At 36.2% G+C, this 288358-nt stretch overlaps 12 protein-coding genes and 1 long non-coding RNA gene across 25 annotated transcripts; 4 read left to right on the top strand and 9 right to left on the bottom strand.

Annotated features, from left to right (window-relative positions):
• Positions 1-14686: 14686 nt before the first annotated feature.
• Positions 14687-17016, bottom strand: LOC129003628 (RNA-binding protein 12-like). Its single transcript, XM_054431928.1, has 5 exons — positions 16894-17016; positions 16714-16830; positions 16145-16286; positions 14862-15021; positions 14687-14771 (listed from the first exon to the last, which is right to left on the bottom strand). The coding sequence occupies exons 1-5, from the start codon at positions 17014-17016 to the stop codon at positions 14687-14689; spliced, it is 627 nt and encodes a 208-aa protein (XP_054287903.1).
• A 48056-nt stretch (positions 17017-65072) lies between these two features.
• Positions 65073-105724, bottom strand: LOC128993068 (spliceosome RNA helicase Ddx39b-like). 2 transcript variants are annotated; one of them, XM_054416834.1, is made up of 9 exons: positions 105681-105724; positions 99257-99369; positions 97506-97710; positions 78176-78389; positions 71032-71252; positions 69733-69916; positions 69221-69339; positions 66163-66266; positions 65073-65104 (listed from the first exon to the last, which is right to left on the bottom strand). In XM_054416834.1, the coding sequence occupies exons 2-8, from the start codon at positions 99346-99348 to the stop codon at positions 66177-66179; spliced, it is 1125 nt and encodes a 374-aa protein (XP_054272809.1). In that variant the 5' UTR covers positions 99349-99369; positions 105681-105724; the 3' UTR covers positions 65073-65104; positions 66163-66176. The 2 variants fall into 2 exon arrangements, with proteins under 2 accessions (XP_054272809.1, XP_054272802.1); XM_054416827.1 differs by lacking the exon at positions 105681-105724 and adding an exon at positions 104970-105234.
• On the bottom strand, positions 88142-93067 carry LOC128993083 (uncharacterized). Its single transcript, XR_008490737.1, has 3 exons — positions 92736-93067; positions 90620-90778; positions 88142-88285 (listed from the first exon to the last, which is right to left on the bottom strand). It is a non-coding gene; the product is annotated as an uncharacterized LOC128993083 (long non-coding RNA).
• A 3426-nt stretch (positions 105725-109150) lies between the features above and the next one.
• Positions 109151-127722, bottom strand: LOC128993042 (uncharacterized). 4 transcript variants are annotated; one of them, XR_008490736.1, is made up of 8 exons: positions 127564-127722; positions 121467-121553; positions 120132-120252; positions 118635-118830; positions 115390-116874; positions 112323-112420; positions 111106-111437; positions 109151-110248 (listed from the first exon to the last, which is right to left on the bottom strand). XR_008490736.1 is itself a non-coding variant. In XM_054416807.1 (7 exons), the coding sequence occupies exons 2-7, from the start codon at positions 121477-121479 to the stop codon at positions 111314-111316; spliced, it is 2037 nt and encodes a 678-aa protein (XP_054272782.1). In that variant the 5' UTR covers positions 121480-121553; positions 127536-127722; the 3' UTR covers positions 110675-111313. The 4 variants fall into 4 exon arrangements, 3 of the variants coding, with proteins under 3 accessions (XP_054272782.1, XP_054272774.1, XP_054272791.1); XM_054416807.1 differs by lacking the exon at positions 109151-110248 and having other exon boundaries at positions 110675-111437; positions 127536-127722; XM_054416799.1 differs by lacking the exon at positions 109151-110248 and having other exon boundaries at positions 110675-111437.
• Positions 127723-128387: 665 nt separating this feature from the next.
• On the bottom strand, positions 128388-129265 carry LOC128983439 (uncharacterized). Its single transcript, XM_054402731.1, has 2 exons — positions 129162-129265; positions 128388-129047 (listed from the first exon to the last, which is right to left on the bottom strand). Exon 2 carries the CDS (start codon positions 129045-129047, stop codon positions 128463-128465), a length of 585 nt encoding a protein of 194 aa, XP_054258706.1. The 5' UTR covers positions 129162-129265; the 3' UTR covers positions 128388-128462.
• Positions 129266-131821: 2556 nt separating this feature from the next.
• Positions 131822-134008, top strand: LOC128983437 (uncharacterized). Its single transcript, XM_054402729.1, has 2 exons — positions 131822-131889; positions 133371-134008. Exons 1-2 carry the CDS (start codon positions 131885-131887, stop codon positions 133876-133878), a joined length of 513 nt encoding a protein of 170 aa, XP_054258704.1. The 5' UTR covers positions 131822-131884; the 3' UTR covers positions 133879-134008.
• A 1403-nt stretch (positions 134009-135411) lies between these two features.
• Positions 135412-167992, top strand: LOC128993012 (sideroflexin-2). 3 transcript variants are annotated; one of them, XM_054416767.1, is made up of 9 exons: positions 135412-135508; positions 147077-147233; positions 148204-148374; positions 149292-149490; positions 149978-150103; positions 162964-163030; positions 165143-165242; positions 166050-166097; positions 167468-167992. In XM_054416767.1, the coding sequence occupies exons 1-9, from the start codon at positions 135427-135429 to the stop codon at positions 167583-167585; spliced, it is 1068 nt and encodes a 355-aa protein (XP_054272742.1). In that variant the 5' UTR covers positions 135412-135426; the 3' UTR covers positions 167586-167992. The 3 variants fall into 3 exon arrangements, with proteins under 3 accessions (XP_054272742.1, XP_054272748.1, XP_054272754.1); XM_054416773.1 differs by lacking the exon at positions 135412-135508 and adding an exon at positions 144576-144788; XM_054416779.1 differs by lacking the exon at positions 135412-135508 and adding an exon at positions 144811-144885.
• Positions 137908-143158, bottom strand: LOC128993031 (putative riboflavin kinase). Its single transcript, XM_054416788.1, has 4 exons — positions 142932-143158; positions 140397-140548; positions 139232-139334; positions 137908-138133 (listed from the first exon to the last, which is right to left on the bottom strand). Exons 1-4 carry the CDS (start codon positions 143017-143019, stop codon positions 138018-138020), a joined length of 459 nt encoding a protein of 152 aa, XP_054272763.1. The 5' UTR covers positions 143020-143158; the 3' UTR covers positions 137908-138017.
• Positions 167993-171419: 3427 nt separating the features above from the next.
• On the top strand, positions 171420-181060 carry LOC128993003 (26S proteasome regulatory subunit 4). Its single transcript, XM_054416756.1, has 9 exons — positions 171420-171584; positions 175259-175409; positions 176063-176187; positions 176396-176581; positions 177329-177428; positions 178120-178334; positions 179049-179246; positions 180094-180303; positions 180870-181060. The coding sequence occupies exons 1-9, from the start codon at positions 171582-171584 to the stop codon at positions 181002-181004; spliced, it is 1323 nt and encodes a 440-aa protein (XP_054272731.1). The 5' UTR covers positions 171420-171581; the 3' UTR covers positions 181005-181060.
• Positions 181061-181465: 405 nt separating this feature from the next.
• On the bottom strand, positions 181466-205290 carry LOC128992982 (gastrula zinc finger protein XlCGF26.1-like). Of its 4 annotated transcripts, none has more exons than XM_054416741.1 (6): positions 204980-205126; positions 202389-202593; positions 198887-199021; positions 198445-198552; positions 197055-197161; positions 181466-182613 (listed from the first exon to the last, which is right to left on the bottom strand). In XM_054416741.1, the coding sequence occupies exons 2-6, from the start codon at positions 202566-202568 to the stop codon at positions 181512-181514; spliced, it is 1632 nt and encodes a 543-aa protein (XP_054272716.1). In that variant the 5' UTR covers positions 202569-202593; positions 204980-205126; the 3' UTR covers positions 181466-181511. The 4 variants fall into 4 exon arrangements, with proteins under 4 accessions (XP_054272716.1, XP_054272711.1, XP_054272706.1 ...); XM_054416736.1 differs by lacking the exons at positions 181466-182613; positions 204980-205126 and adding exons at positions 185822-187420; positions 205170-205290; XM_054416731.1 differs by lacking the exon at positions 181466-182613 and adding an exon at positions 185822-187420.
• Positions 205291-206909: 1619 nt separating this feature from the next.
• On the top strand, positions 206910-248433 carry LOC128992970 (signal transducer and activator of transcription 5B). 2 transcript variants are annotated; one of them, XM_054416720.1, is made up of 18 exons: positions 206910-207137; positions 215071-215202; positions 215901-216057; positions 226634-226723; positions 227600-227771; positions 228365-228468; positions 229072-229250; positions 229878-230036; positions 230810-230924; positions 231456-231604; positions 232223-232346; positions 232467-232702; positions 233652-233807; positions 234333-234460; positions 234731-234886; positions 235583-235760; positions 245249-245386; positions 247488-248433. In XM_054416720.1, exons 2-17 carry the CDS (start codon positions 215078-215080, stop codon positions 245361-245363), a joined length of 2343 nt encoding a protein of 780 aa, XP_054272695.1. In that variant the 5' UTR covers positions 206910-207137; positions 215071-215077; the 3' UTR covers positions 245364-245386; positions 247488-248433. The 2 variants fall into 2 exon arrangements, with proteins under 2 accessions (XP_054272695.1, XP_054272701.1); XM_054416726.1 differs by lacking the exons at positions 245249-245386; positions 247488-248433 and adding an exon at positions 237809-238214.
• Positions 248434-253049: 4616 nt separating this feature from the next.
• Positions 253050-262486, bottom strand: LOC128983434 (leucine-rich repeat-containing protein 74A-like). Its single transcript, XM_054402727.1, has 8 exons — positions 262365-262486; positions 261181-261299; positions 260357-260532; positions 258384-258652; positions 256765-256924; positions 256265-256457; positions 254744-254892; positions 253050-253995 (listed from the first exon to the last, which is right to left on the bottom strand). The coding sequence occupies exons 2-8, from the start codon at positions 261232-261234 to the stop codon at positions 253185-253187; spliced, it is 1812 nt and encodes a 603-aa protein (XP_054258702.1). The 5' UTR covers positions 261235-261299; positions 262365-262486; the 3' UTR covers positions 253050-253184.
• A 6542-nt stretch (positions 262487-269028) lies between these two features.
• On the bottom strand, positions 269029-282487 carry LOC128992951 (uncharacterized). Of its 3 annotated transcripts, none has more exons than XM_054416699.1 (11): positions 282343-282487; positions 281314-281414; positions 278573-278614; positions 277291-277448; positions 276192-276274; positions 273825-273929; positions 273091-273180; positions 272395-272494; positions 271706-271743; positions 271046-271145; positions 269029-270850 (listed from the first exon to the last, which is right to left on the bottom strand). In XM_054416699.1, exons 1-11 carry the CDS (start codon positions 282368-282370, stop codon positions 270673-270675), a joined length of 1023 nt encoding a protein of 340 aa, XP_054272674.1. In that variant the 5' UTR covers positions 282371-282487; the 3' UTR covers positions 269029-270672. The 3 variants fall into 3 exon arrangements, with proteins under 3 accessions (XP_054272674.1, XP_054272682.1, XP_054272688.1); XM_054416707.1 differs by having other exon boundaries at positions 272395-272491; XM_054416713.1 differs by having other exon boundaries at positions 273825-273923.
• Between the last annotated feature and the right edge of the window lie 5871 nt (positions 282488-288358).

Here is a 288358-nt window from a genome sequence, read left to right as displayed (position 1 = left end):
TAGTATTTTTTGTAGTGACAAAAGCCAAAATTTACATTGTTACCCTTCTTGCATTTGAGTATTTAACTTAATTTAAAATATGTTAGACTGTTCATACCAACATACTGCAACATGTATCAAATCACTGTTTATATGATACAATTGACTTTAAATACTGCAATTAAATAAATATACATCTCATACATTAGTTGCCAGTTTTATTTTTATTGTATGAAAATAGTTGAATAAGTCTTTCAGAGAGTGCACTAGTGGCAAAATTTTATTTTGCTTTTTAGTTGTTGATTCTTTAATAATTTATGTGATTTAAAAGATCCTGCAGTGTTCAGTAAGATGCCTTTTTAGATTATTGGCTTGGTTAAAAGGTTGATGTATACCATGGAAATTAGTTATTGACAAACACACTGACCTTGGTACTATTTAACAACGTTCATTTTTATTTTTATAAACTAACAACAACATTACCTAACATTTGTGTCTAGTACTATCAATAGTGAAAGATGATACTAACCAACTTGTGTTGTGTTTCAGGTGTGGCGGACGGTGTTGTTGGTTGGAGGAGATACAGCATAGACCCTGGAAAGTCTCTAGTCTCCTGATGAGGACATGTAAATGCCTTGCGTCCACGGGGGCGTTTCAGCACCACTGCACCTGCTAGTCTACTAGCGCGCAGCTACTACGAGCTGTTAGAGAATAAGCAGCCCATAACTTATTGGGTGAGTGAATATATTGATTTTGATATGGTCATATGGTCTGACACTAGTAATTAGACAATGGGTATACTTATAGCTCATTAAGAATAGTACACTGAAACTTTTTGTCTTTTCGTTGACTTTTGTGAAAAAAGTTGTGTGTAAAAAACTGTACTTTTCAGGAGACAAGAAAAACTAAAATCGCTTAAAGTGACTTTGTTTTGACGTTCTTACAAAGCAAAACAGGTGTTTACTGGCAGTGCACAAGGACATATTATAATATTAGATCTTCCATATTATAAAGGCATAGGCTTGCCAAACTGGAGCCTTTCTTGGGTTTCCTGGCAGCTAGGAGCCTATCTCGAGGATGGCGATATCACATGCCTGTGCAGTGCACTGACACCAGCTCCCTAGGAGCCTCAGGCTGGATTCTAACCCGCAAACTCAAAGTAACCAGGTGAGTCTACCTAATTATAATATCTTGTTTGTTAATTTTTTATGGTTTTTAAACCCAAATTTAGAAACAGTTAATCTCCTCGATAAATTGTAATTATTATTTATTTGATTTTACTTCAAGATCAATGATAATAAAATAAAAATTACTTTCATAAAGACATGCCGACATGCCCCAGTTCCTACGCGACAATAGGGACAGAAAACCCAAGAGCCTAGGAACACGTCTTATTCTGCGCAGATTATTAGTATCTCTTATTTCATGTAACACTTGTTAGGAAGTTAGTAGTAATAAAGATGTAAACTGAATCTTAGTTCTATAAATGTTTAGCCTATCTTGGGCTAACACAATAAAACATTGTTGAAATATACTTCAAAACACAATGTGTTTTAGGCCAGAGGAAGTAGACACATGAAATTACCCAGTGGAAGATGGAGATGTTATTCTTGTCGCCACAGATGGAGTATTTGACAACCTTCCTGACCAGGTTAGCCATAGAAATTTTAAATTGTATCTTGAAAAAAAGTTGATACTGTACAAAGGCAATTATTATCGATGGGGATTGAAAATAGTGCAGTGGCTGTTTGACTACTAAGCTAAATGGATGTTCGTTCGGACCTGGCTATAACCAAAATCTGTCAAATGCACAACGCTCAACAATAACTGGTATTCGATCTCTTATATTTTTTGTCAAATTTTAAGTGACCATAACTGAATTTATTCAAATTGGACTTGATATAGCATAACGATTACTTGGAATTTTGTAAAAGGCCTACATAAAACACAAGTGATAAATAATTTGTTACGCACAACACTATAACAATAATTAATGTATTTTGAAATAAAAAATTTGTTTGGATTGAAATGAGGTTCACATTTTCACAACACCTTTATAAAGAGTGTTTTTTTTAATATGCGACCTAAATTAAAAGTACTGTGAGACACATTTTTATGACAAAACAAATCTATTTTTTGATATCCCTGTTTTATTTACTACATTGCTGATCAGCTAATATGTGTTGTTGTAATCAATGAGGTTTGGTGTTATTGGGAATTTATTGTAAATAAGACACAACATTTCCCCAATCTAAAGTGAATCATTTGTTTTATGCCAAGAAAAATTTGAAATTAAGTTTCCAGGTGTGATTCCAGAACCTAATAAATCGCCTTTTTGACGTTTACTAATTGCAGGAAACCAAATCCGAAATTAAAGCTAACTTAAATCTCTAGATTTAAGTGGAAATCAAATCAGGCAAATATAAATGTGCTTATTCGACATGTTTGACTGAGGTATTTTTTGTTTACAACGGATTTGAGTTCCTTAAATTTGTACATGTCTGGTTTTGTCCTTGGCCGGCCGCGTGTTTGTATATTTTTGTAAATCTAAATGTTTCTTTGTGTGTTTATGTAACTTTGACAACGGCAAATGCAAGAAGAATATGTTTGACAGTTGATGAGAAAAGGATTTGAAAATAGGATTCTAACCCCGAAACTAGACATCCACGAAAAATCGGGATTGATTGAGGACAGGTTAGTAACATATTATTTTTGTCTCAGTATTTATTAGTAAACACCACAAAATCCATTATCTAAATGGTCGTCTGATTATGGCATTTATGCCTATCTTACCTATGCATAAATAAATACACCTTCATATACCCTGCTTCCCGACTGATATTTTATCAGGTCCTTAATTAGTGTTGTTATAATCTTCATGTGCATATAGTTATTTTTTTTTTGTTATGTTGAAAGTAATTTACCTCAGGGCCGATTTACCGAATAGGCACGTGCCTAGGGCGCTAGGCAATTGGTTTTTTTGAGGGGCGCCAAAAATTGGAAAATAAAAAAAAAATATTTTGTAATTGAATTTACATGCGATCGCGGTAAACCTCTGATAATCCCTCGTGGCCGTGTTGACATCATTATAGTCTCCCGTGGCTGTATAGACATCATTATCGTCTTCCGCGATCGCGGCAAATTCTAAATATTTCCCACGGTCGTGTAGACATAATTATTGTCTTCCATCATTGCGGCAACATATAATGCCGTCGTGAAGAGATTATCGTCGTCTACCGATAATTAGGCAAAATTCTGATCTTTTCCCTCGGTGACATTATTATTGTCTTGCACGATCGCGGTAAAATTCTGATAATCCCTCGCGGCCGATTGTATCTCCTTCGGTAATGTAGAGATCTTAATCGTCTCTTGCGGTCGTGAAGACGTCGTAATTGCCTCCCACTATTGCGGCAAAATGTTGATCATATCCCGTAGTCGTGTGAAGATCATCATCGTCTTCTGCGATCGCGGTAATATTCTGATCATCCCTCTTGGCCGTGTGTTGACATATTATCGTCTCCCGCGGTCATGTAAAGGTCACTGTTGTCATGCGCGATCGTGGTAAATTGACAATTCCAGGTAGAAATACAACATCCATGCATAATTCCCGGATTACCCGGTGGTCACCCTTTTATATGGGTGTCCCGTAAGTAAACAGCAAAACTCTATGGGTCTTCCAAAATGGTTGTATGGGTCAATATAAAAATAAAATCGAGAATAGCATTTTTTTCTAAAATCGCTTCATTACCAGATATTCGCCATTTAATTTTTTTCAAATTAACATTTTTATCTTTAAAGTTTTTCAACCGATTTTTATTAAACTTGGTATAGATGATATAGAGGGAGACCCATGTAAAAAAAATTAACCTTGACTTATCATACAATTTCAAAATTTATTTTAACTCAAATTCCTAAAAATGGCAGATTTTATTAAAAAAAATGACTAAAAAACTTTTATTTGGCATTTTAATTCCCTATCAAACGATATCAAGTTCAAAAAGATTGAATCAGAAATAGCAGAAATATTACGATTTTTAGTTGTAAAATGGAGTAAAAAAGGCTAAGCTAGTCAGGTTTGTCCCAGTTTACAAATAAAAATCGTGATACTTCAGCTATCTCTTATTCAATTTTTTTGAGCTTGGTATCGTTTGATAGGGAATTTAAAATTCAAAATAAAAATGTTCTTGTCGTTTTCTCATAAAATCTGCCATTTTTTTGTAATTAAAGCTTTAAAAAAAATGAAAAATGGCCTCCATTTTGAAGATTTATGATGAATCAAAATGATTTTTTCTAATACGGGTGTCTGTTACCTTAACATACATACCAAGTTTCATAATAATCGCTTGAACAACTTTAAAGATAAAAATTTAATGTGAAAAAAAACCAAATGTTGAATATCTGGTTCACGAAGCCATTTAGAAAAAAATGTTATTCTTGATTTTCGTTTTTTTTACCCATAGAAACATTTCCTGGAGTTTGTTGGTTTAAAGTAAAGGCCGTTATTTTGTATGGCTTTTGTATTAAAATACGTTTTTTATGATGAAAATTTGTTCAAACCTATAGTTCAAGTAGTTTACAACAGCTAAACTAACACTATTCAATCAATCAAAATAACTTCATTCATATTGCACATTTTGTACAGAATGGAGTCAGTTATAAAAACACAATATTAAACTTAAGACTACTTACAAAGAATATTGTTATTATAAAAAAAATCAAATTTCAGGAAGCTGGAAAAAATCTTCTAATTTATACAAGGGTCTGTTGGTAAAAATAATTTTAAACATTTTTTAAATGAATTAAAATTACTTATATTTTTTATATTGTCAGGTAAGCTATTGAAATATTTAACACCACTATGGGATTTTTTCATAAACCGATAAATTATGTCTGTTGAACGCCAATTCATTACCTTTTCTGGTTGAATATGTATGAAAAGAGTTAAATTTTGGCAATCTGTCATGGTTTGATTTAATATAAAGGGCTATTTGATAAATGTATAAGCTAAAAACAGTCATAATTCCTATTTCTTTAAACTGCTCTTTTGCGGATGTTTTTGACTTTAGTTTTAACATAATGCGAATTGCTTTTTTTTGAAGTTCCAGAATGCTATTTAGGTTAAAATTTGATGTGCCTCCATAAAGACACAACCCAAAAGAAATATGTGATTCAATTAAGGAATGATATACTGTACTATTTTTAAGGTTTTTAAACTACTAAATTTTGACATCTGTCTTAATGCATGTATGCCTGAGTTGACTTTATTACAAACGTTTTTAACATGACTGTCCTAGTCGAATTTATCATCTATATGTAATCCAAGAAATTTTATTGTTTTAACTTCATTTAGTAAAATTGTATCCATAAAAATATTAAACTCAGGTGAATTTTTGCTCGTTGAAGAAAAACTTATATAATTAGTTTTTATTGTATTCGGTAATAAATTGATTTTATTTAAATATTGGTTACATTTGGTAAGCTCGACAAAAGAAGAGACTTCCACATCAGAATTTGAATTTCCGGATATTTTTATATTGATGTCATCAGCAAATAAACAAACACGATTGGGAGATTCTATCAATGAGGTGAAGTCAGTTAAGTAAATTAAGAATAATAAGGGCCCCAATATGGATCCTTGAAGGACACCATACTTAACAATTTTTGTTGAGGAAGTGTAAGTAATTAATTGGTTATGGCTACTTATGTGATCAATTGTGACATACTGCTGCCTGCCTGTAAGATAAGATTCAAATCAACGCCAAGCTCTCCCTTTTACACCGTTATATTTAATTTTAGCGAATTTCCCTATAGGGAAGTAGCTATTACCGTAGGTCTCATGGTAAGACCTAGGCCCGGGACCGATTTACTTTTTCATTTTGATGTCCCCAGAGGCCAAAAACACCATTCGTTCAAATTTTTATATATCTATATATAGAGATATATATATATATATATATGTGTCCATCCGCACGATAACTTGAGTAATTTTTGTCCGATTTTGATAAAATTTGGTTTGAAGGTGTAAGGCGGGATAAACTCGAACGAGTTCGCGAACCAGCATGATCGGACTATGGGAACGGGGGTTTACGGGGATTTTTATGGGGTAAAAATAGGTTTTTCCCATTTTTGACCCAAAAAAAATAAAATTTTGCAAAATCTTTTCAAACCATTTTGTAGAGCTTAAAAAAACAAATAATTTAGTATATTGAAGTGTTACTATGCGCCTAATGGTTACGGAGAAAATTCCAAAAAAATGTAAATTTTAAATTCCCATGTTATTCTTATGGAGAATGAGTAAACTGTTGTAGTTTGCTTGTTTATGAACATATTTTGATCAAATTTGGAAAATGTTTTTATTTCTTACTAACTATTAACATTTTACAAAAAAAAGTTTTACCCTCCCTGATGTAGCAAACCTAAGTACCTGTTAAAATAATTCTATTTAAATAGGAAATAAATGTTAAATTTTTAAGTAGACATTTTAGTGTAAATCAAATCAGACATATGGAAATTCGCTTAGTCTGCAGGTTTGCTGCGGCGGGGGTATTTTAAAAAAGTAAATCATGTGAGACACTGTCAAAGGCTTTTGTTAAGTCTAAGAATATTCCCACTACTTTTTCCTTTGAATCAATTGAATTAATTATAGATTCACAGCAATCGACTCCTGCGTCAATCACGGACCTTCCTTCTCTAAAACCATATTGTTCCTTGTCTATTAAATTATTTTCCTCTAAGTATTTTGAAAGTTGTATATGCACAACTTGCTCAAAAAGTTTTGAAAATGAGCGTAGCAATGAGATAGGCCTGTAATTACACACTTCTTCTGGGTTTTTTTTTAGGTTTAATTTTTTATTATTTTAATTTTTTGGGGAAAATTCCAGAGATGAAAGAAGAGTTTATAACATGTAGTAATGGTAATAATATATATAGACGAGCCTGTTTAATTATTGGCATTGGTATTTCATCCCAGCTAGTGGAAATTTTTTTATCAAAAGAAGTTATAATGTTATCCAGCTCTTCATAAGTAATTGGTGAAAGACTGAATTTTGATATCAATTTTTGGGAGGGTAAAATAATATTTTTCGAACCAGTAGAAGATATTAGTTTGGGCAATAAGTCATTTTCAACCATCATTGTATAGTAATCATTAAAGAGATGACAGACTTTTTCAACGTCCCTGCAGTTATTGGCTTTATGGTAAACTTAAACTTTCACCATGGCTTGATTTATGATTTGCTCCAACTTCCCTATTTACAATATCCCATGTAGTTTTACTAACATTTTGTGATTTTTCCAATAAGTTATGATATTAATTACATTTAGTTTCAATGGCTTCTTTTTTAGTTCTTTCTTTTTTTTATCAGAATATTTTGAAATGATTGATATTTAACATTCCTAGCAGTATTACTCAAATCTAAAACATCTATTCTTTTATTTATAACTAGCTGAACCCGGCAGACGTTGTCTTACCTTTGACTATTTATAATCCCGCGGGCTTTTCCCCGTTTAACTTCTTAATTTTCAAGATGATCTTGTTCGCATGGCTCAATCTCGTCCTGGTTGAAGTTCGTTCGCTACGCTCACTCACCTTTAGGTTGGAGCTCGTTCGCTGCGCTCACTTGCCTTCAGGTTAGCTCGTTCGCTACGCTCACTTGCCTTCAGGTTAGCTCGTTCGCTACGCTAACTCGCCTCCAGGTTAAAGTTTGTTCGCTCCGCTCACTCACCTTTTGGTTGCAAATTAGCTGTTGTCATAAATGTAAAAGAAATAATAGTGCTGCACCCTGTTGTTAATCCTAGTAACTTTAATGCTATTGAACATCATAGAACAGAACCAACTTGTTTAATTGAAACAGCTGTTAAGATTCCTTAATTCCATTTCTCATAAGGTTAACATGGGAAACTTCAGAGCCAATGGGGCGGAGCCGATTGGACGGATCACGAAATTGATGGTGTATAAACATATTCCATGACATTCTATACGTATGTACCAATTTTCGTGGCAATCGGTTCAGCGGTGTCTGAGTTTAGCACTGCCAAACAAACAAACAAATATATATACAAACAAATATATATACAAACATCCTCTTTTATACTTATAGACTAGCTGTAACCCGCGGGCTTTGCCCCGTTTAAGTTCTTAATCTTCAAGATGATTTTGTTCGCATGGCTCAATCACGTCCTGGTTGAAGTTCGTTCGCTACGCTCACTCACCTTTAGGTTGGGGCTCGTTCGCTACGCTCACTCACCTTTAGGTTGGAGCTCGTTCGCTGCGCTCACTACCCTTCAGGTTAACTCGTTCGCTATGCTCACTTGCCTTCAGGTTAGCTCGTTCACTACGCTAACTCGCCTCCAGGTTGAAGTTCGTTCGCTATGCTCACTCACCTTTTGGTTGCAAATTAGCTGTTGTTATAAATGTAAAAGAAATAATAGTGCTGCACCCTGTTGGTAATCCTTGTATCTTTAATGCTATTGAACATCATAGAACAGAACCAACTTGTTTAATTGAAACAGCTGTTAAGATTCATTAATTCCATTTCTCATAAGGTTAACATTGGAAACTCCAGAGCCAATGGGGCGGAGCCGATTGGACGGATCACGAAATTGATGGTGTATAAACCTATTCCATGAAATTCTACACGTATGTACCAAGTTTCGTGGCAATCGGTTTAGCGGTGTCTGAGTTTATCACTGCCAAACATATATATATATATATATATACAAACATCCTCTTTTATACAATTACTAGCTGAACCCGGCAGACGTTGTCTTGCCTTTGACTATTTATAATCCCGTGGGCTTTGCCCCGTTTAACTTCTTAATTTTCAAGATGATCTCGTTCGCATGGCTCAATCACGTCCTGGTTGAAGTTCGTTCGCTACGCTCACTCACCTTTAGGTTGGAGCTCGTTCGCTACGCTCACTCACCTTTAGGTTGGAGCTCGTTCGCTGCGCTCACTTGCCTTCAGGTTAGCTCGTTCACTACGCTCACTTGCCTTCAGGTTAGCTCGTTCGCTACGCTAACTCGCCTCCAGGTTGAAGTTCGTTCGCTACGCTCACTCACCTTTTGGTTGCAAATTAGCTGTTGTCATAAATGTAAAAGAAATAATAGTGCTGCACCCTGTTGGTAATCCTTGTAACTTTAATGCTATTGAACATCATAGAACAGAACCAACTTGTTTAATTGAAACAGCTGTTAAGATTCATTAATTCCATTTCTCATAAGGTTAACATGGGAAACTCCAGAGCCACTGGGCGGAGCCGATTGGACGGATCACGAAATTGATGGTGTATAAACCTATTCCATGACATTCTACACGTATGTACCAAGTTTTGTGGCAATCGGTTCAGCGGTGTCTGAGTTTATCACTGCCAAACAAACAAATATATATATATACAAATTGTAAATATATATATAAATATATAAATTGTATATTATATACAAACATCCTCTTTTATACTTATATATATAGATATCATCTGTAATCCAATTACTTTTTCCTCTGGTTAATCTACTTTAACCTTAGGAAAACAAACATCAAAATCATACTTAATTATATCAAAGAAAATGTCAAACTTATTATTAACAGGTGCATTAAACACATTAATCCAGTTTTCACTTTCTAATAGTTTACAAAACTGAGCAATTACGAGGGTCGTCTCAAAAGTAAGTTACACCTATTTCCAAAATAAATAAAAAAAGCCAAATTTGATTTGGAAAGGGTATATTTTAAAAGATACATACATAGACTATTTTTCTACGCAATCGCCATCTTTTTAAAGGCATTTTTGATAACCACCGTTGCCACCGTTTTTTTCGTCCAGCATCATACCACTCTGCCGCCATTTTGGTTAGCCATTGTTCCACCTCCCGTTTCAGTTCGTCTTCGTTTTCAATGCGCTTCCCGTCTAAATGCCGCTTCAACTCCGGGAAGAGATGAAAATCACTCGGCGCCAAGTCAGGAGAGTAAGGTGGATGGCCGAAAACATCCCATCGGAAGGATTCCAGAAGGTCTTGTGTTTGTGTTCAGCATCAACCCTTTGCTCCTTATGCCTTTCTGAAAGAAGGCGTGGCACCCATCTTGCACAGTCTTTTGACAAACTGAGATCGTCCGAAATGATTCTGTGAAGCGACGCACGACTAATTTCAACATTTGGAGGAAGCTGTGTAATGATTTCATCCAATGTCAAGCGCCGGTCGGTGTCAATGACCTTGCGGACATCTTCAACTACAGTCAAAGCGCGGGAAGTGAACGGACGGCCACTTCGTTGTTCATCGTGTAACGATTTTCGTCCATCAATAAACGATTGACGCCAGCGGGAAACCATTGGCCTAGACATCACATTTTCACCATAAACACTGCACAATTCTCGATGAATTTCACTTGCATTTTTATTCTTTGCAGTCAAAAATCTAATTACTGCACGGATTTCACAATCGGCGGTGGGAACAAGTGGTGTCTCAATGATTGCCAAAGCGATACTGGAGGGGCGGGGGCGAGTGCCGCGAGTGCCGTAGGCGGCCGCGACGTTTACAGTTTTGCCACTACATCCAGACGAAAATTCCACGCGACTCCCAGCTTTCTAGCGCTCGACGCTGTGATTTCAAACAAATGTGTAACTTACTTTTGAGATGACCCTCGTACTTGACTTATTACTTGACCGATCGATATAAATTATCTACCAACCCAAGTAAAAGAATTGTCATCAGTCATGCGGGTTGCATTAACTGTCCTCGTGGATTGTGTGAAGACGCAGTCAAAATTTGTTGCATGATAAAAGGGCCTTATTTATTACCAATGTGGCCTCTAGCCTAGGAAGATAAAACATTAATGTTAATCCTCCTAGCCCCCGGCGGGTGACACCAGAGAGGGCCCACTATGCTGATTCGACTAAATAAACTTGACAATTTTGTTACGACCAAATCGGCAAATTAACCTAGGTAAGGGCACTAGCTAATAAATAATTCTATTCTTTCCTTGTTGCTAAAGAAGGATTTTCATTTCATTTCATGTCTTACTATTAGGAGGCTGCCCTTTAGATTTGTTTACTTCGCACATTAGATGTGTTTACATTGAGCCAGGTAAAAAATGTTACTTACCTAAGGGCCTCAGGCCAAAACAGATCGGTTCAAAATCGGGTTGCTTTGGAAACGGTTGATTTTTATAATGGGCATATAATGTCGATTTTCGGGCCGATCAGAGCCTGGACTACAAGCTTGAGAGATCAAGCACAAAGTCAGAAAATCAAGCTTGAGCCGATTTTCTCAGTATTCAATACAATAATGCACAATTAAAAGTAAAAGCTTTTATATCCGTGAGGATCACGCTCACTAAATTGAGAGATTAGGCCTACGCTTTTGCCGCGATCGCGGATATCGACGAGATCATTTCCCCGCTGGTGACGATGACAATGTCTCCGCGGCCGCAGATGTTCAATATTTTGCCGTGATTGTGGAAGACGATAATGACGTTTCTTTTTTAAGGGAGAGATATATCTCTAGGATTTAGCCGCGATTATGGGAAACACCACCGACTAATTTTTACATATGAATTTATTACATAAGTAATATTTAAAGACATTTCTAATTCAACAATTAAATCTAAATATTAAACAAAAATTGCTTTTTTTTGTGTGTGCCCTGTCACTTGTTGACTGTTGAGTTACACGGACTGTTGAGTTACCGGGTGTCGAGTTAGTGAAGTTTTAGGGCCTACTGTACCTACCTTGACGGGCAGACAGGCAATTTCAGATTTAATGTGAATAGCTTATTTCATATATGGAAAATTCGCTAAAACGTCTTGTAAACATATGTCACAGAGCCACCTTTTTCATCTGGTTTATGCATTTAAAATTCAATGATTTTAAAATAAAATTTGTATCAGGAGGAAAAATTTTGTAGAGAAAATAAAAATTGGTGGTTAATTTCCATGCAGGTCAGGTAGCTTATTGCTACCTTCCGTTGTAGGTAATGCTATAATGGTTGTTAACCAACATTATGGTATAACAATAGACTGACATTCAAACATAAAGATTCACTAACTATTAAATTAACATGTTAACAATTTAACGGCCGTTTGCCAAACAAATATTTCCTTAACACAAGTTCAAATGTATAAGCATAAAATTTTTGACTTACACAAATTATTTTGTAATTAGACTTCCTGAACATTTATTTTAAACCACAATGTTGACTTTGTCAATTATAGGTTATGTATACAGATGACCAATAAAATAAATTATTCATTATTATTAGATGTTTGGAAATAACATTCAATTTGCCCAGGGAAAGCGAGACCCAGTCAAGATACAAAAGGTGGCCAACTCCATTGTGTGGATGCCTCGCAACTTAGCGTTTGAAGACAAGTCTCTAATTATATATGAAGTCTGCATTGGCCAATGGAATACACGCCATAGGTATGTTTGCTACTTAATAACTTAGTTACTAACTTGCTGTACCAGCTAATGTGTGACTGTTGTGTGTGTCAAGTCACAGCAATATGATTACTATTGAACTGATATAATGTATACATATCATAGGGCTACATCTAGACATACCACTGGATTGTCAGTACTGTGTTTATCCACTTCTACTATTTACTGTAAATTGTAAATACAGCTTATTATTTATACCTTATTATTGTAACAAGGTATTATTTATTTTTTAATGGTGGGCTCTAAAATGCCCCTTTTTGCTTTTGATTGTACTGAACTGTTCTAAGGGTAAAGAAAACCCCTGCAAAAGCTAAGCAAATTTCCATTTGCCCGATTGGATTTTCACTAAATATTTTCCTATTCAGACTTCCCTCATTGTTGTGACTCAAATGGGTGGCCTGGTATTGTAAATGCTGATAAGTAATCACGCTGGATAAATTGTATCTATTTTTTATTGAATGTAACTAAAAGTAAACTCATTTATATAAATTGTTAAGATCAACTATAATAAAGTAAAATGTAAACATTGAAAAACAATTATCATCTGTCTTGACCTTATTTGAATTATACATAACTAAATCATATGAAGTCAAGATAGACTAAAGGATATGACACTCATTAAGTGAAACGCTTAGATATACATAATTATTTTTTTTCTGGACTCAACAAAAGTTTGTAAAGAAATTGCAAAATTTAATCTTTAAGTTTAATTTAATCTTAAAATTTAATCGTCAAAAGAAAGTTCTAAAACTGCATATATTTTAAATATCTAAATTTCCCTTATGGACACTCAGTAAATTATTGTATTTTTGCTAGGTTGCAGGATGTATATTAATAAAATTAGGCAAATTGATTTCATCCTGAGCAAAAATATTTCACTAAGTAACACACCTTATTACCTTGCCTGTAGAAAATAACCTAAGTACTCATTAAACTATGTATTATAAAATACATAATAAATCAGAGAATTTTAAGAAAATATTTTAGTGGAAATCTTAATTTGCTAAGTCTGGTAATAAGATTGTGATGTGTTGGTAATGTCGGGTCAATTTTATGTTTCATGTTTTCAAATCTATTTAAATGTTTATATTCATATGAAAAGTATATGTGAGTCAAGGAAAGCAAAAGATCAATCTAACTTAAGGTTTTATTTGACAGAAAATTAATTACAACACAAGGATGGGAACAATCATGTTGTGCCAAATAAACAACTTCAATGAAGAGGGAAAAGCATCAGGGGCGCAACCTTGGATTGGGTCTATCTTCCAGCAATGTGTAGACCATTCCTGGCCTGGAGTCCCGTAAAACAAGATCATCGCTGGCGTAACCTGAAAACCAGATCAAGTATAAAGCGGTATGTCAGTAGGAAATAATTACTAAAGAGGGAAGTGGGGGATAAAAGGAGTACTAGGAAGAGCAGTGTTAGGTGCAGATGGAGCCAGTAGGGCAAGATAGGGTACAGCTAGGGAAAAGAAGGGCAGGGTTGGGTATAGCTGGGGGCCAGATGGCAGCATAAAGTACAGGAAGGGCCAGGAGGGAAGGGTAGGGTGAAGCTGGGGGCGAGCAGGGCATGGTAGAGTACAGCTAGGGCCAGCAGGGGGCGTTTGTACAGCTGCCACTAGAGCAGGGTAGGGTACAGCTAGGGCCACTAGAGCAGGGTAGGGTACAGGCATGGCCAGTAGATCAAGGAAGGGTAGGGTACAGGCAGGGCCAGTAGATCGGGGAAGGGACAGCCAGGGCGAGCAGGGAGCGTAGGGTACAGCTAGGGCCAGTAGAGCAAAGTAGGGTACAGCTGGGGCCAGTATAGGAGGCTAGAGTACGGCCAGGGCCAGTATAGTCGGCTAGGGTACAGCTGGGGGCGAGTAGGGCAGGGCAGACAGTGAGGGCCAGCAGGGCAGGGTAGGGTACATCTAGGGCCAGTCAGGGTAGGGTATAGCTATGGCGAGCAGGGCAGGGTAGGGTACAGCTAGGGCCGGCAGGGTAAGGTCCCGTAAAACAGGGCGTGCAGGGCAGGGTAGGTAACAGCCAGGGCCAGCAGGGCAGCGTAGGGTACAGCTAGGGTCAGTAGAACAGGGTAGGGTACAGCCGGGAGCGAGCAGGGCAGGGGTTGTGATACAGCAAGGGCGAGTAAGGCAGGGTAGGGTACAGCCAGGGTCGAGCAGGGGGTAGGTTATAGCAAGGGCCAGCAGGGCAGGGTAGGGTACAGCCAGGGCTGGTAGGGTACAGCCGGGGGCGAGCAGGGTAGGGTATAGCCAGGGCCGGCAGGGCAGGGTAGGTTATAGCCAGGGCGAGCAGGGAGCGTAGGGTACAGCTAGGGCCAGCAGGGCAGGGTGGGGTACAGCCAGGGCTGGTAGGGCACAGCTGGGGGCGAGCAGGGCAGGGTAGGGTACAGCTAGGGCCAGCAGGCAGCGTAGGGTACAGCTAGGGGGCCAGTAGAGCAGGGTAGAGTACAGCCGGGAGCGAGCAGGGTAGGGTATAGCCAGGGCCAGCAGGGAGAGTAGGGTACAGCTGGGGGCGAGTAGGGCAGGGTAGACAGTGAGGGCCAGCAGGGCATGGTAGGGTACAGCTAGGGCCAGTAGAGCAGGGTAGGGTATAGCTATGGCGAGCAGGGCTGGGTAGAGAACAGCCAGGGCCAGCAGGGCAGCGTAGGGGACAGCTAGGGCCAGTCAGTAGAGCAGGGTAGGTTACAGCCGGGAGCGAGCAGGGTAGGGTATAGCCAGGGCCGGCAGGGCAGGGTAGGTTATAGCCAGGGCGAGCAGGGAGCGTAGGGTAGCTAGGGGGCCAGTAGAGCAGGGTATAGCTAGGGCGAGCAGGGCAGGGAAGGAACAGCCAGGGCCAGCAGGGCAGCGTAGGGTACAGCTAGGGCCAGTAGAGCAGGGTAGAGTACAGCCGGGAGCGAGCAGGGTAGGGTACAGCCAGGGCCAGTAGAGCAGGGTAGGGTATAGCTATGACGAGCAGGGCAGGGTAGGGTACGGCCAGGGCAGCAGGGCAGGATAGGGAACAGCCAGGGCCAGCAGGGAAGCGTAGGGTACAGCTAGGGCCAGTAGAACAGGGTAGGGAACAGCCAGGAGGGAGCAGGGCAGGGGTTGTGATACAGCAAGGGCGAGTAAGGCAGGGTAGGGTACAGCCAGGGGAGAGCAGGGCAGGGTAGGGTACAGCTAGGGCCAGCAGGGGGCGTAGGGTACAGCTACTGCCACTAGGGCAGGGTAGGGTACAGCCAGGGCCAGCAGGGCAGCGTAGGGTACAGCCAGGGCAGCGTAGGGTACAGCTGGGGGCGAGTAGGGCAGGGTAGACAGTGAGGGCCAGCAGGGCAGGGTAGGGTACAGCTAGGGCCAGTAGAGCAGGGTAGGGTATAGCTATGGCGAGCAGGGCTGGGTAGAGAACAGCCAGGGCCAGCAGGGCAGCGTAGGGGACAGCTAGGGCCAGTAGAGCAGGGTAGGTTACAGCCGGGAGCTGTAACCTACCCTTACCTACGCCCCCTTGGTTGTGATACAGCAAGGGCGAGTAAGGCAGGGTAGCGTACAGCCAGGGGCGAGCAGGGCAGGGTAGGGTACAGCAAGGGCCAGTAGGGCAGGTTATAGCTAGGGCGAGCTGGGCAGGGTAGGTTACAGCCGGGGGCGAGCAGGGCGTGGTAGGGTACAGCTAGGGCCAGCAGGGGGCGTAGGGTACAGCTACTGCCACTAGAGCAGGGTAGGGTAGGGTACAGCCAGGGCCAGCAGGGCAGCGTAGGGTACAGCCAGGGCCAGCAGGGCAGCGTAGGGTATAGCCAGGGGCGAGCAAGGCAGGGTTGGGAACAGCCAGGGCGAGCAGGGCAGGGTTTGGTACAGCCAGGGCCAGTAGAGCAAAGTAGGGTACAGCTGGGGCCAGTTTAGGAGGCTAGAGTACGGCCAGGGCCAGTATAGTCGGCTAGGGTACAGCTGGGGGCGAGTAGGGCAGGGTAGACAGTGAGGGCCAGCAGGGCAGGGTAGGGTACAGCTAGGGCCAGTAGAGCAGGGTAGGGTATAGCTGTGGCGAGCAGGGCAGGGTAGGGAACAGCCAGGGCCAGCAGGGCAGCGTAGGGTACAGCTAGGGTCAGTAGAAGAGGGTAGGGTACAGCCGGGAGCGAGCAGGGCAGGGGTTGTGATACAGCAAGGGCGAGTAAGGCAGGGTAGGGTACAGCCAGGGGCGAGCAGGGCAGGGTAGGGTATAGCAAGGGCCAGCAGGGCAGGTTATAGCTAGGGCGAGCTGGGCAGGGTAGGTTACAGCCGGGGGCGAGCAGGGCAGCGTAGGGTATAGCTAGGGCGAGCAGGCCAGCTTAGGGTACAGCAAGGTCAAGCAGGGCAGCGTAGGGTACAGCCGGGGGCGAGCAGGGTAGGGTATAGCCAGGGCCGGCAGGGCCGGGTAGGTTATAGCCAGGGCGAGCAGGGAGCGTAGGGTACAGCTAGGGCCAGCAGGGCAGGGTAGGGTACAGCCAGGGCCAGCAGGGCAGGGCAGGGTAGGGTACAGCCAGGGCTGGTAGGGCACAGCTGGGGGCGAGCAGGGCAGGGTAGGTACAACTAGAGCCATTATAGCATGCTAGGATACAGCTGGGGGCGAGTAGGGCAGGGTAGGGTACAGCTAGAGCCATTATAGCAGGCTAGGGTACAGCTAGGGTTAGTAGAGCAGGGTAGGGTACAGGTATGGGGAGCAGGGCAGGGTAGAGAACAGCCAGGGCCAGCAGGGCAGCATAGGGTACAGCTAGGGCCAGTAGAGCAGGGTAGGGTACAGCCGGGAGCGATCAGGATAGGGTACAGCCAGGGCCAGCAGGGCAGCGTAGGCAGGGTAGGTACAACTAGAGCCATTATAGCAGGCTAGGGTACAGCTAGGGTTAGTAGAGCAGGGTAGGGTACAGGTATGGGGACCAGGGCAGGGAAGAGAACAGCCAGGGCCAGCAGGGCAGCATAGGGTACAGCTAGGGCCAGTAGAGCAGGGTAGGGTACAGCCGGGAGCGATCAGGATAGGGTATAGCCAGGGCCGGCAGGGCTGCCTCGCCCCCAGCTGTGCCCTACCAGTCCTGGCTTTTCCCTTCCCTGCCCTGCTGGCCCTAGCTTTACCCTACGCTCCCTGCTCGCCCCCGGCTGTACACTACGCTGCCCTGCTGGACCTAGCTGTACCCTAGGGCCCTGCCTACAGGCCCTGCCTGTACCCTACCATGCTCTAGTCGCCCTAGCTGTACCCTGCTCGCCCCCGGCTGTAACCTACCCTGCCCTGCTCGCCCTAGCTATACCCTGCCCTGCTGGCCCTGGCTATACCCTACCCTGCCCTGCTTGCCTTTGGCTGAACCCAATCCTGCCCTACTCGCCCTAGCTATACCCTACCCTGCTCAACTGGCCCTCACTGTACTCTACGCTGCCCTGGCTGTACCCTGCCCTGCTCGCCATAGCTATACCCTACCCTGCTCTACTGGCCCTAGCTGTACCCTACCCTGCCCTGCTGGCTCTAGCTTTACCCTACGCTCCCTGCTCGCCCTGGCTATAACCTACCCTGCCCTGCCGGCCCTGGCTATACCCTACCCTGCCGGCCCTGGCTATACCCTACCCTGCTCGCCCCCGGTTGTACCCTACCCTGCCCTGCTGGCCCTGGCTGTACCATACCCTGCCCTGCTGGCCCTCACTGTCTACCCTGCCCTACTCGCCACCAGCTGTACCCTACCCTGCCCTGCTGGCCCTGGCTGTACCCTACCCTGCTTGCCCCCAGCAGTACCCTACCCTGCCCTGCTGGCCCTGGCTGTACCCTACCCTGCCCTGCTGGCCCTGGCTGTATCCTACCCTGCCCTTCTGGCCCTGGCTGTACCATACCCTGCCCTGCTCGCCATAGCTATACCCTACCCTGCCATGCTGGCCCTGGCTATACCCTACCCTGCCCTGCTTGCCTTTGGCTGAACCCAATCCTGCCCGACTCGCCCTAGCTATACCCTACCCTGCTCTACTGGCCCTCACTGTACTCTACGCTGCCCTGGCTGTACCCTGCCCTGCTCGCCATAGCTATACCCTACCCTGCTCTACTGGCCCTAGCTGTACCCTACGCTCCCTGCTCGCCCTGGCTATAACCTACCCTGCCATGCTGGCCCTGGCTATACCCTACCCTGCCCTGCTTGCCCCTGGCTGAACCCAATCCTGCCCTACTCGCCCTAGCTATACCTACCCTGCTCAACTGGCCCTCACTGTACTCTACGCTGCCCTGGCTGTACCCAACCCTGCCCTGCTAGCCATAGCTATACCCTACCCTGCTCTACTGGCCCCAGCTGTACTCTACACTCCCTGCCCTGCCGGCCCTGGCTATACCCTACTCTGCCTTGCTCGCCATAGCTATACCCTACCCTGCTCTACTGGCCCTAGCTGTACTCTACACTCCCTGCTCGCGGTACAGCCAGGGCCAGCAGGGCAGGGTAGGGTACAGCCAGGGCCAGCAGGGTAGGGTACAACCGGGAACGAGCAGGGTAGGGTATAGCCAGGGCCAGTAGAGCAGGGTAGGGTACAGCTAGGGGCGAGCAGGGCGTGGTAGGGTACAGCTAGGGCCAGCAGGGGGCGTAGGGTACAGCTACTGCCACTAGAGCAGGGTAGGGTACAGCTAGGGCCACTAGAGCAGGGTAGGGTAGGGTACTGCTGGGGGCAAGCAGGGTAGGGTACAGCCAGGGCCAGCAGGGCAGGGTAGGGTACAGCTGGGGGCGAGTAGGGCTGGCCTGCTCGCCCCTAGCTGTGTCCTACCCTGCCCTACTGGCCCTAGCTGTACCCTGGCCTGTTCGCCCTAGGCTGTACCCTACCCTGCCCTGCTGGCCCTGGCTATACCCTACCCTGCCCTGCTACACTGTATATACCCTACCCTGGGCTGTGCCCTACCCTGCCTTGCTCAACCACAGCTGTACCCTAATCTGACCTACTGGCTCTATCTGTACCCTACCCTGCCCTGCTGGCCCTGGCTGTATCCTCCTGGCTGTATCCTACAGTGCCCTACGGTCCTATAGTGGCTTTAGCTGTACCCTACACTACCCTGCTGACCATGGCCTGCCCTGCTCCCCCTGGCTATCCTCTGCTACACTAGCCTTGGCTACACCCTACCCTGTCTTGCTCGCCCCTAGCTGTACCCTACCCTGTCCTACTAGCCTACTATACTGGCCCTAGTATACCCTACGCTTCCCTGCTTGCCCCCAGCTGTACCCTACTCTTCCCAACTGGCCTTAGTTGTTCCCTACCCTGCCCTGTTCTCCCCCAGCTTGTGACCTAGCAAGCTATACTAGCCCTAGTATGCTACTAGCCCCTACACTGTCCTGCTCGCCCTAGCTATACCCTAGCCTGCTATACTGACCCTAGCTGTACCCTTCACTGTCCTGCTCGCCCCCAGCTGTACCTTACACTGCCCTGCTGTACTTAGGCCTTACTGCCTTAGTGCCTTACTGGCCCCAGCTGTACCCTAGCCTGTCCTGCTCGCCCTGGCTATACCCTACTCTGCTACACAAGCCCTAGCTGCACCCTACCCTGTTCCTCTCGCCCCCAGCTGTACCCTACCCTGCTCTACTGGCCCTGGCTGTACCCAACCCTGCCCTGCCCACCCAACACTAGCCTGCTATACTGGCCCTAGCTGTACCCTACACTACCCTGCTGGCCCTGGCTGTAATCTAGCATGCTATACTGGCCCTGGCTGTACTCTAGCCTCCTATACTGGCCCCAGCTGTACCCTACCCTGCTCTACTGGCCCTAGCATTACCGTACTCTGCCCTTTTGGCTCTACCCTACCCTACCCTGCTGGCCCTGGCTGTACCCTACGCTGCCCTGCTGGCCCTGGCTGTACTTTACCCCTCCCTGATCTACTGGCCCTGCCTGTACCCTACCCTGCTCTAGTGGCCCTAGCTGTACTCTAACCTGCTCTAGTGGCAGTAGCTGTACAAACGCCCCCTGCTGGCCCTAGCTGTACCCTACCCTGCCCTGCCAGCCCTGGCTGTACCCTACCCTGCTCGCCCCCAGCTGTACCCTACCCTGCCCTACTGGCCCTAGCATTACCGTACTCTGCCCTTTTGGCTCTACCCTACCCTACCCTGCTGGCCCAGGCTGTACCCTACCCTGCTCTGCTGGCCCTGGCTATACCCTACTCTGCTCTGCTGCCCTGTATATACCCTCCCCTGAGCTGTGCCCTACCCTGCTCTAGTAGCCCTGGCTGTAACCTTACCTGCCCTGCTCTGCTCGCCCTGCCTATACCCTACCCTGCCCTCCTGGCCCTGGCTATACCCTACCCTGCCCTGCTGCCCTGTATATACCCTACCCTGAACTGTTCCCTACCCTGCCCTACTGGGCCTGGCTAGCTCGCCCCCAGCTTTAACCTACGCTGCCCTGCTCTAGTGGCCCTAGCTGTACCCTACCCTACCCTACCCTGCCCTACCCTGCCCTACCCAGCTGACTGGCCCTGGCTGTGCCCTACCCTGCCCTGCTGGCCCTGGTTATACCCTACCCTGCCCTGCTGCCCTGTATATACGCTACCCTGCTGGCCCTGGCTGTATTCTAGCATGCTATACTGGGCCTGGCTGTACTCTAGCCTCCTATACTGGCCCCAGCTGTACCCTACCCTGCTCTAGTGGCCCTAGCTGTACTCTAACCTGCTCTAGTGGCAGTAGCTGTACAAACGCCCCCTGCTGTACCCTACCATGCCCTGCTCACCCCCCGGTTGTAACCTACCCTACCCTGCTCTACTGGCCCTAGCTGTACCCTACGCTGCCCTGCTGGCCCTGGCTGTTCCCTACCCTGCCCTGCTCGCCCTTGCTGAACCCTACCCTACCCTGCCCTGCTTGCCTCGGCTGTACCCTACACTACCCTGCTGGCCCTTGCTGTACGATACCCTGCCCTGCTCGCCATAGCTATACCCTACCCTTCTCTACTGGCCCTAGCTGTACCCTACGCTCCCTGCTGGCCCTAGCTGTACCCTACCCTGAGCTGTGCCCTACCCTGCCCTTCTGGCCCTGGCTATACCGTACCCGGCCCCACTGGCTCTATCTGTACCCTACCCTGATATACTGGCCCTGGCTGTAAACTAACCTACCCTTCTCTAGTGGCCCTAGCTGTAACCTTACCTGCCCTGCTCTGCTCGCCTCGGCTGTACCCTACACTACCCTGCTGGCCCTTGCTGTACGATACCCTGCCCTGCTATACCCTACCCTTCTCTACTGGCCCTAGCTGTACCCTACGCTCCCTGCTGGCCCTAGCTGTACCCTACCCTGCCCTTCTGGCCCTGGCTATACCGTACCCTGCCCCACTGGCTCTATCTGTACCCTACCCTGATCTACTGGCCCTGGCTGTAAACTAACCTACCCTTCTCTAGTGGCCCTGGCTGTACCCTACCCTGCCCTGCTCGCCCTAACACTAGCCTGCTATACTGGCCCTAGCTGTACCCTATGATCCCTGCTGGCCCTAGCTGTAACCTACGCTCCCTGCTGGCCCTAGCTGTATGCTACCCTGCCCTGCACGCCCTAGCTGTACCTCACTCTGCCCTGCTCGCCCTAGCTATACTCTAGCCTCCTATACTGGCCCTGGCTAACCCTGCCCTGCTGGCCCTGGCTGTACCCTTTTCTGTCCTGCTCGCCCCCAGCTGTACCTTACGCTGCCCTGCTCTCCCCCAGCTGTACTGGCCTTTGAGTGCCTTACTGGCCCTAACTGTACCCTGGCCTGTTCGTCCCAGGCTGTACCCTACCCTGCCCTGCTGGCCCTGGCTGTACCCTACCCTGCTTGCCCCCAGCAATACACTACTCTGCCCTACTGGCTCTACCCTACCCTACCCTGCCCTGCTGGCGCTAGCTGTACCCTACGCCCCCTGCTGGCCCTGGCTGTACCCGTACCCTGCCCTGCTTGCCCCCAGCTGTACCCTACTGGTCCTAGCTGTACCCTGGCCTGCTCGCCACCGGCTGTACCCTACCCTGCCCTGCTGGCCCTGGCTGTACCCTACCCTGCTTGCCCCCAGCAGTACCCTACTCTGCCCTCCCAGCTGTATCCTACTCCGCCCTACTGGCTCTACCCTACCCTACCCTGACCTGCTCGCCTCTAGCTGTGCCCTACCCTGCCCTACTGGCCCTAGCTGTACCCTGGCCTGTTCGCCCCAAGCTGTACCCTACCCTGCCCTGCTGGCCCTGACTATACCCTACCCTGCCCTGCTCGCCCTGTATATACCCTACCCTGCCCTTCTGGCCCTGGCTATAACGTACTCTGCCCTACTGGCTCTACCCTACCCTACCCTGCCCTACTGGCCCTAGCTGTACACTGGCCTGCTCGCCACCGGCTGTACCCTACCCTGCCCTGCTGGCCCTGGCTGTACCCTACCCTGCTTGCCCCCAGCAGTACCCTAATCTGCCCTACTGGCTCTATCTGTACCCTACCCTGATCTACTGGCCCTGGCTGTACCCTACACCCTGCTTTAGAGGCCCTGGCTGTAACCTTACCTACCCTGCCCTGCTCGCCCTATTATATACCCTACCCTGAGCTGTGCCCTAACCTGCCCTACTGGCCCTGGCTATACCGTACTCTGCCCTACTGGCTCTACCCTACCCTACCCTGCTCTAGTGGCCCTGGCTGTACCCTGACCTGCCCTGCTCGCCCCCGGCTGTACCCTACCCTAACATGCTCGCCCCCAGCTGTACCCTACCCTGCCCTACTGGCCCTGGCTATACCGTACTCTGCCCTACTGGCTCTACCCTACCCTACCCTGCTCTAGTGGCCCTGGCTGTACCCTGACCTGCCCTGCTCGCCACCAGCTGTACCCTACCCTGCCCTGCTCTACTGGCCCTAGCTGTACCTTACGCTGCCCTGCTGACCCTGGCTGTTCCCTACCCTGCCCTGTTCGCCCTAGCTATACCCTACCCTGCTCCACTGGCCCTAGCTGTACCCTACGCTCCCTGCTCGCCCTGGCTGTACCCTACCCTACCCTGCCCTGCTTTCCCTGGCTATACCCTACACTACCCTGCTGACCCTGGCTGTACCCTAGCCTGCTTTACTGGCTCTGGCTGTACCCTACCCAGCTCTACTGGCCCTAGCTGTATCCTACGCTCCCTGCTGGCCCTAGCTGTACCCTACCCTGCTGGCCCTGACTGTACCCTACCCTGCCCTGCTCACCCTAACACTAGCCTGCTATACTGGCCCAGCTGTACCCTATGCTCCCTGCTGGCCCTAGCTGTAACCTACGCTCCCTGCTGGCCCTAACTGTAAGCTATCCTGCCCTGCTCGCCCTAGCTGTACCCTACTCTGCCCTGCTCGCCCTAGCTATACCCTAGCCTGCTATACTGACCCTAGCTGTACCCTACACTGTCCTGCTCGCCCCCAGCTGTACCTTACGCTGCCCTGCTCTCCCCCAGCTGTACTGGCCTTTGAGTGCCTTACTGGCCCCAGCTGTACTCTAGCCTGCCCTACTCGCCCTGGCTATACCCTACTCTGCTATACTAGCCCTTGCTGCACCCTACCCTGTCTTGCTTGCCCCTAGCTGTACCCTACCCTGCCCTGCTCGCCCCCACCTGGCGCCCTACGCTGCCCCCATCTTGCTGTATCGTACAGTACCCTACGGTCCTACCCTGCCCTACTGGCTTTAGCTGTACCCTACACTACCCTGCTGACCATGGCTGTACCCTATCCTTCCCTGCTCGCCCTAGCTGTACTCTAGCCTCCTATACTGGACCTAGCTGCACCCTACCCTACCCTGCTTTACTGGCCCTGGCTGTACCCTACCCTGACCCTACCCTGCTCTAGTGGCCGTAGCTGTAGCCTACGCCCCCTTTTGGCCCAGGCTGTAGCCTACCCTGCCCTGCTCGCCCTAGCTGTACCCTACCCTGCCTTGCTCGCCCCTAGCTGTACCCTACCCTGCCTTGCTCGCCCCTAGCTGTACCCTACCCTGCCCTGCTGACCCTGGCTCACCTTACGATCCCTGCTGGCCCTAGCTGTACCTTCACTACCCTACTGGCCCTTGCTGTACCCTAAGTGGCCCTAGCATTACCCTACCCTTCTGTACTGGGTCCAGCTGTACCATATGCTGCCCTGCTTGCCCCCAACTGTACCTTACGCTAGCCAGTAGCCCCAGTACTCTATAGGTTACCATAACCTACGGCACAGGGGCTACTGGGGCTGCAATTGCCCCTACACCCCAGGCTGCTCTACCCAGCATTACTTACTCAAGTATTACCCTTCTACCAACTATCACTGTCTCTTACTGGGCCACCAGTAGCTCTTGTACCCAACACTACCATACCAGTCCTGCTCCCAACACTGCCCTACCATTAGCCCTGCACCCAACACTGCCCTACCAGTAGTCCTGCCCCAACACTGCCCTACCAGTAGCTATGCACCCAACACTGCCCTACCAGTAGCCCTAAACCCACTCCATTACCTCGTAGCCCTCGTACACTATGCTACCCTTTTATTAGCTCCTTTACCCTACATTACCCTACCAGTAGTCCTGCGCCCAACACTGCCCTCCTCAGTAGCCCTGCACCCAACACTACCCCCATCGCCCCTGTACACTACGCTACCCCTTTATTAGCTCCATTACCCTACACTCTGCACACAACACTGCCTATCACTAGTCATGCAAACAACACTTCCTTATCAGTAGTCCTGCACCCTACCATTAGTCATGCACACAACACTGCCCTATCAGTAGCCCTTGCTGTATCACTTCGCTGTCCCTTAATTACCTCTGCTACCCTGCACTCTACACTGCCTCTCCCTTAAGCCCCTAAACCTTCACTGCCCAACCCGTATCCTGTACCTACTATACACTGCCCTACCTGCCTTTTCAGCCTCTGTACCCTATGCTATCCTCCCTACCACCAACTGCCTTTACAAACCTCTGTACCCTAACCTGTACCCTCGGTACTCTATGCTACCCTAGCCTGTAACCTCGTTACTCTATGCTACCCTAACCTGTAACCTCGGTACCCTATGCTAACCTACCTCGTAACCTCTACGCCCTACACCATAGCCCCTGTACCCCCCAAACCATAATGATTGTGATTATTATTTAAATAAATAAATTATAAGGGTCCACTCACATCTTAGGAGTCATAAGAATGGTAAATCCTCCATTCTGGTATAGAAAGCCATCCACAATACAGATGTTGTCCAGCAGAACTGAGAATCCCAGCAGCACCTGGACAAACATCACAGCTAGAGTTGTACAATACATGCTGAATGGCTCTACATATCAGGCCTACTAGTTAAATAACCTAATATCTATTACTGTTATTTTGGAGTTTTCAAGATTATATCCTAAATAACTGTTGAAATAGTAGGAAATTGGAAGTTATTTTATGGTTGCATTAACATATATGCAAAATAGATAGCAAAGTTTAACTTGTATGCAGCTTGCTCTCCAACTTTGTGTTTGTATATGATGAACCAATCTCACAATGCATTGGAACCATGTTGGGTTGATCCATAATGCATTGAGAAACTTGGTTCTTTTTACCACATATATCCAGTTTCAAGCTATGGATGATGACACCTCTTTTTCCCTAGGTAAACCCTGGCGTCTTTAGATGCTGTTCCGGTTACCAGAGAAATGTTACCTATATAACTACACATATGGAGAGGGAGTGAGAGATAGTGTCTGCTCTCTGGTCAGAACTCCGTGAGACACTGAAACTTTGACAAACATCGGAGTGGTTGGACCACTTAACAACATCCAGGATTCAACCAAACCGAGAACTTCATGATTTGTCCACTCCAAATGCCCTTGACTTGCATCGTGTGGTCACACTAAATTATCAATTGTATAAAACTGGTGTCAATAAAATATGATTTTAACATAAACAGTTGTTCTGACTAAACCTAATTGTGGATGAGGTTATTTTAGGTTAAATACAGGAAAGTTAGTTTAAATTTGGCAGTAAGGTAGGGGGGGCACACGGGAGGGACTATGGCTAACATATCTATTAGTGTCAGCGTTCGCCGCTAGAACCGCTAAGTTGAAAAAAATTTAAATTTATTTTATAATTTTTAGTTATAAAATTAACTTTTTAATTATAAAATTTAACTGTCATTACCTAATCTAACCAACCAAACTTGCTGATAATATGAAAAAATATATAAGAAAAAAATCAAAAGTTTACTTATAATCTTTAATTACAAAATTAATATTAAAATTTAGTATTAAAAAATTAAACCGTCATAACCTAACCTAAAAAACCAAACTTGCTGATAATATAAAAAATATATAAGATCAAAATCAAAAAAAGGTTTACTTAAAAAAAAGTTCTGTTCATAAATAAAATTATAAATACATCAAATTCTAACAAAAGATGTACAGTTTAAGTAGTCACATTCAAAGAAAAATCTTTGACAAAAAGTAAATGTCCCCGGCTGGGTTCGAACTGGAGACCTCCTGAACACCAGGCCAAAACGCTATCAACTATGCCATGAATGCCGCTGGAATCACATTGGGTAATCGTGTTGCCAAGAGAAGACATTAGCCACTAGAGATATGACGTCACCACACCTTTAGCCAGAGTCCCTCCCGTATGCCCATTCCGTAAGGTAGTATGTTTGACCAGACTTGGCTTGAAAGTGAGGCTATGTCACAGCTGACTGCTGAATTTTGGCGGAATTTGCTGCCTGCTAACGTTTAGGTTGCAGAGGTTAAAAAATACTGGTCTATGGAAAATTACTGATACATCCCCATAAAGACTGGCAAAAACCAAATTACATAAAAAATTATAAAATTTCAAAATTTCCAAAAACAGTAAAATCTAACCCATTATTCATGTAACTAACCTACTAAGCTGTACCTTTGACTATTAATACAACTAGACATTCCATCCCCATGTTAAAATTTGTAGCCAGTTCTTTTACCAAAATTGTTGTAGTTGATGTGAGCCACCGACAGATTGTGCTGATCTCAACTGCTGATTTCTGTCAAATACACAATCTTTTTTTCTAATTCAAACTAATGGAAGGACTTATTGTGAGCTATAGCAACTGTTATGACCCATCAACTTGGCCAGCAACAAAAATAAGGTAGAAAATATAAATTTAGTCACTAGCGCATTCTGTGTCTGCCCAGCCCTGCTCACCCCCAGCTCTAATCTACGATGCCCTACTGGCCCCAGCTGTAATCTACGATGCCCTGCCCGTCAGTCTCCAGCTGTAAACCCTGCCCTGTTAGCCCAGCTGTACTCTATACTGCCTTGTTCGCCCTAGCTGTACCCTACGATGCCCTGCTACACCCAGCTGTACTCTATACTGCCCTGTTCGCTTCAGCTGCACCCTATGCTGCCCTGCTCTGGTACAACCAGCTGTACCCCAATTCTGCCCTACTGACCCCAGCTAACCTGTAGCTCCAGCACCCTACACTGCCCTCCAGTAGCTCGAATAGTTTAAAGTGCCCTACCAGCCCCAGTACCCTATCGGTACTACCCTAACCTGTAACCGCATTACCCTACAGTGTCCTACCTGTAGCCCCTTTAACTGGAAAACTGTATAAGTGAGTACATTTTAAGTACATTCAGCCCAAAAATCGTGTTAGTCTAATGTCACACGTTTAATTTTAATCAACCCACATCAAGTAGTAAATGTGAAGTGCTACTCACAAGATCTGAGGAGTCTTGAGAATTCTAAATTCTCTGTTCTGGTGGGGCAAGACATCCTCTAAGAAGTAATAGCAATGCCCGACAATCATCCCCATGAGGTCCACAGATAGTGTTGTCCAGCAGAACTGAGAATCCTAGCAGCACCCAGGGTAGGTACGGAGCCTGGACATACATACATCACAGCTGGAGTTGCACAATACATGCTGAATTGGTCGACATATCAGGCCTACTTAGCTCTCAGTTTAATTCTGATCACACAAAAATATCTTATTATGTTATTTTAAACTAAATCCAAATATGACACCAATGTTTGTAGAAATTCCATGTACACATATCATAATGGGTTTCTTAATTTCTTCTTGGTGGCAACACGCCTTAATTTAAACGAGTTATTAAAAACACAGTTTAATTAATTTTAAACATATAACTTACTAGCTGTTCTACCCGTGCTTTGCAACGGGAAGAGGACACAAAATAGAAAGTTAATAGTACTGCACCCTGTTGGTAAACCTTATAACTTTTTAATGCTATTTAATATCATAGAACCAACTTGTGTAGTTGAAACAGCTGACAAAATTCTTTTATTTCTTTTAAATATGATTACTCATAAGGTACAGAGCCACTGGGGCGGAGCCCGAAAGGACTTTTGAGATAAGAATGCGTCTATATGTTAATCAGGAATGTGAACTATCATCACACCACATTTCAGCCCAATCCGACCAGTATTTTTCGCGTTTACTTGTCACAAACATACATCCAAACATTCTCATCTTATCTTACTAATATTATAAATGTGAAAGTTTGTGTGTTTGTTTGTTTGAAGTTCAATCACGCATAAACCACTGGACGGATTGGGCTGAAATTTGGTATGATGATAGCTTACATTCCCGATTAACATATAGGCATATTCTTATCTCAAAAATCCTTTCGGGCTCCGTCCCAGTGGCTCTGAAATTCCCCATGTTAACCTTATGAGTATTCATATTTAAAGGGAATTAAAGAATTTAGTCAGCTGTTTCAACTAAAAAAGTTGGTTCTATGATATGGAAAAGCATTAAAAAGTTATAAGATTTACCAACAGGGTGCAGCACTATATTTTTTTGCATTTATGAATACAGCTAATTTGAACTAAGCAGCAACAAAAAACTGTGATTCGCAATGAGAACTGTCAAAGTAGGATTGTTTACAGTTATGTTAATGTTTTTCATTTCATGAATAATTTGTGATATTTTGTGAATTGTTGATAATTTATTTTTCTCTATTGTTTAGGTGAAGTGGTAGAACATTATGGCTATGGTAGATGTGTAATACTATAGAATACTGTAAATTTAAGAAAGCAAATTTTATCAAACTGTGTCCTCCCTTATTGCAAACGTAAAGCTTGAGTATAACTGCAATAAGAATTTTATACTTATATTCCAACCCCGTACGAAGGACGGGTACTCTGCTAGTTAATATTATAAATGTGAAAGTTTGTGTGTTTGTTTGTTTGAAGTTCAATCACGCATAAACCACTGGACGGATTGGGCTGAAATTTGGTATGATGATAGCTTACATTCCCGATTAACATATAGGCATATTCTTATCTTAAAAATCCTTTCGGGCTCCGTCCCAGTGGCTCTGAAATTCCCCATGTTAACCTTATGAGAATTCATATTTAAAGGGAATTAAAGAATTTAGTCAGCTGTTTTAACAAAAAAAGTTGGTTCTATGATATGGAAAAGCATTAAAAAGTTATAGGATTTACCAACAGGGTGCAGCAGTATATTTTTTTTGCATTTATGAATACAGCTAATTTGAACTAAGCAGCAACAAAAAACTGTGATTTGCAATGAGAACTGTAAAAGTAGGATTGTTTACAGTTATGTTTATGTTTTTAATTTAATGAATAATTTGTGATATTTTGCGAATTGTTGATAATTTATTTTTCTCTATTGTTTAGGTGAAGTGGTAGGTCATTATGGCTATGGTAGATGTGTAATACTATAGAATACTGTAAATTTAAAAAAGCAAATTTTATCAAACTGTGTCCTCCCTCATTGCAAACGCAAAGCTTGAGTATAACTGCAATAAGCATTTTATACTTATATTACAACCCCGTACGAAGGACGGGTACTCTGCTAGTTTATAATATTAGTAGGATTAGTAGGATAAGCGTTAGTTTAAAAATAATGTACCATGGCAACCACTAAATAGCAAGACTCTCAAAAAAACAGTAAGTCAACCTTTTAAAACCTAAGCTTGAGTATAGCTCAGGGTGTTAGTTTGTTGAATCTCACCTGAAAGCGCTATTGTGCTTATAGTCGCACTTCTTGAAATCGGCCAATGGTGGCATGGTAGCTCAGTCGGGGTTACACTGTCGATTGTAGCGTTGAGGTCTTTCTACATGTGTGGGTTCAAATCTCATACTTGGCTATCCATACTAAGCTCAATAATGTGTGGCTTAGCTGGCAGGAGAGGCCCACCTTAAATAAAAGGTGTCCGGCTTGGGTAGAAGTTGACGGCATTATTGAGTTTAATAGGTATTGCACACAACACCTGTTTTGTGACCTTTTAACATTAGTATTAAGGATGTGTATTCCTAAAATAGTTTTGCCTGCACATCTGGAAAAATTCACACTTAACATGCAAACCACTGCTGTTCTGGATATAAGAAGGTATCAACTGACTACAAGATCCCCGTACGTAGAACGGGCACACAGCTAGTATATTACTAGGTATGCGGCCTCATGTCTGCCAATTGAGCAGAGTGAGCATCGATATAAACAAATAACCTTATTTACAAATACAATTTGTTATTACAAATATTATAGACTACAACATAAAAACATGAGTTAATGTTATTCATCAATAAACCTCATTATCAATATAGGGCTAAAAACCATCTTAAGATTTCCTTGATTCACTGGAAAACAAATTTCATCCCGTTCTCATCCCACAATCAGGATGGGAATGAAAAACCCCATTGAAATAAAAGTAAGATACCGTAATGTAGAGTTTGGAATACCTGGAGTATTTTGGCTTGCCTCCACCAAGAAGCTCAAAAGCTGGGCCATTGTTTTCTGTAGGTCTATTCGATTTTCATTTGTCTGTAAATTAAATATAAAAGAACATGAAAAAAATAAAGATGATTGACTAAATTTTGGATTTTGTCATCATCCACTATTAATGGAGTATTGGGGATTAGCATGGCCTTAGATTTATAAATCCTTTTATTAGTAAGCATTTTTCCCAGCCGGAAAATACAATTGGACGATTCGTGTTTTTTTTTTTACAGAATTTATTTGAATTCAAAGTAGGGTTTGAATCTAGTAGAGAGCTTTTTGGGAAGAGAATCTTGGGTTTTTATCCCATTTGCAGATATTGTTTTCAATGTTAATAGAATTGCAAACAATTTTGTATGGGATATAAGTTACCTACCTCAGTTATCAGGATTCTGGATTATAATTTTAATAAAACTTTTTCATGCAAGATCATCAGGTATTTATATACATTTTAGACAACTTGTTTTATAATTAGATTCATTTTAATAAACGTTAAAAAACAATGAAATGGCCAGGCTTAATATAAAAAATTTTAGTGTCAATTCTTATTATTGTAGAGAGACTACCACAAAAGGAGGTGTCGTTATTTTGTCTAGTAAATCTATTAAGTGGAAGCAGGTGGTAGAAATCAAAATTCATAATCTAGGAGAAGATAAAAAATTTGAGTTTTGTGCTGTGAAATTCATAGTTAATAAAAATATGTTTGTACTAGTAGGCATATATCGCTCCCCGAGCACAAATCCTTTTGAATTTATAGAGCTTTTGAACGAGTTAATAATGAATCTACTTTCTATTTGTAGTAATCTCATAATTGCTGGGGATCTAAATATAAATGTTATTAATAACGAAAAAGATTGTAAAGCACTATGCAATATGTTGAGTAGTCATGGTATGTCTCACTTAGTTACATTTCCCACAAGAATAAGTGAAAAAAGTCAAACATGTATTGATAATTTCCTTACATCTATTTCAAAAGCACAAACTAAAGTAGAAGATGTGATCACTTATCTCTCTGACCACGATGGTCAATTTTTAGATTTTTTATTTGATATACATCATTGGGAAGGTGGAAATAAAACAAAATATAAGAGATGCTTTTCAAAAGATAATGTAAACCTATTTCTTGAATCACTTAAAAGTGAAAACTGGAATGAAGTTTATTTTTCATGTGTGGAGGACAAATATGATAAGTTTCTCAATATTTTTATGTATCATTTTAACTTAGCTTTTCCTAAAAAAGTTAAAAGGATAAATTATAAGCAAAAATCCTGGGTCACAGAAGAAATAAAACAGCAAAGAAACAATATTATTGACTTAGAAAAAGAAGCTAGAGTAACAAAAAACAAAGAATTGAAGAAATATGTTAAAGAGAAAAATAAGTTATATAGGAAAATGTTAAAAGAATCAAAAACCAATTTTTATAATAAGCAGATAAATGAATCAGAAAATGTCATTAAAGGAAAATAGTAAATACTGAGGTTGGAGTTCTGCCCAAAAACAAACAAAATCTAGAATTGACTGTAGATAATAAGAATGTATCTCATGTTTTAGTTATAAGTAATCTGTTTAACAATTACTAGAAAACACGTTGCTCGAAATCGAGCAAAACTGAAACTTGTATGTAAAAAATAAACAAAAAACATAAACACCAAAACCGTTATCAAAGAGTCGCTCTAAAATAATTTATATTACTGATAATAAAAAATATTATGATGTAAAAAATATAAAAGTAATCTACAATATTTAAATTTACATTCACTATCATACTGCTTTGGTTTTCTCTTATGTATAGGAGGCGGGTGCACTCTATGAGCACGTAGATGTCAACCACACACTGTAAAGTGAGCTTTTGACCTAATGTAGCTCAATTCCTCTCTTGACGCCAACCATCGCTACTCTTATTCTAGCATTGTTAAATTATTTCTTTGATGTGTTCTGTTTTAGGCGTGTTTAAATTAGGGTTCCCAACCCAAGTTGGGAACATAAGAGGGTAAGCATATGTGGATCTAACGACAGATCTAGAATGGATACACGTTTAACATTATTAGTGTTGGAAAAAACTATACGATTGCTTTGTTTTCAGCTTCACAAATTGTAGCGAGGGAAGACATTTCTTCTGTCTCTTGTTATGTACATAAGAATCTCACTTGACTACTCAGAGCTCTCATCCCTACAAATTGTCTGCCACAGTCATCAAAGATTTGAAAATTGGTTGGCATTGTGACCCTATTTCCCGCATATTTTTTCATTGCATTTTTTGTTTGAATTGTGCTTAGTTCTGTTTTTGGTTCTAGTTCATTGTTGTACTTACTTATATATCTGTATAGTTTCTGGATATAAGTCTCACAGTCCTATTTTCAGATTGGGAGTTTCCAATAAGAACCTGAAGGTATTGTGAATTGCACAAATGAGGTAAACAAACATTTCATTTGTGACAAAAAAGAGTGAAAACTTAACCGTATCGGCCAGTCTTTTCTCGCTTAAAAATGTGTAAGCTACTACAATGTAAACATTTAACGTTCATCTGTCCGAGATTGGACTATCACAACGGTGGTACTACCACTATGTACCCATCAAATGTTTAATTGAGAGGTTGATTCAAGCGGTCATGTTCGCGTTCCCTCCAGCCACTAACAGTTCTTCGTCGTACTGGCGGCATTTGATTTTAAATTGAAATGAAATAAGGAAGTTAACCAAAAAACAGAAAATACTGTAAAGGAATTGGAATTTTGATACACATTAATTACATGATAATATGGTAATGTAATGGATAACTGCCCTGCGAATAATCACTTTTAAACATTCACTTCATCACATCGAACTGTAACATGATAATCAGTAAAATACGATGTAAGGTAAATCAATTTAACCATAGACAAAAAGAATAAAATATTTATTAAATATTTATTCTTAAACTCTTCATTATCAAACAGACTAAACAGATTGAAACAAAATATAAATTCCAGCTTTGCTCTGGAAGTTTTAAGTCCTGTAGTCTGTGGTTAACCTTAAAAACTATTTCAAACTACGTCCATATGTTATTTGTAAACAAAAGGAAATGAGTATGATCAAATGTCAACAGATAGCGCCACCTTCCAAACTTTAGCCCTTTTGTGTACTTAAGTGGTGCCCTTTCTTAATATTCTGAGACGTATTTGCACATTTACGTGGAAATACCTTTAATTTGACACCTCAAACGATAAATTCCGTCAAGCCGTTATCGAGTTATGACTGTGAAAAGAAAACTGCTTGCGTATTAATATATAGATTTTATAAACTGTATAAAAGATCTTCAAACAAAACCAGATATAGAACCTAGTGTACAGAAAAATAGTCTTTCAAGTAGTCTCTCTCATCATAATCAGACTTTTCGCTGTGAGCCCACAGATGAAAACGAAATTATTAAAATATTAGATTCTTTAAAAAATAAGCAATCATATGGGTTTGATGAAATTCCTGTAACTATAATAAAATCTGCAAAAATACACCTATGTAAAATCTTAGTTCATCTGGTTAACTCTTCTTTAATATCTAGCATTTTTCAAAAAAAAAAATAAAAATATCCAAAGTTGTACCTATACATAAAAAAGATTCTACAAAAGACATGTCCAATTATCGTCCAATTTTGATTCTGCCATCCTTTTCAAAAATTTATGAAAAAGTCATGTACAGAAGATTATCCCAATTCTTAGAAAATTCAAACATTCTAGATATGTCCCAGCACGGTTTTCGGCCCGGAAAATCGGTTTTCACTGCAGCTGTTTCTTTTGTTGAATCCATCATAGAGTCCAAAGATAAAGGGGAGAAAGTAGTGGGCATATTTATGGATTTAACAAAAGCTTTTGAAAGCGTAAATCATCATCTATTACTTGATAAATTATTGAACTATGGTGTCAAGGGAGTTGCATACAATTGGTTTAAGTCATACCTTTCCGACCGATATCAGTATGTTGAAATTAACCAAACCATTTCAAATAGGATCATGGGCGCAGCATTGGACTTATGTTTGGTCTCATGTGGCGTCCCACAGGGATCAATTCTGGTTCCTTTGCTGTTCTTATGTTACATAACCGGACTTCTTGAAGTGCTACAGACTGTTCCCCATAGTAATTTATGTTTATATGCAGACGACGCAAATTTAAAAATCTCAGCAAAGAACCAAAATGAAATTGAATATTTAAGTTTTATAGAACTAGCTAATATAAAGCAATACTTCAATAATAATAGTCTTTTGTTAAATCCAAATAAAACTAAATTTATTACATTTTCCACAAAGCAAAATCGTAAAAAAATATCTCCAAATACAATGTTTGAGGATGAAATTATTGAACAAGTGAATGAGGCTAAATTTTTAGGTCTATATATTGATGAAAACCTATGCTGGGACAAACATGTCGAACATATATCGAGAAAAATTAACTCCGGTTTATTCGCCTTAAGGCCTATGGCCAGCCTATGCTCATTGCCTGTACTAAAACAAATATATTTTGCTCTGATATTTCTTATGGAATTGGCTTGTATGGTGCAACAACAATAAATAATCTGAATACAATTCTAAACCTACAGAAAAAAGCAATTAGATGTATGCTCAAACTTGAAGATGATGAGAACACTTCAAAAATCTTAAAATTTTAACTGTGTATGGTCAGTATATTTTTGAATGTATCTTATTTTTTATAACAAAAACTTATGTACAACCAATAGGTCATCAATATAATACAAGAAGACAGACCGAAAAACATTTTGAAAAACATAGATTAATTTAAAAAAAAAAAAGACGACATACATTGGCAATAAATTCTTTAAAGCACTTCCGAATGAACTAAGATCAGAAAAAAACAATAACAAACTAGAATGTAAATTGAAAATATATTTGATCAACAAACCCATTTACTCAATAGAGGAATTTTATGAATACAACAAAATTATGAAGCAGTAGTGGTCAGGGACGTATTTAACTATCTGCCGCCTGTAGGCAGGGAACAAGTTAGCCGCCCCCTCCCCCGACCCTTGTCAGTCCGCTCACCAACCACAATAAAATTACCCCAAAACATGCCTTGTCAGCTGTTTTTGTAGAAAAGTAATCGGCATGCTGCATCAATAAATCTAATCAAATTTTGAACCCTCTTTTACGGACCTTTTTGTTTTCCATTTTTTGTTTAAACATGGAATGCAATGTTGTTGTATCCAATCAGGAAAGTCATAATCGCTACATCTAACGTAAGCCGATTCGTTGTCAAAATTGTGGGCTACTGGGATGTTGTAGAATGACGAGAGAGGGCTCAAATTGAAGGTCTCTATCCCGTGACGGCGGGAAAAATAGTGGAATTCCCAAAATTGTTACCGAAATTTAGATAACGTAAAATGTTCTCCATTAGAATAGCATTGGAAGCCATACAAAGCTGATTCTTGTTTACGGTACTTCAATATAGTTGAACACGTATTCAATACAGAATACACACAGCTGGTTTACTTCTTAGCCAGTTAACTCTATAATGCACTATATACTATATTAAAACCAGGGATAACGTTATCTATAATTGAGACTTTTGAAAAATCAAAAACCAAACCAGAGATTTTCGTGTCAACTGTCAATATTTGGCTTCAACGATAGCCTGTGTATATTGGGTAATGGAACCCTAAAACCATAAAATACTACTAAATGTGGCTAATAAAACTGTTCATTTTGTATAGTACTTATTTACTTCCCCTGAGTTTCATCACGATCGGATGGTCGTTTAGTAATGCATAAATGACATATATTGGATTTCATATACATGTATATTGTATATGAAATCCAATATAATGTCCTTTATAGATAACAACAACCAAAGCAATCAGTGCGACTTTTTTAGACAAATATATGGTGTATAGGCATATCCATCTTGACAAAAAAAATTGATTCTTAGTTTGTTTAAATATTAAAATAAGATGTTTTACATTTTGAGCTTTTTAGGGACTTATATGTCCCTACATGACCCTAGTTTCTTTCAAAAGCCTTAACGGAGGGATTTTATTAGGTTTTTTAATTGGACATTTGGACGTCAAGTTCGAGTTTAATATAATTTTTGTTCTCATCTTAGCTGGGGTTTTCTTTATTTTTCATGTCTTACCTTGACACTTTCAATATAGGATTTATGGTGTAGGCCTACAAGCTCATCAAAGAAGCTATCTTCAACATCTGATAAGTGATGAGATCCATCACCAGCTTCTCTTAGTTTATGTCCTTATTACAGATGTCAATGTCATACGTAGTAACGAACGATATCAGGGGGAGGTAGGCCTACACTATGCGTACGCAGCGGCCGGCAACCCACAGCCGCAACTGCGATGTGTCCGCCAGACCGACAGGGCAACACGGAAAAGACGGCAAAGCCATATAATAAATTATCAACTTTGACTTTAATGTGTTCTGAAAACATTTTATACTCAATCAAAGTATTAAAAATATCATTTTTGCAGTTCTGAAAATTAGTTTCTCAACATTTAGGTACTTTTTTTTAGATTAACACCTCCTTTTTGATAATTATCTGCCAAAATTTTGCCGCCTCTAAAATTTGCCGCCCTAGGCACGCGCCTAGTCTGCCTATTCGGAAATATGTCCCTGGTAGTGGTAGTTTTTTTTTTAAATTTATAATTGTATTGTTTTTTTAGTTTTATATTTGACGCCATTTCTTGTAATGACATGTACAAGGACAAATAAAGTGATTTGATTGATTGATTGATTGATATATGCAATGATGAGGTAACATTTTTTTATTGAACATAAATATTTCGGGGGGGGGATATATCCCCAATATCCCCATCCTGGGTTTGGCCCTGTGTGCTTGTGGGACATTTCTTTAATGGAGATTTAGATCAAATGTCAAAGAAGCAGTGTGCAATGAGCTGTTGCAAAATTTCAAGGATGCTGGAATGCCAGATACAGCTTATGTTAAAAAGAACATTTAAAGTTAAGCGGTTAATTTTGAAACAAATTTCTTTTACACACATCGTCAATAATCGCTTAAGTACTCGTTTACGTCACGTGGATCCATGGACAACATAGCGACTAGAACTTAGCTTTAAAAGGCAAATAGTGTGACCACTGATCACCAGCAGCTGGCAAGCAGCCTAGTGGGAACCATGCTTTAGAGGTGAGAGAATCGTGGGGATTCTTTCTCAATGAGACCAATTAATATATATTTTTTATTAGACAGATTGTCAAATAAAATGAGATATTGATATTTTGAATCCAAATAAATTCAGTTTATAAGTACAAAGTAGACGCTACTCACCGCCATCAACTGTTGCTTCGTCTGAATTAGCTGCTGCTCCATGTCCTGCTGTTGTTGCAGAGCCTTGGTAATCACTACAGGTTCTCCCATGTAACTCTGTTGGCTCTGTTTGATCAGCATCACTTGCTGAGGAGTCTGAACTTTCCTTAGGCCTACTGTAACAAACATAACAGTACTTTATACTAAAACTTCAGTAAGTAATGTAAAACAATAATGTTGGTTTGGTTCTGTAACCTTTGCTGTAGGTTAGGTTAATAAAAATTCTTTGACGTTTGTACTCGAATAAGCTTCTTTTCTACAGTATTTGCATTGTATTGTAAGCTATGATATATAAGGAATTATATTGAAAAGCCACAGCTTTAAATCATTGTAATCTTGGTTTTGAATCTTAATTTTTATTGGTGATGTGTATTAGAAAAAAAAGTGGGTAATTCCAGCAATTGAGAAGACAAGTCAAGAAAAAAGTCCAATATATAGAAAAAGTAACTAAACCTATGAACCTGTGATTGTATTCGAGAGTTTTTAGCGAATTTCCCTATAGGGAAGTAGATATAATTGGCACGGTAAGACCTAGACCCGGGACCGATTTACTTTTTCATTTTGATGTCCCCAGAGGCCAAAAACACTATTCGTTCAAATTTTTATATATGCATATATATATATAGACTTATATATATATATATATATACGTCCGTGAACGCAACTTGAGTAATTTTTGTCCGATTTTGATGAAATTTGGTTTAAAGGTGTAAAGCGGGATAAACTTGAATGAGTTCGCGAACCAGCACGATCGAACCATGGGAACGGGGCTTTACGGGGGGTTTTATGGGGTAAAAATTGGGTTTTCTCACTTTTGACCCTCAAAACACAAAATTTTCCGATTTCTCTTTTGACCTTTTTAAAGAGCTTAAAAAAACAAATAATTTAGTATATAAAAGTATTTTTGTTCGATTATTAGTAACGGAGTAAATAAAAAAAATTGTAAATTTAAAATTCCCATGTTATTCTTATGGAGAATATTGTCAAATGTTGTAGTTTGCTTGTTTATAAATATATTTTGATCAAACTTGGCAAATTTATTTATTTTGTACTAAGCTATCAATATTTTACTCAAAAACACACTTTATTAGTTTCCTTGTAGCAGCAAACCTAGGTACTCGTTAAACCTAATGTTATTAAAATATATTTAACTGAAAATCAATTCAGACAAATATGGAAATTCGCTTAGTCGGCAGGTTTGCTGCGGCGAGGGTATTTATTCATCATATTTTCTAGCAGTCCTACTTACCACCAATTTTTATTGCAAATCTACACAAAATAATAGGATGGATGGATCAAACTCTTGGAAAAAACTTTTCTGATATTCAGCTAGTCAATAAAACTTCAGATAAAAGTCACATTAGGAGAAATTGTCACTTGTAAGTGTTGTAAACATTCTTACCACCAGCTTGAGAGGTGATCTTCCGCAGTGATTTTGCTGGAGTTTTTGTAGGAGCTTCAGAAGTCTGAAATGCAGTTAAAGTTATTTTCTTTTTGACCTAATAAAAGAAAAATACCCTTGCTACAGCAAACCTGCAGACTAAGCAAATTTACATTTACCTGGCTGGATTTCTACTAAAATATTCCGTAAAAATTGTCAAATTTATTTCCTACTAGCAGAGTACCCGTCCTTCCTACGGGGTTGGCATATAAGTTTAAATTGCTTATTGCAGTTATACTCAAGCTTTGCGTTTGCAATGGGGGAGGACAAAGTTTGATAAAATTTGCTTCTTTAAATTGATGGTATACTATGGTATTACACATACCATAGCCATAATGTTCTACCTCTTCACCTAAACAATAAAGAAAAATAAAGTATTACAAATTTAAATAAAGGGTATCAGCATTCTGACACATACTTTCTCCCATAAGTTTGTCAACAACCTTTATCATGAGTGCGGTGAGAGTAAATATACGGAAATGGGATTAGTACAATTTTGATCAGAAATTAAAGGACTTTTGTACCTGCAGCTTTTGTACCCTATACTACCTGAGCAATAACCCCTGTACCCTAAGTTGTCTTATTAAGCCCCTGTAAACCATTATCTGTAAATTGCTGTGCCTTACACTAGTAGCAGTAGCCTGAACAACCCAGGCTTGTACCATGGCTGTACCCCCATGCTGTCTTACAATCCCCTGTTGCCTATACTGTACCAGTATACATACAGAACCTAAAACTACCGGTTTGTAAGTAAACAAGAAATGAAAAAAGAACATGATGATTTAATATTGTCACTCAATTTTGTTATCTAAAAGGGTCGGGGAACTAAAGCTATGGTTCCACAGGATGCGGAATCTCCGCAGTGCGGATTTCTTTCCGCTGCGGAATTACGACACTGGTTTAATGGAGTTCCCATGTGTGCGGTTCCACTGCCGTACGTTTCCGCATCCCAAATTTTCGGTTCCGCATGGCGGACAAATCATACTGGTCTGAGAGCAGCGCCAGTGCGGATTCCGCCAGCGGAGAAGAGCCATCAATTAATTATTGTGACCGGTCAATTTAGTTTCCTAACATTATTTCAATAACCTTATTCTTTTTGGGGCTTGTATTTTTTATTTGTTTATCAATAAAACTACAATTTAAGTTCAAATTGTTTTTTTTATTAATGTTTCCAATTACCATCCTCATAAAAAAATAATAAGGTGATTTTAAAGAACTATGTCTAACATCAGTTCACAATAAAAGTAACCAAAATAAAAAATAATTAAGGCGGGTTACACACTGGTATTGCAGACAAAATGTCACTGATATTTCTGATGTCGCGGGCATGATGTCTGCAACATATAATAAAATACAACCATGGGAAGAGGCACATGCTGGCGACATGAAAGTGAAGGAATCACAACATTCATCAGTTTAAATAATTTCATCGTCAGAAGAAGATGATGTGTTGTTGCTGTTGTTCTTTCTACAAAAATATTAAAGATAACTTAATTGTAATTATTTCAAAATACATTGTAATTAATTGTATTACAGTATTTACGTAATTTCCTTATGGTGTCAATTGAAGTATTATAATATCACAATACTACATCTTACACCATAAGGCAAAAACAAGCAAGTACGTAAAAACAGTAACACTCAGTAAAACAGCAACAATACAGCAAAACAAACACACACAGCAAGTAAAACAGTAAAAGTAAGTAAAAAAGCGCCAAAGCTACTAGAAACATGTTCTACGCATGCGCGGGCCCAAGAGACAAGAGACATGTCTGTCCAGTGTCCAAACAACGACCGGTTGGTTCGCTCGAGACACGTACCTGCGACACGAGTCGCAAGCAACAAGTCTGCGACACTGATGTGTATAGCTCCATAAGTTAACATAGGTTGGTTTTCGAGGGGCATGTCGCAGGCACGAAAAATATCTGCGACATCATGTCAGAGATACCGGTGTGTAACCCGCCTAAGTCTGAATATTATTTCATGGTATTTATGGAATTATATTTGTGTTCCATACTCGTCGCTAGTTTGGACAGAACTGAATTTCCACAACGTTATTTTCGCAGCCAGTGGAACCACCCCTCCAGATTTACGCTGCGTAATTTTCCGCAGCGGAGAATTACGCACCGCACGGCGGAAGTTCCGCAGTCTGTGGAACCATAGCTTAAATAGCCAAAACCAATTTCCTCCCCTTCACACAGTCTCACCGCCCCCTGTATTTTAAGGAAATAAAATACAAAACAGATTAATTATTTTGATAAACATTAGAAAGGTTATAGGATTGATTGAACTAAAATAACCGCAGGGAAACTTATAAGTAGAAAAGTCATCAACCACAATCTGTTTAATCAGTACATTGTTAGAGAGAGAGAGAGAGAGCAGAGAGAGAGAGAGAGAAAGAGAGATAGCAGATAGGGGCATTTGATAAGGAATCTGAAAAAGTAAACTTAAACAAGGAACAACGGCGATACTCGTTTACAGCCTTATTGTGTCGCCCACTACATTTGCACACATGACCACTTTTTGTTTCTTCCTTATCTTTCATCCCTCCTAAAGTAGAATTCCTGAAATAGTTTGTTGGTATAATCTCCCCTCCCACACAATGCAGTGCAGTGCTCAGTGCGCACTGTAGGTTGTCACGGCAACGAGCCAATCACGCACTCGCACTGGGTTGTATATTACGATACGAGCTGTGTTAGAAAGACAACGTGATAGGTGGTAGTTTGTCTCTTTCCTATCTCCTCAAAATTATGATCGATAATCATTGCGTCTTGACTGAGCTGAGATTCGTGCTTATCAAACCTCGAATGCATGAACAACGTAGAATTGTGATAACATTGTTTTCAATTACGACCCAAATTAAGTGTTTTTTTTTTAGTTTTGACTTGGTATTAAAAGCTCGGCTCGAACTTCGAGCTTTTTCAAAATGCCTCGAGCTGAGCCGAATGATGAAAAGCTCGACCAAAAATCTCGAAGATTCAACTACTCGCACACCCCTAATATACTGCCCCACCTGCCGCTCCTGTACCTTATACTGGCGTAACAGTATCTGTTCGCTGGGCAGCTCACCCTAGGTTGCCCCATTAGTAGCTCCTTTACATTACTCTGCCCTACCCTATCCTAGTAGGCCCTGTACGCTAAACTGTCTCACCTGTTGTCCCTGTACCCTACAACACTGTCCTTCATGTATCCTCTGTTAACTGTATGACCGAGTAAATTTAAGTTACCCTCAGCCCAAATATAGTGTTGGTCTAATTAATTGTAATATACATGAATTAAAACATGCATTAATCAGTGACTGTGAAAATAAGTGCTACTCACAAGATTTTAGAAGTCTTGATAATTCTAAGACCTCCGTTCTGGTGGGGAAAGACATCCTCTAATCAGTAGTAGCAATGTCCGACAATCATCCCCATGAGGTCCACCCAGATAGTGTTGTACAGCAGAACTGAGAATCCCAGCTGGAGTTGCACAATACGTCATAAATTGCTACACATATCATGCCTACTTAGTAGGGGTGTGCGAATATTCGAAAGTTCGAATAGTTAAACGAATACTTTAGTATCCGAGCCCGACTCGATCTGAATGAGTATATTCGAACATTCGAATAGTAAACAAACTTAGAAATCTATATATCTAATTCCGTAAGCCCAAAATTTTACAATGAAATTGTGAGCGAACGGGAGGCCGTAGAAAGCTGGGAGGGGTCTCATTTTAAAGGTCTGGGCATGAAATTTTGGGGAAAATTATTTATTTTTCTTAATTATGCACCAAAAGGTTGTTATGCAATAAAATAATTCACATTTAAATAACATGAGAATCTAGGTCGTCTGCTTTGTTTACTTTAAAACATGTGGTTGAACTTTATTTAAAGCATATGGTAATATGTAATATCATTGACTATTGGATACAGAAGTTGTATTAATAGTCAAAGGTAATATGTACTGTAATATGTATACTAACCCTGAAGAGAGGTTGAACATACCAATTGACTATATAAATTCAATTGCACGATCTTGAATGCCACCACACAAATTAGTTTTAAAAGTTGGTTCAATAGTGATGCTCATTAGAAATATAAAGCTAGGGTCTGGATTAGTTAATGGAGTACGTTTGGTTGTGTTAGGTATGTCTGGAAAAAGTGTTAAGTTAGTAGTAATTACTGAAGTAGGCAAAGGGAACATATTTTACATGCCAAAAATAAAACTAATATCCACAGATCCTAATATGCCGTTTAAGTTTATAGGGAAATTTTTCCCAAAATTTGCATTTATTTGAAAAATGTATCTCCATGTGTTTTATCTAAGTGAATTTGTCTATATTCAAAGAAATTTATATACATTTAATTAATAGTCATGAAGATTATTATTGAAAATTTTCCTAAGTTGTATTATGATTAGAAAGTTTATATTATAAACACACCGCATGAAAAGTCCTTTGTAATTTTTATTTTTGACAGAGCAGACATCAAAATGCATTACGCAGGTATGTAATAACTACAATACATATAATAATATACAAAAATGTTAAATGATAATCTAGGTAGGGTAACATATGAGACTAATAATTTGTACAAAATAATTACTAGAATATATATAGGGGCTATTGTCCCTACAAGCCACTAGTAATCTCTAATTTTAACCAGATAAATCATGGTATTGTGTTGTTTTATTTCATCCCAACATTTCATGCTTCGTCGGCAACGTCAGCATATTAAATGATTATGACATCTTCTTTAACTCTACACACGAACACGACAATTTTCAAGAACGATAATTTTGTTGTGTGATTATTAAAATCACTCCGCTCAGCTGGCTAGCTTACATGCTCCAATACGATAGGCTTACTGCAACCTACTGGCATGGAAACACAAGACTGTCAACCATTCTTATTTTATTAATTAACAATAGCCTATATTTAGCAGAAATTAAGTCTGTACTAGTTTACCAGACAGATATCTATTTGTATAATTTTTAAATATATTCTTTTAGCTTAGTTAATATTAGGATCTAACATTTAGGTTTTTGTAACGTGAACTTAAAGTACAGTAGAATGACAAAATAAGTTGTCTGAACTGAAAGTGTTGTCTGAGTAGCAACTAGTAAGCTATGAGGATAGAACTACACTTTACAGTCTTTAGCATAGATTAAACATACTCCTTAACAAGACACAAACTCGTGATTTAATTTCTATGAAAATAATCAGCAAAATTTTTTTCCATTTTTGAACAGAGAAATATCTTTTTTTAACTCTACTTTCTTGTTTTGTTACACAATTTTGTCTCTGCTTCTCTTCTGAAACAACACAACCAGATGCGTAATAAAGGCCAATGACCTAAATATCATGATTGTGCAATGTTGATGTAAAAATTCAAATCATGGCATTAATTTGAATATATTTGTAGTTAGGCCTAATTCAAATTATATTTTTGAAGATTCAAAGTTTCTACACGGAAAAAGAGAATCTGAAGTCAAACCGGGCAAAGGATTCCCGAAAATACAACTATGTATCATTGTCCTGCTATTAGAATCCCAGGCCAAGCCACCCCTCTAGTTTAAATATAGCTTCAAGGTTGCACCCTCCGCCCTTGCCATCTCCATTCACAGTGGCCCGTTGGAGGTCATTGTCCAACCCATCCCACCCTTCTATTGTTTGTTTTGCCTTACTAGCATTTCTATTCTGACTTTTTCTTTAAACAGGAAATTAAATAAATCGTGGAAGTCGTAAAGGAATAAAAGTGATAAAACTTTTTAACTTAATAGAGCAAAACTACTGACTCAACAAGTTCTTGGAAGTACTTGACTTGCCTACAACAATGTCGTCATAAAATATTAATGGTTTTTGGGTTTGGGGACTGTTAATGGTTTTTTATTGCCCCACAACACTAAGTAATAAATTATGAAAATCCTAAACAATCATCTGATAAACCTTTTTACGTGCTCCTAACCAACGACAGTGAATTGAAAGTAATTAATTGTTTTACTAATCTGTACCGGAACCGACTAAGCTAGGTAATTAGGCTAGTACCTCGGTGCACCACAGACCCCTAACTGAATGCATTTATATGATTTTAAAATTTTAAAATAAACAACCCATTATTGTGATGGTTGGAAAAAAGTAACCAGTTGTGTTACATTATTTAGTCAAAATGTTGCTGCAAACATCTTTATTCCTAAAAATGCTTTACCTAATTTGTAACTACTTTATTATGGCTATGACATGCTATGACCTATCATAGTTGTAAAATAGGTTAAGCCTTTATCTTGACTGGCTGGGTAGCTGAGTGGTTATAGCGCTCGCCTAGTAATCAAAAGGTCGCCGGTTCGATCCTGAGAAAGGTTAGTAGCTTTTTGATGGTTTGAAACTGGACCCAGCTGTTCCTGATCATTGGGCTTAAATAAATGATCCTGACTAATGAAACCGCTGATCTTAGTCAGTAACAAAGCTACACAGGTCATCACACACCATTCTACATTCATCCTTCACTCATATTTGGGTTAAAATATGCACCTAGGTGGCGTCCCCATCTCAATAATTGATTGGTTGATTGTTTTTTTACACATAATCATGTTAGGAGCCAAAGGTGTTGATAATGTGTGTTTGATACTGTAATTGTTGTTAGAAAACCATAAATGTAGGAAATTATTCATTTTTATAGTAATATCAATGAAATTAAATTAGAAACATACTGGAAGCCCTGTACAGTACCCATTTTGTACCAAGAACAAATAAAATAGGTAAGGGCAAAAATCGACTATTTTAAAATGTTACGTTGGTTAAAATCTGAATTATTAACCCAAGTAAGGTTCCCAAACTGTGATTGGAAAATTCTCTGGAGTCTATCATAATAAAATAAATATTCGCTCGGTAATATTTGATATTCGAAAATATTATGAAGTATTCGATTCAATTCGAACCCAAAAATCACTATTCGCACACCCCTACTACTTAGTTAGCTCTCAGTTTTTAACCCAACAGAGGTTTTGACCAAATAATTTATTATTATTTTTATTTTAAAACTAAATCCTGGCTTACAAATATGAAACAAATGTTTGTTGAAAGTCAATGTATAAATATCATAATGGTTTGATTAATTTCTTTACATTTTTTCTTGGGATGCACGGCATAAATACTACCCTGTACCAAAGCTACCTAGTACAATCGGTAATAATTTACATAAAAATTGATTTATGGGCTAGACAAGGCATAAGCTAATCTTTATAGCAACTCAATTCACTAGTACACTGTCTGTTAGTAGGTAAGTAATCTCATAAAGTACGAGGAGTTTAAAGAGTCAACTTACCTGTAGCAACTATCCTCCATCAACTGTTCGAGTATCAACAGGAGTTGAGTCTAGGAAACAAGTGATCACATCTTCAACAATAGAAGACCACGTATGGAGACTACCAGTTCCAAAAAGAGCGAGACCACCTCCTAGTGCCGTGGGCTTGGACCACACCCTGTGAATAAAACAGGTTATATCTTTGGTCTTAGAATACTTTAAACACAATATTTCAAACAATATCTATGACTCGTGAGCTTATTTCAAACTAGAATGTAAGTTTTAGAGCTAAATTGTACAGTTTTTAAGATCATGCTCTATTATCATTGCTTCTGTGCGGTATGTAAGAATCTTGTTAGTCTTAATACTCCATGGTGAGGTGCCTCAGGGTTATGTATCGCTCAACTATTTGTGATCATAACTCACTTATCGATCATGTCAATATTTTGTGAGGATAGCAGGCTTTCTTGAATGGGAAAAAATCCAATCTGGCAAACATAAAAAACACACAACCCTTACCACTATGTGGACTAATAAAATAATATAATATTTCACTGTCTGATAGCATTGTTAATAAAGGCAAGAGTTTAGGAGAGAGTCGGCTCTTTCAAAAAATCGAAAATGCTGTCATTGACATTTTTTTGTATTTAATGTGCCAGATTGGACTATAGGTCGGCCATTTAGAAAACGACCTGCGCGAAATTTTTAGCGCATGTAGGGGAGGTAACAGGGAGGGAGGGTACGTTCCGCCAATGGCCGTTTTCACATAATGTGTGCATAGTGACGTCACGTGCTAGCTGATTGTGTTTTATTTTACCAAATCACATGTTTTCTTGTAATTTCCCAAAGACTTTTGAATGACAATCATTACGAATTAGCATTGAATATATAACACTATTTAGCGTTTTATATCCAATATAGTGTTGTATTCAATATTGAATATAGTCATAGTGTTATAAAGTACAGGGTGCGGCAAAAAAACCGATCCATTTTCTGCAGAGCACTGTTCAGCAACAGGTTGTCTGAAAGTGGTGGGAGTAAGCTTGTTGGAAAGTCTACACAATGCCATTTTTTCTAGACACAGAGCAGTGGTCGCCTGAGCTACGTGAGGTTGTTATGGAGTTGTTTTTAAAAAGTATTGAATTCATTCATTGCAACTCAGCAGCATAAGCGGTTTCGTGCGTTCTTTCAATTAACACATAAGCTACCAACTATACTCATCCCTCAGTAACAGAGTAGTGTGACGGTTGGTAGGGAACGTGTTAAGGCGACATGGAGAAGTTCCGTTGCGTATAACAATGATGCGGTGGGTTACTAACTTTAGAACAACGGCTTCTGTGTTGAAAAGGAAGCTGAAAGGCTGACCAAAGTCAGATCGGATGCCAGACAACGAACATTCAACAGAGTTCGTCCTGCTGTGAGAAACAGTCCCTCGCAGGCCTGCCCGAAAACAAGAGGCTTAAAGCCGAAAATGTCTGACTGCTCAGTTACACGAATTTTAAGGTTAATTTTCATCCCTACAGATTAGTTAGAATATCCATACAGATAATCCCTACGGAACCTTTTTTGTAGCTCCTAGGACTTATGTTTTATATAATTGAAAATCTCTAATTTAAGTAGCCTTATTGGAAAATAAATAGTTAAAAATAAATTAACAATATTCTTTTTACATATATTTAACAAAAACAGCACAAAACGACATATAGCGTAAGTTGTCGAGATTTTATTACACTAAAATGACTTACACTAAACCCAAGTACTAAACTACTAAACCAGTAGGATCCCCTTGGACTATGGTTTTTCTTAATAACTTCAAAAATTTACTAGACGCTTACCGAATGGCCTCTCTCGTTTAAAGAAGTGGAAAATCATGACCACAGCAAACAATCAGGAAACCAGGACCAACCGAAACGGCTGTTGCCGCGATAGGGACAATCATCACGAATCTCACCGCGATTAAGATATAGCTGCAATCACAAAGAGTCATGAAAGCTGAGATAATCGCAGGAGATTATCCCGGATGTTGCCACGATTGTGTAAGACGCATATAACGTGATTGCAATTATAATGATGTTGCCACCATCGCAAGTAACGAGCACACATCTTAGTGACGGCCTTTTAGTGAATTTCCTATATAGGGTATAAGCTATTACCGTAGTACTCATGGTAATACCTCTGGACCCGGAATGACAAGGCGTATAAAAGAAGGTGTGTGCACGCACATCCTCCACCCCTCCAATCAGCCAATCAAGTATTTACTGCTTTACTGTTTTTCGGTTAAATGGTACCATATAACTGTACAATATAACTAGCTGTAGTAGTGTTATGTTTAACACTACTACAGTATATTCATTCAATGTTGAATACAACGCTATATTGGATATATAAAACTAAATAGTGTTATATATTCAATGCTGATTCCTAATGATTGTCATTCGAAAGTCTTTGGAAAATTACAAGAAAACATATGATTTGGTAAAATAAAAGGTAAAATAAAATAATGGGTGGGGGTGGGGTGGTAGCGGAGTGGGGGAAGAGTCATATTCTGTCTCACTCCCACAGCTCGGTATCTCTCTCTCGCACCAATGCTACGAGGAGGGCGCTTTCTAATCCTATACGACCTATAGATTCTAATTCAGGTAAGCTTGCTATCATCACAAACACATCTTAAACACGTAGGCCCTTGTTCTCTATGGCAAATCCATGTAGGTATAGAAATTTCTAATTCCCAACCCTACAATTTAAATTTTAGAGACAGTTTTTGCTTTAGCATTCGGCTCAAACTAAAAAACTCATTGCACTAATGTGGCAATTAGTGCAGTCAAAAATTTAATCTTGAAATCAATCAAGAAATGGTTCAATGTTTTTACGTATTCAATAATTAAGAAATTTAATTAAATCCTACCTCCATTAGGTACTTTTATGCAAAGTTTAAATATAGCCTGTTGGCAAGGGCGTCGCCTTGGGGGGGTATTGGGGGGAGCCCCCCCCCTAGAATCTGGGAAAGAGAAAAGTTGGGAATTTTCTTGCCACGAATTGGGACAGTTGGGATGTCAGATACAAGAAAAATATATTTTTAAACTAAACAAAATTTAAATATTTGTGAAAATCCATCAAAGATAAAAATTTCTTTTACTTGGACAAATAAACTTGACGCTTATTTGATTTCATTTAACTTTGATTAAACAAGGCTAAACACGCCTTATTTAAAAAAAAACAATAATCAATTAGCGGTATAGCTTGTTGGAATTTCGTTTATGAGAAATTTTGTTCCTTATTGGACGTATGTTGGCTACCTTGATCCTGTCCTGTGTTGATGATTCTGAATGATTCGTCTGCGAGACTGCGAGTTTGAATTTTGAAAGTGCAAGCAATGTAGCTCTTCTGTTCAATTATGTTATTTGTTAGTGTTTACAAGAAATTCAAGAAATATTTTTCACGTCAGTCACATGAAATATATTTCATACCTTTTTTTGTGGTATTTGGAGCAGGCTAACTGACCAGAGAACTTGCTAATAAGTAGATTGAAATAACATTAAAGATAGGTTTTGTGTATCGGTATTACCTTTAAAACTCTTTATTTTTTAATAACCTAAATGGAATATTTATTCTCTGAATATATTTAAAAAATCTACACAAGTTATTTATCATTCCTAATTATGGATTTACAAAAATTAATCAACTTATCACTCTAAAACAAATCTACGTGGACAAAACATAACCTAAAATTTGATGTTTGACTTTCACTCTTTTTTCTATACTAATTTGTACTCTGAGGCTTGTTTTATATCCCTAAAATTTTACACTGCTACCACAATGGTTTGTAAGTAAAGTTTTTTGGACTTGAAACATTACTTGTTCAAGTTTTTTGAAGTCATAAAATTGCATTATGAATTGGTAGAAGTTTTTGAAATTGAGTAAAACTAACTATGTTTTGTTAATGCAAGTTTATAAATACTGAATTGAATGTTACTGCAGTGTAGTATAATAATTTGTAGATTTTTAAAAATAGTACAGAAATTGATAAAAAAAAGAAAAATACTTGGGAAATCTATGTTAAGCAGTTGGGAAATTTGAGGCTTCTCCCCCCCCCCCCCCATGGAATTTAACCAAGCAACGCCACTGCCTGTTGGGTACCTACAGGAATATATCAAATGCAAATGAGGTTAGGATAGCCTATCCTACATCTAACTTAAGTCCGCTTAAACTTGCCTTACATATCCCACTGCGTGCAAGACAGAAAAGCGAGGAACTTATGGTTGCTTGAGCTCAACCGTGACGACATAATTTTCCAGCCAAAATAAGTCCATAGTTCCTACTGACCCATGGTTCTTACTTTAGCAACAGACAAACTGCTTTGAAACTAGATATACTCATTGGGATTGTTTATGTCTCTTTCAAACTAAATGTTTTTCTTTCATACCCACAAAATTAAATCACAATCTGGTAGAAAGAGCAATAATTAAGGCGGTCTCACACTGGCGTCTGCGGACGGATAAAACGATTCGGACGGATGCTATTCCTTCACATTGTGAGCTACGTTTTAAACGCCCACTCATGCTTGTCAACAAATACATTTATGTTAGTTGAAATTTTTATAGCCTACACATTATTTACTGTCACAATGATGTTAATTTCTTAACTCAAGTCTTGTAAGTAAAAATGTGTTAGTAAAAAAAACAAAATAAAAATGTGGTAAAAAAGTGCAAAAATCGCCGCCATTTTTAAATAGTAAGAGTTCCGTCTCTTGACTTGACACCCCACAAAAAAGTAAGTTACCTGTTAGTCCTTACTTATTAGAACTTATGTACACAAAAGTACCGACAGACGGTAAATGAAGCGAGATAGGACCTTTGTCCACAGGATAGTTTTTTGCTTATTTTGACCCAATAAACCATGTTATGAAGTTTGGCGAAGGACTTTACAGACACCTTGTATAGGCTAATCCATTTTGGTCATGCATGTTGGCTATTCAACAAGAAATAGGTAATTATGAAAATAATATATATAGGTAAATGGTGCATAAATAATCATTTTTATAATACTGTATGATACAGTACGATAAACGTACTCATGTTGATGCCCAACTTAATCATGATTTGCCTTTTCATATTTGACGAAGATATTTTCTAATATTTCAATCAGAGAAGCCTTTTATCGTCACTAACCAAAAGACCAAAGCTACAATAGTAATTAAACCAAAAATTAAACCAATATTTATTCACAAACATGTTTGCTGCCTTTAGCCACATAGCAGAGTTGAACCGCTGGAGTCATAACATTATTTAGTGAAAATAGCATAAACAAAAGCAGACAAAGACAAAAAACAAACTGTTTTTTACACAAAAAATATGTTGTATTGGGATATCTATCCTGACATATAGATAATTTTATTCTGAGTTTGTTTAAATGTTACATTAATTTGTTTTATATTTGAGCTTTTTCGGAATTTATGTCCCTACAAGCCACTTGTATACATGTTTATTGGTTAGGATAGGGCCTACTTACTATCTCTTTGGAGTGTAGTCGCAATTTCGAACCACGCTTTATCTTTCTCTTGTGATCCCTATAAATTTCTAGAGTTGTATCCCAGACTGAGGGGAGTGACAGATGGCGCGCTGCGCTACAAGTGCTTTGGTGCTCAGTGCGCATGTGCGAGGCTTGGACGTCCGCTGACGTTTTAGAAAAATCTCTCCAGGAGCGATTCCACCATTTGTCCACGGACGAATTTCTGCATCCGCGGATGGACGCTACGTTTCAATGCGTGGTGTGAACATAAGATGGGCACACCATATTAACATTAAAACATCCGATAACATGGGCAGCAAATTATTTTTCCATCCGTCCGCGGACAAAGAAATCGTCCGTGGACGCCAGTGTGAAACCGCCTTTAGTAAGATGATCTTATGTCTTAAGACACTGAATAAGATGAGTACCTACCATTAGGCTACCAATCTTGCGACATGCTACTTTGATGGAGTTAAGTTATTCAGAGCTTTGGTGTTAGGTCACTCAAAATTAGCCCATGAGGACACAGCACCTCACATGTAAGATAGCCATTGGTCTGAAAATAAGAGATAAAAGAATTAGCAACTAAAATAAACAAAGCCTTGACCTAGTTCCAGATTTAAGCAACATAATGGTTGCAAAAAATTAAACACAGTAGTCTTCAATTATGCCTGATGGACCAGAAACACAATGTTACACAGCGAAGTTACAAGCTAATATAAGTTATTTTGATAATCGTAGGCTTACTTGCTTTGCTAGTTACTTGCCAAGCTAAATTGTTGTAGGCCCATAGTTTGGTCGTGGTTGGTTTTGGTCTAGGCCTAATGTTGTTCAGGTAGGATTAACTTAGTAACGCAATTGGTGGTTTTCAAGAGTAAGTTAGGCTAATAGTGTTTTAATCCTTTAAGATAATGTGACTATGTTAATGAAAATGAATCTTGGTTAACATTTTAACCCTAGCAGTGGCCAATGTTAGAAGTGGGGAATGGCCAACCCACTTTGGCAATTTTGCAGACATTTTTTTAAAAATCTGTCAAAATTACAAATATGGACTCAACCTATCAATGTTTGTATTCATTTTATTCAGAAAAAGCAGGGGAATCTGAATATATAAATAAAAATTGAATCTGAGTTGGTAACTTTTTTGCAAAATAAAAAAACCATAAAAAATTCAAAAATTCTGATTGAAATTTCAAAAGTAAAGTCTTGTTATTATTACAGTATAATTTTTTGACCAAAACCATTATATACATTTTGTAGTAAATTCAATTCCCTACATAGAAATGTATAACACATGGGGGAAATACTTTTTTTTACAAATGTTATGTAAGAAAATGAAGAAAATTCAAATTTTGTCGTTTATGCAGTTACTCCTTGAAAACATTGACGTAACTTGTCCTCTGAAAAAGTCTAGACGTAATCACAAACCCGAGATGTCTGCAAAATATGACCACGAAGCTAGACTCCTAAAACAAGAGTTTCTAGATGCTCAGAGAAAGTTCTTGCTCACCAACTGTATCCAGGACAAACAAGAAGCTTCTAAACGGAAGAAAGCTTATGATCTTAAACTTAGATCTCTTAGAAGAGAAATAAGTGCATCTAAAATAAACCAAGCCGTCAACAAACGCAAAGCCATATGGCAGACCATCAACTGCGAGCGTAATAACAGATGTGATGTTTCCTCGAACTCAGTCAAACTGCAAATCGAAGGAAGGGAAGTGGAGGACCCGGTCCAAGTTGCCAATTTGTTTAATCACTACTTTGCAACTGTGGCTGAAGAAACAATAAGGAACAACCAAAACCAGGAAACCAAAAAGCAAGATCGATCGTCCAGAGTTTCTAGCACTGACAAACACAATGTAGTCTTTCCAATGCACAACCTCAAGCCGGTATCCCAAATGGAGCTCTTAGAAGTGATTAACTCCCTCAAACCTAAATCATCAACAGGGATAGATGGAATATCAGCTAGGATAGTGAAATCCTGCAGACAGGAGCTTCTGCTGCCCTTGCTTCTTGTAATTCAATTATCACTCACACAAGGTAATTTCCCATCGAACATGAAGACAACGAAGATCTCTCCCCTACACAAAAAAGGAACTCGACTTGACATTGGGAACTATCGACCAATATCTTTGATTCCAACCTTTTCGAAGATCCTGGAGAAGATTGTCTTGCAGAGGCTATTAGAACATCTTTTCTCTAATCAACTCTTGACAGAGAGACAACATGGTTTCGTCAAGGGAAAATCCACAACCACGGCACTTATTGACTTCGTAGAGTCCGTCATTGATGATATAGACAGTGGTAACAACGTTGTCGGCATTTTTGTTGACATGAGTAAGGCGTTTGACTGCCTGAGCCATGACTTGATCATCTCAAAGCTTAGCTCCTTGGGAGTATGTGGAACGGCTCTTGGTTGGTTTACTCAGTATCTTAAGGGTCGAACGCAGCTAGTCGAACTCAGCCACTCCAGGAATAGGACTATCACCACCGTTAGATCTGAAGTACGCCCAGTGTCCAGAGGAGTTCCACAGGGGTCCGTCCTGGGACCGGTACTTTATATCTTATCGACGAACGACCTTCCAGATACCACTGAACCCTTCAGTAAAGCTATAATGTATGCGGATGACACTGTCTTGCTTTCTTCAAACTCACCCATCAACAACGTAGAAGTCAATGCCTACATTGGGTTGAGCCTAGCTGCGGAGTACTGCAACAATCATGACCTTGTTTTCAACGCCTCAAAAACCAAGCTAGTTTCATTTAGCAACAGGAAAAGTTTCGTCTGCTGTATTCCCGACATTGACTCTGTTAGCTCTGTAAGACATCTAGGTGTCATCATTGACGAACATCTCGCTTGGGACGAACACATTGAAGCACTCTGCCATAAGCTAAGCACCGCAATTTTTGCACTGAGAAGAACAATGGCTGTTAGCACAGAAGAGGCGGCACTAACAGCATACTATGCCCTTCTTGAGAGTATTCTCTGTTATGGCATTGTGGTGTGGGGTGGATCGTCGGCACAGAACCTTAACAGAGTTCTAATCATGCAAAAGAGGGCTGTTCGAACCCTGACTGGCATTGAGACAACAGATAGTTGCAGACCAGAGTTTAGGAGGTTAAAAATCCTGACCGTAGTCAACCTCTTCATACTACGGACTCTTACCATTGTCGACTCTTCCAGGACCTGTCGTCATCAGGAGGTGCACTCATACAACACAAGACGAAGAAATGATTACAACCTTCCTGCTCACAACACAAGGCTCTATGAAGAGAAACCCTCATACATGCGTGCCAAGTTTTTTAACGTCCTTCCCGTCCACTTGAAGTCTCTTCAACCCAGAAAACTTAAGAAAGAACTAAAGTGCTGGCTGTTACATAGACCATTTTATAGTCTGAATGAGTATTTGTCTTGGCAAGAACTTGAATAAATCATCACTGCAAGAACTCTGAGCAGCTATTTTTTTATTCTTAAAAAATAACAATTTGTATTGACTTTTATATAGCAACTGCACAATTCTGTATTGACGCCCTTTCAATCTTAAAGATTGTAAATAAAGTATTCTTGTATCTTGTATCTTGTCGCATAAGACGAGTAATTAGTAACTCAGAGATAACTCATGTAAGGTAATTAGTGATAATAATATAGTACACATATTCTTGTAGGTCACAAACTAAGGAATACAAATATGTCACATTGTAGGCAGTAAAAAAATGTTGATTACCCGTTTATAATAGCCTACAAAAAGCCAAAAATTTTCCGTTTACATAGAAAAAAATTCAAAGACATTCTTGTAAAAAGATTTTTTACAGATTTTTGTAGGCCTAACATATTACAAAAATGTTATAGTACATTCAATTCTCTTTATAGAAATGTATAACACATTGGGGAAATATTTTTATTTACATGTGCTATGTAAGAAAATACAAAAAATCGCAAGGTTAGTCATGTGAGACGAATAATTAGTAACTAGGCGATAACTCATGTAAGATAATTAGTGATAATAATATAGTACACATATTCTTGTAAGTTATAAACTAAGGAATACAAATATGTCACATTGTAGGCAGTAACAAATTTTTTATTACCCGTTTATGATACAAAAAAAAAATTAAAATTTACCGTTTATGTAAAAAGAAATTCAGATATTAGACTTTCCAGTTTATATTCATGCATAACGATTACTGTTAGGCCTAAAACACATAAACATTACTAACAAAAAACATTACATAAACAACAATATCCGAAATTAGAATGATTCCCAAGATATTCGCCGATCAATATTTACTTTCAAAACGTAGTCAGCTGATCCGCACAAAACAAACATAGTAACTTGGTCAGATGGCAATTTTCTTTTGTTGCTGACAGAACACAGAAATTACAGTGAGCAGGGCTGCCATTTCTCAACACTAAATTATTCTACGTTTCCTACACTACAATCAAATCCATTAGCAATAAATAAAATATGAAATCAAAATTATGGTGATTAATATTTATATTATTTTACTTAACTTTAACAACTAGTGCTAAGTGCTAAGTGGTATTGTTAGTCATTGTCCACAAGAAACAAAATAACAAATGTCAGCTGTCGCTGTCACTCACTGCTGTCAGCTGGTTTCTCTTTCTCCTATAAGAGAAAAAAAACCAGCTATCTGCTGATACATTTGATGAAGCAATGCCATAACTACTGTTCCACGGCCGCCTTTAACTCCAGGCCGCGGCCTTCGAAGTGGCAACGTCGCAAGTGGTGTTGTAACAGCTGTTTTGTTTGGAAGCAGCTAATGATTCAATGATTGTATTTGTGTATTTACGAAAAATGTTTTACTGGACTATGACAATATTGACTCCACTTTAAATGTACAGGCATAGATTTTTAATTCGTATTGTTTCGGTTTTCAATTCTGTATGTTTTATTTACAATATTTTAATAAATTCACATCAATAAAGTGCGAATTAATGAGCTAATGTCACCTGTCTGCCATGTTATCTTATGGGACGCATATCCCTAAACAACACCACTAACGTTGCCAATTCTACCAGGCCGCGGCCTGTAGTTAAAGGTGGCCGTGACTGAGCCCAGCACTGAGCCACGGCCGCCTTTAACTCCAAGCCGTAGCCTTCGAACTGGCAACGTCGCAAGTGGTGTTGTAACAGCTGTTTTTGTTTGGAAGTAGCTAATGGTATTTGTGTATTTGCGAAATATTGGTTACTGGACTATGACAATATTGACTCACTTAAAAATGTACAGATATGGATTTTAATTCATATTGTTTCGGTTTTCAATTCTGTATGTTTCATTTTCAATATTTTAATTATTTATGTTCATAAATTTAAATAAATAAAGTGTGAATTAATTAGCTGATGTCACCTGTCTGCCATGTTATCTTATGGGACGTATGTCACTGAACAACACCACTTGCAACGTTGCCAATTCTACCAGGCCGCGGCCTATAGTTAAAGGTGGCCGTGGCTGAGAGCTGGAGCCACTGCCCCCTTTAACTATAGGCCGCGGCCTGGTAGAATTGGCAACGTTGCAAGTGGTGTTGTCAAGCGCCAGACGTCCCATAAGATTACATGGCAGACAGGTGACACCAGCTCATAAATTCCTGGATTATTAATTTAAATGTATGAACATAAATGTAACATTAAAAATAAAACATAGAATTGAAAACCAAAACAATATGTAATTTTAAAATAATATTTTTGTATATTTAAAACGGAGTAAATATTTTCATAGCCCAGGAACCAAACTTTCGTATTCTTAAAACACACAAACAATTCGTACACAAACCATTAGCTGCATCCAAAACAAAAAAGCTGTTACAACCTTTACTTGCAATGTTGCCACTTCGAAGGCCGCGGCCAGGTGTTAAAGTTGGCCGTCTCTCAGCTTGATGATACAACAATAGGTGGTACCATAGATTAAACATACTCAAGTACCTAGCACCGAATGAGAGAATTATTACCATAAATAAAACATACTCCCTTTACATATGTTTAAACGCACTTTGTTGGTCAGTCTATGCTGGCTAAGATCATTTGTTTCTTTAGCCCGATGATCAGGAACAGCAGGGTCCAGTTTCAAACTTCCAAGAAAAAGCTTTCTCAGGATTGAACATCCCCCTAGTACTGTATCCTACGCGACCCACTGAATTTTTATTTCAGGATTAGTGTTGCCTACAGTATTTTTTTAGGCTTCTGATTGGCTGAGGGAACATCATTACCGCGGCGAAACGGTTGATGCTAACGGCCCCGGTGGTGAAGTGGTTAGGTTAGTAGTGCTGGGCTGATGATCCGAAGGACTCGGGCCTCGGGGTCGAATCCCTCCCATAGCACTATTTTTTTGTATTGGATTTTTTCACTATCAACAAGTTTGGTTGGTTTGGTTAGGTTATGATGGTTAAATTTTATAATTAAAACATTATGAAATTGAATTTGACCCATTTATAGTTTTATTTTATGAACAGAAATATTTTTTCGGTTAAACCTTCATTTGATTTTTCATTATTAGCAAGTCTGGTTAGGTTATGATAGTTTAATTTTAGAAAAAAAAAAAATTATAAAATATGATTTGAGGCATTTATAATTTTATTTTATGAACAGAAGTATTTTTTTCGATTAATAAACCTTTATTAGATTTTTTCATTGTCAGGACGTTTGGTTAGGTTATGACGGTTTAATTTCAAAATACATAATTGAATTTGAGGCATTTATAATTTTATTCTAAGAACAAAAATAATTTTTCAATTACTAAACCTTCGTTATAGTCAATCAGAAGCCTCTAAATGACACTGTTGGCAAAATTAATCCTGAAAAACAAATTGTGCATCCTACCATAGATAAAAGGAGTATAAGTATGTCTGCTTCTTTTAATCTATGATCCTACTCTACCGCTGCGGGTGGTGCTACGAGTAATCACTAGTTTTGTTCCTAACATACTTACTAGATACTTTAAGATTTTCCCACTGGAAGCGTCCCTGCGCCGTGGTCGTCAAAAAAAATATATATATTGGCCTTTTCATTTATCCTCAAAGTACTCTGTCACTGTGAGTGAGTAGTATGGCCTCTTCAATAAATAATTCTTGAGTAGTCTTGAATTTTTCTATTTCTTTAATAATTTTTTCAGTAGGGATCTTGTTATAAATTTTGGAGCACATAAACTTGGGGCCATTTGCTACTAAAGTGGAGTTTACCTGGGTTACTTGCTTTTTACTCTCTCAATTATCCATCAATCATTGAGATTGAGCTAATTGATAAGTCTCTCTCCCTGTAACCCATAGTAGGCTATATGAATGTATTATTTATGAAATTTTTTTAGTTTGAGTGGATACATCCGTTTTGGGCCCCCTGATGTCTGTATGTGTGGATGTACACATGAGCTACAAACCACACTTGTAGTCCGATTTAGTTGAAATTTGGTATGTAGGTAGTAAATCCATGGTTTGTCAAGATTTTTTTTTATTATTTTTAATCCTTTTAGTGCTATGCGATAATATATTGTCTTTTTCCGCAAAGATGCCATGGAGCGATACTTCCGGATGGTGCTAAGCAACAATATATCGTTTTTTGTTCCGGTGTAACTTTCGACCGTATGAGTTTAAATGGGCAAACCGGTTGACTCGGTTGTTGTTTCGAAACAACGATGGTTTCTTTCGCTTCCTCATACAGAGATCAATGCCTCATACACTATCAGGCCCGATATATCGTTCCTTATCAACACTTTTGAGATGTAAAATGTTTTTCTTTTTTTTCTCGTACACTAGACTTTGCCCACAAAGCAAGCAACTTTTTGGACAAAATAAGCAACTCTAGCATTTTTCGGAAAATTACAAAAAAATTGTAGCATCAAAAGGTTGATGGTAATTTTTACATTGAACAATGGGAAATCAATTTTTTTTAACGGCTTGAACCATTATAATAAAAATGTTGCAAAGTTATTGTCCTTAAAATTCTGAACAAAATGGTATAACCACAACTCATATTTGAAACGGTTATAATTTCAGGCGTTATCTACTGAAAATAGATAGTATATACTGTTATGGGTAAAATTACAAGCTGGCAAGTTGCATAGCGAGTGACACAAACATTTAACTTACAAGCTCAGGCAACAACAAAGCAACAAAGGCAAATCCAACACAATTTAAGTTCTAGAAACTGACTTAGCAAAAATCAGTTTATCTAATTAATTACATTCATCCTAAATTAATTGATACATAAATATTTTATATAGTTCTTAACTGTGCCCAGACATGAAACACACATAAAAACAGGATTCAGATTCTGCAAGCGGTGGGAAAATTTCTTGCAGTATCAATAGTCATCAGGGGAGTACAGTTTGTTCCATTTTGTTTTCTATCGATTATGAGTTTTTGTAATTAACCAATCCATGAAAAATGTTGACACAACAAAAATTATACAATAAAAATTTAGTTGACTCAGGTACACTTTACATTTCTGTTCAGGAGGGTGAGCTTGAACACAAAGCACTCCATTTAAACCTACCAGAAATTGACTTTTTGTCAAGGTTTTGTGGTAGAACAAGCTCATCATCAGCATCGATAGGTATGGATCACCTTTCCACTACTGGTGGAGTCGTGGTGTCCATCAGCATAGCGAGAAAAAATTTGTTGTCCGACATCAGAGTGAGGATCGACAAATATTTGTATTAATATTGTCCTCATTCAGTCCTGAATTTTAGGTGAACAGATGCTCGAGTTGGAAAAACCAGTAGCTCCCTACCGTTAGTCCCCTCTCCCAGAATATTGTCGAAATTAAAAAGCAGAAAACAAGTTTTAACGCTATTTATGATCAAATGTTACTTGGTTTGTTGATTATTCCATGGTGTTCTACAGAGTTATGGTGACATAGACTTCAAGGTATTACGTTTTCTTAAATGACCACAGCACAATTTCATCTTGAATTAAAAAATCGTGTATAGTCCAACAATCTGGTCTCTAGAGATTAAGTTCTCTGTATGTCAGTTTCTTAAACCAAAGTTTAAAATATAGAGTTAAATGCAACTAAGTAGTGGAAATTTAGAACCCGTGCATTAAGTCAAATACAACCATAGGTAGTGGAAAACATAAATTCACAATCATATTGTGTTAAATATATAGGAGCTTGGGGCAAGTGTGTGCACTTATAAGGTTTAACCCCCCAAAAATAGGCCAACTGATTTACACTTGTATCTAAACTAATAGTAAACAATTGTATGTTAGTTAATAGCCAGTTAGTTAGAGATTAAGTTCTCTGTATGTCAGTTTCTTAAACCAAAGTTTAAAATATAGAGTTAAATGCAACTAAGTAGTGGAAATTTAGAACCAGTGCATTAAGTCAAATACAACCATAGGTAGTGGAAAACATAAATTCACAATCATATTGTGTTAAATATATAGGAGCTTAAGGCAAGTGTGTGCACTTATAAAGTTTAACCCCCCCCCCCCCAAAAAAAAAAAAATAGGTCAAATGATTTACACTTGTATCTAAACTAATAGTTAACAATTGTATGTTAGTTAATAGCCAAACTACATTTTATTACTTTCTCCTCCTATACCATAATATATGAAGAAAGGATTGTTTTCGTCAAAACTTTTGAGTTTTGAGTGGATATATCCGTTTGGATCCAAAAAAGTGGTTTTCGAAGTGATGTCTGTGTGTGTGTCTGGATGTGTACAGAGCTAGGGACTACACCTTTAGAACCGATTTCGATGAAATTTGGTATGTAAGTTAAATTTATAGTATCTCCAGGCGTTTTTTTTCTTTTTTTTTTTGAAATTTTGGTTTTTAATGTTGATTTTCCTAAAAAACCCATAAAATAACGGAAAAATTGGATTTTCTCAAAAATGGCCTGAACGATTTTTATAAAAATTTAGTATGTTGTAGCCCTTTAAATTCTGAACAAAACGACACGACTCTCATTTCTGTAAAAATTACGGTAAAAAAAAAGTTATTGTAAATTATGTTATTTTCCCATAAAACCCCATAAAATAACAAAATATAGGATTTTAGAAAAAAAGCTGGATTTAATTTTTAACTTAATATGGTTTGGACCTTAAAATGTTTAACGTGTTTTTAATTGTTTAGAAATTAAGATTTTTAATGGGGATTTCCCCATAAAATAACAGGAAAATCGGATTTTCTCGAAAAAGGCCCGAACGATTTTCTTAAAAAGTTAGTATGTTATAGTCCTTTAACCCTCCGAGTGTCCCTTGTTTTGGCCTTAATGTCTGCCTATTTTTTTGCTCATTTGCAAGGTTTTATTAAAACGGATCTGAGAAGCTTGATAACAATGTTAATTATACTGTTCTATATACCATTTTGTTTGGAAAATCATGGGCTTCAATATTATACATAAAACATAAGGAACATTTGTTTCAAAAACATCTTTTAGGTTAAAAAAAAATATTTTGGAAAATTTTCAACAAAAAAATAAGTTTGCGCTCAATGAAATTGTATAAATTATAGGCCTATAAATGTTTGAAAATAGCCACTTTGTTCTAAATTTTATGAGGATTACAAATATATAATAATATAAGGAAGTAGATTTGCAAATAAATAAGTTATGGGCAAAAAACAGATTTCAGTAGATAGCGTTTAGCTAAGAATGCATAGCCTAACCATAGCTAGGAATCTGGCTGATAATTTACATCAATATCACTACCTACTTCTTCAGGATCATCAACCAGCCCTTCAAAACCTTAAATCTTCTTATAATGCACCACGTATATCACTACTTTTGATTTTTAACACTAAAACAATGATAAACGTAATAAAACACATCAGTCATCGGTCCGAGGGTAACCTAGCTGTTTACAAATACGCACGTCAGCTGTCTGCTACAATTACGATCGGCTCAGAGAACATAAAGCGCTTAGAGACAGACCTCTGGAGAAAGCTTAGAATCTAACGAAAAGAACGGTACCTAACTCGATCCAGTTCAATCCGATTTTGTCAGTCATAGAGCCTTCGCCGTAAACAGTGTTTGTGAGTCGCTGCAGCGACAAATAACACTCGGAGGGTTAAATTCTGAACAAAATGGTACAAACCCTATTTCCGTGAAAATTAGTTACTGTAACTTATGTTATTTCTCATAAAAAAACTATAAAATAACCAAATAAAATTGGATCTTTTGAGAAATATAGGTTTTGATAAAAATTAATATGTTATGGTCCTTATAATTCGAAAAAAATAGTACAACACACCCCTTTGCTGTAACAATTACGGTTCAAAAGTTAATAGTTAATACCTGTTACCTTGATTTTATCATACCACTACAACAAGCAGGAAGATTTTATCCATGAATAGACAATAGAAAAATATTTATTTCTTTTACAATGGAAATCGCCACAAGTTACAATGAAGAAAATAATTACATAAGTGTTTAACTCGACAACAGAGACCAAGGGATGTTTGGATGGTTTAATATATACATAGATTCAGATTGGAATGGAGATCTTAATAGCCTAGTAGTTGTTACTTGACCCTTTGAGCTCTAAAGGTTGAGATACCCAACACAAGAGCAACATAACTTCTACTCACAAATCAACTCAGCAAAGTTAGCCAAAAGCAATAGCTAAAACAAAACAACATGGGAGTCAAATTTATTAACCACTTTTGCCTGTCAAAAACTTTTTTTAAGACTAGGGAATATTATGCTAACATAACTATACAGTAAAACGTCAATAATCCGAATTAATTGGGACCAGACCCCATTTGGCTTATAAAGTTATACGGATTAGCAAAATTAACTTAAGCATTCGCTATTTGAGTAAAATAGTTCAAAATTTTTCTATTAGTAAAGGGTCTAGAAGAGAGATTATTTGGGGAAAAAATATGTTCAAGCACTGTTTCGATATAAATTTTCAGTGACATGTGTACAGTCTGTTGTAAAAATACTAAAGATATTTGAGCTTTTAAAAAAGTCCCTTATTTGTTTAAAGACAGTACTAATGGTACAACATTTTATTTCTTACTTAAGGTAAGTCCGGATTTTTCGATGTTCTACTGTAGTTAAATCAACAATGTGCAATTTAAAGATTTAAGTAACTAATACTAAAAGTTTAAACCTAAATAAAGCAACAAAAACAAACTGTGTTTAGTACAAAGTACATTATACTAACTAAAAATCAACTTGTAAATCATCCAAAAGTCTGGGGTTTGAGAGTGGAAAAATTGCACAATGGAACAAACACCTTTTGTGAAATGACCGTTTAGACAAATTCACTTCTCACATAGTTCTCACAACTTTCATCAAAATAAGCTCATTTAACAATTTATGTTGCATAGAGGCAACTCATAAAGCATCCGTCAACAAAATCAGTCTCAAACAAAAACTCAATGGATATCATTTCCTAAAACAAATTAATAAACTGCACTTTGGTACATTACTTTGGCAAACTTTAACGTCACCATTCTCCGTATAGCACACCAACAGGTTGCAGGCACAAAAAGTGTTCTGCAGAAGCACAATAATTCCTCCTCTTCAGGTCAGGTGGTCAGGTGTACCTCCTCTTAAGTCATTGTCTTTTACCGCATTTCCTGGAATCAACTTGTTTTTGTCATAACATTTATAGGCCTATTGTTAGATTTTCAACTTATCTATTAGTCATGGACAGGCAGTCGACTCGACCCAATGGTTGGACCAGTATATCTGTAGTATTGTCCACTGGCTCAGCAGACGGTCCTTTATTATTGTCACTCTATTGAGCGTAGTTTTCTTTAAGTACAAATAAAACAATGCAATACTGTATGGTTTCTAAATATATTTCTGTTTATTTTAAATCAAATTTCACGCATATCATTCAACATTTATATGTGCAACAAGTGCTGGAATAGAATATTCAAATGTTGGCCGATCTGTGACATTAGACATGTTATACTGTGACTACTATAGACTGTTATACCTGTGTCATAAGTTATACTGTGTGAAATTTCATATCAAATTGACCAAAAGCGTTAGAGAAACCACAATATGGCATTGTTTTATTTGCACCTGTAATATTACTGTGTTGTAATGAACTTGTGTTGGTTAGTCTATGATATTATACAGTGCCGAGATATTCAGCAGTATTTGTAAGGAAAAAAAGTTTTTCGCTTAACAGCACAACTGTCTTGAAGTTTAATGTCATACAACTGAAAATGAAAGATAGCAATTATTTTAGTTTTATTCTTAGTTCTGTAATTCAACTTAGCCCAATAAAGACAATTATAGTTAGTAGATTAGAATGATGTCCATAACGCTATAATATATTTAATGTTATGCTACCAAGTACCAGTAGGCCTAAAACTTTCTGTCAAATCCATATGCTGAAACTACTAAAAAGCAATGGGGGAATGTTTATTTCCAACTTCCTTCTTCAAATTAACTTCACGTGTTGCGTGAAACTTGCTTGTCCAAAGACCGAGTTAACATTTACAATCCATCACAGTGTAATCAGAGACCTAGGTCCATTTCCCATTTAAAACCAATTCACCTTCACTTACTAATTGTAGTTAGCCAAGTTTACCATTTTAAGAGATCTCGATTTTAGGACTAATTGGTTTAGGCTACATTTGATATGTTACTACATATGTTACATAATGAGTGCAATACTTACTGTAGGATGAGGGGTCAATGTTCAGGTAATTCAGGTATGTCTATACCAAAACTTTTTAAGATGTCCATCTCGTTTTTATTACTAACAAATGATACGGCGATTACCTGTAGAAAACAAGACATAATTAGGATTCACCAACTTTAAAAGTATCTAAAAATATTCTTTGTCAAAACTTAGTAACCTGTTGTTTTATTATTTCTCTCGTTAAAGTTTATTGTACATGAAACTCTACACCATAATAAACAAAAGGATTTTAAAAGCCTCTTATAATCATCGCTCAATGCAGAAAACCCCTCTATTGTTAAAAGTTACAATGTTTTTCAGGGCTGTGCGAATAGTTCGAAAAACGAATCGAATCCGAATCTTTTTAGAGATTCGATTCGGATTCGAGAACGAATCTACTGTTTCTAACTGGATTCGGATTCGGAATCGATATTCGAATTTACTGATAAGAGATCCGGGTTCGGATTCGATATTCGAATTTCTTGGAAATAGATCCGAGTTGGGATTTGATATTCAAATTTACTAGATTCTGATTGAATATAATTTTCAATATAATTTTTTAGACACTAAAAAACTACTTGTGCACTCCGATTTGCTGTTGACTGGTTCATGTTAGGAACCTGACCAACTTGGTGTTAGGCTTTAGGCACATTAGTGTAGGTCGCATTTGAACCCTATCTTGGCTATCAGTAAACTTAACCTCACAGTGTTAGTTGTTACTTGTAATAGTAATGCAGACATAGGCTTGTGTGGAGGATTAACACCAAGGTGTATAATAGGCTGGGCCTATGTTTTAGACTACACAAATTGGTAGTCCATCACTTTTAGCGAGAAACTTAGGCCTAGGTGGTATGCCTAACTTATGCCCAATTTTTTAGTTTCAAAACTTCAAATAGGTAGGCCTAAATGTCATAACTTTTTTATTTGGCCCATTTCAAGAATTTTTTTAAGCAATTCCCTAAGTTATTTCAGCCCTAGAAAATGTGGTCTAAAAATGTGAAAATTGGTACTGCTGACTTTCCTCGGATTTGGATTCGACTCTGAACAGGTTTAAATATTCGGATTCGATAACAGCTTTAAATTTCAGATTCGGATTCGATCCAGGTTCGATAATGGCTGTAAATTTGAGATTCGGATTCGACCCAGATTCGACTCGGGATTAATTAAAATATTCGGATTCGATAAAATCTGTACAGCTATGATTCGGATTCGGATTTGAACCAAAATTTCTGGATTCGCACAGCCCTGGTGTTTTTATTTAAAATTTTAATAGCATTAAGAATGTTTTGAACGCACAAGTTAGTTACAGCTCTAGTTCTTTTCGATCATTTGTGATCCTTATTTATTGATCTTGATTGCTATTGTTGATCATGCAATCTTGTTGGCTTCTGATAATGGCCACCAAACTGACAGATGGAGGGGGATATAGTGAAAGCTACGAAGACAAAGTTAAACAACTTAGTTGTTATGGAGGGTCAAGTTTTAAGAAGTTTAAAGAATAATATGAGTCAACTACGGGTGAACCATTCTTTGAAACCTAAAAAATAAGACATATTTGTGTTATTTAATTAGGACAGAGGCTTTGTCCTGTAATCCAGCTAGGAGCGAGCGTAGCTCACTTTCCCTCACTTTGTAACTTCTTTGTAAGAGCATCAGAATGTAATGGCTTGACCAATTGATATGAAATTTGGCCAACAGCTAAAGAATACTGAGCACAATGTTTTGGTAAAAAATATTAGCAAATTTCCTTCTGGATTTTATTTTACGGGTCACGCAATTTCGCTTGTTATTTTAATGTAAGTTGAAAGAAAAATTATATTGGGTTTATAACATATGGGTTTATCTTGTTTTTTTTAATAAGATAAACATATGTTAATTGTTTGTAACTGTTTTGTTTACATTTCAATGTTTACTCTCATCCTAGGTCAAAGTTAGTTAGTTTATCAATGGAAGTAACAGTTTTGCTATATCTGTTTTGAGCATGGCTCAAAGACCACGTCGTAATATTGGTCGTCGCACCAATAATGCAAATATTGTAAGATAGTGGCGTCGTGAACAAGAAGAACCAGATGAAGCAGTGGCGGAAGAAGCTAATAATGATAGGCAGTTAGCTAATCAATTCCAACATGAATTAGATGCACTACAATTTTATACTTGCACTAACTGTCATCGCCAACAACTAACGGCTTCAAACCAATCACCGATTTGTTCGTGTTGTCGTTCAAATGTAACTAAATTCACGGCGTTAAATAATATGGATGTGTCAAGAGTCCCGAACGAATTAACTGACCTGACGATTGTAGAACAATGTTGATTGCATGAGTACATCCTGCTATGCCCATTTTGTACAAGCAAATAGTCAGGATAGCAAGTTTCACTACAAAGGTACAGGAAGTTAGTTCATACAGTATGAACTATCAGATAAATTTGTCATTCTTTAGAACTTAAATAATATCGGGCAAACAAACGGTGAATCTGTTGAATGGGAACATATTGTAGGGTGTTAGCTGCTTTAGCCATTGACAATCTTTAAATAATGCTTCGCTCATTTATGCGTCTAAAGTGTAACGGCAGACCACCCTAGTGGATATTTATAGGCATGCACTGTGGATGTGATACTCCCTGGTGTGGATTAACGTCCGCACTAGTGAGTACTACGACCATCCTCAATACAACAGTTTACTTCCCCATAAGGACATGGGGATTTTAAATTGGCAATATTTTTTCTTTTTCGCTGAGCCCTCCAACCGCCCTGAAATATATCCCCAGATGAACAAAACCCAGGGTAGAATTGAAGGACTTACTACGGATATGGGTCAGGTTTGGAGTCTCATGACTAAGTATCAAGGATGTTTGCCTTGTACAGCTGCGGGATTATTTTTTCGTATTTCTAATGTATGTATATATACATTGTAAAACATTTTTGGAATAAAACAGATTTTGATTTGATTTGAAGTGTAGGATGTGAGTAGACAAGTAAAGGATAGTGTGGTGGGAAAGTAAGTTAGCATGCCCCTCCCAGGAAACAATTAATAAAATGAAGTAGATGAATTACATCTTGCATAAATTCTTTGCAGACAGGCCTGATCTCCTCTTTGAGTTTTGCACTAAACATCATCACTTGCTTGCTTTGAGGAGTTTCTCTGAATATTTCTTGGACGTCTCTCCTCATGTCTGAAAAAAAACAGAAGTATTCAGTCCAAAATTACATAGAATATGCATAGGATTTAAATAACTGTAAATCACCAGAGAAAACAGACGCATAGCTTGTTAAGTATCCTGACAAAAAAATGTATTCCAACCTCAATGAAACTTAGAAAATAGAGAGGGTATATTGTGTGTGCTCTTAAGTTACTAATCTTGCTCCTATACAGAATCAGAAATTGTAACTGCCTGTAGCATACAATTGACTGCATATAAAAAATTAAAATAGCAGTATAGCACATTGTCTAACTTGAAACTAACCACAAGAAATTCAGATAGTCGCTATCCACTACATAAGTTTGAGCTTGCAAGAATATACAAATCTCATGACACAGAGAAATGTGTTTATTTAATAGCACTTGCCTAATACTTCCAATATTTTGTCACACTCATCAAGAACAAAGCATCCCACATGTTTCAGGTTCAAGGTATTGCTGCGCACCAAAGCCAGGATACGTCCAGGAGTTCCCACCACAATATGCGGACAGTTGTTTTTCAAAACTTCCTCGTCCTTTTCAATAGGCTGATCACCAGAAAAACCTCCCACCTAAAACACAAGTAAAATATGGAGATTTCCATATTCTAGATAGAATTTCCACTCCTTTGCCTCGTACTCAACTCTCTTTTGAGGTTTACTAACAGGTAAAACAGGTAAATTGGTCTGATGTTCTAGCAGATCAGACCTTTCATATACCTCAGAAATCAGAATATTTATGTTCTCATAAGAGGTGCTTTGTTTCCAGAACTTGTCACTCACCAATCCTACCTTTAGGCCCAAACCTTCCACTAGTTATTGGAACACGATTTGGATTTGTGTTAATGGACAATGCACCACCTTTGTCTAACTCTTCTGCTTCTCCCACCTCATGCCATTCGTCTCTACTCTCCACTACGGACAAGCTACATAATACTCTACTTTGCTTTTGGCAACAAGAAGAGGTACCGCAGTGCAATCTTATCTCTGAAGACGATCGCCTCACTGAAGATCACTTCAAATCAACTCACTCCCGCTCTCCAGATGGAATATACATGTGGATTTAATTTGTGATGAAAATTGTTTTAAAACCGTATCAACACTTGTATCAATTTAATTTCGATAGATTGCATTAACAATACCTTTTTAAAAACTGATTTTCAAACAAAAATAGTACAAGTTGTTAAACTTACTTTGAAATCTCGTTGAAAATGGGTTTAATTTTCTTCAAACTTGTATTCAAACTTACAAAAATAAAATTTTAATACTTGTATTATACATCTTTTCAGACCAAATCCAAACTGATATTCCAATAGTTTTAATATAAGTTTTTAAACTTAGACTAAACTCCCATTTAAATAATTTTAAAACGGTTCAAACAGATTTTTAAACATCTTTAATATAAGTTTGAATAATTATACTATAAACTTGATTTAAAAATAGTTTTTAAACTGTTCAAACCGATGTTAAAACTTATATCAATATACAATTTTGTATGACTTAAAAACATGTTAAACTCTATCAAAACTTGTTTTAATATTTGTTTCATATCTTGTAATAAAACAATTTTAAACTCCATTGAAACTTATATTTAAGTGTTTTTAATACACAAATTATGTCAACATGTTTTAAAATTGTATTATAACACTTTTATACTAGTTTGAAACAATTTTTTGGCTACTTGGTACCTTAATCTGAGGCATGTATTTTGAGAAGCGCTCGTACTCTTTGCTGATCTGGAATACCAGTTCTTTGCTGTGACACATTACCAGGACGTAGACATGGTTGTCGGATGTGTTCTCGAGCTTTTGAAGTGTTGCCAACACAAAAGCAGTCGTTTTACCTCCAGACTCAGCCTGACATAAAATGTCCATTCCAAGCAATGCTGGAGGTATACATTCGTGTTGCACTGAGAACATGAAATGTATTATTCTTTGAGAAGGGGTACTTTCCTAGTTCATGTGTTTTACAATACATACTTTAATTACAAGTCTTGTTAAGTACAGATTAAAGATTTGAGAAAATAATAAAAACTTTAAATATCAAATAAAGCGTGTTGACTAAATCATCATAAGTAGGATTTATGATTTTATTTAAACATTCCACAAAAAAAATTACCTCCTCCCAAGCATGGGGTTGCAAATCCCTGTAAGTAATTACTAGAATACTACTGAATTCACCAAGAATTCACCGTTCGTACTAACTACAAATAAATGTCACACTATTATCCAAACTGTTAGGGAGTATTAGTAAATTGCATTTTATGGATTATTTAGATTTTAATTTAAAATACCCTTGCCGCATCAAACCTGCAGACTAAGCAAATTTCCATTTGGCCTGATTTGATTTTCAATTAAATATATTTTAATGACATTACGTTTAACGAGTACCTAGGTTTGCTGCTACAGGGAGGGTAATAAAGTGTGTTGATTAATAACTTATTTTCAAATAACTCAACTACCAAATATGATCAAAATATATCCATAAACAAGCGAACTACAACAGTTTACTTATTCTCCATAAGAATAACATGGAAATAAGCTAACAATTTCTTAATTTTCTTTGTAACCAATAACCATACAAAAACACTTTAACCCTTTCAGTGCTATGCCAATAACTCATATTTCGTAAGACTTTTTTGTTTGCCTTTCAATTCCATTACCTGTAGTTGAATTTTAACTGTAATGTTGTCACTATTTGATTAATTAGGCTAATTTTGAATAATAAGACAATAAGAAAATATCCAACAAAGATAAATCCCGGTTAGTCGAGTAAATCCGTACGAGAACCCTAAAAAAATTGCTTTAAATTGTTTTATTGGTTATTTTGACTTAGAATTATGTGTATTTTCCAGGAAAAAAAGTCTAATGAAATCGGAGTCTCGGAAGTCCAAAATTCAAGATGGCGTCCAAGATTTTGGTCAAATGTGTCCGTTAGCACAATAACTCAAGCAAAAATGATCTGAATTCGATGAAATTTGGTACAAACATGTAAACCTACATTTATTTGAACGAGTTTGCGAACCAGCATGATCGGACCATGGGAACAGGGGTTTAGGGGGGTTTTATGGGGTAAAAATTGGTTTTCCCTATTTTTGACCCTAAAAACGTAAAATTTTGCAATTTATTTCAACATACATATTTTATTTACTTAAATAAATATCTATACATTTTTAGCCCGAAAGGATTTTTTAGATAAGAATAGGCTTGTATTAATCGGGAATCTGAGCTATCATAAAGCCACATTTCAACCCAATCCGACCAGTAGTTAATGCGTGATTGAACTGAAAACAAACAAACTGTCACATTTATAACATTAGTAATAGTATAATATAGTCGCAATTTCTTGTGGTTAGTAGTAAAGCATTATACAAATAATAATTCATAATTTTCGTCAAGTTGTACACTGTTATGATCACTTTACGAACTGTCACATTGTTCTCCAAGCTGGTAAAGTCCACAAGCTGTAGTACAAGGTAACCCATACTTTGTTGCAGGAGCATTGCAAATTCTTGCAGCCAGTAGAGTAGTTGCAGTGAACAAATCTTAAAAGAATCTCTGGAGCGGCACTTTGGGTCATCGAGTCGTTCTTATTGTTTATTTTTTCCCAGCAGAGCATCTCAACATTATTTTTTTGTATTAATAAAAAAACTCTTCAAATGAATAATAGTTCTTTTCTTTTTTTGGCAGTTGATTCACTAGATTTATGAAATAATTTTGGTTTATTTTACTTTTAAATTTGGGAGGAAAATGATTCAAAAATTTTGATCCCATGAATGTTTCCTTTTTTTAGTTTTTTCATAGAAGCTGAGATTGATTAATTTATATACATTTTATTTCTAGTTTCATATGAATGGACATTTTTTTCTAATTTCCCAATTGTGTTTTAAAATTCAGGGACAAATTCATAGATATATTTCTGACTTATTACCGCGAAATGGGGAGTTGCCTTCATAATAATTAATAATAATTTTAACCTTTACATACATTAGGCTCTCAAAATGGAAACTATAACAGGATTCGTAAGATTACGAAACAAATCTTCAATTTTAAACTAGAAAAGATGTGCAATGTTTGGCAGTATGATTTCAGCTCTGATTCGTCGTTCTCCGGGCTCAGACCAAACCGTGTGCACGTTTCCATTTGTTATGTTGTGTTATTGATTTAATCATTATTTTACAATTGTATTTCATTGACACATCAAAACCATCTAATATACGACTCCAACGGAAGGAAAACCAAGATATAAAAAAAGAAACACTGTTAATTTTAAGTAACATAAAATTGATAATTTTAAAAACATATTTCGAGTATTTGTCTTTTTATATATGGTTTTTTATTGTAGTCTAGATTAGGGGCCATTGCCCCTACAGGCCACTAGTTATAGTACATATTTATTGATCAGACAGTCAAAATGTGTAGTTTTGAAAATTGATCTTTTACAGTTATCGTTTGTCAAAGTATAGCATGATTCTTATAGCATTTTTAGAGTTTCAGAACTGTATCTAAACTTTTTGGACGTTCCTCCATAGATTGCCAGACCATAAGACAAAATATTTTTATTTTAGAATGTCCAGGTTACATTAGTGACACTGGCCTAAAAACATACTGTATAACCCTGAAGAAAGTTTTTGTATTATGATTTGTGTATATTTAAGATTTGTGTCTAGGTTAAGCCCAAAAATTGAGTATGCTTAAGATCTCTTATTTTTTTTACGGGGTAGAAATGGGATTTTCCCATTTTTCACTGTAAAAAGTTGCAATTTATTCCCAAACCATTTTGAAGAGATCATAAAACCAAATAATTTAGTATACAGAAGCGTTGTTGTATGCCTAACGGTTACGGAGAAAATAAAAAAAGTGTACATTTAAAATGACCATGTTATTCTTGTGGAGAATAAATAATGTCTTAAAGCTTGCTTGTCTATGGAAATATTTTAGGGAAATTTGGAAATTTTGGCCATATTGAAAAAAAACCCGATTTTCGAGACTCCGATTTTATTAGACTTTTAGTTTGGTATTATTTCACATACTTATTGGAAATGTAAACCATCAAAAAATCTTTTAAAGCAATTTTTTTTTAGATTAAGGGGTTTTATTTCATATCTTGACTAGACCAAATTTGATCTAAATAACTGTAAACATGAACAACAATACGATTGGAATCATATGAAGTAAAAAAAACATCTGATTAACAACAGTATTGCCAAAATAAACCTGTAAACATTATACATGTAATTATTTTTGTAATTAACTATTTGTGTTTTATTACTTAACTACAATTGAACGAGCGGAAGCGAATCCTGTGGAGTTTAAAAACAGCTGATTAACAACAGTATTACCAAAATATACCTGTTAACATTATACATATAATTTTTTTTATAAACTACTTGTGAACTATTACAAAATAAAAGAATTGAATGAGCGTAAAAAAAGTATTGAAACAAATTCTATTACTTGACTCAACACAGAATTCGCTTATGACAAATATGCGTGTGTTAGTATCTGTGGAGACGATACAGGCCACGATGAATTGTTATCCAAGCGTACCAACTAACAATTAAGATATGGTAATTTTCAGAATTCCCATAAGAATTAAATAGTTTTTTTTATAACTATCCCACCACCACTTAAGATAATTTAATGATTAAGAATACTAAATTGCATATATTTTTTAAGGATTTACAACATAGGTATAGCACAGACTAGGGATAAAAAGTTTTGTTCCCTATAGTGACCAAAGTTGAAATAAGTTATTTACTACTAACAACTTAAGACAGATTTTTACCTATTTTCAACCCCATACAACACGTTTGCTGTATATTATTTATCTTAAATCATGAATAGTTTATAGATAATACATACAGTTTCAAAGGTTTGTACCAAATTCGGTCTAAATTGGAGGTTCAGAAGAAAATTTACAGGGAAAATAGTAAGGTTTATTATTTTTTTAATTTTTGGACGCCATATTGGAAAAACCCAATTTCCGAGACTCCGATTTTATTAGACTTTTAGTATGTTATTTAACATACTTTTTGGAAATGAAAACCATCAAAAAACCTTTTAGAGCAATTTTTTTAAGGTTAAGGGTGTTTTTTTCATATCTTGACTAGACTAGGTATTTGTATTAAACATTAAATAAAACTAAGTTTTTGTTGTCATTTTCTTGGTTTTCCTATAATTTTTTATGTTCTGATAGCATTGTTTAAACCAAAATCTCATAAAATCAAAAGACATATAGTTTACAATGTAATATTGAATTTGACTTTGATTTAATTGGACGAGGTTATCGTAATATAGCCATTTTAGGAAAACTAATGTTTTGCAGCAAAGTCTCAGGAACCCATTTATGATCACTGTTGTGTTTCAACTGAAAAATATCATCTAAATAGTCCGTGACTAACTGGTGCTGCTACCTAGTAACACATTGAACAACCATCTGTAGCGCTATCTGTTCGCAATCTGTGGCGTCAGCTTAAATACCGGTTTTTTACTCCTCAGTCTTCAAGCACAGATAGCTGAGAAGGCTAGGGCGTGTGTCACTTGGCCAGTGGCATTCGTCTGCTCGGGTTCGAATCCCGTCCTGTTTGGCAAATAATTGGTGACCTGTGTGTTTGTAGCGATATACTACAACCACTGGGGCATAGTGAGGTGTTCATAATCCTTGGTTTAGACATACACCTCAAAATCATTGGATTGGGCGAATCTTTTAGCTAAGTGGTTGTTAGTGTATCCTATGTACATGCAGGTCACCAATGGCCGTTTTGATACTTTTTGTATGACCTTCCTCTCTATATCCCTTAGAGATTTTTTAAAACAACGATATATTGTTTAATAGCACTGAAAGAGTTAATATACAAAAATGTGTATTATTCAAAACTCTTCAAAATAGTTAAGAGAGAAATTAAGAAATTTTATGTTTAGAGGGTAAAAAATGAGAAAAACCAATTTCCACCCCATAAAACCCCGTTCTTATGGTTAGATGACGCTGATTCGCAAACTCGCTAGAATAAATGTAAATTTGCAAATTTTTACCAAATTTCATTGAAATTTGATCATTTTTGCTCGAGTTTCGTGCTAACGGACACGTATATATTTTACACTCAAACTCAGAATTAGAATTAGGACAATATACAAAATTGTTACCCACTTCGCAATGTGGACGGCATGTAAAATTCACTTCGCAGAGTGAGTATTTTATTAGGACATTGGCAAAAGCAGAATGAATGCCCAGACCGCGTTGTGGGAAACTGATTTACTCAAATGCCGAAGTCAAAACGTTCCTCGGTGAGCAAATCCTAAATACCCACAACGCGATGTGAGCAAAAGTGATTGTCCAAGTCGGGTTGTGGGTATTTCTAGTTTGTACAAATGCCGAATTCTTGTTCTCACAGGACATCCAAAATGAAGACCTAAATAGAGAGCAGTTAAACCTACCTTTAAGCAATTTTTTATCAAGAAAATCTGCTGTTGATACAACTTGGGAAAACTGTGTAACTTCCTTAAAAATCCAGGCAGAATAAATGTTAATGAACATGGAAAGAAAATTAACCCCAGTTTCAGTCAAAGACATGATGTCAAAGAGATCATGTATTCTTGGTGTTGACCGGGGACTACTAGCTCCTAGAACTGCAGCAGCAGTTGTAAATAATAAATAACAATGAATACTACATTCTTGGTACGAAACGTGGAGTTCTGGACAAATAGTTCTCAAGATACCATTTCCAAGTGGCACCAAGTAAATTTATTTGCACCGAGGATGTACTTGATGAGCCGCTAAATGTTGGCAAAGAAACAATGATGTCATCCGGATCTAAGCAAGGTTTTATCAGATGTGGTTGCAAGAGGAACTGTTTAGGTATCATGAAAATGTATTAACTTATACATAAAATTGGATTCTATATGCCAAGGCAGCACATCCTGAGCCAACAAGTAAAATACAAATGAAACACAAACTCTGTGTAAGTCACTGTTTAAAGGTTGCTCTTATGGCATTAGCATCTACCTCAGTTGCATACAATTAACATATATAACAAAATATTTTACAATATTTTTGGTATAAACCTTTCAATGTCTGTGTATTTGCTATGGGCCTTTTTATAGTTTTTCATATTCGGTAATTTTCTGTTTACTGCACCTGTATTTTTTTATGTTAATTTCTAAATCGTACATTAAACAAATATAATTTCAAACATAAATTTTATTTTATAAAAGTCTACCAATTGATCGTGGATTTCATGTAGATTTTTGTGTACCTATGTGGTAGTTTGTACAGGCTATTCGGCATTTGTGCAAACTAGAAAAACCCAATAGTCGACGTGGGCATTCACTTTTGCACACATCGCGTTGTGGTTGTGTATTTTGGTTTTGCTCTATCGCCAAAAAACGTTTTGACTTTGGCGCATTTGAGCAAATCAGTTTACCTACAATGCGTAAAGTTGTGTCGTAAAATTATCTCTGGGCATTTCGCTTCTGCCAATGCCTGAATAATATGCTCATTCCGTGACGTGGGTATTTCACACTGTCCACATCGCGAAGCAAGTAAGAATTTCGGACATTGTCCGAATTCGGAGTTTGAGCGTAACATATATAATATATCAATATTTACAATGAATTTGAACATATGGTAAGCCTCTGGGGCATCAAAACAAAAAGTAAATCGGTCCCGGATCCAGGTCTTACCATGAGATCTATGGTAATAGCTTATTCCCTATATGGGAAATTAGCTCAAACTGTATCAATAGGCAAATAGAAATAAACAAAGATTAGGTCAAGGATCTAGCCAATGCATGAATAGGTAGGCCTACTAAACAACATAATATTTCAAACTCACCTTCGGACAGCCACTCAAAACCACAGTCAACAATTGCTCTTAAAATTTCTGGTTTCAATGGGTGATCTTTAAACTTTGAAGTGGAGATTGAGGCGTATCTTCCTATGACCTCGTCGTTGGCAGGCTCCACAGATCCTATTTCTTCTTTTGGTTCTGATACTACGGCCTGGTCTGGCTGCTCCTCATCTTCGTAGTCAAAAATAGCATCAATTTCCTGTAGTATTTTAGGCAAAATATAGTACAGTAAATATATCAAGCAGCCCATTCGTTTACAATGGGTTTACAAGTATACATACAGAGTGAGGCAGACCACCCATACACAATGTATAGCGAATAAACTAATCGAGGCAGATCTTTCGTAAAAACCTAAACCCCCCTATTTTGGGGAAATTATTTTGAAATCTCCCAAATGCAACGAAAAAAAAGTTTTTGGGGGATGAGGGTAGTATTGAAAATTTTCCAATGTAAAGATAGGTTAAGTGATACCTCATTTTAAAGGTATTTCACTGAGCAATTTGATTAAACATTTTAAACTTATTGTCAAGACACAAGTCTAACGTGTAAGGTCATGTGGGGCCACAATGCCTAGATGCGCGCAAAGATCTACCGCGAGTTAGACGAGACGGGAGAGAACAGTGTAGTGTGTGCGGCCGGTAGGACATCTTCTTCAAACCGATGAGTAGATAATATAGTAGGGGTTGGGGAAGGGTGTAGGCTAGGGCAATGAATTAGTATTTAACCCTTCAATGTGTATTGCCGTACGTGATACGCCGCCATTCCTAACCTCGCCGCCGTGTTTTGACGTATTGCGTACGCTCAGTGACGTCCCAGTAGATGCTGGCATCTAGTGAGTAAATACTCAACTACGTGGACTTGTGCAATACTGCAGTACATTGTAGATGAAATGAGCTACACAAACCACTAAAATAAATCCTTTTTACGTTTTTTCTGTTGTCTCTGGATGACGAAATTCATCAGCTGTTTTCAGCAGATGATTGTCCAGACTTCTGCTTTGTTTGTTTTGCTTACATGCGTGTGTTGTTCGTACGTTTTGTGTGTGTAATACATTATTTACTGGTAAAACATTTTCTAAAATCGTATTTGAGTATTAGTATAAGTTTTTTTTATTAGTTTCAACCGCTGACTGTATGTATGTATGAAGTGTTGTCGTAAATTAGGGATGTAAAAGTACCAAAGTGTTGTGTTTTGGAGCTGAGTTTTAGTGTTTGTTTTACAATGGCAAGAAGTAGTGAGATCGATCACTGGCTTTTGGATACGGATAATGCATCCGATGTAAGTGATAACGATTCATTTGATGTAGACTATGCCCAATTTCAAACACTAGGCCTAGAAAATAATGATTTAGAGAGTGACGATGAGATTCCTCTCCTTATTCCTAGACATAACCTCCGCCAAGACAATGGTGAGCCTAGGCCTATTTCTCCTATGGAAATTGAAACCCACACTATTCCTGCTGAAATGCACATTCCTCAACAAAACTCTGTCGATGTGACAATCGATGAAGTTGTATTAGGTGCGGGAGATGTACCCCTTAGATATAACCGTAGGCCTACAACTGATGTGCCTTCTATGGTTTGGGAGACAATTGAGGACTACATTCCTCACAGAGAAAATTTTGTTGGGTTTGGTGGTGTTGGTCCTCAAATCCCTGTTGAAAATCCCCTAGATCTGTTTCATTATTTTTTTGATGACACGCTTTTGGACATAATAGTACAAAATACCAATCTCTATGCGGAGCAACAGCACAGAAAGCTTGATTTTCCCACAGTTTTCAAGGAACTGGAAATGGAGTCCTGTCACCAAAGACGAAATGTATTTGTATTTAGCTCTAATCATGCTGATGGGTGTGGACCAGAGGCCTACTATTAGATCTTACTATTCCAAAAACCCCTGTTTGCGCTCAGACATCTTTCCAAGTACAATGCCATGTGAACGTTTTGAGGCCATTTCTAAGAACTTGCACTTCTGTGATGATACAAAGATCAGTGATTATCAGGGCCAAAAGGGTTTGTTCAAAATTTTTTCTGTAATTGAACATCTGAACGCTAGGTTTCAATCCTCATATAGACTGTCTCAAAATATATCCATCGACGAGTCTCTGACATTGTGGAAGGGCCGTTTGGGCTTCAAGCAATATTTGCCCCTAAAAGCAGCCAAATTTGGGATAAAATCGTTTGAGATATGTGAATCCTCCTCAGGCTTTACGTGGTCCTTCATTGTATATACCGGAAAAGGCATGGTCTTTGATAATCCTATCATCCCACCTAAATCAAACAAGTCCACTGCGATTGTTCTCTCCCTTATGGAGCCACTTCTTGATAAAGGATTTACTTTGTGGATGGATAATTGGTATAATTCCCCTGAGCTTTCAAAATTATTAAAAGAAAAAAAGACAGACACATGTGGCACTCTAAAATTATCAAGGAAAAATGTCCCAGATGAAATCAAAAGTCAAAAATTAGAAAAAGGAGAAATTGTAGTAAAACACAGTGGAGATGTGATGGTGATGAAGTGGCGCGACAAAAGAATCGTCACTCTTATTTCTACCTTCCACTCCCATGAAATGGAGCAAAGACTTAGCAAGAATGGGAGGCAAGAAATGAAGCCAGCTTTGGTGTATACATATAACAAGCAAATGGGAGGGGTTGATATGAGGGACCAAATGCTGCACGCATATCAGCTAGAAAGAAAAAGGGGCCTGAAATGGTACGTAAAAATCTTTAAACGCCTTCTGAATATTTCTGTATTGAATTCCTTTATAATCTGGAAATCTAATACCCAGAAAATTGACCACCTAGCCTTTCGATTAGATCTTATAAAGATGCTTTTTGAGACCCATGGCCCTGAAGTACCAAGACCTGTTTTCGGAAGACCTTCAATTGAGCCGAGACCTGCTAGACTTACAGAAAGGCACTTTATTTACCTGATACCACCTACAGTAAGTAAAGTAAATGCACAAAAGATGTGCTGTGTATGTGCAAAACGGGGAGTAAGAAGACAGCAGATATTGGTGTCCCAAGTGTGAAGCAGGACTGTGTCTTGGAGCATGCTTCGAAGACTACCATACAAAAGTTAACTTCTAAGAGGTATGTAACTATTGTATCACATTCAAACTTTTATTTCAATCATATATTTTTAAAGCCTATAATCTGCTCTTTATTTTGATGAAATAATTGAATGAATTAATGAATGAATGAATGAATGAATGAAAGAAGTGCTTTATTGACCAAAAGATTTTCCTTACAAACCTAGGCTCCTCGCAGGAAGCCACAATGTCTTACACTAAAACCGTAATGGTTCATAGAACCGTCTACGTGGTTGGCATACACTTTTTTTTCACTTTTAATTTAAAACTATAAATTAAATTCTGGACTAAAATCAAAAGTAAAAAGTCTGAAATAAAAATGTTTAATTAAAGCGAATGAAACTAAAAATAAAATAGCTGGCTCACAACCCAATATATGTTATAGATCCATATATACACACACAAATACATACACATACATATATTAAAACCAATACCCCCACCCTAAAAAAATCTTGTCTTAACACGTAGAGTGCGGCCGTTCCCGATCGGGTACGGCGCTTGGCCCCCGTACGGTGCGTCCGTACCCCATCGGGAACGCTCGGTAATGCCTTTTGTATATCTTCGTTTTTGCTCTAGCGTTGGCCGAAAGCGGACCTATACGACGTTAGCGTGTAGTATGTGACTTGCATTTTGTTGTGGTGTAGGTTGGTAGTAAATTTCCCCGTAAAATTCCCGTCTGGCAATCTCAAAAGTCTTCTTTTTGTCCCGTCTTTTTCCCTCCATTTGGCAATACAATTCCAATGGGACCGGCTACATTCCAAGCAGTGCTGCTATCTGTGGGTGTTTAGCGAACTACATCGACTCTCGTTGTAAAGCAGGACATCCCCTCACGTTATTTGCTATTCGTCAGACCAAAATTGAAAAGGCCAATCACACGCGGCAATCGGGTTTACTCGACGCTGAGGGCTGCGCCGCACTGGGGATACGCCCGCTATTTGACGTGCCGCAGCGAACGTGTTAAAGTCAGTGAATTTTACCTTGAATATAATTCTGGAGTATGACAATTTCAAATAATTTTTATACGTTAAATTCGATTATCAATCCCCACCTAAAATGCCAAGCTTCTTTTAAATACCCACCCAACGCGCGCCAATCCCTCCCATTCATAAAACTCAAAAAATCTTCCCACTCCAATACGTGATTAGAAAAATACTTCTTTCTTATATGAGACAAAACCGGGCATCTACCTACAAAATGGAAAATGTTTTCGTCCTCTTGAAAATTACAAAGAGAGCAACGGAAATTTTGTTCTAAAATCCAAGGCTTATAATTCAGATGTATTGCCTCAGCTCTTGCCTTGAAAATCCAACGTTGTAAATTCATACTAATATTATCTGAAAGATAAGACCGATGGCAGAGATTTAAGTCAAGTGATCTATAAATGTGGTGATAACGACATTCCAGCGCGGCTTGATTCCAGGCCTGCTTGGTCGCCGTCCTAACTGACTCTACAACTCTTATCAGCTGATCATGCATTGATCCTAAACATTCAATATTAAAGTCTATGTTAATACCATGCATTTGACCTAAATTCCTCCATTCTCTAGCCCAGGCTACGTTTTTAAAAATAACTTGCTTGGCAAAAAAGTTTGTAAGTCTGTTCGCTGGGAGCGACAAAGATTGTATTAAATAACTGACATTTGACATTAAGGTATAACAATACATATTTTCTATTCCTGTCTCTAAATGCAAAATATAATTTGGCACATTCTTTGGAAGGCAAAATATTTTCTTAATAAATAATTTCAAAATTCCCTCAACCTGTTGACTCTCTTTAAAACCCCAAACTTGGCTTCCGTAACACATTATTGATCTAATCAATGAATTAAAAGCGAAAACCTTGGAGCTCAACGGGACATTTCCATTGTTAAAAAAATCTCTCCACAACGAATTCATGGCAAATTTTGCAGCTACAGATTTTTCTCGCAAATGACTTTCCCACGACAGTTTTGTAGTTAATAATATTCCCAAATACTTATATTGATTTACAACCTCTATTCGTTTCCCTTTATAAAACCACTTATCTCTGCCACGTAACCTCCCTCCTTTTCTGAATACCATAATTTTAGATTTATTCAAATTCACTCTTAGGTTCCAAAGATCACAATAACGCTCTAGATTTGCGATCATTTTTTGTAGGACTGTTGCGGTAGGAGCTAACAATACAAGGTCATCTGCATACAACAATTCATTTACATTCAAACCTCCAAACTTACAACCCCCCTCTAACTCGTCTGGTATGTCGTTAATAAAAAGTGAGAATAACAAAGGAGATCCAACACATCCCTGTTTCAAACCTATATTAGTATCAAAAAATCCTGTAACTCCGTGTTCACATTTAATTCCAGCTGAAGTACCTGTATACAAATCTTTAATTACACTTAAACATTTAGTCGAAATACCAAAACAAGATAACTTGTAGAATAAAGCATTCCTATCAATTGTATCAAATGCTGACTCAAAATCTACAAAAAATGCAAACAATTTTTCTTTTCGCGCTTCAGTTTGTAGAGACACAATGTTTGTTAGATTAAAAATATTGTCCACTGTCGAGTAACCTTTCCGAAACCCTGCTTGACACTCAGTCAGAGTTTGCCGTTCATTGACCCAACTATTTATTCTGTTAAAAACAATACCTGCGTATATTTTTGCTACACAATCAATAAAAGAAAGTCCTCTATAGTTCTGAACATTATTTAAATCGCCCTTTTTATGCAGTGGAAAGATAATAGATTTTTTGAAACTGTTTGGAACACTTTTTGAGCTAAACATTAAGATATAAACTTTACACAATTTTTGTAAAAAATTATCTGAACTGTTTTTATAAAATTCGTACGGAATACCATCGCTTCCGGGTGCTTTGCATTTTTTCGCTGTTTTCAGAACTGCTTTAATTTCACACACACTTATATCGCTATCTAGATAAGGATCTTCAATGTACGGTTCAGCATAAACTACGCTCGATATACATATTTTTGGATTCAACAAATTCCGGAAATGCCTCTCCCATTCATCAGCTCCAATTGAACCTACTACTACGTTCTTCTTTCTCTTAAACCGGTTAATAGCTTCCCATGTCTGTTTTGTATTTTTATGGTTGCCGAGATTGTTTATTAAATCGTTTTGAGATTGTGCCTTTTTCTGTTTGCAAAGTAATTTAAACTCTTTGTTTTTCTCCAAATACAAACTTCTTGCCCCTACGGAGTTCGTTTTTCTAAAAATATTTAAAAATTTAAATACTTTTTTCCTCATTGAAAAACATTCCCAATCAAACCATGATTGTTTGCCTTGAAATCCAGACTTGTCATAGTTTGTTTTACTGCCAAGCTTACTGTGTTTCACATGTGCCGATACCTTAATACAATTGATTAAATTGTTAACATCTTCTTGACAATCGCCTACAATATTTAAATTATTAACCACAGAACTTAACTTATTTTTATAATTTATCTCATCGTTATCAGTCCATTTAAGCCTTGGTAATAATGGAAGCACAGTGCCAGCATTATTTAAATTTACAGTGAAATTCATTTTAAGATGCAATGTTATCGGCATGTGATCAGAACCTATTTGTTTTAGTACACTAAAATCCCTTATCACATCCAGACAATCTAATGAGACCAAAGCGTAATCTATAACAGATGTCCCTTTTGCACTAATAAAAGTATACTCCCCTTGACTGTCATTTTTTGTCCTACCATTAATTATAACAAACCCATAATTTTCGCACATTTCTAAAATCAGTTTACCTTTACTGTTTACTACAAAATCCGTTGACTTTCTGACATTTAGAACAGTATCATTCAATATATCTAACTGATTAGGAATTTGTTGTAAACTAGCTGTTCTTCCATTTAGATCACCCATAATAACAAAACTTTTTTGTGGATTGTCAGTAAGAAATTGGTTAACTCTCTGAAAATCATTTTCCCAACAATTATAATTAAGGTAAAGAGGCAAGATTGACAATTCTTTGCTGTTATGCAGCCTTTTAACATTGACGAGATTGAAATTATCTAGTACTCCAAAACTAAGTTGATCTACGAATTTACTTTTTAAATTAATTCCTACTATTACCCCTCCTATTGCTCTCCCAAAACAATGTACCCTCTGAGCAAATTCAAACTTAATCTTAAAACCTTGGAAAAAGTCAACAAAAAACTCTCTTTCATTTTCTGTAATAAAAGTCTCTATTAAAATAAAAATATCACACCCATTAATTAATTGTTTAAATGAACTACAACTAACCTTTGATTTTAGTCCACATACATTGTATGAAATAACCTTAAGGGAATGTTCATTTTTGAGGTCGGCGTCCTCGGCGTCCTCTTCTCCCTCGGGATTGGCGTAGGTTGCTCACTCTTGAGTGGTGGCGGCGGAGGCTGCCGTTGGTGTTGTCCCAAGCTGTCCTAGTGGCAAACTCTCAACAATCAACAATCAAACAAGTCCACTGCGATTGTTCTCTCCCTTATGGAGCCACTTCTTGATAAAGGATTTACTTTGTGGATGGATAATTGGTATAATTCCCCTGAGCTTTCAAAATTATTAAAAGAAAAAAAGACAGACACATGTGGCACTCTAAAATTATCAAGGAAAAATGTCCCAGATGAAATCAAAAGTCAAAAATTAGAAAAAGGAGAAATTGTAGTAAAACACAGTGGAGATGTGATGGTGATGAAGTGGCGCGACAAAAGAATCGTCACTCTTATTTCTACCTTCCACTCCCATGAAATGGAGCAAAGACTTAGCAAGAATGGGAGGCAAGAAATGAAGCCAGCTTTGGTGTATAAATATAACAAGCAAATGGGAGGGGTTGATATGAGGGACCAAATGCTGCACGCATATCAGCTAGAAAGAAAAAGGGGCCTGAAATGGTACGTAAAAATCTTTAAACGCCTTCTGAATATTTCTGTATTGAATTCCTTTATAATCTGGAAATCTAATACCCAGAAAATTGACCACCTAGCCTTTCGATTAGATCTTATAAAGATGCTTTTTGAGACCCATGGCCCTGAAGTACCAAGACCTGTTTTCGGAAGACCTTCAATTGAGCCGAGACCTGCTAGACTTACAGAAAGGCACTTTATTTACCTGATACCACCTACAGGAAGTAAAGTAAATGCACAAAAGATGTGCTGTGTATGTGCAAAACGGGGAGTAAGAAGACAGCAGATATTGGTGTCCCAAGTGTGAAGCAGGACTGTGTCTTGGAGCATGCTTCGAAGACTACCATACAAAAGTTAACTTCTAAGAGGTATGTAACTATTGTATCACATTCAAACTTTTATTTCAATCATATATTTTTAAAGCCTATAATCTGCTCTTTATTTTGATGAAAGAATTATAAACATACATGTATAAATAAGTTAATTATTGACGGTTTTATGTAAACATATGACGGTCCCACTAACAAAAACTAACTTCTAAGAGGTATATAAATAATGTATCACATTCAAACTTTTATTTCAATTATATGTTTTTAAAGCCTGTAATCTGTTCTTCAATTTGGTGGAAAAATTTTAAAAATCCAATAATAAATAAGTTAATTATTGTAGGTTTTATGTAATCATGTAACAGTCCCAGAAAAAGCTTTGGAAAAGTGCCGCGGGAGGGGGTGGTCTGCCATCTAGAAAGTCACGCTTGAAGGGTTAATAATGTAATTTATTGGGCGGTTTGCCAAATTGGTCATGGTCTCATGATTAATATTCCAAATTTATATTGGTAATTAATATTTGAACTCACGTTGGCTACATCTAGTTACTCTTACGAATCAGAATAAGTCCATTCCCATAATTATTTCTTTGTTGACTATGTATTAATTAGATATATTAAATAACATAAAAGATGGCTGTGATATGCAGGCAAGGTATTATTGTGCACTTTGGCGAGGTAGTTAGATTCTTTTCAATAGAGTTTGAGTTACGACAGGTAATGTGGGTGATTTAGTGGTGGTTAGTGGAACGAAAATATATTGGGCTCAGGTATTATTAACACTCATACCACTACATTTCACCACATAATCTTGATGCTCGCGTACCGGTACAGCGTGTACAAAAATGTCTAAAATTCAGGGTCTTACAGTTGACCCAGTCAGCACACAGAAGTATATAATATGTATTATTTACTTTGAGCCAAAGTAAATCCAAAATAAATTATACGTATTGAATTGATATAGAATACTTCTATTTTACGTCTATACGTCCCACTTTATTTTGTAAATAATACGTATTACTAATACGTCAATTTACGTAAACCATATACAAAAATAATACGTCAATGATATATGTATATGGAATGTAAATTTTGTACAAGCTAAACTGAAGCAATAATATGTAAATTTAAGTATTATTTATGTAAATCATCTTAATTATGTACAGTAATGCAAAAAATATCTGAATCTAATTAAATTGTATTAAGAATCAATTTATCCAATTATGTTTAGCACCTAAATAAACATAATAATAAATGTTCTGTCAGTAATCAACATAAGAAAGATGGATTAGTTCTCAGCTAAAGTCAATTATTATAAAAATATTACTCATCCTAAAAACTTGAGGCACTTTTAAGGGTGACTCTTTAGGCGATAAACTATGGTCAGTACGGTAGTACTATGAAAACTGTGGTAAGTTCTAATTTATTTTTTTAAATTGTCTTCACTCATTCATGGTGTGTTAGTATTTGTTTGAATTGAATGCATAAAAATGTGTTACTTTATAGGAAACAAATTCTCATTAATCAAAAGGAAAACTAATCATTCTAGAATTATTAACATAATATCATATAATTAGTAATTAGAATTGAATTTGTACCCAACAAAACTAAAATCAGAACAGTAGGCAATAAGTACAAAGTACAGCTTTACAATAAAAATGTAATCTTAATAAATCAAGTACAGCTTTACATTTGAAAATTTAATCTTCGAGCCTGCCGGAACCATTCTTTAACCTTGGTTCCAAATGCCTTGTATGTGACATTGTCTCCGTGAGACGCTGCAACAACACCTGAAACATGATTTTACAATGTGATACCACAGAGTTTTCACTATAATTGTTATGTTATAAGCAAGTGTTAATGTGTTTGATTCAGTTTTTTCTCATAAGGTCGTTTCTACTTTGTCCTTTAACTTAGAAGAAGACTTTTTACGGGGGTTCAAAACAATTTACCCTTGATAATCCGACATGGCGGTGATGCCACTGGACACTAATTAGTTAATACTAAATACTTTACAAGTATAAACTCGGGAATATTTTGCAGGGCCGGTTTGAGTAGTAAGCATAGTACGTGGTCGAAGCAAAGCAAAATGGCGCATCCAATGTTCAGGATTAAGGAGACCCACAAATTGACTCGTTCATCAACACTTCTCTGTCATCTACTTGGACTGGTCTGGTAGACCTTTGCATGTTTCAGACATAGCCTACATACTCTAGCTTATTCGTGTATCCAGAAATAATCATTACCAATAACAGTGCCGTAATTAGAGTACTAGCGGACCTAGGTCAAACTAACCTCAGTTATCCTACGATCACGGCGAAATCGTTAACATATCCTGTGATCATAAAACCATTGCCACCTACGATCGCCATGAAATTGGGAAAATCACCACACATTGGTAGTCAAACATTTTTGGCAAACTGACATTCTAATGGGCCTATTTAAGTAAATGTCCGATTATTGAGAGCCAACTGTAGTTACCTAGATTAATAGAGGCCAAGTAATGATTTACAAAAAGTTTTTTTATGTTATGGATATCAAATACCCCCGCCACAGCAACCCTGCAGACTAAGCAAATTTCCATTTACTGGGCTGGATTTCTACTTAAGTACAGTAGAGTCTCGCAAACTCGGCACTCGATAACCCGGCAGTCTGGATAACTCGGCCATCACCTGGCTCAGAAAATTAGTGATTTTTGAGTACGACATGAGTTAAACATGGGCTCAAGTTAAATCATTCCCAACTTGTACCAAGGATTTATTGTACTATATCTGATGACTTAATACTGACTTGTAATATAAATAGGCCTATAAATAAATAAGGCAGCTAAAAGGATTACAAATTGTATGGTTCTTATTTATAACCCTAGTTCCCAATAACCCGACATTTCACAAACTCGACACCCTTCCAGTCCACATTACGCCGAGTTTTGGGGACTCTACTGCATTCCCTTAAAATTGTAAGATTTATTTCCTATTTACATAGGTAACATTGATTATAATGAGTATGCCTACTGTACTTAGGTTTGCTGCTACAAGGAAGGAAGGTATTGTTTATTTCAATTGAAATGTTCATAAACTAGAATGAAACAAACAAAATTGTCAAATTTGACAAAAATATATTTATATAGCCTACAAGGAAACTAGCCTACAACAGTTTTTCTCCATGAGAATAACATAGAAATTATTAATTTACAATATTTTTCGATTATCTCCGTAACCGATAGGCATACAACAACGCTTCAATATACAAAATTATTTCTTTTATAAGCTATACAAAATGGTATGGAAAGAAATCGTGAAGTTTTGTGTTTTTAGAGTCAAAAATCAGAAAACCCAATTTTTACCCCATAAAACCCCCCATAAACCCTCGTTCCCATAGTCTGTTCAAATTATTTTGAATAAACGTAGGTTATACATTAGTACCAAATTTGATCAAAATCGGTTCATTTTTGCTCGAGATATCGCGCTAACGGACATATACATACATATGTATATATTTCATATATATATATGAATTTAAACGGAGGGTGTTTTTGGCCTATGGAGGACCCAAAAATGAAAAGTAAATCGGTCCCGGGTCGAGGTCTTACCATGAGACCTACAGTAATAGCTTATTCCCTATATGGAAAATTCGCTAAAAGAATTTAAACTTGTTGTTAGCTTGTTAAAATTTTCCTTTAACTTTTTTTATAACTATTTCTTCTTTTTCTTTTTGATATTTTCTGTTTTTGTTGGTTTGAATTAGGGGCCCCAAATAAAGTCTCCGGTTGGGAACATAAGAGGGTTTTAATTGAATCTAATGATGAATATAGAACGGATTCACGTTTAACATTAGCCTATTAGTTTTAGAAAAAAAAAACGGCATCTCATCCTTACAAATTTCTCCCACAGTCTCCCCATGATTAGATACAGATTAGATTTAAATAAATCAAATATTTCACACACCTTTAAAAAAAGAGTGTTCATAAATATTAAGTTGGGTAGCTTTTTAAAAATAGATTTAAAATTATAACTCAAACAAAAGAGTTAATCACTGCTCCCCAGGTAAAATAACTTTTCAGGGGCTATTATTTAAATTCCATTAGATTCCAGTAACTATTAGTAGGCAACTATTATACTCACTCTCCAGTGTTTTATGAAGTTGAGGCTGTGGAGGGTCCTCTTTCCCTTCCTTCCCTCCCAACTGAAGCTAACATCTACTTCGTTTGTCCGCGATCTGATGAGGGCTCGACAGCCAGAGTCCACCACTGTTGCGCCCCCAATCCTTTGAAAGAAGTCGATCTACAAAAACAAAAAAACTTTTTAGTCATATTTAATCATTTTATACTTTCGGCTAAGTCCTTCTTAGGTGTGTTTGACTGTTATAACCATTCTATTTCCCAAAACAATAAGTAAATCCAGACCTGATTCCACAACTGGCCCCTAGGAGTGAACATAACATAACCTAGATACAGCAACAGAAGGTATGTTTTTTTAAATTAGGCCTATTTGTTGCATTCACAATTAATTAAGTTTATCTTATTTACTTATGACAGATATACCTATCCATGCATAAGCTAACTTAATTCCTTGTAATAATTGTTGAATGAAATTGTGTAGGTATGCCTAAGGCCCATGTTATATGGACAGAAAAAACGCGACAGATTTTTCGCCGCGTAGACGCCAAGCCTACCGAGCAATGGACGTCACTATGTGCAAGTTATACGAACGTTTTATCTGTCGCATCGTACACTGTAAACCTGGCGTCAGCGTGGACAACGCGACCGGACCGGTAAAACTGGCGGAAAAAACGCGACAGAAATTATGCGAGTACCTACTGTTATACGGGCAGCTTTTACACAGCAGATCTGTGCTTCACCCCACCATACTTCTCCGACAGGATAGTTCCCAGGCGACTTATCGGGAGTGGAAATTCACAGTTCGGCGACCTTCGGGCTCCCTCGGAGCCTGTCGCGGCGTGTTTACTGCTCGTATAACAGCTCCCTGGCGTCGATGACACAGCGTGATTGCTGATTGTATAACAGCACTGAATTTGTGAATCAGCGTCGGCGTTTTATCTGTCGCGTTCTTGCTGTCCGTATAACATGGGCCTAAGTTAATTAGCATATAGTATAGTTACCTATTAGTCATTTGTAAATAAACAAACCGTCTAACAAAAACTGGACAAGTTCAAAAACCCTTAGCCAAAAAATTAACTTATCTCTTGATAATTTAACATAAGGAAGCATATAGGCCTAATTAGTTGCGTTAAAATCTTAGTGTAGGCCTGGGAATTACCATTACCTACTGTAAATTTAAACAACATCAAGCGTAACTTAAAACACAGAGGATAGCCTACTCGTCCAGTAACAGGACGTGGATTAACTTAGGCGTCCGGCACTGACGTCACAGGGTTGTGAGGGCCCGGAACGCCATTACCACAACGATACGATGTACAACCATCGGTGTTTGTGGTGTAGTGGATAGAGTGCTAGGCTGATTAACGCAAGAGGTCCCTGGTTCGAATCACATCGGTAACTTTAACTTTTTGTCAAAGTTTTTGCTTTGAATGCCATTAACTGTAGGCCTACATCTTTTGTTAGAATTTTTGGCATTTATAATTTTATTTTATGAACATAATTTAACCTTCATTCATTATCATTTTTCATTATCAGCAAGTTTGGTTGGTTAGGTTAGGTTATGACAGTAACTGCTGGACGCCTAATCCACGTCCAGTTACCGGATGCGTATCCTCTGCGAATTTAAAAACCCTGTAACTTACTAAGGTGCTAATTAATAGGCCTAACCTAAGTTAGTTAATATCGTAGGCCTACTTGATAAAATCTTGGCTGCACTTTAGTTTCTGTCCTACATTTACTCACATACGGTAACTCAAGTTACCTAGTACCTAACTGCATGTTTGGTTAAGGTTAAGTTAAGTTTAGAACAGTTTCATCAGCTGGTAGCACAAATAGGCCTACCTATTTGTGTAGTACCGTACCTAAATAGGTACTAGAAAACATGTTCTAGTATTCGTGGTTAGTAGTCCTATAATAGTAAATGTAGGACAGAAACTAAAGTGCAACCGAAATCTTGAAAGAATACACACCTACCGAAAATATCATCCAAGACCAGTAAAAATGAAGATGTAACTTAAATCTTCTTTATCCAATTGTCTGTGATGTAACTTAACTTAGCCTAGCCTAATTAAAATCCAGTATTTGTAAGTTTAGACCATAAATAAAAGCAGAACACTTACCTTTGAGGGTTGTAGAAAATTGATGATGAATTGAAAACATAAATAAGTTAGGTTGATCTAGCGAAAATCTTAAAAGTAGGCCTAGGACCAACGGTAACACCGATGGCCAATAAACTTCTTGATTCTTGAACTTAAATAAGTTACAACTGTAAAATAAACTTTTAAAACTAACTAAAAAACTGAATAATTAACAGCTAAGTTTTGGAAACAACGATTGAAATATTGATCTCGAAGAGGGCAGAGACTACACAGAATAAAAAGAAGAAGAGATAAAGTAAAGAACTCGAACTGCAGCAGAAACACAGAACTAAACAACTAAAACAAAAACAACAATGGCGGCCTCGGATGACGGCTAGTCCTAGTCGGCGTTACGGTACTGTCCGACCCATTCGATACTATCGTGCTAATACGATTTTCAATGCATATCGAAAGACCATCAATGCTCCGCGTAGAAAGGATTTATGATTTATTTCAGTTATACCTTAGTAATAATAATATTAGTTATTAATTATTATTATTAACTTATTTAGTTTTTCTAACTTAGACTGTAGTAGTTACATAAATTTAAATTAATCATAACTGCCCAGTAAGCTATCGAATAGAAATATCGAGCCTATCAAGTTCGATGTTGATATTGACTATCGATATAATTCTAGTATCTATCAGTCTGGCTTCGATATTTTTATTCGGATCCAATAAGTCAACGCTGCAACCCCAACCCCAATCCCAAACCGGTTCGGTCTAACTACACTTCTTGGCTTGGTGAAGGAATTCTACAAGTGACCTTCGCACTTGCCACCCCTTTGTATTACAGTTCTTTGTCTAGCTGCCTGTATTGTAAATTCCTACTGTCCCTTCTTCTAAGAAAAACTTTCTCTAAAAGCAACTGTTTGGTCTGAGTGAAAATATCTCTTTCTCAAGGCTTTGAGCAAAATTTACAAATCTATCTGGTATGAATCCAGGAAAATGGTTAATGTATATTTGACGTAAATATATGTATATTTTACGTCAATATTAAAGTATATGGGATGTGAATAAGTTACATTCAGTATACATTAAATGTATCGAGAAATAGGCCAGAAAATAGGTTTAAATCAATCACATATTAATTAAGACAGTATTTCATGCTGACCTAAAACAAAAGGTAACGATATTTTCTATGTAAATATCAGCGAGTAAATTATATGTGAATTTTACATATTTCAATATACTTTACATAGTTTACCAAGATTGACCTAAAATATATGTATATAATACCTCGTGTGCTGACTGGGTGATTTTATTGCAACCGGCTCTAAGGAATTACAATTTTTATCCCATGTCAATAAAAAGGCACCCTTCTCAAAAATATAATTATAATTATAAAAATATAATTTGGACTATTTTTATACAGAGAAAGTCTGGTGTGAACATTGAAATAAGTCTAAGTGGCATATATAGTAGAGTAACTTGCCAATATCTTATCGTCTCCGCGATTGTGACACACCTGTGAGCATGACTTGCAGTCTCGGCAACACCGGCAACCGTATCACGCAATCGGGGTAATATTAATCGCAAACGGGTGTGAGCATATCTTGCGGTCTCAGCGACACTGATAATCATCTTTTCATCTCCCGTAATTTTTGCAACACTAGTGAGTATATTTTGCGGTCTCGGCGACACCGATAATCGTTAATCAATAAATAACCAGTGATTGGTCTTTCGGTTAATCAATGTTTCCAATGACCGGGCTCAGGATTCCTGGAAGTTTGGTTAGTTCCTATAGTTTTCCAGGACTTTTAAAGGTAATGTTTAGGTAATGTACACTCCTGACGACATTCATGTATGTACAGTATAGTGAAATTAATAAAGTTTTATGAATTTTATTGAATTGAATAGTTGAAGGATTCTCGGTTTTCCCGAATTTCCCGGAGAGTGGACACTATGTTGTATAGGTTTCTGTTGTTACAAGGGTAAGGCCTATTGCAGGTCAAACCTGTTACAAACATACCCCTCATCATAATTGCCTCCCTTAGTCACAAACAATTGTTGAACATCCCAGCGATCGCAACAACATCATCGTCGTCGTATTCACGGTGCGATTGATTGCAAAGATATCATCGCCAAATCTCCCAATTGAGGAAAGATCTTGACCATACCCCTCAATCACGAAAACAGAGCACCTCCCATGGTCACAAAGACATCATAGTCACGCACGATCGGGGAAAAACTGAGAGCATTAATCGCAATGGAAAAAAATTTGTATTGTCTCCCATGATCGAGGCAAAATTTTGTGCTTCCCCTGATCACAGCGAAATTATACAACACCTGTTTTTGACTAAAAACCACCATTCAGTCCAAATAATGAAACGGAGGAAGAAAGGCCTCCAAAACTCCAACCAATAACTCCATAACAGTGGCGTACATAAGGGGGGTGATCAGTGTGATCAATCACCCCCCAAAGACAAATTATATTTTTTGTAATAATATTATTTAGGAAAAATACAAATTAAAAATAAATAACATTTAAATATTTTTAAATACTGCTGTTTAAACATATATCGTTAAGCGTGTATAGGTTAAGAATAAGCATTAACTAAAACTTAACAATTTAAAACTTAAATTAGCAAAAGGAAGCAGCAATGTATCTGCAAGCCACAAGTGAGACAAGTACTATCATAGACAAAAAGAATAAAATATAGACCGTCAGCTGTGCTGCGGTTACCATAGGTTCTGGCGCACACCACTGGGAGCGCCACGGTAGTTACAGCGTACGCGCTACGTAAACTACAGCGGTGTGCGCCGGAAACTATGGTAACCATGGTAACCCCAGCACGGCTGACAGTCTATATTTCATTCTTTTTGTCTATGGTACTATGCTGTTGGACACACACCACCAGCAGGGGGGAGACAATGCTGTTGAAGGGTGGGGGAGGGGTGGGTCTAAGCTTTAAACAAAAACTGTACACATCCAATAGCCTAAATACTGCGTATTACTGTTTTGAGAAGTTATTTATTCAATCCAACATAATCTATATTCATATCAGTTATATTGTTCATAAGTGCTACATCATTAAGAAATACCAAACCTGCAGACCAAGCGAATTTCCATTTGACTGATTGGAATTATACTAAAAAGTCTCTTTATCACATTTATTCCTATTTAAATAGAATTGGTTTAGTGAGTACTTAGGTTTGCTGCAACAGGGAGGGTAAATAAGTTGTTTTTTTTGTTGTTGTAAAATGTTAATTGTTAATAACTATGTTCATAAACAAGGAAACTACTACAGTTGCCTTATAAGAATAACATGGTAATTTTAAATTTACAATTTTTTGGAATTTTCTCCGTAACCATTAGGCGCATAATGACGTTTGCTTCAATATACTAAATTATTTGTCTTTTTAAGCTCTACAAAGTGGTTTGGAAAGAAATTGTGAAACTTTGTGTTTTTAGGGTCAAAAATGGGAAAAACCTATTTTTACCCTCAAACCCCCGTTCCTATAGTCCAATCATGATGGATCGTGAACTCGTTTGGATAAATGTAGGTTTACACATTTATACCAAACTAGTGAACCCGTGTGGCTCAACAGGCCGCAAAATAACATATAGTAGATTTCCAAAAGAGACTTAAAACTACTTTTAACCAATAACTATTTGTTATCACATACAAATTATCGTTTTAATAAAAGGTTGTTTTATCTAGCCAGGAGCTCATATCCCACGTAAGCTGGATATGAGGAGTATTACTGTGTACACCGAATTCATTTCTTAAAATATGTAACAATTTTTTTTACTTAATCTATCATGGCATCAGATCCATGTTGTCGTCTACTCCATAACATTCTGTTAAACAAACTACACCAAATTCTCCCACCATAGGGGGACACGGTCAATCTCCTTTCATTGCCTAGCTCAAATTTCAATTGATTTGATTTCCATGGTGTTTTTGGCTAACTCAGGTTTTTGTTTAACGGGATCCGGTTCACCGGTTAACCCTTCCCGGACAGGCGAAATGGTGAAATAGAACGGGAAAGAGTTATAGGAAAAAATATAAATTAATTTCCCTTATTTGTGTTTTGTTATACAAGTATACATAAAACAAACACAATGGAACACTTCATACTATCAAAATAATTTTTTACTTGTTTTTAACTAAGCGGGAACATATCCACTACCTGTCCGCGTATGAGTAGAAAAGCAGCCACCCGTCCTTTATCACCAAAGACTTAGGCGGATATATCCGTCATCCGTCCGGGAAGGGTTAAATGTGTTACTACTATTAGCAATGATCAGTTAAACATATAAATTGACAAATTTTAAAGTTCACTAAAAGGAAGCAAATTTAGCGTTAAGAGGTTTCAAGAAATACAATACTCGTGGAGGATAAACTAAAGCCATAGAATATATTGGATACTGAAGTAGGCGTCCCATCTATACGGACCAGCTGTAGCCAATTTTTTGTTAGAAAGAACGTAGATAGTTGTGTGAGCCAGTCACAGAATGTACTAGTGACTAGAACTCTATTTTCTACCTTATTTTTTGTTGCTGGCCGAGTTAATGGGTCATAAGAGTTGCTATAACTCACACAAAGTAATTCCATTAGTTTGAATTGGTAAAAAAGATTGTGTATTCAACAGAAATCAGTAATTTAGATCAGCACAATCTGTTGGTGGCTCACATCAACTACGAAGATTTTGGTAAAAAAGATGGCTACAAATTTAACTTGGGGATGGAATATCTAGTTGTATTAATAGTCAAAGCTAAAGCTAATAAATTTGATAGGGTTTTACCTCAGCAATAGCTTTATTTTTCTCTTGGATCTGCACCTCATTCTTACTTTCTTTGACGTTTTGGTTTTCTTCTTTTTCAGCCTCTTTACAAGTGTTTAAATGATTTTTTCGTTCCACCACCTCTCTCTTTTCTCTTGATTTAAGAAATTCTTCAATGAGGTCAAGGCAGAGTAAATCTTCCTCTGACTCAAATGTACTATCTTCACTAGAAAATAATGAAAATAACTTAGGACCAAATGGACCGAGTAGAGATATTCTTACCAAGGAACAATAATTACAGTAGATTCCCTGTAATCTGGCATTATTTTATTGACAACTTAAGTTTTATCAATGTCTATTGGATACAGAATAGTGTTGTTCAATCCTACCTACACTTGTTGTTTTATTAATAGTCAAAGGTTTTATATAGTTTTATACATATGTAGAACTAGAAAGAACAGAGTAGGTACAACTTAATCAAATTTGACCAAATAGCAACTTAATATGGATAACACTGAAAACAAATTTTATTCACAAATTGATTAAATGTAAAAAAAACACTCTGCTATCAAACTTTATTTGTTGATATTACACTTATTACTGTATAGAACAATAGTTAAACTAAGCCCCACTTTGGTTGCCACTAAATATATTCTTATAGGTATTCTAAATCGTCGTTTAAATAGAATAATAAAAACAAAAATTACCAATTTATTATAATTTTTTATTATTATTATACACTAGCAGAGTACCCGTCCTTCGTACGGGGTTGGAATATAAGTATAAAATGCTTATTGCAGTTATACTCAAGCTTTGCGATTGCAATAGGTGGAGGACACAGTTTGATAAAATTTGCTTTTTTAAATTTACAGTATTCTATAGTATTACACATCTACCATAGCCATAATGTTCTACCATTTTACCTAAACAATAGAGAAAAATAAATTATCAATTCGCAAAATATCACAAATTATTCATGAAATGAAAAACATATACATAACTGTAAACAATCCTACTTTGACAGTTCTCATTGCGAATCACAGTTTTTTGTTGCTGCTTAGTTCAAATTAGCTGTTTTCATAAATGCAAAAAAAATATAGTGCTGCACCCTGTTGGTAAAACTTATAACTTTTTAATGCTTTTCCATATCATAGAACCAACTTTTTTAGTTGAAACAGCTGACTAAATTCTTTAATTCCCTTTAAATATGAATACTCATAAGGTTAACATGGGGAATTACAGAGCCACTGGGGCGGAGCCCGAAAGGATTTTTGAGATAAGAATATGCCTATATGTTAATCGGGAATGTAAGCTATCATCATGCCAAATTTCAGCCCAATCCGTCCAGTGGTTTATGCGTGATTGAACTTCAAACAAACAAACAAACAAACAAACACACAAACTTTCACATTTATAATATTAGTAAGATAAGATTACTACTCTGTGTTTAATACATAAATCAAAGAACATCCGAAAGGCTTCAGAATACTACTGATCAAATATTTACTATCAAGCAAATTTTATCAAAATATTGTGAGTTCAACCAAGCATATTTATTCACTTACTATTGTATAAATAGAAAAAAATGTGGAAATACCTAATGAAAATGAGAATCCCAAACAAATTATTTAATCTTGCACAAATATGTAGACTCAAGATGCTAAGTACAAATAATAGACAACGGATATTCAACTGAATTCAATGTAGTTAGAGCTCGTCCGTTATCTCTACCCCCAATTACAATCTAAGCTTCTAACTTAACTTGAACTTACTCTGGATATCCCTTCCACTTGCAAAGATAATAAGTTTTTCCATCTTTTACCCTCATGTCAAGAATTTTCTCAATCTCAAACTCTTCCTCCATGGTGTCAATATTTTTCTCTTCCTATAAGACAACAAACTAAATTACACAATTATCACATTTGAAAATAATATAGTTTAAGGTTTCCAGGCTAAAAGAAGTGGATTTAGTTTTTTTTTTTTTTATTCTTGGATGTTTTTTTTTTTCTAAGACTCTAAGTTATAGGCATGAGCCCGGTATTGTTTTTCACATAACACATAACTTCGGGCTAGACCTAGGGGTTGCGGCATTATAACTTAGATAAAATCAGGGCCTGCCTAAGAAAAAAACTGCAAGTGTGCAAGATTCACATATCATGCCCCCACCGATACCCTCAGGTCTTTTAGGGGGGGGGGGCGGGGTCTTTCCCTGGAAAACTTTGAAATTTAAGGTCTAAAAACACAGTTTTTGTGCACTTTTGAGCCTCTTTAAGAACAATAATATTTGTCTCTCAATTTGATTGACTTGATAGGTTCTATACTTTTTTGTACCGGTATGTACCTTAAACCACTTGTATGATGTTAAGCTTCGTAGTCACTTTTCAATGATTTTCACACTTATATTGCAAGTACTCTCAGAATAAATAGCAAATGCTGGAGCTGGAATCACCGTACGCCAGACCGATAAATTGCATTTCTCATGGGTGAAATAAAAATATCAGTGGTTACTGGCTAAAAATATAAAACACCTGTGGAAGGGGAAGTAAAAATATGTCACAACCACAACCCTTCCTGCAATCCACCACACAGACGTAGACGGGCCACTCTACTGACCCTGGACGTTAGTCAAGGGCATCAGGCTAGTGTATTTCAGAACTCTCTAAGGGGGGGGGGGGGGTTCTAGATCTTTGGTTTTAATTTTGAAATTGAACTGTAACAGTTTTGATACAATATTCCTATTTTAAATATTGCTGCCCAAAATTTAAATCAATTTCTATGAATTAGCTAATTAAAAAAAAAAAAAATTATCAAGAATGGTCAATTTTATGCCCCTCCAAAAGGCTCGAGTGTGCGGCTGCATACATCGCACACCCCTCAGGCCGGCCCTGGATAAAATCCATTGGTGATTTGGCGGGATTTGAACCTGGGACCTCAAGGACTGAAGCCCCGCGCTCTAACCACTAGACCAGCTTGTTCCCCCAATGGATGTAGTGATAGTCTATTTAACAATGTATAATCAACTAGCTGTACCCGCGGGCTTTGCCCCGTTTACTTCTTAATCTTCAAGATGAGCTCGTTCGCATGGCTTAATAACGTCCTGGTTGAAGTTCGTTCGCTACTCACCTTTTGGTTGCAAATTAGCTGTTGTCATAAATTAAAAAAAAATAATAGTGCTGCACCCTGTTGGTAATCCGGTTGTAACTTTTATGCTATTGAACATCATAGAACAGAGCCAACTTGTTTAATTGAAACAGCTGTTAAGATTCATTAATTCGTTTTAAATATGTAAAATCATAAGGTTAACATGGGAAATTCCAGAGCCACTGGGGCAGAGCCCAAAAGCCGGATCAGAATAAAAACTACTTAGTTTTAATGCCCAAAGAATCGATGTACCGAATTTCAGCCTCCTAGGTAAATGAGAAGTGGGAGAATTAGTGATGAGTGAGTGAGTGAGTATGTCAGTGAGACGAGGGCTTTGCCTTTTATAAGTATAGATATATTTTCTTGTAATTTCATTTTATATTATAAAACTCTGTTTCAAAACTACCCTACCGTACTTATCTGGTTCCAGTTTTTTGCTAGTTTGTTTAATAAAAAGGGTACAGTTCCACAGAGAACATACGATATATTATTTTTTTTATTTACATTTTAACGGTGTAACACCAAAGCAAACTTAGATGGCTAGCAAGAGAAATTGAAAATACCATAGGGCCTACAATGCTAATAGAAGAGGATGACTGATATTTATGTACATATTATAGATAGAATGTACAGGAATATTGAAATGAAAACATGCAGTAACAACTTTGCCGCAGTGACAGTACACGCATAACACGATGCCAAGATATGTGAGACGGTTTCACAAAATGATTTGAATGAACATGGGTGCAAGCTAATAACAAATGCAAAAATGACAATGTTAACAAAACAATAATGATGACAGGACTGTATAATCTAGTGCGACAGCAATGTACGTAATGAGGCAACAGACTAACTAACAAATATTGATGTGAATACCTGAATTTCAACAATAGCTCTACAGAACTTTACAACAAATATATTACTAGAAAAGGTTACAGCAACGGCTATATTTCTCAACAAGGGTTACTAAGTCATGAGGAAAGTCGTCTTCAGATGTCGGTTTTATATCGTGTAGGATGTAGTTTTCACACGATGTTGATTGTATATTTAACAAGAAGACTATTTTCACACTGCAGTTGTTGGTTTAAGTTAAGTTAGTTCAGTTTGGCCTACCTATTCTAGATTATACAACACTCTTGACATTAGCCTGTAATTTTTAAAGAGATACATTTATAAAGATGTAAATTTGTCCATATTTGTATCTTCTTTTATTACAAGTTCGTTTCATAAACTAAACTGAACCAAACTAAGCTTATCTAAACCCTGCAGCGCACTGTAAAAGAGTGACAGGCAATAAAAAATATTAAAAAGTTTGATCTTGAAAAGCCCCATTACAAAAATATTTAGGCCTACATTCAGTATTTATATTAACTATTATTTCATCTGATAATATATTGTAGGGTCTCTGCAGAACTGTAGGCCTACCCATGAATAAAACAATTTATCACCATTTCAGACATTTTAAACCAGGTTCATGTGGGAGCTGAAATTAGAAGGCTTATACTAAGCCTAGCTGTGATCCTAGCAATGCGCAGATAATACCAACACGCTTTCTTAATGGGCCTGTATCCGTAGAGCTTCGCTGTTAATGGTTCTTTAGGATCCTGACCATCGATGAGAGCAGTCCTTTTTCGCAGCTAGTAACGAGGTTCCCAACATCGATGTAGATAATTTAATTTAATATTGCAACTTTTTATGCGACCAGCATCACTGGACAAGTGTAAAATACCCCCGCCGCAGCAAACCTGCAGACTAAGCGAATTTCCATTTGCCTGATTGGATTTACACTAAAATGTCTACTTAAAAATATAACATTTATTTCCTATTTAAATAGAATTAGTATAACAAGTACTTAGGTTTGCTGCATCAGGGAGGGTAAAACTGTTTTTTTTTTTTTTTTTTGTAAAATGTTAATAGTTAGTAAGAAATAAAAACATTTTCCAAATTTGATCAAAATATGTTCATAAACAAGCAAACTACAACAGTTTACTTATTCTCCATAAGAATAACATGGGAATTTTAAATTAACAGTTTTTTTGGAATTTTCTCCGTAACCATTAGGCGCATAATAACGCTTCAATATACTAAATTATTTGTTTTTTTGAGCTCTACAAAATGGTTTGGAAAGAAATTGCTAAATTTTATGTTTTTTGGGTCAAAAATGGGAAAAACCTATTTTTACCCCATAAAACCCCCCATAAACCCCCGTTCCCATGGTCCGATCATGCTGGATCGCGAACTCGTTCAAATAAACGTAGGTTTACACGTTTGTACCAAATTTTATCAAAATCGGATCATTTTTGCTCGAGTTATCGTGCTAACGGATACATATATATACTCACAAATCAACCTTTCAGTGCGAGTCTCGTGGCTCAGACACTTACAGTCAATAAAAGCAGAGTGCTACTCGGCTGCACTTTACTTTAGGTCCTACACTCATTCGAATGGAAATATTGAAATTATTTGATTGTTTCATTTGATACTGTATATCGTATATTAAATAAAAAAGAATATAAAAAAGGGTACTCATGTTATTTTACATATTATTTATTAATATACTATATATATAAATATATAAATATATATATATATATGAATTTGAACGGATTCTGTTTTTGGCCTCTAGGGACCTCAAAACGAAAAAAAAAATCGTTCCCGCGTCCAGGTCTTACCATGAGTAGGCCTACTACGGTAATAGCTTATTCCCTATATGGGAAATTCGCTAAAAATGACCACAATAAGTTTAGAATTGTTTAAGACAAGTGTTGGAGTGAAAACGCTTAAGAATTGAACACAAATTGATAGATAAAGTAGCCTACTAGGCTATATTCCTTATATTTTACATTGTTAAAATATTACTTAAATAGCATTTAGGCCTACCAGTACTGAATGCTAAAATTAACAAGGCCTAGGCCTACCTATTCTTCTTCAGAATATTTAGGGTAATTCATTACAAAACCATTTTCAACTAAACACAAACTCACAAATCAACCTTTCAGTGCGAGTCTCGTGGCTCAGACACTTACAGTCAATAAAAGCAGAGTGCTACTCGGCTGCACTTTACTTTAGGTCCTACACTCATTCGAATGGAAATATTGAAATTATTTGATTGTTTCATTTGATACTGTATATCGTTTGGTTAGTTAGGTAAGGTTAACCTATCCTAACTAACCAAACAATATATCAAACAAAACAATCGATCGATATTTCCATTTGAATGAGTGTAGGACCTAAAGTAAAGTGCACTCTACTAGCATCGTTGCTGCGATTGTCCATTTACAGCTCTGTCATGAACGCTTTAGTTGTAAGTTGTTCACTTGTTCTATTCCAAGTCAACCAACAATCCAGGAACATGATACATAATATTTTAACACCACAATAAGTAGGCCTAAGCCTACATTAGGATAAAATACATTAGGCCTAATAAAAAAAACAATAGGCCTAAGTTATTCCTTGATTTAAAGTTTATGTCTAAGTTATAACTTAAGTTATGTTAAAATATAATATCTTGCACTTAGCCTATTTAGGTATAAGTTACTAGTTGTTTACCAAGGCTAAGACGTGCCTTAATATCTAAGCTAGGCCTATTAAACATTTAAGCAAGTTAACCATTGAGGGAAATAAATTAATTTACAGTAAGTTTAAATGTAAGTTAGACTCCCTCTTATCTGGACAACTTTTACCTGGACTATACTCGGCAGATACCGTAGGCTATGTCTCTTTAACACGTTGACTGCTAACGCTGACTCTAGTCGGCGTCGCTAGGCCTAGCACTTCAATGTGGCGCGCGCCGACCACCAGACCAACAAAAATATATAGAGTCAGTGTGAGCTTAGCCTCAGGCGGAGACGTTATAATCGTTGCCAGCCTGCCAGCTTAGAGTGCGAGCTTTACTTTGGTGTAGGTTGGTTCTAAAATTTCCCGTAAAATCCTGTCTGGCAATGCTTTTGTCCCGGTTTCGGCGATTTTTTCTCTTCAACCCACATTACAAAGACACTGGATACGGATCCGTGCAGTGCTGCTACCTTTGGGAGTTTCAGTGAAATACATCCACTCTCGGGGTAACGCAGCGCAGTCACCACTGCTCTTTTGTGATTCGTCAGACTGAAATATTTGAATGCCAATTGCGTTCGCTGATTCGGTTGTGTGCCGGGGCTTCGCCCGCCACTGGGGAGCGCCTGTAAGTTGTTTTCAGCAGTCATCGTGTTAACCGGACTATTTTAATCGGTTTAACGAGATCAACAAGAAGTGGGCGGTACTGGGGAAAGATTTGAGACCAGTGATCTTGTGTCATGGAAATGCAATTTGTTTCTTCTATCTACATTACAATCATGTTTAAATTACCTCGTTGTGGTAGTGGTACACTTCAAGTAGGCCTTGTCCAGGCCTGGTCAGAGAAGCTACTAGGCCTATTGTACTCAGGAACACAAACACATGCCGAACTAAACAAATATCAAGTAAGTTAAATACCGTACTACAATTTTACTTATTATTCCTGAGAGATACAGCTATTTAGAAGTAGACATGAACTAAAGTGCAACAAAATCTTTGATAATTGACGAAGCTGTTCAGTTTTTGTTGTGTTAAAGGAAACGAACGAACGAAACAAACAAGGAGTTAGGAGAAGGAAGAGAAGAAGCAACAACTGTCGACTTCGAGTAGGGTGTTTTCGTTATCCGGTTTGCCTTAAATGCTAGCTTTGTTTTTTTGAACATGCAGCGGCGGAGTACACTTCTCCTGCCTATCTATTTATTTTCTTTGGTTGCTTTCTAACAAAAAATATATAAGGATTTTGTTCCATTTCATTGTTGGTTGGATATTGAATTGTTTTGATTGTGTTTGTGTTTTATTTGTCTTGTCTGTAAGTTCATACAATTAATCTTTGATAGGCTAGTAATCTCCAGACTGGGACGGTGGCGTCGTTCTGTAACCCAACTATACTAGGAGGTCACGAATTATGGATATTTATAGGCACGCACTGTGGATGCGATGCTTTCTGGTGTGAATTAACGTCCGCACTAGTAAATACTATGACTATCCACATTACTTACTTACTTACAAGAGTGGCCATGGTACCTTAAGAGGTACTTGGCCTCGCCCACGCACTGCCTCCGGTGTCTCTTTCTAGAGCTTCATTTTCACTTCTTCCCAATCTTCTAATATCTAATGATCCGCAGAACCATCTTGATAATTAGACCAACTCGTTGATTACAAGGAAAAAATGTGTGGTTCGGATTTCACTATAAACTGTAGGTCCCTTATGCACGGCACGGCCACCTAAACTTCCAGGCCACGGCATTCGAAATGGCAACATCGCGAGTAGTGTTGTAATAGCTTTTTTGTTTCGACGCAGATAATGGTATTTGTGTTTTTTTTCAATACGAACGCTTGGTTTCTGGGCTATGAAAATATTGACTCCACTTTAAATTTTCAAAAATAGATTTTCAATTTAAATATTGTTATGGTTTTCAATTCTATATGTTTTATTTTCAATCTTTTAATACATTTATATCAATAAATTTAAATTAATAATGCGTGAATCAATGAGCTGGTGTCACCTGTCAGTCCGTATCTTATGGGACGTCTGGCGCTAGACAACACTACTTGCAACGTTGCCGATTCTACCAGGCTGCGGCCTGGAGTTAAAGTTGGCCGTGCTTAGTTGCCACTATTCGGTGGGGCACACGGAAGATTCCTCAGGTGCCGTTTGACGTCACTAACTGCTGACGTCACTAACTGCTGCGTCTGAAGAAACAGACAATTTTATAATTTTTCTATTATTAAATTAAACTGTCATAACCTAACCAAACTAACCAAACGTGCTGATAGTGGAAAAATCTAATGAAGGTTTACTAATCTAAAAAATAGTTTTGTTCATAAAATAAAATTATAAATGCCTAAAATTCAATTTTATAATTTTTTAAATTATAAAATTAAACTGTCATAACCTAACCAAACTTGCTGATATGAAAAAAAATGTTGACAAAAAGTTAGTGCTACCGGCGGGATTCGAACCCGGTACATTAGGACTATTAGCCCGCCACGCTATCCACAACACCACCGAGGCCGATGGCTCTACATCGTATCGTTGCGGTATTGGTGTTCCCTCAAAGTGACGTCAGCAGTTAGTGACGTCAAACGGCACCTGAGAAATCTTCCGTGTGCCGTTTCGCTGGACGGTTGGGCTAATTAACAGACGTGTCCATGGAACAGAGGGACTTATAGTACATAAACAAGACTACAAGATCGTGCCACTCATCCTACACTCATGTACGGGATACGCACATCGTAGTGTCGTCAACATAATTAATTAATTAATTGATACGAGGGGCAGACCAGAGTATGTTTGATCTATGCTGGCAGTGCACTTCCAGAGTTCCTTGAATCAATTATGCTGCTTGATTTGTAATAAACGAGTCAAGGGGGAACAATTAAGTTGTTACTGTAATAAACTTTTCAGTCCGGAAGACTATAATCAGTTTTTTGTCAACGCAGTTCAAAGAAATAACTGCATATCTATTAAACTGGTTAAAAACCGGAATGGGAGGAGTAACCGCCAGAGTTCAGGTGCAGGCTCTGGCCTCCTTGGAGTAATGGAACCTTACCACTTGAGGACGTAAAGTTAAAAGTATAGTACCACCAGACTCTGTTAACATTTCCAGGACCATTCCTATCTTTAAAAACCTTACCTCAAGTTATCGGCCAATTTTCAATAATCCCGACTGCGGGGATGATAATATATAGAGTAGATTATCCAGAGATAGATTGTTGACCATTTTGAAGTCAATAATTATTTTATATTTTACAGCCTCCCAACACGGGTTTAGGAAGTCGATATCAACAGCAATAGCTCTGCTCTCCCTGCGATCAATGAGATACTGGACCACTTTGACAATAGGCAGTCAATAGCTCTGGCTCTTTGCGACTTATCGAAAGTCTTTGAAATTGCCTCTCATGGCATACTGCTGATGGCGAAGTTGGTCTGTATGAGTGCCCCTTCAGACCCTCAAATCCTACGTGGAAGAAGCCACATATGGTGGCAGTGCAGTGAGTGCAGGGGTCCTCCCTAGTGGATGTTAAGATCGGCGAGTTCCGTATGGCTCAATCGTTGGCTTATACTGTATCTTCTTTGATACCAATGAACAGCCTAGGATGGGAGAGAAATACACTTTTATTCACATAAGATTCAATGGGCAGGGAACAAGTTCTGCTGAGGCGGTCGCCTCTCGCGAACATCTCTTCCAATAAGCCAAGGACTGGTTCGTCATAATTAGCTTATTGTCAACCATTCTTTCAGTCTACCATCAGTATATTTTCAACTGTCTTGTCTTTTCAAAGTTAACCAGAACAATTTAGAAATCCAAGGCCAACTCCACTAAGTATCACGTTAGAGGCGCACTGAAGCTGAATACCCAGCGATATAGATTGACCTTGACAAGGGATAGCTTCCCCACAGTTCCAAATGTTACATAATACATTCACACCACATCACATGAGGGAGCTTGGGACAAAATTAAGATCAAGGATCTCCTCCTTCAAAACCTGTATTACTAGTTGACTAATATTTCGCCATCTAATCGAAACTAAAAGTTTTGTTTTTTCAAGAAGTTTTAAATATTTGAAGCTGTCCATCCGGTCGTAGCTGGTCAAAGACAAAGAGGAGGTAATATATACAAATAAAAGAGTCAAGTTTGGGGTCTTTTGCAGCCCTGGTCCTGAGGGGTTGTACTATTTTCCCTGTGAAGAGGCATTCTCAGTGCCTAGGCCAAGACTTAGTCTATCATAGATTCCTTGAATGTTAGAACTCTATGCATCTGAGGGTGTCTGCTATTTTTTAAAAGTGAAATTCCAGATTTTTCCCTGGGTTTTAAAACTTTTCCAGAGACTCCATGAATGTTTAATCGTAAACTATAATCAATTCAAGACCAGTCATGGAACAGAAACTTCATCAATCTTCCGTGATCGTGACAAAATCCTGGATATCTCTAATGGTTTATAGATATTATCGTTGCCTCCCACAGCCACGGAAACGTCATTATAGTTTTCTGCAAATGTGTGAATGTTTTGATCATACAAACTTCGTACACACGCTTTACAATCACGATTGTAAAAGCTAAACTCAAGCTCGATTTTCAGACTTGGTGCTAGGCCTCTCGAGCTTATAGGTCAAGCTAAAAAATTGAGCCGCTCGCACACATAAACTCTGTAGTTATTAATGGCTGAAATAAAAATCCTGGAAAGGCTCCAATAGTTCTGAATTTTCCCTGTTTTTTCCCCACTCCCTTCAATTTTAAGGGTTTCCCTGGCCCCTTCAAATGTTTTTTTTTCAGGGTTTCCCGATTAGTCCCTGCCAACAGTGTCTTGTGGGATGTCACTATCGAGAGTTTTACAATCTGGGACCCCACGTTTTGAAACTGTGGAAATAAAAAAAAACAAATGATTCAAACATTGTTGTTGTATATATGAACTAAGTCCCTTACATCAGGCAAAGAGTTTCTAACAAAGGAAAAAAATGTTTCCAGTTTTCATTTGTTTTATTTTGTGTTACTTTGCAAGGTAAATTACAGTAAAAACACCCACAATGTATTTTGACACATGTTTTTATACATATTTACATCAAGCATTAAAAAAAACTAAAAAATAAATAATTAAACGACAGTATCCTAAAAACCACAAAATATACACAAAGGTATTGTCAGGTACTTTCTTAGATACAAATGTGTTTCTTTTAGTGAATTTCCCTCAGGGAATACATTAAATTTTTATCAAACAATACTCCAGATGAATTTGAGCTAAATTTTATATTGAGTTCCACAGTGATATTATAACCTAAGCTGGTAGCGTGATTTTAATTTCAATTGGAGTTCCGGGGTCCGGCAAATAGGGCGAATGAAGACTTAATATTGGCTGATCCAACAGTGACATCATGACTTTGGGTACAGTTTCTTAACTGGGCTACCCTAATGCTAATGTAAGTAAACCTACATTCGATTTTTTCATCATCAGCAAGTTTGGTAAGTTAGGTTAGGCTATAACAGTTTAATTTTATAATTGATATAGTTAAACTTATCGAATATCTGCATCTGCCACTGTTGAATCAGCCAATCAAATGACTCCATTTCCTTGTTGCGGGAACTCCAATTGAAATAAAAACTATGCAAACTGGTAAGATATTACACGTGTCCTCAAATGATCACAGCACAGTTTCATACAACATGAAATTCCCTGTTAGTCCAATCATAGACAAAAAGAATTAAATATAGACTGTCAGCCGTGCTGCGGTTACCATAAGTTCGGGCGCACACCGCTGTAGTTTACGTAGCGCGTACGCTGTAACTACCGAGGCAATCCCAGCGGTGTGCGCCAGTACCTATGGTAACCGCAGTCTAGCTGACGGTCTATATTTAATTTTTTTTGTCTATGGTCCAATTAACTGGTCTTGGTAAACCAAGTACTCTGCATGACATTATCTGAGGTCTAAGTTTCAATTATAAAGCCATTTTATACATACAACCATAGGTAGCGAAAATTAACGTGTCCAGTAAACGCCAATTGACAAACATATATTTTTTCAAATATGTTAAATAACTTCTTGATCAGCATAGTATGTGTTATTAAATTACCTGCAAATATTCGGGTAGTATATTTGAAAATACAAAAATAAGCATAATAACAATTGTAAAGTTATCAGACTTTTTTATATTTTCAAATATCAACCGAGGTGTTTGTTCCAAAATCCTCTTATACTAAATTTATATTAGTAAATTTAAAACAAATACTAAAATGCACTGCACAATAATTTAAGTTTACAGTAATTTTGGTTGTAAACCAATTATATATCTTCGAAACCATAACTGCCATGTTTTATTCTTATATACATTTTATGTACATGGCTGCACCCGAGTAAAGAAAAATTAAAAGACTTTCTAAGCTCTGTAGGTTTTACTTAATGCATACAAAAGTCAGTGTAATCGATTTATCACAATTAAATTAGGAAAGGTAATACGGTACATAAACAAAATAAATATCCCCCGGCGAGGACTATAAGCGAATTTCCATTTGCCTGATCGGATTTTTATTTAAATGTTCTTAGGTTTGCTGCTACAAGGAATGTAATGAAGTTTTTTTTGTTTTGATATAAATAGCTGGGTATGAAATAAATAAACTTACCAAATTTGATCAAAATGTAAAAAAAAAAACAAGTTACCAGTACAGCAATAGCTTATTCCCTATATGGGAAATTCCTAAGAGCAGATACAAAGAGGTTTGGTACAATCGTATACTACACTTTTTAAAATGTACCACATTGGTTGTCAAAACATTTAGGGCAATTATTTAAAGTGTAAAAAAGTGAAATAATAAAAATTAATATGAAAATGTTCAACAATAAATTAAACAATACTTTGTGAAATTAACTTTGTAAAATCACCTTTCATGCACGTCTCAACGTTTTCATCCTTAAGCTAATTTTACGATTTACCTGGGAGACATTCCTGAGGTAGGCTATCAATGTTACAAAACGAATCGCAAACGATGGATACTCAACCGCACAGATATTCCTTAAGGAAATATAAGATCAGCTGCACTTTGGTATATCTACACACGTTGACGTCACCGTACTCTTTAAAGCTAGATCATACATCACTAACACTAACGCAGGCACAACAAGTGTTCTGCCGCAGCTACTATCACGATGGCTCCTCTACTTCAGGTTGTAAGGTGTACGTCCCTTGATAGTATTGAATCACCAATTCAGGACATCGTAAATGTGCCTCCCTTGCCGTTACAAAGTCTGTGTCTTTACTGCCTTTCCTGAAACAAACATGATTTGGTGATGAGATTAAAATTTATTTATATATTATTATTTTAAACTTATCCATAGTCATTAGTTGAGGACATTCAAATTGTGCATCCAAGGCTAGGTCCGGTTTTAGACCACGATAAATAAAACTTCTGTAATAACGTAAATTGAAAACAACTGTGCACCTTGAAATTAATATATTTTCTTTAAGTTTTAGGGTGAAAAAAAGTTTTTAAATTATGTCTATAATACAATAGCAGCCCTAATTTCTGTTTTGTGAAAGAACAAAAAATTATGCTAATATATTTTGTTAATATTAATATTGATGATCTTAATTTAACATATGATATCATTTTTGTTATACTTCGTTCACAAAATTTTGTTAAGGGGAAGCGATTCCATCCCCTCCACTCGCCCTGACTATGAAACAACAGCCGACAGCTGATCTATACATTAAGTTTACAAAAGTGGCGGGAGAATGCAAAAAACACTCCCCTTAAACCACCTAAATTTTGTGAACCGACTATAGTAAGGTAATATTGACATGTTTGTGTTTGGACAATCACTTTTACGACAAATAAACATTTAATTTAATTTTAATAAACTATATTCTAGTTCTATCATCACTCTTCTCATTGTATCAAGTATGTCGCTAAGTGTAAGAAAGGACCATGTGGCCCTAACTTTGCCTGAAAAAATTATGTTTCATTTCATTTCAAATCTTCATAAGGCTGGTATTACACTATCATAGATCTACGAAATATATCTATTATCAAATACATATGATTACCAGAAAATTAAAAACTAAAGCCCATGGAAAATATTTCAATACTGCATCTAGTTTACATTTAAATCAAACCACATTTTCAACCGAGCGAGTAGAAAGTAACATGTACCATTTCATATGCAACATCAGTTCTCCCGTAGATTTTGTTGCTCCAATCACTCTTTCTGGTTCTAAATTCCTTTCGAAGCCTTGAGGTCGGTTGTCGTCCTGTAAATAATTTGTTTTCTATCATAACTGACAAGAATTATACTATTTCATAATAATAAGGTGGCAGTGATTTTATTAATTTCAATTTGACTACCCAAACATAGACATGCGGTTACAGCTTACTTTTTAAATGGGAAACTTTCTAAAATGTATGGGAACAGATAAGGGGAAATTTAGTTTTAAACATGTTATGAACTTGTATTAACAACTACAAGCACTTAGGTTAAAGATACTAAATTGCTGGCGTTTGAAATAAATCTAATGAAGAGAACTTTTATTTACTTGATAACATTGGGTGCAGGTTGAATCAAATTTTTTGAGTGGAAAATCTATAAAATAGGCAATTCCTAATGGAAACTCTAAACTTGTTAATCAGAGATACGTCTAGAATGATGTTACTTTGTCAATTTTCAAATTCCAACCGAGCATCAATGTTTGAAATTTGTGACCAAAGAGAAGCAAGGTACAGTGGAAACATTTGGTACACTTACGGTGTCTAGCACCATACTCCGTCACAAAATTTTTGTGGTTCCAGGGGAAGTTCCCCCCACTTTTTGCGTATTATGTAGCAGCTGTTTGGTGTTTTGGAAAACCTCAACTGGGCCCTGTTTCATAAAACTACTAGTCTAGTATTTACTAGTCCATGGACTAGTAATACTAGTGTATTTTACAAGTCTACGTTTCAAAAACCTACTAGTGTAAAATACTAGTTACTAGTGTAGGGACTAGTATTACTAGTGTAGGGACTAGTATTACTAGTGGTTTTTACTAGTGTAGACAGCAATGAGTTTCATAAAGTTTTACTCTTGTAAATTACACTGGTAAATACTTGCCATTTTCTAACAACCTCTCTACACCCGTATTATTTGAAGTAGACTAGTATTTTTGGAAAGAGGGTTATTTCATTACTCATATCTTTTAAAAATATCTTTTAAAAATCTTTTATGAAGTTCTTTTTGCAAGTGCAAATTGGCTCACGTTTGCAATCAAAGATAAAAATAGATCTGTGAGTGCTAAAAATTATTTGATATAAATTACAATCAATAAATGTGGCGTAGTACAAAATGAGAGAAATATAAATTTATAATGTATGTACAATCGCACTATTAGAATTAATTATAATTAATTATAAGTTATTTTTTCGTTGAAAATTTTAGTCCAATTTTACTTGAGTTCATGAGTTTGAGTTTTGAGTTTCATAGTTATGTCAACGCTATCACAGAGAAAAGATTTTTAAGCTTTGAGAGAAACCAAATTAAAACCGCATACCGTATTGCATACAAAGATGTAACAAATGTATCCAACATTGCAACATTAATCAGATTATTTTACACCCAAGGCTCTCGGTTTTATTTAAAGACATTTTAATAGGAAATAATAGTAAGACAATTTTAAAGAGGAGTTGCATTGTATTTTTTGAGGTGCTTATTATTTGCTTCCCTAAATAGCTAAAACCCTGTGATGTACTAACAATTTTGTAGGCCTATATTTGATTTTTGGTCGTTGAACTGAACTGCTTATCATAAAAACATTAGGCCTACTTTTAATCCAATTTGGTATTCTGAATTTGTTATTCAAAGTAATAAAAAAATTAGACGTTGATTATGTTATTTTAATGTAAAAACATGTACAAGTTTAATTAATGGAATAAAAAGTATAGGGAGTGGCACGGATTTGAACCAGGGACCCGCCATGTGCGCGATGACTAGCGAGAACTCTACCTCAGAGCTACGCCCTGCCGTATCGACCAGCGAGCACGGAATATCAATTTCTATTCTGTGCTCTCTGGTATCGACTAACCCATGTTTTACTATACTTGAAAACGTACTTCTCCATTGCTTGTTACGGCGTTGCAATTATTTGTTACATCATTAAACGTTTAGGCTTATTATTCATGGTTTGTAGACTCAAAATTAGAATATCACCAAATGGTTTCTAACCTAAATATCCTTATGCATTCGAATATTTGAAAACATAGGTAAGGTTACTTGAAACCGTTCCAATAAACAAAATGTCCTTAGACGATTTAATTACATTCAAAATTTGAGCCTTCTTTTCTTTACTCATAGCAAGCTTAATTTTATATGTGAGAATAAAACAAAAACCATACAAATCACAGCGAATGCGGCAGCAACAGATCAACTTCCACCCAACTGTTGAGCGCCGCAACTAGGCCTACAACCGGCTACTACAATCACCGTGTTGATTGCAGCGACGCGACGACGCGGCGCGGCTCATTAATGAACATAAATAATAGCGGTTTGATAAATAATGTGTGATTGTTTTACCTATGTGTCTATATAGCTATTAATTAAAAGAAAACACTGCGTTTCTACAACTATTTACTTTTTGTATCAAATGAAAGCAAAATTAAAACCCTTTACAAAGGATTTGAAAACCCGTGATTGAGGTTAGAAATTTGTTTTGAAAGTTTACCTTGTAAAGTTGGTCACGTGACTAGTAGTTTTGGTCATGTGACTAGTAAAATACACTAGTATTTACTAGCGGTATAAAAACGTTTATGAAACACAAATTAGTAGGACAGGTAAATACGGGACTAGTATTTACTAGACTAGTATTTTTATGAAACAGGGCCCTGTTGAGCTATTATTTTAATGGTAGGACGATTAAGTGAAGGGGATGGATTTCTTCCGCTAAAACAGCCTACATTTTGTGAACAGAGTATAGTTGCTGGAGTCCAGGGCAAAGTTCAATACCACCCCACTCGCCCTCATGTACTACAATACTCTCGGTGGAGGATGAACCTGAGTCCTGTGCGACAGGAATTCCCGCACAGGTCTCACCACGCAGGCTCTTCCTTGCTAGTTACAAGTATATTTACGGCACAACATACTACTTAAGTCGTCCCAGAAGCAAGTTTCCTCTGTATCTTACTTCTCTTTGATGTGACTTAGTTAACAATTCTCCACCAACTTAAGTTAGAATGTATTATCCCAACATATACATACCTTAATAACTTCACCACCTAGAATGTTAATTTCGTATTCACTCATGTGGTCTAACAAATTGAATGGGTTTAGGTTCTTATTTTTTGACAACCTAGTCAAAATTTCTTTCTTCCTACTTTCTTGGACTAACTGTCTACTTTTTTCAGGTTCACTCAATATTTTACTGGTTGAGGGTTTGGAAGTTTTTAGCAAAGATAATGCACTATTTGCATTATTGTTTTTAAGAAGGGAGTTGTTCTTCATCGCTGGTCGTTTCAATAAACTAGGGCCGGGGGGAGCAGGTATCAGAAAATTGTTTGTGGCAGTAGGATTTATTTTCTTTGATTGTGGACACAAAGATATTTTATTTGGACTTAAATGATTCAAATTATTACGAGGCTTGTCAGAAATGGTTTTGACACCCATTACACCCTGATCATTCTTTTTAAATGCCATTCTAATTTTCTTATTACTTCCTTCATCAATGATTTCGATTGGCCTTTTTTCAGGCATAATATTTGACTTTTTCAATAATGATTGAGTAAAATTATTCGTTTTCCCGCCAACTTGGATTTGATTGCATACGAGGTCCAGTCTTTCATCAGTGGAGTCTCCTACATCAATGTCGATATCACAATTTTCCTCGTTGGTATTTTTATCTAACAAAAGTTCATCTATATCTATAAGGAGTGGGTCATCATCGTTGATTTCTATTTCTTTGGGAGGAAGAGAAGTTTGAGTTATACTGCGATTTGAAGAAGAGGGTTGGCTATTTTTGGGGGGGCTGTATTTTGGATGTTCAACTTTAACTCCAATATCTTCAAATATAACCGATCCACCTTCTTCCAAAGGCAAGGGAGGAAAGTCAGGTCTTGAAGAGTATAGTTTCTCTCTAAAGGGCATGGTAATTTCCGCATATTTTGATTTTGGAATTCTAAGAGGATTTTTCTTAATTGCTCTTTTCTCTTTATTAGGATTTTCTTTAACAATTCTTCTCTCTTTACCAATGGATGAAACTGAGAGAATTTTGCAAATTGGTGTTGAACTCGAATTATTTTTGGACACATTTGACTTCTTTTCTTTACTGGAATAAGGTTGTTCTTTAGCAATATTTGAATCGGAATTGGTTTTTTCATATTCTTCAAAGTTGTACGGATCAGATGTGTTTTCGGTTGCAGCATTGCTCTGTTTTTCTAACTGTGCGGCACTTTCAATAAGTGATTTTTCGATTGTAAGTATTTCATTTGCTGCAATCCTCGAGTCCAAAACAGTAGATTTGTGAGGTATTGGTGCGGTGCTTTTCCTTGCCGTGGACTTGATGGCACCAGGGAGGTCACTCATAGTAAGTTCACCTGATGAAAGGTCATCTTCAATGGACTCAAGTAGACTCACATAATCCTCATCACTCGGAATATTTCTATCTGAAGACACGGCTTCTGACAAGGCGAGAATCTGAGCCTTGATTGAATCATCCAGCTCTAATCCACCAGGGTCAAATCCTGATCCCTGAAAAAGTATTCAGAATATAAAGAATACATTAAATAAGTATTTATGAAAGTTCATACTTGTATTCTCCATTTCATACGTGCAATACTCTATAAACTGTGTATTTCAAGTGTGAGTTTCTAGTCTGTTAAACGTAAGAACCTGCGAAACTCCTATCTTTTTACTTCTTCCTCAAACTATTTTACTACTACGCCAATTTGAACCATTACAAAGACAAAATATAAATAACCAAGTAAAGATACCAATCTAAAAAGCATTAACTCACAGAAAAAAGTAAAATTTACTTTATCGCTTTTATCAGAGTCGCAGAGAACAGTTGGCGCAACCCGCTAAACAATAAGCATGTTATGTTCCCAGTAACGCAGCTAACCTCTCTCACAAACACCCACACACCATCATCATTGTATCTCTATGAACAAATCTTGGACATATCCCGATCACAGCAAAATTATAGCATAATTGCACAAATTAATTGCAAAAACCTTAGCCATCCTTAGTTAGAAATATAGTAGGGCCTAAAAGAACAGGTTTACAGTAGACTCCCTCTTATGCGGACACCTTTTAACCCTCCGAGCGTCACTCGTCAAAAAATCGACGCGCAACACACTTTGTGTAGTGTCACGCGTCGATTTTTTGACGCACGAACATCGTTTACGGCGAAGGCTCTACGACTGACTGAATCGGATTGAACTGGATCGAGTTAGGTATCGTTCTTTTCGTTAGATTCTACGCTTTCTCCAGAGGTCTGTCTCTAAGCGCTTTATGTTCTCCGAGCCGATCGTAATTGTAGCAGACAGCTGACGTGCGTATTTGTAAACAGCTAGGTTACCCTCGGACCGATGACTGATGTGTTTTATTACGTTTATCATTGTTTTAGTGTTAAAAATCAAAAGTAGTGATATACGTGGTGCATTATAAGAAGATTTAAGTGATTTTGAAGGGCTGGTTGATGATCCTGAAGAAGTAGGTAGTGATATTGATGTAAATTATCAGCCAGATTCCTAGCTATGGTTAGGCTATGCATTCTTAGCTAAACGCTATGTACTGAAATCTGTTTTTTGCCCATAACTTATTTATTTGTAAATCTACTTCCTTATATTATTATATATTTGTAATCCTCATAAAATTTAGAACAAAGTGGCTATTTTCAAATATTTATAGGCCTATAATTTATACAATTTCATTGAGCGCGAACTTATTATTTTTTTTGAAAATTTTCCAAAATATTTTTTTTTTTACCTAAATAATTTTTTTGAAACAAATGTTCCTTATGTTTTATGTATAATATTGAAGCCCATGATTTTCCAAACAAAATGGTATATAGAACAGTAGAATTAACATTGTTTTAAGCTTCTCAGATCCGTTTTAATAAAACCTTGCAAATGCGCCAAAAATAGGCGGACATTAAGGCCTAAACTATGGACACTCGGAGGGTTAACCGGATTGCACTCGACGGAAATGTACTGGTACTGTAACGACTGTTCTCGTGGGAAAGATTTGAGACCAGTGGTCTCATGTCTAAACAATGCTCTCCTAAATTTAAGTCGAATATCACCGTAAATGGTCCTTTTAATGAGTTTTTGGGGACGTCGGCTTAACCGGAAAACCCGTTATCCGGACTGGCCTCGGTCCCGAGGAATCCGGATAAGAGGGAGTCTACTGTAAGTGTAAATAATGTATACTCTTGGTCTGGGGCCCACCTAAAAGAAATTTTCAAAAACCGATCAGTAATTCCTAGGCTTTAACATTGATTAATTTACCTCTACTATTTTCTTTTTAGGTTGGTATTCAAGCGTGTTGTCTCTTTCCTTTAGGTATTTCAATAGCGAACAGTTGGACTTGTTACTATTTGAAGGACCTTTCTTCACTGTTGATTGAAAGGAGATTTTCCTCTTCCAAAATTCCTGTATCAATTGTTTCCCAACTGTCTCCTCGGTCTCCCACGAGTTATTGTCACTGCAAGACAAACGATCCAACTTAGATACCACATTTCTATCAAATAAACATAAATATCAAACACACACAAATATACACATACATATCAAATATTTTTCCGTTGAGCGTTTAAATAACAGTGACAGAAAGGGATACATTTGATGGTAAGATATTTATAGAAAATTTGTAGAATATTTCAACATAACAATAAACCCCCTTCTGAACAAACTTCCGTCAAACAAATTCCAGATTGTTAGAAACCAAAATATAAAAATGCATAAAAATTGGAAAACTATCCAGGCTATGTCTATATTGTCTACCTTGGCGTGGACAGTAGGTAATGGGGCAGATGACGGATCTCATACTGTAGTAGAGCAAAAGTTCAGAAAACTAAGTACAGTAGAGTCCCGCAAACTCGGCGTAATGTGGACTTGAAGGGTGCAGAGTTTGTGAAATGCCGGGTTATCGGGAACTAGGGTTAAAAATAAGAACAATACAATTTTTAAGCCTTTTAGCTGCCTTCTTTATTTATAGTTATATTACAAGTCAGGATTAAGTCATCAGATATAGTACAACAAATCCTTGGTACGAGTTGCGAATGATTTGACTTGAGCTGGCTTAGGTCCATATTTAACTCGGACTCAAAAAATCACTAATTTTCTGAGCCAGGTGATAGCCGAGTTATCCAGACTGCCGGGTTATCGAGTGCCGAGTTTGCGGGACTCTACTGTACTTTTAATTATTTTAAGAAATAAACTATGTGTTTACGGCTTGTAGATTTTTAAAGTATAGTTGTTAAAAATCACAAAAAAACCTACTGTTGTAGATCTCTTTTGAAAAAATAGCCTTTAACTCCAATCGATAATTAACTGAAAAACCAATTATGCAGCTTAATGTTGTTTAAGAAAACTGTAGAATTTTCACTCAGGATTTAAGCTTACGAGGAAAGCTCATTTCATAGCTTCATTTTCATAGCTTATTACAAGATTCACCTTGACGAGTTTGTAGGCTCTGGAGAGTATTTTGTCAATTTGCACACAAAACTCTAGAATTTGTATTGTCCTATTGAGAGTCTTGATGCAGTACAGTACAAAGTATGATAATAGTAGACCTATATAAAGCCAGCTTAATCCATAATATTTATAGGCTCAAGTAAAATTAAAATGAATCAATCAAAACTAAATGAGATATCACTGAAATTAAATAAAATTACTTCATTTCAAGGCATTTTTTGAGAAATGGGGTTGTTTGATGCAATACATAAAATAGTTTTTAAAATACTGATTTCTGCAAACTTGCGAATACATTTTTGTAAAACTTACTCAGAGTAGCCTCTCCACTTGAGTAGGTACTCGGTGGTCCCATTAGCATCACGAGAATCCAGTATCTTTTCTACAGTGAACGCATTTGCTCTAGTTGTCGCCTGTTTTCCTATTAAGCCACCTGTGTTATTAACATTTCAATAAAAAAATAAATAATAAACAACAACTTAGGCACAATTAGGCCTATTGTTGTATAAATTGTATGACAAAGACGTTAATTTTACTTCCACAATAAGTTTTTACGCTTTTCTAAAAAAGTTAAACAGCAAAACAATATGCCATTGCAGTTTTTTTTAGATGATCAATGGACGAATTCACACTTGCCGTCAACATTTTAATCACATGCTATTTTATTTAGGATTCTGGCCATTGATGAAATATTGTAGTAACCAACCACATTAACTAAGATATACATACCATTGAATTCATGATAAGTTATTTAAACAAAATATTGATCTTCGTTGAAGATTATTGGAAACACACTAAACGAATGAATCTGACTTGCTATGTGTGAACAATCTACAATATTAATGAATATTTGTTAGTTTACCTCTTCGACATAAACATTACATATTAAACTATTGTATTAATATTATTGCGCTTTGACGACATTAGGCGTGATAATTTTTAAGATAATTCCAATTTGAACATGCAAACCATTGTTGCGGCACCACAAATTGTTTATGAAGCCCCAAAATAAACAAGTGCAACCCAAGCAACAACTAAATATTGAAGCTTAATTGAACAGACATTACCTTATTTCACGAGATCTCTCGTCAGAAATAGCCAAAAGAAACTTAACTGTTAGCAGCACAAACATGGGTCTCGTAATAAACTCTAGCAATCAAGCTGCATAAGACGAGTCTAAAATAACACAATTAAATATTTTTTAAAGTCTGCGTTCAACTATTCGGCTGGTAAAAAAGTGTGTTTTAACATTACACGTTTGTAATTAAAATCAAAGTTATACTTAATTTGGTCTGGTATAATTCAATAATTTTACTTAAAAATGTGAAAATTAAATAAACTTAGACCTAACACAAACAATTACATAACAAACAACTAGAGCTTAATAAATGATGATTTACTTTCAAACGCATACCACAAAATAAAATACCTAATTGAAACATGTTTATTATGTTATCATAATAACATTACTATTATTTGTTCATCGACACCAACCTTTTTTGCATCGAGCATAATGTGATAAATGAGTATAGTAGCAGTCTGACATTTTAGAAAAGACATTAATTAGCTTGTTGGATTAACCAAGTACGTATTGTGCAAAAGAAATACAAAATCTTCTTAGTAGACAATTATGCTATTCAAACTTACCTTTTGTGGTCATTTTTTAAGGATCAATCCACGATTCTAGAGAAGTCATTGGGTTCTTCGAGTTTGATGACAAGAAGAAGAACATAACTGTAAAAATAATGTTTGACAATGTTAAAATTTGTCTATTAATTATTCAATACATTACTACAATACCAGTATAAACACACTGTAAGCATTCAATGTACTAAGCTTTTAATTGTAATGACGACCATACAAAGGTAGGTATTTTAAGCCTAAAAATGAATGGAAATGAGTGTAGGATGAGTGGATCATGTAGTCACTGACTAAGGCTGACATGTTCGTTTGACAGGACTGTTAATTAATAGCCCATACAGCCAATGTTAACAAAGGGACCTACAGTTTAGGCTATAGTGAAATCTGAACCACATTTTCCCTTGTTGAGCGGAGTGAGCGAAGCGAGCGAAGCTCTTATACGTCGACTCTTATGCATTTCGTAATACGCAAACTCCTCCTAGACGGCTGAATCAATCGTTTTCAAATTTTGCATGGTGATAAAGACCATATCGGTGAGTGCCAACATCTATATGGCGTTAAAAAATTCTCTCAGGAATCCGCCCCACTGGGTCTCAAAGTTTCAATGTAATCCTTATGGAAGCAGTATTTGACACATAAACCAAGACATGTGATCAGCTGTTGACTTTTGAATGCAGTAGATAAATAAATAGCTGATAACATTATTCTACAGATATTAGAACAGAAACGGTATGGATCATAAATATAATAAAATGACGACACTAGTTAGTACTAAAGGTGAGCAGTCTGGAGTGTGGAAACTGTTTATGACGATTAGATTGAGGTATCTGCATTCCAAAAACTATAAGGCAAGGGAGGAAAACGGGCCCGCGACGTAGGAAGTGATGAAGGAAGTAGTCAAGACGAGCTGTCCGGAGTGTGGGATCTGCTTATGACCATTATATTAAGGTATTTGCAATCCTATGATGCTATGGGAAGGGAGGAAACCAGGACCGTGACTTAGGAAGTGATGAAGGAAGTAGTCAAGGCTAGCTGTCCGGAGTGTGGGAACTGTTTATGACGATTAGATTAAGGTATCTGCAATCATAAAATGCTATGGAAAGGGAGGTAAACAGGTCCGTGACGTAGGAAGTGGTGAAGGAAGTAGTAAATGCGAGCAGTCCGGAGTGTGGGAACTGTTTATGACGATTAGGGCAAGGTATCTGCAATCCTAAAATGCTATGGGAAGGGAGGTAAACAGGTCCGTGACGTAGGAAGTGGTGAAGGAAGTAGTAAATGCGAGCAGTCCGAAGTGTGGGAACTGTTTATGACCATTATATTAAGGTATTTGCAATCCTATGATGCTATGGGAAGGGAGGAAAACGGGCCCGCGACGTAGGAAGTGATGAAGGAAGTAGTCAAGGCGAGCAGTCCGGAGTGTGGGAACTGTTTATGACGATTAGATAAAGGTATCTGCATTCATAATATGCTATGGGAAGGGAGGATAACGGGTCCGCGACGTAGGAAGTGATGAAGGAAGTAGTCAAGGCTAGCTGTCCGGAGTGTGGGAACTGTTTATGACGATTAGATTAAGGTATCTGCAATCATAAAATGCTATGGAAAGGGAGGTAAACAGGTCCGTGACGTAGGAAGTGGTGAAGGAAGTAGTAAATGCGAGCAGTCCGGAGTGTGGGAACTGTTTATGATCATTATATTAAGGTATTTGCAATCCTAAGATGCTATGGGAAGGGAGGAAAACGGGTCCGGGACGTAGGAAGTGATGAAGGAAGTAGTCAAGGCGAGCTGTCCGAAGTGTGGGAACTGTTTATGACGATTAGGGCAAGGAATCTGCAATCCTAAAATGCTATGGGAAGGGAGGTAAACAGGTCCGTGACGTAGGAAGTGGTAGAGAAAGTAGTATAGGTGAGCAGTCTGGAGTGTGGGAACTGTTCATGACGATTAGATTAAGATATCAACAAACATAAAATGCTATGGAAAGGGATGTAAACAGGTCCGTGACGTAGAAAGTGGTGAAGGAAGTAGTAAATGCGAGCAGTCCGGAGTGTGGGAACTGTTTATGACCATTATATTAAGGTATTTGCAATCCTATGATGCTATGGGAAGGGAGGAAAACGGGTCCGGGACGTAGGAAGTGATGAAGGAAGTAGTCAAGGCAAGCTGTCCGAAGTGTGGGAACTGTTTATGACGATTAGGTCAAGGTAACTGCAATCCTAAAATGCTATGGGAAGGGAGGTAAACAGGTCCGTGACGTAGGAAGTGGTAGAGAAAGTATAGGTAAAAAAGAAAGTAGTATAGAAAGTAGTATAGGTGAGCAGTCTGGAGTGTGGGAACTGTTCATGACGATTAGATTAAGATATCAACAAACATAAAATGCTATGGGAAGGGAGGAAAAAGGGTCCGTGACGTAGGAATGATGAAGGATGTAGTCAAGGCGAGCTGTCCGGAGTGTGGGAACTGTTTATGACGATTAGATTAAGGTATCTGCAATCATAAAATGCTATGGAAAGGGAGGGAAACAGGTCCGTGGCGTAGGAAGTGGCGAAGGAAGTAGTCAAGGCAAGCTGTCCGGAGTGTGGGAACTGTTTATGACGATTAGATCAAGGTATCTGCAATCCTTAAATGCTATGGGAAGGGAGGTAAACAGGTCCGTGACGTAGGAAGTGGTGAAGGAAGTAGTAAAGGCGAGCAGTCTGGAATGTGGGAACTGTTCATGACGATTAGATTAAGGTATCAACAAACATAAAATGCTATGGGAAGGAAGGAAAACGGGTCCGCGACGTAGGAAGTGATGAAGGAAGTAGTCAAAGCGAGCTGTCCGAAGTGTGGGAACTGTTTATGACGATATTAAGGTATCTGCAATTATAAAATGCTATGGGAAGGGAGGTCACAGGTCCGTGACGTAGGAAGTGGCAAAGAAAGTAGTAAATGCGAGCAGTCTGGAGTGTGGGAACTGTTGATGACGATTAGATTATGGAATCTGCAATTTTAAAATGCTATGGGAAGGGAGGAAAACGGGTCCGCGACGTAGGAAGTAATGAAGGAAGTGGTCAAGGCGAGCTGTCCGGAGTGTGGGAACTGTTTATGACGATTAGATAAAGGTATCTGCAATCCTAATATGCTATGGGAAGGGAGGTCACAGGTCTGTGACGTAGGAAGTGGCAAAGAAAGTAGTAAATGCGAGCAGTCTGGAGTGTGGGAACTGTTGATGACGATTAGATTATGGAATCTGCAATTTTAAAATGCTATGGGAAGGGAGAAAAAAGGTCCGTGACGTAGGAAGTGATGAAGGAAGTAGTCAAGGCGAGCTGTCCGGAGTGTGGGGACTGTTTATGACGATTAGATAAAGGTATCTGCAATCATAAAATGCTATGGAAAGGGAGGTAAACAGGTCCGTGACGTAGGAAGTGGTGAAGGAAGTAGTAAATGCGAGCAGTCCGGAGTGTGGGAACTGTTTATGATTATTATTTTAAGGTATTTGCAATCCTATGATGCTATGGGAAGGGAGGAAAACGGGTCCGGGACGTAGGAAGTGATGAAGGAAGTAGTCAAGGCGAGCTGTCCGGAGTGTGGGAACTGTTTATGACAATTATATTAAGGTATCTGCAATCATAAAATGCTGTGGGAAGGGAGGAAAACAGGTCCACGACGTAGGAAGTGGAAAAGGAAGTAGTCAGGGCAAGCTGTCCGGAGTGTGGAAACTGTTTATGACGATTAGGTCAAGGTATATGCAATCCTAAAATGCTATGGGAAGGGAGGTAAACCGGTCCGTGACGTAAGAAGAGGTGAAGGAAGTAGTAAGGTGAGCAGTGTGGAGTGTGGGAACTGGAAACCGTTTGTAGCGGTTAGATTAATGTATCTGCAATGCTGAAATGCTATGAGAAGGGATGGAAGCATCCCCACGACATAGAAAATGGTGAAAGAAGTAGTAAAGGCTAGCAGTGCGGAGTGTGGGGAATGTTTGTGACAACTAGATTAATATATCTAAAATACTAAATTGCTATGGAAAGTGATGAAAACAGGTCCACGATGTAGGAAATGGCTTAGAAAGTAGTAAAGTATGAGCATAGTGTGAAAACCGTCTATGGCAGTTAGATTGATGCATATTTAATCCAAAAATGCTATGAGAAGGGAAGGAAACAAGTCTATGATGTAGGAAATGCTGAAGGAAATAGTAAGGCTTGCAGTGCAGAGTGTGGGAACTGTCTTTGGCAATTACATTAATGTATCTGCAATCCTAAAATGCTATGGGAAGAGAGGGAAATAGGTCCACGACGTAGGGGGTGGTGAGGAAGTAGTAAAGGTGAGCGTGTTGAGTGTGGGAATGGATTAATTTATCTGCAATGCTAAAAAACTATGGGAAGAGACTGTAGACTGTAGGTTAAAATAGTTACGAAGCACGAATCGATACATATTTTGATACATGCAATCGTTTATAATAGTAATTTACAACTGAGTTGACAACAGCTGATTTTTACTCCACTTCCTAAAGAGTAAAAATGCTACTTTAGACCCGCAACGCATGCATTACAAACGACTGGTATTACTGCAGTATGACCAAAACAATATAATATAAACCCTTGATGACTCCGCTCAATTTTGTGGATGCCTCTGCGAACGCCACCTAGTAATTTACAAATTGGTCTGATTATCGGGATAGTACTGAGGATAGTCTATCAACTGTACACGACATTTTTAATTTGGTATAATCTGCATTAAATCATTTTTCACAGATAGCCAAGGTTTTGAAGAAAAATTTACTAACCACGGTACCTATACCTAAAAATGGAAAAATCTTAATTCACTTCTAATATTGGATAACCTTTAAGAGAAATTACGACTATTTGTATTTCACAATATATTGATTCCTTGTAGGCCTAGGCTATGCTGTTTCATTAACCTAAGCTCTGCAAGATGCACTCAGTCGTCACCTAACTACATGCAGTGGTGGAGTGGGGCGGGAATGCTTGGGGACAGCATTCCCCAATCTGCTTTTCTCAAAGAAATCTTGGTAATCTACTTATATTTTTACGTGACAGTGGTGAGCATTCCCGCACTGGAAAGTTTACGACTAAGTTACACCACTGCGTACATGGGGACCAAACTACACACTTGAAAAGGCACAATTTTTCGAGAAGAGCTCTATGTTAAATAAAATAAAGTGTATTACAAACAGGAAGTCTCATGTCATCGCCGTTAAGCGTAACTTTCGTGGCAGTTTCACAGTCCCATAGATAAAATCCATAAGTCATTGGCAGGATTTTAACCTGGGGGATCTCACAGAGCGATGCCCCACGCTCTACCAGTAACTTAGACCAGTTTGCTTCTAAACTGTCACCTTTTAAAGTCTGCCAAGATACTTACTCACGGGGCTAATTTGAATTCATAGGCTAATAAATATAGGCCTAATGTAAGTTAAGATAATGCCAAAGTTGTTTTAGTTTGTGTCAATTAGAGTGGTCTAGCCTACATTATACTAACTTAGGAAATCAGGACTCAAATTGAGGTCAAATTAGGGATGTGCATTGATAGTCGTTGTTTTCAAAATATCAATGTTTTGCTATCGATGTTGAACGTCTTTTACATCAATGGTATGTTACAGATTTTTTTGTTACACATCGATTTTTTCTTTAAACTGACTCAAACATCGATGTTTATGGCCTTGGAAGTAGACTATTGAGATAGCCTATGGATGTTTTCCATTCATTTACTGAAGATTACAAAAAACATAGATGTTTTGGTCCCAAACACATCGATGTTTTAGCAACAATGTTGTCGGTACATTGATGGTTGACTTCAATGTTACCACCAATGGTCAAACGTTGCTGAAAAAGTTCTACAAATTGGCATTGACTTGATCAATAGGCCTAGCTAATGTCATGTACAGCCTAGGCCTGATTTTATTAAGATTTATATAGGCCTAGGCCTAAGTTAGGCTAGATGACAGTTATCAGCTTAAAAACGTGCTGTACAAAACCTAGGACAGATTTAAAAAGAGTGTTATTTCATAATATTGAGTCATTTCAGTTGTAGCCTAATTATAAGAATAAACAAGACAACAATCATAACTAATCTTACCTAGACTTTGGTCCAATATTTAAATTACCTTCAAGTCCAACTGTAGAAACATTCATTTGACATAAATCAGACTCATGATTAGTTATAACTACAAAATATTACTTGGTCAACATCATAAAATTATGTTCAGTAAACTGAATTTACTCAAATAAATGAGTAAATAGGTTTGACGCCTGACAACAAAACATTCATCTGCTGAAACTGAAAGGTGAGAATTTCTAGGTTAGCCCGGTAATTTTTTTCATTTATATATTTTTTTTCATCAGCGTGAGTTTAGCGGGCTTTTGATTGGCGAATTTCAGCACATACGTTACTTCACAATGGCGTCTATGGAGAAGGATCCGATCCAGATAAAGTTGAAACGGATGGGATGTTGACAACTTACATATGTTTCAGTATGCATATAATAATTGTTAGTTCACTGTGACTGTATAAAACTTCAAAATGTTTAGTTAGAAGGCTTGTGACGAAGCATTGGACCTCATAACAGAAGAGCAGTGGTGTTTCTAAGGGAGTGGCTGTGGAAAAAGGTTTAAACATACATTTCGTCCTAAAAATGTTACGGAGATTTTTGGTCACAGTTCTAGAAGTTAAAAATGGTTTTAAAATAGTCGCCAAATGGGAAACGGCTTCAAAAATAACTAATTTTCTAGAGGAGGGCCATACCCTTTCTTACTGGGGTCCCACATCCCCCGAACAACAAAACTATCAACTCTTTTTAAATTGAATTGAGTTCCTAAATGGAAATCATCCCAACACAAAATTTATCTATGAGATCGGAGCTTTGGACAGGCTCCTAACAAACCGTTTACTTAAATGCCAATTGTGAAAACACAAAATAATAACATTGAAAATCTTTTGACAATCAGTTTTACTTAACCACAGAAACATCAGCATCTAAGCTTGATCAATTGATGAAAACTATGCTCAAACTAATTCTTTAGGTACATCAACTTTTTTTGCCCAGTCAATTGCAGTACTTAACGAATCTTTTAGTAGCTGTTCTTTTACTTCAAGAACCTTCACTCTGTCCTCATAGTTAGATTTTTCTTTGGTAAGTGACTGTAATGTGCTTACAAGTTCCTTATCCGTCATTACGCTCTGACCAGCCAATTCAAGCTGTTGTGCATCTTTGTTGAGTTTATCAGTTTTTTGTATCGTTGTTTCTAAACTTGTGAGTGTATCATCCATTTTTCTCTCGATTTCAGCCATCATTTTTGACAACGGTGACCCAGCCACTGGGTCGAACCGAACGAGTTCTTGGGTGTTCGGAACTTTGCGTTGTACCAGTGGTGTTCCGGGACTTCCGCACAGATCACACTGGTCCAGTACTTCCTTCTGTAGCAACCCAACAGCTGCTGAAGGCGGCTCTGGTGGAAGATTAGGTAGAAGGGGCCACAGGAACGTCATTAACGACAGTTTCTGAATTTTACGACTCGTTCCACCATTCCAGTGCCTAGTTGCCTCTTTTATACTTTTCAACTGGTCATTTACTTGTTTGTCAGATGTCATCTAAAATCATATACTTTTATTTTATTATAACTAAAAATAGAGTTCATAGCTACAAATTTCTTAAAAGCATATCACTACCGAATCAAAATATGAGTTAATTGATTTTGTACTTACCTTTAAAACAGAATCACTGAGAATTTTCTGATTTGTGTTATGTTGTCAGTTGGATGTGATTGTATTTGTATACAATAACTAGCTGTTGATATTTTTAAAGAAAGAGATAACACCTTGGAAAAGTACTGAATATAATTAAATTTGAATAATCAGCTGGTTATCCAAAGTATTAATAGAATTTAGCAGTGGGTTTGTTTCTTGGTCATGAGTTTTTTGACCAATATTTTGTAACAACATACAGGATTGAGTATCATGATAGCGGCTTCCAAGGTGAAAATAGACTATGTACTCTGGTCTTGGGCATGGATGTCCACCAATATGAGCTATAGGGGGCTTGAGCCTCCCCCTCCCCCTATGAGACCTCACGTTATCACATTAACCATGGATGGTGGGAACTAGTACAAAATTAAATACCCCCGCCGCAGAAAACCTCCAGACTAAGCGAATTTCAACTTGTCTCATACATTTTTACTAAAAATAAGTCATATTTATTCCCAATTTTAATAACATTAGATTTAACGAGTGCTTAGGTTTGCTACTACGGGGAAGGTAACAAGTGTTTTTTGACCATACGTCAATAGTATAGGATGAAATAAATAAATTTGCCAAATTTTATCAATATACAGGGTGCGGCAGAAAGAACTCCCCTATTAGGAAAGCTAATAAAAACAAAACCAAGTAAGATATGACATTTTTATTGCTATTAACCAAAAACACACATTATGCCATTTAAAAAAATATAAAATTATAGTGCTTTAAATAAAATGTCGTTTTAATAATCGATAATTTAAAATTATCGTGTTTTAAATAAAATGTCATTTAAATGGCGGCCTCCAGTGTTAACACATTGGTTCAAACGTTCCCGGTAGTTGTCCATTACCTTTCGGGTCATGTCGGGTGAGATGGCTGAAACTTCATGCCTTATTCTTTCTTTCAGGGCTTCCAAACTTTGAGGGCGATGTTCGTATACCTTAGACTTTCCATTTAAATGACATTTTATTTAAAACACGATAATTTTAAATTATCGATTATTAAAACAACATTTTATTTAAAGCACTATAATTTTATATTTTTTTTAAATGGCATAATGTGTGTTTTTGGTTAATAGCAATAAAAATGTCATATCTTACTTGGTTTTGTTTTTATTAGCTTTCCTAATAGGGGAGTTCTTTCTGCCGCACCCTGTATATCCATAAACAAGTAAACTACAACAGTTTTCATTTTCTCCATAAGAATAACATGGGAATTTTAAATTACACTATTTTTGAATTTTCTCCGTGACTGTTAGGCATACAACGGCACTTCAATATACTTAATTATTTATTTTTTTAAGCTCTACAAAACGGTTTAAAAACAAATTGCAAAATTTTGGTTTTTGGGGTGAAAAATGGAAAAAACCCCATTTTTACCCCATTCCCATGGTCCGATTATGCTGGTTCGCGAACTCGTTTGAAAAAAAAAAACGTAGGTTTACACGTTTGTACAAAATTTCATAAAAATCGGATCATCTTTGCTCGAGTTATCTTGCTAACAGACATATATATATATATATAGATATATATATATATATATATATATGAATTTGAATGGATGGTGTTTTTGGCCTCTGGGGATCTCAAAACGAAAAATTAAATCGGTCCCGGGTCCAGGTCTTACCATGAGTACTACCGTAATAGCTTATTCCCTAAATGGGAAATTCACTAAAAATACCTAGGTAGGGGAGAAGTTGAGATAAATTGTGTTGGGGAGCCAAGTACCACTTGAAATATCAGTGGGCTACAGCAATAAACAATTTGAACAATAAATTGACAAAGCAAATTTAGTTACAAAAATGTGTAAAATGAACAATTTTTTACCCAAATTTAAACATTTTTCGAGACTCCTTTTTTACTTAACTTACTTTACTTCTTAACTGGGATTATTTTGTAGATCCCAGACACCCCAGTACCCCTTAAGGCATAGGTAGATGGACGCTAGTGGTCTTAGGAGATATTTGTAGGTTACAGTTCTAAAATATGTATTGCTGCATTCCATTCGAAGCATCAGCCACCATTCACCAATTTAACGAGCTGTTGTCATCTCCTGAAGACCAAAATTAGATATCGTTAGAATCGCTCTATTTCAAACTATTGCCAATATTTTAATTTATCTTTTAGCCAAGACTTAAAACTCAGAAAGCTTTTCTCATTGAGCTAAAGCCAAGGTACAGGATATCTTTTAATCTGTGGTACAGTACTACTACATTCATGTGCAGCTTCATTCATACACTACCGTACGGAAGAGATATCTATCTGGATAAGCCATTTAAGAACATAAATGTTGTATGTGATTCACTACACTATGGATCAGCCATTCTCAACTCCAGACTCAAATTATTACTTTTGTGTTGGACTGTCGATTTCTAGTGCTGTATACCTTTTGGTACTTCCCCCTTTTTTCCCATGTAAAATAATTTATAATTTAAAAATTATAAAATTAGTTTTATAATTCTTCTTAAATCGACGTGAGGGGCTCTCCCACAATCCCCCACTCCTTTGCATATCAGGTTCTCATCGGTTTCTGACCAGCCCCCTGAGACGTTAGTGGCAAAGACCGTTTTGGTTTTTGACAAAATTTGTTTTTAATTCTCTTAAAAACACTAGAAACAAGTTGCTTGGAAACAGTATAGTCTATCTTCAAAATTTTATTGTTCATCACCAAATCTTTACCACACCGAACAAAAAATGTTGTAAGTAACTTTCAAAAGATTTATTCTTTACAAAATTATGAAAAACCATTAATATAGTTAATAGCATCAAGCTGATATAGTATATTTCGTACCTAGGGCCGAAAATGAGGTTTTGCCGGCTCGAGATAGTTTTTAAGTTCGAGACGAAGTCGAGAACTTAAATCGATCGAGAGCTGCAAAACCATTTCGGTCCGTGGTACGAACACTATTTTTCACCACACTTTACCCTATTACCACTATTCACCACTATAATAATGCACACTGATAGTCAACACAAATACAACTTTAAGGTTATGTGAAGAAATAATTTGAGGAATCAGCAAAAATAAAAATAAATAGTTGCTAGGCAACGGTGACAATAACACAATTCTATTGCAATGCTATGGATTTTGATTGTGTATTTAAAATGCATTCATGTTTTAAGTAAGTAAGCGGACAGCTGATTTTGCGGCCCCGGCCTGTAAAAACCTGCTCGGTCCCCAAATTATGGACAGCTGGCATCGCCAGCAAAACGTAACTTTCGGCCACCAATTAACGTATGTAATACAGCCAAAAACATCATAGTGTGGTGAAAAATAATTGATCCGCTTTTTCTGTGCTAAAATTTGGTAGAATATAAAATATAAGAATTTTTAGATTTTTCCAGATTCAATAACCTAATTATATTAGTTACCGTATTACCTTTTTGCCTTTTGTGATATAGTTTACCCTATGTACATTTTTCCAGCATGTCTGGCATCTTCAGGAAGACTTGTTATCTTCTTACACCACTAACATTAATGTCTATAATATACCTAATGATATAGTTTACCCAACGTACATTTTCCAGCATGTGAATGAGTAACTTGATGGCGGAGTCAAGGTGGTAGGAGGCCATTCTCCTGTCTATAAACTTGGATACCCTCTACCCAGCAGTCAAAAGTGGCACACACAACATCCTCAGTAAAAAGAAATAATTGAAAGACCTACCATTGACTCCTCTGTCCCGTTACTTGTTCGGTCCAACAGTGACACTAGTGACTAAACCGAGTGGAAGTGTATTAGTGTTAGCCAAACGTACTGACAAAATGTACATAGGGTAAACTACAACACCAAAACACAGGCAAAAAAATGCTCTGAGCAAATAGAAAATTTAACTATGTTTTTCAGAAGTGTGACCTTAGCTTCAATTTTTTAAAGTTAAACAAACATGTTGAGCAATCCTATAGTGAATTAGCTGGAATTCCAACCACTATTAATCCAGTTGATAAATTAAATCTTAAACTTCACTATGCCGAAGTCTGGTTTACCTACGTCATAAAATAAGACGCAACTTAGGACGATAACTAAGTGTGCAAACATAAGTCAATGACAACTATGTTTTTACTTTACAAGAGCTGTAACATATAACTTAGAAATGATAATTAGAAAGAGTAGTTACTTATCTGATTGATAACTAAACTGAAAAACATTATTACAATAGTTCTGCTTTACTGTTGCAGCAATCAAAATTCAATGTCAACCTTCAACAAAGTGAATGCCCCGGGTAAAAATTCACAAGCTAACAATTCCGAAACAAACCCTCCAAAAGAACATTCCAACGAAAGTAATTACTATCATACTTCACACAATTTACAATCCTTGGAGGGCCAATCAATGGCAAATATGCATGAAATGGATGCGGCAGAATTGGAAGGCATGGTGGCAAGTTTGGACATGTTCGATAAAATTCTGAATCAAGTGGAGTCTGTGAAAAAATCAAGAGAAGCTCTTTTAGTTCACAGCATGAAACTTCAGGAAGATATAAGACTAAGTGAAGAGATTGTATATGACACCAGTGGAGTTGAGAGGTTAGAAAACGCGAACTCAAAAGCAGAAGAGAGAGAAGACATATTAAAAACATTGGAACAGATGGAAACGCTTCTATCACATCCTATGTTGAAGGTGATAAAGAATTGGGCGGACACATTAGAATCTGCATTAGATCGAAACAAGAAAAGAACAGACTGACGGTAAAACAATGATTGGAACTGCCGTAAAACCTACCGTATAGATGAAAATAAAATTACACTTGTTACTGTTACTATTAGGTACTAAAGTATAATGTTTTCCCAGATTAAAAACTTAAATTAAGCCTAAATTAGTTATTACATTTTTGCATTTATTTTTTTATATTGTGTGTTTCTACTTCAGTGACATTTTTTACGTTTTGAAAGGGAACGGTAACAAACCCAGGTCTTATGTTATTGATGTTGTAGTTTATTACTGTAAGTTTTGTTAGCTTGTGTAGAATCTTCTGGGTATTTTTTATTATCTTCTTACATAATATTATAGAAATCAGTGTTAACAATGTCAAAAGTTGATAAGAAAATCCTCTGACGATGCCACAAATTACAAAATGTGCATCGGGCGATATACTATAACTTCAAGAACACAGACAAGTTATATAAAATATGGCTTTAAAACAAAACAAAATAGGAATATGTAACAAATTATACTTAAAACCTTTAAACAATTTGATCAAGTTTAGATTATAACCCTGGATAAGTTCTTAAGGCAAGGTCAAATCCATTAATTTAAACTTATAAATATAAAGTATATATTAGGTTAGGCAAGAAAGGTAAAATATACTGCCACACTACTTAATATTTTAAAATAAGAAGTTAACACCTTTAAATGAAGGAAAATAGTACAATGTACCTTAAATAACAAGTCCCTCAATTGTGAGTCACCCTTGATAACAAGTCTGTCTTTTTGATGATTCCCATAAGAATTCCTAAACGCTATTGAGGTTCTATACTGTAGTAGGATAGCTTGGTTTGTTCTATCCAAGTGTTACAATTTTATTCAAGAGAAAAGAATTAAAATATTTTTGATGGTTTGAATCAAGACACAGTTGGCCTTGTTTTTTTTTTTTTTTTTCGTATCGGGTGGTAAGAATTAGCTAATCAAATTGTACACAAAATAAAGCTTTTGTCATTAATTCAGACCATGGTAGTGATCTAAATCTAATATTTTACATTTTTGGAGAAATTTAAACACATTAAATTTTTCCAACCTGGAATACAGTATGTTGCAATTGCTCTATGAAAAGAAATGAAATAGTTACAAATGCATCTGTTCTATGAGGTTAACATTCATAATTAAATAAAGTTTTGGATTTAACAATTTATTTAAAAACTAATACTAAAAATGTATACCTCTCAAAATAATCTAGCTAAAATAAAAAATGATTTTTACGTTACTTATTTTTATTTCATAAATTTTCTTTCAATAATATTTTTTTAACATCCTTTTACATGATTACACTAAAAAAATTATATTCCACTAAAACTTGCAGACTATACAAATTAGGTTTCAGTATTTAAAAACCGTCAAACCAAACGGTTTACGCTGTATAATATTTTAACGATTGTTCCGAGGCAACTTTCGGTTAAGACTCCATGTGATTGATACAGTGACTTTGTATATTTGATTCCCCTCACACATCTATTATTAAAACTCCAACACTATTTTTAAACAACGGAACTGTTGAATGTCACTGACACCAACTTCAGCATGCTTCGTTTGTCACATGTGGCCTTATTTTTGTTATTCCAGTTAATGGAATCACACTCCATTCCAGTACCTTATCACAATGGTGAGTACACTCCATTCCAGTATTACCACAGTGATGAGTACCATTTTTGGTTTAGTTAATTCTGTTTTGTTACTGAACATTGTAAATAAATACGTAAATATTTTTTGGTAGTTTGTGCATCATTAATATTGTTTGTTTTGTGTTTTAGTTGTTGTTTTGAGCGATCATTATTTTTGAAATAGGGCGGTTTACATTTTAAAATTTTGACTTATATTTGACTAAGAAAAAAAAATTAGAGTATAATCAGTAGTCATACCATTAAAGAGTTTTTAATACTTGTAATATTATATTGATACTATTTAAAATTTGGATTTATCTGTGCAATCAGTACTTTCTTGATATTTTAAAATCACAAACAATAGTACATAATGTACACAAATTAGTTTATTATATATTCAAAATCAATTATCATAAATTAGTGGTTATTAAATTCTATCATTTTTTAAAGCAATAAAACTCCAATTGTATTGAACAGTTCATAACTACAATTGTACGATTTGATTTATATTGTTTGGTAATATTTTTTTTTAAATAGCCTAGGAACTTTTTTAATGTTTTTTTCTGACTTCGCTATATTAGCATAGCTCACTTTATTTTGTATAATGTTATAATGAAATCTCAACACTAACCTATAATATAACCTTACAAAAAGGAGTGAAATGCTCTTGAAAATATGTGTGTGTTTTTTATATTAAAGAAAGCTAATTATTATGCCATGTTTATTATCACTATCTAAAGTAATTGGAAGCAGTATAAAAGGGAAAACAAAATTAAAACCTAGCTCTCAGAAACTTGTGAAAGATTCAGTAGGTGAAGGATATTATGTCGAACATAAATAAAAATAACCATTAACAAGATGAACAAAAATATATATTTGAGGCAAGAGTTAGACATTATAAGCTTTGTATTAAAATTATGTTTTACATATTTTGTCTTTTGACAATTAGATAATATAAGAGTAACCACTATTCACTAACAGCTTTTTGTTTGCTAATTTATAACTTAGATTGTTGAAAGTCTTTGACTTTTATTTCGTTAATCAATGAAAAAATTGCAAACAAATCACTCTAAACTCCAATTTTGGTCCATATCACTTTCACGTGGTTTTAAATTTTACATATCAAAGGAGTAATTTTTACTCTAGATTGTGGTACAGTAAAGACCTGTTTTGCTAGAAACGGCTGGTGCGTCTAACGCTCAATGATGATCGCTTTGCATTGTTTTAGGTAAGTCTATTTTCCAGAAGTGTCTATCGCTAACTGCCACCAGCGTCTGTAACTGAGCCGCTAGCGTCTATTAGAAGGAGAAACACTACCTTCTCCTCTGCTGTTATTGGATGTGGGGTTTTGTTCAAAGACACCACGTGCAAATCCTTTTAGACTAAACTTAGCACAAAGTAGAACTGAAGTAGGACTTTTCTGTGTTCGCACAACATTTAAAAAATCTCATCATCCAATTCCTCAGCTAACAAACACTATTTGCTTGTTACAGCTCATTTCACAAACAGCACTTCTTTCGCCACCAAAGAAAACCACTCACTGATCAAACAATCGCAAGGAACAGACGATTCTGGCAAAATAGCCCTGAGCGATAGACACTGACTGTAGCGATCATCGCTAAGCGTCAGACGCCATCCGCTTCTGGCAAAACAGGTCTTAGGCCGGCCACACACGGAACCAGGCGGGGCGGGGCGCGACAGGGCATTTTGCCCCGGGGCGTCTTGTGCGACAGGAATTGCACGGGTGCTTATGGAGCTCCACACACAGGACCAGGCGAGGCAGGGCACGTCGAAAAGACGCCCCCGGGCGCCCTCGGGGCAAAATGCGAAGGTCTCCAAAATTATGCCCCGAGGCAAGTCGCTGCCGGGCAGAACTTTCTGCGCATGCGCGGTCATGTGATTTATTCCCTTACGGGCTAATTTTGATAAGGATTATTTTACAACTGATACAATTTACATACAAGACTGTAACAATTTATACGACCAAAGATTACATCCTTTGATACAGTGATAATATTACTACAGTGGTTGAATAACTAATAATTTATCTTGGTATTAATAACTGAGGAAACAGAGGGCCAACGTTCATAGCTTAAGGGTTTCAAAAACCACTCCTCTGTGGGAGGTATGATTTTGAATTTTGTTTTCTATTCTGCTCCCAAGTATAAAGTCAAATTTAAAAGTTGGCTAAATCGGCTCAAGGCTCAGAAATAAAAAATTCTATATTAATTTTCAGGTTTATGGGGGCTAAACTTTTTACTTGACGTGCCTTGCCTCATTCTGTGTGTGACAGCAACAAGACAGGGCCCAAGTCAGGTGTCTCGTCTTGCCCTGTCGCGCCCCGACTCGCCTGGTTCTGTGTGTGGCCGGCCTTAAAATTGCTGATTAAATTCAATATTTCTAATAGATCATACTTAAACAGGTTTGCATGGTCTAAACCAAAATTGGCATAGGAACATTTTCCAAAAAAATATATTGATAGTTGCAAGATGTAAAATAGTGATTATTTCTCTAGTTCTCACTTGCTTTCTCAAAGAAAGCATCTGTCTTATATTTTATCATATCTGGTTCATCCAACTTCTTTGTTGCTGTATCAATATCATTTTTAATCTCGGCAACCAACTCATCTGAAAAAAAAACCTTGAATAAGCATCTAGTAACTTTACCTATTAAAATTTACAGCTCTTTGAATTCGGAGGGAATAAAGATTGCTTCAATAGTGAGATCCATAAAAGATTCCCCAACACATTATGTAGGTATTATTTTATGTGCGTTTTGTTATTTGTTACTGACCACATTGACCAAAACAGCACATTTCAAATAGTAATACAGTGACACACGGTAATCTAACATGTTCGGGACTTTTCCGGAGCTGGATTATTGAAAATACCGGATTACTGAATGTCTTCTATACCAAAGCTGCTAAATATATGATAGAACATCAAGAGTAAATCGTTAGCTGGCCATTAATTTACTGGTTTTACTGAGCGTTTTCCTCCCTGGTAATAAGAACAGTAAAATTAAAAACCATCTGCCATTCATGATTGATATCTGTCCATCGCGTCAATGTCCAATGTCTGCCGAACGTGCTAGAATGGCTTAAAACATGATACATAACATTTCTAGACTTTACACTGATGCCGAGCTATTAAAAATCCGGACCATCAGATACTGGATTTACTGTATTTTGCGCAAGGGATTAGTCGAAAGATATGATAGGGATGAACAGTCTGCAGAGAGAAGAAATGTAACTCCAACTCATGCAGAACAGCAGACCCCATTTTAAAACTCATTCACAAGCCTGAATCAACAAACAAATATGAAACAGTTCTTCCATCATGAACATACTGGTTATTCAAAAGTTGCCATGAGTACAACCAAAGTACAGGCAAACAGTACAATGGCGAGAGTCGTGGAGAGCGTCTCTCAATAAACTCATCATGATAATTCAACATATTATTAATTCGACTTTCAAACCCGGGACCTTGAGTCGGGGAACAAGTCACACTAGCTAGGGACTAGCTCTACCACTAGACCAGATGTACTTGCTTCCCGATTTGCAGGTACATGTACACATTGTCACCAAAATATTAACTACCTAAACTGGATGGTAAAATACTGTCAAATAAGACTGAATTGTTAAGTATTCTAAAACAGAAGATCGTTTACTTTTAATTCTGTTGGAAAAGTTCTGATTGCAACCAAATAAAACTTTACAAACTTACCAAGGGAATTAAAACTTCTTTCAGGTCTTATATAACCCAACATTATCGTTTTGAGATTGCAATCGTAGAGATCACCATCAAATTTGTGCATTATGTGTGTTTCCTGTAACAAACATGTTTTGCAGTAACAAAAACTGTTAGGTTAAACTTAAAATGTTTGCGTTTTTCCCACTATACACTTTAGAAAACTATACCTTTTTAATAATAGAAAATAGCTTTAAGGTTGAATTAAATGGTACAAATACTTAAAATTATTGATATTTAAATACAGAATTTTCAACATTTTATCTCTAAACTAAAAAATAGTTTTTGGTGTGTGTGATTTTGTGTTTGATTTCGGTGTACTTGATGGCTTGGATTCAGTAGCAACTGATTCAATGTCTGTCTAAATATTTAAATTTCTTAATTATCGAGACAATATTACTCACTTCAACCATTTTTGCAAGTGACTACATCATTAACATATAAAGGTACTAGCAGAGTACCCGTCCTTCGTACGGGGTTGGCATATAAGTATAAAATGCTTATTGCAGTTATACTCGATTTTTGCGTTTGCAATGTGTGAAGACACGGTTTGAGAAAATTTGCTTCCTAAAATTTACGGTATGCTATAGAATTACAAAGGTATTACACATCTACCATAGCCATTATGTTCTACCACTTCACCTACACAATAGAGAAAGATAGATTATTAAAAATTTGCAAAATATCACAAATTATTCATGAAATAAAAAAAAACTGTAAACAATCCTACTTTGACAGTTCTTGTTGCGTATCACAGTTTTTTGTTGCTGCTTAGTTCAAATTAGCTGTGTTTATAAATAATGAAAAAAATAATAGTGCTGCACCCTGTTGGTAAATTTAATGCTTTTGCATATCATAGAACCAACTCTTTTAGTTGAAACAGCTGGCTAAGTTTCTTTAATTTCCTTTAAATATGAATACTCATAAGGTTAACATGGGAAATTTCAGAGCCACTGGGGCGGAGCCCGAAAGGATTTTTGAAATAAGAATATGCCTATATGTTAATCGGGAATGTGAGCTATCATCATGCCAAATTTCAGCCCAATCCGACCAGTATTTTTCGTGTTTACTTGTCACAAACATACATACATCCATACATCCAAACTTTCTCATTTATAATATTAGTAGGATTTGTCCTCACCATTGATTTCTTGGTGTTATTGTAGAATGGGTTCCATCCGATGCTCATGACCATCTTATGAACTGGACTTTGATCCACCTGTGCCCAACCATAGTAAACGCCCGTCTGTATAGACTCTGGTAGAGATTCCACTACTTCATCGGAATAGTTTGCTGTAATGAAAATAATAGTACCATTACGCGCAGAATAAGCGTACTCCTCGTATATATGTTGCAGCTGATTCCTGTTTTGGCAAATCTCAGCTGTCAAGCTATTGTTTTAAATATGTAGGATCATGCGGAGGGAATAGATTTCTTCCCCTGAAACTCTCAAAATGTTGTGGACGGTAGACAAACACCACATGTAGCCACTGAGCTGCCCATGTAAAGAAGGGTTAAAACCCTGATTTTTTTTTAAATTTTACATTTTATAACAAAAAAATAAAAATATGGACGAAATAATCAAATAACCTATGTTTGATTTTTATTACCAATAATGTAAGATAAAAGTGTAAGCCTGGATAAAATTAAAAAAAAAAATCTGTTTCACTCTATTTCAATGAACAATGAATTTCACGAATTTTTCCTATTTTTGAGAACTTTTATATACAATTTTTTGATTGCAATATTATATTTGCAAACACCCCCATACGCATCTAGTTAAGGGAAACGACAAGAGAAATTCAATCACTAAGTGAAACATCATCATTGACGAACGTATTCATAGTAATCTGCATTGAAAGATGTTTTACTAATGTCCTGTATTAAATGAATACTTCAGCTGAATGGAAACATGTCATAATCTTTTGGTTTAATAGTGCAAGAGTTTTGGTAGGGGTTGGTTTTAAAAACTGGTACGGTATTGTAGAAAACTAATTACTTCTTTTATAGCTATTTTAGATAATTTCTTGATAAAAAGACAGGTTACATTAAACAGCGCATCATGACTTGGAAACATACACTTTTAACTAAAAACTTCTTGTGTTGCCATTAAGTGTCATGGTCGGATCTATAACCGGGACTGATTTACTTTTTCGTTTGATGTCCCAGGGTCCAAAAACACAATCCCTTCAGATTCATATGTACAGAGTCTGGTTGTCAAATCAGTAAGTAAAAAAAATAATATAAATATATATATATATATATCTTTAATGGGTAAAAATCAAACAACAATCTAGAATAACATTTTTTACAAAAATACCTTGTACTGAGATAGAGGCTATTTTGTTTTTTGTTTAATCTATCTCAAAAACTATTTTAGATATGGTATATTTATGAAAATTGGTAGGGCCTAGGCCTATACAATTTTTTCAAGTTAATAAATGGCTGATTTTTTGGCAAAATGTTATACTGTAAAACTTTTATTTAACATTCAAAATTCTATCAAAAGACTCCAAGTTCAAAAAGTTTGAATAATAAATATATAAATAGCAGAGAAATCACAATTTAAAGCCACAATAAAAAGCTGAACTAGGCCTACAGATCTCACTATGTTATTCAACCGTCCTAATAAAAATAATACAAAGACGTAATAAATCAAATCTACCGTAACTGTAAACCCAAGGCCACAAACTAAAAAAACAGGCCGTAATGCTCGTCAAGCAATGGGATTGTGGATGACAATGATGATGTCCCCTTGATTGCGGCCCACGGGAATTATTCACAATTTTGCTGCGCTCACAGGTGACACTGATGATGTCGTCATGATTGCGGCACAAGGGAGATATTCACAATTTTGCTGCGCTCACAGGTGACGCTGATGATGTAGTCATGATTGCGGCACAAGGGAGATATTCACAATTTTGCCTCGATAGTGGGTTTCTCTGATGATGTAGCTGTGATTGCGGCCCACAGGAGATACTCACGATTTTGCCGTGGTGGAGGGTAACGCTGATGATCACCTTGATTTTGGCTCACGGGTGGTGTTCACGGTTTTGCCGCGGTCGTTGGTGAATCGTTGGGGACGATGATGATGTCCCGTGGTTGCGGCTTACGGGAGATATTTACGATTTTGCCATTGTTATGTGTGTCGATGATGATGTCTCTGTGATTGCAGCCCATGGGGGATGTTTAAGTTACTATTTATTTGCTGCAATTGCCAGGAATTTCCCCATAGGGGTGGGGGCCGCTTGAGTAACTTCATTTGGCCTAGGGCCCCAGATACCCTAAATCCGGCACAGATTAAGTTAATTGATATGCTTGTTAAATAGATTTTCCTTCATAGGCATATGATCAGTTATCTAGCAGTGAGTTCATGACATTCATATTGTTATCCCTACTTTTTTATAATATAAAATTAAATAAAAATCTCAATAAAATGTAAATTTCAATATTAAGATTATAAAGTAAAAGAATATTGGCCTAATATAAGCGTTCACTATTGCAATAGTAAGTTTAGGGCTAGGCTTACTAATTTTTTTGTTCATATGGACAAGCAACGGCCGGTTTCTACCCATAAACTGCCGTCGACATCGCATATTTGCGTCAATGTCCTAATGTTATTCTAGGAAAATAGTTTCTGTTAATTAATTTGGATAGGCTAGTGTGTCTTTTTTACCTGTTGGTATTCCTAATTCCTTGGAGCCCCGGCCAAAACCTTTTATTATCAATCCACTGGCATAGAATGGAAGAGATTCACAAACCATGTTCAATCCAGTTTTTAAAGTGCTGATGTTCACAGGCTTACTACGGAATACAACAAATATTTTGAGTACGCCTAAACTAGGTCACCATAACCTTAAATCAATTGTTTAGGCTAAGCCGTGACTAATTGGTTAACTTAAAAAAGTAATAACACAAATTAAAAATATCACTACCAGTAGGCTTTTTTCCGAAACTATTTAATGATAATACTGGTTAAGTTATAAGAGACAGCTTGTTTCCATTAGTGAAAGTTGTAATTGTAAACAATTAGGAGGTTATCTTTCGTAATAACAATAAAAAAATAAATAATGAACGAACATGGAATTTCTTGACAAAAAATGACAACAGCTAAACGACCACCTGATTGTCAACAGCTGACTCTGACTGGTTCTGGTTCAGATCACATGATGAGAGATCTTTACTTTACCTCATTCAGCAAGACATTTTCTTAACCCTTAGAGTGCCAGGCGAGAAATAAAAGTAACGCTCAAAAAATGCCGATGATTATTCCCGAAGGTCGCGCTTAAAATGCCGAGCGCAATCTGGCGATTTTTAGGTTAAAATTTCGTAAAAATCGAATTTTCGATATTTCGACCAACGAAAATCGATGTATTGCATCTAGTAACTTTTGACTCAATGTTAATATATGGGTTAAAAGAATCCGAGTATCCATTCGGTTGTTATGACAACTGTTCGATCATTACGAAACGTCCGGTCAGCCGGACGTTGGCACTTTTGGCTCGTTCTAAAAACGTCCGGTCGGCCGGACGTCGGCACTTTTGGCTCGTTTTAAAAACGTCCGGTTCCCTGGACGTTGGCACTCAAAGGGTTAACCATGAAACTCTTGTGTTATTCTTTGAAATTAATGCAAAATTTATGTATAAACGCTGCTTTCCATGAATACTATTTAGTTAATTATATAAATATTAAAAATTAATCATATAACTAATTGAATAGTATTAATAAATCAAATTTGCTTTTTGGACGAGAAAACTTCAACATACAACTAAGCTATACAACTTTGATTGTTTCTTCTCATAACTTATGGGTTTAGTTTTCGAAATACTTGCATTGCTACCTAGATGGTAATTATGTCAAATACTGCAGAGATTATCACATTAACTTAAAATTGTAAAATTCTCATCCAATAATGAAATCTGAAGTCTTTTTCAACTGTTTTCTATAATTAATTGTGGCCTTTGTATGCTATACTTTATACTTTCTTATATGCTAGTTTCAACTGAGTGGTTTTTCCTAGTTTTAGTGATCAATTTTTAATTTTGTTACAATTTGGTTATAATACCATAGAAAAATCTTTGGTTTGTAAATTTGTAGTTTATTTGGTCTGGTTTAAATTCATTATTCTTGATGGTTCATTATCATCGATGATTTTTTCTATGTTTCAATATTTAAAATTTTTACAAATATTTTCTTATTTTTTAACCAATGTCTATTTTCTTTCTTGTTTAGACCTACTACCGATACTCTCAAGTCTCGCTGCAGATGTAAAAATAAAATTCGTCTGCCGTCTGCTCATGACTCAAATCTTGTATCTTGTGTAGTGAACCTCTCCTTTGGCTGTCTGCCACTTCGTATAATTTTGCAATTGCCTCTTTTGTAATTTTAAAATTAATTATCATTTAATAACCACAATCTCAAAAAGATATCGTGACAGTTCGACAGATGTACTCTGACATTTGATCAACGACTACAAGGAAGCATGTGTGTTTAGTTCCTGTTTTGATTATTTTAACTAAGCGGTAACTAACAAGTAAGTCTTTAATTTTTAATAGGCATAGCACAAGCCGAGAAACTATAAATAGCTTAGCAATTTTTATTTGTAGTAACTTACAGTATTTCTAAAACAAGTAAGTTATACACTCGAATTATATTGAAAATTAAATCTAGGCAAAGTGGCTGTTCCAACTTAATATGTAGGGCATAGGCTTCAAAATGAGTGATTAATAAATTTACTAGTTTTCCTTTAAAATTAATTGATCAACTAATTGGGGAATATACATCAATTTAGACTATTGAACTATGTAATTTATAATTGTAATTTATGTATATAATTGCCTTTTTAAAACCATACCAATAAGTGTTGGTTACTAAATATTTAGGCAGTTATCTATTAAAATTCAACATTTTTCCATTGCATAGGAATTAGGCCTATGCTATCTAAAAATTCATATTTTAAAGCAAGTTAAACCACAGAAGAAAGAAGATTTTAATATCATCTTTGGTAACATCCCAAACCCCGGTATTTTTTACTATCTAATGTCAACCTGGCGTCTGTTTAGGCCTCTAATTGTGATAAATACATTTAAATGGCTATTTTCGGAGGTGTTTGATCGTGAATCGTGTGATTAAACTGTGCATTGCTGATCACCGAGAATATTATTCAAAATTGAAATAAAGATCTGTTTTGGTTTAAAGTGTGTAATTAGATTTACAAGACAGTACTTTCCTGTTAATGTGAACATTCATTATTATCGATGATTTTTTTTATGTAACACTATTTTTGTTTTCCTTTACAATTCATAACTTAGGCCTATTCCTTCTGTTTTAATAGGCTATCTTAAAAATCACAGAAATCACAAATGGACAAATGGAATCTTGTTTAGGCAAAAATAATATATATATATATATAGGCAATGGATTAAAAAATGAAACTGTGGTAAACTAAGCCTAACATAAATACCAAACTTATAGTAAGTACCATTTCAAAATTCTGTTTGATATCGCAAAAAAATCATCAATAATAATGAGTGTCCTTTAACATGAAAGTAACAGCCTACCTATGTAAAAAATGAATAGGCCTACCTATCTAAAATTTATCTTACAAGGCAAAAGTATAGATAAGTTTGTTGTAATTGTATATTTTAGAATTTTCAGTTAAACTCGCCTCAAGCAGTAAAAACACTCAATGCTCCTTTTTTATACGACCAAAATCGGATTTCCTTGAAACTTTTTATAATAGTAACCTCTTTAAGATCTTTTAAGGTGGAGAAAGGAATAAACAGGCTACTTGAAAGCTATTGTTAGATAGATAGATAGATGGATTTATTTGATCATTAAACATTATAGGCCTACATAAAATGCAATAGATCATGTCAATATAGTAAACAAGTACATGCAATCAAGCTACATCAATTAAGGTTTACATGCACACAAAAAATAGGTACTTATAAGATAAATTATGAATAATGCAGACAGGCTTACTAAATAATATATGCAATAGTAATTAAGTATAAAAAAGTTAAATCACAGTGGGCGACATTATATTATTAATATATATTGTGTCATAGTCTAGATAGATAACCCCTCTATTGTCTAAGATAAACAGATGTGGCTTACTCCTGCAATTAAGGCTTGTTAATAATAATAATTACTCTAATAATTGCTCCAATTAAGTTGTTACTGGGGTTAGTGGAGAGTAATAAATCCAAAGTACTGGGACAATGTATTCAAATACTAAACAGACTAAAACAACAGGTAGGCAATGGCATTAAAACACACTATCAAATTAAAATCCTCTAAAATATGTTATAATAAATTAAAATCAAACAATTACTTAAACCTTAAAGATAACAAGATCATTCATATTTAAACTATATTTGTGAAACTGGTTACCCAGCTGAAATAGTGCTCGCAACAAACAAAAGATTGTCGATTATCCTGAGAAAGTCCGTAACTTTTTTATGTTTCAAAATTACTCCCAGCTTTGGGTTTTAGATCAATTTTAAATCATTGGGCTTTAAATAAATGACCCTGGCTTAGAAAACAGCTGATCCTAGTCTGTAACAAAGCTATTTCATTCTTGTGTAAAAAAAGGTACACTCTTATTGGGTTAAACAGGTACATTCAGGTACCTATAAAAAATCAAAGATAGGTTATATATCGCTTTGAAAACCCTCCTAAGCTGTTTAGTGCCAAAAGTGAAAGAACATTTAAATACTGGTTAAATAGGTTTGAACTTGAATAGTTTTACGTTTAAAGTGTATATTTTCTATTAACTGTTTTGTATATTGACTGTACAACCCCTATATTTTCTCTCAGAATCCACCATGAGTCGAATGGAATTTGATGCACCTCCGTGGGACCAGAACACATTCATCGGTCGACTGAAGTACTACGCTTGGGTGACAGACCCAAGGTTAGCACTGTGCACAGACACACAACTAAATGAAGCAAAGACACTTCGGGATCTCTACCTGTAAGTATACAAAACTTATAATGTGATATAGCCTACCACAGAAAAGTGAGGTACAAAGGAAACTTGGGCATGGGACTTTTAGCTCTAGTATGTTGTGCTGGAAATATACTTGTGACGATCAAGGAAGAGTTTGAGCAGCGAGGACTGTGGGGATATTCCTATCACAGGGCGATCCTCCACCCTGATGAGCATTGTAGTACATGAGGGCGAGGGGTGGTGTTGGACTTTGTGCTAGACACCAGCAAATTTACCATTGAATATTTCCTCTGAACCTTACTTACTTCTAGACATTAGAGCCTAGATAGGAACATACTTAAGAAAATAACAATTAAAATATTAAGCCTACCTACTTTTTTATTGCATCTTTACATAGTAAATTGTGGGGGAATATTAGTGTGTTTATGTTATTTTATTTGTTTACATAAAAACTTTGTTTTCAACCTCAGGAAATTTGGGGATTTATATGATTGGAAATTCAATGCAGTATGCAAATCAACCTAATTGGTCTGTTGTTCTGTTATACTACATAGTATTTTGCACATCATCTCCAATAATTTTGCACAGATTGTTTCTGCAAATGGTACTGCATAAAAACGCCCGAAAGTTTTTAAGTCCAGTAGCGTTGGCACAATGAAAATATATGTTTAAAATTGTTTACATAAAATGTTTGTGTTTGCCTGTTGAGTTGTGATTGTCAGTTCTAAGACTTAAAAATAACAAAATCTTTCCAAACAGAATGAAATTGCCAAGATAGCTTCCAAACGGTTACAGAGAGAAAAAGTTTATGTTTAAGTTAACGATGTGGCCAGTGCCACTGGTCAACTTTAGTACTTGCCTTACTTTACTCTAGGCCTAATACATTTTATTGAAATGGCAACCCTGATCCCAAAGGGATGATTGCAAAGATTCAAACAATATTTTTTAGTTAAGGTTTATTTTTATTTTGTTCTTATAAAACGTTTATTTACAGTGCAGGTAAAGAACCTCCGAACGTCTCTCGAAATGAGGTGTTACGGGCCAAGCAGATATACGAGAGTGCGTTCCACCCGGACTCGGGTGAGAAGATGAACGTGTTTGGTAGGATGTCGTTCCAAGTCCCGGGTGGTATGCTTATCACCGGCGCAATGCTCACATTCTACAAGTAAGTGGGTCCTAACTACCATTGACTTTTGAATAGGTGAAGTAGAAATCGCATCCAAATGGACCAGCTGTTGCCAATTTTTTTTTCAAATAGAATACAGCTTAATCGAGGCACTACAGAATGTGTTTGAGTCAAATTTATATTTTCTCTCTTATTTTTTTACACTAAACTTTGGATAGGACTTAACAAATATTTACAGTTTGGTTTTGTTAAAAGTTGGCATACCTATTTCAGAGAAACGAGTAATTAAAAATAAACACACTCAATTTAATAATAATTATGTTTTTTGATTGAAAAAGGATGGGATGTTGACTTCTATCAATAGTTGTAAGTACTTTGTTTAATTTTCGGATAAAACAAATATAGGCGTACTCTGGACCAGCTGACAAAAATAAAAGATAATCTATGAGGTCTTATTTGCACTATTTAAATATTATTTTGGTACGATCTCAACTAGCTATTTTTGGTAGCTGGTTGTTTACTGTTACTACTACTCTATCTTTGTTCAGGATTGGCCTTGAGATGTGTTGATGTTTGTTGTTGGTGATGACTGTCTTGTTTAGAGGAATGCTGCGGACACTTTCAATCTTCATGGAAAATGTGTACAATGATTCTTTGAACAGTGATATCTAAAAATTTAAAGAATGGAATTTGGCTACTCCCACTTTACATATTTTGAAACATTTTGTTCTTTATCATTAAAAACGTAAGAGAGAGTAGGTTAGTAATTTATTTTTCACTAGAAAACTACACCACTCAAATGCAGAGTTTGTTTTTGAAATATTTGAAAATGTGTCTCTAAAAAACGGTTTCTCCAGTATTGTTGTACTGTTTGGATAAGTCCCAAAATCGCTGATATAATTTTGATATTTGTACATATTGTTTTTATATTGGTATTACAAAGTAAATGTTTTCAGGACTACTACGGCAGTTGTGTTTTGGCAGTGGGTGAATCAGTCGTTCAACGCTCTAGTCAACTATACAAACCGCAACGCTAAGTCTCCGCTGACAGAGACACAGATGGGCGTCGCGTACGTCTCGGCCACAGCGGCCGCGTGCTTCACGGCCATGGGACTCAAGTCCTACTTGGCCAAGAAAGCTGGCCCGATGATGCAGGTAATGATCTTGTCCAATCAGAGTTGCGTGTTGGGTAGGATGATGTAAAATTGTTCCAAACAACACTGAAAGTCATAGTGGTATTGTAATAAACCAACGGAAATTAATCGTTTTAATTACTCCACAAGATAACAAAAGTGAAAATTATGGGGAAAGATTCTTGTGAGCATACGCGTTCTACTGAAATTGACAGAATCCATAACCTTGTCTGTTATTTGTATCAATGCCTAATTTAATTTATTAATCTGTTGTCTTGTTATTGTTTCATATTGCTTTCTGCATGCAATGGGTGCCAAGTTTCCTTTTTTTACTGAACGAAAACAATCTACTCATGTCTACAGCACTAAACTTGTTGAGTCAAATTTATGTACATTGCAGAGGTTAACTGTAAGAAAGGACCATGAGGTCCTAAGTTTGCCTCAATAAAGATGCATTTTAATTTAATTTCATATGTACAATTTAAGTCAGTTCGAGTATTGTTCCGCAGAGATACGTCCCCTTTGCGGCCGTGGCTGCAGCCAACTGCGTCAATATTCCGCTCATGCGACAAAACGAGTTGATCAAAGGCATCGACGTGTCAGATTCTAATGGGAATATCATCGGTGAATCAAGGGTAAGTGGTTGAACTTACAGTTATAAGCTTTAGAACTAATTTTAAAAATACGTAACGTAACTGTAATATTCCAAAGAGCTGTAACCCTACTGGGACTGTTTCAGGACTATGTCCTCTTCAGCCAATGAAATATAGTTTTATTATGCTACTCAAATATCAACTATAATAATTCCTAATAAGTCTCAATCACAACCCTTTATGCATCTCAAAACCATTATGGTTGTTTCTTGGGAAACTCATAAAAATGATGAGGTAAAAAGTTGTCTGTTAACTACTGAGCAAAGTTGCACGGTTTTCTAACGGTACAAAAATATTACTGCTTGCCAAGTGCGACGATTTTATATCAAGTTTAAAACACTCCATTATATTATATCAACATTTTATCATTATGTGAAAATAAAAAAAATTAAAAAAAAACATTTAATAATATTATTGTTAACCCTTTCAGTGCTATGAAACGATATATCGTTGTTTTAAAAAAACCCTAAGGGATACAGAGAGGAAGGTTATTTAAAAAAAAAATAGCAAAACGGCCATTGGTGACCTGCATGTTCATAGGATACACTACCAACCACTTAGCTAAAAGATTCGCCCAATCCGATGATTTTGAGGTGTATGTCTAAACCAAGGATTATGAACACCTCACTATGCCCCAGTGGTTGTAGTATATCGCTACAAACACACAGGTCACCAATTATTTGCCACACAGGACGGGATTCGAACCCGAGCAGACGAATGCCACTGGCCAAGTGACACACGCCCTAGCCTTCTCGGCTATCTGTGCTTGAAGACTGGGGAGTCAAAAACCTGTATTTAAGCTGTCGCCACCGATTGCGAACAGATGGCGCTGCAGATGGTTGTTCAATGCGTTACTAGGTAGCAGCACCAGCTAGTCACGGACTATTTAGATGCAATCCTTTAGTTTTAGTAGTAGTAAATGTGTTCCTGAGACTTTGCTGCAAAACATTAGTTTCCCTAAAATTGCTATATTACAATAACCTCGTCCAACTAAATCAGGGTTAAATTCAATATTACATTTTAAACTATATGTCTTTTGATTTTGTGAGATTTCGGTTTAAATAATGCTATCAGAACATAAAAATTTATAGGAAAACCAGGAAAATTACAACAAAAACTAAATTTTATTTGATGTTTACTGCAGTTTCTTATTGTGTTATTATTCAAAATTAGCCTAATTAATAAAATAGTGACAACATGACAGTTAAAATTCAACAACGGGTAATGGAATTAAAAGGCAAACAAAAAAGTCTTACAAAATATGAATTATTGGCCTAGCACTGAAAGGGTTAAATACAATTTGTCCAAACATTGAGCATACTTTTCCATAAAAGAACACTGGTAAAAAAGGGAATGTTGCTGAAAGTCAACAGTCCCGGAAGATCAAATAATTTATACCTGTGCCGCTAGGTCAAAAACTACAATGTTTGCAGTGTCTGTAGATCAAAAGTCCCAGTAAGTCAAATAGTACAGTCCGAGCTAAAAACGTGGTCTATGTTAAAGCAATTGACTTATTGGGAATTTGACCTAATGCAACAGCAGTTTTAATATAACGAAATACGGTAAAATACAAGTTCAGTTTCGCTGAGTCAACAGTGCCGGAAGATCAAAAGCAATAAAAGTGAACGTCGATTCAGTGTAAAGTAGACCTCCTGCAACGCTTACTACACCAACAAAACCCGCTTTTAGTTACTTCGTGTTTTGTCATAATTAGAATAGAGCTAAAATTATCATATTTGGTACATAGCTTATCTATTAATGCTTCTTGCCAACTGTTTGGTCAACACTGTAAATAGGTATAGTTTATGTAATGAAAAGCCTTTCGTCAAAATTTGTGGCATGAAGTACACGCAAGGATGATCTGAAAATTTCTGGTTATTATATACGTTTGTAAAAGGAGACCCATTTAATTTTAGAACTATTTTATGAGTTATAATGTAGTCTACACATCAACTGTGTAAATGTATTACGCCTCACCAGTTATTTTTTTCAAATGAATGTTATTTGAACCAAACAGCTGTTTCAAAACAAACTGTTTTTGTTTTTACTTTTCTTTGATTACACTTATTTATTTAGCAATTAATGCAGTGAAATTGATATAAAGGATATGTGTGACAATTAGTTTTGATGTTAGGATACCAAAGCTAAATTTTGTGTCCTGTGAATTTTATTAAATATTATCGTTTTATTTTAAGTCGTTTCTATTCAGACCTACTGGAAATTGTGTATAGTAGTTGTATTGTGGTGATAATGAAGAGGCAGGTATGCTATAGAAGGTGGTATCGTTGACTAGGTCTGTACACTTATCAATTGACTATTACTCACTCTTCTGTAGGCTACTTATAATCAGTGTGCGTCTGTGCGAATCGGCCACATCGGCTGCAAATCTCACTTCAACGCTTTTCACATCGTAACAATTAATTGCAGAATTGCTGTTTTATTGTAAAATTATCGGATTTAAAATGCATATCGTATAGGCCTATGATGGAATAAAAACATATTTGGTCACACAGCATTTGTTTACAAGATGATTTTTCACATTAAAACTGCAAGAAACTATGTCTTTCTATGTGTAAACTAGCTGATCTGAATTGTACAGGGTTTTAACTGACTACCGGTACTGAATTCCCGTACATAGGACGGGCTAACACCTCGTATATTATTAAAACGTAAATGAGGGTTTTTCACATTCTGAATCAACCAGTCGACGGATTTTCATTATTTTTGTGTTGAAAGAAAGATAATTTTGAGAACTAGGGAATGTCAAAGCCATAATTATAATTAAGGGTCCCAGTTTTTTAGAAATTAAGTTTTAATTTTTAAAAAGTCTAGCAGCCGACGCTAACCTTCTTAAGCTAGCTTTTAGTACAATATAATTTGCTTAACATAACAGCTGTAAACATTCAGCATTTGTGACACAAATTCAGCATTTGGAAACAAATTTAAAGACATATTTAGAGTTGACCTATTTATACTATGTGTAATGCAGACCATCCTGCTGACCCAGATGATACATTCAATTCTTAGGTATGAGGATGGCATATTAATTAAATATGCATAGTAAAATAGTAGGATGTTCAAATGATTTTTTAAAGGAAATCTTTGTTCTCATTGCTTTGTTTTAGTCCCATATAATTTGTTTTAACTAACAGCTGGTTGAATGTAATATTGTTCTATATAACTATTAGGTTTTTGGCGAATTTCCCATATAGGGAATAAGCTATTACCGTAGTACTTATGGTAACACCTGGACCCGGGACCGATTAAATTTTTCGTTTTGAGGTCCCTAGAGGCCAAAAACACAATCCGTTCAAATTCATATATACAGGGTGATCAACTCAAGGAGGCCACCATTGGGAAATCGGAAACGGTAAGAATTAGAGAAAACTTTAAATGGGGGACATTCCTTTATTTTTTGTGGCAGTTAAAAATATGATTTTAGTTTTTTTATCATGTTTTTGGATAGAATATGCAATTTAAAAACTTTTTTAGCCTTGACATTTTTTCGATAAACCCACTCGTTTAGGAGTACAGCCTATGGAAAAATGACTTCCGGTGTACATTTTACATCATGTAGCTCCTAAACGAGTAAGTTTAGAGCAAAATTGCAAAAAGTAAATTAGTCTTAGAATTGCATCTACATTCCTTAAAGACTAAAAAAGAACAAGTTTGCCGCCATTTTTTTAATAATATAATTCATATTTTTAATGAATTTTATGGTCTTTTTGGAATGTGGATGCAATTGTAAGACTTTTTTACTCTTCGCATTTTTGCTATAAACTTACTTGTTTAGGAGCTACATGATGTAAAATGTACACCGGAAGTCATTTTTCCATATGCTGTAACTCCTAAACGAGTGGGTTTATCGAAAAAATGTCAAGGATAAAAAAGTTTGTAAATTGCCTATTCTATCCGAAAACATGATAAAATATGGGGTGTTAAAATCATATTTTTAACTACCACAAAAATAAAGGAATGTCCCCCATTTTAAGTTTTCTCTAATTCTTAACGTTTCCGATATCCCAATGGTGGCCTCCTTGAGTTGATCACCCTCTAACGTATAGCCTATATTTATTTATTTATATATTTTTCCCGGGGGAAACCCCAGGACCTTCACCTTCTTTTATCCTTTTTGGGGGGTATTCCATACCCCCAGGCCCCCGGTGACCCCCCCCCCAAAATATATGTCTAGGATCGTCCTTGTCTTCTTAACCTATAAAACACGTGTGATACAGCCTTTCTTCACTGATCACGTAATGCGTGATTTTCTATAAAGTCTTGGGAAAATAAAAGGTAAAATAGATAGAATACAGATGTACTGTATGTGGTTTACAGTTTACACACAAATATTCATCAAACTGTGTGATATTTTGTTATTGCAAAGAACAATTTGGGAGTATCGTATTGTTTAAGTCGATGGAAAATCTCTGTTGATCCTGTTTTACAAGCAAACCAAAAAGATACAGTAGTCACCACTCTATGCGACATATTCTAACCAGAAAATTGTAATCGTATGATTCTATAAGCATTGGTAGGATTGCAAAGTACTACACAAACATTATTTCAAGGGTAATAACAGTCACAATTTCCGCTGACTTTAAAAGAGTCAACTAAAATATTATACTAATGGACACACAACTAAATGGAACAACTAATGGAAATACTCACGATGTACATATAACAGTTCGATATAAGCATTGAGTATACACGTCAGTAGATACGTGTATACCCAATGATATAAGCAACGGTTCTTGCAATTTATTGTTTATTGTTTTTTAGAGTTGTTTCGGACTTACTCACACTCGTATAAGGTTGTCCACGTTTGTCAATGATAATGTAGCCATGTTGCTTTAAAATGGCGACCATACAAATGTATGCATTTTAAGCCTAGTATGAATGGAGATGAGTGTGGGATGAGTGGAGCGATCTTGTTGTCCTGTTTGTGACTAAGGCCGACATAATCCTTAGACACAGCTGTTAATTAATAGTGCATACAGTCAATTAATATCAGCAGAGGTCAAGTTTGGTATCAAATTAAAGGTTTTATTCATAAAAATACATTGCCGCAAACCCAAACTCAAACGATGATGATGATAAGTCGCTAAAACGTATCGTTTGAAATTTAACAGCTGAAAATAAGTGAAATAGAAAAGGTTTTGGTTAAATCCATCAAATTGTAATTGGACACTAGTAAATACTAGTGAACTTGTTGCTACCTCCCCCCTTCGGTTTCATTTATTCATCTCAATCAGTTCAAACCTAGGAGGATTAAACATTAATGTTAATTAATGTTAAATCCTCCTAGATTCAAACCTGAAACACCCAGATCGAAACTCGCCTGTCGTTATTTTACCATCGCCTTTTTTTAAATATATTTTTCAAAAAAGAAATATTATATTGATTTACTTTGGATTTTAAAAATGTTAACGTTTTATTTTGTTAAAGATTTATGGTGATACGTAAATATTGTGGTGTAGTAAAGTATATTATATTGTAGTTAAGTGTTAAATTTTGAAATTTTAGGGTGAATCGAGATGAATCTTTGTTTATAACATGCGTCTCTCCTACCTTAACATACATACCAAGTTTCATAAACATCGGTTGGAAAAGTGCAAAGATAAATATTTGTATGTAAAAAATACAAAATGGTGGATATCTGGTTAACAAAATGATTTTGGAGCAAATGTTAGCCTTGATTTTCTGTTTATTTTGACCCAAGGAATTACTAGGTAAAGTATCTCCCCGCTTATTTTAACACCCTGTTTATGATGTATTCTTATAAGTGAAAAATGTAAGCTGGTAATAAAGAAAGATGCTTTATAAATAATATGAATGTACTGGTGATCTGTATATTCATCTTTTTCTTGTCCTTAGAACTATAAATTAAAAGTCCACTCAGCAGTCGCATCGTACGATGTAGTTCTTTCCATGCGTTGCGAAATGCTAAATTTGCCGTCCTCTTCAACCCAAGTTATCTACTGAACCACTGATTGTAAAAAATTCAAAAAAATATATTTTACGCATCACACTTTTGGCTACAACTTTGCCACAGACGAAACTTCTCTAACCCAAAAACAAAAAAAAATCTCGCATGCTAACTTTTTCATGTTAGAAATCACGATTTAAAACTATTTCACCATACAAATCAATTTTTATTAATTAGATCGGTAAATAGTTTAAAGTTCCAACAAAATAGTCATCGAGTAGGACTAACCAAGAAGCTCTGTGCCAAATTTCAAAATTTTAGCACAACTTTAAGTACACCAAAACACGAAATTATTGAAGTCATGCGTCGAGAGGACTATCGTTGTTTTTAACAGATTATACTTTTGACCTTCCGGCACTGTTGACTTAGCGAAACTGAACTTATATTTTATCTTATTTCGTTATATTAAAACTGCTGTTGCATTAGGTCAAATTCCCAATAAGTCAATTGCTTTAACATAGACTACGTTTTTAGCCCGGACTGTACTATTTGACTTACTGGGATTTTTGATCTACAGACACTGCAAACATTGTAGTTTTTGACCTAGCGGCACAGGTATAAATTATTTGACCTTCCGGGACTGTTGACTTTCTGCAACGCGTCCGTAAAAAATAGTATTGCTGCAGTCATAAATCATTATTTCCCCACTGATAGGAATGAATTTTGTTTCGTTCAGTTGTCATTTGTAGTGAGCAAAGTCAAATGTTGAGGAATCAGCTGTTTCGCAAACTTATTCAAGTGAACGAAATGCTGTGCTGTAAGACAACCGTAGAAAAAATATATTTAAAAAATAGCCTACTGTTATGTCTTCTCTAAGACTGTTTATAATTCATTTATACATATTTTTACTATCATATGTTTTTCTATTGTTTTTGTTTTGTAAACATTCATGAAATAGATTTTTGTGTTGAGTTAATATGCGTGCATTTATTAATTATTTTGTAATTAATAAGAGTCATTTTAATTGGCGACGAGTGTAAAAATCAACTAGCCACTGAAAAATTCAACACATTTACTTTTAAAAAAATTACATTCAATTTATAGTTTCAAGATACATTAATATTTTATACAGTTCAAACTATAATGGATGCACAACAGTTTACCTTACTTCTAAACACATTCAATGAACAACAAAAAGCACTTGTACGTGAGATGTCAAACATGTTTCAAGCTCAAATTCAAACAATTGTTACATCAATTGGAAAACCCAGAGAAGAAAGCTGTCAATCTACAATGTCAAATGTTGCTACATTCGAAAACTTCAATGCCAAACAAGAAAAGTTTACCAGCTATTTAGAACGTTTCGAAAACTATTATACAATGAAAGGTTTGACTGATAAGAAGAAAATTGCTCAGCTCTTGTGTAATTCTATAGGTAGTGAACATTATAACAACCTATCTGCATTTTTGGGCCCAGACAAGCCACTCAAATCATTAGATTATGAAACTCTGTTGAATGACTTCAAGAAACTATTGACTCCAAAGAAAAGTGTTGTTGTTGCTCAACATTATTTCTTAAATATCTTTCAAAAAGAAAACCAGTCAATTTCAGAGTTTGTGGCCGACCTCAGACATGATCTTCAAGAATGTGAATTTGCAGTAGAATGCTCCAACGATGAATGTGGAACATCTGTGTCAATTGCTGATGTTTTCTTGCGGGCACAGTTCATACGAGGATTGAAGGACAATTGGCTTAGGGAACACCTTTTACAATCCGTTTACACAAAGTTTGATGACATTCTAGAGAAAGCTATTGCTCTTGAAGCATCAAAGGTTGAAAGCAAAGAATTTCACCAACATGCATGTTCTAACAACTTTAATATGGATTCGGCTGGAGTGCACAAAATTACAAGGTCTTCCAGACGATCCCACCAGTTCTCTAACAATCGCTCATCCAACAAGACATCTCTCAACTGGAAACAACGTTCAAATAACAAAAGACCTGACTTCAATGCCCTCGGAATAGAAGGCCTCTGTCTTAGATGTGGAAGTAACAAACACATTGCTGCAAATTGTAACAGACACAAGTATAAACTCCAATGTGGGGAGTGTTTAAAACGAGGACATGTCTCTGCGGTCTGCATAACTACACTGATGTCAAGGACTAAGAAATCAACATCAAAGTTAAATTCAACCAACAACCTACATTCAGGATCAAATGATGACGATTATTCTAGTGACGACTCTTCTGATTACGGAGTGCACAAAATTGATTCGATCTACCAGAACTTTGATGTCGTAGATTTATTTGAAGTTGGATATGATTCAGACAAGTACATTGTTTCTGTCACTATAAATGGAAAATTGCAATGTTTTGAAGTTGACAGTGGGGCTAAATTTTCTCTCCTTGCGAAGAATGACTTTGAACGTCTACATCTGAACGTACCTGTAGAACCATCAAGGCTAGCTTTCCGTTCTTACTCTGGAGACATAATCAAACCAGAGGGAAAGGTATCAGTTTCTGTATCATACAAGGGTAAACAGTTCAAAGGTGACCTTCACATCGTCCCTTCAGGTCATGATGCACTTCTAGGGCGCCAATGGATCCGAGGACTGGGTATTGAACTGTGTGAAATTGACGCTGAAATGAACCGACCAGCTACTACCCTTCAATTACAACCAGTAAATTCAGTTGAGGAACTGTTTGAAAAATTTGCTCCAATTTTCGAGCCAAAAATTGGATGCGTTCCAAACTTTACAGTATCATTACATCTTCGATCAGGAGCAAAGCCTATTTTCAATCGTGAACGGAACGTACCTCATGCTCTTATTGATCAGGTCAACAAGGAACTAGATTTACTTGAAAATGAAGGAATCATTTCGCCTGTTACGTCAAGTGATTGGGGGTCACCACTAGTCGTGATACCTAAGGCAGATGGAAGTGTTCGTCTCTGTGTCGACTACAAGTGTGGTGTGAATGAACGAATAGTCCAGGCAAACCATCCTATTCGAAAAATTGACAATGTACTCGATAGTTTGAGAGGATCTCGTTACTTTTGTAAACTTGATCTGTACAAAGCTTATCTGCATCTCAAGGTCGACGAAGAGTCCAGTATTATCCAGACAATGTCAACACACCGTGGAACATATCGTGTCAATCGTCTAAGTTTCGGAATAAAGACAGCACCTTCTGAATTCAACCGAATTCTTACACAAATTTTGAAGGGGTTGCCTAAAACCGAGGCCTACTTTGATGACATAATTTGCCATGGCTCAACAATGGATGAGTGCAAAAGAAATCTACAGGCCTGTGTTCAACGACTCTCAGATTTTGACTTACACATAAACAAACAGAAGTGTTCATTTTTTCAAGAACAAATAGAATATCTAGGACGAGTGGTGGAGTTAAACAAAATAAAGAAATCTCCTACCAAAGTTCAAGCTGTTAAAGAAATGTCACTTCCATCAAAAGTTGAAGAATTACGACGATTCTTAGGAATGGTTTCTTACTACTCTCGTTTCTTTCCAGATGCTTCAACTGTCACTTTTCCTTTGCGACGTTTGTTACGCAAAAATAAGAAATGGGAATGGACACCAGAATGTGAAAAGGCTTTTCAACGAATCAAAACTGAGCTCTGCAGTAACAGGATACTCGTACCTTTCGATCCAAAACTACCGTTAGTCCTCACCACAGACGCTTCACCTACTGGACTAGCTGCAGTTCTTAGCCACTTAATAGATGGTACTGAGAGGCCAATTGCTTACGCCTCACGTTCACTCACTGATGCCGAATGTAACTATAGTCAACTAGACCGGGAAGCATTAGCCATAGTTTTTGGTGTCTCCCACTTCTATTATTACCTATTCGGGACTCAATTTCAACTTGTAACAGATAATCAGCCAATATCTAGGATCTTCAGACATGACAAGGCTCTACCACAAATGACTTCAGCTCGTTTACTCAGATATGCATCATATCTGTCAGGTTTCAATTACAAGTTGGTGTTCAAAAAGGGCATGGAAAATAAAAACGTGGATTGTCTTTCAAGAGCTCCTCTTACACAGACTCACTCTACTAAAGACAAGAAAATCGGAAAAGAGGTACACCAAATCTGCAGCCAAGTTATTTTTCAAATTTCAAGCCATGAAATCACAGCTGAAATCATTAAGAACGAGACAGCCAAAGATCCAGTGCTCTCTAAGATTTTGAAAGACCTACTCACCAATTCAACTGATTCTGATTTTACGTTGGTCGAAAACATTATTTTCCGGGGAGAAAGAGTTTACATTCCATCACTACTTAGAAACAAGATTCTAAATGAACTTCACGAAAGTCATCTTGGAATCACAAAAATGAAACAGCTAGCACGGCGCTATGTTTACTGGCCAAATATTGACAAGGACATTGAGCATCTTGTGAAAGGATGTGAAAATTGTGCACTAACACGGTCAAATCCGCCCAAAGCTCCCAATCACCCGTGGGAAATCCCAAAAGAGAACTGGGAAAGAATACACATTGACTACGCAGGACCGTTTCAAGGCTTCAACTTCCTCGTGTGTATTGATGCTAGATCAAAATGGGCGGAGATAAAAGTAATCAAAGATGCACCATCCAGCTCCAATACCATAAATCTGCTTGAACAGATTTTTGCAACACACGGCTACCCGAATGTTATGGTATCTGACAACGCCTCAATTTTTCAAAGTGATACATTCCAAGTTTATTGCAAATTGCACGGCATTTTCCAGAAATTCATATCTCCAGGACATCCAGCAACAAACGGCTTAGCAGAACGCTCTGTTCAAACATTGAAGAACCGCCTGAAGTCCACAGCTTCGGAAAACATACCAATGGCAATAAAGGTCCAGAAGATCTTAATGCGGTACCGGGCAACTCCTCTAGCATGTGGCAAATCACCGGCTGAACTTTACCTCCACAGGAAGTTAAGAATACGAATGGATGCCATTTTTCCCAACGTACAAAAAGCTTCAACTAGAAATGCTCCATCTGCACGTTCATTCAACGAGGGGGAGAGAGTTCAGGTTCGTCTCTTCATAAACAATAAGAACGTTTGGGAGTTTGGAGAAGTAAACAACAAGTTGGGAACTCGACACTATCTAGTTTCCCTTGACAAGTCAGGCCGACTTGTTAAACGACACATTGATCAATTGCGGTCTACTTTGATACCAAAACCAAAAATTGTTACCACGGGACCAATCCACATATTTGATGTTCCACGGGCTTCTAAACACAGCACAAAAGAAAATTCTAAGGCTCTTACTTGTTCTAATCCTGAAAGACTGTCAATTCCTGAAAGACCATCAACTCCCTTAAGACCATCAACTCCTGAAAGACCATCAACTTCCGTAAGACCATCAACTTCCGAAGGACCATCAACTTCCAAAGGACCGTCAATTTCTGAAAAACCACCAACTCCCAAAGCAAACAATGCAGAGGTTCCAGTAGTTCAGGGAACAGAAACGAACAATAGCCATATTCCTGAGAATCAAGAAAGATCAAGGCGACAAAGGCAAATGCCGGGCCGATACAAGGACTTTGTGCTTTCATAATAATACACTGCAAGTTCAAAATAGTGGGGGAGACTGTTATGTCTTCTCTAAGACTGTTTATAATTCATTTATACATATTTTTACTATCATATGTTTTTCTATTGTTTTTGTTTTGTAAACATTCATGAAATAGATTTTTGTGTTGAGTTAATATGCGTGCATTTATTAATTATTTTGTAATTAATAAGAGTCATTTTACCTACATTTCCAATTTTAAGTTTTTCACATAAAGTCTCGCAACAGGGAATAATAAATTAGTTAAAAATAAATTAAAACACAGCTTTATAAAAGATACAACTTTTTATGTATACTTATTCGTAGACATTTATGATTTGAGAGGTGATATTGAATTTAAAATAGCGTCAGTACAAGACGAGTCACGAGACAGTTTTGGCTAGGGTCAATTTCGACCTGTCTGTCGTAAGAGTCACACCTTCTTGCCAACCAGATGTTCAACCGTTGAGTGTGAGCCAGTGAATAAATGAGACTGACACATTCCAATGTTTATTGTTTACTACATAACTTCACACATACTGTCTAAATGGGCCTGACTCCTTGATATGGGGAAAAGTAGCCACCCATGTATAGGCCTAATTCATTGAAGGTCGTTAAAATAAATAGTCATAGTAAAAAATTTGTATACATAAATAGGCTTATACATAGTTGTATAGCAGCGTCAAACAATCTAAAACAAATGCTGAAAATAAGATATATAATTTTTTTAATTTATCTAAAGAATATAAAGACAAGTCTATTAAACATTCTTTGAGACTAAAAAAATGTCGCGTCATTGTTCCGGTTTAGTTACCAATGGAATGTTTTTTACAAATTCATGTCCCGCAGTGAGTCTTTATTTAAGTACTCTAATTTTAATTTATGGATATCAGTTAATAAGCTATTTTTTTGTGTGTATTGTAGTTAAATGATTTTTTTCATTAATTTGAGGATTGAAATTGTTTTTGACAAACATAAGACCATATAATGCCATAAACGGATAGGATTCTTAAATGTTTAAAGCATTCTTTTGCTGAAACATTGTCCTCTAATAGATTGCTTCTGTATAGTCAAAATGTTTTCTAGATTCTTTTTGAGGTAGCTACGTACACCCATAATATGGGATCAAATATAGGAGTTATAAATCCAGAAATCCACATAATTAATTAACATAATTAGTTAACTTTAATTCCACATAGTTTTAACATTTATCAAATTTCAAAAAGACCAAAAGTTATTTAATTTAAAACCAATTTAGAATGTTGGTCCGTTCTGATCACCTTGATCGGACTAGGGGACTCAAGTGTGTTGATTTTGTATTTATTTTGCATCACTGGTTTGACATTTTCAGATGGCCGCAGTCAAAGGTATCAGTCAGGTGGTCCTATGTCGAATCATCATGTGTGCTCCAGGAATGAGTGAGTATTGCCTCATAAACAATGAAAAAAAAAATTATTAATTGTGATAACGAATGCTCAAAATTGTCTGACACTTTAGCTATGGTCAGATCTAATTACGGTTCTTAGATGTACGGTAATTCCATTCAAAAAAGTTTGGAGGATGTTTTCTAAATTATGCATTGATGGTTCTTCATATGTTGTGACAAGTTGATGACATAAGTTGATATGTTGTCATATGTGTTGATGAGTTGTGACAACAATTTCGACCTTCGGAGCTTGGGCCAAAATGAAATTGGATTGGAAAGTGTCAGTTAAAAAAAATAATAATTGTTTTATTACAGTAAGTTGTATATTTCACATTATTGATATTGTGCTTTTACATCTCCTGTGCTCGTGGCAAACCCGTAAATATCTGTGGTATTTATGGAATTAGGAATATATCCCTAGGTCGTGGCTAAATCAAAACAAATTTTCTGGGTAGCTGAGTGATTATAGTCCTCGCCATCAAATCTGAAGGTCGCTGGTTTGTATCCAAGCGAGATTGTTTCCAGACCCAGATGCCATTAATTGTCATTGGGCTATGAATTAATGAGCTATCTCATGTCCATACACCACAGTCAGCTGATCAGCCTCGACCTTCGCCTTGAACTTGGTGATAGAAGCTACCTTACTGATAACGCCGATGTCAGCTTCGTTTCCTGGATAATTAAGGCTAGGGCAGAGTTGCTCTATTTGAATGGTAAACCTCGCTCAACAGGAAATAAGTTCTGTTCTTTGTAACATGGGCGAAATTGAAACCACATTTCATTTCATCGCTATATGTCCAATTTTAAGTAATCTTAGATTAACATTTTTACACAATAGGGTCCTTTCCGAAGAGGATTATATTAGATTTTTAAATGGCAGGGATTGGCGAGCGTTAGTACATTATTTTAAAACCGCCTGGCAATACAGGTGGATTTTAATACTAGAATTGAACAAAAAAAAAAAACTTATAATAAAAATTTAAATATTGTACTCCTCCCAACTTCTCAACCCAAAAAAAAAAACAAAAAAAACCGATATAAATATAGGAATTTAGACAAACTGGTTAAATTGTATTATTTATTATCTTTAAAATCTTTGCCATAATTGTTAGTTTAAGGAAAGATTTTTATTTTATTTTAAAGGAATGCAATAATTGTTTTGTTAGATTTAGTTTTAGACGTGCCAACCCGGCAGACGACCGAGAGGTTATTGCTGTAGCGCGTAGGCACGTCCTCTGCGCGGGACGAATTAACTTGTCTTGTGCACTGGGTATTTTGAAAATAAAAAGCGCTTTTTCTTTCTAATGAGCTATTTATCAAAGAGGTCAACGTGAGAAACAAGACCACGGTTTGGACCCGTCCTCTTACAAAGCGTAAAAAAATTCCACTGGCGTAAAAACAGACAAAATATAAAAATAAAAACAACACGTCCACTGCAGTTGCAATCAAATTGTGAATGTCTCCTGAAAAATCATCTCTAACTAATCACGGAGACTTAAGCATTGTTTCCCACAATTGTAGAAAAATATTGAACATATTCTTGTGTAATTACAGCAAAATTGTCAATTTTAAACTGTGCAATCTTTGCAGACGCCTTCTGTGATTCAAAACCAAGTCGCTCACACATCCATAACATCAATAACTCCTACTAAGCTTGACAGTTGACCCAATCCCTTTTTTGATCGAAATAAAATCTCGCGCCAACTGTCGGCCCTGGTCTGACCCAAAAATTAGTGGACCCACACACCCCTACTACTTTATACTTAAGTTCTATTGATACAAAGTTTATTCAGTGTAACCTCGATAACAAGTCATCCTTGATAACAAGTGTCATTTTTAAATGCCCTAGAATTTATTTTACCCCTAATCACATGTTATTTCAAACCTCGATATGAAGTCAAAATTGATAACAAGTCTTATTTAATAATCCCCATGAGAGTATTGTTATTAAGGTTCTACTGTGTATATTCATTATGTCTTTGGATCGAGTACAAAATTAATTCGAATTAGGACAGAAATCATTTTGCGTACTTAGATCTAGACTAGATATTTTAAAACTTTGAATATCAGATATTTTGCTACTTGTAATTACCAATTTGTTTAGATATTTTGCCAATCATAATGAAGAGGTTGGAACAGAACCCCAAGTTCAAAGCTGCGGCGTGGTTCCACGCTCCATTCCAAACCATGATGGTGGGAGGATTGTGAGTATTATGGTCAAACATTGCATCAGTCCTATTATAGGCAAATAGAATAAATATAGACTGTCAAAGGAAGGTTCCGCGATGTGGTGCTCTGTGTTTGTTGATCCGCTGCTGTCGTCAACTCACCCTCTGCTACCAACACTACCGCCCATGCAAAAGAAATGCTACCAAATTATCAGACCCATTTTTCAATATGGCTAAAGTGCAAAATCCTGACGTCCCGCAACTTTAACGGAAAACCTTCTTTTTTAAATCCCCAAATATCTTTAAAACATGGAAAAATAACGGAACAAACCCCTACTCCCCGGATGCTGGGGAATTCTCCTGAAGTTGGCAACACTTGCTGGCGCTTGACATTGCAGCGGTGTGTGCCAAAACCACATGGCACTCCTAGCAGTGGACACAAGAATATTTGCTAATTGCAGCACAGCTGTCATTCTATTGTTGATTCTTTTGTCTATGGTCCTATTTATTTGTAACCAAATATTAAAACAAGAAGGGGGGTTTTTTACGAATATTCTGAACTAACAACTTGAAAGATTTGAATAATTCTTTGGAAGGAAAGAAAGTTGTGTGAGAAAGGGAATTTCAAACTGTGATTTAAATTTTGGGTTTCAGTTTTTTTTTAGAAATTTAATTTGATTTCTAAAAAAGGTCTAGCAGCCGACACTAACATTTTTAATTCGTTCTTTGATATAATATAGTTTACTTTAACAAAATAATATACTGTTTCAATAATAAATAACAATACAAAAATAGTTTAGTAATATAAATAAATTTAATTACTAATATGAATGATTTTTACAGCCTGCTATTCATGGTCCCGCTTGCCTGCTCTATCTGGCCTCAGAGATGGTAAGTTTAATTCTTTTTTTCATATTTTTATGTCAAATGACATTAACCCTCCGAGTGTCCATAGTTTAGGCCTTAATGTCCGCCTATTTTTGGCGCATTTGCAAGGTTTTATTAAAACGGATCTGAGAAGCTTAAAACAATGTTAATTCTACTGTTCTATATACCATTTTGTTTGGAAAATCATGGGCTTCAATATTATACATAAAACATAAGGAAAATTTGTTTCAAAAAAATTTTTAGGTAAAAAAAAAATTTTTAGGTAAAAAAATATATTTTGGAAAATTTTCAAAAAAAAAAAAATAAGTTCGCGCTCAATGAAATTGTATAAATTATAGGCCTATAAATATTTGAAAATAGCCACTTTGTTCTAAATTTTATGAGGATTACAAATATATAATAATATAAGGAAGTAGATTTGCAAATAAATAAGTTATGGGCAAAAAACAGATTTCAGTACATAGCGTTTAGCTAAGAATGCATAGCCTAACCATAGCTAGGAATCTGGCTGATAATTTACATCAATATCACTACCTACTTCTTCAGGATCATCAACCAGCCCTTCAAAATCACTTAAATCTTCTTATAATGCACCACGTATATCACTACTTTTGATTTTTAACACTAAAACAATGATAAACGTAATAAAACACATCAGTCATCGGTCCGAGGGTAACCTAGCTGTTTGCAAATACGCACGTCAGCTGTCTGCTACAATTACGATCGGCTCGGAGAACATAAAGCGCTTAGAGACAGACCTCTGGAGAAAGCTTAGAATCTAACGAAAAGAACGATACCTAACTCGATCCAGTTCAATCCGATTCAGTCAGTCATAGAGCCTTCGCCGTAGACGATGTTCGTGCGTTGAAAAATCGACGCGTGACACTACACAAAGTGTGTCGTGAGTCGATTTTTCGAGGAGTGACGCTCGGAGGGTTAAAAGTACTGTATCTCCCTCTATCTCGTTCTGAAAACTCTATCTTCACTGGTTTAAAATAACGTCAGTGACATTGAAATATTCTTTATTTGTGTAAAATATTGGTGTTTTAGTGCCAGTTTTTCCCCAAACAGGTAAGCCTACTATCCCAAAAAACATTTAATACTTCATTAAATTAAGGGCTCAAAACATGTAATTTTTCATATATTTTAATTCTTAAAGTTTCTTCAGAATAATTTATCAGTTGAATGTTCATATCCATACGATTTCCCCAAGAACTGACTCCTTATTACCAAACAAATCCCCAGATCTGTGTTAAGAAAAATATTACCCTCCAAATACATTAAAATGAAATGTTGGTTTTTAACGCTAATTTGTACTGCTGAAATTTTCATTAAATTTGACACTGTAAACTCATTCTGTTTTTCTTTTTCAGTTCTCTGGGTACCTGGGTGATGGAGCGTTTTGAGGAAGACAGATTTAGTGATATGGTTAAGAAAGTCGGAAGTAAAGAAAACTTACCAGATGAAGTATATTTCAATAAAGGGCTTTAAACACCTTTGATTGACGCAATAGCAAACAAGTAATAGAAACCTAATTAAATGTAGGTGAAGAGTGTCGTATTTTCAATTTTATTTCAAGTCTCGAAGTAGGCCAATGTAATTCTTTTTAACTTTTATTATTTTTGTTTGCTATTTATATTCTTAGAACTTGTTTTATCAAATTGTGAATTTAAGGTTTTAAAATCTCATTTATTTAATTTCGTAGTTTTGAATCCTTGCAATAATTTTATCTTTATGTACCCAAGTCTGATACAGCCATATCTTCCTAACGCTATATTACTGTATACAAAATTGCAATAATTGTTTTACCGAGTTGTATGCATTTACTTTCAAGTCCATTTTGTCAGCTGTGTTCTTTACTCTTCATTATTTATACAACCTATTTAGTTTTAATAAAACTTAAAAAGCGATTGATGACAATAATAAGTGATAATGGTATTTATCGCTTGATTGGTGTGATTTAAATTAAATTTATGTAATTTGTAATTTTATTTTGTAAATAAAATATTATTTATTGCACGTACACTTCACTGTTTTCGACTACTCCTATTCATTTTATTAAAGTTGTGTGAAATGATAAAATCAAACACTGTTTATTAGTTTGTTAGTCAAAAAAAATTATTTAATTGACAGTTTCGAACAAGATAAATAAATAAATACCTTGTTACTCGCTAAGACCTAATCGTACTAGTCGATTGACAAGCACATTTTGGAAAAAAAACAAAGAATGCTATTTAGAAATGCATAACTTGAAAGTCTATCAATGGATACATTGGACATATGGTAATAGTTTTAAAAATGTTGTCGGCTCACAGTTCCTTGGCATCACCGTCCATCCTAGTGGTGAGTATTCTATAGAAATCGAACATATAACTGCGCTTCCCCTCTTTCTTGATCTGTAACGTGAAAAGATGTTTACTACCCACATTTTCTTGACTAGTTCTGCGGTGGCTAGGTTGCTAGTACCATAGATAAAACATACCCCCTTCTAGTACCATCAGCTACAGTTACCTGGCCGGTAACCAACCGGTGGGGGCCACCACAGTTGGCCTCGAGTAAAAAGTGCCCTTACTGTGGTAACAATAGTCGGTTCATTCTTACATGTAGTAAATGTTCACTTTATACTGTCATTGTTACTCCGGGTAGGTACAGTTTTAGTGAGAAAGCATTGATGAGTAAAGAAAGAATTTACATTTACATGCAGTTGAGTTCATTTATATAGCTTAACATCAGTAAAAAATTTATTTCTACCAACCTTTTAGGTAATACAATACCCACTGAGGCTGGTCCCATGAGGTCCCATTAACAGAATATGTACTATCTGTTACACAGTAGCAGCCTGAAGGGAGTGCTTGTATAGGGGGGAGGGAAAGCAGCAAATTGAGCGGATGCTTTTTTCGAGAATACATAACTATGAAAAACCTGCCTGCCATGTGCACGCGGTTCGTAGGCCTACTATCGTTTCCGTCCATGTACTCATTTATGTTTGTGAACATATTATATTTATTTGACCACCTCTGATGAGTGAAATTTTTTCTTAAAGACCTGATGATGAAGCCACAGTTGACAGACAACCTTATTTGGATTACTCTTGCAGATCCAGGTAACATTATACCTTTTTATAAGCAAAATTGAGTATGTTAAGGGAGTATGTTTTATCTATGACTAAAAACACTTTTTTCTTTATGCAGAGATACCTAATTATAAGATCGCCTCTACCCTTCAGTCTTAACCTGCTTTCATTGTTTGTAGTCACCACAAGGTCGTTTTATAAGCTACAGACTCTCTCTATAAGGTCTGGACTGTAAAGCCTGCCCCTGTGGGAGGGGACGAGTTAAGAGGGTAAGGGATGCCATGCTAATCCCTCCCCCCCCAAAGCGCTAAATATTTAATTGAAACAGTTTTACAAACCATATATGTATAACCTTTGTACACCTGTAAGGTACCGTACCTACGAGGGTTGGAATTGTTGCTTTAAGTTTTACAACTATGATATGTGTGCATTTAAAAAGTAATTAGCTGTTATTGGAAGGACCTCTCCCCTAAAAAAAAATTGTCTTGGATTCGATGTTGCTTAACTCAACCTTAAACAGAGTAGGTTTGTTATTGACTTTAAATAGTTCAAGCATGTTTGTTTAATCTATGGTTTAAGTAAACATTGAAGTGTAGAAGGCTACGGTTAGGGGGTTAGGAAAGTGGAAATGGTGCCGTCATCCATCTTTTTGGCCGTCTCTCTCACAGTGGCTCAATAATTCAAAAGCTGGCTTGGCTTTGAATAGAGCAGTAATGAAACTGTAGATCACGAATTCAAGAGTAGATTATTATGATTTTCTGGTTTTTGGTTACCTGCCCAAACCACCGCGGTACGTGGTCTTCGGTAAGGGTAATTATACCGCCTCGACAAATACACCATTAGCTGTATGTAGGGTGCCCACACTGGCGCGGTACGCTGTACGCGGTACTGGGCGTAGCAGTAAACATGCTGCTAACTCAACTGACAACTACTCCCTTAGAAATACCTGGCTGGTTACCCGCCCTGGGGTTACCTGTACCGCACACCGTGGCAGTTTGGGCAGGAGCAGGCGCAGGACTTTGGCATGGTTTTACACTATAATTACATAACGTATAGTCCTACTATATCGAAACTAAATCCCAAAGGATTTGAATGTTGTCGAATCTTGGCATTGGAGGAATTGGTGAAATTGGACTGTTTTATAGTGAATATACAGGGTGTTGAAAATGTCTGGAACCAACATTATATCTGGTGAGTGGTTAAAGAAAAACAACTGATATTTTGTGTACGGATATACTATGGTTTTACCTATCTTTTGGTGCCGTATGAAACTTTTTACCACTTATAGGGAACGTCCTGTGGAGGATGCAGTAAAAAGTTTTAATGGAAGCCTATGGTAAATGATACATCATTTTAAAGGTAATTTTTTTCTGAGTAAGGAGCCGCAAGTTTCATCTCAAAAGGACCACCCTAGCGAAAATGGCGACTGTTTGAAATTTAAAAACATTGCTATTTAAATGGTCCGTATTTGTTTCCTTTAAATGCTATTACAAGCCAGTTTCGAAGTACAGTAGTTTATAACGTGGTGAACTTAAAAGTGACTAAAAAAAACATTTAACTAAATTGTTTGTGTCGTTTTACTAAACTTATTTTTAACATAAATACCAATTAAGCTTTCAATTATTTTCAAAAACTTCAAACAGTCGCCATTTTCGCTAGGGTGGTCCTTTTGAGATGAAACTTGTGGCTCCTTACTCAGAAAAAAATTACCTTTAAAATGATGTATCATTTACCATAGGCTTCCATTAAAACCATTTACTGCATCCTCCACAGGACGTTCCCTATTAGTGGGTTTTTAAATTTCAAACAGTCGCCATTTTCGCTAGGGTGGTCCTTTTGAGATGAAACTTGCGGCTCCTTACTCAGAAAAAAATTACCTTTAAAATGATGTATCATTTACCATAGGCTTCCATTAAAACTTTTTACTGCATCCTCCACAGGACGTTCCCTATAAGTGGTAAAAAAATTCATATGGCACCAAAAGATAGATAAAACCATAGTTTATCCGTACACAAAATATCAGTTGTTTTTCTTTAACCACTCACCAGATATAATGTTGGTTCCAGACATTTTCAACACCCTGTATAATCAATGGTTTTATTTTAAACAGTTAGTTATAAGACGAAAAGGTATTTAGACAGACGCTATGGGGCTACATGGAAAATTATATTTTTTAAAAGTCTATGAAGTAGGTATGCGAAATGACAAATCAGTTTAATTTGATCGTCTTTGTCTACTAGCGGAAGGGAAGCGAAGCGAATAAATGAGAGAAAACAAGAAAGAAAAGTCAAGCATTTAGGTTATTTCTTGGGAACTCAGTGTAAAACTAAAGTATATTCTTCAAGATTCAGCTTTACATTAGATTTTAATCTGTGTTAATACTCCTAAAGTCTACAGCACTCTGCCCGATTAATATGGTAAAACAATGTACTAAATTTCGATATTTTAATCCATAAATTTAGTCCCAGCCTAGACCTACTCCTTGCCTTACTACTATTCATAGGTTTTTGTATTCTTCTATAGGCCTATGTTAAATTTTAAAATTTGTGCAAATTAAAGCATCATATGTGCATTAGTCCAGGTTATTTATAATAGGCCTACTAACGATTAGACCAGAGCTGCATATTCCCTACAGGCTAGACTTTCAAGTTATTTGATGACTAAGTTAGCCTGTATATTCGTTTCTTAGGTTTGAGTTATATTAATCCAATAAGTAATCTAGGTCTAAACTTAGTAGGGGGCCAGATTTAGTGATGGGCAAACTCTTGGTAATTAAAAAATCCTTAGAAATCCTAGCAGACTCAAATTTGTGTTTGATTGTTTAAAACATAGGCTAGCATTAGATTTACTTCTGAACCACAGAGAACCAATTTTACAAACTTAAAGGAGAATATGAAGCGTAGGTAAAAATATTGACCCAGCTTAATGTGTTCAAGGTTCCCCGTTTATTTCAAGGCTGGTTCAAGAAATAATTTAACAACGAAGAAATCCCGCAAAAATACAATTCATTCGAAATTTAAAACTTGTGGGTACAGTTTCTAAACTGGGCTATGCTAATATTGATTGAAACTATTGATTCGATTAGTAATCCTTCATGCGATTTTTTCACTATCAGCAAGTTTGGTTGGCTAGGTTAGGTCATGATACCTAGTTTAGTTTTATAAAAGATAACTTATACCCTAAGTTATTTTAAAATATTAATTTTAATCAATATTTTCAATTCGATTGTTTCAATCAATATTAGCGTAGCCCAGTTATGAAACTGTACCCAAACTTTTAAAAGGGAGGCACTTGCCAGCACCCCTTGGGAGGAAATCTTAAATGATGCTGGAGTTAGCAATAAGTTGTATGTTTTCTTTAAAAAATTTCAGGAGATTTTTGATATGTTTTTCCCTGAAAAAATCAGACCTTACCGACCCCAGAAGATCAAAAAGGTTAAACGTTTAGTTAGCCACAAGGAATGGTATACGGATGAGTTGGCTAGGATTAAAGCTGTGATGCTAGCTCAAAGATAGGTCTGCTGGCGGTGAAAATGACAGGTACCTTATAAGGTATAGATAGGCCAAGGCTTATTATAAGGGACAAATTGAGATGGCGAAGAAGAAGGCTACTGAGTCACAAATCGAACACGCCCCAAATCGCTGTAAGGCTGCATGGGATGTCATCAACTCGCACAGGTACTAGACGGCCTGTTGAATTTGCAAGCCCTGATACCTTCAATGGATATTTCATTGATTCTGTAAGAGCTATCACTGAGGCCTTACCTGATGTAGATGTGGACCCCATCCAGCTTCTGGAATCTAGAGTGAATCCTCCACCTGATACTCTAACAGTTTTCCAACCTACAACTCCTCACAACCTTAGAAAGCTGGTTCTGTCTTTCAAGCCATCTAGGAGCCCTGATGTGTTTGGTATGTCTACCTACATACTTCAAAAAACTATTGATGCCATCGCCATTCCACTTGCTGCTGCTGTCAACGACTGCCTTAGTTGTGGCGTCTTCCCGGACTTTCTGAAGACCTCGAAAACTGTCCCTATTTACAAGAAGGGTGACCACCAGAGGCTTAATAGCTATCGGCCCATCTCCATAACTCCTGTCTTCGGAAAGGTGGTAGAAGCCACCATAAAACCCCAGCTTGAAGCATTTTTTGAGGGACTTGACCTCTTCTCGAATATGCAGTTTGGCTTCCGTAAGGGCAGGTCAACCGTTGATGCTGTTGCAAAAGTTGCTGCAAGCGTGGAAAATGCATTTGAAAACCACCAAGCTCTCTCTCTGACTCTCTGTGATATCAGTAGAGCATTTGATTGTGTCTCCCACTCCATCTTGAAAAGGAAACTCCACTTCTATGGGATCAGGGATGCCGCTCTTGCCATCCTGAGTACTTACCTCGAACGGCGCTCGCAGGTCGTTGCAGTTGGTGGAGCTGTCTCCAGCACTTTGCCAGTTTATTTTGGTGTCCCCCAGGGTTCAGTGCTTGGGCCTACCCTTTTTCTCATCATGATCAACGATCTCGACAACCTTGGCACTACCCTCATGTTTGCAGACGACACTTCTCTCCTGTCAGCTGGTACGAACATCGATCAAGCTTTGGCCATCTCCAGACAGCGTCTTGAAGGTACAACTGCCTGGTTTCTGGCAAACCGCTTCCAACTAAACGAGGATAAGACGCAGCACATCATCTGCAGCCTCTCCAGAGATCAGCCTGGTGTTCAAGATCCAGTTAAATTGCTTGGATTTGTTCTTGATGGGAAGTTCAGCTGGATACATCACATTGACCAGACCACCAACAGACTCTCACGGATCTGTTTCCTCCTCTTCAAGCTGAAATGTTGTGTAACGGAGGCATATTTGGTGATGGTGTACCATGCCCTCTTTCACTGCCATGTCAGCTATGGTCTTCTTCTCTGGGGACACTCGCCAAAGGTTGTTGAAGTGCTTCAGAAGCGTGCATTAAGGATTATTACTGGGAGTGAGTATCGTGCTCATTGCAAACCCCTCTTTGCACGACTTGGTGTGCTTACTGTAGTTGGCCACTACATACTTCTCTGTCTGGTGCACGTTAGGGCTAATATAACAACCTTCACCACTCGTGTTGACGTCCACCAGTATAACACCAGGCAGCGCCATCAGCTTGATGTACCAAGGGTGCGACTATCTAGGACCCAGGCTAGTTATAGTGTGTCAGCCATAAGTCTGTTCAATAAGCTGCCACGACATATCCAGTTGTTGGACTTGAGAACATTTGAGGCAGTGTTAACCACTTTCATCAAGAGCCGGGCCTATTACGATATTTCAGAGTATTTAGGGGATGATTTAAGAAGCCTGTAGCCTGCCGGAAGTATGTAAATAGTTGTAAATATTGTTTTTTGTATTAGTAATCGTGTTAAAGTGACGCTGTCAATCCCACATTGTGGGTAAAAGACGAAGAAGGAGGTATTAGGTATTAAGGAGGTATTAAGGTAAAACATACTTCATAACATTGGCTACAAAAAAATGTCAGATTCGAATGATCTTGAGTTTTCGGTCAGAATTTGTATTAATTCCTACCATTCGCCACAAGTGTAGCAAATAAACTACAATACTTAAATTTGGTTTTACAATTTGCAATAAAATAATTAAAGTTCCCCTTAACTTAACTTAAGTATAGTTTGTAAAAAAAAGACGACCCCCCCCCCTGGGACTACCCTTGAACCTAATTACAAAATCATGCAACATGCAACATATCTTTCAAAAAAACTTTATGTGAAAGATGTTTTGGTGTTCTGTTTCTTTCTAATAAAAAATATACTTAGATAGCCTATTTTTAGTTTCCTAAATAAGTAGCCTAAGTAGAGTATTAGGCCTAAGTTACTTAGGTAAATTATTATTATCAATCATTGAGATGGGTACGCCACCTAGGTGCGTATTATAAGATGATTAAGCGGACAGTAGTACCTACTGTAGCCTATATGAAGTAATTTAGCCTCAGCTTCAATTTGCCCTAAGACCGGTTAAATACAATTGCCACTAGGCTACAAACAGACAGTTGCAACAGGGAAGTAAAACCTAAACATTTAATTTGTTAAAATTTGACTCATTTGTTGTGTTCAGGGCCAAAATCAATCAGCTGGAGGAGGAACTGGGGGAGATAAAAAAGACGACAAAGAAAAGAAGAAGAAATATGAACCACCAATCCCTACTCGAGTTGGAAAGAAGAAGAGGAAAACTAAAGGCCCAGATGCTGCAACAAAACTACCCCAAGGTAAATATTTGGTTGGTTTCTCAGATTTAAGCTATTTTTGAGTAGGCCTTTAATCAAGTGTGGCCTTCAGAAACTGCTCAGAAAATCACAAACACTAAAGTTGCCATTGTCCAAATTTTGCATGCAGTAGGCCCTACTCAGATTTGCCACCCGTCCCGATTCTGCCGGGACAGTCCCAATTTTGGTTCCTTATGCTTGTATTTAAGCCTATGTTAATCTGGGAGGGAGGGAGCAATGTCCCGATTTTTCCCTGACCTAAGGTGGCAACCCTGGCCCTACTGGTTGTTTGCACAGGAAACATTAACTTATTATAACTACTTAAATCACACATCGGCCTTTTAATCGACTGTCAGCCAGAATTGACAATTCCTACGAGTTGGTCTTTAACTCAAAGTACACTAAAACCAAGTTACATTCCACCTACTATGAGACTTAAAATTTTTTGACATCTAGACAAATTTTTTGTTTGTTTTGAAACATCCAGTTTCCATGAATTGCTAACGTTCGACCTAACTTAGTTTGTAAAGATTATATTTTTGCAACGTTAAGGATTTAAAATGCTTATCTTTTTCTAATATATATAGATTGTCTTATATTCTAACAGATTATAAATTAGGTTGTTGCAGTCAGTTTATTTTATGTTTTTTTTACAGTCACACCGCACACTAGATGCAGGCTGAAGCTACTTAAACTAGAAAGGATCAAGGACTACCTTTTGATGGAGGAAGAATTTATTCGCAATCAAGAAAGATTGAAGCCCCAGGAAGAAAAGAACGAGGTTAAAAGATTTCTATAAATAAGTTGATCGTAAATAGACCTTTAGGCCTTAGTCAGAAAATTTAATCCATTCTTGGAATTGAACTGTCACACTCAAAAATATAAAGACTATTTAGATATTTTTCAGTTTAGAAGTTGTTGACAATCCTAATTACTGCAATGAGTGTCACAATTTTCGCTTGTTTACTACGATGAATATTTGTCCGTAGGAAGAGAGGTCGAAAGTTGACGACCTGAGAGGAACGCCGATGTCTGTAGGAACGCTGGAGGAGATCATCGACGATAACCACGCAATAGTGTCCACCTCAGTCGGCAGTGAGCATTACGTCAGTATACTCTCGTTTGTCGACAAAGACCAGCTGGAGCCTGGGTGTTCTGTCCTATTGAATCACAAGGTGAGATTCCTTCACAGTCCACATCTAGTAGTCTTCACTTACTATCAAAACATCAACACCATTATATGAGGCAACTTTGTTTTTGAAGATGAAACTTTTAACTATCTGCAAATCCTTTTTATGGTTTAGAACTGAGACATAACCTATAACTGCAAGATTTTTTTAAAGGTTATGTTTCCACACTTTGTGTAGATTGAAACCCTGCCAGGGTCCGAGTGTTACTTTCATCAGTATCCGATAAGAAAGGAAGCTTGGTAAATACAGACAGTATCTTGTGCTAAAACAATTCCTTAGTAGTAATTATCTGTAATTTATGTTATAATTGGAATTATGTTGGTGTATTTGTTACTTTCAAGCTACATAGTGTAATCAAACATAGTTGGACAATGTGTGGTGTGGTGAGTTTGTGGCTCAGTTGGTAGTGTCACGGACTTCGGGCCCAAGGCAACGATGTCGTAGGATCGGATAATGGTCACTGTCACAACAATTTTATCTTATCTTGCTTTGCTGATACAATCCACGCACGGGCAGCGAGTCTATGTGGACAGGCAAATGCAGGGGTAAAATAGACCACTAACCTAATAAAAAAAATCTGTAACGTAAAAGGTCTAAATATTCAAATCTAAATCTGTTATAGTTCGCAACCGCGACAGACAATATTTTAGTGACTAGGGAATTCAATTCCAATTTGAAGTGAATAGAATAGTTTATTTTGTTATTGAATTACAAATCTCTGTTTTGTGTCAGGTACATGCTGTGGTCGGTGTGTTATCCGATGACACAGATCCGATGGTTACAGTTATGAAACTTGAGAAAGCACCTCAGGAGACGTACGCAGATATAGGAGGTATGCTAAACATAACCTAACTTCTACTTAAATATTGTAACAAGCAACTGTGGGCTGTTTAACAAGTTAAATTACTTAAATAACAGATTCATCCAATATTTTTGAAAGAAAGTGGATAGTTTGGAGTTTTTTTTAAAGGAATATATAGTTAGCCTACCTAAAACAATTAGTCCAGGGGGTAATGGAAACACAATACAAGGTTCTCTTAAAACACACTGTGTTCCATTAGCTCTTGCGTTACTATTAGTCCCCGGACTATAATTAAGAAGGCTGAAATTTACTCCTTTCAAAAAATTCCTAGATTTATCCAATAGCTATTGTAAAAATTACATAATATGTTGGTCATTATTCATAATCAAGAGTGTATAGCCTATTTGGTAATGGAAAGAAATTGTTATGCTTCAAATTCTCTCTTTTTATTTGGAGGTATTGATTATCTAAGTTACTGATTTAAAATCATATTCATGGTTATTTACTGTGAAACATACCTTATGCAATGGTAGTTTTAAGATCCACTAGAAGATAAATATTCTGATTCATTAGTTCACAAAACCAAAACCCAATTTGTTTTGTCTAAACAATTGTAGGAGTATTCTTATTAAAAACTGTCAAACATGAACTTTGAAATAAATTAAATGTTACTATTTGAATAAATTGGACGATTTTGACAAGTGTATTTTTTCTTCATTAGGTTTGGATCAACAGATCCAAGAAATAAAGGAGTCAGTAGAACTGCCGCTGACCCATCCGGAATATTACGAGGAGATGGGCATCAAACCACCCAAAGGAGTTATATTGTACGGACCTCCAGGCACAGGCAAGACCTTATTGGCCAAGGCTGTGGCCAATCAGACCTCCGCCACCTTCCTCAGAGTCGTCGGCTCCGAACTTATCCAGAAATATTTGGTAAAACATTCTAGGCTACTTTTCTTAGTCATGTGGTTTTCACTAGCATGCATATTTCAGACACCCTATCTAATATTAAATTTAATTTAAGCCTTTAGATCTATCTTTATTCATATGTTTTTTCGCTTGTGTTAAAATATTTTACTGTGAGTTTTTGGTGTCTCAGTCATCAGTTGGAGTTGCTTCTAGACTTTGTCTTTACTTCAAAGAGGCATTCTTAGTATCTCATAGCCTGATGATGCCTCTTGTAAGAAAGGACAAACATTTTGAACTCAATCTCCAACTGACAAGGTTCACCCTGAACACTGAATTCTTAGCACGTTAAGGCCTAAGTTAAGTTTTATGTTAGAGTTTGCAGTGCTTTGTAAACTACTGTGTTGACATGTTAACGCTACGAAATGGAATGTTCATTTGAGCTAAGAATGGATTCAGAAAAAGTTTACGTTATCTTGTAAAGGCCTTCCTATACACAGGCTTTCAAATAATTGCATCCCAAGCCCCTGACATGGAGGCATTTGCTACTTGTTATGTCAAATTGAATTTCCGGAATACATTACTAGATAACTAGGTCAACCAAAAATGTATGAACTTATTTGGCTATTCTGCCTAGGTTATTGATTGATTTTAGTAGGGGTTCTTGTATTTTCTTACAAAACTGGAATAATTACTCTTATTCTCAGACCAATTGCTTATTGGCATGATTTTTTTTGTCAGGGTGATGGTCCGAAGCTGGTAAGAGAGTTGTTCCGAGTAGCGGAGGAGCACGCACCCTCCATCGTGTTCATTGACGAGATCGACGCGGTCGGCACCAAGCGTTACGACTCCAACTCTGGTGGCGAGAGAGAGATCCAACGAACAATGTTGGAGCTTCTCAACCAACTGGACGGCTTCGACTCAAGAGGAGATGTTAAGGTAGCTTACGCTCTTAAGTATTGTATTACACAGTGGTGACTTTTTGAAATATATCCATAGCTTTCAAAGTCACATATTAGGATGAATGGAACTCAAGATGTAAAATATCAGTAGGCAGAGCTTAAAAACAGTTTTCCGTTTAAGAACACTTACTTAATAAATAATTCATGATGTTGAAAAATACAATACACTTTACCCCAGGGTTTGATGTAAAATGTCCCACTTATTTGAATAAGTTTTTATCAATCGTTTTATTATTTGTTTCTTTCCTCACTTTTATTGGTTAACCCCAGAAACTTGCATTTGTAATATAAGACTAGCTCTAACTTATGGTAACTTAGAAAGAGTCAAAGGCTGAAAGAGTAATTAATTACAGAAGACACAGAAAATACACAATATTTTGTCCGTTGGAAGTTATTGTGGTTTTCATATTATGTGGCTTCCAGGACTCTTTCTAAGTAATCTAGCTGCTATCCCTTGAGTCTAAATAATTAAAATCTTGACCTAGAGCCTTTCCTTTAAAAAAACGTATCGGTACTTTGTTGTTTTAAAATTAGCGACAGAAGACTAACACTTGACAAGTTCCTTAACTTTAGTGCTAGATTTAGTCTAGTTATATTTAATCAGTCTAAGAAGCTGTTTTCTTGTCCCAAAGAAAACACCTGAAATTGAGGGTTCTAATCCCGATCTTGGTAATCAGTTTTGTATATTATAATCAATTAACTGGTATAATTGCTCTTTCAATCAAAAACCTTTATGTTCACAAAAACTTAACATTGAACGAACCTTCCACTATTGTACTTTTAATAACCATACAACAAAGATTATCAACAATTGGTTGTTGCAGGTTGTTATGGCAACCAACCGCATCGAGACGCTCGACCCAGCCTTGATCAGACCTGGTCGTATTGATCGCAAGATAGAGTTCCCACTTCCCGATGAGAAGACTAAACGTCGCATCTTCAATATTCACACGTCCCGCATGACCTTAGCCGAGGGTGTCAATCTCAACGAGCTCATCATGGCCAAGGATGACTTGTCAGGAGCGGATATTAAGGTAAAATATGCAAAAGTATCAGGTGTGACTTAAAACAAAATCTGAACGTCTTTTCATAATCTAAGTATATAATTTGTGGAATGTTGCCGTTTTGTTATTAATATAATAGGCTGAATAGGTTGGCAAATATATAAATACTTGATGTGTTTCTTGAATATCCATGCCTGGATATTCCAGATTGGAATGTGTCAGGTTTTTTTCTTATTTAACAAATAAACTGAGTCATTATATTAGCCCTCAGCTAGCTTTTAAATATTTTAACCTAGACAATTGTTAGCAAATAGAGAAAATTTGTTGTGTGTGTTAACAGTATCGCTCCGTTTTAAATTTATACCCTGGTTGCCACTTGACAGTTGGTAACTCTGAATCACTTCCCTTCGACCTACCCTCGGAAGACATCCTATATTACGGAAGAAATATCAGTTTTACGTTTACGTTAAGTGACTTATTGTGAATCGATTAGCCCCTGGACTCTTAACTTTTTCAGGTAAGCTAGTTTAACTCTGTCCTCTCCAAAAACTCCTTTATCACTTGAATTTTCTTTAAAATTTCTATGATTTTTTTAGGCCATCTGCACTGAAGCTGGGTTGATGGCTCTGAGAGAGCGAAGAATGAAGGTGACTAACGAAGACTTTAAAAAGTCAAAAGAAAGCGTCCTCTACCGGAAGAAAGAAGGCACACCAGAGGGCTTATATCTCTAAGTTTTTGTATTTTTGTTCTGTCATAAAAATAAATTATTAATTTGGTAATATCATAATTTCTGGTTTTGTCCCATCCCCTGATACTGGTATTACTAAAGTTGGTCAATTAAATGTAAAGGAATTACGTTTTTCAATTATACTTTATTAAACAAGTTTTTAACCCACCAACTCTTTGTGCCTACTAACTTTTGAAAACAATTTTTACCAGCTGCTTCTGAAGTTGATAAGTTATTTGGACGACAGTTTTGAATAGCCTGTGGTGAACTAAAGGGTTTTTGTGTTGACTATTTCAAACATTTTTTTATTAAAAGCAACACCTTAAATTGATTGATTATTCACAAACATCTTGGTTCCAAATAAGGATGTTTTTACGTTCATTGGGATTTTAGTTTAAAAAATTTTTTGGTATTTTGATTCGGTGAATAAGGGGGAAAACAAGAGGAAAAAACTGTGTGGTAAAAATAATTAATTATATTAATAAATTAGTCACATAAAATTGAAAAGTCGCTATACTGGTAGGTTTTTATTTATCTTGGAAGGCCTGAAGTGCAATTGTCTGTGTTTGCGCATGTCACCAGCCTGCGCAAAGCCGCGACCACATCTTTCACAGATAAACGGCTTTTCCCCAGTGTGTGTGCGGATGTGGTGAGTGAGGTCGGAACTCTTACGGCACATCTTTGGACAATGAGGACATTGGTAGGGCCGTAGATCTTTGTGTATGTTCATGTGAGCGTTCAATTCTTGTTTCACTTTAAAGTTCCTGTTACATAATGAACAAACAAAGGGCCTCTCTGTCGTATGCCGTCGTGCGTGAACCTGCATGAGACTTCTGCTTCCGAATAGTTTGCCACAGAACGTACAAGGGTAGGGATCTCCATGCTTGTCCTTGTGGTGGTAATAAGCACCGTCAGAAAACATCTCCAAACCGCATACTTCGCAAACGTGATACCCGTCAGGATTTCCGTTTTCTTTAGTGAGTAGATTATGCTCTTTGACTTCGTGTCTTCTACGAGCTCCTCTGTTGGGAAATGTTTCCGAGCACAGGTCGCACGGGTAAGGACACTTGCTTTGATGTTTCAAAGTATGGTTTTCGTATGCGATACTGCTTCTGAGAATTTTCCCGCAAGTATTGCATAGGAATGTTTTGGCATAAGGGTTAGGCTTTTTTACTTTCGGCAGTAAATCTACGTTGGCTTCAGGATGCATGATTTCCATGTGTTTTTGAAGATGGTCTATTCTTCTGTAGGTTGCGTCACAATAGTTGCAAAGATGACCTTTTGTTTGATGCAAACTCAGGTGAGTTTGAAAGGCGACAATGTCCATGAATATTTGGTTACACTCCTCGCAAATGAAGCCCTTAGTATCTTCCATTTCTGCGGCGTCCTCAAATTCAGGATTAACCACTTCCACAGATGATTGTATCAGTTCTCCATCGATGTAAGCTATGTATTGCCCTTCCTCTAAACCTTCTGCAAATTCACTGACAATGATAGAAGTTTCTATATCAGGGTGTTCATACACCTCAACTTCATCCATGATGCTTTCTTCGTTGGTTTCAATAGTTTCTACGATTTCATCCTTTGTGTTTGTTTGGACTATGACGAAATTGCTGAAACAAAAAAAAGTCAAAATACAAGAGAAAATCTTTGTATGAGTGAATAAAAAAAAAACGTTAAAAATTAATGTTGCCCTTAACACCATTGGGGAATTGTAAGGGAAGGATCTGAATCCTGGTCTTATTTTGCTCTAAAACAACATTAATTAAATGTCAGACAAAAATTGGCAACTGAGCCCAGAATAGACCTTGGATGGAAGCTTAACATTTTAACTCTTAGCCAGCCAGTCAAAGTGGATAGTGTAATTCACTTAAAGTTTTTACTAACAATTAAGTTTGCAATACAGGAGCAAGGTTTCAAAAACAATATAATTAAAGTTTTGATTTAGCTACAACTGTATTTTACAAAGCCGCCGAATTGGTAAAACTTGTGACTTTTAGACTAAAATTCTACGGACCTCATCACACGAAAATAAAAAATGATCCCATAGTCAAAAACTTAAAAACAAAAACAATATTTCTACTTTCTAAATATCTTTGAATATTCAGGCATTAAGAGGGTTCTACCCGGTCAATTCAAAATGGCGGCTAAACATGCCTCTACGGTACAAGCTTTCAACACTCTAAAACTAATTTGTTTCCAATAATTGTGTGTTTTTTGGGCTCTTAACATAAGAGCTTGCAATGGATGTGGATAAATTAATGCTATTTAGAAGCTAAAATCACTTGTAAAAAATACTAATTTACGGATTTTCAAAATGATTTTGTAAATATTTAAAGAAACAATTACAAAGTTTCAGTTCATCCAGGGCATAATTTGGTTCTTTGTGAATGTTTTACAGTCTATTTCAACTAGCACTTTAATAGTGCCACGAGGTTCTTTTTTGTGGGACCATGATGTCGCGGAACCAGCCGATAGGTGGAACCCTCCTAAAGAGCATTTCCTGTTCATAAAATATCAATGAAACTTTATAACATAAAATTTTATCAGGTAGAGGATTTTTTTTTCAAGGTTTAGTTGGAGTTGGACCAATATAATAGTGTCCTTGGCAGCTGGGTTCAATAAAAAGTCTTACAATGAGCATCAGGGAAAATCTCTTTGATGTTGGAAATCCATTTTGTATATGTAAATCTTACACCTTGCAACTAGATCAATAAAATGATCGCATGGTCTTTCTAAAGCTGATTTTCGGTTCAAAAGCCCAATGGCAATAAAAAATGTCGCCCTATCGTATCGGTTTGATGAACAACTTTTAAAATTATCTTTTAAATACAGTTATTAGGGAGTGAATAGTTTATTACGGAAAGAACCTTATTTTCTTGAAACGTTTGTTTAGGAATGTAAATATGTATCAACTACGCCAACAGGAAAGGCACTGTTTAAATTTCTCTATACAAACTAAACTTAATACCTCTGCAGAAATATTCTTCAATTTAGGTGCTTAGTTTCCTAATATAAAATCGATAGTGATTGATATTCTTAATTAATCAATGAAACAATAATTAAAAAAATAAAAACTAAGTACTTGTTATAGGGTACCTTATTATTTAAATAGGGAATAAATTTGACATGACTAAATATTTCAGAAAAATTCAATTAACACGTTCGCTACTGCAATAGTACGGCCTGTTTCCCCCCATAGACTGCTGTCGCACATATGCGACGGCCAGTCACATTAAAATAGACTGTCGACGCATATTTGCATATTTGCCGTCGGGGTTCTAATGTTATTAAAATGCTTATATCTTTGTAACGGTCTATTTGAAGGCACTGAATTCCCTGCATTGATCTACAGAGTACAGAGATGTCTGATGCACAACTGCGTCGCTTGATCTGTGGATATGATGATTGGTGACGTCATATGATAGTTGGAAAAACTGGTCTTTACTTTTCTGCATCACTGTATTAACTGCATTAACTTGTATGTATGCAGTATGTATGCTGCATTATCCTATGTAGCTTTTATATTTGTTCAGTTACAAACTGTTCTTGAATAATCAGTTGTTTTTTTTTCACTTACTTTCACCTCAAAACACAAACAAAAATTGAACTGTCGCATAAATGCAACGTTTGGTCTATTTAAAGAAAACTATGATAATTTTCACTATTGTCTTCGCTGTAGACCGGGCATCGCAAATATGTGACATTACAAAAGGTTATAAAAAATACAAAAAAGAAGAATAAATTATTTACAAAGACGAGTGTAGCGTATTACAATGTAAATGATCACTGTTTTACAGGTTTTCGATTGTGGTCCATGTGTACTGTTAACCAAGTGACAGCCGGTCTATGTGTAAGATTCAAATGTATACCTCAGTCTGTGGCAATGACTGTGGCGTCGCATGTATGCGACGCTCAGTAGCGAACGTGTTAAACTAATGGAAATTCTCTTAGACTGCAGGTTTGCTGCTGTGGTAATATTTAATTTGAAAGTGATGCAATTATTCATAAATGCAGTTTTGTCATCAGTAATGACAGACTTTAACATATGCTTTAACTAACCATATTTCTGTAATAGGACTAGTTATTCCAACAATTGAAAAAAAAGTTCTAAAGAGTTAACCAAGTAAAGTTTAACATTTTCTTCATTATACAAGGTACGGTAATACAACAAACTCAACAATCAATGTACATAAATAAATTTTTATTTACAAAATCAATTAAAACTTAAACAATAATTTGTTAAAACGCTCATAACTAGGTTTGTACAATTTTAGTTACCAAGGCTAGTACACAAGTTTAACAGTAAAAAAAATAAAAATAGTTGCACCTTTTAATAAATTAAGTTACAAAACGAGTAATAGGCTTTGTTAAAAAAATTTTTACATTTACTTTTCACTGAATCATTGGCATTATTCATATTTAGTATTTGCATGAATATGTATTTTTTAAAGCATCGGTGTAGTTAATGATGAATTCAATAATTCAATCATTGAGATGGGGACGCCACCTAGGTGCGTATATTAACCCAAATATCAGTGAAGGATGAGTGTAGAATGGTGTGTGATGACATGTGTAGCTTTGTTACTGACTAATTTAAGCCCAATGAGAACAGCTGGGTCCAGTTTCGGAACCATCAAAAAGCTACTGACTTTTCTCAGGATCGAACCGGCGACATTTTGATTACTAGGCGAGCACTATAACCACTCAGCTACCTAGCCAGTCTTTAATTCTTTCTGGGATACAAAAATATCCCTCGATTAAAGCTAAAATAATACATGCGTTCACAGAAACCAAATTCAACAGAAGACATTGCTTGCTAGATAACTGAAATAAAAAAAAAATTCTTATACAATTTTTAAAATGCTTAAAGAACATTTTTTTACTAAAATAGAACGCCTTGATACATGAGCTGACAATTCCTTAACGGAATTAATTTTTCACATAATTTCTTCCTTGTGAGAACCTAAATGATCCTGAAGTTCACCATCAGTAGAAAACTCACTAAAGCAATGGTGGCATTGGTACTGAATGTCTTTATGTGTTTCACAGTGGTCTTCAAGCTCAAATTCTAACCTAAAAGCTAGAGTACAGTCTTTGCATTTAAAAGGAAAAATGGTACGTTCTTTATCAATCTTGAGGGATTGACTGACATGAATTTCATTCAAGTGAAACGTCAGAGCAGTTTCACTTCTGAAAGGTTTATCACACAAGTCACAAAACGTTGAGTTAACGTGACACAAAGAATGAGCCAAACAGAAATCGTTCGTTGTGAAAACATCTCCGCACAGACTACATGCAAGAGGCAAATCCCTCTTTGACGTTTGCTGCAAATTGACTTTGGGGAATGACTCTACACTTTTAACTTCTCCATGTAATTTTAGATGATTTGTGAAGACAACTTTATCCTTAAATTCTAAACCACACAATTTGCAAACCTTGTCAACCAAAGGTGCTACTATTTTATCCTTGTCATTTGTGATATTTCCACATTTAAAACAAACATATCCATCTTCATTTCCACCATGAACTTTTCCTAAATGAATTTTCAAAGGCGTTTCGTGGTATGCGTAGAATCCACAATGTTCACAAATAAAAGGAAGCCTATCATTATGAAGAAAAATTCTATGGCGTTGCAGTGCGACTTTGCTATCATACTTTTTCCCGCAGAGATCACAGAAAAAACCAGGCGATAATCTTTTCACCGCACGAACAGTTACATGAGAAATAAAGTGATTGTCGATCACTCGGCTGGATTTTAATTCAACGTCGCAAATCAAACAAATTGAATCATTTAAATGAGTTTCTTTCAAATGAACCAAAACGAGCTCCTTGGACCTGAAACTTTCTCGGCAATCGGCACAAATATATTCTGCTAAAAAATGTGAATCCTCATGAGCCTCTACTTCGTTGATCATTCCAAATCTTCTGTTACAATATTCACAGATTAGGTCATGATTATCCAAATGCATCTCAAAATGACAATCCAAACTATTTTGGTCCGGAAACTGTTTTTGACATATACTACAAAAATGACTTTCGAGATAGTGAGGGTGTAAGGCACTGTGTAGCGCAACTTGTTTCAGCATCAAGTTCCCCTGGCCACAAACTATGCATTGGTATAAAGTAACCGACGACTCTAAACTTTCTTGAACCCTAAACCCCAAAGTGGCTGCGGAACTTTTGGCAGCTTGTTCTTTAAGTATTTTATAATTAACAATCTCGTTAAGAGCAGTTTGCTTCTCTTCTTTAGTATGCCTCTTAGAATGAGCTAAAAAGTCCTTGAGTGCCATGTTGGAGGCTTTACAGATACTGCAGTTGTACAGGGTACCATATTCCTCATCACTTTCGCGGTCACTCAAAAGTTCGTCTTGTAAGTCATTATCACTGTATTCCATCTGTTCTTCCATTCTCACAGACCTGCAATACAATGATCTGTGTTAATCAGGTCAGTTTCATTTATCTCTTTTGTTAGTGAAATTAAGTTAATTGGCCCAATCCTCGCAGTTCTCTTTTTGGCACGTGGAATGTTGCACAACACCCAATCATTTACAATGTGTTTTTTTTTTTGGCCCGGATAATATTGATTTACCTGACTATTAGCGACATTGCTGTTTTCTGTTTGCTCCGTTTAGTGCTGAATAGTTTTTTACCAATGTCCGTTAGCACTAGCCACATTTTGAATAGTAGGAACCCGAAGATGACAGAAATTATTGTACAATATCTTGATTGAGTGACAAAAGTTGAAAAAAAGTAAAAGAACAATGATTATTTTGGTAGCTGGTTTGACCTTAAAATAAGTCAGTAGCTTTTGTATGGCTTCAAACTTAACACAGCTGTTTCAAGTTTGTAGCAAATATACTTGAGAAATCTTCTTCAATTTTAATCTCATATCAGGTTAAAATATACAGTATTGTGTCATTGTGTCCTTGCCTTGATGTAGTGATAATATATTCATAAATATTCATATTCATTTGAGATTGGGACATATATATGAGGACGAGTGTAGAATGTTGTGTGATGCCTTGTGTAGCTTTGTTACTAAGATCAGCTGTTTCATTAGTTAGGACCATTATTGAAAGCCCAATGATCAAGGACAGCAGCTGGGTTCAGTTTCAACAATGATAATTCAATTAAATAAACTATTTGAAACAGTTATATAATCCTTATCATACAAAGTAGTGACAACATTATAACAATTTTCAAGATTGTTGGATTAGTTTTTAATTTTGATTAACTTTAAGGTTCAAGACTTCAACTTTGGTTTATCACAACATATTAAGGAGATTGTATGTTTGTGATCTTGCATGTTTGGACCTTTTCTTTTTCAAATTGAAATAGATTTTAAATATGGGTGATTTTTTTTTTAAATATGTTCTACAAAAACCTATTTTGTTACAAGCTTCAAATTCTTCTGACCTTAGAGAAGACAATATATATATAACTAACTAGCAGAGTACCCGTCCTTCATACGGGGTTGGCGTGTAAGTATAAAATGCTTATTGCAGTTATACTCGTTCTTTGCTTTTGCAATGGGAGAGGACACAATTTAAGAAAATTTGGTTATTTTGAATTACCTTAGGCTATATTATAGCACATCTTACCATAGCCATAATGTTCTACCACTGCCCCTAAACAATAAAAAAGTGAAATTCTCATTTACACAGCTTTTTGTTGCTAGTTGGTTTAAATTAGATGTTGTCATAAATGAAAAAAATAGCCACTGGGGCGGAGCTCAAAAGGATTTTTGAGATAAGAATGATTCTATATGTTAATCGGGAATGTGAGCTATCATCACACCAAATTTCAGCCCAATCCGACCAGTTTTTTTCACGTTTTTGCCACAAACATCCATCCATCCATACATAAAATCTTTCTCACTTATAATAGTCGTAGGATATTCTGTGGATAATTTTAATGTTATTGCAAACCTGAGAAAGAGGTCTACCTTAAAAACGATTATTTATTTGATAATCCTCGTGAGACTAGCTATCGAAGTTATAGTACATCTGGATTTTTATTTTTTATGGATACGGATAGCTAGAAGGTGAGCAATTTTATCATTATGATTGATCCCAAGATCAATCAAGTCATGCATGGCTTTTTTTCTTTATTTCAAATTTTCTAAGAAAACATTGTTTTTAAGTTGTATATATGTTCTATCATACACATACCATGAGTCCAATTTCCATAGATTTTCCAATGATATCATTGGTACTTGGGTTGGTATATGATATCAATAACCAATCGTTGATCTAAGTACGCATTTTAGCTCAATATTTAAAGTATTTTTTTTTAATTTCTGATTTCAAGAGAAGACTTTATAGGAGATTGTTATTCCATTATTTACTTGGCAATTAATTATGTGAAGATAACAAAGCGACCATTATTCAAGATTACTTTACCCATTAAATCTGAAAAGAATACGTAAAAGTATTCTTTTTTGAATTCCTTTTCTTCAATTATGTTTTTGTGAAAGTTGTTCAAGATCACCAACAGTTTAGTATAATAAATAATTATCTGATTCTAATTATATAAATTACAAGCAAGAAATTTGGATCTACAAAACTACTATTATGTTAAGAACAAATTTAGTCTTCTGAATGTATCGCATACTAGTAATTTATGAATTGCAAATTTAACGGTTCTAAAACTAGCTTTTGTATTTGGTTTGTTTCGTAAAGAAATATACACACTAAGTATAAAAATAATCTTTAATTATTTTATAATATTCAGATACAAAACTATCAAAGATTTCATAAAAATCCAGCGTGATGAGTTTTGATATGACTGGTGAGATATCGCTTCTGGGCGAAAGCAAAGCCGCAATGAGGACAAACATGAGATTTCTCGCTAGAATGAGTCCGTTTGTGTCGCGTAACTTCGTCCTTCACAGCGAAACATTTACCACAAACATTACAAGCGTGAGGTTTTTCCCCGGTGTGAGTTCTAGAGTGGTGTATCAACTGCTGTTTCCTCCGAAACTTTTTCTCGCAAGTGTTGCATTCGTGGGGGAAATAATTCATGTGGATCCGACGATGTATGTAGATAGAGTTGGGAGTGGGGAAAGATTTGCCGCAGACGTCGCACATGAACGGTTTTTCCCCAGTGTGTGTCCGGCGGTGATCGTTAGTCGTCGCTTTGTTGGCGAAGCTCTGTCCGCAGATGTCACACTGGTATTTCTTCACCCCTTCGTGTACACACCTCAGATGTCTGGTTAGGTCAGTGTTGGATCTATATTGTTTACCGCAGATGTGGCAGGTGAAAGGACGCTCGCCAGTGTGCACCCTTGTATGACGAACGAAACCTTTCTTGGTGCGTAAATGTTTACCACAAATTCCACAGCGGTAGACAATAACACCATCGATATTTTCTTTTGCTCGATTTATAGTTTCATGATACATATCCTTAGAACTGTTTTTCTTGAATTCATCTTCAAAGTGTAATTTATACAGGGTTAGGCAAAAGTCTGGAACCCCCCAGATAACTTTTTAACGCATTGCAGTAGGATAACCAAACTCGGCACATATTTACAACATATGAAATTGTACTTTTTCATCAAAGTGACAACTTTGCCCTAGCCCCCCCAAAATGGGGTATTTTGGGGGCAGCTCCAAATTTTCGAATATAAACACCTATCAAGTGACCTCTCATTTTAAAGGGTTTATCAAGAGAAATTGAATGGCGCAATCCAGAGGTCAATATCGCACCCCTAATCAAAATGGCAGCCAATTTAATTTAAGATGAGTAAGCAAGATAAAGTCTGGACACCCCCAGTTAACTTTATAACGTGTGACAGTGGGAAAACTGAACTCGGCACATGTTTACAACTTTAAAAAAATCACTTTTTCATTAAAATTAGAACATGTACATGCTGGGCAGCCCCAAATTTTCAAAGCAAAAACCTATCATGTGACACCTAATTTTAAAGGATTTCTCAAGACAAATTAAATGGCGCAAACTAAAGGTCAATATCACACCCCTAATCAAAATGGTCATTTTGAAGTATCCCCTATTATCTTTTTAACAGGTTATAGCAGGAAAACTAAACTCAACATACCTTAATGAAAAAAGAGAATTCACCTTATGGTCAGTATTAAAATATTAAATTTTTAAAGTTAACTGGGGGTGTTCAGACTTTATCTTGCTTGCTCATCTTAAATAACTTAATTGGCTGCCATTTTGATTAGGGGTGATATATTGACCTCTGGTTTGCACCATTCAATTTCTCTTGATAAACCCTGTAAAATGAGGGGTCATATGATAGGTGTTTACATTTGAAAATTTGGGGCTGCCCCCAGAATACCCCATTTTGGGGGCTGGGTCAAAGTTGTAACTTTGATGAAAAAGTGAAATTTCTTATGTTGTAAATATGTGCCGAGTATGGTTTTCCTACTTCAACGCGTTAAAAAGTTAACTGGGGGGTTCCAGACTTTTGCCTAACCCTGTATATGTGTCTTTGTAAATCTGCCTTTCGTAAAAACGAATTACTACAAATGTCACACTGATGAGGTTTTCCTTTTTGATAAATTTCATTTTTATTTGATTTGTGAGTATTGTCCCTGTGGTAAATCAAGTCACGTTTCAAGTCACATGTAAAATCACATTTTGCGCAAGAAAATTTCGATTCACGTAGTCTTATTTCGGCTTTTACGAATAAATCTTCACTGGCGTACTCTTCTTTAACAGAATCATCGCTGTCGGTATAACAAGCTTTGTCTTCACTCCAAGACGTATTGCATTGCGAAAGCTTATCATTTGCATTGTTTAACTTTAATTTAGGTGTACATTTAGTGTTGCTGTCACCATTCTCTTTGTTCAATTCAAACACTTTGGAATGAGACTTGATTTTATGCTTTTTCAGACTGAATCGGTCCAGGAAAGACAATGAGCAGATGTCACACTTGTAGACCGCAGAGTTTCCATGAGTTACCATGTGATTCCTCAGTTGAGGTTCGCTCGTAAACCTAACGCCACAGTGTCCACACTGCATTTTGTGCTCAATGTATAAATGTTTTATCAACAACGTCTGGTTCTCTCTCTTTGTTCCGCAGATAACACAGTAAACAGAGCTGCGGTTCGCCCACTGTAGCATCCGCAAGGCTATCTGAGTTTGATGGTAACTTTTGAACGATCCCAAACACCTGCAAACAACGGAAATTATGGAACTCTCAATTTTCGATAGAAACTTTATTACAAATATAAAAGATATTTTCATCTTCAACTTGTTTATATAGTTTGTCCTTTTTTTTATTCTTTTTAATAGGTTTTACTAGATGTTTTCGAGGTATAAATTATAAGTAATCATTGTAGATATGATAGGTACATAAAACATATAGTAGACAATTTATGGTTAATAGGGTGGGCATACGTTTTCACTAGAAAGTGTTTGCAACAGTTTTTTCTCAGTATTTCTTTGAAATATAATTTTAACAAAAAAAAGGAAGATTTATGATACTGGTACACTAAAATTAAAATAGTGGTAACAAACCAATGTATACAACAAGAATATATGAAATACATCTTGATAACAATTTGGATTTTGATACAATATGCAGACAAAGGTTGATCTTCATTGTGACATTCAGTCATTGACCAGTTAGCTGTAAACATAGTGTTTTATAGTGCTTGCCTCTAACCTAAAGAAACAAAATGTTGTTTTCACCACTCAAAAAAATGTTGAGAGATAAGTACCACTTTTATTTTGTCAAATTTGCTACAAATTTGGTTTATCCTTCTGATCTAGTTTACAGCACTAATCCATAAGGCTACAGTTTATCACACTTTTAGAGAGGAAATATATTGTGCAAACATGCACATTCTTATAACATTCATATGAAACATACTAAAATAATTTTACACTGTTTCTGGGTTAAAAAGTAGTTTCAACCAAATGTTAAAAAGCACAAATATTTAATAGGTTTGGACGGAGAAACAAATTTAACAGTATGGAATTAAAAACGTTCAACAGGCACAATGCCTCTTTGCAAATCTTCAGTTCGGCCGTGCCGCGACTTCATGTGGTTCCTCAAGTATCTCTTCTGGCTAAAGTTCGTACTGCAAACTAAACAGGCAAACGGTTTCTCGTCGGAATGCACGTGTAAGTGGCGATGCAGTTCACTCCTGGTGCTAAACGCTTTACCGCACTTGTCACATACGTGGGTCTTCTCGTTGGTGTGTGTCGGTAAGTGACCGGTCAGTTCCTGTCGGCGACGGAAGCTTTTACCGCAGTAACCGCAGGTGTGGGGCCGATGACTGGAATGTGTGGAACTATGCTGATACAACGCAGCCTTAGACCTAAACATGAGTCCGCACTGGTCACATACAAATGGCCGCTCTCCCGTGTGTGTTCGTTGGTGATCCTCTAGAGTCGCACGGTTCATAAACCACTTGTTGCAGATGCTACACGGATGGTTGCGTATCCTAGCGTGAACTTCTTTCGAGTGTCTCGTCAATGATCCAGAGTCACGAAAACACTTACCGCATTCGTTGCAACAGAATGGTCTTTCTCCAGTGTGTATTCGTATGTGTCTCTCATAACTGCATTTGGCTTTAAACACTTTATTACAAATTTTGCAAGTATATGTAGCGATGTTGATGTTTTCCAATTTTCTTTCTTTACTATCCGACTCTGCTTCGAAGATATCTGAATTTAGATGTATCAAACTGTGTCTTTTTAGATCGGAATTTCTGGTAAACTCACGTCCACATGTACATCGGTGTTTAGACTTTGCACACATTTCATTGTAATTTTGTTTGTCTTTCTCCTTTGTTTCACCTTCTTTATTTGCCTTTGAACAAGTCTCGGGTGTTTTTAAATCTGAAGTAAGTCTTTTTCTTTGTTTGTGCTTAGATTTTTTGTTGATTAATTTGTCCTTCAGCGCACAAAAGGCTATTTGAAAGCTTCTGAAGGATAAAAACCTGCAAAATAAAGCAGCCAATCACTGTCTCGGAGTATTTAGTATGAGCATTTATTCATAACTATACATCTTCACCATACCATCAATCACCTTTAGTTTCCAATTCATTTTCAGCTTCACTTTGACTTTTTAACTCCAGAATAAGCTTGTCTAAAATACGTTTTTTAACATCTACATACTATTGTTGTTCAAACCAGAATTTAAAATATTAAATATTTTTTTCAGGACAATTTGTTAAACCACACTTCTGAATTTTATTGATTTAAAATTAAGTAGGCTATTGGTCTTAACTAGTAAGTCAAACAAAAGTCTTTATTTATATGCAATCTCTCCATGAAAAAAACCTCATGGAAAAACTTTATACCAACCAGAAGAAAGATTCAAATGAAATGAAATATTAGCTAAAAAAGGGAAATTGCCATCATGGCGCGAGTAATTGGCCTGGCTTAGCCAACGGAATGTATTATAGCAGACGACAACACAGGCTTAACACAGATTCGTCGTAAAACGTGTTACTGTTGACGCGCTACTTGTGTTGTGAGTCGTCGTTAGTGGGTTAAGTCTGAGTAGGTATGTAGCAAACAGATTCTACATAATGTTTATAATGCATCAGAAAGCGAATTAAAGGTTTAGAAAGTATCAAAGTATCCATCTAGTATGTTGATATTTCATCCAGTGTAGGTACCTTAATTAATTATGAGAAAATATGGTCAGGCAATTGGGGTGGTATAGTATTTTCCTCTCTAGGTTTTAGCCCGGAATAGTTTTTCCGCATTACTTCAGACTATTACTAGAGGGCTGCAGCATTGTCACCTAGATAAAATCCATTGGCGATTGGCGGTATTTGAACCTGGGACCTCAAGCACCAAAGTCCCACACTGTGCCACTAGACCAGCTCGCTCCACAGTGAGCTGGTCTAGTGGTATAGCACGGTGCTTTGGTCCTAGTGGTATAGCACGGTGCTTTGGTCTTAGAGTTCAAATCTCATTGATCAAAAATGGATTCAACTGAGTAATAAAGCTGCTCCTATGTAAAAGGTTGTCACAAGTTTTTATTATCAAAATCGTCGTAGTTGATGCGATCCACCGACATATTGTGCTGATCTAAATTACTAATTTCTATCGAATACACAAACTTGTTTACCTAGTCAAACTGCTGGAATGACTTATTGTGAGCTACAGCAACTGTTATAACCCATCAACTATGTCAGCAACAAAAAGCAATGTAGAAAATTTAATTTAGACACTAGCAAGTAACACAATCTGACTGGCTCGTACACTAATATGTTCTTTTTTTAATAAAAACTAAATGATGTTTTCTGAAAACAGGTTGAAGTCAGACAGTAACAAGATCAGGGTTTGGACCGATCCCTTCCAAAAAACCTTAAATACCACATTGGTCTACATGCATTAAAATAGATTTAAAACATTCAACATCCGACGATCTGACATTGGCTTAAAAACTTAATTAACCACTAAAAAAGATTAAATTATTACTAGCCCTATTATATTCTATTTAAAAAATTAGGTATCATCCCGAAGTTGGGTTGTTACAAAGTTTGACTTTCTAAATTGTAAATAGAGGTTATAATTATGTAACATTGACACAAGGGTGTATGTTTCAAGCATTTATGTTATGAGAGCAAGATTACCTGAATGTGTCAAGAGTTCATCCTGACACGGGAAACACAACAGCTCTACAATATAAAAAAATATTTCACTGTGACTAACAGAATTTTTCAGCCAAAAAAGTTTAATTAGGTAGCTTAGAAAAGTCCAGGTAAGCCCTAGTACACAGACAATTCAATAATTTATTCCATGGTCGCAAAAAAGTGTTCATAAATAAAATGGTGTAAAAAATAGATCTCAAACTTAATGACAAAACAAGTCAATGAAAATAATATATTCTACACATGACAAAGTTCGTCACGGGACATACTATTGTGCATTTGATGTGTCTTCTGTCTGTACTAATTACCTGGATTTACTTTAAGGTAAGCTAGCTGCTATACCGTTATTCTCAAAATCACACATCTGGCCTTGGGCCTTTCCTTAAACAAAACCCAAATGAAGAAATGTCTTCAGGTCAAATAGTGGATAGGTAACTTTTGGTTTCTTGTGCCAGAGTGAATTTTCCCACTCAGGAAATCTTGCTAGACCAACAAAAATGCTTGGTTTGTATACAAGGGTTGCACGCAAATCAAGGCCAATTAACCTCTCAACACGATCGAGCAAGATCAAATCTGACACCAGTATACGAGTTCCTTACTTTATTCACATTTTAGTTGTTTTCTTTCCCTATACGACAACTGCTTGTCGTATGAACCGACAAAAATAAGGAAATTCAACACTCCCAGAAGAATCATGTTGTGATTGGGTATCTGTTCAAAAAGGAATTGCACCCTGATAGGAATCTGTTGGCAGTTGTAGGATGTGTATGCAGAAAAGTGTTAAAACGTACAAAATGAGCAATAGTGGCTTAGGTAGGTGCAGGATGTGAATAAATGCGCGATTGTCCAGCAGGTAATTATTGGTTTCAACCGAGACAGAGATTCAAGTTAAGAGAATTTTGCAAAGAATAACAGGGTTTACTGTGAGCTCTTGATCGTCTTATAAAGTTGTCACCCGTCAGTTTGGTAATCTTTCATTTAGTCACACCACTGCACAATTTTATTCACTTTGGGCACTGCTTCAACGCAACTGATGAAAGTCGGCAGCCATGGTCGGTAAACTACCAGCATGCAAACAAATTGTCAACGTTGTGAAAAATACTATGACCTCCTCTGAACTTACTTACCCTTACAAACATTTTCTATAACCAACCACTCAACTTCATTCACGTCCATCACTGGCGATGAGCTTCAATAGGGGTTTTTGACTTAGACCGCAGAAAACAAACACGAAACGCAATTTGTACTTGGATGGAGGTTTTATTTCTCTTCCTGTTGTTTGTGACGGATTGTCTCAAGGAGGTTGAAAACGGCTAAAATATATTGGTCGAAGTAAAGAACCCCGTGATGGATTCAGATTAGAGCTAGAATATTAGGTCGCAGCATGAACTTGATAAAGGCCTTAGTTTACGAGCAACCCTAGTAATTAACCTAAAACTAATGATAACATTTTGAAAACACTGACCTTGAATCTGCAGTTTTATCTTCTATAACATCAAATTTGTCAGCAGGAATAATTTCTTCTATTACATTTTCCTCATTTACTGATGAAGTCAATTCCGGTTCTTGTTCCTGAAAAATTAAAACAATTCATTAACTATATAGTGGTTTAAATTACCTTGTTACTGTCAAAGCGATCCTTTGTAGTTAGTAAGACTACAGCTGTTTCATGCTTCGAATGGAGCACATCATCAGGTCAGAAGAATGTCAAGTAGTCTTCATATTCCTCGCAGTGGAGTTCGTCAAAAGTTTAATAATAAATAGAGAACAAAACACATAACACACGGAAACACGAAACATTTAATATTGGTCGACCAGACGACGGTAACAACACACGTGATACGGCGCCGGTTGAGGGTGAGTCGCGATTGTAATACGCGACCTACTAATGTTTAATGGAAAGTATTGTAAATAAAAACAACTGTTATTCATGGGCAAGACTTAATAATTTCAGTTACGGTGATAAAATGACAATACACTGGAAAACTTTAAAATTTTTTACACAGATAGTAAGAAATAACAGTATTGCAGTATAGCGTATTGTATTGTAGTAAGTGGATTTTTAACTGAGTAGGCTAACACATCACGAATACTTCTAAATACGACTAATCTTTTTATAAGAACTGTTTAATCCATCCACTTTTTTAAGATAACACTATATGTGCTGCCAGGAACTATATAGCTTTACAACATGTCATTATTATCAGCATATCCAATCATTTCACCCTTATATTTAAACGACAATCAATTTTTCAGTAAAAGAAGAAAATAATAACTGAAACAGGAGTGTTCAAACGTAAGACAATAAACTCGCTATTCCAAAATTTAAAGAGATACTTGCAAAAAATGTTGTAAAACTTACAAAAGCATGGAACACCACCACATACAAGGTGTACATAAAAAGTGTACATTTAGGTGTACATTTAAGTGTTGTTGTATTCCTAATGGTAACTGAGAAAAAAAATGTAAATTTCCATGTTATTCAGAGAATAGGTAAGCTGTTGCAGTTTGCTGGTTTTATGGATAATTTTGATCAAATTTATGTATTTTTTACTAAGTTTTTAATACTTCACTAAAACTACGGTTGACTACCTTCATGTAGATGCATATTATTGAAAAAATGGAACCTCGCTTTGCTTAGTCTGCAGGTTTGCTGTAGCAGAGGTATTTTGTCTTTTAAATGTGCATGTTTTTAAGTGCATTCAGTAAAATTGTAAACCCTGATGACATTATCGAGTAAAGCATCAAGACATCATGAAAATAGTTTACTAAGGGTGACATAGTGGATTGCATTGATAAAGGATTTTAGACTAAGTTCACAACCATTAACTACAAATCTACGAAACTGTAGTTACCTGTAAAATATACGCAGCGTTGTTAATTTGCATTTCTGGAACACTAGCTTGTTGAGAGTTACTGTCCTGTTCAACTTCGGTGTCATTTTTTGTGATTTCATCGGTTGTCTGTAAACATAAAATAACCTAATTAAGTCCGACAACTTTGCTAGGAACTAAGAAAAATATTCCAGTAACTTTAAAGATTAAGGCAAGTAGTTTTATTCTTCTTCCTTAATTTAATGTTAAATTTATTGTAGCACAAGGTAGTTAGTAGTAAGTTTTAGATTTAGTTTAGGCGTACAAATCCAGCAGATAGCTACAATAGACCATTGCTGCAGTGTAAGCATGTTTTCTGTAGAACGTTAAAGTGTATTCAGAATTTTGAAAACTTTTGAAGCGCTTTTTCATCCATTGAATAATCAGCATTATAGGCTACTGTATAAACTTTCAGTCCACTTACCTTAGTGTCCTTGCCGGAGACAGACTTCAGTTTGTCGTCTGCTTCTATACATCCTACTACCATGTCATGCCAAGCTATCAGAGTGGACGCACACTGGTAGCAAAGATTTGTGGGTAGTGTATCACTCTCAGCAACCTGTCGACAGGTTTTATAATTGTACCACCCAGTGTTGGGGAAGCTACTTTTAAAATGTAGCTAGCTACAACTACTGCTACATTTCCAAAAAAGTAGCTTAGCTACAACTACTGCTACATTTCCAAAAAAGTAGCTTAGCTACAACTACTGCTACATTTCCAAAAAAGTAGCTTAGCTACAACTACTGCTACATTTCCAAAAAAGTAGCTTAGCTACAACTACTGCTACATTTCCAAAAAAGTAGCTTAGCTACAACTACTGCTACATTTCCAAAAAAGTAGCTTAGCTACAACTACTGCTACATTTCCAAAAAAGTAGCTTAGCTACAACTACTGCTACATTTCCAAAAAAGTAGCTTAGCTACAACTACTGCTACATTTCCAAAAAAGTAGCTTAGCTACAACTACTGCTACATTTCCAAAAAAGTAGCTTAGCTACAACTACTGCTACATTTCCAAAAAAGTAGCTTAGCTACAACTACTGCTACATTTCCGAAAAAGTAGCTAGCTACAACTACAGCTACAATGAAATGTAGCTACAGCTACAATTTTAACTACTTTTCTTCCAAAGACGTTACTTTTTATTCCACGCACATTAGGTAAATGTAAAATCAATTGCAACTACATTTTTATTGAACAAACATTTTAAACAAAAAATGTCAGTATTGTATCTAACATTACTTGGAAAACAAATTATTCCTAGATTGTATTTAATTTGTTGGCATTATAAACCTAAAATTACAACAACAGAACCAAATAGTTGGGTGTCCCATCATCATATTTAGTACTTATTTTTAAATATTGCATTATTTTTAAGCATCTTATATGTAAATTTCATTAAGTTCAAAGGACATACAAAAAACTATATTTTAAAAGCTCATTTTATTTCTTTAACATAGATTCATTTATAGATGTCTTATATCAACAATTAAGACCAATAAAACTGTAAAACGATTATTTAAAAATACTTTTTTGTGTTACAGAGACTAGCCTCCTGAAATTGGAGTTTATTGCATTTCTTTACTTTTAATGTTAAAAACGACATTGCTATAACTTTTAACCATAGTGATAAGTTACTTGTTCTATGAATAACACTTTTCAATATCAAGAAATCGTCCTTTATTGTCATTATGCATAGGGCAAATTGTGCTTCAACCTAGTTGGTACAGAAAACAGTATTCAGCAACTTAAGTTACCTATCCTGAAATCGGATTTTGATTTAAACATGTTGAAATTTGTATAGTAAAAATAACATGTAGGCCTACTTGGCTATGTAACAAAGTTGGCTATAGTAGGCTTGTTCTTGCAAGGGACTAAACAGATATATTCCTAATAATTGAACTTGGTATTCGTCTTAACCCATAGCATAGCCTAGGAATAGGCCTATACAAGAGCTGTTAGCAGGAGTAAACTATGCTATTTTTTCAATCTAAGTTTCATGTTATATGGAGATTTTTTCGTTACAATTATCATGTAGTCTAGGCATATCTTAAATCTCATCAGGTAATTTCCTCTTTGTTCATTTAGTAAACCTTTGAACAATTTTCGTAATCTAACCAAGGAAGGGCTTGTGATGACGAACCATAATCAACAGCTGAAGCTAGACCAGCTTTCTCATTACTTTAAGGTTTAGTGTTGGTTTCCATTAAAACCCAAGTTGGTATACTATCAATATAATAAAGAAACTAAATTGATTACTAATTTCCCTGTCAATCACTTGCAAGCATTCAATAGCTTCTCTTGTCACCGGTATCGTTTAAACGTCGTCTGCAACTAGCGATTTTATTTTATCTGACAGTAATCATAGAGTAGTAAATTAAGGAAATGAGAGCCAAAAATGTGGATAACACTCATTTAATGGCCTCCATGTCCACACAAGTTGTAATAGGGAATGAAACGGCTGCAACCAGCTGTATGACGCCAAGGAAGTAGGCCTAATTTTTTTGAAAATCTCAGTTTGAAAGAGGTTGTTTCACGTAAGGTTGAGGTTATGATAAAAATCACTATCTCAAACAATGTTAATGTAGCGAGAAAAGTAGCTAAAGTTCCGCTACAACTACTTTAAAAATGTAGCTAGCTACAGCTAACGCTACTTCCCAACACTGGTACCACCTAAGTTATATATTGGATTATGATCATACGTTATCCAGTTTTGAGCGAAGTTTTGAATATTCTACAAGAAGTTTACAGGGTCTTTTTGGTGCTAAACTCAAAGAGTTTATACTATCAAAGACTTTTATCACCCCCGCAGAAGCAAACTTGCAGACTAATTCTTTTTTTTTGATGGGTTTTCACTTAAATATTTTCTTAATCATGTCTCATTTTTGTTCCCTATTAAAATAGCCTAAACAAAATAAAATCATCTCTATTTTTCACAGAAAATCTGTATAGCGTCTTATAAATAAAAACTAAACTCTTAATAATATTATAACAACTAAAATTTAACAAAAAGCGAACCTCAATGGATTATAACTAAAATTCAAGAAAGACGAAACAAACTTTGTTCGAACACTCTCACTGCCCCAAACTGCCACTAAATACGACAAGAATAGATAGATCAGTCCATAGTAACATTAGGTTTAACGTGTACTTAGGTTTTCTGCTACAATGAGGTTAATCATTTTTCAGTAAAAATGTACCTAATAAGTTTTCTTTTAGTATGAAAATATACATTTTTATTTTCTAGTTTGACTAAAATATATCCATAAACAAACAAACTACAACAGTTAACTTATTCTCCATTAAGAATAACATACTAAAATTTTTAAGTTTACAATTTTTTCATTAAAATTGAACAAAAACCTCTAATTAATATAGGTACTGGATTATTTGTTTTTTAGAGCTCTACAAAATGTTTTCAAGCTATAAATTATTGGGAAATTCTGTGTTTTGAGGGTCAAAATGAGAAAAACTAATTTTTACCCTATAAAACCTTATGGTACGGTCATGCTGGTTTAAGAACTGGATGAATTAACATAGGTTTGTACACAGTGCTCGATTTGCGGGGGAACGCGATAGAACAAAGATCCAGTACCTATCTTTCGGAAAGATAAAAATGTTGGTATAAATAGGTACTGATCACATACCTAAATAGGTTACAGTTTCGGCACCTCTTTTTTTTACAAATCGAGCAACGGGTTTACACGTTTAGGCCTATATATATTTGAATTTATGGTGTTTTCGGCCTCTGGAAACATAAAACTAAGTGAATTGGTCCAGGCTCCAGGTCTTACCATGAGACCAACAATAACTTAATAGATTATTTCATATGGGAAATTCGCTAATAGGCCTATTCCCTAAGTGGGAAATTCACAGATATTCACTATATTCGCTAAAAGTTTAAGGAAAGCAAAGACCATGTTGTTTACCTTTATTGGAAGATGTTTTGATATTTTTTCCTCCAGCTCGTGTTCCTTACCCTCACCATGGAAAATTGGGATCAAATATTCATTTGGGTTGGCACAAATGCGACACAACTGTGATATGTCTACGTCTAATTCATCTGCCCAAGCAGATTCTTCTTGTGGTAAACATTCCTCTTCTTCCATTGCAGCGTAAAGTCTAAATAGAAATCTGTTGACATGATCAATAAGTTAGTATTGATAGATATAACACTTTATAAACATATTATAACTATAGGCCTACCTATTTATCTTTCACAGCTACTGAATATTACAGGACTAAACTCAATTCTTCTGAAATTAACTTCCAAGGTTTATACTCCTCAAGAACATCATTACTTAGACTCTCTCTTAACCGATCTTGGATCAACTGATAGATTAACCGCAACTGCTCAGACAAAAAGAGGTCAGTTTAAATCCAACCTGAAATTTACTGGACTTTTATTATGTCAGCGTGGTGTCACTAACTGCACCAGTTAGTCAACGTAGTGCCACTTTAGGTTTAACTTCTAGACATATTTGATTGGAAAGTTAGCTCCCGTCCCGCTGTAAAGATGTCTGTTCAAACGTATTTCAGGTATCTTTCTGTGACTCGTGAAAGAGTCTCTAAGCTAACAAGTGTTAAGAATGTGGTGGTAACATGGATTTACGTAGTGGATCTAGAAGGAGTAAGTTTAAGAATCAAAGAAAAAAATTGTCCAGGTAAAGCTAAGAAAACCAAGGTTTAATTCTTCCACAAAGGTACTGCACTGTAATTTTCTACGTAATTTGCCATTATTCGACAAATAAAAAACACTAAACTGCTGAAACTTTCTTGAACTACACTTCAAATGGCTCTTTACTGTAGGTCTCGTCCCCTATGATTACCCAGGTGCGATACGAGACCCCGAGATTACATTGCCCAGTAATCTGTTGCGCATCATAACCTCACAATGAAAGGAGAGAGGAAGCACTGAGTGTTTGTTTATGTGAACCATACAATGTTGATAATCTTCAGCCAGCCCAGGAAGTGAATATGACTTCATTGAACGAGACCCTGAGATCATGTACCACACAGCTGTAGTAGTTTATTATTCATTTGTATTTATTCTTTTCCTACCATAACAAATTAAAAATAAATATGTATCTGTTTATATACGAATCCCTAATAATTGTAACCGTAGTAAAATATAAATTTTATCTTTCTATTATAACATTTTATATTAACGTGTTTCCTTACTGCTGATTTCAGGCTAAACAAAATGCAAGTGAAATATGTTTACACTTACGAAATAAATAAATGAAATGAAATAAAATAAATTACGTCCTACTGTATTTATTTCTCGAAATTGTTACCTCGAAATGAGTGCAACCACATTGAGTCGTGTTGGCAGGGGGAAGGGGTGGGTGTGGGTGCAACCTTGAAGCTATAGGCCTATTTAGACTTGTACCACTTCCCTAAAAGGCTTGGAAAGGGGATTTCAATAGCAAAACAATGATACAAAGTTGTTTATCGGATATTCCTTGTCCGGTTTGGCAATTATTTATCATCGATTTTTGTATGATTTAGTAGGGACCAGGAGAAATAGGCCTATTCAAATTAATGGAATGATTTGCTTTTTTACATCAAAATATAACATTGCACAATCGTGATATTTTAGGTCATTTACCAATGAATGTCCTTTATTACGCATCCTTTGGTGCTGTTTTAGAAGAGAAACACATCGATAATTAAAAATAATTTATGTTCCCGTAGTAGTTGAAAACAATTATCATGTAAACCTATAAAACATTAGATAACTTTGATCTTGAATTATTTCTTGGGTTCCTTCTTTCATCCAAGCATTCAACAAAGGTGGCCATGGTTACTACTAATCACCCCATTAGCCTCATGTGGTGCTTGGAACAACTATTTTTGATACAAGACCCAGAGGTCTCGTATCGTATTTAAGTAAAGGTTTATTACTTGAGTGCGTTACAAGATCTATTGATCTCGTTCAATTCATGTTTACTTGTTCACACATCAAGAAAAATGCATTAAGTTATATGTTTATGTACAACTTTCATTTCTTCACGATAACTGTAGGCCTACGCCAAAATATCGATGTCGTAACCTTAGGAAAGAAGCCAAATTATGGGTTCTGCACCACGGGCTAGGTACGATACGAGACCTCGGGATCTCGTAGCGTAGTGAACGTGTTAATTATTACGCCACCTCTACAAAGGGAATGTAAACCTAGCTTACCGTATTTAAGTATGTTCAAAGTTGTCGATTTTAGTGAGTTTTATGGGTTTAACTCAGCATCACCAGCAGAAACAAAAAAATTATTATTCAAAAAATTAAGATAAGTTAAAACCTGTGGAAAGATATGGATGCATATAATGTAGGCTAATATTTACTTACCACCACAATTTAGAACTACATACTTACACATAGGCCTAGCCTAAGGAGTAGCCTAGGCCTAGCTTTCCAACGAGATATAGGCCTAGCCTATCATGGTACAATGACTTTAACCTAGGCCTAGTCCTAGTCGGCGATCGATTTAATTTGAATGCTATGTAGGCATAGCATAACTTACTGGTTCCTTTTCCATTCATATGAAAATGTACGATTATTTGCGTATCTTTATGAATAAAGAGTTTATCATCAAACTGAAATACATGATGTTGACTAAATACAGAGTTAAGTATGTTTACTCATCAATGAAATTACTAAAATTATAACCCTATAATTAATTAGCCTATAAAGAATTTGAATGTTTTACTTACACAACACAATAAACAATAACAAAACAGACACTTAAGTTAAATTTCACCGACCATTACACCAAACTATAAAACCGTTGCAGCGTCCACAAAGTTACAAAGCAAGATGATAAAACCAACATGGCGACCGTTTGGAAGTCTTTGCTGCTGGTTTCGAGTTTCGAGCATAGGAGCCTCTTTTTATAAGCAATTTCCGTTTCCTTTAGTGGTGTTTTTATACTATGTTACTCTTCAAAATATGGATCTTCCGATCATTATCATTAAAAGCTATAATACCCCGCCACAGCAAACCTGCCGTCTTAACTAACGTGTACCTAGGTTTGCTGCTACAAGGAAACTAATCTAATCAAGTGTGTTTTTAAGTAAAATAATTATAGCTTAGTATAAAATCAATAAATTTGCCAAGTTTGATCAAAATATATATCCATAAACAAACAAACTCCAACAATTTACAATATTATCGATATAAATAACATGGGAATTTTAAATTAACAATTTTTTGAGTTTTCTCCGTAACCAATAATCGTACAAAAACACTTTGATATATTGAATTATTTGTTTTTTTAAGCTCCTTAAGTAGGTCTAGATAAAAATTGGGAAATTTCATGTTTTAAGGGTAAAAAATTAGAAAACCCAATTTTTACCCCATAAAACCCCGTTCCCATGGTCCGATCTTGCTGGTTCGCGAACTCATTCAAGTTTATCCCGCCTTACACCTTCGCCTTCAAACAAAATTTCATCAAAATTCATCAAAGAGAAATTGAATGGCGCAAACAAGAGGTCTTACTCAAGCCTTGGAAAGTGAAGCTGGAGGCCCCCACACGGCGGGTACTGCGCTGAGACACCTCCTCCTGGGAAGAGAGACTCTCAAGAAGGTACTGTGGCTCCTGTAGGACAAGCCATAATCACGCCATGCAGCACGCCATAATCCTACAAACAGTGTCTACTGTTGACATCCTCGCTGGAGCTCTAAATGGAGAGACATGTTCAAATCTTTTGAGCCCAAAAATGAAACGAATTGCAGAGTTTTGCAATTTTTGCATTCGGTTCATTTGTTCTGTTTCCATAAGCAGGGAGACAATATGTAGGACTTTGGATATTGTCCTTTGTCTAGTGATAGGTTTATCAGATGGGTAATTGATTTTTATTGCATAAGGACTGACAGTTTTTATCATTTCAATTGAACACTACCCACTGCTTTCGATTTTATTTAATTCATTACGCCCATAACTTATTTTTCACTGACATTTCTAAAATTGAAACTATTAGTTACGCAATCTCGTTTATTAACAATAAAATATTCCCTAAGCTGTTTATCAATATCAGACCCAGCTCCCATGTTAACAAATCATTCTTCATCTTAGCCCTCACATAACGTCGTTGAACATAAAACAGAGTGAAAGCGTTAACAGCCAGAATGACAGGTTCATAAACCAAAAGTTAAACAGATAGTCAACAATTCATAATTGGGTTTTTCTCGAGTTTTCTTGAGTTTTGAGGTTTCAACTCATTCAACTACTACGATTGTCAACAAGTATCTTTTACCATAGATTAAACCATTGACTTCAAAGATTAAACCATTGACTACTCTCTACTCCCTAAGGGAGTATGTTTAATCTATGCCTTTACCTTCTCACTTCTCTATCACTCGGACCTACTCCTACTCCCACTCTCCCTCATTTTCATTCCTATTGCTCATTCTTGGTTCTAGTTCTTGGAAATGAAAAGTGCGTGATTGATTGAAGTATCGAAGTGCGAAGTATTTATTTGGTAGTCGTAGACTATGAATTCCGATCATAAACCTAAGTGAATAACATATTAAAATTCGGGCAAGAAGTGCATTAATGTCTTTTGATGGAAGGTTTTAATCCATTATTTATTTTTAACTAACATCTTCCTTCCACTCGGTCAAAACACGTCCGTTTCACGACGAAAACATTTCTTTGGTTGAACAGGGATTTTTTGCCGAAGGTAAGTAAGCCAGTCAAATGGCAATTTTGCAATATTTACTTTGGCACTAACTGCTCGCTAAAGCTGTTATGAGTAGGCCTAGTGTTATAACATAACTCGTTAGTGGTAATTAATTAAATTGCTTAAATCTTGACTTAGCTTCCCGCACATAGTCTAGGCTAATAAGGCTAGGCCTACCTTGATGTGGCTAGGCTAGCTAAGTTTTCTGTGCGAAGGCTCTGTGACTTCATGTTGGAAACATGTAGTTCTAGGCCTAAGTACTGTTTCAGGTTTTCTATTTCCGTCACTCTTATTCCTTTTGGAAAAACTTTAATCTGGTAACTTAGCCTAGTGATAACCCTCAAGGTTTTTTTTACAACAGGACTAGGGCCTAGGCTTTCGAGTTAACTTACTTACTTAATCATATCTTGGGAATTACCTTAGAAAATCAAAGATCAATAAACAAGCCTACCATAACCAAACATCCACACTACGAATTGTTTGTGAGCATAACCAACAAAAACATTTGATTTGTAACTTAAGCCTGCAACCTGGTAATTCCTTATTTAACTTAAGATCTAGACCCTAAGCTATGTTAGGGATCTCGAACCTACGGGCCCGCGGACTACACCCGGCCCGCAGGCAAATTTTTCTCTGTCCCGCAGAAAGTCAGCAGGTAATGTAACAAATCTTTTTTGATAGCATGTGATTTCCCTCGATCACATAAGTTAGGGTAGGCCTAAGTTACCCCTTTGTTCTGGAGGTGTCTTTGATATCATGATTGCTTCCCACGGTCGTGGTAGGCCTGACCTTTTCAAATTTTGTCTGAACCGAAACTGTGATGGTTTTCCACAATCAATGCAACACTAGTTTTTAAACATAAATTGTGACCTTGTCAGCAATAACTTACCATGATCGTCTCTTGTGATCACAGTAACACTCGTCACTGGTGAATTTCCTTACCGTATGACGTTTTAAGAGAACCAATGGAACTCAGGCAATGAATTGAGGCTTGGCTATTAATTGATGGAACTCCTGGCCCATACGGGATTCAAGTGCAAGTCACTGTCATATTTTCCCTTTCAAGAAAATTCTGGAAAATCATTCAAATCATCTTGCACTTACCTAATTTATTGGACAATCACGACACCATTTACAGACTGAAGCGACATACGATATTAGACCTCCCATTCAGATTAGCTACCAAGTGTTAGCCTATCAAAATTCTCTTTGTTAGCTAGTGGTCAATCACTAGCTCATGTTCTTCAAGTTAATGTTGTATTATCATTTATCATTTGCTTATTGTATAACTTAAACAGATTGTAGGCTAAATTAAATAAAGTAAAAAAAAATTACCGGTAGGTACCGTACCGTACCATAGCCTAAATACTGGCTGGCTACATACTGTGTTTTAATATGGGTGACTTAAAGCTTATATGTGTCTTATTTGCCATGTATCAATAAGAGAAAATTAAGTTAGTACTAGGACTAAACATGTAGTGGTCGAGTCTTAAATAGGTAGGGGAGAGTGGGGCACATTTGCACATTTTTTAAACTTTAATTTTTTAATAGGTGAATTTATGTGTTTTTAATAAAAACATTATTACATTTAGTTGTAACATAATGTTAGCTTTAATTTAGTTATTTTTTAAACCCTCCAAGTTAATATGTTAATGTGCAATATCTGTTTTCACAAAGGTGGGGTACTTTTGAACAAGAAGTGGGGTACAATTGAACACACTAATTAAGTAAAATGAATATTTTTATTTTACAGAAATTGTTATGCATGTGAGTTGATAAAAACTGTTCTTATTTCTATTGGAACTAATTCTTCATTTAATGTTATAGATTCACATTATTTGTAGCTAAATGTTGCAAAGTTAATAGCAAAATTATATTTGTTTGCTGCACGTGCAGTTCTCATACTCATCGTCTCCTGGTTGAGGAAGCTTAAATAGTCTTGAATTATTATGATTCATTACTGTCTTGTATAGGAAACAAGTATAATCAGTTGGGGTACACTTGAACAACATGCTTACCAGAGGAAAACATTGTGTTCAAATGTACCCCTCAGACTCCTGTTCAAATCCACACCACTATGTACCATTTTATTTTGGAAAAATGTTAAATGATGTTTCCTTGAATTGTAATTTATCAATGTGAAATGCATAATTGTATCTAAATATGTACAAGCCATAAGGTAAATGGATCAAACTTTTCTGTAATGTAGGCCTAGTTTTGCTATGGAAAATTTACAAATCCCTACTGCTAAAAAAGTTTTCTTGTGGTGCTCTAAAACTTCTTTTCCCAACAACAAACTAAGAACTGATCAGAAATGGAGAGAGATGAATGCAACCTGTTGTCCTATTTGAGGGCTACATTTTACAGCTGGTCCAATGGCCTGTGAGTATAAAAATGACGGCATATTTAAACCGTTCAAATGTGCCCCATGTTCAAACGTGCCCCACTCTCCCCTACAGATCCTGTCTAGTTAGATGGGCGTTTGAAATCAATCCTAATTATCACCAGAACAACAAATTGCAACCCTAAATTAGCTGATATTATGTGACAAATGCAATATTTCCACTTAAAAGTTAATGTTTTTTTTTGTATTTGCTTAACACTTGAAACAGTATAGTAAACTCCTGTATTGTGAAGTTCCCTTTGACATTAGTAAAAAGTTCAATAGGTTAAACAATTAGTATTTTTGTAGTATAAGTTAGGTCACTAACTTATGACCTATGTTGTCACTAGGCCTATCTGTAATTTTAGTTAGCTATCTTAACAAGTTATATTTAAAGGTAATACAGTATAGCAAACACAAATTAACCTAAGCATGATCTCAAAAACCACCACTAAATTCTTGAATTCATAATTACGACTTTGTGGTTATTGGCCTAAGTGGCAGGGAACGGGTGCAAATTTTTGCACCGAAATAACTTATGACTGGCCCGGCCCGACTTGGATTCAAAGATTTACAATGTGGCCCTCGAAGATTGGTTGGAGACTAATAATACCAGGCTACTTCACCTTTAAGCTTTAGGTTTAACCCATTGGGGAAGGAATTGATGCTCTGCCTGCAGTTCCCTCGGTCACCAATTAATTTTACCAAATTTGTAGACTTTTAACATTGACTGTAAATCCTTAAAACACTTCCCATTGAAACGCGCCAGCTGTAGCGGTCGGAGCTGAGCCAGGATCCGTAGGTTCAGTTAGTTGTTCTGAGCCTCCTAAAGACACATCAACTGTATTTATTGTTTTGCTGCGAGAGCGTGCAGTGTGGTAGCCAATGCCCCCCCCCCCCTCCGTACACCATGCTGCAGTTGCGCTGGCACCTCACTGTCCATTTTCATTCATCTCAGACCCTCCAGCCTCTCACCTTTTCACCGTACTTCCAGGTCCACTACTGCACAGGACTCCGAACCAACAAAACGGTTATCTTCAAGTTGTTTCTTGTCTCAGGATTACTGTTTTAGATTATAAAAGGTATAATGTTACCTGGATCTGCCAAAGTAATCCAAATGCTGTCTAACGACTACGCGTTTCGAAGCAGTATAAGCTTCATCTTCAGGTCGTCAAGAACACATTTCACTCATGAGAGGTCGTCAAATAAATATAATTTTTACACATACATGGACAGAGAATAGTTACTGTAGGCCTACGAACCGCGTGCGCGCACTTAGACAGGTTAGTCATGACTGCGGCGGTGAGCGTTGGTCCCGTGAACTTTGTCCCTTGCCAGTCAGCTGTTCCTGGTTAGCTATTACAGTATCATACAATGCGTTTGACTGGAAATTTAGTTTGTCGTTTAACAGATCATAACTATGGCTTTTTGTTGCTTTGTATATTTCGTACTCTTCTATGGCGTTCATGAAGCTTCCTTTTGTGCAAAAATGTAGGGGTGTCATATTTGTTTCAAAATTTGTATAGTTATGATTTTCATTAATGAGATGGGCTGCATAATTGGATTTTAAATGATTTTTTGCTTTTGGAAGGTGTTCTTTGAATCTGGTTTTGAAAGCACGGCCGGTTTGTCCTATATAAAAACTATTGCAATCATCACAGGATAATCTGTAAACTCCAGTTTTTTCACCTGTTTCTAGACGAAAGGTGACTGGACGAAGGATTTAAAAGTAATCGTTGTAGTTTGTTCGAAGTTCTAAACGCTACCCCGATGTTCTTCTTTTTTAGTTCGTGTTTCAGTATATTCGGCAGCCTTGTACCATACTCTGATGTTACAAAGATTTTGTCAATTTGGCCACCTACTCTGTTAATATCGGTTTTTTTTTTTAATTGGTTTTTGACAAGTTTATCGATCATGGCGGTTTTAAACCCATTTCTTTGGGCAATGTATTTTATCGTGTTTAATTCTTTGTTAAAATTATCTTGGCTTAATGGAACGGTGAGTAATCGGTGAACGAAACTATTATAAGCTGCCATTTTTTGTGTTGTAGGATGGTGTGAAGTTTCATGGATGGTTGTGTCGGTTAGCGTAGGTTTTCTGTAAATATCAAATTCAAACGATTTTTCTGTTTTAATTAGTGTTATGTCAAGAAAGTTTAACCTGTCGTTGCTTTCCAATTCTATGGTAAACTGTAGGCTAGGGTTTATTTTATTCAAATACCTCATTCACCTCATTCATTTTATTCAAATAAATATCTCTAGTTGTCTTGCGTTGCCATCATACAGGATTGCGATGTCATCAACATATCGGTGGTAAAATACAATCTTATCTTTGTAGCGGTTGTTATCTGTCCGTATGTTATTGTTTTCGAAACTGTTCAGATATATTTCAGCTAGGATTCCTGAAAGTGGGGATCCCATTGCTAGTCCATCGTTTTGTATATAATATTCATTGTTAAAGGCGAAGTAGTTCTGTTGGGTTACTATTTTTGTTAATGCGATGAGTTCATTAATGGCTTCCTCACTAAGATTAGAATTGCTCTTTAGATTGTCTTCTAGGATATTGATTGTATATGCCACGGGTACATTTGTGTACAAATTAACTATGTCCAGCGATGCCAGTGTATATCTAGGTTTGATTTCAGTGTTACTAGTTTTGTGAATTAAATCCATACTATTAATTAGACTATGACTGTTAGGTATAATAATTTGTTGCTTAATTATCCTTTCTAGGCTTTTAGCGACTTGGTAGCTGGGTGCTGGCATGTAATTCACTAGAGGGCGAATGGGAATTTTATCTTTATGCAATTTCGGTAAACCTTTGAGTCGTGGTGCTTTGGCGTTGATGGGTTTTAGTCTCCTGATTTCTGTGTCGGTGAATAGCGTTAAACTTTTATTTAGAGCAGTATTTAAGGTTGCCGAATATACTGAAACACGAACTAAAAAAGAAGAACATCGGGGTAGCGTTTAGAACTTCGAACAAACTACAACGATTACTTAATCCTTCGTCCAGTAATAGTCTAGAAACAGGTGAAAAAACTGGAGTTTACAGATTATCCTGTGATGATTGCAATAGTTTTTATATAGGACAAACCGGCCGTGCTTTCAAAACCAGATTCAAAGAACACCTTCCAAAAGCAAAAAATCATTTAAAATCCAATTATGCAGCCCATCTCATTAATGAAAATCATAACTATACAAATTTTGAAACAAATATGACACCCCTACATTTTTGCACAAAAGGAAGCTTCATGAACGCCATAGAAGAGTACGAAATATACAAAGCAACAAAAAGCCATAGTTATGATCTATTAAACGACAAACTAAATTTCCAGTCAAACGCATTGTATGATACTGTAATAGCTAACCAGGAACAGCTGACCGGCAAGGGACAAAGTTCACGGGACCAACGCTCACCGCCGCAGTCATGACTAACCTGTCTAAGTACGCGCACGCGGTTCGTAGGCCTACAGTAACTATTCTCCGTCCATGTATGTGTAAAAATTATATTTATTTGACGACCTCTCATGAGTGAAATGTGTTCTTGACGACCTGAAGATGAAGCTTATACTGCTTCGAAACGCGTAGTCGTTAGACAGCATTTGGATTACTTTGGCAGATCCAGGTAACATTATACCTTTTATAATCTAAAACGGTTATATTATCACAACAACATTTCGATCAAGGATTGTTACTTGCACAATCCCAATGGTTTTGTTAAATTTGACATTTTATTCCATTTGTCCTCACTTACACACAGATATTAGGGCCCACATCAACCCAGCACTACGTTCATGTTCAATCTGTATCCTAATAATGGATAGCCCATATGCTAAAACAAACTAGTCAGAAATCAGAAACATGTATTGCCGAAAACATTACAAAAATGTATAGGCCATCGTCAGGTACAGCTGTATTTAGTGGCTTGTAGGGACATACATAAGATATAATACAAACAGTAGGTCTATCTTTGTTTGCTTATTTGTTGATGTTATGTTCAATAAATAATTTGAATCACACCCAGACTTTAAATCCACTAAGGGCAGTAAAAATATAGTCAATTGGTTGTGAATAATGTAAAGCTTATTTTAACACAAGTGAGTCAGCACCAATAGGTTAAAGCAATGTCCTATTGCTAGCTTAGTAGGTCTTGAGGACTAGTCAAAGCCAGAGCAGTCTAACTTAGGAATGAGCATCGATAGTCGATGTCTTTTACATTGATTACCGATGTTTTGTTACATTGTTGTTTTTGTCAAACATCGATGTTTTTGTCCAAGTATTAAAATATCGTTGTTTTCCATGATATATTAGTTTTAGGTTTATTAGCTGTTTTATTACAGAGAGCAGACAAAATCTATAAAAACATCGATATTTTCACGACAATGTTATCGGTACATCGATGGTTGACCTATTGATCAAGTGTTGTATCGATGTTGACCAATTGTTGACAATACTAAGATAAATTGAGTGAAAAATTAGTTATTTGGCTTGACATGTTGACTCAAATTGTAGGAGAGCGTTTAACATTTATTAGAAGTAATCAGTTGAAACAAACTGAGCGCAGAAATGTATGTGAGCCTACACTACGCAATTAGAGATATTAAAAATCTATTTTTAACAAGTTACAAGTTTTATAATAACTCTAAGAATGTTGCTACAGTTACTCTAATTGAAGCACAAAGTTTTCCTCAACGTTAAGTTTCATACTATGCGGCTCATTGAGCGTGCACAGGTTCCCTAGTAAACTTATATCCTGTGATTTATTTACAAGTTTAATTGTTCAAAAACTAACTTTGCTGTGAATAAAGTGAGATAATTAAACATTAAAACCTTTTCTGAAAAATTATTAGTTAGGCAATAGACTAAGAGTACCTAGAGAGAACAGTTCCCTAAACCTAACAGGTCTTAAGGGAAGTTGGGAAACTCTAAACAGTCTTATATCTTGACTCATCTTTTGACATTCTTTATCTGACCTGGAATTTGGCCTTGAACTTGATTAAACTTCATTTAAGTTACAAACATCTTTATTTCAACACATTTATATTTGAAACCTAAGAAAACAATAAACCTTTTTGTTCGATTTTATTACTGAATTTTATGAACTATTGTTATAAACCCTAATTTTTAAGTTGAAATAACTGAGGATAGGAAGCCTAAGCTTAATTATAACTACTTTATAGCAGGGGTGTCATGGTGCCGAAACGCAACGGAATAATGTCCCGGCACTGGTTTTGGACGGAAGTGGAAATTTAATAAAAACTGTTGTATAATTTAAGTGTGAATACGGAAATAATTTTCCGTGCAGACAAAACAATGCTTAAAAAAAAAACTAAAAATAATTTGATTTAGACCTAATGTAGTTACCGTAGGCCTAAGAATGTTTGCATCATAAATGTTACCAAAATCATCAGGCAAACTACGCCACTTAGACATGGTCGCCATTAAAGACATGGTTAAGAAAACACATGACAGCTGATGACACAACACAGCAGTTTTGGTTTTACCAACTTAAGCTTTTAGGTACCGTAGTCTAAATCTAATTTTGTTCCAGATACAAGATGTCACTTTGGGCCAAAACTCAGTCTCTTCCTGAAACTGCCTTGCGCCAGATTAAGGCGTTGTACGGTGAACACTTTCCCATTGAAGTCCGGCATTTTCTCGCTGCATGGATTGAAGAAAAGATGTAAGATTTTAATAAGCTATAAGTCAATTTATAAGCCATATAAGGTATCTTAACCTACCACACACCATCAGGTGGTACTAGACGATAGGTTTATTTTTCACTTTGCAGCACACTGCACGTCGCTACGACCTTTGGCTCTGATAGTGCATTGAGTTAAACAAGAGCTTTCATACCATGCAGTAGCTGGAAGTATTATTCGAATTATAGTATTCAAATATGGAAAGATCTGTAGTACCTATTTTATTCTTCTATGAGTAGCCTACAATAACCACAAATCACTTTCAGTGGTGAATAGAAATCCTGAAGTTGGTAGCCCTGACACTGCTGCCACTGCTGCTGCACAATCTTGAGGCGTCAGTCACAGAGTGCAAGAGTTCAAGCCATACCCAGAGAGCAGTGTGACAGCTGGGAGGGAACGATGTGGAACATCTTATGGTTATAGATAACATAGATTCGTACCCTTTTTTCTGTAAACTCATCGTCCATTTTGTTGTGTTCAACGTCCGTAACCTATAGATGGAAAAAACAAGTTCTTGCCCAACTTCTTAAGATTTTTCATTCTGTTGGTACAAGTTTAAAAACAATTCTCTAGTTTATTCTGCAAAAAATCTTTAAAATATATTATTATGATCTTAGCTTTAAATATTTAAAGATGGTTGAAACATCTTTCATTACAAACCATGTTTATGTTGTTGTAGGGCTGAAATCAACCCAGACAACTATCAGCATGAGCAGTACGCTATGAATCTATTCTCCGCTTTCATACAAGAACTGGAGACGAAAGCAAGCACATTTGTCAGCGAAGAGCTGTTCTTGGCAAAAATGAAACTTAATGAAGCTTCCAGAAATTTTAGAGTAAGAATGTTAAACTAATAGCTTGAAGGGGTAGAATTAGTTAATTAATATTCAGGCTATTTATCTAAGTATAAATATACTACAGGGTGAGTCGGTAGTGTGACCGACTAATTTATAGCAGGGATGTCATGTGTTAGTGCCCACCACTAAATTTTATCAATTCAGTTCATTTTAGCGAATTTCCCATATAGGAAATAAGCTATTACCGTAGGTCTCATGGTAAGACCTGGACCCGAGACCGATTTACTTTTTTGTTTGGAGGTCTCCAGAGGCCAAAAAAACCATCCGTTCAAATGCATATATATATATGATCATTCAATTCTATATGTGTGTGTCCATTAGCACGATAACTCAAACAAAAATTATCCGATTTTGATGAAATTTGGTATAAACCTACATTTATTCGAATAAGTTCGCGAACCAGCATGATCGGACCATGGGAACGGGGGTTTATGGGGGGTTTTATGGGGTAAAAATGGGTTTTTCCCATTTTAGACCCGAAAAACATAAATTTTTGGAATTTATTTCCCAACCATTTTGTAGAGATTAAGCATATTGAAGCATTTTTGTATGCCTAAGGGTTATAGAGAAAACTCAAAAAAGGGAAAATTTAAAATTCCCATGTTATTCTTACGGAGAAAATGAAAACTGTTGTGGATGACTTGTTTATGGATATATTTCGAACAAATTTGGCAAATTTATTTATTTCATCCTATACTACTGACATTTGGTCAAAAAACACTGTTTACCTTCCCGGTAGCAGCAAACCTAGGCACTCGTTAAATCTAATGTTATTTAAATTGGGAATACAAATTTCTTATTTATGGAAATATTTTGGTAAATATGTAATCAGACAAGTTGAAATTCGCTTAGTCTGCAGGTCGCTGCGGCGGGGGTATTTTCTATACCGACTCACCGCTTGCTTTGGTTATGTTCCACACATTTGACCAAGGTCTGTGTGAAAGGGAAAATGGGAGGTTTAAAGAGGTCGTCAATCTCTTACAAAAGTGTCCACTTCGTCCTGTGATTGCACACTCCGAACAAAGTACCACAATTTTACTCCACAACCGACAATAGACTGTCGGAGTGAATCAGCTCAAATTTACTGTTGACAAACTTAGGTTTTTCACTTTAATTTAAGGTCTATGCACTCCTATGGTAACCAGATAGGCTCCATTTGTGTCATGTTTGGCTCCTTAAGCATTTAATGTTTAATTTTTGAGTTCTGTAGGGATATAAAAAATAAAAATAGATTGTTGATCATTCAATTCTAAAAATTTGTCAACAGGGTAAAAACAGGGTAAAAAGCACCTTCCATCAGGAATCGCAAGAGCTTTTTGTTCAAGAACAAATTTTGATTTTAAATTGTTTTTAAATATTCGGGTGGTTTGTTTTAATTTTAGTCTACCTATTATTTTAAAGGAAGGAAGCTGTTATCTAATCCATGTTTGTCTATGTTGCCTCCTACACCTTGTGATATGATGTGTAAATGATCATATGAGCCAGATATAAAAGAAGAATATTTAAATTCATGAAAAATTACTTTCCATTTGATAAATGTCAGGACAGTATTAAACATTTAAAAAATCCAATGGGAGTATGTTCTTCTATTTACACAATTTTTTTTTTGTGTAGGCCTAGCCTCTTTTTGAATTTGTTACTCAGGAGCAAAACCCCATAGCAAAACGGCTAGATAAAACCAACCAGGCAAAGATTACCAATGTTTTGTTGTGTTTTTAGGAAAACGCATTTAGCTTGGATTAAGAGTGGGTCCCAGTAAAACAAAATCCCGAAATGGCCGAAATTGGCACACTAGCGTGCGTGGAGTGGAGCGGACATTTGTTGAACTACGTGCGTGGCAGTCTCCTCGACGTCACAGCGCAGAAAACATACTACTATAACCCAGAATGCCAACCGCATGGTAAAAAGCATTAAGCGGTTTGAGAGAGCTTTGCCTGTCAATCCGTAGGCAGCGCCACCAGCGTTGCTATGCTATTGCATGGCAACGCTGGTGGCGCTGCCTACGGATTGACAGGCAAAGCTCTCTCAAACCGCTTAATGCTTTTTACCATGCGGTTGGCATTCTGGGTATAGTAGTACGTTTTCTGTGGTCACAGGCATGTATCGATCGATAAGTGACTCACGGCGCGGGCGCGGTGTTGCCGAACCATCGCCAGGCGCTAAGCAATGTAAGGCAACGCCGCATTAGCACTGGCGATGAACGAACTGTGTCAGTGGACTCGACGGCGATTCCACCCTGCTCCTGCTCGGAGTGACGGAGTGCACTAAAGTCACTTCCATCGCTTATTTACTTAGAACACTCGATTTTGCTCACTGCTCTTCGTTGTTAGTGGGTTTATCTAGGGTGGTTATTTAGCCTGTTACAATTTTATATCATAGAGAATGCTATGGGAAAATAATCAGTTTTGAAACAAAAGTTTTGAAGTGGAACAAGGATCATACAAAATTTTCTAAAGCAATAATTGAAATTTCTTATTAAAACCCTATAGTTTATCATGTTTTCGGATAGAACATGCAATTTTAACACTTTTTTATTTGTGATATTTATTCCATAAACCCACTAGTTTAGGAGATACAGCCTATGAAAAAATGACTTCCGGTCTACTTTTTGTTTAATGCAGCTCCTAAACGAGAAAGTTTAGCGCAAAAATGCGAAGAGTAAAAAAGTGTTTCACGAAAGAAAAATAGTGGAACAATGCTCATGAAAAATAAGCAAGAACAGGGTGAATAATATTTAATTAAATTTATCTGTTATATGTACATGGTGTAACATTATCAATTCTGAGATTACTCAAAAATGAAACAAGTTAAGTAATTACATTAATGAATGGTAAATCGGATCCAACACATGTTGGAAACATTAGTTGAAGATCAAGTTTTCTAAATAACTTACCAACGTAAATACTGTTCAACTTTACAATCATGGTGGATGGCATAGGCCTAACCAAAACAACACTTGACAAACATATAATTTGTGAAACACTTACAATAGGCTTGTAGAACATCACAAAATGAAGTTATTTGCAATCTGTTTAATGCATAAGTTACAGATTTTTGTGATAAGTTACCGATGACGTTAATTGTGATAGTTGTGATACTAGATACAGTGATGGAACACCTGCTTAACATATAATAATAATGCAAATATTTTTTTTTCAGTTAGGCTATTTGAGCAAATTTTTTGTAGTTGAACAATTTAAGGAGGGAAGATGAATTAATCTTAATAATTATAATAACATTAGCAATGTTAATTAATTCATCTACATTCAAATACCGGTATCCTCCTCAACTCCCAGAAAATCAATTCAACAACTTGAGGCCTAAACATAATCATAGTATCAAAAGTATTTATTGCAACCATTGCTACTGTCCGCTCCTCTTTGACCGATTGAAAACATAAATTATCAACAACCACAGATAGTTCAGTGCTAAGGTAAGGAATTCACAGTCTGGAGGTCCCGGGTTCAAGACCTGTTGGGGAAGATAATTTTGATTCTAGTTTTTTCTCAAAATTTGTTTTTATGAACTATTTAAATCAAAATACTCAACTGATATATATACATTTCACACAAAATCTTTATCATTTCGTGTTTAGGATATGCCCATGGGATGGCTGGTCCTATGTGAAAACAATTTTCAACATGTTGCAAAGTCAATTTTAAAATTGTTGTCAAAACAGTTTTTAAATTGTTGTAAAACTGTTGCAATATAGTTGTTGTTCTATTTCTTATTTAAATAAGAAATTAAAAGATCAAAAGAAACTAAACTGTTTTAATCAAGACACTAATACAAGAATAATATTACTATAGAAAAGTAAATAAAATCATATGGTTAAATATTAGTTAAATAAGCAGAGAGGTTAAACATCTTTCCCTTTGAGTTTCTTTTCAGAGTTTAGTCAGGAAAACGTTTCGTAGGTCTTATAATTCTGCCTCTTGATGATTGTTTTATTGCAGTTTCTTGATTGGGAGTAGTTGATCGTGAAAAAGGTTTACTTTTATCTTGAGTTATTCTAGATGGTGCAGTAGTTGTTCTTTCAGCAGTATTTGATAGGGAAGAGTTGTTTTGAGTAACAGTAGTAAATGGCAGAGGATCTGACGTTGTATCTTTGATGGATAAAGGAATAGGATTGTTCGGTTTGGTTGTATTACCTTTGTAAGGCAAAAGGTGGTGTCGATTCCTTCTCAACGTAGTGTTTCCTGTCTTAACCCAGTATGACCTTGGCTCTTGTCCTAAGCTGATAATAATACCATCTCTTTTTAGGTCTTGGATCCATACTTTCTTACCAACAGGCAGCGATGGAAGTTCTTTTGTAGCGTAGCGCCTATCGTAGTTTCTCTTGTAAGATGCTTTGTAAGTATCTTCTTTTTCCTTTAGTTGAGAGAGATCGGGTTTGATTTCAAGTTTTTTAGGTAAAACAGGCAGGTTATCTCGCAGTGATCTGTTGTATATTAGCTGAGCAGGACTGTATCCACTTGTGGATAGAGGTGTATTGCGGTAGGTTAGGAGGGCTAAATATGGGTCGTCTTTGTTTTTCTTTAGTACACTCTTCGCTATTTTGACTGCAGCTTCAGCTGCACCGTTACTTTGGTGGTAGCTTGGACTGCTTGTCACAAGTTTAAAGTTATAGCTTTGAGCAAACTTTTTGAATTCAGAGTTTTCAAGACCAGTGTATCTGGTAGCAAACTGTGTACCACAATCAGATCGTAGCTCAATTGGTATACCGTGACGGCAGAATACAGATTTGCATTTTTCGATTATTTCAGCAGTTGACAGGTTCTTTAATGTAGCTATTTCAAAATAACGTGAAAAACAGTCAGTGATTACTACGAACCATGTTCCTTCAAGTTTAAAGAGATCAATCGCTGCCTTTTCCCAAGGACGAGATGGAAGCTCACTGGGCAAAAGGGGTTCATGATGTTGTGTTCTATGTTCAGTACATTTGGGACAATCATTAACAAATTTCTCAATGTCAAGTGACATTCCTGGCCACCACATACTATTGTTGGCTCTAAGTCGACATTTCGTTATGCCTAGGTGGCCTGTATGTATTCTTGTCAACATTTCTTGTCTAAGAGTTGTCGGGATTATGAGACGTTCTCCTCTAAGCAATAGTCCGTCACAAAAAGAGATTTCATCCCGAACTGTGAAGTATGGCTTAAGATTATCGGGAATCTTAGTTTTATCAGGCCATTCAGTTGAGCAGTAAGATTTAATTACCCTGAGTTCTGAGCTAGCCCGCTGTGCCGATGCAATTCTATCAAGAACCATGTCAGTTACATAGGCAATGTTTCTTGTTACTGTGTGGATGGCCAGTTCAACTTCCTCATCTAAATCATAACTCTCATTAGCTGCTACAGGACTTCTTGAGAGACAATCAGCAGTGGCTAAATGTTTGCCAGGAGTGTATGTCACATTGTAGGAATATCTCATCAGACGAAGTCTTAGTCTTTGAAGACGGGGAGTCATATCATTGATCTCTTTAGTAGTCAAAATACTTACCAAAGGTTTGTGATCTGTTTCTAGCGTGATGTGCTTGCCCACAATGTAGTCTTTAAACTTGTCACAGCTCCATGTTAATGATAGAGCTTCTCGTTCAATGTTAGAGTAGTTTCGTTCAGTTTCGCTCAGAGTGCGTGAAATATAAGAAATAGGCTTCCAATTCCCATCTGATTGTTGTTGTAAAAGTACTCCACCCAGGCCTTGTGTAGAAGAGTCAGCAGAAATCATAGTCGGTTTATTTTTATCATAGAATGCAAGTTGAGGTGGAGAAGCCAATAATTCTTTCAATTCATCGAATGCTTTTTGTTGTTCACAACCCCAACACCATTCGTTTTTTCTACTTAGTAGGTCAGTAATGGGTTTTAGTAACCGGCTTTTATTAGGTATGTATTTGCCAATGAAGTTCACCATACCAAGTAACCTTTGAACTCCTAAAATATCTGTTGGAGGAGCCATTTTTCGTATAGCTTCGACTTTGGTCTCATCGACTTTGATTCCTGATTCAGATAAATGGTGACCTAAGTAGGTTAGCGAGGTTTGAGAGAACAAGCATTTGTCTTTGTTTAGGGTGAAGCCAGCACCTTCAAGTTTGGTAAGTACTTCTTCTAAGAAATAGTCATCTGAAAAGAAACCCAAAGGGAAAGATGTTTAACCTCTCTGCTTATTTAACTAATATTTAACCATATGATTTTATTTATTAATGCTATGTCAGTCAAGTTAAGAGTTTGTTTCTGTCTTGATAGTTCTTCAGATCTACGGATAGTGTTTATAGCTGTGTTTAGTTTTAATTCGGGTTCAAGTTGAAGACGATCACTTAGTGTTTCGTCCCGCATACCAATAATCAAACCCATCAGAATCATCTCCTCTTCAATTTGACCCCAATCACAGTTTTTTGCATGATTGTGAAGGTCTGTGATAAAGTTCTCAATCGGCATGGAACCTTGTGTAAGTTTTAGAAACCTAGCCCGTTCAAAAATTAAGTTCTTTTTAGGAAGGAAATGATCGTCAAACTTCTGTATAACAGCTTTGAAATTAGATTTGTCATTGTCATTTAAACTGAATGAATTAAGTATGTCCTCTCCCTTTTCTCCCATACAGTAGATAAGCATGTCAATCTGATGCTTTCCAGAATGTAGAGCTAAATTACTAAGGGAATAATACCTCTCAAAACGAGTCTTCCATGTCTTCCAGTCCTGAGGGTTGAAGGAAAAGGCTTCAGGAGGCTTAATGTTTAGGGATACGGGTTCTTCATTCGACTGCGCCATGTTCTATTTCTTATTTAAATAAGAAATTAAAAGATCAAAAGAAACTAAACTGTTTTAATCAAGACACTAATACAAGAATAATATTACTATAGAAAAGTAAATAAAATCATATGGTTAAATATTAGTTAAATAAGCAGAGAGGTTAAACAGTTGTAAAACAAATTTTGAAATATTTTAAATTTTGCCGGTTGTCAACTGTACTCATATTAATAACAGTTTTAATTTAAGTTTAAAATTAATATTAAAACAATTTTTTCTCGTTTTTCTGCTACTTGGGACATCAACATTTCTTATAATACTTAAAATTTCTTATAAAACTTATCTTCTATTTCATTTTAATTTCAACCCCCACACTCCATTGTCAGTCCTTTCATTATAACGTTAAGCCTTTTAAATGTCATTGCATGTTTGTTCATTTGTTTCAATAAAACACCTTTTGTAATTCGTATATTTTTTTTAACTTATTAACTTATTTTTATTCAACTTTGTTAACTTATTAACTTTAAACATTTATAGAATAGGCCTAGCCTAAATGAATATTGTGAGGTGAGTTTACAAGTTCAGGAAGTAAACATTTCACATAAAAGGTTTCAAGTTTTTCTTTCATGTTTACTACCCAAAAGTCATCGTCCCGATCAATTTTTACAGTTTTTAGACCTTTTGGTGTCCAAATGGCAAGTTTCCTCCCAACCTTTTGAAATTAGTTCATGTTTGTCATACGTTTTCCGGTTCATGGCACGAACATTCATTGCAGACAGCAGCCGTTCTAAGGCGACAAATCCTCCACCATTGGTAATAATGTAGAACCGGCTACTGCTGCACTGTTTATGTCCATTGACATTGCATTTCCCCGAGGTTCAGGCTCACTCCATATTGTCTGTTTGATGTGGCACATGTTGCAATCAAACACAAACCCACTCCTAAGCCCTCTTTTTATTTCACTAACTAATTTCAGGTTTCTGAGGGAACAGCCGAATTGAGGCGCGTGTTTAGTTGGACAAATTGATCAACTAAATAACAAATGTCAACTATTCTACGACCGGTAATATCACAGTTGCCCAAACAGTCAGTAGGATCAGATGATAGCGTGGAATTGTCTACAAAGCCCAGGCGCATATTGTATTGAGCTGTGTGGCAGTGCAGCACAGCACAGGGCGGAATTGGGCAAAAAGTCTGTGTTGCACAGTTGACATCGCAAATTGGGAAGCAGTGTCGTGCAGTTCTCGTATAGAAGTGATACAGTTTATTGTGTATTGTTGTATGTTGTAAAATATTAGGATTTGAGTTTTGAGTCAGATTCTGGTGCTGATCTAGATTGATTGTTAGGCCTACTTCTTCAAAAGAGAAGAAGAAAGAAAGGGCGAAAAAAATTGCAATGTTTAGTGTTTTTCGTATTTTCTCCCAGATTTCATTCTTGTAATTACTATTTATACACTTACTATGACTGGTAACGTAAAAACTGGATAAAAATGCACACATTCTATTAATTATCCTCTAGATCCGTCACAAAACACTAGTAAAGCGTAAACCCGGCGCAGGTGAGCAATGCGGCACAGACACTTGTGACTCGACCACAAGTGCGCGCAGTCCACGTGCGGGACTGCACTGCCCTGCCCTGCGCTGCGCCATAATATGCGCGTTTCCTAGCGAACATGTGGTTTACAAAACACTGCCCTGCGCGGCACTACGCTGCGCTGCTCCGACTGCGTCTCAATATGCGCCGGGCCTTTAAGAGGTAACAAATTTCCATCCTCTTCCCCACAGCTCATCGCCTCATCAGCAATCAGCTCCTCAACATCACTACTTACTAAAATCTCTCAATACTCTCCACTCAGCCAACCTTTCACCACCTCTGTTTTTCGCCTTTCTTCGCAACGGTCGTTTTTTATTTCCTATAATACCACACCTGTAAATAAAAAGAAGCACACGAAATGACTTTCTACATTTGTAAGTAAGTAGCACTACGAATTATTACTAGGGAACTCTAAACGTCACTGGACTTGTGGACACAGCAGACCAAATAGATTGCTAGCCTAGAACATAACATCACAGTTCACAATAATGTCTGGGATGGAATTGGCGCGTTTTTTCAACATTATCACGTGACTTGCGAAAATAATAAATACAAGGTGTAGGGGTGGGGCAAGTGCAATGTGTCTCGTGGTTACAGTGTGTACGGCCGAGACGTCGGCCAAGGTGGGAGGGGGTAGCTATCTATGCTGTGATAGACCTAGAGGTTTAGGAGATTTCCTTCCCTACTGATAACATCTTGTCTCGGTGGTGTAGTGGTTTGTATTCATTGGTGGTTAGCGCACCGGAGAAACGTTCTAAAGGTTACCGGTTCGAAACCTCCGGAGCACAAACATTTTGATTCGATTTTTTCATTATCGTTATAGTTTATAGTTTGGATAGGTTATGACAGTTTGATTTTATAATTATAAATTATGTAATTGAATTTTAGGCATTTAAAATTTTATTTTATAAACAGAACAATTTTTTATACCAGCAGACTAATTCGTTCAAAAATACATCTGTAAATATTAGTCAAATTATGAAATTTGCCCGTTATCACATGAAACGAATATAATTTAATGCCTTAAATGTATATATTGTATTAAAAGATTTTATATTTCTACTAAACTGTATCTCGTTTCCAATCATTGCGTGGGACAGGAAGGCTCTGGCATATCATTTATATTGATTGTACACATGTTGGTTTTGTACTTATATCATTATAAAACTAAGAAATAGTATTTGATAAATTTACAACATATTTTATACTTGTATTCAAATTTAAAATGTATTCAACACCACACCATTTCTTACTGTCCCCAGTTCATTTCCTTTCTTTCAATAACTATAACTATGACAACAATAATCATAACAATAATTTCGTAACAATAATAATTGTTCCACATTAAATAAAAAAAAGCTATAAAATTAGCAGCGCATGATGAATGTAGAACCATAATAACCTGATTTGAACTCCCGCCAAATGCGCGAGCGTGCTGCTATCTCACGGAGAACTGCCAGACTACTACGCCGAATTACCGCCGCGATGGGCAGCAAAAACATGCATTTTCTTAAACCATATCACGTGCACAGTTTACGTCGGATCTTCTTGAAACAAACTTTATTCGATAGATAATTAAATTTTGTAGGGGGTTTGCTTTTTCGAATTTCAAATATTCCTTTAGAAAATCCTCCACAAATTTGTAAACTTAAACAAGCGTATTTTTGCTATAAATATTTTAATATTTCTTTAATCAAAAAAATAAAAAGCAAACCCCCTGTAGAATTGTATTCTCTTTCCAATGACACATCAAACGTAGTTCTATGTTAAAAAATAACGGCGCTATACGGTTCAAAAGATTACATTGTTCTTATGGGGCATCAATCCAATATGGCCGACTGCTACTGCCCACTCTTAAATAAATATATAGGATGGAGAGGACACTGCTAACTCACCTGATGAAAGGTTGCAGACGAGTCAAAGAACACATAAAACACACACATAATACAAGAACAACAGTTTAAAATTAGCCAAAAGGAAGATAGGTTCATAGTGGATAGGATAGTCGCACAGTAACACTAAGGAAAGAAAGGAGTAAAGGAAAGAGTGAAAAGATTTGTCACTTTAAGGTTATGTTTTTAGGAAAAAGCATTTATCTTGATGGTAGTCCCGCACTCGACTTTGTCTCGCATGGGTACGACCACACTAGTCCGGTAAACACCTATTTTCAGGACTAGTAACGTAATACACTATATCACGATGGTTGTTTTTGCAGCAAAGGTACAGCCACAACCCGATAGCACTGTTCAAAGTGATGAGACATTGTTTAGACACAGAACTGAGACTTCTCCACGAGGGTGAAGTGGTAAGTACCGACAATTATTGTGTAGAATTGGCTGCATTGTTCATTTCAGCGTTTCATGTGCTTTTGGGCAACTCATCCAAAATTGTTTTTTTTTTAGAACAAATCAATAAAGAACATAGAAGCTTTGAGCTTCATCCGTTACGGTAGAATGTCGATATCCTGGACCGTCAAAAATGTGGATTTGTCTCTAGCAAGAAGTAAAATTTTGTACTGTCTTTTGAAACAAATTTACCACTCGGCTTAAAAAAACAAACCACTAAGTACTGCAGTTCAAAAACCTTTCACAATTTTTTTTTTGAACTCAAATAGCCCTATGTAGTGTCTGATGTTTTTACTGTTTACTGTACACATGTTGTTGTAAATAAACATGGTACAATGCTTGAACATAAATTTTTTTTTAATTTTATCTCTCTTTTAGTCTGTTTAAGGCCCTACTTTACCTATACCAGTAAAATAAAATAATATATACGTTTTTAACAAGTTTGTTTGCACAAAAGGTATGTGCTGGCCTTTTTAAGGTTATTTTGGTTAATCCGGGAATTTCGATGATCCGGATGACCCCAAAACACAATTAATCTGGATTATTGTTATTCTACTATAGTTGGTGCTCAAAGTATTTCCTGTAAAATCCCCTGAATTTTGGTAAAAATCAAACTATTCAAATTTTAGACTAGGTATCCAAATGCCGTATGGTACTTATAGATTCATTCGGTTGTACATAAATAACTTGAAATGTCATGTAGCAGCTGTTTGAGAAGTGTGTTTGTGTGTTCAGATGCGCAAATGTCATATGGTGCTTATAGATTCGCTCAATTGTACATAAATAAATTGAAATGTCATGTAGCAGCTGTTTGAAAGGTGTGTTTGTGTGTTCAGATGGGTCTGGGCATGATGCAGACATGTCTGGTGACGGACACGGCCATGCAGATAATGCAGGAGTTGGAACGGTTCCGCAGTCTCACACAAGTAACCTGCGAAGAGCTGCGCAAGCTGGAACAGGAACAAGAGTCGTTTGCGTTGCAGTTTCACGAGTGCAATAAACTCAACAGTGAGTCTTGTAGAATTTTAATAGTGATATCCGACAATAGTCATAATTTTTTCTCTATTCATATTGTCGTGTAAGAAAATAGTGACTGCGGAAAGTGATCATGATGATTGTGGAAGTAATTATGGATGTTTTATTCATATGGAGCTTGTTTATATATATTTTTGTGATAATATTTGACATGTTTGTTTATTTCATACCAAGTAAATAAAAAATACAACCGGGTAAATAGAGATGGCTTAGTCTGCAGATAGCGAAGTTTGGTTAATCTAATACCTATTTGGTAAGCGAGTTTCCTTTTTATGAGCAGTAATTTTTTGACTTAGAAATTCTGAATTTTTAACCTAAAAAAACTGGAACTGTCCTTTAACAATTTTCACTTAGACTCTGTGAATACAACTCAATAGACAGTTTTAATATCCACACATATCTTAGCTGTATATTTTAACGTGGTATTTAAATGCTTAAAATGCAAGTGTGATCACACTACTATCACCTTTTACTTTCTCCCCAAGGGTTGTTGTCAAGGTAATGGGAGTAAGTATGTGTCAGATTGCCGATACCGATAATTTAAACATACAACCATTTTGTTTCAGCTCACTTGAGCCAGATGCAAACGCCAACAACTCCCCAGGCTGCTGAAATGGAGAAGAGACTTCGCAAACAGAAAGAGATGTTTGATGTGATGCTCAACCAAAAGGTTTGTATTGCTGTATGTTACTGGGTGGGTAGTCTTGGTGTCTAGTCAACTCTCCAGGAATTTTACTATGGAATATTCTGGAAAACTCCAGGAATGAAACCAACACGTTGATTTGTATTGAATGTGACGCTTGCCAATGCCTGTAATGACTTTAATGGTAATAAACATAATTTCATTGCGCTTTAGGGATCCCAAATGTGAGAGTAAATACCCGAAGCCTTGCCATCCAAAACGTCGGTAAACCGGTGTCACCACAATGGCTGAAGACAATTCCTGTGTCACTGAGACCGCAGATATGCTTACAGTTTGGGTTGCGGAAGACGATTACCAATATTTCCAAAATTGCAAGATATGCTCACATATGTAGCCTCGGTCGCTTAAATATAAAAGCAATATGATGATGATTAAAGGAGGTTTTTGACGGTAGTACTTTATATTCATGAATTTGTCATGAATTCTCCTGGAAAACCTTTTTTAACCAGATTTAGTAGGCACCTTAGTGATGTTTATTGTAGTTGGCTTTATATTGGACACATAATGCATACTCACAATCACACACAGCACCAATGCAGGTGTACCAACTGACCCGTGTTTTCCCCGCAGGTGGCAGTACTGATGAACATGCAGCTGGCCTTGGCAGACAAGTTGAAGGATACTGTCACACAGTTGGCAGTACTGCAGTCGCGGATACTGGACGACGAACTGATCCGATGGAAGAGGGAACAGCAGCTGGCCGGCAACGGGGCAAAGTTCAACAGCAACCTGGACTCCATACAGGAGTGGTGAGCTGACTAACCTCCAATAAATAACATGAGATAAGCCGGACACTTGAAATTTTTTCTAAGGAAGGAAAAAATTTCAAAATTTACTTTGGGTGAAAATTGTTATTTCCTTACTGATTCCTCAAATGGGAAAGAATAATTCTGTCTTATTCTAAGAAAAAGATTATTCTTTCTTACCATAAAGGAAACTTTAGTTTGTTTTAAAAGTCTTAAGGGAAAACTCGCCAATGGTCATACAGCAGACCCCCATATATATATACGTCCTCGGTTTTACTTTTATACAGTCACTTATCGGAAGTCAATATCAAAACATATTCTCATGGCTTATAGACAAGTAGTTGCACACACTAGTCTAGCCCTGACTCCAGCGCACTTTTGTTTTATCTATTTGTTTGTATTTTAATGTGTTCACTACTCAGTTTTTAAGCTAGTGATCCTAACCTTTCAACAGATAGTTGATTTGTCCAAGTGTGGTTGGTTTGGTACAGTAGGGTTTGGTTTTGTTAAAAAACAATTGACCAATGCTAAAACAATAGATTTTTTTAATCAATGAGTGTAATTTTGATCTTCATTTAGTATAAGGATTCTGAATGAATAGTTTTAACAGCAAATTGAAATGTGTAACAGGTGCGAGGGCCTTGCTGAGATAATCTGGACCAACAGACAACAGATCAAAGAGGCTGAGAGACTCAAACAGAAGTTGGGCTTGAGCCCTCCCGGAGCTCCGGACATTCTGCCCAATTTGAGCATCCAAATAACTCAGCTGCTGTCCTCACTGGTTACAAGGTATGTATTTCCATAGACAAATAGAATAAATATAGACTGTCAAAGGAAGGTTCTGTGATGTGCAGCCAGAGTGTGCTCGGTGTTCAATTTGCTGCCGTTGTCGGCTTCTCATCTACTCGCTGTATTCTACCAGCAGATGCTGCAGCGGTGTGCGCCATAACTACACGGCACTCCTAGCGGTGGACGCCAGAACATATGCTAACCGCTGTCTATAGTTACTGTTTTTGTCCATGGTATTTCCCCCGGACTATGCCATTATACTTACCCAATTGCATTCACAATGCTTTATGTTGCCTTTTTTTATTTAGATTAAACTTTTCTCAATTTTAATTAGTTTATATTCTTCAGTTGTGCACGTTCGATTTTTTTCTCCCCCTGTTCTGATAGCTTTCTTTGAAACCAAAATCTCATAAAATCGAAAGGCATCTAGTTTACGCAATATTGAATTTAACCCTGATTTAGTTTGATAAGGTTATAATAATATAGCTATTTCAGGAAAAATATGGTACGCTATCCGTACGAAATCGTTGGCGTCAGCTTAAATACCAGTTTTGGACTCCTCAGTCTCCAAGGACAGATAGCCGAGAAGGCTAGGGCGTGTGTCACTTGGCCAGTGACATTCGTCTGCTCCGCTGATATATCGTCTCATAGCATTCAAAGGGTTAAAGCAGCGGTCTGTGGGTCCCCTATGTTTTCAAGATAAAGTCACTAACATCCAGTACTGTATTACATAAAGATATGCATCTATTAATCAGAATGTTTTTTACTTGCAGCACGTTCATCATAGAAAAACAGCCACCACAAGTGATGAAAACCAACACTAGGTTCACGTCTACTGTACGACTGCTGGTGGGGGGACGACTCAACGTGCACATGACTCCTCCACAGGTACTACCGATAGAATTATAAATTTTAAGGATTTTGAAAGCATTTTAATGTTGACACTAGCATCTTTCTTTTGGGCTGAAAAGTCATTGTGATTGTTGTTCAAAAAATTGATGTGGAATTTTCAGCAAAAGAATCAAAATTGTTAACCAACGTTATTCGGAAATTTTTTATGAAAAAGCTGTAAATTAGTAATGCTAATAATTAATTATCTTATTGATTTTGTTTGTTTATCTAATAAAAAATTTGTAATAATTATACCTACAACAACCCGTTCTTCAATCGATTAAATGTCATTTAACAATGCCCGATTACAAAACATCAACTGTTTATTTTGAATACAGTAATAACTACCGTCTTAGTGGGAGGATTTTAGTGTGTTTATACAATTTAAACTGAGGTATCATATAGTATAGTATTGAAAACATCCTACAAGCATTGCAATATACTCAACAAACTCATTCCACAAAGGATATGTATGGTTTAACCAACTTGAGTAGCTTTTGAAGTCTAAAACTATTTTTTGTTTGACAGGTCAAAGTTACCATAAATAGTGAAGCTCAAGCGAACGCTTTATTGAAAAACGACAAAATTGGAAAGGGAGAAGCCAGTGGTGAAATCCTCAACAACACTGGTACGATGGAGTATCACCAGGGCACTCGTCAATTATCCGTCAGCTTCAGGTAGTAATCATAAAATTCAAGGGTAAGGGTAAGGTTTCCTGGGTTCTGCACAACTTTAACTTAATATATCAGCTGATAGCTGTCAGCCGATGTTTAAAAACTAGGGTCAGGTGGAGGCCTGAAATTGCTTCCCCTCGCTTTCGCCTTGTGGGAATAGATTTTTTTCCCTGCATTAATGAAGGTCGTTACAGTCTGAAAGTATCTTACAGTATGTATCCACCCTTTCACTCAACACCATTATGTTTATTCAGAAAAAGTGGGTTTATATTTGTTTGCAAAAACAATTTACTCTGAATATAAGTGTTAGGAAACATTGTGGATATTTTCGGGAAAAAAATATTTCTTATCTTCATGGCGGGGTTCCGTTTAATTCGGGATTTTCTTGTGACGGAGTAAAATAGCTGGGTAACTGAGAGGTCATAGTTCTTGTCAAATAATCATATGGTTGTCGGTTAATTCCCGAGGAAAAAAGCAAGGCTACTCAGGAAAAAATTACTACTATAACTTTAAAAAGTGTAACTTAATTATAAAACAACAATTACCATAAACAAATTTCACCTACTTTACTCTTAGAACCTTTTTCATTACCCCCTACTAAATGTAATTTTTGTTATACAGAAACATGCAACTGAAGAAGATTAAGAGGGCAGAGAAGAAAGGGACCGAGTCAGTCATGGATGAAAAGTTCTCGTTGCTTTTCTCATCACAGTTTTCCATCGGCGGTGGTGAATTGGTGTTTCAGGTTTGTAATTAGACTGTAAATTGATCGTAACATTATTTACTACATATTTTATTTGTGAAACTGAATAAATCACATTTTTATTCAAGAACTCGGTAGGCTAATTAGTGATGATGTGTGCAGGTATGGACTCTATCTCTACCCGTTGTGGTGATTGTCCACGGCAACCAGGAGCCTCATGCCTGGGCCACAGTCACTTGGGACAACGCCTTCTCAGAGCCAGGCCGAGTGCCGTTCGCAGTGCCGGAGAAGGTGCCGTGGCAACAGGTGGCGGAGGCGCTGAACATGAAGTTCATGGCGGCCACCGGGCGATCACTTTCTGAAGACAACCTCCGATTCCTTGCAGAGAAAGCATTCAGGTATGTTAAATTTTGTTGAATTCACTAAGGGGTGGAAATGTCCGAATAATTAAGGCAAAAACTCATTGGCGAATTTCAAACATTTCAATTAAGGCAAAAATTCATTGGCAAATTTCAAACATTTCATTGTTAACGAATGATTACATGCCATAGAGCGTCAATGTTCATAAAAAACAAAAAATGTCCATAAAAGTGAAAAGTGTATATTAGTAATAAAACTAAAATATTGCTGGATAGTGGATGGTTAGTTATTGTTTTTGCTAAGCATTTTAATTTGTTGTGTATTATGCTATCACATCACTCTTGCTGTTGGTTTTTTGTTGCTGTTTGTTGTTTTTTGGCTTGTTGGTTGTTAATTCACATATTTTATTCTCTGTTTTTCAATGTCTAAGTTCCTATTGTCTGGTTTAAATTCCAATTTTGCACGTAAGTGTTGGTTTTTTTTGTCCTTGTTATCATCACTGTATTGACTATGTTAGTTAAACTGCCCATGTTAAGTTTATATTTCATTAGTTTATTCTTGTTACATTTTGCTTGTTGAGTCCTTTTTCCTCGTATAACTTATATTATTTATTGTTTAAATTCTAGTATTGCTCTGTTCTTTACTTATTATTTATATCATCACTGTTTGCATTTCATAGATATTTTAGCTATAGAATTACCTTTGCTACTGTCTGCAACATATAAATTAATGTATTGTTTGTAAAATGGTGTTTACTGTTGTGAATAAATGGTCAATCTTGTTTATTAAACCACCTTGAGGCCTGATAAAGACTCAAGATTCTAAAACAGGAGACTAGTTAGGGCTAGAAGGATTGCTCGATGGTAAAAGGTATATAAACCTCTTTGATTATAATTTAAGAGCAAATTGTTTTCATAGGTTATTAATTTTATTTAAGAAACTTTGAAAGTGTCTTGGAGAATTTTGAGAACAAGTTAATTGTTATAGGACCAATCAGCTGTCCGGAGATATCAACAACCTTCCTCTCAGCTGGTCCCAGTTTTGCAAAGAACCTCTGCAAGACAGGAACTTTACGTTTTGGGAATGGTTCTACGCAGTGATGAAACTCACCAGAGAACATTTGAAGGGACCTTGGATGGACGGGTGAGTTTGTAAAAATGGTTTTCCCGGGTTAAGTTAGCATTAAAGAAAGTAACCCAGAACGTACAAAAAAAATCCTACTTGTTTAAATGGGAAAGAATGGATGTGCCCAAGCTACTCTGATATCCCATGACAGCTACTGGATCGACCATGCTGAAATTTCACAGGAATAAAGCCAATATACAATAAATAGACAAGGAACCATTTTTACTTTGAAACTTCTAGGTATCCGCCTCACCGACATTCACAGTTGTCATATTTACTTTTACAAATATGCTTGATATTACAGTTCCCATGAAGTAGAAAGTGTTTGTTAATATTTCAAGTGGAATAATTAAGTTTAAAGTTTTGATTCTAAAATTGATTATAGCTATGTTACTGTTTCATACAGCAGTTCCAAAGAAGCCCAAAATATTCTGTACTGTGTCCTCCTTCCTTTGTACAACACGTGTATAGCAGCTATTAGTTAAATAATTAATGACATTTCATAAATTGATCGTCTGCTGATGAATTGTGACTTGTTTGTAGATTGATCCATGGATTCATTCGCAAGAAGCAGGCAGAAGAGATGTTGTCCACATGTGGAAGTGGAACATTTCTGTTAAGATTCTCCGATTCTGAACCTGGTGGAGTAACCATCGCATGGGTGGGAGGAGGTGAGGCAAACTTGTTGTTGTATAGTATCGTTAACCTTTTGGTTCTGGAGTAGAATTTCCTTCTATGTGAACCAGGACGTGAATGAGCCATGCGAATACTTATGAAGTTAAACGGGGCAAAGCCCGCGGGTACAGCTAGTTGATTATTCATATATTACAAAATTATTTATAAGTTTATGTTTTTAGCTTGGATTAAATAAATAAATATAGGATGGAGAGGACACAGCTAACTAAAAATTATTTATAAGTTTGTGAACTCCTCTGCTTCAGACTCCTCGGAGGTGTTTATGCTGCAGCCGTTCACCAGCAAGGACTTCACCATCCGTTCTCTGGCAGACAGGATCTCGGATTTGCCAAACCTCGTCAACTTGTACCCAGACATCTGCAAGGTTACAGCCTTCCAAAAATACTACACACCATTCACAGGTGGTTCAATTTAAAGCTTCTTTGATTTGTTGTTGTTGTGGTGGTTTTTGATATAGTGAGTCCTGTAGAAAAATTTGTTATAGGCCTAATGAGAAATGTTTATATTGTTAAAAGATATTTTATAAATATAGACATGTAAAAGCCTGAAGTTTTTATCGAGTTGAGCTTTAGTAAGATGACTGTGTTAACATGGGAAAATTTGTAATTGTATGTGAATTTGTTTGACGGGGAACATTTTTAATTTTTCCATAACTACTGTTTGTTCTCTTTTCACCTCAACGTGTCAACTAAAAAACTTCATTCGAGGAAGATTGTGACATTGCGGTGCACACGCAAGTCACCACAATTGTAAGAAATTATCAGGGATGTTGATGCCATGGTGGTAAATCATCACGAACATTCCTGTGATTGCTGGAGATACTAGAGGGGTTGTTGTGATCCCAGAAAATCATCACAGTTATTGCTATGACCACGGGAGATTATCACAGGTGATGACGAGGTCGCTGAAGATGATCACGGATGTTGCCACGATACCGGTAAATCATCATGGATGTTACCTGATGATGTCCCAGATTATCTCTTGACTGCTGGAGATGATAACAAATGTCATTGTTTACATATTTAAATAAATACTGGCAACCACTAGTAGACTAGTAGATTATTGGTTGTTTATCTGACCTTGTGTTGGTGTTGTAGACAACCAGCCGACGTCCAACAACGGTTACGTCAAGCCGCTACTAGTGACGCACATCCCTGGCATTGCTGGACAGATGGGCTCCTCCGCTGGGCTCAGTTACCCCAACACCCCACAGACAATGTTCCAGCCGCAGAGCCCCGATGCTGGCTCCGTCATGTCTGAATCGGGGGTGCCCAGGTAACAAGACATAAGGGGTGAAGGGCTGTAGGCCACAGGTTTGATTTTGTTTTGGATAAGAGCAAGATGTACATTGGGTGGGTCTTCTCAATAGGCAACTCATAAACACACACACAATCGAAATATTTCATGATCACTGGGCATTTTGTCAACCACAGAGAAGATTACAATGGTGACCTTCAGGTTGGCAACATTAAAAGTTCCTGCAAGTATGTTGTATGTACAAGATTCAGAGTAGCTAACTCACTGGTCAAGAAGCCCAAAGAGGAGTAAGAGGAATTATCTTAAGTTAAGGTTTGGGAGTCCCTCGATGTGAAAACCACTGATAAGATGCTTTCCGTCCGAGTTGGGAGCGATTGTGGTTAGGTATGGTTTTAAGAACTTTTGAAGTGAAGCACCGAACTATTTATTTTATATTGTGGTTGATTAAGTAAATGATTGGTTCGTCTTTGTAGCTTGCTTTAACATCTTGTCTGTATGTTCAATTGTTCATCCAAGTGAAAAACTGTAGGTAAGGCCTATGTATTGGGCTGAGTGCTGCTGGCACTATAAGTAGAAGTTGGAAGTGATAATTCCTCTTCCAACATCTTTCTTGAGCAGGTTTTAGACAGAACCAGTGAATTAGCTAGAATCTTGATCTTGTCTGTATAACCTGCAATTCTTATTTATTTGTAATAGGTTAAAACTACTGCTTTCTACATCACAATATAATGATCTTCCCACCTCTGAGATTGATGATGTGGTCAGTTGTCATGAAATATTTCAACTTTGTGTCCCTTAATAATGTGTTGCCTACTGAGTTCGCCCACTATACACCTTCTCTTCTCATCCAAAAACAAAATCAAACCTATTCTAGCCTATATCCCATTACCGGTAATACCTATAAACTATATGTTTTACAATTTAAATTTCCCAATAATTTGTATTTTAACTATTATATTTTATTTTACAAAGTACAAATTTCATAATAAAAGTTTTAGCTAATGTTACGAAGGTAATATTGTACCAACTGGGCGGGAAGCTGAGTGGTTTTAGTGCTCGCCTAATAATTGAAAGGTTGTTGGATCCATCCTAAAAAAGGTCAGTAGTTTTTTCTTGGTGTGAAACTAGACCCAAGTTGTAATTGATCATTGGGATTTAAATAAATGATCCTGGCTAATGACACAACTGATTTTAGCAACAAATCCACACAGATCTCACTCCAATTTACACTCATTTCTTACTTATTCATATTTGGGAATACACTCCTAGGGGGCATCCACCTCTCATTTGTTGATAATAATAATCATTTAGGGGTGGGAATATCTCATTGTTAATGTTTTTCAAAGAAAGTAGCCGACTGATCTTGAAAAAGATGTAGCCTTTAGAGAGAATCGGTCTACTCCTATCTTTCCTTGACTCATTTTTATTGGGACTTTTAGTGACACACCTTTGTGTTTCAAGCTTAGTTCCTACATAAATTTCAAGATAAGTCAGCTGTTTAAAATGTACCAATAACTTTTTATGCTTCCTATCAAATTGCATTCAATCAATTTACAAACTCTTACTTTTCGAATTTGTGGTCTTGCCAAGAACACTTGATTAATCTCTTTGCCACTTTATTTTATCTACACATCGAAGCTTTGACGACTTTTTAAAGTGATAAATTTCAATTAAAAGCAAAGTAGCTAGCTAGTGGTATTTAAAAAGGAGTTGAGTTCAGCTAGAAATACCTAAGAACTAAAGATTCCTACTTTATATCTTAGGAATTCTTCAGATTTGAGTTTCAGGGTTGACGCGAAATGTCAGTTTAAGTTCAAAACTGCTATTAGAAGATCAAAACTATATTAGAAATATTATTGTTATTTTTGTAACATTTTTATGTGTATCTAGTAACCCCTGGACTTTAATTCCTCAGGTAAGCTAGCTGAACCCTATTCCTTCCAAAAAAATGTTTACTTGACAGTCTACTTCAACTTTTTCTTTCATTGGTATTGACCAACACTGATTCTTGGAACTGAATAGATTATGGTAAAAAATTTAAAATGTGGTGGTGTTTGTTATTTTAGCTACCATTCAGTGCTGGAGCTATGAGGAAGAATGGGAACTTGGCTGTACATGTCCATGACTACATCGCCTTAAATCTTTCTCAAACAGTCTTGACCGAAATGCAGTTTTATCAGGCACATTATCACTTTCCAACGCTTGTGTTGGCCAAAAGACGACATTTTCTGGCTTCCCTTTATCAGTTTTAGACTTAAGCTGTATTTTATACAAAAGTGTTTCAGTTTTCATCAAAGATTTTTGCGTACAGAAGTAGACATTCCATCTATATAAACCAGCTGCCAATTAATTTACTCAAAAAGAACCTAGTTGAGTGAACCACTCAAAGAGTGCTCTTGAGTCTGTATGTTATTTTCTCTCGTAGTTTTTGTCACAGATAGGTGATTTGCCATAAAATATGGTTATAATTAGAGGTGTGCGGATATCCGAAAAATCGGGTCGGATTCGGTTCGGTTCGGATATCCGTATCCGAACCGAGCCCAAATTCGATATCCGATACTATCCGTTATATATCCGACTTTTTCGGATAGACAATATATTTTGACGTTTTGGACAGAAAACCTCCATAACCACCATTAGTTTCCCAGGACAAAATTACAGCAATACGTTTCCAACGACCTAACAGCAAACGGCAAAGAAGCCGTATGATGCAATACTGATAACTAGTTTAGTCGTTATCGGCTGTTTTGCTTTACGATTAGATTCGTCTGGAACGAACAGACATAAAGCAGAAAAGAACTACCATGGTCAAATGAAAGTCAACTCGTGCTTGTCTTGCTCCTGATACTAGGGGCGCTGCGTAATAGTTTTTTTACAGTACTGTTTCAAAGTAGAAAAATCTAGCCTACTACTGTGATGTTACGTAAACAATAGATTAAATGTTTCCCGAAAAAAGTCAGAATAGAAACAATAGAAAGGCAACACGATAGAAGGGTGGGAGGGGTTGGGCAATAACCTCGAAAGGAGCGCGGGTAGTGAGTCAAGTAGGACCGGAGGGGGAAGGGGTGGGTAAGACCTTGAAGCTATATATAGACTTGCACTACTTCCCTAAACAGAAAGGACTGGCCGGCGAGTGGTATTCCAATCACAGGACAAGATACGTTGTTTTTTGGGTATTCATTGCCCGGTTTGACTTTGGATTGTCTTACTGTGTAGAAACTTTGAATAATAAAAAATAAAGTTAGAACTAACCACGATTATTTAGCATTTATTGTGTACATATTAAATGATTAAACGATAGGGACCATGGATATATACAAACTTTTGTCGTGATTTTAATTTCAACATCAAAATACAATATTGCACAATCGTGATATTTTAGGTCATTGACCTTTATTATGCATCCGGTATTGCTGTTTCAGAAGAGAAGCACGTTGATAAATTATAAATTGATATTCCCGTAGTTAAAAAGAATTATTTTATAAACCTATAAAACAAAATCATAAAATCTTACATAAAGATAACAAAAAATAACGGAAATTGTAAAAATGGAATAAAGATAACAACGTCATTATTCTTTCTCTTTGTTCTTCTATTTCTTGGGTTTCCCTTATCACGCATTCAACGTCGTTATCAGCTTGTATGACATAGCGCACAGCAGGGGGTAAAACACTGAGTGCAGCCGAGCGGCACTAATGAGGGTCGGACCTTCTTGGGGGTGAACAATAGACGGCTTATCAGACCCTCCCCTCCCCTCCCCAGTGGTCTGGAGAAAGCTTGTAAACAAACTATTGCACAAGCGCGCGTGACTTGACATTGGGCTGCTTCAATTATAATTTTGTCAAATGAACTGTGATGTTTCAAAATCAAAAACAATAATTTGGGACCATACTGCTTAACAATAATGGACTGCAATTATTGTTGAACATACAATCCATTTTTAACAAACTAAGATTATACGATTCAAATAAAATTATAAAGATTATCTTGGTATTTTACTTGGGGTAATGAAGTTATGTCTAGGCTAGTGTAATTCTCGGTTCATCAAGGTTCTACTGAATTATGTTTGGCAGTGAATATGTGTAGAATGCAATTTATAAATTCAGGGATACACACCTTTTACACAGTTATAAAGTCTAATTGCCCAACATCAAATCGTGAGCTAGAGCCAATTTAGTGCATTAGTGATTCTACACTTGGCAAACCCACAAAATGCCACTTAAGCCCAATAATCCGTTCCAAAAACGTAAGGAAATACAATGTGAAAATAAACTTGAGATCGAACTCCTTGGCTTGTGAGAACCAGGAAACAAGATAAATCATAACCTCAAGTAAACAAGCCCAAACGTTTGACACCAGTCCTGCTGAGCTAAGGTGTTTGTGAAGATTTCGGCTGCTAGTGTACTTAATTCAAGCAACCAACTTTTGAAAATAAATGTTGTGAATTGTGATTTTCAAGAGAGAGAAAACTGTGGACTTGGCTAATTTGAAATTCTATAGTTCAAAATTGTCATTTAAGTTTATTTACACAGCTTTACATTGTTTTGTAGGTTAAAAATACATATGCAGCTTATTATTAACCGCGCCGAACTATCCGAATCCGAAAATATCCGAATCCGAACCTCCCAATATCCGATCCGATCCGAACCGAGCTTCAACTATCCGATCCGAATCCGATCCGAAATGAAATTTCACTATCCGCACACCTCTAGTTATAATAAGTTTTCAAACCAGTTTGACTTGGTTAAAAAGTTTATGTGTTTAACGTATGCCATGATGTACACTAGCGAACTCTGCCGTTGGTTCAATTCAACTACGTCCATTTTAATTTTAGACAACTTTGATATTGATGGGATATCTAGTTCAGTCAGATTTCATTTACATTTTTTGTGCTGTTTTCACAATTGACATATGAAATTAGGTCCAATTGAAAATTTTATCCTAGTGATTTTAATATAAAGTTATTTATCGTTCTTCCTCCACCCTATGGCTCTATATGAGTTAAATTAACTTTTTCGCAACAAGTTTTTCAGTTGAGAATGTTACGATAAAACTGCATGTTGCGTCACTTTGGCCAGTAGACATGTTGAGTTTCGTAAAACCAAATATTAGACTATCATTTAATTTGTAGATTCGCTCTAGTTACGTTGTATCTCTTTTGTAAAATTTATGTTCCTATTCTCTTCTTCCAATGTGTTTTTAAAACTTTTTGTAAATTTTTCATTCTCTTTACTTTGTGTAGATTTGTATTTTTAAGTGCGAGTGCTGTGAGTTGTATCACTCAATGGACATATCATGACCAGAGTAACAGAACCAACTAGTATTATAACCGTTTTCCATCGTAACCGGCGAAGACTGTAACAACAACGACTGTTAACCGTTTCCATCTCACAAGCGTTACGGTAGACGCACAAAAGGCACTTATTGTCGTAATGCTGTTGACTGTGTAGTTGGTTAATTAATGTGTCATTACTATACAATAAATTTGTGGGATTTGATAACACAAATAATATTTGAGTGCCAAATGATTTAGTTTGAAATAAGTTTCATTATATTTTTTATATTTAGCATTTTGAAATAGTCTAAAAACTGTATTTGCCATAAAGTTGTCTTCTCGATATTTCCTGACAAATGTATAAGAGATATTAATGTCACACTTATCCTAAATGTTTGTATCACTGCACCATATTTTTTACTTAAAGTAAGTTTGCTTTAAAAAAGCAAAATGGATGATTTTTCTTGATTTCGTTTTTTTAGATTACATTCCTAACACTTGTAACCATTTTTAATTACAAAATGATTGTCATTTAAGCTTTGTTTTTGTGAGCATACTTTGATGTCTCTAAACCATTTATTATGGTTTGAAACATTAAAATTATGATAGACTAGATATTATATTAATAAAACGGATGTAAAATTTGACGTATTTCTACTGACACACCACCTTTCAGTGTTTCCATTCTGTTTTTTGATCGCAAGGGTAGTTTTGATTGTCAGGACTGCTATTGTTATCTACCGAACCTTAAGCTAGTTCCCTCGCTTTTTTCAAAGTCTCAAAACCTTACTCCTTTTTATACTGATACTTAATTTGATCACAATGCGCTTAGAAAACATCTGTGAAAAAAATAAAAATTCTGTCTAATCTTGAAGCTTTAGAATTTTTTTGAAATATTAACATCCTTAAAATCAGTTTGTCAGGTTAATTCACAAATGTTTACGCAAATATTCAACTGCTGCTGTTATTGATATTTCATTGATAACCACTCTGATCTGAACTGACAAAGTAATGAACAATTTGTCCTTTTACTAATAAAGGAATCTAACGATAGACAGTTTAATACCGTACCAACTGTACAGAGTGTCTTGTACTTACAGTTGTTGCGTTATCTTATTGTTACCTGCATTTCACCTTATCCACTATACTTGGCTGTTATTTTTGTCTACAAACTACCGAATCTGCGTAGTTTTCCGTCCTCGTGAACACTTCTTCTGTTGTTGTTCTAATTGACAATTTCTTAAACATTTAACTGTGTAAAACTTACAAACCCGATTCAGCTTAGCCGTCCTCTTAAAATACTTGTATAGTCGTTGTTCAGTTACTTTGAAATTCCAGAATTGTTAGCTGCCCAGTAGCTTCTTTCTGTTCATGAATGTTTGACGTATAAATATATGTTTGTCTCGTAGAACAGCTTGCTTTAGTGGTAACCCTGTTTAATTTTGATTAATAATGACAATACTTTTTATTCAAGAGTATTTCACACTTATTTATTATATCACTTTAACTTACATTGACAGACACTTCCTTCCGTTTTTTATCAGACCACAATAAATTCCTGACTGTTATTTCAGTTTCAAATGTTTCAATGGATATTGATATGTTATGTGATGTTAGTAATCTATGTGATGTGGAATTTATGTAGTGTTAGCTAAATAAAATGTTTAGAAATATTTTCAAAGTTTAGCTCTTTAATCTTATTGTTGGATGTGCCTCGAAATGTGCTTTTGAATGTATTTGGTTAGGTTAGGGTAGAATAAGTGTCTTATAGGTCGGTGTAAGATTTGTTAGTTAACACACTGACCAATGTTAAATGTGATCGGATATTTAACCCCTTATCGCACACATTCCGTCTTTTTACAAATGTAACATAAACAGTTTAGGTTAACTTTTTTGGGGGTTATCTGCTTTTTTAATACCACAGAGAAGTGAAGTGCAGAGGAAACGACTACGCTTTCAGCTCTAGTATGTTGTGCTGAAAATAATACTTGTGACGAGTAATATTTGACCACTGTGTGGAAGTTACTATGGCACAGGGTCTTCCTCCACCGTGAGCGTTATAGTACATGAGGACGAGGGGAGGGTGTTAGAATTTGTCCTAGACACCAGGGACAATTGCTAGACACCACTTAGGTGTGCCGTTGGATGTTTCATTGAGGGGGGGGGTTGGACTGTCCTAGACACCAGCGACTATTGCTAGACACCACTTAGGTGAACCGTTAGATGTTTCGTCTGTACCTTATTTCTCTGTGGTACTACAGATTTATAACCATTGTTAAGTAGGATGGGGTTTGAATAGAAACTGTAACTCTGAACTAATTTTATAAAACCGATAACTTCTAAAAGTCAATGTCTTTATTTTGTTTAAGTAGCTGTACTTAATTGTTTTGTGTGTTCAAAGTTAAACTGCATTCAAACTCCATGGAAACGGAGGGATTTTTACAATACAATGGAGCTAAGTAATTATAGGCCTGCAGATATGTTTAAATGTCGGACTGTAATAGTATCATTAGGTTAAACAGTACTATAGTTTCTTCTAAGGAACACCAAACAGATTGCATTTAAAATACATTCTGTATAAAGAGGACCAATCATTACATATTCAAAAATTAGGTTATATTTAATGTTGATATTTTATATTCAAGTAAAATACTAGAGAATATCTTTTGCCATTTTATACTGTAACATTCATCCATAGACTGAAACGGATCAATTTAGTCAATGAAACTAGTTAATTTTTGCCATGGTTTGTTCGTGTGGGTTTTCAATAAAACTGTCCTAGTAAAAACTTGTTATTTTGAATCTTATGGCTATATTTAAATTTGTTTATTCAACTTATTGAGTGATAAAGGATTATTAAATCAATTTAGATAGGTCAGTTTTTTACTATGGCACAAATTTTATATTTTAGTTATATATGGCTAGACTCACTATTAGTTAAGCTGACAAAATAGAAATTGCATCATTTTTACAGCTCTTGTGACCGAACCATCAGCATTTTTGTTGGCATTCCAAATGTTGTAAGACAATTAATCAAATTATTTTCTGGTATAGTTTTGTTTGGTTAAGGTAATTCTCCAATAGGGAATCCAGCGTAAAGTTGGATTTATTGATTACCATTGTAATTCTTATTTCTTACACAAAAAGTTGTGTTTTAGGAAAATGTATTTTGTTACTTTTTATTAAAATATGTTTGTATATTATATATATATTTTATATTTTTGTTTGTATGGATATTTTACTTTCTCTATGGTTGTCATCCTGTGAGATGGTGTAATGTTAAGATTTTGTATTTGTTCTCTTTGACTAAACAATATTTTATAAATGTCACATACAGGGTTTTATGCCTTAGCAAATACCAAAAGCTTGATTTTTACTTAGGATATCAGATACGATTAAATATTTTGGATTTTTTTTGCTGTAAACATATCAAATTGCTCTTTTTATGTATTTTCTGTAAAAGTGATCGAAAATTTTTTGATTTGTTTATCTTTAACCCATTTAGAACTAAAAGGGAGAACATTTTCAGCCTCAAATATACACAAAGTAAATTATTTCAACTAAGATTTCTTTAAACTAACAGTTGGATCTCCCCTAGATCTTTGTGTGTTCCGTTGCATGAGGCCACTCGTTGTATCGTCAATGTTATCATTGTTATCTTGCTCATAATCTTATAAAGTCGGTTCGCCGAACACTGACGTTTTCTCTGCTCAAGTTTCATAAAATTGCCTTACTAGGCCTAACTGTTACGATGTTAATGTTGCACTGTCAAAGAGCTTTGCCGTTAGTTTTTAGAAGATATATTTACTGTATGTTTCACAACCCTTAGGATGTTAAATGTTATCTAGATGTATGTTTCTATCAGTTTGATTTCGATTCTCAATATTTTACAGATGTTATTGATTTGTAACTTAAGTTATGAACTTATGGTGCTTTTACGAACGCCACTGCGTTAGTATTTATGTTATTTGTTATAAGTTGACACTTTATAATTTGTTTTGTTTAACGTGTGCAATTTTTAGTATTTGTACTTTTCTTAAATGTACTTATCAGATTATAGTGTTGGAAAAGGCCTGTTATTGGTATTTGTTGTGCTCCCTGTTCCCTGGGTTTTGTGTTCATTGTCGTCTCGTTCCCTGCCGAAAAACACACAGGTAGACACAACAAATGTCAGTAACCTGTCCGAATCCGTCCGAACATGTTCTAACACGTTGTGTCTGTCTGTTGGTAGTTACGCTGGCGGTTGGAACGAGGACAATGAATTCAGCAGCATTATTGAGGATTTTAATTACGACCAATTCACTTACGAGTTTGGTCCGTTCAAGACTGAGAACAGCATGTCATAAGGCCAGTCGGAAGAGTCTAATCGGTATGTAAGATGATCTAAAGTAAAATCAATTGCACAGTACATGAAATACATTAACTTAAAATGATTGTTTATGCTTTACTCCTCATGAAATTAAGACTATGAATTAAATGATTTTTTAACTTATGACTCAGACAACATGATGAGTCAAAGTTATTACTTTGTTGATAAAAACCCATTATGCCTGGTTTTGTGTGAGGCATAAACCAAATGTCAGATAAAGTGATTGAAGTAAAGTAGACCTTGGTAATCCAGCTTGAACGGGCAGTCGGATTCAGGAAAAGGCCAGATCACCAAGAGGCCATTTTAGTAAATTAGAGTTTCCATTAGTAAATTTTAGATAGTCTAAGTTCCTGCAAAAAGTTAAAAGTTTTAAGCGAGCAAAAAAAAGTACTAAATTGCTTCACATTTAATATGAAATTTTATAGGTACATGCTATTTATTTTGCGTTTACAATATGATTTTTTTGGGAACAGAATGAACAATGAGTCTGATTACTAGGGTTTGGGTTAGCGAGGTTCTACTGTAATTTTTTTCCTAAAACTCATTTACGTATCTTACTAGCCAAATGAATAAGGCAATTTTTTATCATATCTATTCATCTTTTCATATTAGAATTTAACAGCTCAAAACAAAAAAATCCTCATCTTGCGCTTTAGGTTTCAAATATTTTCCTTAAAAAGGTATAAAAAAATGTTGAGTTAAGAAATTTGTTTTAACTTCTTAAAATTGGACTTGTAGTGTTTACTTATCGAAACTGTGCCAATGCCTATCTCAATTAAATTCCATTTTGTAGCCCCTGAACTGCGTAGTATAGACCTAACTATTACGTACCTCGTCTTGCAGTTCAAATATAGTGTTTGAAGTCCACTACATATGTTTGCCAAATATGGCATTCTCAAGTCGTTACAGAAACATTTTATCCAAATTGGACTCGTCAACATGTTGCTTCAAATAAAATATAAAAAAAACACTATATTTGAACTGCAAGACGAGGTACGTAATAGTTCCTATCTCAACTTGTCAAACTAAACCTTTTTTGTCTTGCTCCAATTCAGATAAAGTGCAAATCAACAAAAAAGATCATATGGAATCTATTTTTTTCTTCTTTTACGGTGTATAAAAAGAGTATTTGGGAATAACACACCTTTCTATCACTATACCAGAACCAAAGTAGATATCAAAAGTCCAGATAACTTGACGAACAGCTGTCAAAGACAAATACCTTTTGTAGCAATAATTCCTGCTACTTGTTTGAGCTGCTATCTTAGAAAATAAAAACTATTTTACGGTTATTAGTGTAGAATGGAATAGCTGAAGCATGTTCAGAGTGTTGAAAAAAACCTCAGAGTAAACCTACAACTCTTGGGAAGAAAAGGTAGGTTAATAATTGTCAACCACGTTTCACCTGCGTTATTCGATTGTGTGATAAGTGGTGAACAAACACTATTGTGAAATATGCAATATGCACCTAAAAAGAAGATTGTGGAATGGGTAAGAAAAGAGTATGTCTTTAAAATTATTAAAGGGTAAGTATATTTTAGCAACTAATTTTAGAAAAGAACAATAATACATGCTTGTTAGTTGATGTTTTTTCTTCTTTTTTTGGTAGATTTTAAGTATACGTTTTTTTAAATTTTTCTATAAACTAATTTTTAACTTTTACGGTTGAAAACAAAACTTATTATACATTTTACTATTCTTGAATTGGAATTTAATTTATGTTCTTTGAATGCTGTTTTAGGTACTTGTAGGTCCAAACAAAAGATTTGTTTTGTGCAACTTGAAAATTGTTAATGCTGAATCAGAAAAATCTCGAATTATCCTTGAACTTTATTTTTATGAGACGTTGGACAACATGTAAGAGATTGACGTACATAGATCAAAAATTAAGAACGGCAGAAATAGTTTTCATACTTAAATTAACAACATTTTTTGCGCAAGATTGAGGAGTCCCAAATATCGTCTTCTCCGGATATTTAGAGACCTTGCTACACTCCTGATAACTGACTCACAAAGTATAGGTAATACTTTAACACTAATACTTTTCGTTTTCTGTAATAAAATAATAAGTTTCTGTTCTGATTTAACAATGTTTTTGCAGAATTTCTATCAACCCTACTGTGATTGATCTTCTTGTGAAACTTCTGGATTGTTTTACCACGAGAAAACCTTTTGATTTGAATTTGACGCTGTAGAAAACTGCAAGCGTGTGAAAATGGGAAGTTTGTATAGAGCGCCGAGTTGTAGAATCAATGTGATGGCTATGGTAGTCGTGTAATCTAGAGTGGTATATTTTAAAAGTTTAAGTAGTTTTAAATTTTATTCTATCAGATAGTTCAATGAAGAAAAATTGAAGTTACGTTATTTATTTTACTGTTATTGCTTATTGTTGTACGGGTTACAACTTTTTTAAAATTTGTTTGTCAAACAAATTTGATTTGACAAAAAGAATTTTTGGTAGAAATTTTATTTAGGTTGGTAGAATTGTAGTGCAAAATAGCCTAGATCATAGAATTTTAAAATGTTGCGACAAAAGTTATGGTACAAGATGTGTCCTTCATAAAAGTTCAAACTATGATTATAAGTTTTAAATTTTTGGTTTATGATATTAATCAAAATCAACTTAACATTTTCTATACGCTAGAAAACATACATATTTTATTGTTGTTTAAATCTAATAGTACTTTTAATAACTGTTCTCAATTTTATGTGCCTTCCTAGCTATATTTTATTTTAAGCTTGAATAAAGGTGTATGGTAGTGCATTGTGATTGTTATGTAGGTACAAAGTAAACTTATTAAATGGCATGATGTAAATGGTCTGTAAATATAGGTAGGGTTTATTGTCAACGTTCGGCTGTTGCTTAAAAAACAATCAACGAGTGATTTGTGATTTTTCATTAGCCTGTATTTGTTAAGTATAGTTTCAATGTATCAACTAGGCTAGGTTTCATCATATAAAAATAGAGATGTGAAATGATTTGTTATGAATGCAGAAGTAATAAATACAGTAGGCCTACACTTTGGGTTAGAAGTCTAATACATGTATGAGGGGAGGAGCAGCTAGAAATTGGTTTATAAGGAGAGAACGAAGGGTTTCTGGTACCTAGTGGCTTTTGGTATAAACGATTAATTAGAGATGGATAGGATTCTACTTTAGTTTGGGATGGGACAGGACAGGATTTTTATTCTCATCCAGATTTCTGGGACAGGGGTTTTCTTCCTGTTACAATAGCTTCTTTTAAAATTCTTGTGTAAAACTTTGTGATAGTTTGGACAAATCCCGTCCAGAGAAAATCCTGAATTGAATGGTATCCCGCCCCGAAGATCAGAAATATATTTTCCTGAAAAATTTGTTAACTGTCTTGGTCCGTCCATCATTACAAATACCCCTTGTTCTTCTGTATTGTTACTTCTGTATGTGCGATTTGGTACAAAAATTATTCTGCTACTCTTGGTAAATCTGAATTAAAGAATTATTATATACTTAGGTAAATGTTCGTTTGGAAAGAAACTTGATCTCAAAAAATGTAAAATATTATAAAATCTACTAAACACTGGATTGTGTTCACTGATGACACAGTAGTCTTTCAATCAAGTCTTAGCTAATAATTCACAGAAGTAATTGAAGATATGCATTTATTCATGAAAACAATCATCAAAATGTAACATTGGGTTGGTGGTTAAGGTTTCTTATACTAAATAGCTTCTTGATCAGCATCGTACGTTTACCTGAAAGAAAAAAAATATGTCAAATAACACTTATAATGATATATTTACTCTTATACTGTTCACTCACAAGACGGTAAATACATATAAACGATGGTATGTGGAGATCGATTTTGATTGGACATTCCAATCATCATCAGACCCAATAGGCGAATGAAATCGATCACCACTTACCATCTTTTATATATATTTACCATCTTGTGAGTAAAAGTGTAAATATATTATCAAAAGTGTTATTTGACATATTTTTTGTGCCTTCAAGTGAATTTAACTGAAAGTGTTAATTTTATTACGTAAATATAACATAATATAAATCAAACACCATATCTAGTTATCGTGTAGTGCACTAGGGTTGTTTTTTGAATTTTTGTAGATCCCGAACATATGTGATCAGTAACTCGCACCTCGTTTAGTTCAGAACTGTTAGTTTGATAAATCTATGAGAGATATTTTTTTTGCTGTTTGGACGGATAGTTTTTTAAATTTTTTTTTATTACAGAATTTTTTTTAGCTAAATAACAGAAAATCATTGGTTGTTTCTTGGAATCGATGTCCAATTTCAGATTAATTCTTGTTGTGATTTAGTTTACACCTTATACTTATTTTAGCACAGGTTTTAGCTGTAAGTTAATGTTGTTATATTACGTTAGATAACCTCTCGATATGCTTACAACATTAACATTGAAAAATATTTAATTCTTAACACAGTAGCGAGAAGGGGATTAGAAAGCAGGAAAATAGGCTTCATTCTTTCGGTTGTGATCGAGGTTTTACTGTTAAGTTCTTAATTTACACAAACCAAATAATACTCTTCCAGTAGATATTTATTTATAAATATGACATTGAATTGTATTTGGAATGTCACAGTTAAACTTGAACTTTACTTGTGGTGTTTTTGCGGGTTAAGTAGTACACAAACAGCTTAGGAGCTACATCTAAACTTATGTTCGCCTTAATTGTTGTCGAATAGCTTAACTACTATACTTCTGTAAGGTAAGCCTATTGCTAGCACGTTAGGTGGTTTAGAAAATTTTCCTATAGAACTATTTAATCAGCATTGTATGCTTATTAATTTTATGGTAAGTAAATAAAATACGCCTAACAACACTTGAAACTTATATTTACACTTGTTGGCTCACAAGAAGGTAAATATATGTTTCAAGTGTTATTAAGCCGGGTTTTCCTAGGCGCGGAGTCGGCGAGCGGAGAGAGGAACGCGGAGAGCGGACTCCACTTGTCTTAGGCAATTTAATGTTACTGTTTTCCTAGAAGCGGAGCGGAATGCCATGTTAATTTCAATTCCACTCTCCGCGTTCCTCTCTCCGCTCTCCGCTTCCGCGCCTAGGAAAACCCAGCTTTAGACATGTTTTTATCTACTTTCCATAACATTTTCCTTCACTAGTGCCTTCCCTACATCAACACTGTGGTATTCATATTATTTTAATACTCAACAACTGTAAACTAACATCCAAACCTCTATTTGTTGCTTTTAAATGTTAAATATAATGCTATAATTAAGGTTATATTTTTTAGTTTTGTCTTGTAGCCACGCTCGTAAGATATCTTGTAACCTTTTCAATGCTTATTTTTGTTCTGGCACGTAATTCCTTGCTCAAACAATTATTTTGAATCAAAATATTTTACTGATGACTTTACTAAAACAATTATTTTGATAACTGCTTCATATTCTTTCATACATCAAACCAAGTGGATTAGTAATAAGGTGATGAGTTTACGGGACTTAAGCAACAATCACACAACATTTGTTTGTAATTAAATATATAATGTATTCTTGCAAAATTTACGTAGGCTATTTACTTATGTCAAAATAGTAATCAAGCGCTGTCAACATGAAGTTGTTCGCTCTGTTTGTTAGAAACTTAATAGTTTGTGAGGTGGTTACAGGCAACTAATACGAGCCTTGCTGTACTTAAAATTAAATATATGTTCATGCAGTAAGCCATCTCTGAACCAATCATGGATCAAGTTTGATTTATCCACTAATTTTAAGTTTTTTTGGTTTAAACTGACTTTTTCTAAGAATCATGAGATCCCTGTTCTGATCCGTATTGCTGTCTTGAAATAGAATCAAGTTTGTGCAGGTTTATTTTTTTACTAGGCAGTACTCACACAAGGATACGAAAGCAGAAAAAAATCACCTCAATTTTCAATGTGATGAGTCAAAGGTACATTTTTTCAATAAGCACCTGATAATATCAATAATACGGGGGTTCGAGCTGGGGTGAGACTTGTGTCCCTGAGGTCCCTGGTTCAAATCCCGCCAAGTCACCAATGGATTGTGGATATTTATAGGGATACACTGTGGATGCGATGCTCCCTTGTGTGGATTAACGTCCGCACTAGTGAGTACTACGACTATCCGCAGTACTATCCTGATAATTAGACCAATTCGTAAATTACAAGGAAAAAATGTGGTTCGGATTCCACTATAAACTGTAGGTCCCTTAGTTGCCATTAGCTGTATGGGCTATTAATTAACAGCTGTGTCTAAGGAACATGTCGGCCTTAGTCACTAACAAGACAACAAGATCGCGCCACTCATCTTACACTCATCCTTCACTCATATTTGGGTTAAAATACGCACATAGTGGCGTCCCCATCTTAAATAATTGATAAATTGAAATTGATTGATTGATTGATTATGTCGCAACCCCTACGTCTGGCCTGAAGTAATGTGAAAAACAATGCCAGTCTAGAGTCCTAGCGTCCTAGAAAAATATATACATTTTGTTCCTACAGTATTTTACATGCTTACATAGTTGTCCGAGGTACCGAGGTTATCCAACATAGACCTGATCTGTGGTGGGTTAAGAGGTGGTCTAGTGTAACGTGCAATCAAAGTTAATATTTTAGTAAATGTTTAAAGTTGTAAAATGTTGCTTGTTAATGTTTATTCATTGTAGATTAACAGTTATATTATTATCATTTATATAATTATAGTGTTTAGGTTGATAATCGTATCCTGTGCTTTGGTCAATGCCTTAATAAAACTGTTGTTAAAAATGTGTCTATTACTTTTGACCCAAGATGAAGTACATTCGGCGTGCATTAGTATTGAAACCAAATAGTCATGACGAAACGTCTGCCCGTGTTGCGTCACGTGTTGAACCTAATCATCCTTCAGTCTGTGTCGCGTTTATTTATTTAAATGTTTAGTGTCTGTGTGTGTTTTTTAAAACTCTACGAGCTCGCAAGAGTGACATAAAGAGCCTGAAGCTGAGGTTCTAACATAACCTCGAATCCGGTAGCTGCTCACTACAAAATCTAGTATCACAGACGGAATCAGGTAATTTTATACTATTTTAATGTTCAAATGAATTAAATAAAAACATTTAGTTATCTAATGACTTACAAGCTATAGTTAACCCTTGTTGATCTTATTTATGAAAAATGATCGTCAACAAAGTTACATATTACTTCAAGGTATGAATGTTAGAAGTAGGCCTATGTACAGTTGTCGCATTTAGTCTGGGCGCGCGGCCGTGCTAGTGTAGGGGGGAGTGTTTATTGCTCATTTCCAAAAACATCTGGCCCACCCGGCTCTGGGGTTGTTCAGCTGTCTTCATGGCTAGGGGTGGTGGAGGGGTGAATGAAATGTACACAGGACGGCTAGTAGAGACAAACCCGCACGCCCAGACTGCTTGCGATTATTGTATGTCTATATGTATGTATAAATGTATCCAGTTTGCCCCAAAGTGCAAAGAAAAAAATTATTTGAAAAAAATATAATATCCTTAGGATTTTGTAATGCAAATCAAATCATTTTTTAATGTGCAATAACGGAGAGAACTTTTATAACCACTTGAATCCTATGATATCAGAACGTGATATTTCGTTTAAAAATCCCAAAAATGTGAAAGATAAAAACCTTGTTTTTGAGAATTTTAATTTTATTAAAGAATAGACTACAATACATAAATTATTGATTTTTAGTTTTCAATATTTTACAAACCTAAACATAATTTGTACTGCTTTGACTTAACGAAAGTGTAAATATTATTCTTAAAATTTAAGTATGGTATTAAGACATCTGTCAATAACTTTTTAATTTACGAAGTACGAACCACTCTCCATTTTTGTACTTCACTCTCAGTTTCCTTTAATGGTTCTGTATCGAGTTCTTTTTCTTCACTTATTTCCACAGTATTTTCTTCACTTATTTCCACAGTATTTTCTTCACTTATTTCACCTTTGTGTTCATCAATTTCAGTTACACCTTCATCTACAGCGTTCTCCAAAGCTGTTTGTTCCGTCTCAACGATATCAGATTGTACGATTTGGTTTTCTGTTTCAATGAGTTCTAATGTCAAGTCTTCCTCTATTTTTGATTTGAGTTTTTTCTCTTCACTTCCTTGTTCTTCTGCTAAAGACATTTCATTTAGAGAGTATCCTTTCTCCTCCATTTCATCTTGTTTTGATCTATCAATATTATCTACGATTTCTTGATCACTCTTTTCAAATTCGTAAATTTCATTTTGACTTGAAGTATTGATATTATCTGTGATTTCTAGATTACTCTCTTTGATTTCTTCGACAGTTTCCACAGCCTCTTGTATTTCATTTTCTAAATTGTCCTCAATATTTCCTTGATCAGTCATTTTTTTCTTTTTATTCTCATTTGCGGCTTTCTTTTTCTTACTTTCCTTAATCACAGGGAGCGTAGTGTTTGGGTACAACTCCAAATATTTTTCAAGCATGAGATTCAGATCAACCTTTTTATTATCGTCTCTAAACCTTTTTGCTAACTCGTTGACCATTCCTTCGTCAAACTTAATTTTATCTTCGACAACCAACTTTTCAAATTTGGATTTTTTAACAGGCCCAATATCTCCAGTGTTTTGCAACCTCAAAAGAAACCAGCTGAAATTAAAAGAATTAACAAGAGATTTTATTCACATATAGTCAAAGTCTACTCTTCAACTCTCATAGTAGACTCATCTTTAATAAAGGTTTGAATAACCTGGTTACTGTCAAAACGATCCGGTGTAGTTGATGAATACAGCTACAGCTGTTTCATGTTGGGAATTGAGCACATCATCAGTCAGAACGTCAGCTGATATTTACAAAGTCCTAGAGTTAGTTAGAAGTTTTAACTACACCTGAAAAAAAACTTATCAATCTGAGCCACGTCTTTCCATCGGTGCCATATCACATGTGTAGTAATAACCGTCTGGTTGATCAGTTTCTTAAATGTTTAGATTTACGCATGCTTCATATGTACTGCATTATTTAAATAAAACTTCTGACAACCTCAACCATCAAAAATTTTTAAGTATCAGCTGACACTGTGATCTGGATGTGCTCAATTCGCATCAAGAAAGCGCTGTTCTGCAAACTAAACGGGATCATTTTTACAGTAACCAGGAAATTTAAACCTTCATTAGTTAGTTCAAACGATCCAGAGGCCAATACTTCATGAAACTCATCTCGCCTTAAAATACCTACTCTGTTGTATCAGTGTTCATGTGTTGTAAAAATCTTATCTAATTACCCTCACTTGGATTCAATAAGGGTTCAAAATTAGAGTAAAGCAATTTCTGGAACTTTATCTTGTTGTTTATTTAACCACAAGCTTCTAACCTACATTTAAAGTATATACTGTAGGTACCCAAAGTCTTTTTTGTTCTTGGGTTTCTTGGGTAGATTTCCGAGGTTGTGGGCCCTCTTCAACAGCAAGGTCTGCATGTCAGGGGACTTTGCACCAAACCCTCCGGACACTCCTTCTGTAATCACTTGTATTGGTAGCTCCTTCCTCAGCTGGGAAAATACATAATAGATTTGTCACATCACAATAGTAGCGTTTGGAAGAGGAAAGGGATACACAGCTAACTTAATTTTTAAGGTTTTGCCTTCTCAATTACTTCACAGTTATCCTAAACAAGTCGAGTCTTCAAAAAACATCTACAAGGTCGTTTAGTGAAGGTGTGTGGCAATGTCGCACTGGCCAGCCTATTATAATAACAGTAATAACAAATGTTTAATCATAAATAATGCGCAGACGTTCCATTATGAATTAACCCTCCAAGTGTCTCTTGTTTTGGCCTTAATGTCTGCCTATTTTTTGCTCATTTGCAAGGTTTTATTAAAACGGATCTGAGAAGCTTAAAAACAATGTTAATTATACTGTTCTATATACCATTTTGTTTGGAAAATCATGGGCTTCAATATTATACATAAAACATAAGGAACATTTGTTTCAAAAAATTTTTTAGGTAAAAAAAATATTTTGGAAATTCTTCAAAAAAAAAATAAGTTTGCGCTCAATGAAATTGTATAAATTATAGGCCTATAAATATTTGAAAATAGCCCCTTTGTTCTAAATTTTATGAGGATTACAAATATATAATAATATAAGGAAGTAGATTTGCAAATAAATAAGTTATGGGCAAAAAACAGATTTCAGTACATAGCGTTTAGCTAAGAATGCATAGCCTAACCATAGCTAGGAATCTGGCTGATAATTTACATCAATATCACTACCTACTTCTACAGGATCATCAACCAGCCCTTCAAAATCACTTAAATCTTCTTATAATGCACCACGTATATAACTACTTTTGATTTTTAACACTAAAACAATGATAAACGTAATAAAACACATCAGTCATCGGTGCGAGGTTAACCAAGCTGTTTACAAATACGCACGTCAGCTGTCTGCTACAATATTTTCGGAACTAAAATGAAAAGCGCTTAGAGACAGACCTTTAGAGAAAGCTCTGAATCTGTCAAATAAAACGATACCTAACTCGATCCAGTTCAATCCGATTTTGTCAGTCATAGAGCCTTCGCCGTAAACAGTGTTTGTGAGTCGATGCATCGACACAAAACATTACACAAAGTGTGTTATGTGTCGAAGCATCGACAAATAACACTCGGAGGGTTAATACAACAGCTGTTTCAGTTGGCCACAATTGCGGCGTTGGCAGTTTTGTCTAGCTGCGAACTTGTATTAGAAGGCTTTGCGTACACTCTGTTTACGAATCTAGGTGTAACCCTAACTTAGCACCTCCCTAAGTGTGAAACATAGGAAGTAAACAACTTTAGACCCTCAAGACAAGTAACTCAAACAACTCTTTTTGCTGCAGTAATATACAAAAAGTAATTATTTAGTCTTTTAACAATCTCATACCTTTTCAAATTCCGGCTTCACCCATACGTTGTCCAGTCTAAGAGTTTCTAGTTTTGCCTTCGTACTCAAGTTTGTAAGAAGAATGAAAGCTGTATCGGCTGTCATCCCGTTGAAACTCAAGTCAAGCAGTTTCAGATTTTGAGCTGTATTGATGCCTTTGGCTATTTTTGCAAGTTCTGCCCCATTTTCGAACCTGTATTCAGATACATTATCTTACTTCAGTAACGAAATAAACCATGCTTTGTCAGCAACTCTTTACATAAACGGGTACAATAGTTCTGAACGTGAGAAGTGACGGCGAGCTAAACGCTAGTGATGGTGGGTTCGGAGTTGAAAAATCGGACCTTAGGAATCTCTAGTTTGTCAAATGACTTTTCAAGACCATGCAAAATAAATCTAGTTTTTTTAAACGAGGGAGATGTTTTTAAACTAAATCTCATCGGAAACTATTTTCAGCCATGTAGAATCACCCTTTATATAAAATTATATTCTTAAATTACCTGTTATGAGATAAATTCAACTCCTCAATCGTTTTGTGTTGTCCGATAAACGTTTTCAAGACATTCGCTACTTTTTCTCCGGAGAGTGTGTTCCAAGATAGATCAAGTGATAAAATGCTTTCATTGTGTTCAACAGCGGAGTACAAAAACTTCTTTAGTCCTGAAACGCCAAAGTAAAGTTTATTTGGTTGAACAAAAATGCAAGATTTTATGTATTGACACCTAAATACGGAGTCAATTTGTGTTAGGTGTTTTCCAGCTTACTGACAAAAATGATGAATTGTGTATCCTGATAGAATTGAACTATCCTGTAGTATGTTATGGCTGTTCAATAATACAGTTTTACTGTAGAGAAATTCATTGAGGGCAAAAGCAAAGAAAACATCAAAACCACCAACCTTAACCACCCAAGAAATTTCACAACCTAAATTGTAACAATTAAACAGCTGACAGGTAGCTTATAGTTAGGTAGGTAGAACCAGAACCACAGACAATAGACCACCCCACATATAAAACTTACTTTTCCTACAGTTAACTAACAATGTACATGTTCTTTCACTGATTTGAGAAAGCAAAGTGGCCAATTTGCTCATCAGTGAGACAATGTCAACATTGTCTCACTCTAATTACTTTGTCTCACTCCAGATTTGCAACGTGAACGCACAAAATAGTGATCGCGTACATGCAGGCAACGTCGTATGCGCGCGAAATACGTTGGCAGCACTGGCTGTAAATCAGCTGGTCAGCTGTTGTACTGTTGTATTTGTCACTTCACATTAAATGTTATATTAAAAGTTCACTTCTGTGTAAAAATAGGTTATGTTTCTTCACCAATTTATTTGTTTTATGGTAACTGTAGGAAAAGTATAATGTGCAACTCGAGTTCAAAGTACAATTGCCTCACTCGAGAAACCATTCCTCACTCGCCTACGGCTCGAGAGTAAGGATTTCTCTCGAGTGAGTCAATTGCTCACTTTTTTCACTAGTTGCACAAATAAATATTTAGTTAAAGGCTGCAGATAAAGTTTAAATATCAAGATTAAATATATCAATAGGCAGCAAATTGTTCCCACGTATGAAAATGCTGTATGAAAAAGAAGTGTAAGTCTAATTACATATCAACTTAATAGCCATCATCAAATTATTAATGTCATGATAACTATTAATGGGATTGCAATGGCCTTTACCTTAATAATAAATTAGGGACATCGTAAGCAATTACCTGACAAGCTTTTTATGTGCTTAAATTATTGGTCAACGATAAACAAGAAACTACTTGTTATGTAAATTCTCTGTTTTTACTACTAGCGCAACCTGTGATTGGCCCAATCAACTATTTTCTTTTTCAGTAAAAAAATTGGCAACAGCTTGTCCATATCGTATGTCCACTTCAATATCCAAAATCGGGTACAGGGCTCGCTTAGTAAAACAGAAGGTTTAATCCTGAGAAAAGTCAAAATCTGTTTAATGGTGTGTAACTGGACCCAGCTGTCTTAATCATTGTTCTTCAACAACCAGCTAAAGAACCAGGTTATCTTGGTAAATAACAAAAGCTGTCATCTCATTCATTCACTCATCTTAGTCTTATACGAACCCTTGTAAAGATCCAATATAATCACCTTGTTCCTCCGATATCTGGTTCCATGACAAGTCCAGATGTTCTAGAGTGTAGTTCTCCTCCATGGCCTCAGCCAGGTACATCCCACTCAGATGAGTAAGATGGTTATGACTCACGTTCAAGTGTGTGATAGAAGTGTTGTAACACAGTTTGCCAGCCAACACTTCCATCCCTCGGTCGCCGAACTCGTTGTAACTCAGGTCGACGTGCGAGAGCCGAGGGCAAATCTCTAGTCCAACTCCGAGCATTTCGATACCCTCGGCAGTTATCCTTCAGAAATACACAGCATGTTCATGGTAATGGTAAAACATGTATACGTACACCATTAAAGTAACGTACAGCAACACGCATAAGACAGAGAGGACGATATAGACTTCCATTACTTCGATACTCAGTTATCCTTCAGAAATACACAGGCTGTTCGCGGTGACGGTAAAGCATGTATATGTATACCGTTAAAACAACATACAGCACCAATAACAAGACAGAGAGCAAAATAAAGACTTCCATAAATGGTACTTTACTATCACTTGACCTTCAGAAATACACAGAATGAATACTATAATGGTATAGACCATATAAGTACGTAACAGTGATAACGTACAGGAGGACTAAACCGACAGAGAGGACAATATAGACTTCCATAACTATGGTTACTTATAAACTGTGATATGAGTCACTAAGCCAAACTGTCCACTGTGTCTTTATCAGTGGTCTAAGTAAATATTTGGCCCTGCATTGGTCAGGGGTGATGTTTGCACTGGTCACTACTGTATTTAGCTAACTTCATGATTCAATAAAAATTTTATCAAGTCAATGTTATTTTTTATTGAGAAATTTATTGTATAATTATGATTGCATGTTAGTTTTCTTTCTGTGATTCGATTTACGCAATTTCCAAGATAGCTTCTCATTGCCCTCGCCTTTTTCTTTGTACTAAGAACATTATAATTTATAAAACCAAATATGGTGTTATGAGTAATAATCTCATAAATCACATGTTGTTCCAAATAAATCTTATGACAAAATATATTTCTCATTAAAACATAAGGAAATTAGATCAAGAAGCGTATCATAAAAATAAGCAAATTACACCACTGCATAAAAAACTAGTAGTACGCTTATTCTGGGCGTAACGGGATGAGTGAACGTGGGCGCAACAATGGTCTTCCACCTAAGTTTACCAAATCTCAATCAACAACAATCCTAAGTTCTCGTCCATTAATTAACCAAAGTCATTGGTAATGTACGTAATGGATTTCCAACAGTTATCGATAGGAGGTAAATCCATCGTTCCTGTACAACACGTCTTTTGATTAAATGAAGCCTATTTCCTTATTTGTTATGACGCCTATAATAAACAAAACTAAGCCAAACTTAACTAATCTAACTTAACCTAATTGCCACAGCTCGGTGTAAAGTCTTCTTAAAAATATCATATGGCTTATAATGATGATATATAACACATACTAACGATAAAAAAAACTGCATAAAAAAACATGTTAGTATTATTATTTAAACAAAACTTAACCGTAAAAAAACGTCCAAACCAATTGCTACAATACTAGTATTAGATTCAGGCTGGCTTGCAGTTTGCATTTGATGCACTGATAATTGCGATAATATGTCCGAGTGATATTTGCGCCCCTCTCCACCTACCTTGTGGGAGAATTTTTCTCTTGCACCACAACAAACCTAAACCCTCTTGCGGCCCTGGATTCAGGCCAGTAATGTATTTTGTTTATGTTTATGACCCCGCTTCTGTTCTAATATCTGTATAACATAACGTAACATTGACAAATTATTCATTCAATTTTTATTTGTTCAAAATTATGTTGTACAAATTTCAAGGCATCTTTGAATATGCATTAGTGGATGTATTAGCACAAATTATTCCATAAAATAGTTACAAACAATCTAATAGTCAACCTTCCTTATCACACGAATTAAAAGAAGATTTTGCTATAAACTTACTTGCACTGACTCAAATTCAATGTTGTAAGATTAATATTCCTCTTCAACAACAACTTGAGGTGATACATGGCATCCAAGTTAAGAATATTATTCTTCAGATTAAGTTCCTTTACGTAATTGTTGTCCATTAATGTTTCTGTTAGAGGTTTCATTTGTGCACAGTCCAGACCATAATACTGTAAAAAAACAGGGTAAACTAAATTACATGGTTATGATAGATCGGATCGTTGAATTTTGGATATTGAAGTAAATGCGCAATCATATAGATCACATTCAGACTATTTGTTCTGTTATTAAATACATGGATAAATAACCCTTTTACAACATATCGAGTAAAGTTCTAAAATTATATTTTAGAACTTTACAATAAGTCGTCCTGTCTGTTTGACTTGGTTAAAAAGTCGATGTTTCCAAAAGAAATCAGGAATTTACATCACTGTTGGTGGCTCTATTTTACGTAAATTTTTATTCTGAAACTGGCGACAATTTAATCACGGGGATGAAATTTTTTGTTTAACCAAATACTCAAAGACAGTGTTTATCATTAATTACGGTTTTCAGAATATCTGTTATTAAATCTGGAGGGAGTTAAAATCTTTGTTTGGGAGTTATCATAAACAGCCAAAATAAAATGGCAGGAGATGTAAATTAGGTTAAATGCTGCTTAGATAACTATATTTATAAAACTAGTTAGATCTGTTTGTTATAGACAATAGACAAATCTTTAACCCACAATACAAACATATTGTAATGGACATCATCAGCTTAAATAACAAGAGAACAAATTATAATCTTATCTAGGAAAGTTTGTTACAATTGTATACCTGTAAATTAATCGCCGATTTCTTTAATGAATTTACTATTCTTTTTATTGGCATTATCTTAGCGTCTTTAACTGAACGATAATACAAAGCTTCATCTGTTTCATCTTTTGGGATTTTAGCTGAAAGTAGTTATATTTTTTTATATTGTTAAAAATATTTTTGTTTACTAGCTTATATAAAACAGATAAAAACTTATATAAATTAATAATTCTTTAATTACTGTACTTACAGTCCAGGGGCCCATTTCATAATAAACTACAAGTTACAAGTTACAACTTGTAACTTGTAATTTCCATAAGATTTGCATTGGGCGTTCAGCTGATTTACTAATAATATTAGTTTGTACTTTATTATGAAATGGGCCCCTGAGAATAAAAAGTTGTTTTTCTGCGACCAACGTTTCAGCACATTGTTGTGCTATTATCAGGCTCCAGTGCAAAAAGTATTCAGTCCGTTGGTTGTTACTGGGACGGTGGTGTCGTCCTATAATCCAGCTACTAGGAGGCCACGAATTGTGGATATTTATAGGCATGCACTGTGTATGCGATACTCCCTGGTGTGGATTAACGTCCGCACTAGTGAGAACTACGACTATCCGCAGTGCTTACCAATCGGTTGCATCCGTTTTGAAGTGCATTGCCCGGGAAAAATCTAGAAATTACGTTTACTAGCCACGTAAGTTGACAAATTACAAGAGTGTTATCTGCCTAACTGGGAAGTGGGGGTGCTCGCTTGTTTATCAAAAGTCCCCCAGTTAAGCCCAAAGAAAATTAAGTACTATAGTTCGGCCGCTTAGAAAACGACCTGCGCGCTAATGCTAAACCAATGCTGGAGGAGGTCGCTTTCTAAGCGGCCGAACTATAACTCTTTGTTGGTTTGTAACTAGGTCCAGCTGACAATTGCTCTGGTTTTTAGTAAACTGTCCTGGAAACAGCTGATCTTATTTATGTTGATGACAAAGGTAAACACTAAACAGATCATCCCACTCGATTCTACATTTTTGTATACATCTTGTTTTCTTACTTAGGTGGCGTATCTGTCTCATAAGGAAATGTGTGTTGCAAGCAAAAGACTCTTTCAATACATGGTACAATATGTGTACTAGAATAATAAATCTTAATTCTTATGGCTAACAAAACAAATTTACTATAGCATATAAACATTTTGCGGTTCAAATACTTTACCAACTCCTAAATTGTAAGCTTGGAATAACTCAGATCGTTGTAGAATCTCTTCTTCATTGCTTTCTCTTTGAGTGCTTTCTGTTGAACAAGATGTCAAAGAAGTTTCTTTCTTTCCATTTTCAGAAGACGTGAAAACATCAATATTAATAGTGAGTTAAAATGCTTTCATTAGTAAAATTGCAATAAAACTCAATGTTAAATATTTGTGACACAGTTTTTGGGGGGTAGAGGAGTAAGCTGTTTTATGACTGTTAGGGCTGGAAGAGGTTTTGCTAACAATAAGAGATATAACAAACCTTGCCAAGTTGCGAGATTTTATTTTTTTACAAAATCCCTAAGAGCTGAATGACTTGTGACTGCGGTAGCAGCAATAGGGGTCATGACAGGTTACTCAGCCTACTATGACTAGAGGTGGGGCGGAATAAGCCCCTTGTGGCTGTGACAACCCACACGCTACACTGGCAGCTGGAGTTATCGCATACTTGGTGTGTCGAACCCAATTCTGAATTTTGTGTGCTGAACACACAAACGAAAACAGGGGTGGCGGCTAGTGTCTATGGAAGGCCACCACGTTGCTCACTGCGGTGGAAGGGGCAGTGACCGCTCGATAGACTGATTGAGATCTGTGTGATAAACTAGATGCTCAAGATAACCGATGCGGTAAACCTCAACCAATGCACGGTTGAGTGTTAGGGTAAAATCTAGATGCCCTGGAAGGCTAACCCAGATCTCTGAACTGAGGCTTATTCGGAAACTTAGCGCTGTATAGCGTACTTGAAACTGGCATATTAAATTGGTGTTTTATGTGTACGGAAAAGTATGTCACACCTCTTTGAACTTTGTTAGTTGAACTCCATAATAATGCCTTTTTTGACACACTCCTTTATATGTCTTTCTATGGTTGGACTTTTCTGAAGAAGCATAACAGTCTAAATAATCCACCAGTCTTTTACATCGAACAAAAGTTTAAAAAAATTACAGCCCCATAAAAACATTCACTAAATTTTGGGTGGGAGTAGTTTGTTACAAAAAACTAATGAACAGAGAATAAGATGAGAGATTGTAAACAATACATATTGATTTGGTAACAAATAGCACAACTTGTTTATTTAGTACCAAATCTATGCCAGAACTAATCTGGGAAGAATATTTATTTATTTAGTAACGTTTCTTTTTTTTTATTGATTACTTTAGTTTTTTGACATTGGAGTGTATTGTACATGTAAAAATAGATTAAATGAAATAGCATAAAAGTCCGGATGGTCTTTATATTTTTTAAGTACACTAGCTAACCTTTTCATCAAGTTTTGTACTTGTGGTGATTCTTCCTTCAGTGGCAGCTGTTTTGGCTGAAAGGAAAGATTTCAAGCTCGCAGAGGGAATATTTGTGTCACTACTCATCATAAATAGTTCACCATAATGTATATTGAATTTAAAAACTACAAATAAACAATATGTAAATTCTTGACAGGATATTGTAAACCAGACATTTGACAGAAGGCAAGTTACTTTCTGTCAAATATCTAATTTATAACATATGTTACCTTAGATAACATGTGTTGAGCTTTAATAGCAAGGGAAAAGGATTAGATGAAAAATATTTATTTGTTTGTCAAAAAACCTTTCTCCGATATTATTTTTACCTAACGGCCTTTAAAATTATATGCTACTTGATAGGGGTTGCTATTAAAAAATTTTAAGTTACCCCCAGCAACCCCTATTTGGGGGTGGGGGCGAATTTCAAAATACCCCCAAAAAGTACTTTACATTACCCTAGTAACGTGTATCGAAGCTTGTTAATCAGGTATCTTGTTATGTCGGCAGGATTGATTAAAGAGTGACTGTAGGTAAAGGAACGACTTTTGAAAAACATGTGGAGAAAATGTGCTAAAAAATAAAAGGAATCGTCAAGAAATTAGCAGAAAAGATGAAAAACGTGTTGATGAAGTATACACCCTTGTGGTTTAAAAAGGAGAATGAAATAAAAAACAAACTTGTGAACAACTATTTCTTCGAACAAGTATATGCTCTGTGTTTATATGTTTAATTAAAATTTTTGTTAGAAAAGCCACGACAGGGTAAGCTAGCATATGTAAGCTAAAGGATCATGAACTTTTGAGAAAACCGTAAGCCGTGTACACCAATCAAACTGCATACTTTTGAATGAAAGGTCTTGATGCTTTGTGTTTTATTACTACTACTATAGTTCTATAAACCCGCTAAAGCTGTGATTTCACACTTATCATTCAAAATATTACCGCTAAATTCATATCACGTTTGTACATGGTCATCTTACAGGTAAATAACAAGAAGGGCATACAACAAACAGTGTTTATTGATCACACCTACTGCCAACTTTTGCATGCATCTCCTTCATTTTTGACAACCCATGCTGTCAAGACTATCTTGTATTCCTTGGGTTTGCGAAAATACCCAAATATGGTCTTGTTCACTTTAGCTGTCTCGGTGATTTTTACATAATCTTCGGAGAATGTTCTGGATGTCACTAAGGATGCACTAGTAATGGGATCTATTTTTGATATTGTCAAAGTAGTGCCTTTTACAGAGCTACTGACGGTAATTGAGATCCCATTGTTATCTTTCACCTCATCTTTACCTAATACTATCTTCTTCTCATACTGATCATATTTACCTTCAGAACAAGGTTTATTCACAAGATAAAGATCACCATCTTTATAATCCAGCCAAATAACCCAGAGGTACTGTTTTTTCATTGCCTCAATATCTTCTGGGATTATTCCAATATTTTTCTTAAACTTGTAGTATTTCTTGCTATTATAGTCCACAACGTAGTACTTTCCCAGAAAGGTTTCGAGAGGTTTCGCCGGTGACTCGTTTGGCACTTTTTCAGGGACTGCTAGTGCCGCTGCCAACACCATGAGCAACACTAAGACTCTCAACATCCCTGTAAAAGGTAGACCTATTATCTATCTATATTTAATAGGCCAATACGAATTTTTGATAATTGTTTTGAAGATGCCATGCATCCGATGACGGTTTAATGTGATTTGATAGGTTGTGGCATGTAGATTTGCCATCAAAAGGAACATGTTTGAAATTTCATCAAGACTCTGCTCCAGTGGCCATCAAAGTTCCCATGTTATTCTTAGGGAGAAAATGTTTGTTTACATTTGAACAGATGAATACTTTGAAATTTACACTAACATTTAGAGCAGTTGGTTTAAGGATTTATTAGAATTGTTGAAAAGATACAAATCTACTCTGTTTTTGTGGTTTAGGAATTGGTGTTTCACTGCAAAACGTGTTTATAAAGGTTCAATAAATTTAAAAATCAACAGCAAAAGGTCAACAGCAAGTTACACTATTTGTTGTGATTTTTAAGATCTATGTTTTACTGAAAATAAATAATAACAGGATCCTCATATGTAATACTTGAAGGCGATTTCTACGAAACACTACTCCTCCGTTCATAATGGACGGATTTTTACAAACCGTGTGTCAAAATTAAGTATTTTTTGTGTAGACACCCCCTTTAACCAATTCCTGTAATAATAGTCCTCGGGCTTTGCCCCACAGGCCATCAAAATCCCAAAGTATTTCTTATGAAGAAAAATTTTGTTTACTTAAACAGACAAATAATTTGTATTAATTGCATACTAAAACAGCTTTTCATAGAAAACACATTATACATACAAGAGCGTTCGTTTTTAGAGTGAGTTTGTTTTCAAAGTGAGTTTGTTTTCAGTTTTGATAACTGGAGTGGAGTGATTAATTATATATTATCTTTGAGTTGCCTCTTTTAAGTTATCAGAAATTATGTTATTTGCTTTGAAATAACGCCTGTAATACTTTGCGATTGCTCGAATTCGAGCAACAGGTGCACTAGTATTGTTTAATGAGTGGAGAATTTCAATATCGAAGGAACAATAATTTTGTATCTGATTTGATCTATTGTTAGGGATGGCACCTGCATTCTTCTGTATGATTATTTATGATAGGTGCGCAAGAATAATGATTAGAACTTATTTATATTAGTTTCAAACAGGTTTTTCATCTCCGAAAAGAATATTTGATTATATCGGAAGGTAGGACGGGCGGGTCCCAAAAATTCTGGAAACGACATTGTTGTGTTAAACATGAATATTGATATGTCGTCAGGCTTGATTAAGGAGTGTCTGTAGAAGGTAGAGGAATGACTTTGAAAGACATGTGAAAAAAATTAAAGGAGTCTTCACGAAATTAGCAGGACAGGCCAGAGCCAATAGAGACATGACTGGGAAGCATTTGATGGTGCTGTACAAAGGGTGTTGAGCAAGCAATGATTTACGGATGCGAGTTCTGGGGTAAGATGCTAGGAAGATAAGATTGATAAGATTGATTGAGATAAGATTGAGTATCGCATGGTACGATTAGGGTTTTGACCATCACTCAACCTGCTCATTGAAGAAAGGATTAGGATTTTGGAAGACAAGGCCGCAGGTAGGACTACGTCGGAAAGCAGGAGAAGAGAGGAGACGTATTAGATGAGTAGCAAATGCGCTGGGAGCAGATGAGAAAAAGGGAAACATTTGGATGTATGCCAAACATCAGAAGGAGACTGGAACAAGATTGGGAGATGGGCCATTATTGCAGTTTGTCACAAGAAATAGAAAATTTTAAGGCAAATTTGTAGAGATTTAACTTGGTGGAAGAAGAAGTATGCAGCTGTGCAAAAAAATAGATTGATTCCTTAAATCCGAACATTTAACGAAATGGGAAACGCTGCACCAGCTGATCGTTATCGTAATATTTGTGCTGCCAACTTATTTTCAAGCGTACACGTATTACGTGCCTAATAAAAGCACGCTGTTGAGGCAAAAAAAAAACTGTGCGGCAAGAGTAAGTAGATGCAGTAATTTGCAACTTTCTGTGCTATAATCAGTGCAAGGAAGGCCACTTTGCCAAGCGACTCTAGGAAAGTATACATTTTCAATTAGCTGGTTTCAATAACCAACCATCAAAACCATCTTTAAGCAAAGAAATTCTTATGAGAAATTTTTTATGATACTATATAAAACACTATTAATAAATAAATTGTATAGTTCACTTAAAAACTTAATATACTAATACCTGCAGCGATCTTTTATCCGCACAAACTACAGAATACTACATTATTTGAAGCTTGTAATGTAACAGGTGGTTTGTAGTTAAAATGACAAACGTATTACATCATTCCAAGTGTCAACCTGATACACAATAATTATCTTAACACACTCGTTACATCGAAAACAAGCGAAAGTTTCCACAAAATATCGTAAAAATTTGTAAGTCAAGATTAATATTTAATTATGATTGGAGATTTAATTACCCCTGCTGCAGCAAACCTGTAGACTAAGCGAATATCCATTTACCCGATAAAAATAACAATAATTATTTTTAACAATGAACACGATTGCTCGAGTAATTTTGGTCCGATTTTGATTAAATTTGGCATAAACTTAAACGGGTTCGAGAACCAGCTAGATCGGGTAATGAGAACCCCCGGGGTTATGGGGTTTTTAAATCTGTAAAATATGTTTTTTTAATATTTTTACCCTCAACACATTAAAATTACCAATTTTAATTACAACCACGGCTGAGGTAAAAAATATTTTTTATATTGAAGCATTTTTGTACAAATTTAAGTCCAAAAACGTGTACATTTTAAATTCCCATGTTATTCTTTTGTAGAAAAAGATTACTGTTGTGGTTTGCCTGATTATGGATTGATTTTGATTAAACTTGTTAAATTTATTTATTTCATCCTGTAATATTACAATTTGATAAAAAAAACATCTATAGCAGCAAACCTAATTAATTATTAAATCTAATGTTATTTAATTGGGAAATGAATCCGACATGTTTGAGGAACTTCAGTATTTTGTACAGATCTAATCAGGCAAATCAAAATCTGTTTGGTCTCCAGGTTTGCTGTGGCGGAGGTGTTTTTTGGTATGGATTCTTCTCTTGGTGTTTGTATGGTATTTTGGTTTTTGTTTTACGTGTAAAAACATTTATAACCCTAGTCCAAAGCCTCGGATCCAAGTTATGTGTTTTTGTATTTCACTCAAGCACTCCTAAACCCCCTCCCCCCCAACCACCGCCACGAGGTGTGGGGCCCTGTGCGGCTGGCTATTCACGTGCCTATAAGGCCGGCGGGGATGCGGAATACTATCCCCCGGAAAACTACCCCCCCAGGTGAAACGTGACGTCACAAAATCTTCTAACTAACCAATATGGAAGCCGTGTCCGCGACTGGAATACTACCCCCCTAGACAAATCATGCTATGTAATTTTAATTTTAATTCGACTAATTCCGTTGGATAATAGAAAATGCATATGGTGAATATAAAACATTTTCGATTATCGAAATGTTACAGGAAGTTTGGTTGGTTAGGTTAGGTTAGATTAGAACTGTTTGACAACTAAATTTGAGTGTCCGTGACTGGAAAACTACCCCCCCAGTCTCTGACGTCAATATGACGTAGGAACCTGCTTGGGGGGGTAGTTTTCCGGGGGGCAGTCTTCCGGCGACCCAGGCCGGCTTTGACCACTTGGCTACCCAGGCAATAAGCTATCATAGGGGTGAAAATACTAACTATTACAAATATAAATAAGAAAGTTTAAATAAGAAGTTTTGTAAATAAGAAAAACTAAAAACATTTTAACAACTCTTTATTTCGATAAAAAAAACTCCTTAGTTAAACCTATTGGTAAAAATTAAAAATTAACACAAATCCTTAAGAAATACTTAAGGCTATATACAAAGAAAAAACAAATCACAAAATCATTCTAGTTGACTTTGTTGAGTTCACTAAGAACAAACACATGACAAGGAACTGGTAAAAGCCATTATGAGTTTGTTTGACAAAGTGAACATTATATTGGTAAATGTGAGCATCAAATCCAACGCCAACCATTATCTTCATTATCTGTTTCCATTAAAATGTAAAACCATAAAATCTAAAAAAATTGTCTAACCCCATACATTCCATTTTACTTCAGCTGTGCTTTCTATGGCGACGTTTGACATGCGTCAAGAATATCTAATAACAAACTAATCTTAATACTAAATCTCACTGTAACAGTTTAAATTTACAATACATTAAATATACAAAGTCATGAGGATGGTAAACTGTTTTGTTAAGAGTAAAAGTAATTCTTGCAGAAACAATGGCAAATAAAGTAATGGAAATCACAAGATTGGTATCCGAAGAGATTCGGAAATGTGAGTATAGATTATTTTGAAATCGATAAGTAGCTTACTTTCAGTCAAACTATCAAGTAATAAGATAAAAATATGACGGTTAGGATTCGGTGATAAAAATTATAATTTCAACCTTATAAAAGTTCCTTAATAAATTAATCGTAAAGTGTTGAGCTTGAGTTAAAAGCTAATTTAAATTTCAGTCTAACAATATAAGACAAATGAAAGACTTTTAAGTATTGCACAAATGACTGTCGTTTCCACAACCATTTTGTATTGATAATACAGAAAATATTTTAACAGTCTTAAAAGAAGGAGAATATACAGCTAGGTAAGTAATACAGAATTATCTAATGACTTGTAATGATACTTTCTGTAATACTAAAAACAGGTACGTTTACGAGGCAACTCTAATACGATAAACAAAGAGCATTGCTTCGTCATGATTCCTATTCTTAACGATATCACAAATCAATAGTACGTAAAGATAATACAGTACCAAACACCTAGCCCTTAAACATTACATAAATACAAAACCCTGATGCAACATTTACAAGTTTCAAAGCAAACTAATGGAAGATATATTTCTATTGGTAGTCTTTTTGGCTGTCTTAAGGCACATTGGCAAATTAAAAAACAAAACACGAACTAAATCATGTCTAAACCAGTGAGGAACTATTTTTAAGCTGTTAAAATGAGGATGATTAAATAGATGCATCTAGGAACAACTAATGTTTGTATATACGCTCTGAGGTTTAAAAACGAGAATGGACTAAACACGTCTATGAACAGCTACTGCTTTGATTAAGTACACACCCTGTGGTTAAAAAAGGAGAATAGACAAAAAATACACTTGTGAACAACTATTGCTCGATTGAGTATAAGCTCTGTGTTTAAAAAAAAACGAGAATCAATTAAATGCATCAGTGAACAGCTACTGTTTCGATTAAAGATACGTTTGACGGTTCTAAAACGAGCACTAAAAATACATTCGTGAACAACTGCTTCGATAAACAAACATTAAGAATAAACTCTAAGTATCAAAAACAAGAATGGAGTAAATAAACGCATCCATGAACAACAAGTGCTTTGATTAAGACTCTAGTGAGGCTTATGGATGGTGACGTTGTTGTTGATAAAAAGGTTGATGCTAAGATTGTGAGTGTTGTTGTCCAGTTCTGGCTCCGAGTCTGGAGTTTCGCTAGTTTTGTGACGTTTAGCGGCCGGCTCACACTCCTCTGAATCCAGCTCAAAGCTCATGAGCTGACCGTTGCTGTTTCTGCGAAAAGTAAACGATTGTTAGAATTCAGTTTGAAAAAGAAAAGTTACGAGAAAAGTGAAAAAGTTTGCGCAATATCAATACCAGTTACTCTTGAAACGATGATTCAATTAAATTCTAGCAGCGTTAAAAACCATCTAAATGATCGTCCAGCTGCATGATTCATGAAAAACTTTGGTCAATAAAAACACTTACTCGTCTGGTGTCCAATCACTGGGCATGGTGTTCTCATCCTGCAGCTCCACACTGGATACAGTAGGCACTGGATGCTCATTGGTGACAAAGTCTGAATCCTCTGGAAAAAGAGAAAAACGGTATCAGCAATCTGCTACTTTCTCCTATTAGATAGTCAACGTCCCTTATCATGGACAGACGGTGGAAATGACCTTGATATTTAATGGGGAAACACTTTAAAAACATAATCAGCTAACAGTTTTATCAGGATTTTCAATAGATTTTTGATAGTTTGAAACTATATGTATAGTTTGTTTTAGTACTATTGACATCAATCGGTAATGAATGAAAATTTTTCGGAATACCAGGGTAAATTAGAGTTCTCATTTCAAGCAATATATCTGTGTTACTGCTGGGTACTTGTGGTCTAGGCCAAACTAACCGAAGCGGCCTCCACCCCTTAGTGGAAGTGTGGAACTTCCCTGCGAACGAGGAGACATCATATGTCACATACAGTATGCGATTGCAGAGAAATCGTGAACATCTCCCATGATCAAGGGAATATCATTATCGTCCCCCACGATCTCAAAAATTGTGAATATGTGTGTTGAAAAAAAGACTCAGTTGTGTCCATTTTAATTGGTACTAATAATAACTAAACTTAGATTTAGATTAACTTACCAGAATTTTCATTCTGAGTGTTGTCAAATGCCATCAACCTGAAAAATGAACAAAAAGTTTAATTAACAAAAACTATTTTATAACACATTTTAATACACTGATGATAGATACTGAAAGTGTTGGTTTCTTATTCTCCAAATAACATTTGTGTATGCTACTTTTTGCCTCCCTTAACAAGAGAAACCCCCAATTTTATCCGTTTCAACAATTTTAGCCGCACTAGAAGAACTCCATATTGAATGATGAATTAACAACAAACAGTGGCTGGTAATATTTTTATCACACAATTAATTGTCATAACCAAAGTAGAATTTCATTCACAGGTGATCTCTATAGTCTGCATTTACAGTGGAACCTCGATAACAAGTCACCCTTGATATTTTTACTACCCTGTATCACATGTTTTTGCAAACCACTAGTCAACCTTGATTACAAGTATTATTTGAAGATCCCCATAACTTGTTATCAAGGTTCTACTGTATTATGATGTACTCTCTATAAAAAAAATAAAAGGTGAAAATCACAACCAAAGAAACATAGATATTTAGGATATTCACAGTAGTAAATTCATTTAACTTCTTTTAATAAAAAAAAAAAATTGCGACTAACTTAAATTATGACACTATCTATTGCAACATTTATTTGAATAGAATTTACAGTATAATTATGAATACATGGTAACTACTCACTCTTCGTCCATATAAGCCGGTTTTTGGAAGGGGACTGCCTGTACCAACTGGTCCTTCTGTTGTCCCACGTTCATTGTGTAAGCTTCAGCCAATTGTTCTTCTGAAATCGATATTTACTATTATACGTTGCAAATGAAATAGCTTATACAGAGTTAAAATATAAATACACTAGCTGGCTGAAGAGGACAAAGTCCTAAAACAGCCTCAGTCCAGTAGGGTTCCAGCTCACTGGACTGGAACATCACGAAGAAGAAAAAGAATTGAAACAAACATTTGAAAAAAGTAAACTTTCATTTGAATAAGAACTTAATGCTTAGAGGAGCCAATAAATTGTTAACATTTGCCCCCAAAAGTCGGTACGGGTCATGGTTTTCGCGCAATGCTCTGTAACATTAGCATGTCAATTACGTTAAAGGTGTACAAGCTAACTGATTTTTGAGAAGAGAAATTCTTTGGCAACTGCAGAAAGCACGAGGGGGTAAAAAATTCAAGATTATGTTGCCATTACAAGATATGTGTACTCAATTTTACTGGAGACGTTGACCATTTTGCCTTGGTAGGTGTCAACTAGTTCTACGTTAGGGCAGGAGGCATTCATGACTTCACCCTGGTCGGGGCAGATAATAATATGCAATATTTTATAAACCGATTAATTGCATCATGCATCAAATTATTAAAAAAAGATTTTAAACTTACCAGAGTTGTTTGTTGACAGTGTGGTCAGCTCAATGCTCCTGTAGGGAGGAGGTTCTTCCCTTCTCAGGTCGTGGTGGATTGTGCCTCGATCTGAACATAAATAAACGGTATCAGCAATCTGACATAACTTCGCCCACCAACAACCCAACATGGACAAGCGATGGGAGTATCTAACTATGATATTTTACAGGGAAATTCACAAAAATTTAATATTTACAGCAATGGGGGTTAAACTGTTTAGTTTATCATAACATATACTTAAAAACATGCATAAATGTGTTTAAAACATACATTTAAAAACCGCTTGAACGATTTTGATTACAATAATTTATTTAATCAAAACCGTTCAAGAAATTTTTGAGAAAATCAAAATTTTCCGTTATTTTATGGGTAAATTAAAATTTCAATTAAAAGTGAATCAAAATTTCCAATAAATTCAAACAACGCCTGTAGATACCATGGATATAAACCCACATACCAAAACGGACTACAGGTTTAACCTGAAAGTAAAAATAAAGGTTCATAAATTATTCAAACTGAAACAGTGGTTTTATCTACCAATTTAACCGAATAGAGTCATAAAAATTGGTTAAGTATACAGGACGGAAAGACGGATGAAAATGGGATTCAACAGAAAAAACCCTTAATGTATTAAGTAGGTATAGATAGATGGGATGATCTCCAAAATTGGTACCTAAGAACAAATAAAAACTAAAACTTGTTTAGGTTATTACCTCTTATACGGTTTTTCCTGGCGAAGACGTAGTAGGCGAGGGGTAAGAGGAAAGCTGTGATTCCTGCGACCCAGCCAAGTCTTTCCCAGTTTGTGTAAGCTGGAACTTCAAACAGTGTGTTTAACTTAATAGTTAATTTGGCAACTTATTAGGTCATACTGAAACGCCAAACCAATACTTACCCAACTTCTTGACCTTACTTGAAACAACTTCATTGAGTTACATTACATACCACTATACGCTATAGGTATTAGATCGGGGCTGATGGTCTAGTGGTAGAGCGGGGGACTTAATTGGTCCCGGCTTCAAATCTTGCCAATAATCAATGGATTTTATCTAAGTGATAATGATGTGACAGGGTTATAATATGAATAGTATCATATGAATTTCAAATTCAAAACTGCATAATTTCAAGTTTACAAAATCACTACTTAGTTGGAAAGTTTACTTATAGTGAATAAAACTTAGCCCTCAACCAATCCAAACATTAAATTAATTTGTGAAAGATTTACAAAATTAAATACAAAATCAAGACTTCAGCTAACATGTTCTTGTTTGCTGCTACAGAATTACACTATACTATCTATAAATACCAAATCAAGATTCAGATGTACGCCTACTTTAAAAAAGAAATCAACACATTTTGTACAATTTAAACTTAAGAAGAAAAAAGAAATAAAAACACACCACAAAACAAAACAAAAAAGCTCTAGCAATTTATTTGTTTGCTCACTTAAAAAAAACTTAATAAAAGGAAAAATTAGATAAACACCCAAATGTTAGTTCTATTGTACAAATATTTCGTATGCCACATATCATCAGGGTGCAAGTACCAAAATGCATGGATAACAATGTATATACATTGATATATACATATAAAGATACATAGATAGATAAAATGCATAAAATAGAGAAAAATACTATTTTACATGAAATATTGTGTTTTCAAAAGCTGCAAGATTGAAGTATTATTCTTTCAATTTAATTGGGTTCTTAGGCACTAACCCCAAGAACCGGTTTTCAAGCATCAACCGAGTGTTGCTAGTAAAAAAGTGCGAGAACTTTAACCCTGATATCAGAAACTAGGCTGAGACTTCGGTTGACGCCAAAATTACATTATGAATTCTAAAAACGCCAGCCGCAAAAACATACAAAGTGATTAACCAACCCTTTTTGATTTTAACCTTTCAGATTTTTTCAGTTAATTGAGGAAATTACAGTAAAATGAAAAAACTTACAGTAAAATTAAAAAATACAACAATGTAATCAGCTGTTTATATTATTTGAAGTTTAAGTTTTATGGACGGCTTCGAGACTATGAGCAAATTCAATGGTTTGCTCATAGAATTTTTACAAAATTCTAACTAATAAAGAAAATCAATGACTATTTGTCTATAATAATTTGTTACTGGTTTATTGATAGAGAGGTTCTTAATGAGTTTGTGATAGGTATATATAACATTTAAGTTTTGTAATTTTGTAAAACTTTTGTTTTAAAATCTGTGTGCATTTCATTTAAAGAAAAAAAATGTGGCTGATAAGAATTTGAAGTGCAAAGTGCAAGCTAGTGATGGTGCAATCACTACAAGTGATAAGAGATTTGTACTTACAAATCCAGTAAAATAGTTAGACCTAAGTCTGTAAACAAACAAAAGTGATAATTATTTTATGAAACGAATAATCTAAGAATTGATCCAAACAGTAAAAAAATTACTATTTATTAGTACTAGTGGTCGAAAACTCGACCAAAAACATGTAGTGTACACGCATTGACTATTGGATACTGAAGTAGACATCCCATCTTTATGGACCAGCTGTCGCAATTTTTAAATTAAAAAACATGTAGTTGTGTGAGCCAGTCACCAAATGCGTGTAAGCTCTGTGACTAAAATTTTTTTAGGAAACGAGCCACTTTTTTGGAAATTTTAACCATGTCATTAACAGCAACCCATTCAAGAGGTTAAAACATTTGAGCGAATTGATTCTACGTTATCAACAGAACTCACTTTTGTCCATTTCAAAATAGCAGTAGTGTATGGTTATCTTAGAAAATAAGACACACTATTCTTCTTTTGATTGTTGAAAAAAATCTATCAAATCCTGGTTTTTTAGATATTTTTATTATTTAATTTTGTATCAAATAACAACAGTGTTTTACTCAAAATACTGACCTCACAGTTAGAGACGACTAATTTTTGCTAAAGGTTCTACATTTATATTTTCCTTAAATTTCATACTATAATGTCTTGGCATGGATCAAGAATGAATTTCTTAGATAATTCCTATAAAAAAACAATACTTTCTTTTTTTAGACGTTGGCGGCATCTTTGTACACTAAGTGCTACTAAATGTTAGAGATCCACTCACCAATGGTGTGGCTGAGATTGTTGGGGGTGGAGGGAACGCACATGTCTCTGGTTCTTCCGTTGTGCAGAATCTCTTCCCCATAGCTGCAACAAGTGATAGAACGATCACAGATCATACAATGCCAAACATAGAGATTAGACGAGTTGTGCACCAAGAGAACAAAAGAACATATTCCTCTATGGTATTATTTATAAATTGGAATTTTTCATGCCCCTCCTATTATTATGCAGCGTAACTGTACAAAACAAACTTTCATATGCGTTTCCCACTCTTGAATATGAATGACAAATCAGTCTTGAATAAATATACAAAATGTTATTTTGTTACAGTATGTTTTTTAGAAGAATAAATACAGTTAAATCTACAATGACTGTCATCATTGAAATTAAAATTACGACTGCGACATGATACGGAAAAAATTGTATTACATAATAAGTAGGGATGGATGAGTCCTGGAATTTTGAGGGAAATATATTCCAGATATTTTGTTGGAATTACATTTAATTTTCTACAGATGGGATTTGTTTCAACAGTGATCTAGCCACGATTACGGGTGACGATAATGATACCACCTTGTTTGCAGGGGATATTAGGGGTTTTGCCGCTTTGGTGGTTGACGATGATACACGATTTTGAGAGATAATAGCAATAGTGCCTGGATCATGAGTTATAATAGTCAGTGTAACACAGAAATATGACATCAATTTTATTTAAGATTTAAAAACAAACTCAAACGTCTCTTTTTGTTTGGTAAGAAAAATCCTGCCCCAAAAATCATTATGGAAATAAAAATCCGTTCCCATCTCGAACCTAAAGCACAATATTGACCATCCCTAAAAATTGCAATGTCTATTTTACATATTACAAAGACTTCATGATTAAAACGCAAAAGATAACAATCGGTAAAAAAGATGGTTAATTGTCTCAACATCAGCACGTCTAACGTAAGCAGAATAATTATCACCTTTGGTCAGGATACATCAAGCCCCCTCTCCCTAGGATTAACACAGACAAAAAAACTGGCAAAGGGATCAAAGTAGAGACTGTCGGGACAGACTCGGGACGGGTGGCAACCCTGAACATAAGACCAATCACTTACTTGTTTTCACATCCGCCGCAATCAGCTGGAGTCTTGGGACAAGAGCGCCAGGACGACCTGCGCTTGTACGAGGCGCAGTCCACACAGCGAGTACACAGATGTGACTCCTCGTAGCAGTAGAAGCCGTTGTCGCACTGGTGATCAGACTCGCACTGCCTCTGTAAAAATTGTTTGACTTACAATCACGACGAATCTTTGTCTTTAACCCTTTCCACTCGGATTAGTTGACCCCTTGTTGTCCCATACGCTTGCATTTATTGCCATGCAAAAAAACATGTTTTAAGTTTTGTGTACATATACTGACTAAAATAAATTATTTGTTGTACTTGAGGGCTTGATTCTTATTCAGCATAAAATTGTACACAAGTAAAACAAAATATCAAAATAAATATACCCATAAAATATTTTTTGTGTGGTCATAATATAAAAAAAGCAAAATAAAATGTACAAAATATTTTTTAGGAGGCTTTTTAAAAAACTTTAACACATTTTCAGGATTTGTAAAACACTTTATCGACATTAGTTATCTAGTTGCCAATTCAAATCAGCCATTACAAGAAGGATTAGGTGTATTTTTAATGAAAAAATGCATTTTCAAACTTAGATTTTTTGGTGATTTTGGTCGTCATGGTTACTATTTACACTTCTCTATTCTTTAATCCACAGCTGACTAAATAAACTTACAATTATTTTTCAAGCTACCAAAGACATGTAAAATGAATAAGGAAATCATTAAGTTTGTATTCAACACAAATTCAAAACATGCAAACACTATATAAAAGGGATTTATTAATAAAAAGCCGATGCTGAAAATGTCGCGGCGGCCGCGACATACGAGTGGAACGGTCAGACGTGAATGTCGCGGTAGCGGCGACATACGAGTGGAAAGGGTTAAGAGAAAATACTTGCTGCGTTTGAATGTGCTACAGCAAAACCCCCATTAAAGGAGTACAACATGATGAGACTTTAGGTTGGTAAAATATAACAATTGTTGAAACTTAACACTAAAACATTCAGTGTATGGCAACCAATTTTTTTGTAGAAATGAGTATGTGTATGATATGTATAGATTTTTAAAATATAATCTTCAATAGCAACAATGTTGTAGTCTAAACATCATAATCTGCTATTTTCACCAAATCAATAATCAAACAGTACAGTGCCAGTACCACAATTTAAATATTGAACATTTTACTGGCTAATTGCAAGTATAAGCACAATCTATGTGCCCTAGGGAAATTCTAATAATAACGTTGTAGTATATACAAGAAAATATACTTACATGAAAAGATAAGCCTTCCAGAGAAAACCCATGAGCAGAAGCCTAAAACAGACATTTTCCAATCAAAATTCTTATATTATGTGAGAGGTCTAAAAAAGTGTAATCAACCCCCTTTAATAGTATATTTCGTACCTAGGGCCGAAAATGAGGTTTTGCCGGCTCGAGATAGTTTTTATCGATCGAGAGCTGCAAAACCATTTCGGTCCGTGGTACGAACGTTATTTTTCACCACACTATACCCTATTACCACTATTCACCACTATAATAATGCACACTGATCGTCAACACAACTACAACTTTAAGGTTATGTGAAGAAATAATTTGAGGAATCAGCAAAAATATAAATAAATAGTTGCTAGGCAACGGTGACAATAACACAATTCTATATTGCAATGCTATGGATTTTGATTGTGTATTTAAAACGCATTCATGTTTTAAGTAAGTAAGCGGACAGCTGATTTTGCGGCCCCGGCCTGTAAAAACCTGCTCGGTCCCCAAATTGGTGACAGCTGGCATGGCCAGCAAAACGTAACTTTCAGCCACCAATTAACGTATGTAATACAGCCAAAAACATCATAGGGTGGTGAAAAGTGAATTTTACTATATATAATCATTTCAAAATATTTCTTTTCATTGAGTTATCCTACAAAGTTCACACAAAATAAATTAAAAAATATTCTCTCTTTAGTTTAAATGATGGAGACAATTAATTATGAAGAGACTTTAGTTTTTGTTTATGTACTCGTTAGTCAAGGAAAACTGAGAAGAGCTTCAGACTTTGTTTTCATCCCTTAGCCCTCCATTAGTGAAACCACCGTGTTTTCCTCCGGGCACATTTGTTTTTATAGGAATATCTGTGATAGCCGGCAGCTTTAGGGGATAACAGTACCTCACGTGCATATTTCTTGGAACTGATTGAACATTATTTTGATCTCACACCTACCCAAGAAAACGCTGATTAATCGGTTGAAGCCCGAAGAGTCGCGTAGCACGGAGCCCGGCTCCATGAGTCACCGATGGTGTTGTTGTTTTTGTTTGCTATATCCTTAAGCTATCGTTCCACAGACTGCGAAATCTCCGCCGTGCGGTGCAATTTTTCCGCTGTGGAATTACAACGACACTGCTTTAATGGAGTTCCCCTGTGTGCGGTTCTACTGACGTGAGTTTTCGCATTCCGAATTTTCGGTTCCGCATGGCGGACAAAACATACTGGTCTGAGAGCAGTGGCAGTGCGGATTCCAACAATTTGTCTTGTCCGCCAGCGGAGAAGACCCATCAATTAATTATTGTGACCGATCAATTTAGTTTCCCAACATTAATTCAATAACCTTATTCTTTTAGGGGCTTGTATTTTTATTCATGTATCAATCAAACGACAATTTAAGCTCAAATTGCTATTTTATTAATGTTTACTATCCCCATCCTCATAAAAAATTAATAAGGTGATTTTTAAGAACTAGGTCTAACATCAGTTTACAATAAAAGCAACCACGATTAAAAATAATTAAGTTGGAATATTACCTAATATTATTATTTTATGGTATTTATGGTAGCCTTTTATATTTGTGTTTCATACTCGTCGCTAGTTTGGACAGAACTGAATTTCCGCAACGTTATTTCCGCAGTCAGTGGAACCACCCCTCCAGATTTACGCTGCGTAATTTTCCGCTGCGGAAAATTACGCACCGCACGGCGGAAGTTCCGCAGTCTGAGGAACCATAGCTTTATATATAATTTATTTTTATAAATATGTAAAAAAATATTAGTATAAATATTAGTAATATTAGTATAAATATAAAAAAATATTAATAAATATTAGTCTTTATTGATTGCACTTCACTTTATTGACATGGCTTCAAAACGTGTTAGTATTAATACAGCATTAAATAATTTGTGTTTATATTAAAAAAACATCGTTTGTCTAATGTTCCAACACCCAGAAAATAACTCTGTGTGTCACCGATTGTGTTTTAAAATCAAAGGCTCATATGAAGGGTTAAATCTTGACCTAAGCCCATGGTGGCGGTTCTACGACCTTATCAGGGGGGGAGGCTATCGTAGGGAGTTCGGGGAATACTTTAAATTTTTTAAGCTGTTTGGTGACATTCTAAAGCCATTTTAACATCTAGAACTGTAAACTTATCCAAAAACCTGTAAAGTTTATAGGATGAAAATGTATGTTTAAAACTTTTTCAAGAGTCCAATGGGGAGCGGGCTTAAGCCCCTGTAGCCCCCCCCCCCCTCACTTAGAACCACCACTTATCAAGCCAAACTCTAACTATAGAGACTCTAACTCTAAGTTTATCTGAGAATCACAAGTCAATTTAAATTTTTTGCTAATAAAAATTTGTAAAAAGGTTTTACAGTAGACTCCCTCTTACCCATAGGGACTGAGGCCGGTCTGGATAATGGGTTTTCCGGTTAAACCGACGTCCCCAAAAACTCGTTAAAACAGACCGTTTACTGTGATAATCAACTTAAATTTAAGAGAGCATTGTATTTAGACGTACGTGATCACTGGTCTCAAATCTTTCCTACGAGAACAGTCGTTTGAATTCCGCCGACTTCCTGCCGATCTAGTCCAGTTAAACCAATGTGCAGATAAAAATTGTCCGGTTTAAGAGATGTAATTTCCGCCGAGTGTAGTCCGGTTAAAAGGTGTCCGGATGTGGGAGTCTACTGTATTTAGTTTAACCCTTAAAATAATTGATCATTTTACAATCAGTGTAAAATTTACTCACCGAAGTGATTGTGAGAAATATGAAGAGTAGAGGAGCCATTGAGGATCCCTTCCCTCCTCCACAGGATTTCATGGGGGGCCTTTTGCGAACGGAAGGCCTTTCTGAAAACAAACATTTACTATTTAGGTCTATAGTTTATGTTTAGTGAGAAAAATACCCCTAACAGAGCAAACCTGCAGACTATAAGCAAATTTCAATTTGTCTGATTGGATTTTTACTGAAATATTTCCATAACAAGTCATACCTATTATATATTTAATAAAATATGGTTTTATCGAATAAGTTACTCAGCTTTTAGCTACGGCGAGGGAAAAACAAGTTTTTTTTTAATAACATGTTAATATTAAATAGAGGATCGGTAGGATATAAATTTGTCAAAATTTATGAAAATATACCGGTATTCATAAAAAGGGAAACATCAGTTTTATTTTTCTCCCTAAAAATAATAGGGGGAATTTTAAATTTATTTTTCCCTTTAATTAAAGTTTACCTTAATTAAGTAAAGTTTTGAAATTTTACCATAAGTAATTGTACATGGGTTCTTTAATATAATATTTTTTTGTTTAAGCTCTAAATAATCCAAGTTGCAATTAAAATTGTGCACGTTTTAAGTGTTTAAGTACAAATTTCAAAAATCTAATTTGGAAAATTCTAAAACCCGATAACACTGCAGTCCGATCCAACAATTTGAACAAATAGTGTTTTTGGCCTCTGGGGAAATCAAAAAGGAAAAGTAAATTGGTCCAGGACTCGGTAGGGTCTTTCCCTGGTACCACCTATCATGGTAGGTACTTCTCTATATAATCTACATTAAGGGGAAATTCGCTAATAAAAATGTTGTTTCTACTTTTCAAACAATATTTGTACGTACCTACATAGAGTTCAATTTTTGCTCCAATTCTTTTGAAAAACAGACGGAAATACACTTAGTTAAGTTATGATATTATTGTATGTAGTCTACTTGTAGGTCCTTCTTAAATATGTAAATTTTTTATATATAAAAATACGGGTCAACTCAGGTTTACTTACCAGTTCTGGAAATAATCGCGACACACATTACACTCAGCAAAGTATCCAAAATGTGTTCACAACACTAAAACTGTATATTTTCACAAAACGCACAGCAAACGTTTCTGACGCAACCGCACTCGGAAAGTCGTCAGCACAGAATGAACTCGGATCGCCGACTGGCGACTGAAAGAGGTGAGTCACCGAACACCGGCCCGGCGTGGGCAGACTTTCCTGTCAGAACATGAAAGTTTTTTGTTCTTGTTGGCGCAGGAGTGGGAGAAGTGGTGGGGATTTGTGAGAATGTGTGTATATTTGTCTCTTTGTGTGAGTGCACACTGCCCGCCGTTTCCCTCCCTACCCCTACAACCACGTCAGTGCAGTTCCCACCAAAATTATCGCCTCCTCTGCGGCCGCGCCGCGGGCGTTAACTCATAACAGATTAGCTAATTACGCAACACTACCATAAACAAAATTATGCTTAGGGTGCTATTTAGTCGGAATCCTACTTCCGAGAAGGGTTTTGCTTTACTTGGACCATATACCATAACTTAGGTATAGTCAATGCTTGAACTTATTACCCATAAGATGGTTAAGAATAATTTTAATGCAATCATATTTGAATTTGAAGGAGTGAGGATCAAGATGGCGGAGGTGGATGATAATGAAAAGTGCGGTCTGTGTATTAAATTGTTTAAAGACGGAGATTTAAGCGTAAATTGCGAGTTATACTGTAATAAATGGTTTCATATTAAATGCGTTAACATGTCAAAGAATGATTATGAGAAAATAAAAAGTCTAGGTGATCTTAGTAGATGGTTTTGCAAGACGTGTGACCAAAAGTTCCAGAGAAGCCGGACAGGAAAAGAAGTATGCTGTGAGTGCTACACAAACATAAGTGGTCTAACAGATTCTATTAAGAATTTATATGACAATCAAAAGCAAATGTCTGAGTATCAAAGAAATATGGAAATAAATTTTAAGGATCTACAAGGTGAACTTGCAGAATTGAAGCAATATAATAGGTCTAGTTGCTCGAGAACAGTGACGTGCCCAACCAATGACGTCATTGATGAGAATAATCCTACTAATGATGTACAAACGAAGATAGTTTCCTCTCGAGATATAAGAATTAATGCAAATAATAATGAAACTAGGCCAGATTCATATAGTGCTGGTAAAAACAATTACAAGCGAAATAGAGTACAAAATAAGAAAAATTCAAGATGCAGTGATGACGTCATCAGCCTTTCGCCATTACAAAGTACCCCTCCTGACAACATTGCTCCTAATGGCAATAGCAATAGAAATGACAATGACAACAGTGACATAACCTCACTACGCCAAAATGCAGATATTGAAGTATTGACTATTGGACAAGTCCATAATGACGAGCGAAATTGTGGAAATAAAAGCTATTCAGATATGGTTAAATCATTAAAACCAAGTGATGGAAATGTTCCAAATAAAGATCGTGATGGCTTTGAGGTTCATACTAATAGGAGATGGAAATCAAAAAATGGAAATAACAGACAAGGCTCTGGGCCTGTAATTGGTACTTCTAAATCTACAAGTGGAAGTATTGGTGCAATTAGGAAATTGTCTTGGATATTTGCCACAAGATTTAATACAGACACGAAGAAAGATGCTATAGAGGAGTATGTAAGAAACATCTGTGAAGGAAATACTGTAACCTGTGAGGAACTACAAACAAGGTACCCTAGCTATAAGTCCTTTAAAATCGGATTTCCTCAACAGTACAATAGCTCAGTGCTTGATTGCAACAAATGGCCAGAGGGAATACTCATAAATAAATATTTACCATCTAAACGAAGTAACTCTCATGTGGCAAGTAATGGGTCTGAGATTTACAACAGTCAAAATAGGCCTAGGCCTAATGCACCTAATGCTCAAGGGGTTTTACCAAAAAACACCAATTAGGCTCTAATTTTTATAGGGGATCAGAGTCTATGCCTTACAATGTACATATTATTTACCTTAATATAAGATCTGTTTTTAATAAAGTAGAGATGCTTGAAGCTTTAATGCATGAAGAGAAACCACAAATTTTATGCTTAACAGAAACGTGGCTAACCCAGGAAAAAAATAAGTCTTTTAAAATAGGTAACTATTGTAAAACAGCCGAATACTTTAGGAAAGACAAGTTAGGTGGTGGTGTGGCAATATTTTCTTTAATGGATACCAGACTTAAAGTAAACCAAATAAATAGCCTATCTTCTAAATCTCTGGAAAATATTTTTGAGTGCTGTGGGATAACTGTTACTACTGGTAAAAATAAAATAGTTTTAATAAATGTTTATCGACCACCTCAAAAAGAAAACTTTCTAATTTTTATTGAAATCCTAGACGATACTCTGAGTATGATAAAAAATCAATATGATTTGCCTATAGTCCTAAGTGGGGACTTAAATGTGGACAATTTGACAGAATCATGGCAAAAAGAGTGTCTATATGACGTTTTAGACTCATATGGCCTGCATGTATCCTTGAAAACCCCTACCAGAGTAACAGAGGAAAGTATTAGTCAGATTGATTATTTTATTACTAATTTGGATGAAAGCTTATATGTTTCTGGGGCACTGCCAGCCTTACTGTCTGACCATAATATTTTGTACCTCAAAATTAATCTCGACATGAGACACAGCCTTATCAAGAAAACCATTGAGAAGAGGAAAATAAATAGCTCATCTTTGGAACTGTTTTCAAGAATTATGGCAACTCAAGACTGGCAAACTGATAACGAAAATCCAAGTGTGGATTTAATTTTTGACGAGTTTTACACAACATTTTTGTATATATTTGAATTATGTTTTCCAAAGGGTATTTTTAATGTCAAGAACGATTCACAAGTTAAATGGATAACTCAAGAAGTTTTACAGTCACAAGATAACCTAACACAATTGTATTGGGAGACAAGAAGTAACAATAGGCCTGGTAATAATTCAAAAACAGAATACTTGAATGCTAAAAATCAACATGCCAAACTTCTAAATAGTACCAAGAAACAGTTCTACAATTCTAAAATAGATAATGCTAAAAATGTTAGCAAGGAATCTTGGCAGATAGTAAGAAGTTTAACTTGTGATGATAATTTTGTAAATAATGTTAATTTAAGTTTGAAACTGAATGACGAGCACATAACTAATCCAGTTAATGTTGCAAATGTGTTTAATAATTACTTTGTAGAGGAGGTATTAAAACTGACTGGAACAAGCGAAGAGGAGCCTCTGATATCGGGTGTTGGTGATGGTGCGGGTGATTTCCGCTTATGGCCTACTACTGAAAGTGAGGTAAAGGAGGTTATAGATAAGGTTAGTCTTAAAAAAAGCTCTGGAGTAGATGATATCCCTTGCTATCTCCTAAAGTCATGCAAAGAATCAATAGCTAAACCACTTGCTAAAATTATAAATAAATCTTTTGAAAATGGAGTTTTTCCTAGTAAACTAAAGACATCCAAGGTAGTGCCTATCCACAAAAAGGATGAGAAAGATCAAGTAAAAAACTTCAGGCCAGTGGCAGTCCAAAGTGCATTTTCTAAGATTTTTGAAATAATTTTCCTTAAAAGACTTAATCCTTTTTTATCACATAACAATCTTTTATCACCACAACAATATGGATTTAGAAAAAACAGTTCAACAACCGATGCAATTTTTGATTTATTAGTCTCAATACATGACAACCTGGATGTGTTGGAAGAATCCCTGTGCTTGTTTTATGACATGACAAAGGCCTTTGACCTTCTCTCCCATAGTAAACTTAAAATTAAACTGGCAAATATTGGAATTAAAGATAAGCCACTCCAATGGATTTCTACCTATCTACAGGACCGACACCAGATTGTATCAGTAAAACATTCAAGCTCTGAAGGACTAACAAGAAACTACCGTTCTACAATTTCCCCTGCCATAAACACCGGAGTGCCGCAAGGCTCCAACCTTGGACCAGTATTGTTTCTGATCTATGTCAACGATTTACCCGACTCTTTATCTGAAGGGAAAGTGTGGCTCTTTGCTGATGATGTGAGTCACTTAGTTCAGGACAGTGACCTGGGTAGGCTAAGAGACAAGGCACAAACTGGCCTAAATGAAATGAGCGGATGGTGTAAAGAAAACGATCTTATACTAAATAGGAGTAAAACTAAGGCTATACAATTCTACAACCGCAAGAAGCCTGGAAGCACACCACTACTTCGCCTTGAGGCAGCTAGTATCGTTGTAGATAACTCTATTAAGTATCTTGGTCTGACAATAACCAGTGACTTAAAATGGCAGAACCAAGTAAACGCCACAGCAGCAAGACTGAAAGCTGTGTGTCACTTGGTACGTAGGCTGCAATTGATAGTTGATCAAGCTGTACTGTTGAAAGTTTATTTTGGATGCTTCCATAGCATAATGAATTATGGTGTGATATTTTGGGGGAATAGTCCCTTGGCGGAGCGTATATTTTTGCTTCAAAAACGCATAGTAAGAACAATTGCGAGAGAACCCTACTTATCACATTGTAAACCAATCTTTATACAACTGAATATACTCACACTGCCTGCTCTGTTCATTCTTGAGTCTGCAGTGACAGTTAAAAGGAAGCCAGAACATTTTCAAAAAAATCAACAAATCCATAACTATTCAACGAGGCAGAAGGAAATGTTACATGTACCACAAGTTTCATCCAGTTTAGTGAGAGATGGACCAAGACCTACATGCATAAGAATTTACAATAAAATTCCAGCTGCCATAAGGGAAATTGAAGATGCGGAGAAGTTCAAATCCAAGTTTAAAGAATATTTAACGACTAGGCCTTACTACTCAGTAGAAGAGTTCTTAAATCAAGAATAGGCCAAAACTTTGACGACCATGGCACACCCGTGCTACTAATGGGATACCTACAAGTATCAAGTAAGTAAGTAAGTAATTATTATCATTTGACTGGCAATGAATGTTGAATGATTTTACTAAAATATAAGAAATATATTTTAGTAAATGCTTATATTGTAATTGATTTTGAAAAATGCCAGTAGACTCGATTATGATTGTGTTTTTAAAGAGATTTATAATGGATATAAATAAGAGGTATATCAAACATCAAGAGGATAGCGACAATAAGCAATCGATTGCTTTAATATTATTCGGTAAAGAACACATACGGACCAACGTATTGTTTACATACTCAACATCTTGGATTATAGGAGTGGAATCATATTTTTTTGCCATTAAAAGTTTTCGCCATTTTAAGCTGATTATATTAGCGGTAAATGTTTTATTTTATTTCAAAAGTCCTATAATATAACATTACATGGTTTGGTTGTTTTTTGACAGTTCAATTTTATTAGACAAACGTGTTTAATTTCGGGCAATCAGTGATGTACTTTGTTTATGTTTATGATCCATACAGTTTTAATCCCAATACTAATACGCTTGAAATTACCCCTTATCTAATTTATTTATTATCTTAATATAATTAAGCTTATTCTGAAAAGGTTCTTATAAGTTGAATTTCAAAGGTTCTTCAGAGCTTAACGCATAAAATAACAAGTTATATAAAGATGTAACAAAAATAGTTTAAAACTGCTCTCTGGTATAATTAATAAGTATAATGTAAGCCATTTTGTAAATCCCTGTGCATACCTATGTAAGCCATGTTTTAAAAATAATATGACTTAGCTAATAAAACTTGTTTTGTTAAAATTCTGGCTAGATAAACGATTTGATTTGATTTGATTTGCTTTTCTATAAAATATACGTCGACCATGAGCATACAATCTCTATGAGCAATATTCTAATAATTTTATGTGTAATTCTTACGTGGTATATTAATTAGCTACTGGCAATTAACGTTTTAATTGCCAGTAGTAAATTTTAATTATGTTATTTTACCTAGGACATAACTGAAGACACTAAAACGAATACCACGCATACATCAAGGAATCTGTTGTGCTAAATACAAAGATTTATTATAACTTCCTATCCATTACGGTTTTAATGAGATAGGATGATGCAATCTCTAGAGGCTGAAGAAGGAG

This window comes from Macrosteles quadrilineatus, unplaced genomic scaffold (genome assembly GCF_028750875.1).
Source record: "Macrosteles quadrilineatus isolate MER2022 unplaced genomic scaffold, UCM_ALF_1.0 Scaffold_1__1_contigs__length_201487025, whole genome shotgun sequence".
In the NCBI taxonomy this organism is placed as follows: Eukaryota; Metazoa; Arthropoda; class Insecta; order Hemiptera; family Cicadellidae; genus Macrosteles; species Macrosteles quadrilineatus.
Note: the sequence above shows the minus strand (reverse complement) of the source record. Positions and strands in the feature narration are given on the sequence as shown.

Bases quoted from the DNA above. Each gene is read 5' to 3' on its own strand.
- LOC129003628 (XM_054431928.1), bottom strand. From the start codon at position 17,016: ATGGCTCTAGCTGTACCCTACCCTGCCCTACTCGCCCCCAGCTGTATC. The intron at 15,022-16,144 runs GTACCCTACGCT...TTCTCTACCCAG, and splicing joins CTGCCCTGCTGGCCCTGGCT to CCCTGCTCGCCATAGCTATA. The intron at 14,772-14,861 runs GTACTCTACCCT...GCTCGCCCCCAG, and splicing joins TACCCTGCTCGCTCCCGGCT to CTGTGCCCTACCAGCCCTGG.
- LOC128993068 (XM_054416834.1), bottom strand. From the start codon at position 99,348: ATGGAGGAAGAGTTTGAGATTGAGAAAATTCTTGACATGAGGGTAAAA. The intron at 97,711-99,256 runs GTAAGTTCAAGT...ATTATTTTCTAG, and splicing joins AAGTGGAAGGGATATCCAGA to TGAAGATAGTACATTTGAGT. The intron at 71,253-78,175 runs GTGAGTTTGAAA...TCATGTTCTCAG, and splicing joins TTTTGAGTGGCTGTCCGAAG to TGCAACACGAATGTATACCT.
- LOC128993042 (XM_054416807.1), bottom strand. The intron at 118,831-120,131 runs GTAAGTTTTACA...TTTGTCTTGCAG, and splicing joins AAGTGGAGAGGCTACTCTGA to TGACAATAACTCGTGGGAGA. The intron at 112,421-115,389 runs GTATGTATATGT...AATTATTTACAG, and splicing joins TAGGTGGTGAAGTTATTAAG to GACGACAACCGACCTCAAGG.
- LOC128983439 (XM_054402731.1), bottom strand. From the start codon at position 129,047: ATGACATCTGACAAACAAGTAAATGACCAGTTGAAAAGTATAAAAGAG.
- LOC128993012 (XM_054416767.1), top strand. From the start codon at position 135,427: ATGCTTCGTTTGTCACATGTGGCCTTATTTTTGTTATTCCAGTTAATG. The intron at 147,234-148,203 runs GTAAGTATACAA...GTTTATTTACAG, and splicing joins ACACTTCGGGATCTCTACCT to TGCAGGTAAAGAACCTCCGA. The intron at 149,491-149,977 runs GTAATGATCTTG...ATTGTTCCGCAG, and splicing joins AAGCTGGCCCGATGATGCAG to AGATACGTCCCCTTTGCGGC.
- LOC128993031 (XM_054416788.1), bottom strand. From the start codon at position 143,019: ATGGTTTGTGAATCTCTTCCATTCTATGCCAGTGGATTGATAATAAAA. The intron at 140,549-142,931 runs GTAAAAAAGACA...TTTTCATTACAG, and splicing joins GGAATTAGGAATACCAACAG to CAAACTATTCCGATGAAGTA. The intron at 139,335-140,396 runs GTGAGGACAAAT...TGTTTGTTACAG, and splicing joins ATAACACCAAGAAATCAATG to GAAACACACATAATGCACAA.
- LOC128993003 (XM_054416756.1), top strand. The intron at 177,429-178,119 runs GTATGCTAAACA...TTTCTTCATTAG, and splicing joins GACGTACGCAGATATAGGAG to GTTTGGATCAACAGATCCAA. The intron at 179,247-180,093 runs GTAGCTTACGCT...TGGTTGTTGCAG, and splicing joins ACTCAAGAGGAGATGTTAAG to GTTGTTATGGCAACCAACCG.
- LOC128992982 (XM_054416736.1), bottom strand. From the start codon at position 202,568: ATGGAAGAAGAGGAATGTTTACCACAAGAAGAATCTGCTTGGGCAGAT. The intron at 198,553-198,886 runs GTAAGTGGACTG...TTATGTTTACAG, and splicing joins TCTCCGGCAAGGACACTAAG to ACAACCGATGAAATCACAAA. The intron at 197,162-198,444 runs GTAACTACAGTT...TTAATTTTTCAG, and splicing joins ACGCTGCGTATATTTTACAG to GAACAAGAACCGGAATTGAC.
- LOC128992970 (XM_054416720.1), top strand. From the start codon at position 215,078: ATGTCACTTTGGGCCAAAACTCAGTCTCTTCCTGAAACTGCCTTGCGC. The intron at 232,347-232,466 runs GTTTGTAATTAG...TGATGTGTGCAG, and splicing joins GTGGTGAATTGGTGTTTCAG to GTATGGACTCTATCTCTACC. The intron at 235,761-245,248 runs GTAACAAGACAT...GTCTGTTGGTAG, and splicing joins TCTGAATCGGGGGTGCCCAG to TTACGCTGGCGGTTGGAACG.
- LOC128983434 (XM_054402727.1), bottom strand. From the start codon at position 261,234: ATGCCAATAAAAAGAATAGTAAATTCATTAAAGAAATCGGCGATTAAT. The intron at 256,925-258,383 runs GTGATTATATTG...TTGGCGTTTCAG, and splicing joins CCAGATATCGGAGGAACAAG to GACTAAAGAAGTTTTTGTAC. The intron at 254,893-256,264 runs GTATGAGATTGT...GTATTTTCCCAG, and splicing joins TGAAGCCGGAATTTGAAAAG to CTGAGGAAGGAGCTACCAAT.
- LOC128992951 (XM_054416699.1), bottom strand. From the start codon at position 282,370: ATGTGTGTCGCGATTATTTCCAGAACTG. The intron at 278,615-281,313 runs GTGAGTAAATTT...TGTCTGTTTTAG, and splicing joins TATTTCTCACAATCACTTCG to GCTTCTGCTCATGGGTTTTC. The intron at 273,181-273,824 runs GTAATAACCTAA...ATTTATGTTCAG, and splicing joins CAGGAAAAACCGTATAAGAG to ATCGAGGCACAATCCACCAC.